Source organism: Cervus elaphus, chromosome 9 (genome assembly GCF_910594005.1).
Source record: "Cervus elaphus chromosome 9, mCerEla1.1, whole genome shotgun sequence".
Classification (NCBI taxonomy): domain Eukaryota; kingdom Metazoa; phylum Chordata; class Mammalia; order Artiodactyla; family Cervidae; genus Cervus; species Cervus elaphus.
The window spans coordinates 23610262-23872925 of record NC_057823.1 but is presented as its reverse complement, the minus strand read 5'-3'; the positions used below and the strand labels follow the sequence as shown (position 1 = coordinate 23872925).

The window sequence follows — 262664 nt, the reverse complement described above, 5'->3', positions numbered from 1 at the left end:
TGTGCTGTGCTTAGTTGCTGAGTCGTGTACGACTCTTTGCGACCCGATGGGCTGTAGCCCGCCAGGCTCGTCTGTCCATGAGATTTCCCAGGCAAGAATACTGGAATGGGTTGCCATAACCTCCTCTAAGGGATCTTCCCAACCCGAGGATTGATTGGCGGTTTCCCTCATTGTAGGCAGATTCTTTACCATCTGAACCACCAAGGAAGCCCAATTCACTCGTTCAACTGACGTTTATTGAGTGCCTACTGTGTCCCAGGCCTGGCAAGTGAATGAGATACACTTGGTTCCTGCCCACCAGAATCCACCATGAAGAAAGTAAAAAAGCAAGCCACAAACTGGGGTAAGATATTTGTCATACATATATTGGACAGAAGATTTATATCCACAATATAGTTAGTTAAACACAAAATAAAGCAGAACCAAACAAAAATTCCTACAAATTGTGAAGAAAAAGACAACCCAGTTAAAATATGGCACAAGTTGTGAATATGCACTTCACAAAAGAAGAGATATACATGGCCAACAGGATGCCCTATCTCAGTCATAAAGGAAAAGTAAAGTTAAACCACACTGACAGGGGCTTTCCTGGCAGTCCAGTGGTTAGGACTCCATGCTTCCACTGCAGGGAACACGTGTTCCATCCCTGGTCTGAGAACTAAGGTCCCACACATCGCAGGGTGTGGCCTAAACTTTAAAAAATGTTGGCTGTATATTTTAAAGCTAATATATGTATGCCCTTTAACCCAACAATTCCACCACTGTTCCCAACAGGAAAGCATAAATACATCCACCAAAGACTGGAACAAGAATGTTCACAGTAACTGTATTTATGTTAGCCAAAAACTCAAAAGGATCCAAATATCTATCAACAGAAAATGGATACATAACTCTCTGGTATAACTGTGCAGCAAGGAAAAAGAACAAAGTACTAACAGAGAACAAAATAGGTGAAGTACGCAGACACAATGTTGAACATAATAAGCCAAACATAAAAGAGTGTACACAGCGTGGTTCTACTGATATGATGTCCAGTTGCATGCAAAATTAATCTATGGCAGGGACTTCCCTGGCAGTTCAATGGTTGGGGCTCCATGTTCGATCCCTGCTCAAAGAATGAGGATCCTGCATGCTATGGGGTGCCAGAATTAATCCATGATGAAAGATTAACGTGCAGGCACAGTTGCTCAGTCATGTCCAACCCTTTGGGACCCCATGGACTGCAGTCCACCAAGCTCCTCTGTTCATGGAATTCTCCAAGCAGGAATACTGGAATGGGTTGCCATTTCCTACTCCAGGGGATCTTCCCAACCCAGGGATTGAACTCATGTCTCCTGCCTTAGCAGGCAGATTCTTTACCACTACACCACCTGGAAAGCCCCAGCTTAAGTAACATCATAGGTTAAACAAGTATACAAGGGAGAACTGAAAACTGGATAAATAGGTTCTGGCATAACCACACAATGGATTCCTGACCAGCTATTTAAAAGAAATGTAGTTGGTAAGTTATTGCTATGGGAATTGTCCTTCTACCCTAAACAACTAGGGAACTGGACAAAATGTATAAAACACTGGTTTTCAGATAGCATACAATAGGCAGTGGAGAGAGGAGGGAAACAAACAGGATGAGCCCTAGAGTTGCCCCAGAATTCTGCCTCTGGGTGATTTCCTGGCTGTAGGTCAGGGAGGGGAAACCCAAACAGAACACAGAGTTTTCAGAGTCTGAGGAAACAGAGGAGGTGACAGAGGTCAAGGTGGCTGGAATCTGGAGGGTAGTGTGCTGGAGAACAGGGAACTATTTTAAGAAACTGCTCTTAAATTTTCACAGGGGTGCCCTCAGGTCTTTGAATATCCAGCTATATGTGCATGTAGTGAAACTTCAGGAGGCCAGGCAAAGAACAAGGCTGGGAAAAGGACAATCCCTGCAAGCTCGTCTGTTGTGGGACTGCTTGGAGAACCTGCCGGCAAAGGTGGAGAGAAGGATTTCTCTGATGGTCTGGTGGCTAGTCTCTGTGCTCCCAATGCAGGGGGCCCAGGTTCGATCCCAGCCAGGGAACTAGATCCCACATACTGCAACTAAGACCCAGTGCAGCCAAATGAAAATAATATTTTTTTAAAAGGTGCAGTTAATTCATTGAATATGTGAGGCATCCAGTAGGGACCTCAGAAGTTTTGTACTTCATTGTGGAATGAAGTCTATTCTGTTTTGGGTTTTTTTTGGCCACATAGCATGTGGGATCTTAGTTCCCTGACTAGGGATCAAACTCGTCTCCCCTGCAGTGGAAGCATGGAATCTAAATACTGGACCACCAGGAAAATCCTGAGATTGATTTACATCATATTGGAAGTAAAACAACAGTATATAGAGAATGGGAGGTACAAATAGAAATGTACGCTTGTGTCTTCTAAAATGTGCAAAATAGTATGTTTTAACCCTAGTCAGATCCATAGAAATAAGAAGTAGTTGGTGGGGGCCAGGGGCTAGAGAGTTAGTCTTAAATAGGGCAGGATTTCAGTTTGGGAAGGTGAGAAAGTTCTGGAGATGGATGGTGGGGGTGGTTGCCCAAGAATGTGAATGTACAAGTGTCACTTAAAAATGGTTAAGATGGGGGCTTCCCTGGTGGTAGAGTGGATGGGAATCTGCCTGCCAATGCAGGGGACATAGGTTCGATCCCTGGTCCGGGAAGATCCCACATGCTGCACAGCAACTAAGTCCATGCACCACAACTATTGAGCCTGGTGCTCTAGAGCCTGGGACCTTCAACCTCTGAGCCCGTGTGCCACAGCTCCTGAGTTCTGTGTGCCCTAGAGCTTGTGCTCTGCAACAGGAGGGTAGCCCCTGCTCACTGCAACTACAGAAAAGCCCACACAGTAACACAGGAATGAAGACACAGTAGAGACAAAAATAAATAAATAAATTCATTTTTTCAATGAAAAAGTTGGTTTCCTTTACTGATTGGCTGGACTGAGTGGTATGTGTTCAATGATTGACTAAACAAACGTGGAAATGTGACCAGGTGGGATGTAGAGCTGCTGTGTGTGCGTTAGTCACACAGTCATGTCCAACTCTTTGCATCCCCACGGACTGTAGCCTGCCAGGCTCCTCTGTCCATAGAATTCTCCAGGCAAGAATACTGAAGTGGGTTGCCATTTTCTTCTCCAGGAGATCTTCCCGACCAGGGATGGAACCCAGGTCTTCCTGCACTGCAGGCGGTTTCCTTAGGAAGCCCATTAGTTCAGTTTAGTCGCTCAGTCGTGTCTGACTCTTTGCGACCCCATGGACTGCAGCAAGCCAGGCTTCGCTGTCCATCACCAACGCCTAGGAAGCCCATATGATCCAGCAATCCCACTTCTGGGCATATATCCAGACAAAACTCTAAATCAAAAAGATGCATGCACCCCGGTATTCATAGCAGCTCTGTTCACAATAACCAAGACATGGAAACAATCTAAGTGTTCATTAACAGAGGAATGGATAAAGATATGATATATATCACATTCAATATATACATATACATATTATATATTCATACACAGTATGGTATATATACAATGGAATATTAGTCAAAATAAAGAATGAAATAATGTCATTTGCAGTAACATGGATGGACCTAGAGATTATCACACTAAGCAAAATAAGTATGTGGTTGCAAAGAGTCAGGCATGACTGAGCAACTATCACTCACTCAAAGTCAGAAAGAGAAAGACAGATACCATATGATATTACTTATATGTGGAATCTAAAATATGACACAAATGAACATACCTATGAAACAGACTCACAGACATAGAGAAAAGACTTGCAGTTGCCAAGGGGGAGGGGGAGTGGGGGAGGGAAGGATTGAGAGTTCGGGATAAGCAGATGCAAACTATTATATATAGGATAAACAGCAAGCTCCCACTGTACAGCACAGGGAACTATATTTAATATCCTGTGACAAACCATAATGAAAAATAGTGTGGAAAAGAGTTTATCTATGTATAACTGAGTTAATTTGCTGTACAGGTGTGCAGCAGAAATTAATACAACACTGTAAACCAACTATACTTCAATTAAGGAAAAAAAAAAGCAGCTCACATTCGAGTGGTTGTTTAAACTTATTCTCACCTCATTGCCGGCCAGGAGGAAATGACCCCACTTTCCAGATGAGGAAACTGAGGCCTCTGAGCTGAGCCTGGCCTGAGCCAGTGGGTAGAGCCTGGATGCCCTTTGATGGTGCCATCCTCCTCCAGGAAGCCCTCCCTGATGGCCCCCAACTCCACAGGGCTGCGATCCTTTAGCTGCTGCAGAGCCCGGCACACAAGAGTTGCTTATAAAGGCGAGGTAACCATGCTTTGTGGGTGCTCTCAGCCCCTGCGACCCTCTTTTCCAAGGCTGAGGGACAGAAAGCAATGCTCCCAGGGTCACTGTGGCAGGCCTGGCAATGGTTCTATGTTGGTTGGGGGGGGGGCACCCCTCCACCAATGCCTGGCCCTGCTCCGAGGCAAGGGTGTGCTCCCCGCGGGGACCTCAGGCCGGCCCTCCTCCCCCTCCCACAGCAGGCCGAGGAGCTGATTGGCCCACAATACGGCCTCCAGCCACCTGCTGCTGTCTGTCTGGGGCCACCCTCCCCGCGCTCCATGCTGTCTACCAGGCCCAGCGTGGCGACTGTGGGTAAGAGGGGCACAAGGAGGCCTGGGAAGAGGTGGGGGGGTCCCCAGGACCTGGGAGGGCACCCCTGAGGTCCACGGGGGTGTCCCTGACTCCTGTGGCTGCCCCCACGCACCCCTAGAGGCACTCCCCACCCATAGGTCTCCTCCCCCACCGACTACTCTGGCCCCAGGAAAGGGTCCCCTTTCTGCCCAGGGATGGGTCACACTGACACTGGTGCCAGGGACACCGGGGATTCCAAAATACAGGGCCGTGGGATCCAACAGATGGGGTTTGGCTCCAGTTCTGCACAACCTCTGGCCCACAGCTCCACCTTCAGCCTGTTTCTTCATCTGCCCTATGGGATCAGAGGCAGCATAGAGGAGGCAGGGACCCCAGGGTTGGGGGTGGGAGGCCTGGTATCCCCTGCCCCTGCCTGTCATGGCCAGAGTCAGGCTGGTCCTAGCTGCCGGGGCTTGAGTGCCAGCACCCACGGGGTCCGGAAGGAGGCTAGGTGCCAGGAATGAGGGGTAAGGATGACCCAGAGGGAGACCCCAGGGGAGCAAGGCCTAGGAGGCGCTGGGCCCCTAGCCGGCCTGCCCTGCTGGCCTTGGGCACCGGATAAAAATAGTCCTGGTCTCAGAGAACATGAGCTGACCCTGGGGCCAAGGGTTCCGGTTTGGGCTCTGTGCTCACCTCTGTGTGACCATGGGCAGGACCCAGCCTGCTCTGGGCTCCAGCATTCTCTGCTGTGTGCAGAGGGATATTGGAGCCCATAGAGGCTGGCCTATCCAGAGGGGTCCCAAGGCAGACCTGGGGGGGATGTCAGGGAGAGTGCCCGCTGGAGGGCTGTCGGTCCATGCCCTGAGCAAGTGTGAAGTTACCAGGGAAGGTGGCTCCAGGCAGAGGGAGAAGCCAGGGTGGTGGTATGGAGAGGCAAGGAGCTCCCTTCTCCAAGAGGCAAGCCCATAGCAGGGGCTCAGGCTGCCTCTTCCCTCTTTTTTTTTTTTTTTTCTTTTTGTTTTTTTTGCCTCTTCCCTCTTGCCCTTAGCTTGACTCTGGGCCTGCGGCTCTCAGCCGTCCCCATGGCAACCAGGGCCTTGGAGGAGCTGGATGGAGGCCTGGGCAGCTGCCAAATGGATGAGGACCTCTCTGCACTGGCTGACCCTTGTCCTGGCCGGCCCCGGGAGGACAGTGCGCAAGGCACCAGAGAAGGTGCTGGGGGAGGAAGCGCATGCCCCCATCCTCCTTCTGAGTCAGGTGGCCCACCTTCAGAAACCAGGACTTGGACTTCCACACTGGACTGGCTTAAACCATGCTCCTTGTTTCCAACCTCTGTGCCCATTAGTGTCCCAGGGGGTGGGGTGGGGAGGCGGTTGTAAAGATCCCAGAAAACACAGGTGCTGGGCCACACAGGTCAGGGTTTGGATCCTGGCTTGCCAGTGACCTGCTGTGTGCTTTTGTGCAAGGCTGTCTCTGAGTCTGTCTATGTTTTAACCTGCAAACTGGGAGCTCTCCTGTCCCCAGCCCCTCACCCTGCAGGACCCAACAAAAAGTGGGATCTGGGGGTCCCCACGACTTTGACTCTCCCCTCTTTTTTCACCAACAGCGACATCCAGGTTGGCTGACTCCAGCAGCCAGTCCCATGTGAGTAGCGGGGGACGGGGGAGGGTGGTCTTCCTTCTGGGTTTCAGCCCAAGGTGCTCCTGGAGTAGGGGAGGTGCTGGCTTAAGAGGGTGGGTTTCTGCAGCCCCTGGGAAGGCTGGGTCTCCATTAGAGGGAACACCCAGGATGACACATGTCCCCACAGGATTCTCAGGAGCGAGTGACTGAGGGCAGCCCCACAGGCAGTGTGGACACCAAGCCCAAGAAGACGGAAAAGGAGCCTGTGTCCAAAGTGACCTCAGGAACCGGAAAGGAGAGGCTGAAAGCAGGAGCAAGTGGGTTTGCAGGAGGCAGGGGTGAGGTGGGGGGGCGATGGGTATGGACCAGCATGGGAGGGGAGGGTGGGTCCTTGGATCTGGGCAGCAGGAAGATAGCCACATGGGGCTCCTGGCTGAGTGGTTTCCTGGCTGTAACTGAAAGGGTTGTGAGTCTCTAATTCATGATAACACCAGCTTAGCTGCCACTAAGCTTCAGCTAATTATCTTCTGGAAAATTCTCTGCATCGCAGTGAAGCTGCCAAGCCGGCAGGGCTGTTTCTCAGCCTAGGGCCGCACGGCCGGGCAGAGCAGAGCTGACTTTAGCCGCAGGTCTGCCCCTCGCTGCCTAGAGCCCAGCCAGCACTTGCTCCTGCAGCCCCCCGGAGCCCCGCACGGAAGAAGGCGCAGACCGCACCGCCCCAGCAGCCGCCGCCGCCGCCGCCGCCCCCGGCCCTGAGCGAGGAGCTGCCCTGGGGAGACTTGACGCTCAACAAGTGCCTGGTGCTGGCCTCGCTCGTGGCGCTGCTGGGCTCCGCCTTCCAGCTGTGCCGCGGTGAGCCTCACACTTGGCTACTCCTTCCCGGAAGCACGGACACGCCACGGGGCGGGTCTGTGCGCCCGAACCCTAGGCGGTTCGCGCGCCCCCTGGATCTTGTGAGGGGTTCCTGGCGGCCCCCTGCACTTCTTGCTGGGCAGCGGACCTTGTGCATCCCCATGGTCCCGTCGGAGTCCCTCTATCCAGGACCGGCTCTGAGACCCCTCCAACCCCCCTTTCCAACAGACCTTACAGGGAACTGCCTCCTCCCCCACCCCAGTAGGGACCTTGATGCACCTGCCTCCCCAGTGAACCGACCCTCACCACCCCAAACCCTGGGCCTCGCATGCCCAGGAAGGGCCATGTGCACCCCCGTTTCACAGAGTGTGGCTTCTGTGTGCCTCAGTGCTCCCATGGCCCTCGGAGAAACTGGAGCATCCTGGCACACCCTGAATGAGGGAGGTTTGAAGAGAAGCAGCAGTGGAGACTTGGAACCCCTTCCTGGGGCTGGAAGGGAGCTAGCCCAGCCTCAGTGAACCCGGGTGGAGACGGCTGGGTCCCCTTGCCTGTCCCCAGGAGAGGGGGCTCTAGGGGATGGATGGTGTGCTGTGGTTCTCACTCCCAACTCTTGCCCCAGGCTGACTCGCATCCCCTCTTGTCCCCTCCCAGAGACTGTGGCTGGGGATGCAGAAGCCCCCGCACCTGTCCCTGAGTCGTGGGTCTCATCAAGCTCGTCACCCAAGGGGCCAGCGTCACCCCTGGTAAGCTCTTCCTCAGTGGGCTCCTCTCTGCGGGGAGGGGCTTGAGCCATGGAATTGTGGCTGATCCCACCACCCTGCACTTGTCTGCATAACAGCCAAAGCCTGAGGCCCGGGCCCCCCTAGTGAGGCAGCCTGAGCCCTCCTGGAAGGTAGAGGAAAGGGTCCAGATTCCTAGGAGTGGAGAGGCTGCAGAGAAGGACGAATGGGAGTCTGGAGAAGCTGCTGATGAGGAGCATGCGCCCCTCGCAGGCCGAGGGCCCAAGGAGAGGGTGAAGAAGGAGAAGCCTCCGAAGGAGAGGCCCTGGAAGGAGAAGCCACACAAGGAGGAGAGGCCAAGAATGGAGAAGCCACGAAAAGAGAAGCCACGTGGTGCCAGGGAGCCCGGCAGAGCCCTACCGCGACGCTGGGAGGCCCGCGAGGGGGTCCATCGACCTTGGGGGCGAGACTCCGGAGCCCCCGAGGATAGGAAGAGGCAGGCCTGGGTCTCCCCGCGGCGCCCTGACAAGGAGGACCGGCCTCCAGGCCGCCAGAAGCGCCGTGCCGGCAAAGGCCGGGACTGAACGAGACTGGGGTCGTGCGCGTGAGTTTCTGAATATCTGCTCTAGGGCCCCGCGGTTCCAGCTAAATAAAGCAAGTGCTGCGGCCCCCTCATCGTCTGTTCCTTCGCACCAGGACCCCAGAACCTGCCCGGGGCCTGCGTGAGGCGGATGAGCTTTGGGTGGGGGGTGGAGGGAGGACGGAGGGGCAAGGGGGCAGCGGGTGAAGACGGAGAACTGCGGGAAGGAGGCCTCTGCCTGTCCCCAAACATGCACAGACACCCCAACCGCGTGCCTTCCCGTCTTTATTGGGGCGATGACGGGGTCCGAATAAATACGGGCCGGGGCAGCACAAGGAGCACGGCGCGAGGTCACCGGCAGCCGCACTCGGTGGCCACCATGTTCGGGACGTGGTGTGCGCTGATGCGCTCCTCGGACAGGCTGATGAGGAGCTTGCCGGTGTAGGCTGTGGGCACACAGCAGGGCGGGCGCGCCAGGGCGGCGCCGCGGGCCTGCATCTTCAGCAGCAGCACCACGTGGTTGCCGTAGCGCGGGTTGCGGTCCGACTGAGGCCAGCCGCAGGCGCCCTGGCAGTTGTTGGCCTGATATGTCTCCGGGATGAGCACGGAGCGCTCGGCCCGCAGGTCTACGCTCAGCTCGCGCAGAGCGCACGGCCCATCTGCAGCCGCGGCCCCGGGGCTGCGCTGCGCTCGTGCGGAGCCGCTCCGCTCCCGCCCGCGCCACTCAGCGCGCAGGCCCTGCAGTGCCTTGAGCAGCAGCAGCGCGCGCAGCGGGCCGCCGGGGCCATCTGGGTTTCCCGGGCACAGTGCCAGCAGGCGCGCCAGCAGCGGGGGGGCGGCGGGAGGCAGCCCCGGGAGGCCGCGCAGCTCGGCGGCCGCCGCCTGAAGCTCGGCAGCCACCCGGCGCGCTAGTCCCGCGGCCCACAGAGGGGACTTGGGACCTTGCGGCGTTGCGGGGACCCCGGTGTTGGCTGCCGTCGGCGGCAGCAGCAACAGCAGCGGCTCCTCACCATCCAGCAGGCGCTCCAGGGCCGCGGGGTCCGACAGGTTGACCTGGCCCTGCGGGAAACCAGCCAGTGCGCCCGGGTCCAAGGCCAGTCGTGGTGGCGAGGCTTGGGCCGGGGGTCCCCGGAGCGCGCGCACTAGGCGCGTGAGCGTCTCCAGGAAGGGATCGGCGCTGGGCGGTGCCTCCTCTGGCTCCGGGGAAGGCCTGGACAGCAGAGTCGGGGGTCGTGAGGGCGCAAACCTGCGGCGCCCACACTCCCCGCATCCCCAGGTCTGGGCCTGCGCGCACCTGGGCTGCGGGAAGGGCACCAACTCCAGCCGACCGTGTGCGGGCATTGGCGCCGGCGGCCGCGCCGGCGCCGACGGCCGCGCGGGCAGCAAGAGCAACAGGGCCGGGGTCTTTCGTGTGAAGCAGCGGGAGTCCGCACCGAACAGCAGCGCCTGCAGCTGGGCAGTGCTCAGGGGTGCACCTGAGGGGAGGCGCGTGCGCCGTGCAGTTCAGCGGCTGGGGGTGGGGTGGGGTCTGCGGGTCGAGGGCAGCCACCCGGTCGGGTCCCTGTCCAGGCAAGGCCTACCATTTCCACGGCGCCGCAGGGTCAGGGCTAGCCCAGGCCGGCGCCAGGCCCCCTCCGGCCGGTCCACGACCAAGGCCAGGAAGTCTGAGTCCGCGGTCAGGCAGAGGCTCTGCGGGTGGACACGGGGGTTCAGCCAGGTTGAGGGGCGGGAGCATGGATGCCAACCCTGCTCTGCTTGCTGCCCTTAACATCCCTTCAAGGTCTAGCCTGGACACTTGTGGCCTTTCTGTGAGGCCAAGTTAAAAACAACACAAACCCAAACCCATAATCCCTCCCTTGCTCTGTGGCCCGGAGGGGGGGGGGAGGGGGTCCTGGGGGGCCAGAGAGAGCCACATTCCACTCCCTGGTACCTGGGCGCTAGGTAGCCCAGCGCCGGTGACAGTGACCTCCAGGCCAGGCCCTGGGTACAATACCAGCAGCGCCAGCTCTGGGGGGTTGGCTCCTCCAGGCGGAGGCTCCTGGAACCTCAGCAAGGGTGTCGGCTCCCACGTCACTGCAGGCAGGACAAGGGAAGAAGGGAGACACCTGAGCCACGGAAGCCCGAGCCCCTCCCCCAAACCTGTCCCCTCCATAGGAGGGAGACCCCACCCCAACCGAAGCCTGGGGGAACCTGGTGGGAGAGGTTTGACGCTGGCTCCTGGCTTCCCTGGGACAGGAGTGGCCTAAAAGTGATGGATAGGGTGGGCGGTGCGGCTGCCACCTGTGTCTCCTGAGCCCTTGGGGGCTCTAGGCCTAGAGAGCTCCTGGGGGGTTCCTGGTAGTGGGTCTGAGGACAGTGGCCCCTTGGAACAGGAACCTCTTGCTACCCAGTGGGGAGGGAGAGGCACTCCTCTGCTGGACAATTAGGCTGCACTGACCTGCCTCCTTCCTCCACCCCCAACCGTGTAGCTCCCAGGCAGGTGAACAAGGTGTTAGCCCCACACTCCCCTCCACCAGGCACTGCATGGGGAGAGGGGTGGCTGGGAGCTGAAGAACTTCTGGCCCCAGACAGGCAAAGATAGTGACCCACCTCTCTGGCCGTTAGCCTCCACTTCCTGAGACTGGGGATGGGTCCCTGGGCTGGGGGCTCTGCAGTCCCCTGGTCTTAGGAGGAGGGCACGAGAGCCTGGCGTCCCACCACAGTCCCAACACAACACATACCTTCCTCCAGGTGCAGGACCACCAGCCACCGCCCCCCTGGCTCCCCCAGCCACGCCTGCAGCTGCTGCAGGTGGGGCAGCACAGGCTGCCCGTCACCAGTGGGGCACACAGCGAAGGTGGTCAAGTCACTCAGGCCCCAGTGGGTGCGCCGCACAGCCTCCAGGAAGGCCTGCTCGTAGCCGCTCAGGGCCCCCACCACCCGCAGTGGGGCTCTGCTCCCATTGCCCCTCCCATGCAGGGTCACCAGGCACAGGGGGTCCTGAGGGCTGCCTGGCAGCCAGAGACTGGGGATCGGCCAGTCCCAATCTTGCTGAAAGATGAGTGCCCCGCTGCCTGTGGCCTGATCCCTGGGCGAGGCCGCGGTGCTGGAAACCTCCTCCCTGGGGGTGCCTGGCCTCAGCAAAGCCCCCATGGCCAACAGCACCAGGGCCAGAGAGAGAGATGGACTGGGCATCCTGGGAGCTTCCAGGGGCTGGGCTGCCGTACTTTATAAGGAGGAGCAGGGCTGTTTGTGCTGCAGGGCGGTCCCTATCTCCTCCTGGGATGTGACCTTGAAGGCTGGTGCCTGCCGCGAGCCTGGGAGGCCTGTGGCCTTCTCAAAGCCCCCTCTGTTCCAACCTGCCTGCCTATCTCCTGGGCAGTGATACGGTGTGTATGGCCTGTGACCCATTTGTCAGACTGTCCTTGACAAATCTTCCCCCTCCCCAGAGCAGGAATGTGAGCAGGAGTGCGTGGCCCAGACAGCCAGACTATCAACAACCTGGGGGTGTGGGAGGGCGAGGTGTGGAGCCCCTGCCCCAGGATTTGGGTGCCAGCCCCAAGGGGGATGACACTTCACACTGGGTAGGCAGGTCTGGCCCCCAGTGACCCCACATGCCTGCTCACCCTGCCTCTGAGGCCCACAGAGACCCCCAAGGGGAGTGAGAAGCCTTCTTTGCTCTGCTGTCTTCCCAGAGAACCACACCACACTCCGCTGGCCCGCAGGGTCTGTCCTTGCCCAAGGGTCTCCAGGGCAGAGACACCAGGGGCCACCCCTGGGGTTCAGATGGGACCCTGACACCCCCTATGGTGGTGGAAAGCAGCCACATGTGTTCACCCACAGCAAGCAGGTGCTGACCGCCCACAGGTTGACACAGCAGTCCAGTTCACGGTCAGCAGACTCTTTAATGAGCTCTGGGGATACCCAGCCCAGTACAAAAAAACTCTACTCTTAGGGCAAAACCCAGGAAAACCAAACCAGACTTGTTAGGATGGGGGTGGCTTTTCAGTTGGTGGGGGGAGGGGGAGGAATGTTCCCAGGGCCTTCGGAGGGCAGTGGGGGCCTCAGCATTGGGGGCATGGGCGTTGGGGGGTGCACCCCGGGATTTGAGGGGTGAACCCCAGGTGGCTGGGGATGGACCCCAGGGGCCGGAGGATGGACCCCAGGAGGAGGGGGGTGGACCCCAGGAGGCTGGGGGTGGATCCCAGGGGTTGGTGGGTGGACCCCGGGAGCTGGTGGGTGGACTCCTGGAGCCTGGGGGTGAACTGCAGGAGTCGGGTGCACCCCCGGAGCTTGGGGATGAACTGCAGGAGCTGGTGGGTGCACCACTGGTGCCTGGGGGTGAACGCCAGCAGATGGGGGAGGATGGACCCCTGGGGCTGGAGGGTGGACTCCCGGAGCAGGAGGGTGGACTCCTGGGGCTGGGGGGTGGACCCCTGGAGCGGGTGGGTGGACCCCAGATGCTGGTGGGTGAACCACTGGTGCCGGGGGGTGGACCCCAGGAGCTGGAGGATGGACTCCAGGAGCAGGGGGATGCACCCCAGAGGTTGGTGGGTGGACCACTGGTGCCGGTGGGTGGACCCCAGGAGCCGGTGGGGGCAGCTGAGGAGGGCCTGGGGGTCCTGAGGGTGCAGGCCCACTGGGCGGCATGGGTGGCAGGGGCAGGCCTCCTGGTGGGGGCGGGGGCAGAGACTCTGGTAGTGGTGGGCGAGGGGGAAGGCCGTTCATCAGTGGGGGTGGGGGCCGTTTCACCCCAGGAGGCCCAGCAGGAAGGCTCGGTGGGGCTGGCGGCTTCTCCATCTTGAAGTGGAACTGGAGGAAAAACTGGACAGACAAGACGAACTGAGCAGGGTCCCAGGGGCCTTGGGTTGGGAGAAGGATGGGGAACTACGTGGACACGGAGTGACTCACTTGCTTGGTTTCCCGGTTCCAGTGAGTCCAGAACTTGCCTTCAGCCTTGTCTATTTCCCTGCTTGGCACCTGTGCGGGGTACAGGGGCAGAGACAGGCCCTCAAGACCATGAGATGGCCCGGCCCAGGAGGCCCTTCTGTGAGGGAACAGGGTCTGATGTGGGGGTGACGGCCGACATTCTTGCTCTGCTGCTTAGCAGACCTGCCACCCAGGGAAGTTGCAATCTACCCTGTCTCGTTAACATATATGAGGATAGGACGAGGTTAGAGTCCCGGGACAGCCTGGTAACAGGGACACCTCACTGCTGGGGCCACGCCAGGGTCTCTGATTCATGGTGGACACCCAGCCCCTGCCCTCGCTCTGCATCGTCTTCTGACAACCCCTCAGGAGGCAAGGGCCCAGAGGGGGCACCTGGAGTGGGCCGGGAGCCAGCTGCCTGGATGGAGCAGACCCTGCAGGACCCTCCGGGGTCCCAGCGAGCTACCTTGAAGGCAATGGTCTCATAGGGCTCAGCGGCCATGAGTAGGTACTGCCAGCGCCGGTCCGGGGGCTCGATCCTCTGCTCGTAGGCAGACATGAAGCGGTGTCGGGGCATGATGCCCTCAGCAATCTCGGGGTAGTCGATCTGTGGGGACATGGCCAGTGACAGCACTGCCTCTCAAGGGCTCCTCCCCTCAGGACAAAGGGTGCCTGGCCTTTGCTCACCTGGAAAAGGAGGCTCTGCTGGCCCATCTCTGTATCCCTCTGCTTGGTTACTGCAACACAGGAGGATATCAGGTCCAGTAACGGGGTCCTAGGACTGGCCTCATGTCACCCGTGAATGGGAGAGCCGGCTTGGCAGGGAGGGGGAGGTCACCTGGCTGGGCAACTAGCAGTCATCGGCCCAAGGGTGGGAGGGCTGTGCCCTCCCTGATGCCTGATGTCAGGCCAGCTGATAGCATGCGGGTGGGGGCAGAGGGTGGGCCCCCTGCTGCCCACACCCCCACCAGGCCTTCTGGGACAGGGCGCCCGTCACTCTCCAGCTCTGCTGCTTTGGGCTGCTGTCCACACAGCCCCGGGGCCCTTCACGCGCCCTCAGGCCCCCAGTGTCTCCCTGCCACACCCAGGAAGAGGCCAGATGACCCAGACTAACCAAAAGGTGTGTGGTGGCCTCCCTGAGGGTAGTGCCACCCTCACCCTGGCTCACCAAGCAGGACCACCCCCGGGCCTTCCCAGGCCATGTCTTGTCTGAGACGCCAGCCATACACAGGGTGTGTCCACTTCAGCAAGAATACCTGCCAGGAGGCCTGCCTTCCCCGCCCCCGCCATAGCAACCAGATCCTCTGCAGCTGCTGACCCAGGTGAGCCTCCCCTTTCCCTTCCTCTCTCCCCAGATAAAAAGTGCCAGCACCCAGTTCTAAGGTCAGAGGAATTGACTACACCAGGGCCCGCAGTCCCCTCCCACCCACCTTTGCTAGGAGTGTAAAGAGCAGAGGAGACACTACGGCCCCTGCCCTCAGGACAGGAAGCCTCTAATGGAAGCTGAGGCCACTGGTGAGGCTGGGGGTGGGTGAGCGACTGCCCGCCAAGGCCATCGACAAGTTACCTTTGTAGCCCGGGCGGCCGATCTTCACAAACTTCTTCACTTCCACCTTGACCTTCTCCGGTGCTGGCTGGGCGGGGGCCTCCTTGGCCTCCTTGGCCGCTCGCCGGGCCCTGCAGGCAGGACAGACACAGTGTTGAGGCCCCTCCTCACAGGCCACCAAGGCCACAGCCCCAGGCGCCAGGAGCGCCCCATCCCCGGCCGACCTTGGAGACGTGAGATGAGGGAAATAGGAGTCAGGTAGCGTGACAGCAGGCACGGGAAGAGGTGCCAGGTACTTACAAGTTGGTCTGATGTTTCTTCCCCTGGGTGTGTGCGAGGTAACTCCCCTGGAACATGAGAGGAATGTGCAATTGAGGACACAGTGAGGGGGTGGTGCCCGATGTCCCCGCCTCATCCACAGCGTTCAGCGCTGACGGGCACCTGATGGCTACTGAACACAGGAGCTCTAGTGGGTCTGCACACAGAGGGATGAGATGCTCAAAAGCCAGAGATGATGAGAGTCTTGGGTGGGGGGACACAGCAGTCTTGTAGCTGCCAGGGTGTGGGTGGGGCCAGTGGATACTGCGGGGCAGTGGTGGGGACACCTGGAATAAACATGCCCTTTGATTCCATCTCAGTGATGTCCCAGGGAGAAGACACGTGTATCAGCAATTTTCAACTGGAGGCTTTTCTGACCCACAGGGACCCTGTGTCCAGGATGGTCCCCCACAGAGAAGGGGGAGCCCCAAAGCCACAAGGAGATGCTCCCATCTGAGACTATTCAGCTCAGTGCAGCTGTCTAGAGCTGTGAACCAACTGGTCAGAAAGTGTGTCCTCCACACAGAAAAGGACAGAGAAGACCTGCTCATGGCGAAGGGCAGGAGCCCAGTGGAAGCAAGCATCAGACTGACACTTGCTTAAAGTCTCAAACCAGAAGCCACGCCTTCCAGACCTCCCGCCCCACGTGGACATCCTGGGCATCCCCACATGTGCAGACGCACATCTGTGATATCGGAGCCGCTGATGCTACGGGAAACGGATGGGTGGAAGCAGAGAACCCACGGTGGCTGTCCCAGTGCCCGTGCAGGGAGGAGGCTAGGAGGCTGGGCACAGCAGGGCTCTGAAGCCAATGCCTCCCTGAGAAAGACGCACCTCATTGTTGTGCAGCGTCAGGCACAACTTGCACTCATAGGAGCCCAGGTGGTTCTTCATGAAGTAGGGGTCCTGCAGAGGAAGCACATGCGTCAGGCAGTGGGGGAGACGCTCAGGGATGGAGGACAAGCTGGAGCCCCCAAGCCAGCACCACTGCCCCGGGGATCCCACAGGGTCCACTGTACGGGGCTAGGGCTGACTGCCCGCCTCTGCAGCAAGCCCCGGAGAGGGGTCCCCTGGAAGCCCCCAGCCCCACACTGGCGGCAGCGTGGGGTCTAGGAAGAGGCAGAGCTGAAGGTGCACTGTTGATCCTCCATCTCCCCAGCCGGGACAGGGCTCCTCGTGCTGCAGCACAAGCCGGATGCAGGCAGAGGAGAGAAGCAGGCGGGTCAACCCCAGGCCTGGGGAGACTGTGGTCTGGAGGGCACTGAGCTGCTGCTTCAGGGTGGGCAGGTGGGCGCACACCTTATTGATGTCAATGGTTTCTAGAGCCAATTGTCGCAGACGCTCCCTGCGGTCCCGGTTGCTCTCGGAGGAGGAGGCCACGCCCCCGCTCCCAGTCTTGCCCCCGGGGCGATGCTGGAAGTCCATGGTGAGACCCTGGGCACTCTGTCAGACCAGGGGAGAAACCTGTGGAGGCCAAGGGGCGGCTGGTGAGACTATGTGTGAGATCTCACCCTCCTGGTCTGGCCTCACCCCTCCCCACTCTCACCGCCCCCAGCCCTGGCTTCACCACCTGTCTTCCAGTGGCTGAGGGCCCACGCTGGGCCAGGCACATGGGAACGAGGAAGGAAAAACATGAGAAACGAGGCATCTCCAGGTGACAGTAGGGGTGGACCGGAGAGGAAGATCTCTTTGACTGAGGAGTGCAAAGGCCCAGGGACCCAAAACAGTAACAGAGAAGAGGAGGCTCAGTTCTCACTAACTAGTCCCATCTCCTCTAAGAAGCCTTCCCAAACTGCCCAGGCCCACACTGTTCACTCCCTCCTCTGAATCCCTTTTCTGCTCGTCTACACTTCCTTCCCGCAACCTAAACTCTACTTCTCTGATACAGCAGTACATTTGCTGGAACAAAGAATACATCCGGCTACCTGTCCACCCCCGACCCCCACTGCCTAACACACAAGACAGTCACAGCTCGTTTGCGGCTGAGGCAGACTCTCCAAGGCCCTTGATTTCTCCTGCACATCCCTGTCAAGCTGTCCAGCTGCTTTTTCCTACTGTTTCTCATACTCCTCCAGGTTCAGTTCAGATCCAACCTCAGGTACCTTCTCTCATCCTACATTCTCTTCACTGTCAATGCTGGCCCCAGGCCCCTGGTTTAAACCCACAGTATCTTGACTCTGTTAGGGTAAGCTCACAGGGATGGGGCCCAGGAGTGTGAACCCCCAAAGATGTACCTGTCCTGCTCCCTGGGGTGCCTGGACACATCACCTCACGCAGCAGAGGGAACTTTGCAGGTGGGATTAAGTTAGGTCCCTGAGATGGATACGACCCTGGATTCCCCAGGGGGCCCACTGTCATCATAGGGTCCTTATAAGAGGGAGGGGGAAGATCAGAGGCAGAACCAGGGGATGCTGCTCTGCTGGCTGTGAGCCAGGGATGCGGCGCCTCTAGAAGCTGGAAAGTACATTTCTTTCAGCAGGAGCCGGTGCTCCCCTGAAGCCTCCAGAGGGAATAAAACCCAGTGAGACTAGTGTTGAGTTTCTGACTATAGATGCAGTGCAAACTCATGTCATGTAAGCCACTGATGGTTTGCTGCACTAGCCAGCTGTGCCACTGACTTGGCCTACAACTTGATGAGTTTATGAAAACCCCATGTCGGGTGACCAGTAGGGTGACCTAGCTGGCTGCAGAATCACCAGGCCTGATTCTTTTTACTACACACAAGGCCACCCAGAGCCGTCAACTGGTAAAGGCAAAACACTAACAGAGCCAAGAGTTACAGTCAGTTTGGGGACAGCCAGTTCCTTCGTTCAGTTCAGTTGCTCAGTCGTGTCTGACTCTTTGAGACCCCATGAACTGCAGCACGCCAGGCCTCCCTGTCCATCATCAACTCCCGGAGTCCACCCAAACCCATATCCATTGAGTCGGTGATGCCATCCAACCATCCTATACTCTGTCATCCCCTTCTCCTCCTGCCCTCAATCTTTCCCTGCATCAGGGTCTTTTCAACTGAGTCAGCTCTTTGCATCAGGTGGCCAAAGTATTAGAGTTTCAGCTTCAACATCAGTCTTTCCAATGAACACCCAGGACTGATCTCCTTTAGGATGGACTGGTTGGATCTCCTTGCAGTACAAGGGACTCTCAAGAGTCTTCTCCAACACCAGCCAGAAGAACATGCCATGGTGTCATGAAAGCCTGCAAGGAGAATCTGACCAACTCAGGAAACCCAAACACAGACAGATACTTAATCACTCACCAGCCTACCTGTTGGAATCTCAGAGAGGCTGGGATGAGGCCAGGTGGATCACTGCCTGCCCGTTGAGCAGCAGCGCCACCACCGCCCCCCCCCTGCAACCTGGCCTGTGTCCAGCAGGCAGGAGACCCGGCTAGAGTCCCCAGTCCAGGGGACAGGGGAGATCACTTCGGGGCTCTGCATCCCCCAAACCCCAGCACTTTGCCAGGCCCACTGAGCTCATTAGAGAAGCACTGCTCTCCATGCAGAACTGATGTCTAAACAGACGTGAAAAAATGCGTGTATTGAGGAAAAAGGAAACTCAGTGAAAAGCTCAACAGAAAATGTTAACATCCTCTTGGACGATGGGTGATGTTTTCACAGCTCGAAACTAAAATAGGATGCCACAGGTTAGCATGGCCAGTTAACACCAGACAAACCCTTTAAGCAAAGATGCGATGAGCCTAACAACACACTGAATGTGAGTGCCTGAAGGTAAGAATCAAAGCTATCATGAAGAATAGAAAAATAAACAATAGCAAAGTAACAAGGTAACAGGAGACAAAGCAAGAAGCTAGAAATTTTGAACTGAAAACAAAACGTGGCCACACTACTATATTTAATACAGATATAATCTATAGGAACCTACTGTATACAGAGCACAGAAAACTCTGCTCAGTGCTCTGTAACGACCTATACAGGAAAAAAAGTGAAAAACAATGAGTATGTATACATGTATAGCTGATTCACTTCGCTGTACACCTGAAGCACCACACTGTTACTCAACCATAGTCCAAATACAAAATAAAAACTAGAAAAGAGAAACAAAAGACATGAAGAGTATTATCAAAGAAACAATCTAAAAGAATAAAAAACTCTCCTATAAATAGACCATGAAGTTTTATGGCACTAAAAGTTCCTAGCAGATGGAAAAAAAATCAGAAACAAGAGATCAGAAACCAGGATGAGATGAGAATCTTCAGAACACGTAAGGCAGCACAAGGCTTTCCCCAATTCCCATCAGGGGCTTTCAATCTAGAACTTTACACCCACACTTCTAACTGTGAGAATGGATAAACCCATTTTCAGCAAAGCAAGGGCTCAAACTGAACAAATGAGTTAACTTCAAAACCTACCTGAAGAGCTCTGATGGAAAAAAGAGGAGACAGTGAGACTGAAAACAGAAACCAGCCCATGGGAGCCTGGACAGAAGGTTCTAGGACAGCTATTGAGCTGCCAGGTGGAGCTCCAGTCCTGAGTGGAACAGGAAGATGCCAGCACTGAGAGCGAAGTTTGCAGGCAGGAAAGGAAAAAAAGACATCCATTGTTTCAACCTGTGGGAAACTACAACCAATAGGCTTGCAAAGAGCCGACTCATCAGAAAAACCCCTGATGCCTGGAAAGACAGACCGCGAAAGAAGGGGGAGGCAGAGGATGGGATGGTTGGATGGCATCACTGATTCAATGGACACAAGCTTGGGCAAACTCTGGGAGATGGTGAAGGACAGGAAAGCCTGACGTGTTGCAGCCCATGGGGTCAGTCAGACGCGACTGAAAAACAAGGCGTGTGAAATTATGATGCTTTGAGACAAAAATTAATAACCAGCCAAGAAAATCAGACGAATAGGAAGAATGAAAAAAGGAAAGAGCTCTGGGGGGAGGGTGGCGAGCAAAACAGTACCCCACAAAGCAGCACAGTTCAACACTGTACCTGCCTGAGCAGCGAATGCTATTTTCAGTCCTAGAAAATAAGACTGACGATCTGACTAAAGCTCAGGATCTATGACCACATCCATGGTATGAAGGATGAGGCTGCAGCGGGTGAGGGGGAGGCAGAAATGAGACCTCAGCAGTCACGGTAGGAAGCTGAGAGACCACTTCTACACCCGACTCAGGCTATTTACAAGCTCGGGTCGGTCGTACTCAGCTGCAAAGGGCAGAAGGGAGAAGGGGCCGGGATCCCAGAGTGACAAGTGAAGTCATTTAAACTCCGGGCTTCGCTCGCTAAGCGGGCCTAGCTAACCGGCTCTTGGGCCCGCGCCAAGAGCTCCGCCTCTGGACCTTCCTCACTCCTCGGCGGGCCTGGAACCAGGGGTGCCATCACCCCCACCCATTACCGGAACCAGATGAGCCCCGGACCACAAATTCAGCAAACCAATGGACTCAGAGAAGGCGCCCCGGGTCCGTTGCGACCCGACCCGACCCAACGGGCCTTGGCAGTCGGAGCTCCCTGTGGGAGGGCGGGGGTGTTGGGCCGGCCCAGCGCCCGGCATGTAGAGAGCCGGTGCCGCCCTCAACCCAGCACTTCAGCCACTCCCCTCCAAGGAGTCCCCCGGGGCCGCCGCCCTAGTGCCGCACCACTCCTAATCCTCACCCACGATTTCGTCAAATCCACGGGCTGCTCAAACACTGCCTTGGCCTATTCAGGCGCCGCAGCCACCGCGATGACCTCGTCCTGCGCACGCGCGCCGAGGGCTGAGAAAGCATTTCCGGGGGCAGGAAGGGCGGGGCCTCCTGTGTGCGCATGCTCGGCCCGCCCAATGGCGCGGGCGAAACGCTTATAGGCTGAAGGAAAGCGGGGAGCGGAGGGCAAGCCGGAAGTCGAAGCGCGCGTGCGTGCCGGATTACTTCGTTCTTTCGGTCAGTACCACTCGCGCAGAGCCAGTTCTCGCGGGGAGGGTAGTTGCGATTCGCCTCCCACCCCTGACCCCTGTTCGCTTGAGTAAGGGGGTGCCACCGGTCGTGGGAATGCTTTATTGTTCCCATCCCGGGTTCACGTTATTACGTGGTCATATATGACACCATCCATTTTGTCTATAGTCCCGTTCATCCCAGGAAGTTCCCGCTCCGGCTTAACGGCCCCCGAGACGCTTCCGCCACACGCCGGTGATTGACAGACTGAGCGGCCGGGAGCGCGCAGGCGTAGTAGCTCCGGCTGCGCCTCCGGGACGGCGCCGTGGGACTCTTTTCGCGCCGGCATCTGCAAGCTTTGGGACGGCGGCCGGGAGGGCGCGGCCGGAGTTCCGCGTTCTGGGTACCGGCGGCGCCATGCGCTATAACGAGAAGGAGCTGCAGGCGTTGTCCCGGCAGCCGGCCGAGATGGCAGCCGAGTTGGGCATGCGGGGACCCAAGAAAGGCAGCGGTGAGCGATCTGGGACGCCGGAGCGGGCGGGCGGGCGGCTGAAGGGGCGGGAGTGGGCAGGTGCTGAACTCGCGCGATCCCGCCTTGTGCTCGCAGTGGTGAAGCGGCGGCTGGTGAAGCTGGTCGTCAATTTCCTTTTCTACTTCCGGACGGACGAGGCGGAGGTAGGGTGCTGGGGAGGACTGCAGTGGGGGTTATGTTCGGAGTTCGGAGTCGGGGGCTGGGCGGGGTCGAGGTCCGGTGTAGGAGCGGGGCGGGCTTGGGAATCGGGGGCGGGGCAGGGGGCGGGCGGGTTCCCGGGGTCCCTCCCCCATGAGCCTGTCTGCCCGCAGCCCATTGGAGCCCTGCTGCTGGAGCACTGCAGAGTCACCCAGGAAGAGCCCAGCGGCTTCTCCATCAGTGAGTGCGGCCTGGGACGAGGCTGGTTGTCCCCCCCCATCCCCCGGCGTGGCCCCACCTAAGTCCCTAGAGGCTGAGGGCAGTGTCCGGGCGGCCTTACGCGCTGGCTTCTCCCTTGGGGCCCGGTAACCTAGACAGAAGTGACCTGAACGGCCACCCTTGTCTTGTTGGGGAGCACTTCTCTCCCGGCGTGCCTCGCTGCAACTGTTCCATTTCTCCTGTGAGCAGGACTTGTGCTGGGGAACCGGGACTGTTTTCTCCTAGGTGCTTTTGAGAGGGTGGGGTCTGCAGGAGGAAAGATAGAACTTCTACTAGTTTCCCTGGGAGTCTGCAAGAAAGTGCCACAGACGGGGAGGCTTAAATAGGAATAATGTATTCCTTCCAGTTCTGGGTGGGGAGAAGTCTGACATCAGAATGTCAGCGCGGTTGCTTCCTTCTGAAGGAGAATCTGCCCAGCTTCTGGAGGGTTCGTTGGCAGAACTGTCTTGTAGAAACATCTCCCTGTCTCTGCCTTCATTTTCTGGGATCTTCTCCCTTGTGTGGTCAGGTCTAGGTTCGGCTTTTCTTAACAGCAGTTCTTTTGGATTAGACGTTCACCCTCCTGTGATGTGAGCTCAGCTTAACCGCTTAACTACCTAGGCCTGTAGTGACTCTACGTCCAGATAGAGTCCCTGTCCTGAGAAATATACGTTTTAAGATGTGAACGTATGTTTTTTGGGGGACATGATTCAACCTACAGTCAGTTGTTTGGAAGCAGTGGGCCCAGGCCAGGGCTGGAAAAGGAAGTTGAGGCCTGGGTGGGAGGGAGCGGGGACACATGGGGGCTGCTCCCTTCTCAGGCTTCCTGGAGGACCCAGAGAGGAAGTACCACTTCGAGTGCTGCAGTGAGGAGCAGTGTCAGGAGTGGATGGCTGCGCTGCGTCGAGCCAGGTGGGGTGCTGACAGAGCCTAGGGCCAGGCGGAGCCTAGGGCAGTGCGGGGCCCTGGGGGCTCACTCAGCTTTCCTTTCTAGTTATGAATTCATGCGGAGGAGCCTCATTTTCTACAGAAACGAGATCCAGAAGATGACTGGCAAGGTGTGCATGGGGGCGGGGGGTGCAGGTGGGGGGTGGGGGCCTCCTGGGCTCAGGCTTACTGCCCTCCCCGCATTGTCGTCCACCCACGCAGGACCCCCTGGAACAGTTTGGCATATCAGAGGAGGCCAGGTTCCAGCTGAGCAGCCTGAAGGCATGAGGCCGGGTGGGGCTCCCCAGCTGTCCTGTTGCTGGATAGGCCTCTCTGCCCTCCCAGCCCCAGGTTTCCTGGCCAACCGTGGATTTGCTGTGGGAAGTATCTTGGTTTAAAGACTTCAAACGCCCCACGGTGGGCAGGGGCTGCCTTGTTGGGAGAAACCACCCAGCAAGTGTCCTCTAGACACACTGGGAACCACTGGACTGGTTTGGTACCTTGGTGCCTCCTGCTGCTGCCAGGGCACCAGTGCCCCCTCCCAGGAGCTGTGCCCCGCCCTTTGGGTCCGTTGACCCAGGGCCTGGCAGGCGCAACTCTCCTGCGGTGGGCAGGCTGAATGTATAGTTAGGTGAAGCTGTGAAGGGCGTGGGGCCGTGCTGGGGCCGCTGTGAATTCTCCTGCTGAAGGGGCAGGCCCTGGCCAGACGCCTCTGGGCAGAGCTGGAAGGCTCGCCTTTGGGGTGGCCAGTATATTCTGTTCAAATAAAGGTACCTCTTTTCTATATGGGCCAGTGGTGCTGTGACTGCAGAGAGGGACATGTGTCCTCTGCCGCGCGCCTATCCTGCATCTGCACAGCCGCTCCTGAGGGAAGTGAGGCCCTCCCCAGGTTCAAGGTTGAAGTGCCTGGGAGCAAGAGTGGGGAGACCTGGAACCCAGAGCCAGGAAGGGCAAGGGGGGGCTGGGACCCAGCCTACGGGGCTTCTGGCGCTCACAGGCCCCCGTCTGAGTGCCAGCAGGACCTCAGGAAGGGTTTGTTGGTGGCGTTGTCACTAAGTAGTCTAGGAAGGCTAAAAGGAGGCTGCCCTGGGTGGTCCTGACCTGGTCATAGTTGTCAGCCCTCAAGCAGGGGCTGGGCCTCTGAGACCGGGTGAGGGGAAGTTGTAACTTGTCTGTCGGTCACGGTGCCTGTCTTCAGGAGCAGGTGGGCCTCTACTGGGAGCGGCCATCCTCCCTGCCTGGGGACGGTGAGCACGGCCCTGGGCCCTATGCACTCCAGGACCTTGCTGTGTCATCACCAGGAAGAAACACTGCTGCCAGACTAGGTTCAAGTGAAAACAGGTATTTTATTACAGCGTCTAGAGATGGATATGCAGTGCAGTGGGGTTCCCTTGGGAAGCGAGGGGAGTTAGCGCCCCAACTGAAACACAGGCTACCAAAACGACAAAGCAAAGCCCATCTGCATTACAAACCAAGGTGTGACAGAGCGAGCGTGGATGGATGTGTGAGTGAGAACAAACAGTCCTACAGTGGACGGGCAGGATAAATAATGGGGGAATCTTAAATAGGTCACGATTTGACTTGTAGCTAAATGGAGGGCTGTGTCCCCTGACCAGAGGGTGTCTTCATTGTTAGGGTTTCCTGAGCAAAGCGACCGTAGCCATCGGACTTCCTGGAGTGGAGTGGAGCGCCCGGGTCAACAGCAGCAGCGGGGCTCCTCCCCACGCCCAACACCCTGGCGCCCCCTCCTTCCTGTGGCAGCGGCTCCCAGGCCCAGGCAAGGGGCTGGGGCAGGATGGTGGGTGTGGAGAGGCCAAGCTGGCCCCGCTGTGGGGCAGGCCCTGTGCACGTGTCTGTCCCTGTAGCTTGGAGGGCAGACAAGGCATGGTGGCCCGCAAGCCATGCAGTGTTTGTGTACAGTGTCATTTGTTCAGATGGGGCTCCTCAGGCAGCCCCGCAGCTTTCTGTTGGGGGTGGGGAGCCTCTTGAAGAGGGGTGGGGGGCAGGGGGCAGGACAGCACCATCACACACCCACCAGGAGCACCGACCTGGGGTGGAGGGGGCAGGGCAGGGCCGGTGGTCACAGGAGGAGGGCTCCATCTCCAGCTTCAACTGCTGCTCTCAGCAGTGCAGAAGTGGCCAGAGGTGGGACACTGTCCTGCTCTGACCCTGTGGCCTGTATCTCGCGGGGCCTCCATCTGCCAGAAAGGCTGGCTCCAGACTCACCCCAGGAATGAGGAGGCGGGCTGGGGCTCAGCTACCATACTGATCCTCGGGGACAGCAGAGGGCCCCACTCTGCAGGGGTGGGTGGTGGTGGCCAGGCTGGGGAAGGCTCAGGTTAGATCCCTATGTGGAGGCCCACCTCCTGCTCTCCTTGGGGGGGTGCCACCTGGTGGTGGGGGCGGTGAGCACCTGAGGACAGGGCTCTGAATGCCCACCTTGGGGTCTGGGCCCCCTGCCAGCACCTTTGGCCAACATTGGCCCTTCCAGGGAGGCACACAGACAACACCGCTGCACCAAGGACCCAGCACAGTCACAGACGCTGTGCAGAGGACAGAGCCCCACCCACCACCTCGGAGCCTCAGGGACCAGCACTCCTGCCCTGCCACCCCACCACATCCCTCCCGCAGCACTACTGTGGCTGCTGGGGGCGGGAGCGCGGGGGGAGAGTGTCACTCCAGCTGCGGGGTGGTGGGTGGGCAGGCCAGCTGTGCCCTGGGCCAGCACCTCTGTGCACTTGAATAAACAGCAAGGTTTCCCCTCACTTTTCTTTCTTCCTTTTTCTCTTTAGTTTACTGTGTATTCATCATACAGTCTAAAAATAAATGAAGTCAAGTCTATGAAATTTATAAATTTTCATCACATCTCTATAAAATACTGTCACCTGTCAGCGTGACTCCCCTGTAGACACACCAGGCACCCACGACTAACCACCCCCGTCCCCAGCTACCACCGGCACTAACCCTCCCTGGGCAGCCGTGGCACGGGACCGGACGAGCAGAGACGTACAAAAGTAAATGCACTTGTCACACGGCGGGTTCCAGACCCTCCTCGCGAGCACCACTCAAACGGGTCCCCTCATCGAGGCACCCCGCTGCAGCCTGGCTGCGCGGCCACCATTCCTATGCCAAAGGCGTGATGTGGACCCAGGAGCCGAGCGAGGCCGTTCACAGTGCGAGGCGGGGCGGGCCTCCACCTGGAGCTGGGGCCTTTGGTATAGGAAGAGCGTTAGATAAACAGGGTGGGCACAGGGCCTGGCGTCGGCATTGGTCAACCCCGAGAGTCAGCACCAAGAGCGTGGAGGCCGGCCTGCGACGAGATAGCACCGGGCGGCTGGCGGTCCCCGCTGCGGCCAGTCCTCGGGCGGATGGACGTCTTTACATAGATCCTTTCACATATAGTATCTACATCTCTCAATAGGTTGCCTTTACGGCTTCGGTGGAATAAAATAAGTCAAAGTTGTTTATACTTTTTAAAAAACGATAAATACTTTATCTAAAACTATGGACAGTACAGGCTGGAGCTGGGCCCCAGCGAGCCGTCTCCGCAGGTCTGCGCGGCGCTGATTCACAGTAGAGCCTGTTCTCTGGCCTCCATCCGTCCTCGCCGTCCCGTGGGGGGCCCCGCGCCGCCGGCCCAGCCCGCCCTTGCATAGTCTCGCGGTTGAGGTAGAAATCCTAGTTACCTGCGGACACGCGTGGGAAGAAAGGCGGCACAGCGTTAGCCCCTCGCCCACACGGCCCGGCGCTGCCCCAAGTCGGGAGCCAGAGCCGCCGACGGACAGACGGACCGACAGACGACGCACGTGGTGGCCATAGGACCCTGAGCCACACCCTAGGCCCGTCCCCAGGTCCCCTGTCGGGCAGTGCTCCCAGAGGCCTGTGAACAGCCTGGCAAGCCTACGTGCCCCTGGGAGAGACTGGCCCAGGCAGCAGGGGAAGCAGTGTCCACCATGGGCCTGACCTGGCCTCCATGTGCTCAGCTGCCCTCTCTAGCTCCTCTGATGGCCGGCGGCCGCTGCACGCTGAGCAGCCCCACCTTCTGAGTTTTTCCAACTACCAAGGCACAGCCCCGGCCCTAGGCCTCAAGTAAGGCTGTCTGCAGACCCTGACCAGGAGGCCGTTGGACTCCAGCGGCTGCCCATTCGTTTCCACTTAAACACACGACACACAGGTGAGGACATAGGCAGATCCTGAGCCCAGCCCTGAAGCCCCATTTCTGCTCCAGACCTCACCCTGGGGATGTGGGTGCGGCACTGGGAGTGGCCGGGCCTCAGTCATACGACAGAACACTGCCCACCCACCAGGCCTTCCTTCCTGTGGCTGGTGCCACATTCACCTGCCGCCCCTAGGCCCCCACGGCAGCCCCTTTAGCTAAGGAGCCCACCAGATGACCATGCTCTGAAGGCCTGCAGTGCACCAGGGGCCTTAAATGCATAGTTTTCCTAAAACACTATGAGGCGCGTTCAAGCACTGGGTGACAGGCCTGAGCACACAAAAGGCACCGCTGAGCTTCTCCATGGCCCCCATGGCCCCACACGGGAGCTGCCCGGGCCCCCAGCGGCCACACCCAAGCCCAGGGTGGTGGCAAGCTTAGGCTGGGGTCAACAGGGAGGACACCAGCTTGGTCCTGCTCCTCCTGGTGCTCTCCCTGGGAGACCTAGGGTGCGGGGCCGCAGGCAGTGGGACCAGCCATGCCCTGGTTCCCTTGCTGCCCTGGCTCTCTGCCTTCACGCCTCCTAGCCTCCTGGTCGTGGGAGCACAGCCTTGGCCCCGTGACCTTCCAGGAGCCCCGCCGGCCCACCTGTTCTCTGCAAAGGGAAGCACGGCCACCTAGTCGGGCTCTAGCCTTACCTTACAGAATACGAACTGCTAGCTAAGCAAGGTCTTTATTGCGGCTTAACCCCCGCAAGGCGCGCGGCATACGGAGGCGGCATGCCAAGGGAAACCCACACGGCGGGCGGCCCCGTGGAGCTGGCCTGTGGGTTCACGGGCGTGGCCTGGGCCTGGGCCAGGGCCAGCCCAGGCAGGGGCTGGTGGTGCACCGTCAAGGAGGGGCGGGACACCTTGTGCGGGAGGGAGGCGAGCTTGATGGACAGAGAGGCGTTAGCAGGCGGCAGAGAGGCAGCAGAAGAGGCGGGTAAGAAAGCTTGGTTAGCAGGGAGGGATGCGAGGTTCTGCAGAAGCACGGGCTCAGAGTTAGCTGGGAGCAGCGCAGGGGGAGAAGGCAAGGTGGTGTTAGGATGGGGGGGTGCATGGAGGGCGGGCTGCCCCGGAGGGGGCTGGCCCAGGTGCGGAGGGGGTGGGGGCGGCCTCGGCTCCGCAGAGGACGGGGCCTGAAAGGAAGAGGCCGGGGGGCTGGCCACCGCCTGCAGCGGGGTTAAGCTCAGCGTGGTGCTGCCACATGCAGCCCCACTGCCGAAACTGGCTCCAAACGGATGGGCGGAGGCGGGAGGCACCGCGTGGTTAAAGACACCTGCAAACAGGAGAGAAAAACTCAGCTTCAACAGGCGGGCACCTCCAGCCGAGCCAAGAGCAGCGCGCGGAGGAGGAAGCGACGGCAGCTGCAGCTCCGCGTGCGGGCACAAGTGCAGCGAAGCGCAGGCAGTGGGAGCGTGGGCGGGCCCACCGCCAGGCCCTGGAACCCTACCCCACCCCACCCCACCTTGGTGCCAAGCGAGCCGGGAGCCTGTGGCTCCCCGCACTCTGCTCCACCCTGCATGCACACGGGCGGCGGGCACCACAGCCCCTCGCTCTGTCCCAGTGCCGGCCGCATCGGACCTTCCGGGTGAGCTCACGGGAGGAAGGAGAGCCTGGTCACGGTGCCAGTCCCTCTAAGAATCAGAGGGCACGGTCAGACCAGAGAGCCCGGCACAGCCGACTCACGCCCGAGTGCTCTGCCCACACGACCGTCACGGCTGCGTTTCGTGAAAAGGAACGAGGTGGCGGGCGCAAAGTGGACCCAAAGGGACACGCGGGCACAGCCTCTCCCCCCTCAGGGGGCCCTGGAAGGGAACCTGCAAACAGCGGTGGTTAAACCCAACAGTCCGGGTGGGCGGCAGAGACAATGTGCGGCCCACAGCTCGCCCCCCAGCGGGTCCTGTGGGACCGAGTGGCCAGGAGGGCACTGCCTACCTCCAACTGCGCCGCCGGCCACCCCGGAGGAGAAGCTGCCCATGGCGTGCGAGTTGGTCAGTCTGGTGGCGGCGGTCGAGACGTGAACCAGGCCGGCGGCGGGCACGGAGCTGAACAGGGACTGCAGCACAGACGGGCCCAGGTTGGCCTGTAGCGACATGGGGCCCAGCGCAAACTGTGGCCCGGGGGCAAAGGTGCCCAGGAAGGGGCGGTGGGTCTGCACGGACGGGGCTGCGCCACCTGCCGAGGACGCCGCTGGGGCAAGACCTGGGCCACTGAGGAGGCCTGCAGGGGGTGCGGCGGCGGCGGCCATGAACAGGTTGTGGCCGTTCTTGACATCGGGCTCGCGCTCACGACCCTTGCCGGCCTTGCTATGCGCTGTTGAGGCCTTGTCTGGGGGTCCGCACGTGGGAAGGCCCCCCTCGCCTTTCGGGCCCAGTCCGTCCAGCTGCCGCTTGTTCGCAAAGGGGCCAGACTCTGCGGCGCCACCCTCCTTGCCCCGTGGGCCGGGGAAGCTCAGGGGGGCACCCAGGCCAGCTGCCTCGGGGGCCTTGTGGGAGAGAGAAGCACCATCACTGAAGCTGTGTAAACTGAGGTCAGCTGCTAGGCCCCCGCCCAGGGCGAAGCTGCTGGCAGGAAGGCTACTGGGGCTCAGCCCGCCCGCCCCCGGCAGTGTGCCCGGGAAGCTCTTCCTGGAGTGGGTGGCCAGCTTGGCATCGGCCGCACTGGGCTCCTCCAGGCCGGGCCGGAAAGCGAACAGGGAGTTGTGGCTCAGAGCGGAGGCAGCCTGCAGTGGGCTGTCGGCTGCCTTGGCCAGGCCCAGGTCGGAGATGGGCGAGAAGGTGGACTTCCACTTGCTGCTGTTGACTGGCTCGCTGGCCAGCGGTGCCTTCCTTCCCGTTAGGCTGCCACCTGCTGGGAGAGGCAATGGCTGAGGCCTGGGCGGTGGGGCTGGGTAAGACGCCGCGGATCTCAGACCACCGCCTGCTCAGAGTGCCTCCACACAGAGAAGGCCCTTTGGAGAAGGGCCTGGCAAGGATGGGGCTGCCAGAGAAGCTGAGGGCAGAGGGCTGCTCAGCAGGAGGAAAGGCGTGTTGACAGGGAGGACTACATGTACCTGAGTAACCAGGTGGCACCAAGAGTGCCCCACGCATCACAGGGAAAGGGGCGGGGGAGGTGTGTACTCAGCACAGCCCAGGACAATTCTGGAAGCCCCGTGGGGTCCTCAGGGGCCAGGCAGCAAGCCTAGCATGGGTGCCAAGGACTCAAATGTTGTGCACACTGAACTCACCATTTTCCAAGGTTTTTGGTGGAGACTTGCTTTCTAAGGAGATTGTTGCAATTTTTCTCTCAATTCTACCAGAAAAAGAAAAAGAGGATGAGTGTTTGCCATCCGCGTGCACACCAGAGTGCTGTGTGTGTACACTGAATTGCCCAGGCGAGCTGTGAGCCAGGGATGTCTGACCTGCGCCCAGGGCCCCCGATGCCGGCTGTGGCAGGGGGAATCGGCTGAGCGTGGGCCCCGGCAGCAGAGGAGGAATGCCGCTTCCCAACACACAGACACATGCAGGAGCCCCAGGCAGGACTGGCCCTGAGAGGAACGGGCTCTTGAGCCACAAGACTGTGTCGTCCGCGGAGGGGGATGACATGGTGCTGAGCACATAATGATCCCCCCAGCAAGTTGCAACCGGTGACATAATGGTGTGGCTTCACACATAAGGATTCTTAGGGGCCGTCCCAAAGGACCATGACCTCCAGAGACACAACTCCCAAAATAATCCAGTATTTTCACAATGTAATGTTTGTATGTGGAAGAATGAACTCAGACAACACCGGGAACAGCCGACTAAAGAAACACCACAAATCATGGTGCATGGGGCCTGTTCAGAACATAGCACTCCTGTGCCTCAGTGGACACCAGCACCACAGTGACCACACACCGAGGATCGGAGGACACAGCTGCAGGCCCCTACCTGGTGAGGGGTCACATGTGAGAACAAATAAAGAGCTCTCAGGACTTAGCAGCATAACCCGAATCACGCACGGGCCGTGATGTGACATCTCTCCAAGGAAGAGATGAGACATGGAGTGCCGCTGGCCCCTGGGGAGAAGAGGTCGGAACCAAGAGGACACCACCACACACCCATAGAGACAGAGCTGCTGCATGGAACACAGACCCAGAAGATGACACATGAGGGCGAGGACGAGGAGAAACTGGCGCCCCGTGCATAGCTGGCAGGAGTGAGATGGGGCAGCCACTGTGGGAAGTCGGAAGGATCCTTAAAAGTTAAGCACAGACTCATCACATGATCCAGCAAATTCCACACCTAGGGCCTGTGTGAGCTAATCACTGTTGTGTCCAACTTTTTGTGACCCCACCCCATGGACTAGCCCGCCAAGTTCCTCTGTCCATGGGATTCTCCTGGCAAGAATACTGGAGTGGGTTGCTATGCCCTCCCCCAGGGTATCTTCCCAGTCCAGGGACTGAACCCATATCTCTTATGTCTCCTGCACTGGGAGACAGGTTCTTTACCACTAGTGCCACAAACAATAAACACGCTTTCAAATAAAACCGCACATACCAACATCCAGACCAGCATGATTCACAGTAGCTAAAAACAAAGCAACCCAAGCATCCATGATGGGTAAACACAACGTGGTCCATCAACACCGTGGAATATGATGCAGCTTTAAAAAAGGAGGTTCTGACACCTGCTACAACCTGGATGAGCCTTGAGGACATGATGCTCAGTAAGAGAAGCAGACACAGAAAGACACACTCTATCTGATTTCACTCACAGGAGGTCCTAGAGGAGTCAGAGCCACAGAGACAGGAAGTAGATGGTGGGGCCAGGGGCTGGAGGAGGGGCTGGGGAATCTTTCTGAGGTGATGAAATTGCCCTAAAATTGAGAGTGGTGATGTTTGCACAACCCCAAGAATACATCAGAAACCCTTGCTTGCACATTTTAAGCAGGTGGTATATTATGTGAGTTACACCTAACACAGCCACTGTCAAAGGGAAAAAGAAGGGGAAAAAAAGCCTTGATCCCCATCAGGTGAGTGGACCGGAGCCTGCGCACCTGCTTCCAGCTCTCCCACCCGCTGCCCGCCCTCCTCTCTGCCGACACGTGACACCTGCACGTGGGCTGCAGGCTCGGGCTCAGCTTCGCCCCACACATAGGCAGCGAGGTGCTCTCAAAAGCCTTGGGCCCTTGCGGGCTGTTTCTCACACAGTTAAACCATCCCAGATGTGCCCTGAGAGAGGACACAGCTGCAGGTCAGCGTGAAGACCTGCAGTCAGGACCTGCCCCCCCTCACCGCAGCCCACTCGCCTGGCACTGCCGGGCTCATCCTCAGAGCCTGGCTCCTCATCCGAGGTCAGCGGGGAGTAGTGGGCGCCATTGGTCTGGCTCAGGGGCTTCTCCTTCTTGAGCACGGGTGGTTGGTCGTTGTCCTGGTAGGGGACGGGTGAGCTCTTTAGGGAGCTCTCAGGGGACGAGATGGCTGTGATCTCCAGGGGCTGGTTGATGTTGCTGACCTGAGGGCCGGGCACATGCATGAGCTCCAGCAGGCCCAGCATGCGCCTGCATCAGCCACCCAGCCCCAGCACGCTGCTCCCGCCTCACCATGGAGTTGAGGTTCAGGGGGGACCCTGAAGACTGCGTGAAAAGCCCAGCAACAGATGGCAAGGCCCGGCGCTTGGGGGACACACTCGAGCTCAGGCTGGGGGTCCCCGCTGATGCCCGCTTCCTCCGGCCCCGCTTGCGGCTGTCTGGCCCATGGCCCTGGCCACCATCCCCGCGGGCACCCGAAGGCAGAGGGCTGTGTTTGCTGGAAGGTGACTGCTTGGCGCTGCTGGCGCCTGCCGAGATGGTGAAGACGATCCTCCTCTTGGCTTCGCTCTCAGGGTCTGAGAAGCTGGCCTCACAGGGCAGGTCCCCTTTGCCAGAGTCAGGAAGCGGGCCCAGGGCGCCTAGCCGGGGGCTGGCGGAGAGCTGGGGGGCCGGTGAGGCCGAGCCACAGGCACGTGGCTGCGTCAGCAGGGGCGGGTGCTGCGGGGTGGAGCTGCGGGACCCCACGGTGGCAAAGAGGCTTCCAGAGCTGGAGGACTCGTCCAGGGCTGGGGGCTCGGTTCCAGGGCCGAGGGGTGCCGGGCTGCCCGCTAGGGCCCCACTGATGGCCACCGAGCCGGTGTATGCATATCCTGCGGAGGACACATGAGGTGGTGGCTCAGCTCTCTGCCTGCTTGGCACCCCTGGGCCTTCACTGTGCCCTCCTCCCCACCTCTGGGCCTGCGACAGTCGGGGGCCTGGAGCCCATGCACATGCTGAGTGGACCCTGGGCACCGCCAGCAGAGATGCCCGCCCCACACAAGAGCAGCGGCGTTGAGATGAGTGCTGGAGCTGCCTGCTTCACATCAGCGACAGGGACCATCTAGGCGGCAGGCCCCCAAGTACACAGTTGGCCCCACACAGAAGCCCCATCAGATCTCCCAGAGGACCAGGCCCTGGCCGAGCATGGCTGTCTGACACAAGCCGGGCGGGACCCCAGTGTGCGTGCAGCTGAGGATGGCCCTGATGTGGCTCAGACCCTGAGGCTGGAGGGGCCAGGCCTGGCCTCTGGGAACCCTCACCTGTGGGAGCCAGGGCGAGGCTCTTGCTCCCGGAAGCACTGCCCCCGGTACCATGGGCGTTAGCAGCCACCTGCTTCTCCAGCGTGGATGACGACTCTCGGGCCGGCGGCCCAGGGCTGGGTGTGCTTCTCTGCAAAAAGAAGGCGCACACTGTCAGCCAAGCCAGGCACACACCCAGCTGGGCACACGCCACAGGACGTCCCCATGGCCCGAGGCAGCAAGCCCAGAAGGGCGACAGCCACGCAGGTGAGCCTGGCAGTCAGCCACCAGAAGGCTTTCACAAGGTGAGGTGCAGATGTCTGACCTCAGCTCTAAATGGCTGGGACAGCAGTGAGGGCGGTGGTCATGACCTGATCTAGCAACTCCACTCCTAGGTGAAGCCAGATAGAAACAACTGTCCACACAATACTCGCTCACACACGTCCACAGCAGTGTGATTTACAACAGCCCCAAAGTGCATACAACCCAAATGACCATCCACAGAGGATAAACACGTGTGTCCCTCCACACCTGGACCATCCCTCAGCCACAAAAAGGAGAGAAGCCCTGACACTCGCTCCCATGTGGATGAACCCTCAGGACACGACGCTCAGTGAGAGAGGCAGACACAGAAGGACACACAGTATGTGATTCCACGGACGGGAAATGTCCTGAACAGGCCAAACCACAGACAGAGTGGGGTACTGACTGTCAGGGGCTGGGGAGAGGGTAGAGGGGTGATGCAGATGGGGATGGGCTTCCTCTTGGGGCACAGAACGTTCTAAAGCAGAGCTGGCTGCAAGACTGGTGAACACACTGAAGACCCCTGCGCTGAACACCTTAGATGGATGAGTTCTGTGTGAATGACACCTCCATAAACACAAAGCCCAGCCTGCTCTACACAAAGTGTAACTCCCAAGTGCATGCGTGTGAGGGAGAACGCAAGTGTGGACTCGGAGGACAGGGCAGCTTCTACAGAACCAGGAATCTCTCTCTCTCCACTCGCACTGTCACCAGGCACACTCAGATCTAAGGGTAAAGTTGGAAACCTTACTGGGAATCGGTGCTCTTTTTCTCAGGTGTTGCAGCACGCTGAAGGTGTAACTGCGAGTAACTGAACAGAAAGTGACTGGGCCTCGCGGAGAAAGGACAGGCCTGTGGCTCTGCCTGTGCATGCACACGAGGCCTGGGGCAGCAGGCTTGGGCCAAGGGCTGCACTCACCGCCTTCTCGGCGCGGCTGGGCAGCACCACGCTGGCCAGAGGGATGCTGACGGGCAGCTTGCTGGGCTGCACGGTGCTCAGCGGGATGCTGACGGGCAGGCTGGTGATGGCCTCCCCACTGCTGGCGTAGGCACGCTCCTTCACACCCTGCCGACCAGGACAGTGGCCTCGGGCACTGCCCCGGGGACACCGGGAATTCCAACCATCCCCCACCCCAACCCATTCTCCCAACTGGCCAGACCCACCAGTCAGCAGCCTCCACCCATGGCGGGCCCACCCTGCTGCTCAACCACCCTCTCCTCCCATCCCCAGGGACTGAGCTCTCTCCCAGCCTCACCTGAGGGCAAGGGTACAGTCGGGTGGCCATGCTGCCCCCTCCTGCAGGACCTCCTTCGAGAATCCCCTCCCCACCCAGGGCCACAGATGCTCTCGGAGAGCAGCCTCACCTTCTCGGGGCCCTTCTCTCCCATCTGTAAAGCCGTGGGGGATGAAGGTCGGGGGTCTTGTGGGCTCAGCTTGATGCCGTTGGTGATGCCAGGGCTCTGGTAAGGGAGCCCGTTCTCCTTGGCATGCTCGGCTCTAGAAACAAGGCGTGTCCTCCGTCACTCTTTGGGGAGCCCCCCACGGCTGCAGCTTTGTGTTCAGAGCTGACAGCCCTGGCCTGGCAAACCCCCAATTCTCTTCCATTTTTTTTTTTTCCCCAATTATTTTTATTAGTTGGAGGCTAATTACTGTACAATATTGTAGTGGTTTCTGCCATATATTGACATGAATCAGCCATGAATTTACATGTGTTCCGCATCCTGAACCCCCCTCCCACCCCTGATTCTCTTCCAAACTGATGATCTCCAGCTCAGAAGACCCGCGGGGCCTCCAAGCCCCTGACGCCAGCCTGCACTCACCGTGGGTGCAGCTCACTAGCAGCTGCCTTGCCGCTGGCCGCGTGGTCCTGGCTCAGATGGCGCCGCAGCACCAGCTTGGCAGGGGATAGCCTGGTGTAGTCAGGCAGGGCCAGCCCAGACAGCTTCTCCAGTCGTGGCCGGCCACTGTGGCTGGGGGTGCAGGGCACGACCTCCTGGTCTAGTGGGGAGGCCAGGTACTGGGGGGTGTTCTGCTTGGGCGAGGGCCGACCCAGTGCGCTGCAGAGCTCATAGCCGGCCGCGTGGCCATTCATGGAGAGCTCGGGGCTCAAGCTGCTGAAGGGCGGCAGGGAGAAGCGGGCGCAGTCCAGCTCTAAGTGCAGCCGGCCAGGCTCGGCCTCTGGCTTTCCACGAAGCTGCAGGGTCAGCGCCTCATCAGGCGGCACACAGGACTTGAGCTGCAGCAACTCCTGCTGCCGTTGGCTCTTCTCTAGCTCCACAATGCTGATCTGTGGGATGAGTGGGGGGGAGTCAGGCCTGTCCAGCCCCAAGCCCAGCACCCCGCCAGCCAGGACCATCCAGGAGAGAGAGGGGGACGTGGCTGGAGAGCTGACAGATGAATGAGCATCAGAGTGGGGCGCAGGTGCACAGAGGTGGTAAGGAGCCCAGGCTCCGTGGCCACCATGGCGACTGCCAGGGTAAGATATCAGGATAGCAGCTGTCCTGGGTGGGCCAGGGCTCAAGGAACTGTATGTTTGGCTTTTCCCCACAACAAACAGGCTGCTTCTTGATTTTCAATTACAGAGGAAGGTCAGAACCCAGAGCGTTCCCTCCTGAGACCCCTCCCGCAGGCCCCACCACACACAGGCTTGGGCAATAAACCTCGTTTCTGTGACATATGGGCTATGACTCAGCAGAAAGCTGCTCTGGGGAGGTGTGTGCTCGGGACACATCCTCAAAGGGATCTCAGTGGACACCAGTTCACCGTGAGTGCTCTGTGGTCAGAGATCCCTCAAAAAATTCCCAGGATCTGGTGCTGGGAGATGCAGTCGAGGGGAAGGCGTCTCTGCAGGTGGGCCAGGGAGTGGGGATGGGGGCAATGAAGGAGGTTCCAATCCCCAGCCCAGCCTTACCTGCAGCTCCAGGCAGTGCCTCTGCTTCTCTGAGATCTGGCTCTTCAGGGCCTGCTTCTCCTTCAGCAGATTCTCCAGGGACAGCGTGGACCAGTCCAGCTTCAGCTCCTCACACCGTGCCTTGAGCTGTGGGGAGGGTGTTGGGCTGTGAGCCCTGGCGGGCAGCCCCCACCCAGGTATGCACAGCTGGGGGAGGTTGGGAGGGGCTCTGGTGGACGGTTCCTACCCAGGTGTGCCTGCAGTGGGAGATTGGGAGGAGCCCCTGTGTACACAGCTGGGGCACGGAGGAGCAGGAGTTGCCCAACCCCAAGCCCGCACCCTCAAAGCACAGAGCAGAGCTGCTTCTGGAGGCGGGGCTGAGGAGATGGGTCCCCAGGAAGGACACCCTGCAGGAGCAAGTGAGGGACATCTAGGAGAGGAGACAGGGCACTCCCAGCAGGTGAGGCCCAGCACACAGGGTGATGTGGGCTCAGGATCCCTGGGCTGTAGGTGGGGGAAGGGCTGAGGGTGCCCTGGCAGTGAAGATCAGAGCCTGAGTCTGAGATGTGCCAGATGCCGTTCGAGCATCCTGATGGTGGACGGGGGCAAGAGGGGTCCCGCCCGGCCCAGAGTGCTCACCAGTCTCAGGCTCTGGCTCCTCAGCTCCCGGTTGCCCTTCTCCAGCTGCTCTGTCTGTTCCCTCAATTGCTGGTTGTGAGCCGAGATCTCCTTCTGCGCTTGGATCAGGTCGTTGTAGGTCAGCGCCTTCACTCCCAGCTGAGGACACACCACGGCCCAGGTGGGCACTCACGGGGCCACGTGCAGACTTCCCCTCGTTTTCTTTGACGCGGACCATTTTTAAAGATTTTACTGAACTTGTTACAATATTCTTTCTGTTTTATGTTTTTGGTTTTTTGGCCGCAAGGCATTCGAGATCTTAGTTCCCTGCTCAGGGATCAAAACCGTGGCCCCTGTACTGGACAGCAAAGTGTCAACCACTGAACCCCAGGGAGTCCCCTGAGGGAAACTTTCAGAGTCAGAAGCACTGGAAGGGCAACAGTCCAGCTGGATATCAGCTGTCTGAGCTGGGGTCCTGCCCCCCTCACCTTGCCCACCCGCTCGCCCACAGCTCAGCACTGGGGGTCATCTGCCAGGCCCCCCGGCAGCCAGGGCAGGGACCAGTCTACCTCGTCCAGTTTCTGCTGGAAGAGCCTCTTGATCTCTTCCTTCTGAGCTTGACAGTGGCCGAACAGCTGCTGCGCTGCGCCTAGCAACCGGGCATTCTTCTCCTGTAGGGCAGGGCTGATAAGCGCAAGGACCATGGCGGGGGCGAGATGGGGGAACCGCAAGCAGACCGTCCAGACCCCCGTGAGGGCTTCACCCCAGAACGTGGTGCCACACAGTGGTGGCTTGAGGTCCTGTTTATGAGGATCACAGGGCCTTATGCCACCCACCCTCCAGAGAGCCATGCCCACGCTGGACCTGACTGTGGCTGCCGGGGACATGCCCAGGCTGAGGGCTACCTAGACGCCTCTCAGCACGGGGGGACACTTTCCCCAGATGAGGACGCCTCAGCCATCGCAGCAGGGCCAGGGCAACCACGGGGCCATTGGGCCCTGAGGTGGGGGATGAGTGCCCCGCCCCGGGGGACTTGGCCGGCAGCACGGGGGCCGCACCTTCTCCTGGTCCAGCAGCTGCTGCAGGTTGGCCTTGTACTGAGGGGTCTTCGTGTATGCCAGGAACTGTAGGTACTGAATCTTGAAGGACTCTGTAAGGAGAAAACAGACTGGATGTCAACATAGGAAAGATCCCGCCGAGGCTCAAGGCATGGGTGGGGTTCATGAACACAAGCCCCTCAGGGCTTGGGGACGGGGCTCTGCCCCCAACCTGGGGTCGCCCCCTCCTGGGGTCCCTCGAAGCTCCTGGCCATCACCAGCCCATGTTTCCTTTTTCCCCACACGTGTGGGTTTTGGTTGGCTAATCTGCCAGTTTTTCTTGGTAAACATATGCTACTGCTGTTCAGAAAACTGATAGCTCCCAAGGTTGTAAAGGGTTTCCTTCACCCAGCTTCTAGAGCTGAGTGATCTCAACGCAGCCTGCCCTCGCCCATGAGTGCAAGCTCAAGTTGGCAGAATGGGGTCTGGTCCCGTGGGATCCCTGCACCTTGGACACGGAGGCCATTCTCTGGGGGGTGGAGCTGCCTCCCTGGCCCCACTCACTCAATGCCAGCAGCCCCCAGGGTGGCCCAGTGTCCTCTGGGGCAGAACCTTAGCCTCAGACCGCCACACGGGCCCTGGTGATCCCAGAACCCGGGAGTCCCCTGGCAGGATAAGCCCGAGCCGTGGAGGTGGTGTGCTCGGCTGCATGGCATGGGGTTCCTGCTGGGGTGCAGACCAGCTGCTGCTCGCCCTCCCTGACCCGTGGGCCCGGCTGGTGCTCACCTAGCAGCCTGTGCAGGGCGGGCGGGGTGGGTGCCAGCAGCAGCTGCTCGGGGGTAGGCCGCTGCACGCTGGGAGGTAGCTGGTAGAATGGGCTGTGAGGTGGCCTGTGCGCATCTGCGGGGACACAGCAGTGATCACAATCCCATAAATGGGTCCCGGAAGGCCACTGCAGAGCCCCCAGTGCCCCAACAACAGGACTCAACACAATTCCCACAGCCCCAACCACCAGACGCTAAGCCGCACATGCTCGTGACCTGGCCACTCACTCTGAGCCAAGCCTCCTGCCAGGACTAGGAGCGTGGGAAGCCAAGGTCCCAGGACCTGCTCCCAGGCAGATGGCTGGGTCCTCATGGCCGGGCCAAGCTGACCACACCAATGGCCCGAGGGGACCCGAGGTGGTTCCTTCCTCAGGAAGGTTCAGAGCTTGGGCGTACCCACGCAGCATGCACACGACACTGGCACAGCAGCTTCTGCCCAAGGACCCCATGGCACTCCTGGGATCCCACAGCACGGGGGGCAGGGCTCACCCTGCGGCAAGGGGGAGGCCGCTCGTGACACAGTCTGGGCGTGCAGCAGGTCCAGTGCGCTCTGGGTCTTCTTGGGCTTGCGCTCGGGGTTGGTGGCACTCATCTTCTTGGGGCGCCCGCGCTTCCGACCCGCCATCTTCCGGCCCTTCTTGTTCAGCTTCTTCTTCCGGGCCTTGGAGGGAGATGGCTTCTTGACAGCGGCCGTCCCAGCTTTCTCCTCCTCAGCACCAGAGTCCTGGTGGAAACCCGCATGAAGGACTGGCCAGAGGTGTGGGCTCTGAGGGCGGCCTGGCTCCCTCCCCGATCAGAGTAGGGACTCACCACGGGGGTGTCCGCGGGCACAGCTGCCTTGCTCTCGGGCACCTTGGTGGGCGTGGTTGTGTTGCTCTTGTTCTCCCGTTGCTGCCGGCGCCGAGCTGCCTCTTGTTCCTCCTGGTGGGCAGGCAGGGGGCATCTCCTGAAGCTCAGGCACCGTAGGACCCCCCTGCCTCCAGGGGCCCCAGAGCTCAGGCTCCCGGGGGTGGTCAGCCAGGTTCCGCTCATCTGCACCCTTGATGATGGTGCAGGGAAAAACAACACCCACACCCTGTCTCTGCCAGGACCCCAGCAGCCTTCAGATCACAAGGAAAAGTTACTGAAGGCAGAGCCTGGGTGCAGAGTGAGGAGGTGCCGGATGGCCTGGCCTGGCCTCCCTGAGGTCCCCACAGCTGCTTCCCCACTTGGGGATGCTCTGTCCATGAAGAGGGCTGAGGGACACCCTGGAGCACCAGCAGGGAGTACAGTGCTGCCCACAAAGCCGTTCTGTCTTGGATGGGTGGTAGTCCCCACACTGTGACCTGAGGTCCTAGCGTGGTAGGAGGCACCCAGGCAGGGGCTCCTCCAGGCTCACAGGCTCATCTGAGCCTCCAAAGAGAAAGATGCTGGGATGCTGGGACACACATCCCACAAGGTTCAGGGACAAACCGACAGGGACCAAGGGGCAGCAAAATGTTTCAAAATGTTAACTATTTTCAACCTATTATCAACCTATTTTCCCCCAAATTGTTGAAACTGCTCAAGTCAAGGCTGTCACAGCCAGGGGCCCCTGGTGCCCAGGCCCAAATCCAGACCCTCAGACCGGACCCTTGGGCCCTGGTCAGCAGCAACCAGGCTTGTAAGTCAAGGGCAAACAGACAAACTTACCCTGAGTTTTGGATTTTTTAGACTAGAAAAATAGTTTTCAAGCTAAAAATGGAAAAGAAAAAGTCTCATTAGCGGTGGAAAACCCTGCAAGATGAAAGCCATATCCCAGACCCACCAACGCCAGGCAGTGATGTGCCCAGGGAACGCGCCGGACCCCGGGGTGGGAGTACAACCTCTGCCCCCCCAGGTTAGCTGAGAGGCAGGGCAGGGGCGCTCGGGCACCACTCACTATGGTGCGGTCGATGGTGTGCAGGTAGTAGGAGACTGGCTTCCCCGTCCACGACACCGAGCCTTTTAGCGGCGACAGCTCCACGACACGCATGATGGTGCCAATGTCTGTGCACAATGGGCCCACAGGTCACGGGGCGCCTGGGCATCCCAACCACCAGCCCGGGAGGTGCCCATGGCCCTCCCTCGCCCAGGCCCTCCGAGGGAGGATGAGGGTGGGGACAAGCCTGCAGTATGGGCTCTGAAAGAGTCTCAGAGTCCAATGAGACAGCCAGGGCGGCTGCAAGGATGCCCAGGCCCTGTACACGCCCCCAAGGGGCATTGTCACTCTCCCATGGGACTCAAGACTCTCACCCCTACAGCCCTGCCCGGGGCTATGTCTGGGGACATCAGGGGCTGTCACACGGAGGATCCTGCATGGAGTGAGTGGAGCCGGGCCCAGGATGCCCCCAGGTCACCACTGCTGGCGGGGATCCTGCTTTAACCCACTGCAGGTGCTGACAATCAGACATGTTAAGAATCTGGCAACATAAGTGTTCTTACCACTCAAGTTTCTACTGTTTATTCTGAAGTTCAGAGGCGCAAAGGGCTTCGAGGACACGATTCTGCCACCTGGAAAACAGAGAGGGGTCAGTACCACCCTGAGGAAACCAGCATGCGATGCAAACAAGAGCCTGATGACATCAGAGCAGAGGGGTGCAAAAGCGTTCAGAAAATGAGCCCCCAGAACCCAGAAGGGAGAACCCACTGTGAGTCAGTCCTCCGCTCCCAGTGAGAGCCAAACTAAGCGGCATCTGAGTGCCCTGGCCTGGAGCACCAAGTGCCTTCCTGTAAAGGTGCTCACAGCCCCACAGCCCCGGGGCTCGGGGTGGGCCAGCTGGGGTCCTGTACAGTGTCTGCACTGTGCTGATGACCCAGACCAGAACCAGCCCCGATCCACACTCACAGACAGAGCCTGAGGGAGAACTGGGCCCTGACCCACACAGACAGAACCTGAGGAGAACCGGGCCCTGATCCACACAGACAGATCCTGAGGAGAACCGGGCCCTGATCCACACAGACAGAACCTGACAACCAGGCCCTGATCCACAGAGACAGATCCTGAGGAAAACCAGGCCCTGATCCACACAGACAGATCCTGAGGAGAACCGGGCCCTGATCCACACAGACAGATCCTGAGGAGAACCGGGACCTGATCCACACTGACAGATCTTGAGCAGAACCGGGCCCTGATTCACACAGACAGAACCTGAGGATAACCGGGCCCTGATCCACACTGACAGATCCTGAGGATAACCAGGCCCTGATCCACACAGACAGATCCTGAGGAGAACCGGGCCCTGATCCACACAGACAGATCCTGAGGAGAACCGGGCCCTGATCCACACAGACAGAACCTGAGAACCAGGCCCTGATCCACACAGACAGACCCTGAGGAAAACCGGGCCCTGATCCACACAGACAGACCCTGAGGAGAACCGGGCCCTGATCCACACAGACAGAACCTGAGGAGAACCGGGCCCTGATCCACACAGACAGATCCTGAGGAGAACCGGGCCCTGATCCACACAGTCAGAACCTGAGGAGGACCGGGTCCTGATTCACACAGACAGAACCTGAGGAGAAGCGGGTGCCGATCCACAGAGACAGAACTTGAGGAGAACCGGGCCCTGATCCACAAAGACAGAACCTGAGGAGAACTGGGTGCTGATCCATACAGACAGAACCTGAGGGAGAACCAGGTCCTGTCCACACAGACAGAACATGAGAAGAACCGAGTCCTGATCCACACAGACAGAACCTGAGGAGAAGTGGGTGCTGATCCACACAGACAGAACCTGTGGGAGAATTAGGGGTTGGCCCCACAGAGCCATAATAGGAATGGTTCAAGTCAGAAACGGCTACTCAGGAAAGTTTTTCCAGTAAAGTCCTGGCATGCGTGCAAATCACTGCAGAGAAGAGAAGAGCCACAAGGACTCGAAGCCTTGTGCAGAGAGGTCACTGTGACTGGTGATGTTACCTTCAGAAGAGTACAAAAGCTTCCCCCCACCCTATGACACACTGTCTCTAAATGCATCAACACTAGAAGGACTGAAACTTTCCAGTGTAAGAAATAAAGAACCAAGAATAAATGTCAAAGAGGAGCTTCCCTGACGGCTCAGTTTTTAAGAATCCGCCTGTCAACACAGGCCACATGGGTTCAATCCCTGGTCCACGAGGAACCCAAGTGCCACGGAGCAACTAAGCCCGTGCATCACGACTACTGAGCATGTGCTCTAGAGCCAGTGTTCTGCGACAAGAGAATACAAAGCATTGAGAAGCCTGCAAACCACAACTAGAAATCAGCCCCTGCTGGCCACAACTAGAGAAAAGTCTGCGCAGCAGGAAACACAACACAGCCAAAATACATAAATATAAACTTACCACAAAAAAGTGAAAGAAATACGTTACAAGGAAAGTGGAGTGGTCAGGATGAGCCCCTCTGCACATGCTCACATGCTCCTGATTATCCAGGCGCAAAGAGCACCCCAGCACCAGCCTGGCCTCTGGCACCCCATGAGGAGGCGGTGATGACAGGTTCCCGGCCAGCTGGGTGCACATTTAAGCAGTCAGCTGGCTGTGCACGCAGTCACTGTGGCCAGTCTCGGGGCTCCCCAAGGCATCGTGGGAATGTCTGAAGAGCAGGGCCGGGGAGCAGGAGGGAGTAAAGCCCACACATTCCAGGATGCTTTAATTAGGAAGCCCACGCAAGTCTTCAGGGTCAACAGGATATGCTGAGACGACTTCTGTGGGCATGTCACTGCAGGGCCACAGATCCTAGGTGACAGGAGGGCCTGGTAGGCAGTCCCACTCCCACCAGGGGCCACGAGCCAAACATGTGTGACACCCAAGAACTCAGGCCATGGGGAGCAGAGGGCAAGATTAAGCTGACCATGAGGAACCAGTGCACCACGGGGGACATTCCATAAGACAATGATTCAGGATGCCCAGTGGGCAGCGTCCAAATGGAGGGGCTGTGCCCCGAGGCCCAAAGGCTACAGAATGGGACCCCACAGCCAGACAGACGCCTGGGCCAGCTGGAAGAACGGCAATTCAAGCTCTTATCTGGGTGGAGCCTGGGGCTGGGGGAAGGCACTCACTCCTATAAACTATCAGGAGTGACCCCTGCTGCATGCTCAGGCTTGTGCTCACCTGCACACGCACACAAACACATGCAGTCGGCAGTGCTGAGGGCAGCTGGAAACTGCTTCTATGCTGGGTGATCCTTTCAACTCTTCTGTCCGCTTGACATGTTTCATGATGAAACATGGAGGACCCACCCTGCTTCTCTCCCAGCCATGGACCTCAGGAGGACATGGGGGTCTCCCTGGAGCCTCAGGGACAGGGACGTGGGGGATAGAGGAGGCAGGGCAGGGTGCCCGCACGTGTCAGGCAAGCCCTTCCTCCAGGACAGGGGACTCCTGATGTCTTGGGTCACACCTAGAGAAGCTCTTCCATCCCCACTTCCTGAACATGCCAGACGTGCTCTCCCACCCTTAGCCAGAGCCCAACTCCCCAGGGACCCAGCGGTGGTGACGAGAACACGAATGAACGTTAGTCCTCATGGGTGTGACGCTCCACAGGCACCAGGATGCCCTGGGCACCATGAAGGTATGCCCCATGGGCTGCTGCACCTGAGCAGTGCAAGACCATGATGCAGTTGCATCCCTGCTCCCTGTACCTTCAGGTGTCTGGAGGCTTCTCAGAGACAACCCACTTGGGGACAGCCCTGCTCGGGTTTGCCAAAGGCTGCGGCAGGAACTCTGGACACAAGAAGACCCAACACCCCAGCGTTTCCAAAGGGTAGGGAGGGGAGAGGAAGAGGTTGGGCAGAGGAGGGAGGGGAGGCCAGTGAGGTCACCAGGGTCAGAAGCAAGAACTCAGCCTTGGCACCTCCCTCTTGGCCTCCGTGTGGACTGTCAAGAGCCCCCATGAGCTTCCAGGCAGATCCCATCAACACTCCCTCCATAAAACCACTCATGTCGCCCCAAGTCTGCACACTTTCACACGCACGGGGAGCACACACCCTTCCTAAAGGCTACATGGACTCTGACTCAGAATCAGAATGGAAGCTCAGCTTTCAAGCTCTCATGACCTCTCCCTCCAAAGCTGTGCCCAGCAGTCCCACAGCGATTCTGAGAATCAGAGCTGGAGAGGTGAGCTCCCCTCCTGGGCGCATCTGGTCTCACCCGGCCTTGGGACGGAGAATAAGAGAGAGGGGGGAAGTGGCCGGGGGACTGCAGCCAGGCCTCGAGGGTCCAGACACGAGAAAGGCCTGGGCAAAGTCAACAGGGCTGGTCTGGGCAGCCCCCAGGCTGAACTTCATTTAGTCAAGTTCCAGTATAAGACACACAGTTAAGTGCCCAGGACATCCTTGAACTAAGAAGTTACGCACTGTCCACGGGAAACCCAGATGACCTGGACAGCCTGCAACTCCCCTGCTAACCAGGTCCCCACCCCATTTTCTCAGGCGGCTGCAAGCTCTGGCCTAAGCAGTGGTGGGGTCCACTCTGTTCACTGCACATGCTGAGCTGGGAGGCACCCTGCCTGGAACCTAGGTGACAGCAAGAAGGACAGATGGACCCCTCCCTCCTGCCCCTGAGGCCTTCCCACTGGGGCTGGATCAGAGGATGCTAGTCAGGACCCCACCATGCGTGATCAGGACCGCTGCTACATGGCCCAAGCAGGACAGACACGGGACAGACGTAGGACGGATGCAGAACAGACGCGCAGAGCAGAAAGAGAGGGATACATTACCTTCCTTCATGTTTGCAAACCGCTCCTTCAGCTGGTGATCCACCTCAGGACCAAAGGCAAAGTTATTCACAAATACAACACTGCAAAACAATGCTCCAGTTGAGTGCCAGGTTCTGCGTGTACACGCACAGAGCTGCAGCGCCTCCACCGCAGCGCTGTCCGCACCTCCTCCGCGAGGGGCGTGGGCTCAGGGCCCACAGGGTGAGGGCTTTCCCAAGTGCCACCAACACGGACCCTGCAGCCAGGTCCCATGACAAGCAGGCTGCTGGCTTCCTGGGGAAGGCCTGCACCGACACAGGTGTCCCCGAGGATGGTGCATGGGCAGTACAAGCTGGGCCACCTGGGCACACATGGGTGAGGCCGCCTGGGCAGGAAGGCAGCACAGACCCATTGAGCTACACTTGGAAGGGAGCCCACCACCTGAGGGCCCAGCACAGTTTTTCCAAGGCAGGGCCTGGCCCAGGCTTCCCATTTTTCCAATGTTCTCTGGCGTCTGAGGGCCTGAGAAGCTCTGCCTGCAGATGCCCACCAGGCAATTGGGGGCTGCTGCCCGACCCAGAGTCCCCCACCCCTTGGCCATCCTCTGTCCCCCAGCTCCTGTCCACATGGGGGATCTCCCCCAACATGGGTTTCCCTCCTCGTTTGAATGTGACAAAGTAGTCAGCTGCCTGCCGGCCCCATGCTGCTCCCCCTGAATCTCAGCGAAAGGACAGTCACGGGGCCTGAGCAGGGCTAGGACACACTGACCGCTGTGAGGGTGGCAGTGGGAGCCCTTAGCTGGGGGCTAAGCTCTCCCAGCCCCTACTTGGGAAGAAGCGCAGGGACAGCGAGGTTATGACGGGCAGAACCCTGACGAGACCGGCTGGCTGGGAGGCCTCCACAGGGAGCAGGGACATAGCCTGGGAAGGCTGGATGCCGGGGTCTTGAGGGGACTGGCCAGGAGAGGGTGTGAGCCAGGACAGAGCCTGGGCCGCTCTGACTGGGGTCACCTGCAAGGAGACAAGGCAGCTCCAAGGCCTGTAGAAGTTGGAGTGAGGCCCCTCAGCATAGAGGAGCGGGTTGCGGGGGGACACCTCGACTGGCAGCAGAGTGCCAAGGGCGCCGTCTGGGGACCCAGCAGAGCCTGGGGCCTCGAGGTGCTCCAGGCCAGGTGGACAGTGGGCAGCCAAGGCTGGGGAGTAGGCCCCTCAGCCAGCTTTTCCTCGCCATGACCATGGACCATGGAGTCCAGATACAGCCGCAGGGCCCCACAGGAGAGGCCCCACAGCAGCTGCAACAGAGTCCCCACACTCAGACTGAGGGGGACACTTCAAGCCAGCATGTTCTCTTGAGAAAAGGGGGATAGCATGCCCGCTTCAGGGGAGACATCCTCACTGTGATCAAAGATGGGGTCAGACCTCTGTGAGCGAGAAGATAATGGCGGGGCTCAGGGCACCCTGCAACAAGCACGTGTGGAAAGAAGGGAGAGGCGAGTGCTCAAGGTCAGAGAGAACCAGTATGACCCCCTCCCCCGGTCAGAGCCAAGAGTGTGTGACACACTCGCCCCTTGGTCACTGAGGCCTGGGGAGCCACCAGGTATGTGAGCACACGGCCCCACGACCAGGGCCAGACACAGCCAGGAGGATGCCCTTCAGTCTCCAGCGCAAGAGACATAGAGGCGGAGCCACCAGCAAGCTCAGGACAGGTGGTGGTGGCAGCCTGGACACTGCTGTCCAGCCCAGGGAGGGCGGCGGGGCGGGGCTCTGTCTGCTGGTTTGACCCTTGGTGAGGGAAAGCCACATCGCCCCTGCAAGCCCGGCCCCTCGGCCCCACCCCCAGGCCCCGGCCGTACCTTGTGTTAGCAATCCGTTCTCTCCACTCCTCCGAGAGGAAGTCCCCTCTCTCCAGCTGAAAGGAGATAAGAGGGACAGACCATCACTTGGGGTCTCGCTGCCTATGTGTCCCACCCCCGTCTGCCCCCCAAGAAGAGATGGAATGATCAGAGGCCCTGACTTGGAGGATGTGGAAAGAGGCCAGGGTCACAGCCGCAGGCTGACCATGCGCGTGGACACAGCTGCCAGAGCACGGAGGAGGTGCTGGGAGGTCCCAACGCCATGTCCACGCAAGGCCAGCAGGGGGCGCCCCAGGGTGGCGGCCGTGTGCGACAGAGCTGGACTGCAAGGGCTGTGACAGCACCAGGGCCCCAGGGTGCAGCCCAGCGCCCACACTGCTGCGGGCGGTCTCCCTGTGGCAGGGGCGTCCTGATGCTTCCAGTACTGCTCCCACCACTGTCTCCCTCAGAGGAATAATCTCATTTTGCCTCGAGGTCAAAGTGAATCTGAGACAACACAAGTCTCGTTAACCTCATTGTCCAGAACTGTAACATTTTAGAAACCAAGAAATCTGATTTTATGATTCTTCAAAAAATGTTATCATCCCATTCCCGGTGTCCACCCATGGGAACATCTGCACACCCCTGTCCATGGAGCACAGGTGTGGACAGTGCACGTGTCCCTTGATGGACAAGCAGATACACACATGTCCCCCCACACCCAGGAGCATCCCTCAGAAGCCCTGACACTTGCTACCATGTGGATGGACCCTGAGAACATGATGTTCAGTGAGAGGCAAACACAGAAGGACACACAGGATGTGATTTCACTGATGGGAAACGTCCACAACAGGCAGGTTCAGAGGCAGAACACCTTGGGGGAGCAGGTGGGGGTGACTGCTGGCAGGCCCTCGTCTGTATTCCCACCAATGCCCCCAGGTGACCGGGAGGCCCTCCAGGCAGCAATGGGGCAGCACCGCCCAGCAGGCCTAGCACCCAGCAGAGCGTTGCAATGGGCAGCGCCCAGGCAGAGCAGCTGCTTGTTCAGCATCCTCCCTGCACACAGAAACCCCCAGCATGTGAGGGGCTGAGCCTTGCTGGACAGAAGAGAGGCAGCCATCCTAAAGGGTCCGGGAGCTGGCGGAGGGCTGTCCATGTCCAGGGCATCCATCTCTGGGTCTCCCAAGTCTGCCACCACTCCCTACAAACAGCCCAGTGGGGCTGGGCACCGATTCAAGTTCAAAATCCTTGTGATGCTGTGCAGGAGAAATCTCATGTTGCGGGCCCACGGCTGTGTCCTGGGGAGGGTGCTCAGCATCCCCACACCGTCCGTGCAAACACCTCCCGTCCTCTTGGAGTCTGGGGGTAGGTAGGAACACCGGCATGACCGGCACCCAGAAAGAACCCTGGGCACGGGGTCTGTGTGAGGCCCCCAGGGACCACACCTCCCTGGTGCTGTTGCGTCTCATCTGGGCACGGGGTCTGTGTGAGTCCCCCCGGGGATGTGCACGTCACTGATGCTGTCACGTCTTGCCTGAGGGAGTTCAGCGCACCTTACTAAAAGCTCATGCCTGGTCCTGGGACTCACCCACCGCCTCCTTCCTCTATTTGCCCTGTCCTGTCTAACACACCAGTCGGTAAGGACAGCCAACTGCTGTGTCCCGGGTTCCCTCAAGCCAAGCCTGATGCGGCTCCTCTCTGTGGGGCTCACCAGGGTTCCCTCAAGCCCAGCCTGATGCGGCTCCTTTCTGTGGGGCTCACCCACCCAAGAAAAACCACTGAAGCCACAGCACCACTGCTCTGCGGTGGCCTCATGCTCAGGGCAAGAAAACAGCCATTGTCCTGCCCACCTGGCCACCTGGCTACCTACGGCCTCTTGGCACAGGCAGGCCATAACTGGTTGAGGACAGGGACTGGCCAGGCCAGCTCTGTGTCACTGGGGCCCGTGTGCCCAAGTTAACAGCGACATGAAGATAAGCACGGCCTTCCTGTTGCCCCCACTGAGGACTGTGACTGGCCCAGCTAGCCCAGACCTCCAGCTGCAGAGGAATGCGCGGGGAGGAGGGACACGCACAGCCCCACCCCACACAGGCATGAGGGCTGCCCCGCATGACCACCCTTCCCCCGACCAGAGAGACCCCCGGTGTGCTCCTGCTCCAGGCCACAAACCAGACGGGCGGGCGCACCCCCCACCTCCTATAAGCCACTAAACACACCACACGGCACACATGCTCCCCCTGCAGAAAGCACTCCCTCCAGGGAGGCCCCCAGGGAGATCCCACCCAAAGCCACAGGGTGGGAGCCAGCAACGGGTGCCCCAGACTCATTCATCCTGCCACCTGCCCTGGAACAGCCACAGGCGCCGACGTAGCACCCGACTGCCAGCCAGTCCCTCGGCAGCTGATGTGTGCTAGAGCCACCAGAGAAGAGCAGGGTTCATGCTCTGGGCGGCCCGTCATCAGCAGCAGGCCCCTGCCAGCCTGACCGCACCAGCCCGAGGGCAGCCTTGCCCACTGGGGTCCACGTTGCCACCTGGCCAGGGGCACCTCCTTCAGCAGCACTTCTGAGAACTCACTGCCACCCTAGCACAGGAAACCTGCTTGTGCCAGGCCCGCCACCAGGCACCAATGGTACATGGTCACTCAGACATCCTCAGGCAAAGGGGGCATCCTGAGGTGCTGGGGACACAGGCAGAAGCCGGGCACAGGGAGGGCTCAGGGCTTTGACAGGAAGAGGGGACCCACGAGGAGACTCCAGTGCCCACAGATAAACAAGTTGGCTGGGGTATCTGCTGTCCCTTGTCTATCATCAAGTGATGGAGTCAGGACTCTGCCTGCCGACCAGGGCGCCTGCTTGAAGCCACACAGAACCTCGAGGAGGACCTCCCCAGACCCAGCATGCGAGCTCCCGCCAAGTCCAGGAGTTGGGCAGGAGTTGTCACCACGCCTTCCCGGAGCAGGGCTGCCTGGACACCAGAGGCACTGCTGGCTGCCGCTCCAGACACAGCAGCCAAAGCCACGACTTAAGAGTCCTCAGAGCCAAGTTCTGCTTGCAGCCACCTTGTGGGGCCTAAGAGCAGGGCCCTGATGAGTGCCTGGCCCTCAGGAGGCAGAGAACAAGAAGTTTTCCACGCAGGGGGCCCCGCAGTGCACCAGCTGACATGCCACCAACCCCCAATCCCCCTCCTCTAGAATTGCATGGCCTCCCGATGTCGACAAGAGCGGGAGGAAGGAGCGGTGCCCACCAGGCAGGCAGCCCACCAGCCTCACCCCTACCTTGGCCTCCAGCCATGGGCGTCGTGCCAGCAGCTAGAACCACGCTGTGAATCAAGCACCGCAGGCCGCTGCGGGTCCATGGGGCATTCTGGGGCCTGAGTCAACCAGGCTTTTACACCACATGTTTCAACCATTTGGCCCTCTTATCAGAAGCAGGAAGCACTTTATAATTTTAAAACCCTGTGTTTTAGGAGGTTGTGAGGTCTTAGGAAACCGGCAAGCCATCCAGGAACTCTTGTCAGCATGCCAGTGGGACTGGGGACAGGACAGGAAGAAGTTTCTCGGAAAGAGAAATGAACTGGACTAACTTCCCTCAGCCTGAGCAACAAACACTAGAGAACTGCAGGTGTGGGAGGACACGGGGGCCAGAGGTGACACCCCTCACCTTTCACTGAGGGGAAGAAACCTATAAGAAATTCCACCAAGAGAAAGGGGAGGGGAGTTGGGCCCACACTGCAGATGGGCAAGTCCTGGCCCAGGGAAAACAGGGCAGAAGCAGAGGATGATAGCTGACCTTGCGACATGGGGTCAGCATCACCTGGACGGCAAAGTCATACTCTCAAGACAAGGAAACCAGTATCCCCCTGGGCTGCAAATACCCACAACAAAAAGGAGCTATTCCCAAGGTCAGATGGGGTTGACCTCAGGCCTGGAAGGCTGGCTCAACCTTTGAATCTTCTATTCTATGGAGTAAAATGAAAACAATCAACAACCACAACCACAACAGTCACCCAGAAGTAACACCAGCAACTACAGCAAGGCTGCAGATAAAGGCCTTATCATCTGTTAACAGACCACAAAGTCAACCGCTCACCTCCCCAAGTAGCCTCACCGAGGCAGGAGAATGAGGCTGGAGGCCTGAAACTACAGGACTCTGGGCTGACTCCCACGATGCTATCATGGTTGTTGCAGGGGGCGGGGGGCGCGGCAGTGTGGAACAGAGCAGAGCAGAGCACCACTGAGTATGGCTGCTGATGACACAACGGAGATGGCTCAGCAGAGAGGGGCAGTCTCTGCAGCAGATGGTGTGGGACGGCTGGACGTCCACTTAGAGAGAGATGAATCTAGACCAGACCTCACACCCCTCGAGAATTATCCCAAAAGAAACCACAGACCTAGAGATGAACTGCACAATCAAGGACCACCTACAAGATATCTTAAATTCAGGTGAGCTGAGGCTGGACTTTCACATCAATACTGAGGGTGCAATCCCTGAAAGGAGAACCAGTCAGGTGGCTCCAGGGCCAAAACCCCCTCTCTCCTGCTGGCCCCCCACCCCCTGGAATCACACGCACCATTCTATTCCCTGAGGCAACAAGGAACGCTAGCTCTGGCCCCACAGCCCCCGTCCCCCAGGACCCTCAAGAGCAAGACATGAGCAATGTTAGGAACCTTCGGAGGGACCAGGAAGACCACTTCACAGCCAGGTGGAGCTTGGGGCCCTGGGGGACCTGGGATGGGAAGTGAAGTGTGTGCTGAAGAGCCGGTTTGGGACCTTCCCCCTGCGATGCCCCGGCCACAGTCCTGCAGATAGAGGCTGCATGGCAGCCCTATGTCCACAGGCCACTGAAACCTGCAGTGGCTGACAAAGCCCTGAGCACAGAACGTGCTGGAGCTGAGAACATGGAGTTGGACACCCCAGGCAGGAGCAGAGAGAAGCCAGAACATCAGGATCCAGGAGCAAGACCCAAAGAACCTCGGCGTTGAAGGCCGAGCTGACGGATGCAGGGAGAGGGGCACAGGGGCAGCGGCACCAGGCCAGCTCATTGGTGGGGCCTTACTGCTGCGGGGAGGGGGCAAGCAGGAGAAAGATGCCCTTGGCTAGCCCACACCCCACCACCCCCACATGTGGTCCTGAAAGAGCCGGTGCTCCTGAGGCCTCATTGGGTGCCCAAGGAAGAGAAGTGGGGCAGAGTGCAGGGCCGGAGGAGTCGACTGCCTACAAGACCCACAGCAAGGAGGATGCAGGTGGCCTGGAGGCAGTGAAAGTGGTGGGGAGGGGGCTCCAGGCAGGGAAAGGAGGGGGCGGCGGGTCAGGGGAGGCGGCGCAGAGGGCGGGGCTGCACCCTTAGCCGGGGGGCATGGAGCGATGGCACTCACTGTGTATTCTGCATGCTTTTTTCCATACCATTTCATCCACTTCCTGAACTCTCGGTCCATGGTCTGCAAAGAGCCAAACCAGACAGCCCGTCAGGGACCCGGTGGCCAGGAGGGCGCCCCTGTCCTCCCCGTGCCCGCCCCGCTCCAGGGTTCCCGGCAAAGGAGCCTGACTGCAGGGAACCAGAGTGGGCAGGCGTGCAAACCACAAACTCTAAACGGTTTCCCATGGCGACAACACCACTCAGACGCGCACTCCTCAGACCTTGCTGCCTCCTCTACCCCAACCCCCAGCAGACGCTGGCACAAGGGTGATGCCAGCTGACCCCCAGCGCCAGGGGAACCAGGGGACACGGCCGCAACGGTCTTTCAGGGACACATGAAGCAGGGACCCCCTCCCCCACCTTCCCTTAACCCCAGCACAGACTGCCCGCTATCCTGCAGGTCACTGCACACCAAGGCTGGAAACAAAAGCGACACAGATGTTGCCGCGCCCGGGGCCCAGAGCCACTCACCTCCGCGTACTTGGCTGGGATGTCAGCTTTCTCTACACCATAGTGATGTTTGCAGTTGGTGGCCGCAGCAACCTGCAGCACGACCTGGCCCACCCCTTGGGGTGGGGGGGGAGAGAGAGGTGTCAGACGCACAGCAGGACACATCCAGCCGCAGGGGCCATGACTACAAGATCATCAGGCAGAGGCCACGGCCTCTCGGCCAAAGTCCCCAAGTGCCCTCTGGGGTCACAGAATGTGTTCAAATGCCCCAGGCCATGGGCTGAGCACCACTCCTACCCCCACCCCAGCTGTGCTCCATTTCATTACAAAGATGCTCTATGGCCACCCAACTGGGACCTGCCATGGTCCACGGCTCCACGGGGCATTCACTGTGTACATGCGGACACGGCTTTTCGAGGCACAGTGACCCCTGGGAGGAAGCCCCCCCGCAACCAATGAACCATGTTCCACCATCCGCCTGAGTCAGGAGCAGCCCAGAGTGGTGGCGGGAGACCCCACACAGCACACGCCCGCAGGACACGGCAGGATCTGTGGGCACTTAGCTCACAGACAAAGGAGGCTTCTGAAACTGTCCCTCCTTGAACTCAGGCCACGTGCACTTAAAGTGTCAGGAGCCCCAGGAGTTCCCATTTTGAACAGAATAGAGTCCAATGATGGAAACAAGCCTCTATTCGGAAACATAGGGTAAACAGCGAGAGGACATGGGGTCCCTCCCGGGGGACAGGAGAAGCTAGGGGACCTGGGGTCTGAGGAGGCTGGCAGTTTTCAGAAATAAGCCTTCTGACACACAGGAGAGTTTTACAGATTTTTCTAGAAATGACCTTCGACCATGTGCACGATTATTAGAATATGAATTGTACACTTAAGAGTTTAAGCCAATGACAATGCCACCAAAGAAGCCACCTTTGTCCGTCTGCAGGGCCCTTCTCGAGTGTCGAGGCCACGCCATATGGGACAGGACCTTGGGGTCTGTGAGTAGGTTATGGGGGGCAGTGGAGACCCCAGAGTGCTGTGCTTGGGGTTCCTGACGGAGCAGCCCAACCACAGGCCAGGGAGCCCCTTGGGCAGCCTGTCACCTGCACAGTCCCACCAGGACAACTTGGCCCGTGGCTTCTTCATTCAGTCAACATGGCACACCCATGGGCGCCCACCAGGCCCCAGCCCCCAGAACCTCTCCTCATGAGGAGGCCATCCTGTAAGCACAAGGAGTGGGGGAAGGGGTAGGGGGGAAGAGCCCCCACCTACCACTGCCCAGGTCCACGAACAGGTCATCTTCAGTCATCTTGATCTCATCGATCATCTGGGCGACCAGGTCGAAGGAGGTCTCCCCATACACCTCTGGGGAGAAGGGCTCATAGTTGTTGAGCTTCTCAGGGTCGGTCACTGAGTGGTTGTAGACCTGCTGCAGGATGTGCCGCAGGAGCCCCGTGGACGGCCGTGTGTTCAGCTTCATGGGCTGTGTGGTGCCCTTCCACTGTGACAGGGCACACACACAGTTTGCAGGGCCACACCACCCAGCCCACTGCCCCACCCCAGTGGGGACACGAGTGCGCAGGAGCGTGTGTGAGCCTGCGTGTGAATGCCAGTGGTGCCAACCTACGTGCATGTGTGTAGATGGAGTGTGTGTGTGTGTACAGATGTGTGGGGGCGTGCCCCACCAGCTGGTCTGTTCTGGAGCCCAGAGCACCCGTTGGGGAGAAGCCCCAAGAAGGTTCCCTGTCACCGGCTGGCTCAGCATGGCTCCCAGGGCATCCACAAGGGCCGGGATCGCCTGGCAGGCAATGTGGCCAGTTCAGCCCCAGCCATCTGCATCAACACAGTTCCGGCCCCGGGCCATAGGGTCCACACCCTGGGACACTGCAGACCCCACACCATGACTTGATGGGCAAGGAGGGGGCCTGAACCACAGCTCGGGGAGCTGAGACGATGAGACAGGTCTGAGGTGAGGGTGAAGGCCACCTACCAGCTGGTGGATGCTGTCGATGGCCCGGTTGTACTTGTCACAGAGCCTCTGCATACTCTCAAAGCTAAAACAAGCAAGGGAAGGCACTGGTCACTGCTGGGCTCAGGACAAGCCACCAGGCCTCAGGGGAGGGGGCAGAGGCCATGGGGCAGAGCCTCAGTTCACTGTGCCCTGAGGGCTCAGGTGAGGAATGAGCTTCACAGCTGTTCACAGAACAAGGCAGGTAGCCCAAGGTTGGCAGCCCAAGGCTGGCCTCACCCCCCACCTGTAGATGCAGCAAGTCCCGCTGTCCCAGGGCTGGGGGACAGCTGGGTGCCAAGGGCCACTGCAGGCAGGGAGGGCTCCCGGCTCTGCCAGTCGGGTGGGAGGGAATGATAGTCAACACCCGACCCTGCAGAGGGGGTTAGCACCCGCCTTCCTGCAGGTGTGGCTTCCATTTACCTAACAATGTGAACTGCTGACACTCGCCCAGATACAAGCGTCCGTGTCAGAGATCCAGCGAGGGAGTCGTCAACCTGGCTTCTCCCCACACCAGGGGGTAGTGTTCAATGGGAGTCCCCAACCCAGGTTCTCCCAGAGTTATCTGGGGCATCCATGTTTGTCAGTGCCGGCAGTGGGCAGCCCGATGCCCACCACACGAAGGGTTTGCCCTGGCGTCTGTGCTGCACGGAAGAGGGGGCGGTCACTTGGGGCATATCTCCTAACGCCACCCACATGCTGGGGAGCAAGACAGCTGCTCCCCAGTGAGCACCAAGAGCCCGGGGACCCCTGAGATGTATGCAGAGACTTGGGGGGGCACCCACCCACAGCCTCTCCCGACCTGCATCAAGACCCCTCGACCCTGGGCCCTGGATGGACCCCAAGAGCTTAAGTGCACTTCCTTTTCTAACAGAAGCAAAGGGATCTGAACGGACCCGTAACCACATGGCATGTTCAGTCTCTGAGAATAGCAGCAGAAGCTGAAAAGCCAGAGACCTTGAGAACAGGAAAGAGTAGACGTGGGCGAGGCCAGTGAAGCCTCACATAGACAGACAGCGAGGGGACACGTGGCTCTAATACTCCAGGAGCGGGCTGACATGATGAGGTGGGAAACCCATTCTGGAGGAGCTAACTGTATGCTCAGGGGAGGAGTCCAGTCCAGTGCCAGCCCAACAGGAACCCTGGGAACACAGGCCAGTAGTAGGCGGCCAGGGCAAGTGCTGACACTCCTGTCTCAGGGAGCCGTCCTCAGGGACAGAACACGCACTAGACCCCGATTCCTTCCTTGTGTTCCAGCTTCCACGTCCCCGTCAGAGCCCCTGACTACACCCTGACACACCTTCTCCTGGGAGAATGCGCACACAGGGAGGCACAGCGCGAGTGCCTGGCACCTGGGCCCCGCCCTCACAGACCCCTGCTCGGGGCAGGACTCTGAGGTCACATGGGTTGCGGGGGGTGGGGAGTCGCCATCAGACTGCGCCTTTCCTCTCCCAGCCCTGAGTCCTTTCAGTCTGCTTAAGAGCGCTGAAACCCCCCCTCCCGTCCCCCCGCAAGCACCTTGGAGCAGAAGCGCCTCTCAACACTCCACTGCTCGAGCCAGGCACTCGGCCCTTGACCACCAGGAAACATGAACCGTGTGGATCTCAAGACCGACCGACGTTCAAGGTTAGCGTCCACAGGCGCCTGCACCCTGGAGTCAGGCCGACACCTGCACCCAGCCACCTGAGCCCGTAACGGCCACCTGTGCCAATTATCGGACTGGGAGGAGGTGGGAAGTGAGGGGAAGGGACTAGGGCTGACTGAGTCCAGCAAGTCCTCCAGACACAGGAGTGAGACCACTCGGCCTGCACGGGGACCCGCAGGCGCCTTGGGGCCACCTTCTCTGTGAAGAGCAGTCACCTAGGCCCATAGCCTGCAAGCTATAAGCGAGCCTGCCAAGAACAGAAAGAGGCAGGAGAGTCTCTCAAAGAAAAACAAAAAGAAATTCCAGGCAGGCATTCCAGACTCGGCCTCACCCTTCCCCACCCACAGGACTCTTCTAGGAGATCCAGGATGTGCCTGAGGAAACTGCAGGGAGCAGCCAAAACCATATGAGACCTGGCTGGAGCTGGGGGCTGAGGCTTGAGAAGCCAGGCCAGCAACAGCAGTCACTGCCGTGGAGAGAGCAACTCCAGCTTTACACACGCCGATCCCACTTTCCAATTATGTCCTCACTCCGACAGCCTCTGCCAATATTTGATAAACATTTCCTACCAAAATAACTCTGTGATGGCTATAGCCAAGTCTAAAAGGAAACTTCCCATCAGCCTGTAGTGTCGAGGAAGGTCTAAATTTAGGCTGTGTCCACACATACGGAGCCCGTCCCTGGTGGAGACGCAGTCCTGGCACAACTCCACTTACCTTTTGGTATCGTAGTCAATTAAAACGTAATTCTCCATAGCAAGCTTGAGATCCGGGATTTCTTCACAGACCCATCTGAAACAGAAAGGAAACCAGTATTAGTGCTCTATCTTCTACTCTCAATGCTGTTCTTAAACACTGTTGACTCTGCAAATACAAAAACAAAACATTCTGGCTCCTCAACTCAAAATGTGAGAGTGGAGGAAGGCGTGACTTCAAAACAAACACTGTAAAGTTTACGACATGTCCTTAGAAGGATGCTGTCCTTATGAATTACACAGGTTTGAAGGTGCTTCACGTTTAAACAACACTGGCCATTGAGAGCTCAATGGATTTAACGTGTTACAGGGTCTAGGACACCAAGCAGCTTAAATCAGAGAGTCTGAAAAGCAACGCGTTGACCAGAAACAAAAGGGAACAATTATTTGAAAAATTAACTAATCCCAAGACAAACAAGAGGGTTTCTTCAACCCCCGGACTTCTCTGGTGGTCCAGTGGTTAGGACTCGGAGCCTTAACTGTTGAGGGCCAGGGTCCAATGCCTGGATGGGGACTAAGACCACCCCCACAAAAAAATGAAAACAAACAAACAAAAGATACTGCAATGGGAAAAAAGAGATGGAGGGGGAGCCTGCTAATCCCAAGGTGTAACCCTGACTGGATCCTGATACAATCTTGAGAAAAATTGTGAAAGAGGAGTCATCATGACAGAGCTTACAGAAAATAAAAGGAAAATAAGGGATATTATGAAAAATGGCATGTCAATAAACTCAACAACTTAGGAGAAGTGAACAAATTCCTTAACAGATGCCAATTACCAAAACCGACACAAGAAGCCAAACACCTCAACAGGGCAACACCTGGCACAGAACGTGACGTGACTTTCTCCCAGAAAGAGACTCCCAACCCACAAAGCTTCGCCGGCGAACTCTGCCAACCACTGGAGAAGTGACAGTGACCCTTCTCAGCCTAGGGAGGCCAACGGTGCCGTACCACCAAAACCAGGGACAAAGCCTTGTAAAGATGCAGCTGTTAACCTGGTAGCCCTCAAAAACACAGACACAAAACTCCTCTAGAAATGTGAGTGAGCTGAAGTCAGCAACACATCTTATTCCAGTGGAGTTTATCCCAGGAATGGAAGGTTGTTTAACACTCTAAGACCAGTCACTGTAATTCACATCACTGAGAGAATAAAGGAGAAAAAAAAAAATCATACAATTGTCTCAACACATGCAGAAGACACACATGATGATATCAGTTTCTATTCACAATAAAAACTCTTAGGAAACAGGAGTGGAAAGAGCCACCCTCCACCTGATGGAGGGGCAGGGAGGGCTGGAGGAGCTGCTGTCCCTTCGCTGTGGGCTCTACCAGGAAGGGCCCAAGGAGGCCAAGGGCTGGAAAGCAGGGAGGGGCAGTTCTCTCACCATGTGTGCCCGCCCACCCTGGGGACCCTCTGACACACACACTGGCCCTAGCCACTAGGCGACCAGAGCTCCCATGTCAGGGGTCTGGCTCCCCTCTCTGCGAGACCCACCCACAGTCCCCGGGGCTGGCTGGGCAGTGCCAGCTCCCTCAGACCCAAGGGAACCCAAGTCACTGTCCCCATGTCATCAGTCTCTCTCTCTTGAACCCCCTTGGGCCTTCGGAGCAGAGACCTCTACCTCTGGCGAGCGCTTCTCCAGCACATCTGCTTTCCTTGGGAGGGCATCCACACCCCAGCGGCAGGGAAGGACTGGGACCTCCAGCCTTCTACCACAGGGCCCGGACAGTGTCACACGGCAGGAAAAAACCAACCAACAGCACAAAGGCCGGGAAAAAAGAAGCAAAACCATCCCTCCTCACGGAGGGATGCCACACAATTCAGTACATGGGCCAACCTGAAGAGTTTATGGAGAAGCTACCAGAACTTGTGTGGGTTCAGCAAGGTCACAGGATACAGGTCAACTGTACTTACAAATGCCAGCAACAAAGAATTTAGAACAAGAGAAGTTTTATATGTTACTTAAAATAACATTCAAACATAAATACTTAGGGATGATCTTGACTTCTACACTGAAAACAACAAAACACTGCTGACAAAAATTAAAGGCAACATAAATAAATACACAAACAAACAAAAAATGCTCGCAAAATATAAGACTAAATACTGTTAAACGTCCTCCTCAAACTAAACTGCAAAGTGATTCCTCTAAAAAAGTTCAGTTAGGCTTTTTTGGAGAAACAGACAAACCAAGTCTCAAACTGACATACAAGGGCAGAGAATCTAGAAGAGCCAAAATAGTCTTTAAAAATAACAGCACTGGGACTTCCCTGGTGGTCCAGTGGCTAAGACTGTGCTCCCAATGCTGGGGTGGCCGAGGTTCCGGCCCTGGTTGGGGAAATAGATCCCACATGTCACCATGAAGATCGAAGATCCCTTATGTTACAAGTAAGACTCAGCACAGCCAAATAAATAATACATATATATATTTTTAAAAAGCACTGTTGCAAAATTCACACTGCCTTGATTTGAGATGTACTGTAAATCTACAGTAACCAAGACTGTGACAGTGGGATTTTCCTGGTGGTCCAGTGGTTAAGACTTCGCCTAGTGCAGGGGGCAAGAGTCAGACCCCTGATCAGGGAACTAAGATCCCACATGTCACAGGGCAACTAAGTCCACATGCTGCAACAACAGAGCCCATGCACAGCCAACAGAAAAAAAGAATGAGTGTGGTATTGGCAGAGAGGTGAACAGACAGATCAACCATACAGGATATGGAATACAGAAATGGACTAAATTTTTTTTTTTTTAGACTAAATTTTAATAAATGATTTTTGACCAAAGCACCAAGGCAATGTGATGGGGAAAGGAATATTTCAGTAAATGAGGCTGGAAGGATTGAAAACTGAACGGGAAAAAAGAATCCTGACCTCCATAAACACAAACCCACATTAGACACAAAGATTAATTCACAATTGATCTTAAAACCTGGATGTAAAACCTAAAACCCCAGACCTTCCCCCAAAAAACAGGAGGCTAACTGCCTGACTGCAAGTAAGGTTCCTGGCTATGCCCCAGACAACTAGCCATCAAAGAATGAGTTGATAAGTCAAAAACTTCATCAAGATGACATTAAAGTCACAGTCAGCCATGCCTATCTCACTGGACACTCGAAGCCACAATATGTTAAGAATCGCTACAACTCAGTAAGAAGACAAACAACTCAATCCCTAAAAAGCAGCACAAACTCCTCTCCAGGGGAGGAGACCAGAGCTCTCTGGGGAAGCGGCCGACTCGGGCTGGGACACAGCAAACTCAAGTTGGCTGTGGAGCATCTTGGGGTTCCAGATAGTGAGGCTGTGCTGGGAGTGGGCAGGGTCAAGTCAAAGGGCTGGGGCACAAATCCAGAGAGCCCCCCGGGCCAGCACGGGAATGACTGAGGAGCAAAGCAGGTACACCAGAAGTGGGCTAGGACCCACAGGATGAAACCAGTGCCTAGGGGGAACAGCCCTTCCTCCCAAAAAAGCTCCAATGACTAACAGGGCAGGGGAAGAAGGCAAAACAGAAGAGCCTTTCAAATGCCCTGGTAACTAGTTCTCAGCAGTGAGATTCACTTCCAGATCCTACAATCAGTTGCAAAAGTCCAAGAAGAAACAGGTCTCTGCAGAGTCTCCAGGGATTTCTCCCACGATTTTTATTAATTAAAAAGGGGAAAGCAGGAGCTTCCCTGGTGGCTCAGTGGTAAAGAATTCACCTGTCACTGCAGGAGACACAGGTTCGATCCCTGATCCAGGAAGCTCCCACATGTCACTGAGCAACTGAGCCCATCTGTCACAACTACTGAGCCTGTGCCCTACAGACTAGGAGCTGCAACCACTGAAGCCCAAGAGTCCTAGAGCCCATGCTCCACAACAAGAGAAGTCACCGCAATGAGGAGCTTGTCACTGCAACTGGAGAGTAGCCCCCATTCTCCACAGCTAGAGGAAAAAAGCCCTCACAGCAATGAAGACCCAGCAGAGCCCAAAATTAAAAAATAACTTTCCAAAAAATGGAGAAAACAGTAACTTTACATTAAAGAAACCTGGAAGACAGCACTTCACCACGGTAAGGCATGCAGACGCCATAAGCCTCTTGCTGGGCTCAGAGCTCTTACCAGCAACACTTTTCTGCACCCATTCCATGCTATCTGGAAGGAGACCACACATGACATTTTCATCCATAAGTCTTTCAGTATTAAACTGTAGAAGTTATGGCCTTTTTCTTTCTTTCTTTTTTAACCTAACAATGATGCAACTGTCACACCTAGGGAAAATGCCGCCAGGAATAGTAGAGCATGTTCTCAAACTTGTACTGGGTGTCTGTGAGGAACTACAGCTAACGTCACCTCCATGGTGGAAGACTAAATCTAACATCCCTGCCCCAGAGATGAGGGAAAAGATAAGAATGCAACCTCCTCCCACTTTATCACAAAACAGTCTCAAAGGACCCAGCCAATTCAGTAATGCCAAGAAAAAGAAATAATAGGTGATACAATTATTTTTATTTCCACAGAAAGTCCCAGGAAATGTACAAAACTACTACTAGAATTGATGAATTGCACACAAGGTCATGGTTAACATACAAATATCAATTGTATTTTACCCACAAGTAACAGACAAACAGCACATGAAATTTAACACACAATCCCACTTAACAGTAGTGCCAAAAGCATGAATGAGCTAGGAATAAATCTAACAAATGGTTGTCCAAGACCTCCATGCTGCAATGCCAGAGCGCTGCCAAGAGAAGAGCTGAAAGGCCTGAGCAAGTGGAGACCCATACCATGTTCATGGACTGGAAGACTCAAGTGTGATGGCAAATCTCTCCAAAATGACCTACAGATTCAATACAATTCCCTAATAAATTGTGCAAAAATCAACAGGCTGATTCGAAAATTTACATGGAAAATGCAAAGGAGGTGAAATAACCAAAGCAACTTAAAAAGAAGAATAAAAATGGAGGACTTCCTGTGATTCCAAAGCTTACCATAAAGCTGTGGTACTGCCCAAAGGACAGAGCCATGTGTCAGTGGCACTGCAAGAGATTCCACAAAGAAAGCACCTCATACACTGCCAACTGATCTTTCACAAAGGTGACAAGGAAATTCCAGAGAGAGAGGACAGTTTCATCAACAAATGCTGCTGGAACTACGGGACGTCCACATGCGAAGCAACAGGCCTCATGTAGAAGTTCACTCAGAGTGGATAAAAAGATGTAAATGTAAAACCTAAACCATTAAACTTCCAGAAACCATGGCAGAAAATCTTTGTGACCTCAAGTTAGGCACACGTATCTCAGCATGCAAAAAACTGCAAACTATAAAAGAAAAAAGTTGATAAATTAGACTTCTATCAGAATTTAAGATATCTGCTCTTTAAAAGACACTCTTATGAACATGAAGAGACAAGCCACAGACTGAAAGAAAATATTCACAAAACACATACCTAATAAAGGATAAACCGAATGATAATGAATGTTCAAAATTCAATAATCAGAAAACAACCAGTTTTTTTAAAACCAGGCAAAAGACAATGAATGTCATTAATTATTAAGAAAATTCTCATTAAAACCACAATGATACCACCACAGGACTCAAACTGGACCAGCAAAAACAACCCTGTTAACATGCCCTGCCAACGTGGGAGCCACAGGAGCAGTCCTGAACGGCTGCCTGCAGCTTGGAAGGGGCAGCCTTCCTTCAAGCACAATCCAGCAGCCTCATTCCAAGGTATTTACCCAGAATGAAGGTAGACACGTCCACACAAAGACCTCCATGGAGTGTTTACAACAGCTTTATTTACAATTGCCAAAAATCAGAAACCACCCAAACGTGTCTGTCTGGTGTCATCTGGTGAAAGGATGCGCCAATGGTGCACTCCTTAGGAATAAGAAAGAAAAGCCTTTGACACACTTTTTAAAAATGTAAAATTCTAGAAAATGCAAAGTAATCCACAGCAACAGAAAACAGGCTGGGCTGCCTGGGGACAGGAGTGGAGGGAGGGGGCTGACAGGGGGCCAGGCAAACAGGGGTGACTCCTTCTCACACAGGTACAAGGAGAAACCCACACATCCACACTGGCCAGCATGCTCGCTCCAAACAGGTGGTCTCCCTCCTGTACTTCAGTCACACCTTGACTGTCCCAGGAAACACGCGGAAAAAGAGGAAAGTGGATGGCGGCACAGGTAAGACAAACGCCAGGCTGGGTGACGGGCACGTGGGCTCGTCATATACACTGTCCATCTCTGGGCATGTCAGAAATCCTCCAGGAAGAAAAGTAAGATAAGAGAAGAAACTAAACAGGTGGCTGCCATCTTTACCAGTGGGAAAAAGCCAGCTGTGGAGACAAGAGGGAAGGAATGAAGTAGCCTGTAGACTTGAGGATGGGGAGCGGGCCCTACCAGACCCAGAGAGGACCCAGCCACCTAGAGGTTCCAGAGAACCTGGTTCTGGCTGGCCAGCTGCACTCAGTCCTACCGCCCTGCACCACAGGGACACTCCCTCTCTGCAGGAAGCAGGTAACGAGGCCAATCCGCCCCCAGAACTCGCTCGGCCCAAGGGAGGTGGGGGGGGAAGCCAGGCTGGCCAACTAGGAGCCCCTCGTCTAACCACATGGCCTCACTTCCTGACTGACAAGTGTGGGTGCTCAGTCGCTGTCATGTCCAACTCTCTTGTGATCCCATAAACTAGAGCCCACCAGTCTCCTCTGTCCATGGGATATTTTTTCAGGCAAGAAACTGGAGTGGGGTGCCATTTCCTCCTCCAGGATATCTTCCTAACCCAGGGACTGAACCCACATTTCCCTCATCTCCTGCATTGGCAGGTAAATTCTTTACACTGAGCCCCCTGGGAAGCCCCTAACTGGCAGTCTTCTTTAAAAATAAACTAAACTAAGCCGGTCGTAGCACTACTCCACCAACCAACTGATTTGTGGATTACACTATTAAAAAATGTAGATCCCACATTCTCAGCACCACCCCAGTCAGGCCCACCCTGTGAGAGGCACACAAGACTTCACTCAGTCTCCCAGACAATCCTGCACAGAGGCCCGGCTCGGCCCCGAGACTGAAGCAGACGCGCGCAGGAGGCTGAGCCACTTGGCTGCCAGGGGCAGGACGAGGCCTCCCCCATAGAACACTGCCAGCTGGCCACTGCAGATTTGAGAGGATATAACGGCACGAGCGAGGTGCCAGAGCCAGGAGAGGGTGGTCACAGAACGCCGAGCCGTGGTCACTGTGAGGAGGACGCCCACCAAAAATACCGCAGGGGCCTTCCTCCTGGAGCCGCCCAGGCCAGCCTGCCGGGCGCCTGCCCTCCTCCACACAAGGGGTGGGCTCACATGGGGAGGAGCGGCCCAAACCCAACCCCCCATGACAGGAGAGGAAAGCAGTGATGAGGGGAAGGGGAGGGGGCCTGTGGGAACCTGTCACTGGGGATTCCACCCCTGCCTACAGGAAGCTCACAAAGCACCAGGCCCTGTGCTGAGTCACACCAGGCACCTGAGCCCTGACCCCAGTCACAGTTTCCCTGGGTTCGCCACGGTAACGACGCTGAGGTGGACCAGGTTGGAGGAACAGGGAGGCTGACATGTGGGGGCTGAAAGCAAGGGCCAGGAGCCTGGGGTGAGAGCCAGAGTGCACGGCTAGGTGCTGGGGGCCCACCTGAGGCCCCACCCCCAGGCCCCACCCCAGCAGGTGCCACACTCACCTGATGGTCTCGATGATTTCATGAGCAGCATCGTGGTGTTTGTCCTGAAAGACAATGGGACAGGGTTTAGAGCCGTCCCTCCAGCCTTGGTGACAGTGGCAGCCAGAGGAGGCAGGCGCTCCAGCCCCGAGGCGTTCCCACTTCGTTTCCCCACCCATGGCACTGGGGTCCCTGCCACAAGCGGCACGCCGGCCTTGGGGGTACCCAGCAGGCAGCAGAGAAGGGAAGGGGCTGGGCTGGAGTCCAACCTCCAACCCTCCTTTCCCAAGGCTCTCCTGGGCACTCCTGCAGCCTGGCAGCCACAGGCCTGGCTCTGAGTCCCTGACCCTCTGCAGGCCTCGGCTTCCGTCTGTAAAATGGGAAACAAGGGTCCTGTCACTGCCGGGAGTGGGTGAGCAGCCATCATCCTGCCTGGCCACAGCAGTGACCCCCCCAGCCGCTCTTCCCAACGGGCACATCACAGGTCACTCTGGCCTCTCCCTGCAGTCTCGGCACCCAGCGAACTGGAGACCTCGCAGAAACCAAGGGAGGACTTCCAGTGGTTAAGACCCTGTGCTTCCAATGCAAGGGGCGTGGGTTCAATCCCTGGTCAGGGAACCAAAATCCCACATGTTGTGCAGTGTGGCCAAAAAAATACAAGTGAGGGTGCGTGCACGGACGTCTGTAACTCGCGACCCCACTTTCACTCTGACCTCGGTGAGGAGGGCCAAGAAAAGCACGGACTGAAACCGGAAGTGAGGTAAGAGACCCAGAGCCACCAGCCCTGCCTGGGGCAGCAACCGCCCTTCTCAGCCCAGGGCACCATTTCCCGGCTTCATGATGGAGGACAGCCACGAGGGCAGGTCGCAGGACAGGAACCCACCCAACTCAGCGCTCCAGAACCACTTTCATGGCCCTAGCCTCATTGGTGTTTAACAGCAGCTCTACTGAGGGATAACTCACACAGAACAGACCCCGCTTTGAGTGTGCAACGTGGTGGAGTCAGTATCCTCAGGGTTGTGCAACCAGCACCTCTGTCTAGTTCCAGAACTTTCCTTCACCCCATCAGCAGACAGGCCTCCCCCCAGCCCCTGAAAACACTAATCCACTCTCTGTCTCTATGGACTTGCCTATTCTGGACATTTGTGAATAGAATTTCAATATGTGACCGTTTGTCCAAAGTCTTAGTTTTTAAGGCAAAGGACAAAATCAACCTTCTATCATGAATATCCTCCAACTTACCAAGGATGGAGCAGTAAACATTCGCCGAACTCCTATCACTTAGACAAGGCGGGGTGGGAGGTGGAGTGCATGCCGTCCAACACTGGACAGTCCTGGCATGGGGTGCCCGAGCCCCAGCTTCACCGCCGCTGACCCAACACCTTGGGGAAGAACCACAGGTGGGAGCAACAGGCCCCAACACCTCATGGCAAACGTCAGAATGGTGGGGGCAGCTGGTAGCTCCTCAAAAGGTGAAACAGGCCCCCCTCAACATAGCAATTCACCTCTGGGTGTCTGACCAAAAGAAGTGAGCACATACAACCACAGCCCCAAACTGGAAATCACCCAAACAACCACCGACAGGTGAATGAATAAACAAATGTGTCCCTCCATGCATGGGAGCATCATTCGGCCTCGAAAAGGAGAGAAGCCCTGACCATGTGGATGCACCCTGAGGACACGATGCTCAGTCAGAGAAGCAGACACAGGACACACAGGGTGTGATTCCACTGATGGGAAACGTCCAGAACAGGCTGATCCACAGACACAGAGAGTGGGTTCCTGGTTGTCAGGGGCTGGGGCAGGAGGATGGGGGGATGTTGATGGAGATGGGGTTTCTCCCTGGGGCGATGGAAGGTTCTAAAATTAGTAGTAGTGATGACTGCACTCAGTGCACAAACCAGGGTACAGCATGCTTGGGGCAGATGAGTTGCATGGTGCGGGAATTATACCTCAATAATGCCATTAACAGGGAATTCCTTGGTGGTGTCTACGCTCTCACTGCTGAGAGCCCGGGTTCAATCCCTGGTCAGGGAGCTAAGATACCCCAAGTCATGTGAGGTAGCAAAAACAAACTAATAACAACAAAATGTCTGGGAGTAGATGTGATATACTTTTAAAAGCACCCCAACCTCAGCAGGAAAATCCTGAGTCTCTGGGATGCTCACAGGTCAACAACATCCAGGAAGTAAAGTCCCCACAGCCCTGGCAGGCATCCCCGGGCCCCTACAGCACAGACAGCAGAGACAACACTACGCTGTCCTGAAGGGTCCATTCAGAGACAAGCTCATACGGACAGTGCACAGGGTCATGGGGCAGCCACAGAATGAGGGGGACGGTCTGGGCCTCTCCACCAATGCTGAGACACTCACTCTGAGGGGAACTCGCCCCGTGGACTGGAGGGTCTCAGGCAGCATGTGGGGGAGCCACAATTCTGGCCCCGTCAGCATTTGGATGAAGCATCTGCAGCAGTCTCCTGCAGACACCTGACCAGATTCCCTGGCCTGCCAGCTCTCAGTTCCTGCCCTCAGACACCATGAGTGGTCACCAGTGTATATTATTCAAGCTGCTAAATTTCAGGCTGATTCATTACACACCACAGATAACCGATAAGGAAGTACAGCCTGCAAGAACAAGTCTGAGAGCCAGGGGAAGATGCAGTAGTGACCAGAAACATTTGATTCCATAAGTTTGACTCCAGTCACCACTGTGAGGTTACAAAACAAGAAGTACCATGAAAGGCCCCATGAGTGCCTGTGTGCAAGAGCCCACACCACGTGGCAGGAATGTGCCCGGCTGTGGACCGTGCTCCCTCTCTGGGCCCTCAGGCAGCCAGGACATGTCCAGGGCCCCTCCTCCTGCAGGGCCTGCAGGGGCTCCTGGGAAGACACAGGGCCTGGAGCATGGTCTCATCTGAGATGAGGTAAACTCAAGCTGTCCCAAGCTCTAACACCAGAAAGAGAGGAGGGAATGGTTGACAACATGCCTCCTCCGACCTCGGAATGCTGCTGCAGGGCCTGTCCAGCTTCCAGTGGCTGCCCTGACCACCTGAATGACTCGGAAGCTCTCACAGTCTCTCGGCTCTGGCCGCTTCTCAGGCTCCACAGGCCTTCAGATCAGAGGAGCGCCAGTGGGGGTCCACATGGAGGGGCTGTCGGGGAGGGACTCTGGGATGATGAAAGAAGATGATGACCAAAAGCTCAGCACCAGAACTCTCCTCGCCTAAGCCTAAGGCCAAGGCTGTGATGGGAAAGGAGGGCAAGGGACAGGAAGGACAGGAGGCCCTTCCAGGGGCCCAGTCAGTAAAAGGACTCACCCAGGACCCCTGAGCAACCAGTGGCCGCATGGCCGCCAGCCCGAGGACTGGAAAGTCCAGGCAAGCCTCACCTTGAGCACTCCAGCTCTGAGCGCTCCAGCGGTGTCCCACCCCCAGCAGGGATCACTGTCAATGCCCCCCCAGGGCACCTGGTACCAGCCACCCCAAGACCAGGGCCAAATGAGTGTCTCTCCTGGGGCCTCAAGACCCACAACCTGTCCCTCCACACACAGGAGCATCACTTGGCACTGCCAAGGGGAGAAGCACCAACACCCGCTTCCACGTGGGCAGACCCTGAGAAGGGTCAGTGAAGGCAGACACAGAAGGTCACACAGGGTGTGATTCCACTGATGGGAAACATGCAGAGCAGGCCAATCCAGAGACACAGGGAGTGGGTTCCTGGTGGTCAGGGGCTGGGGAGGGGGGATGCAGGTCCTTTGAGGGGATGAAATGTTCTGGGATTAGACATGATGGTTGCACAGCTCTGTGAATACAGTAATACAATACAGTAAAACCCACTAAATTGTACACTTGTGGTAGGTGAGCTGTGTGGTGTGAATGTTATCTGGACAAAATAAAAAAGTATTAGTTGCTCAGTTGTGTCCAACTTTTTGCAACCCCATGGACTGTAGCCCGTCAGACTCTTCTGCCCATGGGATTCTCCAGGCAAAAATATTGGAGTGGGTTGCCATTTCCTCCTCCAGGGGATCTTCCCAACCATACATAAAGGAAATTTCATCAATGTGCATTAGAGGATACCCCAGGTTAACCTGTAACTGTCTCTTGAGCCTTTAAATTCTATACCAATTCTCCACCTCTGGTTGGCCAGTTGTTTTGTTTCTTTATTTAGGTTTTAAGGTGAATGACCCAGGGCTATTTGTTTCCATCAACCTGACTTCGAATCTAATGGCATGGTTGAAATGTCTATTTTTCTTCCTATCCTCAGAAGACATTGCTGCAAATCTACTCTATGATTCTCATTCTGTTCAGCTTACAATACAGATAGCTTATTATCTTTTGCAACCTATGCCTTATAATAAAGCAGTGCTGAAAAATTAAATAGAAAGTTCAGTTGCCATACAGGCTATGAAAATGATTTGCTGGTGGTGAGTTTTAAGCTTGATTCTAAATAAATTTACTAAGAAGGGCACTTCAAATTTTGCTCTTTAAGGTATCTTGAAATTATAGGCTCACTCTCCCTAAACTTTCAAAAAGCACAGAGTTTAGGACAAAGCTGTTATTAAAAAACACAAAAACCATAAGACCCAGCAAGGCCCCTCCTCCCATGTCCTGCCACTTCACCTGGCTACACCCAGATCAGGTGTGGGCCCAGCCCCGCCCCTCGGTGGGAGCCTGGCTCAGTCCCAGGGCGAGCCTAGAGCAGACCACAGGGAGCCACTCACAGACCAGGGAAAACATAATCCACTGTGAACAGGTCCAACACAGCCATGCAACGGGGAAATCCTTCTGGGGAGTCCCCATCCCAAGCCCGCTGACCTTTGCTGTCCCTGAGGAGCAAAGCAGCAGCAGTTCCAGAGGTAGTATTCCGCTACCAGGGGCCGCCCATCCCCCTGCATGACGCTAATGCACCTTCCGTGCCTCAGCCACGGACCCCATGATTAACTCAGGGGATTCAAACTGAAGCCCATCGGAGACAGTGTCTCCATCCAAGGTCACACACGATGATACTGAAGCCTCCGACCTCCCCACCCAGCTCACGGGGCCGTGCCTCAGCTGGAAGAGGGCCCTGTCCAACACAGGGGTGCCAAGGAACACTGCCTCAGGGCTAATCACCCCTGGGCTAGGCACTGAGACAGTGACCATGGGTGGAGAAAGAGTCAGGGAAGGAAAGAGAAATGTTGGTTGGGAGGGGAGGTCAGGCAGGCGGGCAATGAGGGAGGCTGCGGACACGGACAGACTCAGGCATGTCCTCTCTGAACATTCTCGGGACCGCCACAGATGCTGGGGGCAGGAGACCTGGCGGTGGGAAGGGCAGGACAGCCTGAAGAGACAGAGAAGGAGCCAAAGAGGCTCCCAGGCACAGCCCTGAGCAAGAGAACGGAATGGACTGTTATTCCCCGGTGGAGAGACAGGTGCGCAAACTGGGGAGAGCACCAGGACTGAGAAGAGGCAGACAGAAAGGGGCAAGAGGGGTCTCCCAGGAGACGAGCACGGAGCCCAGGACCCAGGCACCTGCAGACACGGCCGGTCACACCCTGCAGGGACTCCAGAACACTGTATCCTGATGAACCAAGGCCAATGAAACAATTACATCGTGTGCAGCTTCAAAAGATGTCACCATCAGGAGAAACTGAGAGAAGAGAACATGCGTTGCCTCTGTCTCATTTCTTACAACTGTACAAGAATCTGTGATTATTTCAAAACAAAAAGTTTAACTAAGAAAAAAGGACAGGGCTCCCAGAGGAAGACTGGGGCAGGTGGCCCACAGCTCCACCACCTCTTCCCTAGTGAACACCTCAGGTTCTGGTGCTGCTGGCTCCTCCCACCAGGAACAGAGTACTCAGCCTGCCTACTCCAGGACACCTGGATGTCAGGGACCAGGGTACAGAAGCTGACAGCCACATTCGGGGTACCAGGCTTTTCCGATGATGCCTTCCTCTCTAAAGTGGTCACCTCCCCCATGGAGAGCCGTCAGAGGGTTAACTTGACTTCCACCTGAGCTCGCATTAGTCAGCGCTCACTCACGCACACAGAGGTCAGAGCAGAAAATATTTTCTGAGTCATAGGGAGGGATGGCTCAGCCAGCCGCCCACCTCAGCTACTACTCACAGCTGAGTCTGGGGCATGATGGCTCAGCATTCATCAGAGACTCATGCACTCGCGGAGGCAGGCAGGGACAGTCACACCGAGGCTGCTCCACACCCACGGCCTCCGTGAGTCACCGAGGGGAAGGACTACTGCCCGCCCTCGCAACCTCTGGCCCGGCCACCAGGCACCTGCTCCCTCCTGAGCTGAGACCCAGTTTTCCACCAAGAGAAGGGCCATCCTGCTTTAGCAACACTGCCATAAGCTGCAAGTGGACATCTGGGAACTCTGTGACAGAAGGAACAAAACTAGCCCTGCACCACGCCCTCTTATTTGTCAACTGCACAAAAGCCCGTTTCAGAAGCTGGACATTTCCGAGTGTGGAAGATGTGGCTGTTTGCACTTCCTCCTGTGGGTGCCCCCTCCTCGGAGAAGCCACTCACCCTCCCTCAGCCCCACCCTCCAGTACCTCATCCCCAGGGCACTACACCTCCATTGCCCATCTGGGTTTATAGACCACCAACCGACCCTTGTTCATAAGTACTGTGCTCCACTCCCCCTCGAACACTGGAGATATCCAGGAGGTGCTTGCAGGATGAATGAATGAATCAATGAACAAGCAAGCTCAGTCTTTTTGAACGTGTGGTCACATGAGTAATCTGACCTTTGGAAAGGCTATGCTCCTGGAAGTGGCCCATTTTCTTAATGTACTCATCATCGAGTCATCACAAAATATGAACTCTTATAATAAAAGTTCTGCCCCCTCACTTCCTGTGAGAAAGCAAAATCCCCCAGAGGGGACACGGGAGGGGAGCAGATGTCACCGCACTGCTTTAGGAAGGTTGCAACTTGCTGACCATGGCACAGCCCCCCCGACCGCCTGGTTTGGGGACTGCCACCCCAGGAATGGCTGCTGACCTCAGATGGAGTGCCCAGCCAGGCAGGCAGCACACCCTGAATACTGCCAAGTGAGGTCCTGCCAGCAAGGGAAAGACGCTCTCTAGTTCAGACCCGCCCACCACTGGAAAGCCAGCTCCCGCTGGGACCTGGACACACACGATGTCTTTCTGACAAAGGTTACAGACCTCTGTATATTGTCACCCTGCTTATTTAACTTATATGCAGAGTACATCAAGAGAAACGCTGGGCTGGATGAAGCACAAGCTGGAATCAAGATTGCCGGGAGAAATATCATAACCTCAGATATGCAGATGACACCACCTTTATGGCAGAAAGTGAAGAAGAACTAAAGAGCCTCTTGATGAAAGTGAAAGAGGAGAGTGAAAAAGTTGGCTTAAAGCTTAACATTCAGAAAACTAAGATCACGGCATCCAGTCCCATCACTTCATGGCAAATAGATGGGGAAATGGTGGAAACAGTAGCAGACTTTATTTTGGGGGGCTCCAAAATCACTGCAGATGGTGACCACAGCCATGAAATTAAAAGACGCTTACTCTTTGGAAGGAAAGTTATGACCAACCTAGACAGCATATTGAAAAGCAGAGACATTAAAAAAAAAAAAAAAAGCAGAGACATTACTTTGCCAACAAAGGTCTGTCTAGTCAAGGCTATGGTTTTTCCAGTAGTCATGTATGGATGTGACAGTTGAACTTTATTATAAAGAAAGCTGAGCGCTGAAGAATTGATGCTTTTGAACTGTGGTGTTGGAGAAGACTCTTGAGAGTCCCTTGGACTGCAAGGAGATCCAACCAGTCAATCCTAAAGGAAATGAGTCCTGAATATTCACTGGAAGGACTGATGTTGAAGCTGAAACTCCAATACTTTGGACACCTGATGTGAAGAGCTGACTCATTTGAAAAGACTCTGAAGCTGGGAAAGATTGAAGGCAAGAAGAGAAGGGGAAGACAGAGGATGAGGTGGTTGGATGGCATCACCAACTCAATGGACATGAGTTTGAGTAAACTCCGGGAGTTGGTGATGGACAGGGAGGCCTGGCATGCTGCAATCCATGGGGTCGCAAAGAGTCGGACATGACTGAGCGACTGAACTGAACTGAACAGGCCTCTGTGGCCTTGATGGTGATGGCAACAGTGAGACCATCTCCAGATGAACCTTCATCTTAGTTTCAGGTGCTTCGGTGCTGGGTCACAGTAGATTTCTAAATTCTCCTGATACTCAAAACACCAATTTTGGAAAAATACCAATTTCCGAGATGCAGGAATGTTGTTAAACAGACATTCAGCACAGACCCCAGTCTGACTCCCAGAGTGTTCTCCCAAGTGAGGTGAAAATCCAAGTTCACCTGCCCTGGGCTGTTTAGCAGCTCTATTCCTGATCGTCTCAAAACTGCATAGCAGGGAAAAGAAGTGACTTCTCACACCCTCAACAACGGACATGAATCTCACATACATTTTGCTGAGCCAAAGCAGCCAGAGTCAAAAAGCTACACATCGTTGACTCCATTTACTTGACTTTCCAGAAAAGCCAAAACCTTAGGGACCGAGATGAGACTGGTGGCCAGGAAGCGAGAGACGAGTTGATGCCAAAGGGCAGCAGATGGTTTGAAGGGATTGTTCTGCTGCCTGACTGCAATGATCTGTCAAATACTCTAGAACTGTGAGCTACAAGTGAACCACACTGCATGTCTACTGAGGATAAACAAATTACATTTTGAAAAATGTGCCGGCCAACGTACTGGTACAAGACGAGTGCAGTAACGGGGGCAGAGAGGGAGGCAGGTGGATCAACTGGAGTTTTGAAGGTTCTCCCCACTTTCAGTTTCCGTCCCCTGGGTCGTCTCCCCGCCCTGCCCACTGCTCAGGCCGCGCGCCAGGGCGACACAGAGCTACCCAACCGGAAAAGCCAGAGCCCGGGCTCAGCCGCGCCTCCGGGCGCAGGAAGCGCAAAAATAGAAAGCGCCGGTGCGCTCGGCGGGCTGGAAAGCCTCCGACCTCGGAGAACCGCGGAGCACCAGGGCCAGGAGCCAACGTCGGCTCCCGGGCGGTCCCAGCGTCCCGACCCCGCCCCTGGCCGCGACAGTTTCCAAAAACTGACACACACGGAGCCCGCGCGAGGGGCGGAGCGCGCGGGCTTCCCCGCCGGGTCCCGTGGAGGCCGGTCCCCTCGCAAGCCGAGCGCGCGAAAGGGCGCCCCAAAAGCGCCCGCCCACCGCGCCCGCTGTGCTTTCCCTCCCGAAGGCGCGCTGCCCAGCCGGAGCGCGGTCCCTCTGACACGGACACGCGCACCCACGCCGCCACCGGGGACAGGAGCCGGGGCGCCCACCCCGCGCCCTGCATGTCTGGAATCACCCGGACGCCTGTGTAAATTTCCGTTCGGCCTGTCAATTTTCCAAAGGCCACACAAGATCAGGGAACAGGACGCCTCCTTTCCAAAGGTTCGGCCAGCCCACCCACTCAAATTAGGGAACAGGACGCCTCCTTACCAAGGGTCCGGCCAGCCCACCCACTCAAACTAAGGAACCTGACGCGTCCTTGCCAAGGGTCCGGCCAGCCCACCCAAGATCCGGGAACAGGACGCTTCCTTTCCAAAGCTCTAGCCAGTCCTGCCACTCAAAATTAGAGAGACAAAATGCCTAATTTACAAAATTAACAACTGGAAAGAAGGAGGAGAAAAGGGTTTCCTCAAAAATAAAAAAGCTGAGCACGGTGACAGCGCCAAGAATAAACTACCAGCAAAGAGAAACCCCACACGTCAAATCATAAAGTACGGAAAGGCAAGCCCGCCGGCCGTTCAGGCTGGGGGAACGGGGGGTCCCCAGCCCCGCAGGACCAACGGCAGCCTGGCTCGGGCGCCCCTCGGAGGCGCAGGGTCCCCGCGGCCCAGTCTGCGCCCTCGGCCGGCCCGGGTTCCCCGCTGCCCACCCTGCGCGCGGGGCTTGGAAACGGCCGCCGGGAATCCGGCGGGGCGGGAATGGGGGGTCCCAGGGAAGGTTGGGGGCTCGAGTCGCTCGGTTTCTCGGTGGGCCCACCACGCGCAGCGGGGACTAGGGGGTGGGGGTCTGGGGAGAGGGGGTTAAGGGAAGAGAGGAGCGGCACTCACGTAGACCGGCAGCGGCCACGGGTAGACGGCGGGCTCGGCCCCCACGGGCGACTTGAGCCTCAGCTCCAGCTTCTCCCCCATGTCGGCGCGCACGGCCGCCGCACCATGCTAGTCGGGCGGTTGGGGGAGGGGCGGGGCCCCGCCGTCGGGGGCGGGGCGGACGGGCGGAGGAGGGCGGGCGGGAGGCTGAGGGGAGGGGGCCTGGCCTGGGCCTCAGCCGCCGCCACCGCGCTCCCGTCCAGCCCCCGGCTCCCTCTTTGTGGTCACAGGCCCGGGGCCTCCAGCGCCGCCGCCATCTTGGGCCGGCGTGAGACGAGCACAATGAGCCGGGGGCCGGGCTGAACCACTCGCGGCGCGCGCGCGGGGGGGCCTGGGCGCGAGGAGGCGGTGCGCTCCCTCTGCCCCGCCCGCCGCGCCTCGTGCGGCCCCCCCCTCCGGCCCGCCCCGTGGGCTCTCCCGCTCCCACGCACGCACGCACGCACGCACGCACGTCCTCGGCTGCCCTCGGCTGCCCCCACCAGCCCCAAGCGGGAACCCGGGGAGACCCCGGGAGGCCTGAGATAAAGGGTTCGAAACCCGCTCTTGGCTGACAGGAACACCCCCCCCCCATAATAAAAGTATAATTTCTTATTAAAGGTGACCGGCACAGACCCGGCTTCTGGTCACAAGAATGCCATGTATTTAGCCTATTGTTGTTCAGTCGGTAAGTTGTATCCAACTTTTTGTGACCCCATGGACTGCAGCACGCCAGGCTCCTGTATCCTCCACTAACCCCCCAAATTTGCTCAAATTCATGTCAGTGAATTGAGTCAGTGATGCTACCTAACCGTCTCATCCTTTGCCACCCCCTTCTTTTGCCCTCAATCTTTCGCAGCATCAGGGTCTTTTCCAGTGAGTGTTCTTTTCCCGTCAGGTAGCGAAAGTATTAGAGCTTAAGCTTCAGGATCAGTCTTTCCAATGAATATTCAGGGCTGATTTCCTTTAGGATTGACCGGTTTGTCTTTGCAATCTGGAGGGACTCTCAAGAGTCTTCAGCACCACAGTTGAAAAGCATCAATTCTTTGGTGCTTGGCCTTCTTGATGGTCCAAATCTCACATCCATAGGTGACTACTGGAAAAAACAGCTTTGGACCATTGTTGGCAAAGTGATGTCTCTGTTTCTTAATATGCTGTCTAGGTTTGTCATAGTATCCTTCCAAGAAGCAAGGATCTTTTAATTTCGTGGTTGCAGTCACCATCTGCAGTGATTTTGTATGTGTGTGCTTAGTCATGTCCAACTCTTTGCGACTCCATGGACAGAGCCCACCAGGCCCCTCTCTCCATGGGATTTCCCAGCAAGAATACTGGAGTGGGTTTCCATTTCCTCCTCCAGGGGATCTTCTCAATTCAGTGATCAAATACGCATCTCCTGTGTCTCCTGCCCTGGAAGGTGGATTCTTTACCACTGAGCCACCTGGGAAGCCTACAGTGAGAAAATGAAGTCTGTCACTGCTTCCATTTTTTCCCCATTTATTTGCCATTAAGTGGTGGGACTGGATGCTGTGATCTTAGTTTTCCAAATGTTGAGTTTCAAGTCAACTTTTTTTTTTTTCAAGTCAACTTTTTAATTCTCCTCTTTCACCCTCACTAAGAGGCTCTTTAGTTCCTCCTCATTTTCTGCCATTTGAGTGGTATCATCTGCATATCTAAGGTTGTTGATATTTCTCCCAGCAATCTTGATTCCATCTTGTGATTCATCTAGCCCAGCATTTCACATGATGTACTCTGTATAGACCAGAGGAGGGCACGGCAACCCCCTCCAGTGTTCTTACCTGGAGAATCCCCATGGATGGAGGAGCCTGGCGGGCTACAGTCCATGGGGCAACAAAGAGTTGAACACGGCTGAAGGTACTTTGCATGCATGCACACTGCATAGAAGTTAAATAAGCAAAGCGACAATGTACAGCCTTGTCATACTGTATATATACAGTATATATGTACAGGTGTGTATGTATGTTATATACCTGTATATGTATATGTTGTATAGGTATTGTATGTATATATGTGTATATACTATGTATATGGCTTCCACCTGGCAGGCTGCAGTCCATGGGGTCACAGAGAGTCGGACACGATTGAGCAACCATGCCTACATACTGGTGGCTCAGTGGTAAAAAAAATCTGCCTGCCATCAGGAGACAAGGGTTCAGTCCCTGGGTGGGAAAGATTCCCTGAAGAAAGAAATTTCCCAGTTTTCTTTCCTGGGAAATCCCATGGATGGAGGAGCCTGGCAGGCTACAGTCCTTGGGGTTTCAAAAGAGTTGGACACAACTTAGCGACTAAACAACATGCGTGCATACACACACACACATATATATATAGTATATATACACACACCTATATATCTTTGTATGTGTGGATGCATACACATGGAGAAGAGAAGGGGGTGACAGAAGATGAGATGGTTGGATGGCATCACTGACTCAATGGACATGAGTTTGAGCAAACTCAGGGAGATAGTGAAGGACAGGGAATCCTGGCATGCTGCAGTTCATACAGTTGCAGAGTCATATGTGACTTAGTGACTGAGCAACAACAAATTGTATATATTATATGTATATATATGTGTTTATATACTGCATATATATAAACTATTTTATATGTGTGTATGTGCATTACATTGTATATATTATAGATGTATATGTCTATATACATACTGCATATGTGTACACACCTATTTATTTTTGTATGTATGTATATATGTATGTGGGGGCTTCCCTGGTGGCTCAGATGGTAAAGAATCTGCCTCCAATGCAGGAGACCTGAGTTCTATCCCTGGCTCGGGAAGATCCCCTGGAGGAGGGAATGGCTACCATTCTAGTATTCTTGCCTGGAGAATCCCATAGACAGAGGAGCCTGGCAAGCTACAGTTGGTAGAGTCGCAAAGAGTTGGACACAACTGAGTGACTTAACACAATATATGTATGTATGTGTGTGTATATACACACCCAGTGGATTCTGTTTGTCTGGAGAACCCTCACTGACACAGACCCTTATGACAGTTGAGCACCTGCTCTGTGCCAGCCAGGAAGCCCGATGCTTGTGCTTACAGTGTGTGCCTTTAGTGTTACAAGTCCCCAGGCGAGGTGTCTTGGGGTCAGAGAAGTGCACAGGGCGCTGGCAGGGGGGCTGGCTGGAGCTCACGTGGAATTCCAACTGTCCTAACAGCAGTACAGCCCCACAGTCCCGCACCCTCGGGTGCTGCTCACAAGGACGTGGAGGGAGAGACAGGATCTGCAGGAAGGTAGAGGGAAGCTTCTGAAGGTCCCTCTGGAGCCCCAGATGGAGGCTGGAGCCCCAAGGGTGTTCTTGGTCAGGACTGTGGGTGGGGGTTACACAGAATCACTCACTTGAAAAAAGCATCCATTCTGCCCTTGTCTGTATGTTTATCCTCCAAAATCTTTTAAAAATGGATGCCGTGGTTGCTGGGAACACACCCGCCAAAGTTGTGTGTCTGTGTTGTAAGGGGACCCAGCAGGAGGACTCAGAAATGGATGAGCCCCCCACTCACAGGGCTGGAGGACTTGAGCTAAGGATAGCCAGCAAGGTCCTGGAGAGAAGGGTCCCTGCTCTGGGCACTCTCTTCCCAGCCCAAGATGCCCAGAGCCACCACCACACCACAGAGGAGAGCCAGTCACCGTGGCTCCCAGGCTCCCTGCACTAGGAGCTATTTTAAGCTTGCATCCCGCAGGACATAGCTAGAGAGAGCTGTTGTCAACAGAAAATCTCTGTCTCTTCCCACTCCCTTACCTCTCAGCTTCTTCCCCTTCCCCCTTAGCTGTCACCAACCCCATTTCTGCAGAGACCTCCAGGGTCCTCTGAGACCCTGATGCAGGCACCAGCCACAGGATAGCCCTGAGAACCCTCGCCAGCTGAAAACCCTAGCCCCTCCCTGTGCCCACGCCCACCATCTGATAGATGTCAAAGCAAGCCCTAGTCAGGTATGACCTTGGGCCCAGGGATATTGGCACATGCTGTCAGCGGTGCCGCTTTCTTCCTTAGACTCCTCCCTCCCTCCTGTGTTACTGTCACTTCCTCCAGAACCTTCTCAGACTCTCCTACACTAGGCTGGGTTCAGGGTGTGCCCTCATCTACCCTTTGTTGCTGCTCAGTCTCTAAGTCATATCTGACTCTTTGCAACCCCATGGACTGCAGCTTGCCAGGCTTCCCTTTCCTTCACTATCTCCCTGAGTTTGCTCAAACTCATGTCCATTGAGTCAGTGATGCCATGCAATCATCTCATCCTGTGTCACCCCCTTCTCCTCTTGCCCTCAACTTTTCCCAGCATCAGGGACTTTTCCAAAGAATCAACTCTTTGCATCAGGTGGCCAAAGTATTACAGCTTCAGCTTCAGCATCAATCCTTCCAAATATTGAAGTTGGAATTGTTATCATGGTTTGGTTGGGTGGCCAATCCCCCACCCCCAGTTTGCCCCAGACCACCCAACTTTTAGTGCTGGAATTCTGGGAAGACCCTCAGTCCCAGGGAACCCTGGAGGGGGCTAATCAGCCTATTGAGGACAGACCTCTTACTTGATCTCCCAACCCCTGAGAACCAGAAAGGGAACCCTCCTCTATCTTCCTATATGGTAATCTTCATTTATTCATTCATTCATCCTTGTCTTCAACCCCTTTATTCAGCAAGTATTTACCAAGTACCTAATGAAATGGGAATCCAAGTTCTTGTTCATGGAGGTGAAGAATGAGTTTCACAGACATGGAAACATTCAAGGTAGCAAGTGAATAGGATTCATTAAAGAGAAAGAAACTGACCCTCCAGTTCCCTTTCCCATCGGATCTAAACCCTGGTCTCGGTGGTCGTAAGAGGAGGAATAGCAGTACTGACACTGTGCTCGTCGTGTGTGCTGTAGAGCATGCGGGCTAGTTTCAGACAAGGCTGAAAAAAAGAAAAAAAAAAAAAAAAAAGAGAAAGAAACTACAAAGACCTTAGCATAAACACTGAGAGGTGGTAAAGAGTCCCCCAGAAGAGGAAGATTATAGCACTTTTGTATGTTTACCAGTATTAATCTGTACATTTTTAATTGGCTCCTGTCCTTAAAATACATCACTTCTAACCAATCAGTTAAAGGTCACATTAATTTAATATCTTTATGGTTCCTCTTGATCCTTAAGTCACCACCCTTTTTCATGCCCCCCGGCCATTTTACAATGGACCACCTTATGGGATTAAGATTAATGATCACCAGTTGTTTTTCCCTCAGGCATATGGGACATACATTAATTACTGCCCTTTTCTGGATCTGAGTGCTAATAGTTTATCAGACCAAGGACACATTTCGGAAATTTGGGACAAAGGGTATAGCTTTAGGCTAATGGAGTGAGATGTTTACTGAAAACAAGACCTAGGTCTCAGAGTCCTACACTTACTGCCTAGCAATTTCTACCTCACTAATACACAGCAGATTGTTGCTGGGAACGTAACAGGACCCCCATTCTCAAACAGCTCATGTTCTAGGGGCTTCTCTGCTGGCGCAGTGGATAGGAATCTGCCTGCCAATGCAGGTAATGTGGGTTCAATCCCTGGATGGGAAGATCCCACACCATGGAGCAACTAAGCCCATACCCCACAAACAGTGAAGCCCGCACTTACCAGAGCCAGTGCTTGGCAACAAGAGAAGCCATTGCAATGAGAAGCCCTCATGCCACAAAGAAGAGTAGCCCCAGCTCGCCACAACCTGAGACTTACTGTGTGCAGCAACAAAGATCCAGGGCAGCCAATAAATAAATAAGCGAAAAAAAATTTTTAATTAGTTAAAAAAAAATTTCACATTTTGAAACAGGAGGGGAGGGCAGTAGGGCGCAACCTTTCCCAAGGACACAATATAAACTGATTAGAATCAAATGGGTTCAAGATGGCAGATAAGTCAACTTGGATTAGACCTTGATCTTCATTACACATTGTAACACCTCAGCAAACTAAGGGACACACCCAGAGGTGCCATGAGTTTGATGGTCAACCATCAAAGACTAAAAAGTGGGCTGTGGCCCAATTCCTAGAAATCTTCACCTCTTCCCTCAAATTGTTGGAATAATCCTTCCACTCATTAACCTGAGAAATCACCCATCCCATAAAAGCTAACCACAGTGCCTTGCGAGGCTGAACTTGCCCTCTGGAACAGCCCACACTGTCTGTGGAGTGTGTTTCTCTCTGAATAAATCCACTTCTTACCTATCACTTTGTCTCTCACTGAACTCTTTCTGCGATGAGACATAAAGAACCTGAGCTTCATTAGGTCCTCAAACCATGTGTGTGATCTCGGTTGGAAGACTGTGGGTTTTGGCTGGGTTTGAGTCCCAGCTGGGTGAATTTGAGCTCCATATTGGGCTTTGGCTGGGTTCAAGCCCTGGCACATAGGTTCAGATCCTGTTACATGGATTCAAGTCCCAATCTCAGGTAGACAGTTTTAATTCTAGGGAGGGAAGCAAACAGTAAACTGAGAAGGTGTGGTTTTTTATATGGGACTGATGTCTCAGTATCACTGAAGGGCAGGGGGAGGTGGGAAGGGAAGTGAAGGGGCAGTTCTAAATGTAGGCACTGATGGGACATGTGCAGGCTTTGCCCCTAGGCAGGCTGGCGGTTTCAACACAGCTGTTCTCACCCAGGGCCATCCTGTCCCCACCCCACCCAGTTCTTTGATGATGTCTGGGAAAAATCTGTGGTTGTCACAACTGGGGCCGGGAGGGGCTCCTGGAATCAAATGGGTGAGGGCCAGGGATGCTGTTCAACCCCTCACAGTGCCCAGGACTCCCCCAACAGAGGATAATCTGCCCTGAATGTTGGAAGTATCATGGGGGAGACCCTGCACTAATATTATTCTGACCTGCTGGTGCCCCCAGATTCCTGCTCAAACAGGGACTCTATCCAGGTCACCTCTGTGTCCTGAGGTGACCTAGAGTAGGGCAGGCAGGAGATCCGAGATGAGCATTGGGGATGAAACCACAAATCTGTGCTCACTCTCCACACTACACCCCAGGGGTGATGGCATCAATCACTTCCTTGTGCAGTTAGCTTTTCCCTGAGTCACCCTCTCTTGTTAAGGTCTTTTTTGCAGGTTGGATATCCCGGAGGTGATACTGAGAGCAAGGACTGGAGTGCAGCTTGATGATGTAAGAGGTACAGAGAACAGAGGGCTATCATATGATCTAGCAACCCCATTCCTGGGCATATATGAAGACAAAACTTTAATTTGAAAAGAATATTAATATTCATAGTAACACTATTCACAATAGGCAAGACATGGAAACAACCTGTATGTCCATTGACAGGTATGGATGAAGAACATATGGTACAGCTATACAACGGAATATTACTCAGCCAACAAAAAAAGAATGAAATAATGCCATTTGCAGCAACATGGATGGAACCAGATATGGTCATACTAAAATCAAAGTAAGTTAGAGAAAGACAGATACAATATGATACCACTTACACAGGGAATCTAAAATATAACACAAATGAACTTATCTACAAAACAGAAACAGACTCACAGACGTAGATAATGGACTTGTGGTTGCCCAGGGGGAGACGGCTGGGGAAGGGAAGGATTGGGAGTTTGGGATTAGCAGATGCAAACTATTGTATTGGCGCTAGTGGTAAAAAATCCACCTGCCAAAGCAGGAGACATAGGTTTGATCCCTGGGTCGGGAAGATACTCTGGAGAAGGAAATGGCAATCCACTGTAATATTCTTGCCTGGTAAATTCCATGGGCAGAGGAGCCTAGCAGGCTACAGTCCACATGCATGTGTGCTAAGTCACTTCAATCATGTCCAACTCTTTGCAACACTATGGACCAAAGACAGCCAGGCTCCTCTGTCCATGGGATTCTCCAAGCAAGAATACTGACTGGAGTGGGTTGTCATGCCCTTCACCAGGGGATCTTCCCAATCCAGGGATCAAACCCATGTCTCTTATGTCTCCTGCATTGACAGGCAGGTTCTTACCACTAGCGCCACCTAGGAGGCCCTACAGTCCATGGGGTTACAAAAGAATTGGATATGACTGAGCACACATAGATGAATCTTCCTAGAATATATAAGGTGGATAAACAACAAAGTCCTACTGTACAGCACAGGGAACTATATTCAATATCCTGTGACAAACCATAATGGAAAAGAAAAAAAAAGAAAAAAATAGCTTTATTGATAGATTCAGTTCCTAAGTGACTGGGCCCTTCCTCCCCCCACAGTTCTCATTGCTGCCCAAGGCTGCAGACTTTCTCACCACAACTGTGGTCTTCAGGTCCAAGGCAAGCCACCTGCAGACCACCCGTACCTTCCCAGGGCTGGCAGCTCTCATTAGCTACTGATGGCAAGACACACCCAGAAAGCAAAAATGTGACCATGAAAATACACTCAGGCATGTTCAAATTGAGAAAATAACATTCTTATCTCTGTTTAGTACTCACTTGATTTTAGAATAGCTTAGATTGACAAAAACGTTGAAACGATCTGTACAGAAGGTACAGAGTGCCCCTGGACTCCTATTTCCAGCACATTACATAGTATGATATGTTTGTCCCAACTAAAGAATCAAAATAGATACATTATTATTAACTAAAGTCCAGACTTTGCTAGAATTTCCCTAGTTTTCCCTGTAAGTCCTTTTTCTCTCCCAGTCTCCTCTGGGATGTGACAGTCTCTGAGACTTTCCTGAATTTTGATACCTTGAAAGCTTTGAGGAAGACTGATCAGGTATTCTGTTCCTCAGTTGGTTTGTCTAGAAATAAATTTATTAAACAGGTCACTTTGTAATCTGTGTCCTTTCTGTGTGTATATGTTGTTTTAGTCACCAGTCGTGTCCAGTTTGTAACCCCATGGACTGTAGCCCTCCAGGCTCCTCTGTCCAGGGGATTTACCAGGCAGGAATACTGGAGTGGTTTGCCATTCCCTTCTCCAGGGGATCTTCCCAACCCAGGGATTGAACCCTTGTCTTCTGCATGCCAGGCAGATTCTTTACCACTGAGCCACCAGCCACCACCATATTCATGTACATTTTATCACAATTACAAGAAAAGCAGTGATAGCAAATACAATCATAATACCAGCTTTGCAGTCAATCTATTAATAGAACCTGCCAAGCGTGCTCCTGCTGCATTCCTGATGCCTCGTTTGCTTGGTCCTGGGGTCAGCGAACTCATTCTTGGCAAGACTGGGAGCACGGACACCTCTGTCTCAGCAGGGGAGGATGATGACAAGTCTGTGTGCCAAGTCGAAGGTCATCCAGCAGATGTAATTTTAGATAGATGTCCTCGTGGAGATGAATGGACACAACGCAATACAAGAAAAAGTCCACATGCTGAGGAGTATGTAGAAGAAGAAGATCATATTTGTACACATACACACACACACACACACACGTACATACAATGTACTTGCGTATAATGGGCTCTTTCTGACTTACAGGAAACACACCACACACTGTCCCTGGAAGGTAAGAGCAGATTTCTGTCCCCAAATATTTGAGTCTATCCCAACAAGAGGACTATGCATACCTCATGCTATGCCATGAGTGTTTCCTGGGTCTCCCACTAGAGTTCTCAACACATACACCCCTTCCTGACTGACCCTGGTCTTGACTGTGCACACCAGTTATCCGTTGCTACATACAAACCACCTCAAAACTTAGTGGCTTAGGGACTTCCCTGTTGATCCAGTGGCCAAGATTCTGTGATTCCAACTCAGGGGGCCCGGGGTTCGATTCCTGGTCGGGGAGCTAGATCCTGAATGCCGCAACTAAGACTCAGTGCAGCCAACTAAATAAATATTTTAAAAAGCAAAAACTTAGTGGCTTAGAACAACCACCCCTTAATAGGTTACTTGTTCTGTCAACCAGTGATTTGAACTGAAGTCAGCTGGACAGACAGTTCCTCTGACAGTCTTTACCATGGGGTCCGACAAGACCCAGAAATGCAATATTTTTTTCTTGGCAAAGACTGGCACACTGAGGATGACTTCTTGTCACCAGGTGCTCTGGGAAATCTCAGTGAATTCACCAAATTTCCCTCCAAAGGGAAATGATGGCACTGCCAGCTCTTCAAGGCCTACTTTACAGTCTCCGGGTATGTTAGGGGAGACACTGATGGAAACCACCTGTCCTGGCCAGGCATCATAATAAGTCACTTGCATGAGTTATCTTAAAATAGGAGGTCTTAATACGTATAATCTAAATTGTTTTTTTTTAAATCTATTGAAGTATAGTTAATTTACAACATGTTAATTTCTGCTGTACAACAAAGTGACACAGTTATACATATATATATGTATTCTTTTCACTTTATATTGGTGTATAGCCAATTAACAATGTTGTGGTAGTTTCAGGAGAACAGAAAAAGGACTCAGTCATGCATATACATGTTTCCATTCTCCCTACAAACTCCTCTCCCATCCAGGCTGCCACATAACATTGGCAGTTCCCTGTGCTGTACAGTAGGACCTTGTTGGTTATCCATTCTAAATATAGCAGTGTGTACCTGTCTATCCCAAACTCTCTAATTATTTCTTCCCTCCATTTTTCTCCCCTGCTACCATAAGTTCATCATAAGTTCATTCTCTAAGTCCATGAGTCTGTTTCTTTTATATATATATATGCTTTTTCATATTCTTTTTCATTATGGTTTATTACAGGATATTGAATATGGTTCCCTGTGATATACAGTAGGACCTTGTTCACATGTTCTGGGGACTAAGATATGGTCATCTTTGAGGGGGAGGACCTTTTATCTGCACACATACTTTATGCATGTGTGCATGCTCAGTTGTGTCTGACTCTTTACGACCCCATGGACTATAGCCTGCCAGGCTCCTTTATCCATGGGATTTTCCAGGCGAGAATACTGGAGTGGGTTGCCATTTCCTACTCCACCATACTTTATAAACATCTCATTTTGCAGATGAGAAAACAAAAATGGAAGCTTGATGGTTCTGTTAGGGGAAACACACTGACTGAAACTGCCCACCCTGGCCGGGCACCATAGTAACCATTTGCATGAGTTATTTTATGATAGGAGGTCCTGGTAAAGAACACAGAACTAATAAGCCACCAAAACCTAGAAGAGTTTGGGAAAGGTCAAAAGGAGACGCACAGGTCTGACCATCTCCCAGAATCCTTCTCGCTGGCTTCCATCATGGCTGAGCAATGTGTGTGCCACCAGGAAGGACCCTGAGTCCGAATGATTGGCCAAAGGCAACCCAGAAACTAATCCCGTTACCATAAAACCCAAGACTGCAAGCCACGTGGGAAAGCAATTCTCCTGGGTTCCCTTGCCCTGCTGCTTTCCACCCGGGCACCCCTTCCCAATGAAATCTCTTGCTTTGTCAGCACGTGTGTCTCCTTGGACAATTCATTTCCACGTGTTAGACAAGAGCCCACTCTCGAGCCCTGGAAGGGATTCCCCTCCCTGTAATAGATCCAGTGACTTGCTTGAGTCACAAGGAGCTGGTCAGTGGTTGGCCTGGTCTGTCTAACTCCAGGCCAGTCACCAGGGCTGTGATGAACAGGGTCCCAAGTGCCTGTGGGCAGGAGGAAGGCAATGGAGGGCTGAATGCGGAGTTTAGAAAAGCAGAAACCCCATCTCTCGCTAAGTAAAATAGGTGGAGCCCTTTCAGGGCACTCTACACCTACCACAAAGTCCCTGGGGTCTGAGGCTGCACCTCCTCTGCCCCCTAGTCTACACTGCTACGTTCTCCCCATTTCAGTAGAATCTGGATTCTGGGCTCCCTCTAGGCAGCTCAGCGCTCTCCATGGTACTGAAACACCCCCCTTTCCTCCCCCCCACCCCAGCTTGTCTCTCTTGGCCAGGGGTTTGGGTTTCTGAGGCTCTAACTCCTAGTATGTCTTTCTAACTACACCCAGGTCTCCCTGTTTCCAAGTTCTTACTTGGTCTCAAGCTGGGGGTCATCCTCGAGTTCTAGGGCAGCCCAAGAGCTTGGATTGTTCCTGGAACTTCTCTATATTTTCACACCCAGAGACTCCCGACGGATATGCAATAGGGGATGCCTGTGATTAAAAGAAACACTCCCATTTACTAACACATCTCTTAGGAATTATCTTCCCTGGTGGCTCAGACGGTAAAGACTTTTCCTGCAATGCAGGAGACCTGGGTTTGATCCCTGGGTGGGTAAGATCCCCTGGAGAAAGGAATGGCTATGTACTCCAGTATTCTTGCCTGGAGAATTCCACGGACAGCGGAGCCTGGTGGGTTGCAGTCTGTGGGGTCACAAAGAATTGGACATGGCTGAAAGACTAACACCAAGTTTCCAAGTGTCCAGGTATGGGACTTCCCTTGTGGTCAAGTGGTTAAGACTCTGTGCTTCCCCAGTGGGGGGCATGGGTTCAATCCCAGGTTGGGGAACTAAGATCCTGCATGCTGCATGGTATAGCCAAAAAATAATTAAAAAAAAAAATGTGTCCATATTTGGGCCTCAAATTATACCAGTTGGTTTGAGCGTGTGCTGATTAAAAACAAAGGAAAAACACAAAAAAGCAAATTCTCTTCTGCTATTTTGACCTTACGGCACCTTCCAGAAGCCATCTTGTCAACCATATAGGACTCCTGGCATTTCCAGATGTGCTTTTAAAAAAATGTGGTAAAATACACGTAATATAAAATTTACTATTTTAGCCATTTAAAGCGATTCAGTCGTACTCAATACATTCACAGTGTTGTGAAAATATCTTCACCATCTCCTTCCAGAACTTTCTCAATTTCCCAAGCTGCAACTCTGTCCTCATGAACCATTCACTCTCCCAGCCCCTGGTACACACTAATCTAGATTCTACTCTCTGTCTCTGTGGATTTTCCAATTCTGTGTCCTTTTTTTTTCTGTCTCAGGTTACCACATGACAGTTAGTTGTCCCATTCATCCTCTTAAAAACCTCTTGGCTAACACAATTTCTCAGAAATTCTTGCTTTTGATGACTTTGACAGTTTTACAGAATGCTTGTTGGAAATTTTCTGCAATATCCCTCAATGGTGGCTTGTCTGGTGTTTTTCTTATGAATAGACCAAGGTGATGAGTTTGGAAGGAGGACACCGTAGAGACAAAGGGCCCTTCTCAGCACATGGTATCGGTTGTCCGTGCCATTCATACGACTTGTCACAGTGGGTGTTGTTGTTGATCACCTGGCTGAGGTGTGTTTGTCAGGTTTCTCCGACATAAATCTACTCTTCCCCACACTTTTTCCTGGTTTTCCCTGGTGGCTCAGACAGTAAAGAATCCACCTGCAATGCAGGAGACCTTGGTTCTGTCCCTGGGTCAGGAAGATTCCCTGGAGAAGGGAATGGTAACCCACTCTAGTATTCTTGCCTGGAGAATCGCATGGACAGAAGAGCCTGGTGTTCTACAGTCCATGGGGTCACAAAGACTCAGACATGACTTAGCCACTGAACAACAACAAATCACATGAGAATAACAGGGCGGGACCACATTGGTCTCTAAAATTATAGACTCTTGTCACTATTTTGAGTCCTGCTGGTGACAATGCAACATCTTACTCTTTCTTGGAGGCTGTGAACCCCCCGTAGGTCACTTTGACCAGAGGAGCAGCCTGGATTTCCAGCCCAGATATAGAGCTTCAAGTAAAGGATGTCTAGACACAACATTCCATTCGGTAGTTTCCAAGGAAACAGGACCTTGTATCCTCATCTCAACTTGAGCTTAACCTCTTCGTTTTTATTTTTTGACAGCTCAACATGTAGGATCATAGTTCCCCAACCAGGGATCGAACCTGGGCCCCCTGCAGTGGAAGCGTGGACTCAACACTTCCACCAGGGAAGTCCTATTGTCATTATTAAAGTCAATATAATTAACACCTTTGCCCTTCCTTCTCTTTTTTTTCTTCCTGTCAGCGCTGCCTTTTCTTCTCCCCATGAGATAAGACCAACAGGGAATACAACAATCCCAGGTTACAACTGGTGAAACCAAACCTCAGAATCTCATCGTTGAGCTCCCAGTGGAGCCTCGGCTGTGAACAGGCCCCTTGAGGCCCCTTAATCACCTCCCTGGCAGCCCAATTCACACCGCAGTCATGATAGGAGTCACCTGCTCTCCATGTCCTCCCAGCAGACCTGCCTGGTGCCCATGGTTATGGGTACCATGGGTGATGCAAGATGATGAGCTCTTTGCTGGGATCCCCTCCGCAGCCACCAGGGGCTCCAGGCAGCCTAACTGGTGTCTCTGGGGCTTGGAGATGTCTAATCACTCACCAGACACCAGCCAGACACAACCTCAGGGACTCCAACCTTCAAAGGCAGGAGCAGAGATTTTCCTGGTGGGCCAGTGGCTAAGAGTCCGAGCTCCCAATGCAGGGAACTAGATGCTCCCAAACTCTGGTCAGGGAACTAGATTCCACATGCTGCAACTACGACCTGGTGCAGCCAAATATATATATAAAACTTTTTATTTTGTATTGGGGTGTCGCTGATTAACAATGTTATGACAGTTTCAACTGAACAGAGAAGGGACTGAGCCATACATATACATGTATCCATTCTCCCCCAAACTCCCCTCCCATCCAGGCTACCAAATAACATTGAGCAGAGTTCCATGTGGTATACACTAGGTCCTTGGTGGTTATCCATTTTATTATTTTATTATTAAAAAAATTATTTTATTTATTTTTGGCTGTGCTGGATCTTCACTGCTGCATGGGCTTTTCTGTAGTTTCGGAGAATGGGAGCTAGTCTTTGTTGTAGTGTGTGGGCTTCTCATTGTGGTGACTTCTCTCATTGTGGAACGTGGGCTCATGGCAGGGTGGCTCAGTAGTTATGGTGCATGGACTTAGTTGCTCTGCGGCATGTGGGATCTTCCCAGACCAAGAATTGAAGCTGCATCTCCTGCATTGGCAGGCAGATTCTTTACCCCTGAGCCACCAGGGAAGTCCCGGTTATCCATTTTAAATATAGCAGTGTGAACATTAACAGCAGAAGCAGAGGTGTTTCTAGCTCTGAACCAGATGGCTGGTGCTCTGCCATTGACCTTCTTTTTTTTTTTGCCATTGACCTTCTGAGTGATCAGGGCAAACTATCTCCATGCCATGTAGACACCATGACTATAGCTTTATGTGTGTGTATTAACTGAACAAACGTTGCTGACAAAACCAAGTGTTGGCAAGGATAGATAGTACCAGAGCTGTCTTCCACTGCTCATGTGATTGTAAATCCTTACAATGCTTTGGAAAATTGTTTAGCATCAATGACTAAATCTAACAATCACTTATCCCGTGACGCATTGATTCTGTTTCCACGTGCATAGCCAATAGAAATGAGAATACTTGTCCCTCAAAACACAGGCACAAGAATTTTTTTGGCTACGCCTTGCGGTTTGTGGGATCTCAGTTTCCCAACCAGAGACTGAACCCTGGCCCTTGGCAGTGAAAGCACAGAGTCCTAACCACTAGGTCACTAGGGAATTCCCAAGAATGTAAATCATTTAGATAAATGTCACATCATCAGAATGAAAGTCTTTTGTGGCTTCCAAGAACGCCATTGAGAACATGAAAAGACAACCCACGAAGCAGGAGAAACTGTTTACATGGAGACAGCTGAAAGCAGGCTTTATCTAGAAGACTAAAGAACTCTTACAATTCAATAATTTAAAAAGCAAAAAAACTCAATAGGGGCTTCTCTGGTGGCTCAGTAGTAAAGAATTCACCTGCCAATGCAAGGGACATGGGTTTGATTCCTGGCCCCGGAAGATCCCACGTGCCGAGGAGCAACTAAGCCCATGAGCCACAACACTGAGCCTGCGCTCTAGAGCCTGGGAGCTGCAACTACTGAAGCCCGTGCTCCCTAGAGCCCATGCTCCGCAACAAGAGAAGCCACTGCAACGAGAAGCCCAAGCACCACAACTAGAGAGTAGCCCCCGCTTGCCCTAACTAGACAAAGTCAGTGAGAGAAGCAGACACAGAAAGACACACAAGGAGTGATTCCACTGATGCAAAACATCCAGAACAGACAGATCCACAGACAGAGGGTGGGTCCAGGTTGTTGGGGGCTGGGCGAGTGAGGGGTGACTATAAAGGTCACAGGTTTTGTTTTCTGGTGATTAAGCTATTCTACCATCGGATGGAGTGACGGTTGTATAACTTGTGAGTGTACTAAAATTCACTGAGTTATTTATTTTTGGCTGCTCCACGTGGCACACAGTTCTAAGTTCCCCAACCAGGGATTGAACCTGTGTACCCTGCAAGGGAAACAGAGAGTCTTAACCAGTAGACCACCAAGGAAGTCCAAAGTTAAACATTTAAAAGGGTAAGTTTCATGGTATATAAATGGTATTTGTGAAATAATAGGAAAAAATACATATTAGTGGCTCAGCGGTAAAGAATCCGCCTGCAATGCAGGAGCCTCAGGAGATGCGGGTTTGGTCCCTGGGTGGTGAAGTTTCCCTGGAGAAGGAAATGGCAACCCACTCCAGTATTCTTGCCTGGGAAATCCCACGGACAGAGGCGCTTGATGGGCTACAGACCCTGGGGTCACAAAGAGTCAAACACGATTGAGTGCACACATGCACACACACACACACACAAAGTCTTTGCCCCCCAGTTTCTGGTAAGAGTTCCTAAGTCCCTTTTAATTTCCTGGTTGGCTGGAGAATCTTTTGTTCTAGTGAGATGACTTTGGGTGGGCTTCTGGCTAGAAGTGATCACCAGAAAAATCACACCATGATTAGAAACTTGAAACTTTCAGCTTCACCACCATCCTCCAGGAAGGGGAGAAGGGTGGAGATGGAATTAATAATGGATTGTGCCTATGTGATGACGAAGCCTCCATAAAAGTCTCTAAACTACAGGGCTCAGGGAGAAATTTTTAAATTTGTTTTTGGAGGATCTTAGTTCCCCAACCACGTATTGAATCTGTGCCCTCTGTAGTGGAAGCGCAGAGTCTTAACCACCACACCGCCAAGGAAGTGCAGAAGATTCTTGGTTGGTGAACACGTGGAGGGGCTTGGAGAGACAGCAAGAGAGGTCTGTGTCCCTTCCCACATACCTCGCCCTAGGCATCTCTTCATCTGGAGGCTCATCTGCATCCTGTATCACATACCTTGATAAAAGCAGTCCCAGCCCTTTTTGGCTCCAAGGACCAATTTCCTGGAAGACAGTTTTCCCACAGACCCCCAGAAGAAGGGATGTTCCAAGATGATTCAAATGCATGACATTTATTGTGCATTTTATCTTTATCTTATTACATCAGCTCCACCTCAGATCATCAGGTATTAGAACCCAAAAGTTAGGGACCTCTGTTTTATAATAAATCAGTAACATTTAAGGAAGCTATCTCCCTGAGTTCTGTGAGCCGCTCTAACAAATGAATCACACCTGAGAAGAGGGTCCTGGCAACCTACTTCTCCAGCCAGTTGGTTGGAAGCACAGGAGACAACCTGGACTCATGTTTGGCATCTGAGTTTGATACAAGCCTGGGACCTGGGACACTTTGTTGCAAAACTTGCACCTGGACCCATCTCTCCTCCAGATGCAAAATACAAAGAAACTATATGGGACTAAAAATAACTGTGTGAATGCACCTTTGGGGCAAATTCTGGACCGAAAAATACAAAGACAAAAAACCCAACTGCCATTTCTGAAGAGCTGGGCGCAAAAGCGGAGTATTGCACTCAACACCATAGAGGGGTGGGCAAACCGCCTAAGCCCCGCCTCCAGCCCGACCCTCACATACACCTCACCCCAGATAAGGAAAAAGCTTGCCACCTCCGTTGGGGAGCAAGCCAGGGAACCTGTTACTTGTTTTCACTCATTCCTGCAGCCAGCAAGGGAGCCGCCCCAATAAAGCCTTTAAAATTGTTTTCATTTATCTATTTATTCTTGGTTGCACTGGGTCGTTGTTACTTCTTGGCATTTTCTCCAGTTGTAAGGAGTAGGGGCTACTCTCTAGTTAGAGTCTGTGGTCTTCTCCTCGTGGCTTCTCTTGCTGCACAGCAAAGGCTCTAGGGCTACGGGGCTTCAGCTGTTGTGGTGCTCAGGCTTAGTTGCTCTGCGGCATGCAGAATCTTTCCAGACCAGGGATCAAACTGATGTCCCCTGCGATGGCAGGCAGATTCTTAACCACTGGACCACCAGAGAAGTCCCCTAATAAAGTCTTGCCTGAATTTCTTGCCTGGCTTCTATTCATTTCTATTTATTTCTGTTGAAAGGACTGATGCTGAAGCTGAAGCTCCAATACTTTGGCCACCTGATGCCAAAAGTCGACTATTTTTTTTTCAAAAGTCGACTCTTTAGAAAAGACTCTGATGCTGGGAAAGATCAAAGGCAGGAAGAGAAGGGGATGACAGAGAAGAGATGGTTGGATGGCATCACTGACTCAGTGGATGTGAGTTTGAGCAAGCTCCAGGAGATGGTGAAGGACAGGGAAGCCAGGAATGCTGCAGTCTATGGGGTCGCAAAAAGTCATACATGACTGAGCTACTGAACACATTGATTGATTAAGGAGGCCAAGAACCCTGGTCGGTATGTGGGTAGGGACAGTTTTGTGGGACTGAGTCCTTAACCTATTGGATCTGATGCCATCTCCAGATATGGAGTGTCAGAACTGAGTGCAATGGTAGACCTCTGAGCCAATGTCATGGAGAACTGCTTGCTGTGGGAAAAAAACCTCACACATCTGATGTCAGTAGTGTGAGAGTAAAGGAGAAACACAGCATGAGAAGTGACTTTTTCTTAAACATATCTCAGTGCTTGCTAAGGCACTTCAGTTGTGTCCAACTCTTTGCGAGCCCATGGACTATAGATCACCAGGCTCCTCTGTTCATGGGATTTCCCAGGCAAGAATACTAGAGTGGGTTGCCATTTCCTCTTCCAGAGGATCTTCCTGATCCAGGGATCAAACCTGTCTCTTCTGTGTCTCCTGCATTGGCAGGCAGACTCTTTACCGTTGAGACACCAGGGTAGCCAATAGGGCCCTCACCAGACATGAATCTGCCAACACCCTGATCTTGGACTTCCGGCCCCCAGGACTATGAGAAATAAGTGTCGCTGAGATTTCTGTGACAGCGGCTCGAATGCACTGAGTGTATGATGGCCCATCCCTCCATATCTCTCCCCAACTCTGTACTCAGTGATGTCACGATGTTAGCTTTAAATCAGTGAGAGTATTAACATCACAGAAATCGCCAAAAGAGAGGACTTCCCTGGTGGTTAAGTGCTTAAGGCCTCCAATGCAGGGGGTGCAGTTTTGATCCCTGGTTGGGGGAGCTAAGATCTCACGTGCCTTGCCACCAAAAAAACTAAAGCATAAAGCAGAAACAATATTGTAACACATTCAATAAAGACTTTGAAAATGATCTATATCAAAAAAATCTTTAAAAAATAAAAAAGACATTGGCGAAGGAGACAAATGGATGCTACCACCCCAACCCCACCTAGGAGCCAGTGGTTACACATTTGCCAGTATGCCTTGCATGGGACATACTTGTACCAATTCAAATTTTGAAATCAAGATGAGATGAACCAAAGTTAGACCTACCGAAGCCCAGCTGACCATGGACAGTTAAGATCTAAGCCACTGAGCTTTGGTGTAGTTCGTTACGTGACATTACCTTGCTGACTGATAGTTATACCAAGCATCCACCATATTGGACAGAGAGAGTGTTGGAGCAGTGAAGTTACATGCAGATGAGAGAGGCTGTTGAAGGACTGGTTGGGTCCAAAGGTAGCTAGAAGTACAGGCAAACATGAGACCGGGGTTAGAATCTGGCAAGTTAATACCTGGGAGGGTTTGGTTAACTGACCTCAATTCTCTGAGCCTCCGGCTATCAACAGCAAATGGGTTCCTCAGAAAACTAAAAATAGAGTTACCATATAATCCCGCAATCTCACTCCTGAGCATACACTCAGAGAAACTTTAATTAAAAAAGACATACGCACCACAATGTTCATAGCAGCACTATTCACAATGACCAGGACATGGAAATCACCTAAATGTCCATCGACAGATGAATGGATAAAGAATGTGTAGTACATATATACAATGGAATATTACTCAGCCATAAAAAAGAATGAAATAGCCGAACTTAACATTGTAAAGCAATTATACTCCAATAAAAAAAATACTTTAAAAAAAAAAAAAGAATGAAATAATGCCATTTGCAGCAACATGGCTGCAACTACTGATAATGATACTAATAAGTGAAGTAAGTCACAAAGACAAATACTGTATGATACCACTTTTATGTGGAATCTAAAATACAGCACAAATAAACTTATCTACAAAACAGAAACTGACTCACAGACATAGAGAACAGACTTGTGGTTGCCAAGGGGAGGAAGGGAGAGGGATAGACTGGAAGTCTGGGGTTAGTAGATTCAAACTCTTACATTTAGAATAAACAACAAGGCCCTACTGTATAGCACAGGGAACTATATCCAATCTCCTGGGATAAACCATAACGGAAAAGAATATTTTAAAAAGGAATGTATATATGCATATAACTGTCACTTTGCCATATAGCAGAGATTGGCACAACGCTGTAAATCAACTATGCTTCAATAAAAAATAAATTTAGACAAGAGCAAATGGAGATGACCCCCACCCATTGTCAAGAGGATGAAAATAGAAGAACACATAGCCATAGGCACTCAATAAATTCTCCCACAGGGTGATGCCTGATATGTTCCCTGATGACCTGGCCAAGCTCACCTTCTGTCAGTGCCTTCCTTGCTCATTGTGCTCCAACCACACCCACCTCCTCTCTGTTCCCCGATGATGCAAACATCATCAGTTCATTCTAACCCTTCACTTGGTTCTGACATCTGCCTGGACCATTCCTCCCCAAACCTCTCTTGGTTATGACTTTGCTTTTCATCTCTGCTCATTGCCAAAATAGGCACTCAGTAATGTTATTGAATGCATGAATAAATGGGTGGGTGATGGGAGGATGGATGGGTGGGTGGATGGATGATGAATGGAAGAGCAGTTGATAGGAGATAGATGGGTGAGTGGACAGATGGATGGATGAATAGATGGGGGTGGATGAATAGATGGATGGTGGATGGGTGGGGTGGGTAGGTGGATGAATGGATGGATGGATGGGTAGGTGGGTGGATGGATGGATGGAGGTGTATGGATGGATGGAGTGGGTGGGTGGATGGATCAAAGGATGGGTGAATAGATGAATGGATGAATGGATGCATGGATGCATGGGTGGATGAATGGATGGGACATTTGTGGATAAGGGAACTGATTCAGTGCTGGAATCGAGACTGATCATAGACACCCAAACCTCTGGCCAGATCCCCATGCTCAGGGCTTCAGATCAAGATCATGTCAGGGAAGAGCCATCTCATCTCTGAGTCTGACTAGGACTGCCCTCTACTGGCTGACCTTGAGTTTGTAAGCAACCCACCACCTCTCAGTAATGTGAAAAAATAGGCTGTTTGTTGCTGTTCCGTGGCTAAGTCAGGACTCTTTGTGCCCCCATGGGCTGCAGCACGCCAGATTTCCCTGTCCATCACCATCTCCCGAAGTTTGCTCAAACTTACGACCATTGAGTTGATAATACCATCCAACCATCTTGTCCTCTGTCATCCCCTTCTCCTCCTGCCCTTAATCTTTCCCAGTATCAGGGTCTTCTCAAATGAGTTGGTTCTTCACACTAGGTAGCCAAAGTGTTGGAGCTTCAGTTTCAGCATCAGACCTTCCAATGAATATTCAAGGTTGATTTCCTTTAGGATTGACTGGTTTGATCTCCTTGCAGTCCAAGGGACTCTCAAGAGTCTTCTTCAACACCACAGTTCAAAAGCATCAATTCTTTGGTGCTCAGCCTTCTTTATGGTCCAACTCTCACATCCGTACATGACTACTGGAAAAACCATAGCTTTGACCACATGGACCTTTGTCGGCAAAGTGATGTCTCTGCTTTTTAATACATTGTCTAGGTTTGTCATAACTTTTCCTTCAAGGAGCAATCAGGTTTTCATTTCATGACTACAGTCACCATCTGAAGTGATTTTGGAGACCAAGGGAATAGTCTGTCACTGTTTCCATTGTTTCCCCATCTATTTGCCATGAAGTGATGGGACTGGATGACATGATCTTCGTTTTTTGAATGTTGAGTTTTAAGCTAGCTTTTTCACTCTCCTCTTCCACCTTCATCAAGAGGCTCTTTAGTTCCTCTTCACTTTCTACCATAAGGGTGGTGTTATCTGCATATCTGAGGTTATTAATATCTCTCTCAGCATATTGTGCTTCATCCAGCTTGGCATTTTGCATATACTCTGCATATAAGTTAAATAAGCAGGGTGACAATATACATCCTTGACCTACTCCTTTCCCAATTTGGAAGCAGTCCATTGTTCCATGTCCGGTTCTAACCATTGCTTCTTGACCTGCATACAGGTTTCTCAGGAGGCAGGTAAGGTGGACTGGTATTCCCATGTGTTTAAGAATTTTCCCCAGCTAGTTGTGATTCAATAGTCAAAGGCTTTAGCATAGTCAGTGAAGCAGAAGTAGATGTTTTTCTGTAATTCTCTTGCTTTTTCTATGATCCAACGGATGTTGGCAACTTGATCTCCGGTTTTTTTCTAAATCCAGCTTGAACATAAAAAATAGGCTGTAGTCAAAATTATTCTTTTATCTTTACCATCTTAACAAGCATTTATGAAGCACCTCTTCACACAGCAAACAAAAAGACAAATATCTCTAGATCACAGAACTTGAGTTCGGGATGGAAGAGGTGGTTGATACTGATTATAAGCACAATGATGAGGTAAGAAACCTTCAGTGTTAGAAGATGATAAACTTTGTGGAGAAAAACGCAGCAGGAAAGGGAGCAGATAACATGGGGACTTCATTTAAAAAAAAAAAAAACAGCTTTATTGAGGTATAACTGACATACACACATTTAAACGCACAGAATCTGATAAGTTTTGACGTAAATATACCCTGTGAAGGGTTTCCTTGGTGGCTTATCAATAAAGAATCCAACTGCCAATGCAGGAGATGTGGGTTCAATCCCTGGGTTGGGAAGATCCCCTGGAAAAGGAAATGGCAGCCCACTCCAGTTTTCTTGCCTGGGAAGTTCCATGGACAGAGGAGCCTGGCCGGCTAGAGTCCATGGGGGTCACAACGAGTCAGACGCAACTTAGCATCTAAACAACAAAATCATACTCTGTGAAAGTATGAGCACAATCAAACAGTGACTATCCCTATTACTCTCGAAAGTTCCCTCGAGCCCTTCTGTGACCTCTCCTTCCCTCTCTCCCTGCCTCTGGGCCCCAGACAACCCCTGATCTACCTTCTGTTATTACAGGTCAGCCTGCATCTTCTATGGCAGAGTTTTTCCATCTCGGTGCTTTTGACATTGGGGCTGAAAAGGTGAAACCAACTTAAGAAACTGGATTTTGGGGACTTCCCTGCTGGTCCAGTGGCTAAGACTCCGTGCTCCCAATGCAGGGGGCCCAGGTTTGATTCCTGGTCAGGGAACTAGATCCTGCGTGTCACAACTGAGAGTTCACATGCCACAACGATGATCAAAGATCCCGCCTGCTGCAACTGAGACCTGGTGCAGTCAAATCAATGAATTTAAAAAACAGTTAAAAAAAAAAAAGTCACAGGCTTATTGCAGAAGCACTAAGGAAACTTGGAATACTCTCCCTGAGCTACATATTTTGAAATTTGTGAAAGGACATGATGTCTGTAATGGTAGGTCTGTGGTTCTCAACTGTGGGTGGGGATTCTGCCCCAAGGGGCCACCAGGCCACAACTGTGAATGTCACCACTGGGGTGGGGGCTCCTGGCATTGAGTGGATGGGGCCAGGAATGCTGCTGAGCCCCTCACAGTGCCCAGGACTCAGTCCCCGTGTCAGCAGTGCTAGGGGAGAGACCTTGTTTAATTTAAACTGTCAAAACACATGAAACAATATAAAGAGTCTTGTTGGTTCATCCACATAATATACTTTAAGCACACATGGGCCATCATAGGAGTTACCCATGGAAACAGCTCTTGGGACTTCTCTGGCCCAGTGGCTAAGACTCCATGCTCCCAATGCAGGGGACCTCGGTTCAATCCCTGGTCAGGGAACTAGATCCCACATGCCACAGCTAAGAGTTCACATGCTGCAACTAAAGATCCTGAATGCCACAACTAAGACCAATCAAATAAATAAACAAAAATGGCTAAGATCAGTTGTAGTATGGGGGCTTCCCTGGTGGTTCAGCAGTAAAGAAGCCGCTCACAGTTCAGGAGTTGTTGTTCGGCCGTTCAGTTGTGTCTGACTCTTTGCAACCCCATGGACTGCAGCACGCCAGGCTTCCCTTTCCTTCACCATCTCCTGGAATTTACTCAAACTCACGTCTATTGAGAAAGTGATGTTATCCAACCATCTCATCCTCTGTTGCCCCCTTCTCCTCTCAATCTTTCCCAGAATCAGAGTCTTTCCCAAGTCAGCTCTTCGCATCAGGCGGGCAAAATACTGAAACTTCAGCTTCAACATCAGTTCTTTCAATGAATATTCAGGGTTGATTTCCTTCAGGATTGACTGGATTGATCTCCCTGCTGTCCAAGGGACTTTCAAGAGGCTTCTCCAGCATCACAGTTTGAAAGCACCAGTTCTTCTGAGCTCAGCCTGCTTTACAGTCCGGAGGGAATGGTAACCCACTCCAGTATTCTTGCCTGGAGAATTCCATGGACAGAGGAGACTGGTGGGCTACAGTCTATGGGGTTGCAAAAAGTCGGACACAACACGACTGAACGACGGAGCACATTTTTTTTTTTGAAAGAGAACAAAGTATTGCTGATTGAAGCCCACCAGTATACAGACACCTGTTAGAGCAGCTGTGAAAAATTCAGTCCCTGAATATCCACACCCGCCCCCGCCCCATTTGATGATGCAGAGAAACCAGCTGCCCTGTGCTGAATGGAAGGCAAGGGGGCTCAGCCTTCAAAGGCACATTCTAAAACCTGCAGCCAGCTGTTTGCAGCTGGAAATCGTGAGCCACTTCACGATCCCTGAGAAGAAATGGGAAGTGGATTTTGTCAATGAATCACCACCAGTGAAAGTCCTGAACACATAAGCCCCCTCCCACCCCCAGGAGGTACTAGGAGGCCTGACACTCTGGTCCACCTTCAGGGTAGAGGCTGGCACCCTCCTGCCCCTCCCACCTCCTTCAAAAGCAACTCCTACTTCCCTGCCTCCTGGCAAAACTGGACCTTTAGAAACATAGACAAGTTCAAAGAGCACAATGTTTAAAACACCCACCTGCTGTTATTCAAAAACAGACACTGTTTACTATTCGAGGGTTCTTTCCTGGGATGTTTTTGCAACCTCGCACTTCAATATTATTTACAGATTTATTTTTACAAGACTGGCATCATTAGTGAAGGTCTGAACATCTTATTTTGGAAACTACATTTTTTTTTTTTCTTTTAAGAGTATATTACGGCTTGGCAGTTCCTCAAAAAGCTAAACATAGAGTCACCATATGACAGTGATTCCACTCCTACGTGTACACCCGAAGGAATAGAAAGTGAGGACTAGAATAGATATTTGTAAATGTACGTCCAGAGCAGCGAGATTCACAAAAGCCAAAAGATATAAATGAGACAAACGTCCTTCGATAGATTAATGAGTAGATAAACGCAGGTGTCCCTCCACGCACCGGAGCATCACTCAGTCACGAAAATGGGAGAAGCCCTGACACTCACTACCACATGGACCAACTCTAAGAACACGATGCTCAGTGAGAGAAGCAGACACAGAGGGACACAGAGGGTGTGATTCCACCCATGGGAAACGTCCAGAACAGGCCAATCCACAGACACAGAGAGTGGGTTCACTTTTAACGTCTTACTTTGAAATAATTTTAGGCTTGTAGAAGAACGCAAAGACAGTCCCCAGAGTGGCTGTGTACCTTTCACCACCAATTCCTGAATAGTCCTTTGAAACTTTTCATTGTGGGGAAATACATATCCTGTGAAATTTACCATCCTGTCCATTCTGGGATCACGTCCAGCCTGGGGCCCTAAGCTGCTGCCTGATTCCTTCCAGGGCCACAGGGAAATCCAAGAGGGTGGGGTGCTTGGATCACTCCAGGGAGCAGCACCCCTTGTGGGCCCCAGAAGGCCATCAGGCAAGAGGAAGAAATACACCTGGATTGTGGGTGTGGAATGTCATTAAATATTTCTATTGTAAAATACACATACGGTAAATCTGCTGTCTTGACCATTTCTAAGTCCACAGCTCAGTGGCATTAAGTACATTCACATTGTCCTGCAACCATCCCCACCATCATCTCCAGAACTTTCTCACCTTCCCAAACTGAAATTCTGTCCCTATGAAACTCTGACTCCTCATCCCCGGGGCTTCTCTGATGGTTCAGACAGGGAAAGAATCTGCCTTCAATGCAGGAGACCTGGGTTCAATCCCTAGGTCAAGAAGATCCCCTAAAGAAGGGAATGGCTACCCATTCTAGTATCCTTGCCTGGAGAATCCCATGGACAGAGGAACCTGGCAGGCTACAGTCCACAGGGTTGCAAAGAGTCGGACACAACTGAGCAACTAAGACTTTCACTACTACTACTTTCCCCGTCTCCTCCCCCTAGCCCCTGGCCCCACCATATACTTCCTGTCTCTGTGGATCTGACTCCTCTAGGACCTCTTGTGAGTGGGATCAGACAGTGTGTGTTCTTCTGTATCTGGCTTCTCTTACTGAGCATCATGTCCTCAAAGTTCATCCATGTAGTCAGAATCTCCTTCCTTTTTAAGGCTGAGTAATATTCCACTGTGTGGATGGACTTCATTGTGTTCATCCACCATCCATCCATGGACACTTAGGGTGTCTCCATCTTTTGGTTGGCATGCATCAAGCTGCTGTGAACACGGGGGTGCAAATATCTCTTCAAGTCCCTGTGCTCAGCTCTTTCCAGGATGCACCCGGGTCATATGGTGATTCTGTGTTCAACCATCCAGACTTTTCCACAGCAGCCACATCATTTTACATCCTTCAGAGCAGCCATGCACAAGGTTCCAGTTTCTCTACATCCTTGCTACCACTTGCCATTTTCCATCTTTTTGATAACAGTCAGCTTAGTGGGTGTGAGGTGGCATCTTGCTGTGGTGAGCCCTTCCTGCTTTTTTAAAGAAAAAAATTTTTAAATTATTTATTTATTTATGTTGAATTTTTTTGTTTTTCTTGGCTGCACCTCTCAGCATGAAAGATCTTAGTTCCCCGGGCCAGGGATGGAACCCACGCCACCTACAATGGAAGCCCACACTCTTAAACTGCTGGACCACCAGGAAGTCCTGAGCCCTTCCTGCCTTAAGTCGTTTTGTTTCTGCAACAGACCCCAGTCTTCCTGACTAACATAAACACAGCAGAAAGAAAATCTCCCCCAGGAGGAGACTTTCCAACCCCACATGCAAGCATTCGCATGCAGATCAAGGCAACAAGTGTTGCAAGACCTTTTTTTATGATAATACTTCCTATCAGTGAGGCTGTGGCAAAGCAGGCCTTTGCCTCTGCTGCTTGTGGGAGAGTAAATTCTTACAGCATTTCTAGACGGTCTTAGGTAACAGCTGTTTGTTGACCTAGAAATTCCACTTCTAGGAATTGATCCCAAGAAAATTATCTAGAATGCCACAAATATGTATACACTGAGGACCAAGACACCCTTTGTGTAATCACCACAAAACTGGGAACTCTGAGCTTCCCTGGTGGTACAGGGGACAGGAATCTGCCTGACAGTGCAGGGGACATGTATTCGATCCCTGGTCTGGGAAGATTCCACATGCCTTAGAGCAACTAAGCCCCTGTGCCACAGCTACTGAGCCTGCCCTCCAGAGCCTGGGAGCCACAACTACTGAAACCTGTGTGCTCTAGAGCCCATGCGCTGCAGCACGAGAAGCATTGCAATGAGAAAACTGAGCACTGTAACTTGAGAGTGGCCCCCGCTCGCCACAACTAGAGGAAGCCCACACACAGCAACAAAGACTCAGTGCAGTCAAAAGTAAATAAATAAATCACTGGAAATTCCAAAACAAATAAATAACAAGGACTGTTGTATAGCACAGGACTTCTCTGATGGCTCAGACGGTAAAGAATCTGCCTGCAACACAGGAGACCCAGGTTCTATCCCTGGGTCAGGAAGATCCCCTGGAGAAGGGTACCCACTTCAGTATTCTTGCCTGGAGAATCCCATGGACAGAGGAGCCTAGCGGGCTACAGTGCACGGGGTCACAAAGAGTCAGTCATGACTGAGTGACTTCCACTTCACCCTTCACTCTATAGCATGGTGATCTATCTTCAATATCCTGTAATAACCTATATGGGAAAAGAATCTGAAAAAGAATATAAATAAGTATGTATGTGTGTGTGTGTGTGTGTGTGTGTAAAACTGATTCACTTTGCTATACACTTGAAATTAACACAACAGGGTAAATTAACTATACTTCAACTATATATAACTATATATATATATATGTATTATATATATAAATGAGATAAAAAGTAGCCCAGAGTCTGAGATAAGCCTGCTTATATCTGCCATCCCCCCTCCAGTCCCTGGTGAGGGTGTTTTTATGGAGATGGCATAATGCCAGGGGCATGTCAGGGTGCCTTGTGTTTTATCACCAGTGACAGACGTGTGTGCGTGCGGATTTGTGGCCAAATCTGGCCCCTTCAGGCCATCTGAGGCCTGGTTCTTGCCCAGGCCTGTGCGAGGCATAGGGAAAAGTGGTTGTTTTCTGTTTACTTCCCTTTTCTGGCTGTTTGTTCAAGAGTCCAGAGGACTCTGAACGGTTCTGTGTGGAGCGTAAGCTCAGGAGAGAGGGCGGGGCTTGAAAAGGCCACTGAAAGAGGAGAAAGGAGTTCAGCTTCTTTTCTGTTGACTTCAGCATTTGATGAAGAAAGTTTTCAAACGGAGGGAACTTGACAGGGAAGGCCCTCGTCGCCTCTGCCCAGAGGCTACCTAAGTCGTGTTTTGCTGTGTTTGCTTTGTCTGTTCACCCATCTTGTTTAATTGCTCGGTCGTGTGTGACTCTCTTCAATTGTATAGTCTGGGGCCTGCCAGACTCCTCTATCTACAGGATTTCCCAGACAAGAATACTGCCTTTTCCTTTTCTGAGGGGGTGGGGGTGGGGGTGGGGTGGAGATCTTCCTGACCCAGGGATCCAACGCCAGTCTCCTGCATTGCAGGCAGATTCTTTACCACACAGCCACCAGGGAAACCCCTTACCCATCTTACTTTTTAAATTTTTTGGCCATGCCATGCAGCTTTGGGGATCTTAGTTCCCCAAGTAGTGGTTGAACCGGTGCCAGTGAGTGTGGAATCCTAACCACTGGACTCGCCATACTGACTCTAGTGGGACCCTGGACATGGACCCTCCATCATCCATGTCTTCTTTCCGTTCCTAGCAGCTCTGCTCTCACCACCTCCAGGAAGCCCTCCCTGATGCCCCTCTTTTCCTCCCTGCAGTCCAAGGGCCCTCACCTCTCACAGACTCCCTACCCCCAGTGAGGCACCTCCTCTCTGATTTCTTGCTTTTCCTTTTTATATCCTTTTTTAAATTTTTATTTTATTGAATTAGAGAACCCTGGAGGTCTACAGTCCATAGTGTTGCAGAGTCAGACATGACTGAAGCGACTTAGCAGGCACGCACACATAGTTGATTTACAACGTTGTGTTAAAATTCCTCTGTACAGCAAAGTGACTCAGTTATACTTATATGTACATTCTTTTTCATATTCTTTTCCCACTGTATATATGTATTTATTTTTGGTTGTGCTGGGTCTTTCTCTAGCTGTGGTGAGCGGAGGCTACTCTCTAGTTACTCGGTGTGTGGCCTTCTGATTGTGGTGGCTTCTCTTGTTGCTGAGCACAGGCTCAGCAGTTGTGGCTCACGGGCTTAGCTTTCCTCCACATGTGGGATCTTCCTGGACCAGGGATCGAACCCATGTCCCCTGCGTTGGAAGGCAGATTCTTTACCACTGAGCCACCAGGGAAGCCCTCTTTTTCATATTCTTTTCCATTATGGTTTATCATAGGACACTGAATATAGTTCCTGTGCTATATAGCAGGACCCTGTTGTTTATCCATTCTATGTATAAATATAGGGACTTCCCTGGTAGTTCAGTGGTTAAGAATTCACTGCGCAACGTAGGAGATGTGGGTTTGATTCCTGGTCAGGGAACTAAAATCCCACATGCCTTGGGGCAACTAAGCCTGCTCACCACAAGCAGAGAGTCTATGAGCCTTGGAGAAAGATCCTGCATGCTGCAACTAAGACCGGATAAAGCCAAATAAATAAATAATATATTAAGCTAATATGTAGGTTACATTTGCTAATCCTACATTGTCACTCCTTCCCTCCCCCATCTGGGTGTCCCCAGATTACATGAAGAAAGAAGGAGAAAGTGACAGTGGGGGAAGACTGGATGAGTCGGGGGACTCCTGTGATTGTCATGCTGGTGACTGTCACTCCTGGCATCCAGTGGGTGGGGCCTGAGAGGCTACTCCTTGGCCCACAGCGCCCAGGACGCCCCGAAAGTGGAGACTGGGAATTCATTTCTCCCTGAAGAACTCCACCCTGGGACTTCCTGGTGGTGCAATGGCTAAGAATCCGCCTGCTGATGTGGGGGACACAGATTCGGTCCCTGGTCCAGGAAGGTTCCACATGCTGAGGAGCAACTAAAGCCATGCGCCACAACTCCTGAAGCCTGCGCTCTAGAACCCATGCTCTGCAACAAGAGAACCCACCACAGTGAGAAGCCTGAGCACCACAACTAGAGAATAGCCCCTGCTCACTGCAACTAGAGAAAAACCTGCATGCAGCAGGAAAGACCCAGCTCAGACAAAACTAAAATAATAACAATAATAAAATACCCAACCCTGCATGAGTTTCACGAAGGAGATGTGACAGCAAGCAAGGTTTCTGGTGCTGGAAGAATCTGGAGAAGAGTTTGGTCCTATTCTGTGTTTACGATCTTAGAGGCGGGTGCCTTGGTGCCCCTGACGGGCACCCACAGTGACAGGACAGAGGTATCATCTTGTACATCACTTCTACCTCCCCCGCAGCAGGCTGAGGGAGCTGCCTCCAGAACCAGAGTGCACCCTCTCCACCAGGATGACAGGACACTGCCCACATCTCCGCCCAGAGTTGGAGATGTCAGAGTCTGACACCTAGATGCCCCATGACCACTTTCCCAGACACATCCCACCTTGACCCTACAAGCACCCCGTTCTTCCTCCACCCATGCTTTTCTCCAAGTTGCTACAGTTTTTCATTTGTTTTTTTACCAGTGTGTGCTCAGTCGCTCTGTCATGTCTGATTCTCTGTGATTCCATGGACTGTAGTTCATCTCGCTCCTCTGTCCATGGGATTCTCCAGGCCAGAATACTGGAGTGGGCTGCCATTTTCTCCTCCAGGGAATCTTCCTGACCCAGGGATCGAACCTTCGTCTCGAATCTCCTGCATTGCAGGCGGATTCTTTTACCACTAGCGCCACCTGGGAAGCCCAAACAGGCTGTGTTTTTGCCCCTTTCCATTCACTGCTGCTGCTACTGCTAAGTCACTTCAGTCGTGTCCGACCCCGTGCGACCCCATAGACGGCAGCCCACCAGGCTCCCCTGTACCTGGGATTCTCAAGGCAAGAACACTGGAGTGGGTTGCCATTTCCTTCTTTAATGTGTGAAAGTGAAAAGTGAATGTGAAGTCGCTCAGTCGTGTCTGACTCGTAGCAACCCGATGGACTGCAGCCTACCAGGCTCCTCCGTCCACGGGATTTTCCAGGCAAGAGTACTGGAGTGGGGTGCCATTGCCTTCTCCCTTTCCATCCACAGTGATTCCAAATTAAAGCGTGCTTTGGCCTGCAAGGGCTTGGGGCCAGCCACTGAGGAAGGAACCTCCTGCCCCAAGTTTTGAGTCCGGAGGCTCCTGCTGGCTCCTTGTGGACTGCAGAGACCTGGACGTCACCCCCCTAGACCCTGGCCTGGCAGGTGAGAACCTCTTGGAGACACCTCCCTGACTAGGTTCTGTGTGCTGGGGGCTCAGCTCGGAGTCTGGTCACTGTCTGCCCTCAGTCATGGGGGGTAAACACAGCTCAACCCACTGACCAGTGGCTGGCCATGGGCAGTTCTGGATCCTGGAATTCTTAGCTCAGAATCGCTCATCTGTGTAACACACTAGAGTCTTTGCCATGTGGCAAAGACCCAGATTTGGAAACCCAGAGGCTCTTTCAGCCTCAAGAAATCAGAGCCTAGGGCTTCCTGGTGGTCTAGTGGTTAAGAATCTGTCTGCCGATGCAGGGGACACCGGTTCGATCCTTGGTCTGGGAAGATCCCACACGGTGCGGGGCAACTAAGCCCATGAGCTGCAACAACTGAACCTGCACACCCTAGAGCTTGTCCTGGCAGCAAAAGAAGCCACCATAAATAAGAAGCCTGAGCATGGCAACTAGAGAAAGCCCTCGAGTGGCAATGAAGACCCAGTGCAGCCATAAATAAATAACGTTAAAATAAAAAAAAGAAAGAAAACGGAGCTTAAATAATGACATACTGGCCCCACAAATAGTGAGGACCCTTAAGTGTTACCCTAAGATGGGTGATTTTTGTTTTTTGAATGTTGAGTTTTAAGCCAGCTTTCTCTCTCCTCTCTCACCTTCATCAAGAGGCTCTTTAGTTCTTCTTCACTTTCTGCCGTAAGAGTGGTGTCATCTGCGTATCTGAAGTTATTGATATTTCTCACAGCAATCTTGATTCCAGCTTGTGCATCATCCAGCCCAGCATTTCGAACGATGTCCTCTGCATATAAGTTAAATAAGCAGGGTGACAATATACAGCCTTGACATACTCCTTTCCCAATTTGGAAGCAGTCCATTGTTCCATGTCCGATTCTAACTGATGCTTCTTAACCTGCATACAGGTTTCTCAGGAGGCAGATAAGGTCGTCTGGTATTCCCATGTGTTTAAAAATTTTTCACAGTTTGTTATGATCCACACAAAGGCTTTGGTGTAGTCAATGAAGCAGAAGTAGATGTTTTTCTGGAACTCTCTTGCTTTTTCAATGTTGGCTTAAAACTCAACTCAAAAAATAAAGACCATGGCATCTGGTCCCATCACTTCATGGCAAATAGATAGGGAAACAATGGAAACAGTGAGAGACTTTAATTTTGGGGGCTCCAAAATCACTGCAGATGGTGACTGCAGCCATGAAATCAAAAGACGCTTGCTCCTTGAAAGAAAAGCTATGACCAACCTAGATAGCATATTAAAAAGAAGAGACATTACTTTGCCGACAAACGTCCGTCCAGTCAAAGCTATGGCTTTTCCAGTAGTCATGTATGGATATGAGAGTTGGACTATAAAGAAAGCTGAGCACCAAAGAATTGACGCTTTTGAATTGTGGTGCTGGAGAAGATTCTTGAGAGTCCCTTGGACTGCACGGAGATTAAACCTAAAGGAAATCAACCCTGAAAAGTCATCGGAAGGACTGATGCTGAAGCTGAAGCTCCAGTACTTTGGCCACCTGATACTAAGAACTGACTCACTGGAAAAGACCCTGATGCTGGGAAAGATTGAAGGCAGAAGGAGAAGACGACGACAGAAGGTGAGATGGTTGGATTGATGACTCGATCACTGACTCAATGGACATGAGTTTGAGCAAGCTCCAGGAGTTGGCGATGGACAGGGAAGTCTGGCATGGTGCAGTCCGAGGGGTTGCAAAGAGTCGGGCACGACTGAGTGACTGAACTGAACTAAGATGGGTGATTGAGAGCAAACCCTGGAAATAAAAGAAACATTGAAAGTAATTAGAAAGTACAAATTCATCTGCTTTTTTGTCTTCACCATGAGTGACAATTCTAAACAATATCATTGATTAGATATTCTTCCCCTGGGAAATTTCTTTGGTTGGTCTAACACTTGCGATTATTAGTCTTTGTTGAGTTTTTTTTTTTTAAGATTTTTAAAGAATTTATTTATTTATTTTTGGCTGCACTGGGTCTTCCTTGCTGCAAGCAGGCTTTTAAAAGATTCAGCAAGCCAGAGACTGACTACTCTATAGTTGTGGTGCACAGACTCCTCATTGTGGTGGCTTCTTTTGTTTCGGAGCACAGGCTCTAGGGTGCAGAGGCTTCAGTAGCTTTGGAGTGTGGGCTCAGTAGTTGTAGCACATGGGCTTAGTTGCCCTGTGGCATGTGGAATCTTCCCTAACTAGGGATCAAACCCATATCCCCTGCATTGGCAGGTGAATTCTTAACCACTGGACCACCAGAGAAGTCCTAAGTAATTTTTGATGTGGACCATTTTTTAAAGTCTTTATTGAATTTATTATAACATTGCTTCTGTTCTATGTGTTGTTTTGGCCCGGAGGCATGTGGGCTCTAAGCTACCAGACCGGGGATGGAACCTGTCCCCTGTGCATTGGAAGGTGAAGCCTTAAGCACTGAACTGCCAGGGCAATTCCTCTGTTGAGTCTTAATAATTGTACATAGGGATGCCGAAAACTAGACGTTTGTATTACAAATGCCGTGTAAGTAAATAGTAAATATTTCATTCAACAGAAAAGGGAATTTGGAAACACACAGGGACTCAGCCACATGCTTTGGAGAGTATATTTTCTAATAGTTTTGTAATAGTTCAAGGTCCCTTGTGGAAAGTTTGAGTCTCTAACCCCAATGGACAGAGTATTGTAGATTGGAAATAAAAATGAGATAAAACTGAGAGGCAGGGATTGTAAAGACAAAGGAACAAGTAGCTACTTCATTCCGTATAACTCTTTGGAGACTCTATTTGTGCCTAAAACATAAAAACATGAAACAAAGTGGGGCCTGCAAGAATAATATTTTTGCTTGAGGCAAAATTTAATTCACACGTGAACTATCTCTCTGATTTTATCCACAAGGAAAAGCATTTTTGCTGAAGGCCAAATGGTACATAAAATATTTTACTAAATTTAAATATTATCTTTACCATTTAAAGTTCTTTTTTAACTGTAAGTTGTTTCAACATGTGAAAGATCGGATCCAGAAAATCATTATTAAGATCGATAAATATTAGGTTACTAAAAATTATTCTTTCCTATAAGGGGACGGGGCGCTAGGACCCCTCCTCCAAATATCCGTGGCCTTTGTCGCCCAGAACCCCCTGGGGACGGAGTCCCTCCGGGAGAAAGGACCCTGACTAGGGCGACGTGGACCACGGTGGAGACGTGGACCCGTAAGACTCCGACCCCACCCCCACCCCCACCCCCAAAAGCCGGCGCAGAGGTGGGCCGCGGTCTCTAGGCCTGGCGGTGGGGGGCGGGGCGAAGCGCGCGCGCCGCGCGTTCCCGACGCCAAGGCGGCCCCGCCCCCTCCGCGCGTTCGCAGAGCTTGGCAACGGGACGGGGCGGGACCTGAAGCATTCTTCCAATCCAAGGCGCTGTCCCAACTCGGGTCCCTCGCCGCTTGCCAATCAGAAGCCGAGAGGGGCGGGCGTGCCTGGGTTTCCCGGAGGCTCCGCACCCTCGTGCGGCCGCGTTCCCGGGGCGTGGGGGCGTGGCCTGAGAGCGTTGTCTATAAAGGTGGGCGGCGACGGCGGCGCCATTTTGCGAACGGCGAGCAGCGGCGGCGGCGCGGAGAAGCGCAGCGGAGGTTTTGCTGGTTTCGGACCCCAGCGGCCGGATGGTGAAATCCTCCCTGCAGCGGATCCTCAACAGCCACTGCTTCGCCAGAGAGAAGGAAGGGGATAAACCCAGCGCCACCGTCCACGCCACCCGCACCATGCCGCTCCTTAGCCTGCACAGCCGCGGAGGCCGCAGCAGCGAGAGGTAAGCGCCCCGCCCCCGCCCGAAGCTTCCAGAAGCGGCGCCGCGCAGGCCCGCAGGGGGCCGGCCTTGGGGCGCCAAGGAAGTCCGGGGAGCGCGAGGTCCGCCCCTTTGTCGAGGCCACAATCGTACCGGGGGCGGGGTGGGGGCGGGGCGGGACCGAAGCGGGCAGAGGGGCCTCTGATTGGATTGAGGGGCTTCCAGGGTACCTGGTCGAATTGAGGGGTGTGTGGAGGGGAGCACGGCGGTTTCCGTTTGGATTGGGGGAAGCTTCTAGGGTCCCTGGTCGGGTTTGGGGGGCACCAGAGTTCACGGCACGTTTTAGAGGCGCGGGGGTCGGGTTTGGGGGGCGGCTAGGCTTGAGGGGCGAGGTCGGGCACACGGGTCCGGGGAATCTGGACTTTACGGGCAGACGAGCCCAGCGGAGTGGCCTTTCCCACGGGACGGCGGCCGCCCTGGCGATCCCTTTATAGCCCAGAGGACGCGCGGAGTAGGACAGTGCCACGTAGACGGCGCCCGGGGCCCTTATCTGGGTGAATGCCGGATTGCCCTTCCCCCAGAGGACTGCTGTGCCAGGGATGGTCGTGGCCAGGGACGGGGGTCCAGGGGAGCTGCGCTCGGCGCGGAGCGCGAGCTCTTTGATGAAAGGGACCCCGAATGGGAGCCGAGGAAAATGGAGGCGACTTTGGGGCTTGTTTACACTGCTCAGCAAATGGCTGCTGGCATTGCCGGCTGCGCGATTGTGAAAATCTCCCCCGGGGCCGAGGGCCCTCTGCCGAGATGACGCAACCGGAGGCCGCGGGGAGCGCACGGGAGGGCGTCTCCGCGGGCCGGGCCCCGCAGCACCTGCGGGGGCACTGATCGGGCCCCACGTCTCCCGGCGAGTGAAGGGACCGCCGCAGGGACAGCTGCTGCGGACGGACAGGTCAGATCACTAAGAAAAGCTTGCTGGAGCTTCAGGTCGGCTACAGACCGCACAGTGGGAAAGGGGAAGCTGGAGCGCTGGGCTTAGAAAGGGGAAGTAGAACTTGACGCAGAATTGGGTGGGGCGGCAGTTCATGCCAGTCGTGAGATGGTTAAAGGGGGAAAGCACCCCTACCCCCGCCCCCGGGGACGGGTGGGTCTTTAACCAGCGTATCACCCGTGGCGTCTGGTTTGAATGGCCACTTGTTTCTGTGATTGTTTAGCTGCCCCGCCGCCGGATGTTGATTTTTGCGCTTGGTGTGTACGTCGCCCTTGGAAAAGGGAGGCAGGGTCCCTGGTGGACTTGGGCTCTGGAAGGCCTTGACCTTCAGTTTGGCCGTATTGGGACGCCAGGCCCTGTTGGCAAAGGCCGCGGGGGTCTCCTCCCAGTGCTGCTCACCTGCTGTCTCCTCCAGTTCCAGGGTCTCCATCAACTGCTGTAGTAACCTGGGTCCAGGGCCTCGGTGGTGCTCCTGATGTCCCTCACCCACCCCTGAAGATCCCAGGTGGGCGAGGGAATAGTCAGAGGGATCACAATCTTTCAGCTAATTTATTTTACTCTGTAAGTATTCCCCTCCCTCTGGACTCCTGGGTACCTGAGCTGGGGGGAATGCGGTCAGACCCACAGTGCCTGCCTCTCAGCAGACGGCAATCATTTGTGCACTTGTCATGTGCTGGGAGCTCTTTTCCTGGTTTATACCCAGTGCTCTGAGCCCAAGATAGAAGGAACAAAGGTGCAAACCACTGCCCCGGCTTTGCCTTAATCTCTAGTAGTTGTTGGCCGCTCATTATAGCACCTTAGCCTCGGGCGCTCTGTGGTCTTGGGCAGAGCTGATGCTGCTCAGAGGCCTCTGTAGCCAGCGTCAGCACTGGGTGGTGGGGTGTGTGAAAGGCCGTTTTGGTACTTTTCTGGGTTGTCGGGGTAGCCAAGGGAAAGATCCCCAACCTGTGAAGGTTGGTGTTTATGGTTGAATGTGATTTTTTTTCTCCGCAGGATAATCGGCTGAATGTAACAGAGGAACTAACGTCTAATAACAAGACGAGGATTTTTAATGTCCAGTCCAGGCTCACAGAGGCCAAACATATTAACTGGAGAGCGGTGCTGAGCAACAGCTGCCTCTACATCGAGATCCCGGGCGGCGCTCTGCCCGAGGGGAGCAAGGACAGGTGAGGGCCGGCGTGTGTGCGAGGAGGAGGGAAGCCTGAGTCAGGAGACAGATGGGTTGTTAATGTTCTGGAATGGGGGTTCCCCTTTTAAGCAGTGGACCAGCAGTTACCACCGAAGGGATGAGGGGAGGGGGTGTTACTGCTGGCCTCAAGTAGGTGGGGCCGGGGCACCCCCAGTGTCTAGGAATGCCCCTTTGAGTGATCTGGCACCAGTGTCCGTAGTGCTTTAGGTGACCCTGGATTAGACCTGGGAGAGATTGGGGTTCAGATGGAAGTGGAAGAATCAGGCTGAGGCCCCGGTAGTGGTGCGGGTGGGCAGCTCCTGATGCTGGAACTTCAGCTTCGCAGTTCTTCTTGAGTTTGCTGAAGAGCAGCTCCATGTTGACCACGTCTTCATTTGCTTCCACAAGAACCGCGATGATCGAGGTAGGTTGACTGTCTTCAGATTCTCCAGGGGTGAGAGGAGGGGGAGGCCAGGCAAGGAGGTGGAGCCCATGGAGTCCAAGACTTAGGCCTTGGTCTCCAGACCCTGGGCTCTGATTGTGGACAGGAGTTCTGACTTAATCGAATCGTATCTCTTCCGTGTCTCTTCTGCAGCCGCCTTGCTCCGTACCTTCAGCTTTTTGGGCTTTGAGATTGTGAGACCGGGGCATCCCCTTGTCCCCAAGAGACCCGACGCTTGCTTCATGGCCTACACGTTTGAGAGAGAGTCCTCGGGTGAGGAGGAGTAGTGCGCGGCCCTGGGGCCGCTCGGGCCTCCGTTGCAGTCCCGTCTGTGTGCTTCGCGCCGTGCCTGCTGCGGGTGGTGTGATCAACTGCGCTGACCAGCGTCAGCCTGCTCACCTGCTGGTTTGTCCGCATGTTGTAATTGTGCAAATAAACGCTCACTCCAAATTAGCCGTGTATTTCTTGAAGTTTAATATTGTGTTTGTGATACTGAAGTATTTGCTTTAATTCTAAATAAAAGTTTATATTTTACTTTTTTATTGCTGGTTTAAGATGATTCAGATTATCCTTGTACTTTGAGGAGTTTCTTATTTGAAAGTCTTTTTGGAACAGTCTTAGGTCTCTTAACTTGGAAAGATAGGTATTAATCTACCCTTCTATTGCTCTCAGAAATCCAAATAAAAGTGATTATCCCTCTTAAGACCTGTGTTGGCTCTATGGTGTTGATGGGCTCTGGGGCCAAGGAAATAGGGGCCTTGGGCTTGCCAGGGGCTGAGGGAGCTGTGCTTGCAAGCAAGAGTTGTGAGGCAGTAAGGCCCTGGTGTCACCTTTGGCCACAGCCAGCTCAACCTGGCTACCTCCATACCTCATCTTCCTGCCACCCCTGGGCAGCTGGTAGCCCGCCCCACCCTGCCTGCCACTCCCCTTTCCCTGGAGCCCTTCCCTGGGGTGACGGAGGCAGGCTGGAGTGGCCTGGTTCCAGGCTGAAGCTGTTTACTGGGCCTTAAGTGGAGCAGGGCAGGGCCTGAGTGGTGCTTTCCCAGGGGTGAAGGGGAAGGAAGGGGTGGGTGTTTGGCTGTGGGCATCCTCAGCCCTCTTAAGGGTCTTGCTGGGGAGGGAGCTCTGCTGGTGGGTGTTCTGACCAGAGCAGAGGTGGGGTCTGAGGCAGTCAGAAGGCAAAGACCCTGCACTGGGTCGGGGTGCTGTGCCTAGTTGCCCAGTTGTCATGGGGTACAACTCTGACCCCATGGGAGACCCTCTGCTAGACTCCTCTGGCCATAGGGATTCTCCAGGCAAGGATACTGGAGTGGGTTGCCATGCACTTCTCCAAGGGATCTCCACCCAGGGGTCGAACCCAGGTCTCCCACATTGTGGGCAGATTCTTTTACCATCTGAGCCACCAGGGAAGGGTGGAGGTAAGGGGGTGGCTGAAGGCCAAAGGCGGCAGCCCCGCAGCGCCACCTGCTGGCTGCATCTGGGGTTGTGCCCTGCAGATTGACAAATAGGTTGCAAAGCAGGTATCTTAGGAGAAATGAATTCAGAGGGATTCAAGTCTATCTGGGGGTTGGGTGGGATATTTGGTTGATTGATGATGGAGTTGGCTTTCAAAGGTCTGGGGAGAGGGCTGGACACACTTCAGTCTGTGTGGGCACGGCACAGGCAGAGAAAGGGCTTTGGGGTTGGGGTGCTGGAGGATGTACAGGAGTCTGAAGCAGAGCATAGTGGGGAGGTATATCAGCAGAAGGAACAGTGGGTAAGGTCTGGAGGCCAGAAAGCACCTACACAGAGGGGTGATGTGCCAGGAGAGGTTGGCCGGACAGCATGTGGAGTCTTTAGACAAACCCCTTGTGTTTTGAAGGTACTAGGGAGCCATGGGAGAGGTCTGAGCAGGGGAGGGACCATGTTACACCTGGGGATTAGAAAGTTCCCCCTAGCATCACCATGGCTGGTGAAGGGGCATGACTGGAGACCCCACACAAGGGCATTGGGACCCCTCAGGGCTCCTGTATCTACTTTTCAGAAGTACACACTGAGACTTCCTCATTCTCTCCCTCAGGTCCCTGATGAGTCTGTAAACAACTTTGTTTATTCTATCATTCTATGCTGTTAAACACTTAGCGTGTGTTAAGTATGGGCAGGGCCTCAGAACTCAACCTGATGGGTGAGGTGAACAGGTGACAAAGAGATGAATAAATAACTTGCAGGTGGTGACAAGTGCTTTGGTGGGAAGCATGGCCAGGAACTGGAGAGGGCCCAGGAGGGTCAACTTTATTTGCTTGCAAGAGGTGAGATTCAGCAAGTCCGGTAGAGGAAACAGCCAGTGCAAAGACTTGGTGGCTAGACAGAATTTAGTGTCACAGAGGGGGAGCAAGGAGGCCACAGTGGATGGAGGGAGTAGAGGGGGTGGGCATGGGAACCAGGAGAGCATGTGGGCAGGTGAGCTCAGACCCTGCTGGGGTAGGCTGGCTATCTCAGGTTCCAGAGACCTCTCTCCCCATGGAAGCCTCCAGCAGTTCTTGACAAGCTGTTGACAGTTCACACCACCATCCTCAGTGCAAGGGCAGGCTCCAGATCCTTTGGGAGGAGTGTCCACATTGCCATGGATACACTGACCATCAGACCATAGTACCACGAGGGCACCTGGCTTCTACTGAAAGGCAGTGGGAGGGGTTCCAGCCACTGGGAGAGGCATGAACTGGCAGTGACTCCACGCGTGGAAGAGGGGTGGGCTCCTCTGAAAGCCTCTACAGGCACTGGCCATTAGGCCCCAGCCCTGGAAGGGGGCAACTGCATTCTGGGGGGTAATGCGGGGGGGGATTGGGCCTAATTTCCCAACTGCATTCTTTGCTGGCCTGTTGGTCCCTTCTGAAAGAGGGCGTCCACCCTATGATGGATTCACCAGCCACCAGTTCCAGCCCTGGGAGGTTGAGGGGGGCCTGCCACTTGGAGAGGCCCTGGAACAGGTGCGTCACTCACAGGCAAGGTCAGTCCCACAGCAGACTGAGAGCGAGGTCCACTGAGGCCGCTGTGGCCTCCATCAGGTATTCACAGCAGAGCCAGTCCTCCAGACCGGGCACCTCCCCACCCACGGCCCGCTCGGCCAGGTGCAGGACCAGCATGGTTCGGCGCACCTGCAGCCAGGACCCCAGTGGGGCTCCGTGGCTGCGCAGCTCGGGTCCAGGCCCCCAGAGCAGCGCCTGCAGTGCGCCGCGTGTCCGGGCCGCTGAGGGCCGCACGCGGGTCAGCTGGGCCGCCAGACGCTCCAGGCCTGTGGCCACGGGTGTGGCCAAGGGCACTCCCGGGCCAAGCAGCTCTCGGAGCAGGCGGCCCAGCTGCCGTGCGTGGATGCCAGGGGTGCCGGGAGGCCGTGGGTGAATGCGTCTGAAGTCCGCAAGAAGCAGGCGCGGGGGCCCGGTGGCCGTGCAGCCCCGAGGCGCCACCAGCAGGAGGTTCTCGGGCCGCAGCTCGGCCAGGGCCGCACCCAGTGCCTCCAGGCACTCCAGGGCAGCGCTCAGCTGCAGCAGCAGCAGGGCCACGGTCTTCGTGAACTCCTCGGGTGGCCGAGCGCCTGCCTCCACAAGCCACTGGGCCACAGTGAGCTCTGGCACCTCGGCCACTAGGGCCACACTGCCGCTCCAGGGCGCCTCAGGCAGTGCACCCTCGGGCAGCAGGCCGCACAGCCCCTGGAGGTTGAAATGCGGGCGCAGAGAGAACTGTAGCTCCAGGCCCCAGGGGTGGGGCTCCTCAGCTCCTGGCTTGGGCACCTGTGGGACAGAGGGGGCCTTCAGAGCCTGGCCACATAGCCCCTCCACCCTGAAAACCAGCATAGCTTACCCAGAGGCTCTACCTGTTCTGAAACCTTCCCACCCACCGCAACTTGCCCCACTATCGCTAATCACTCCAGAAGCAAGGTTCTTGTTAATTCAGATATTGTTCGCCAACATGATTTAAGGAAAACTACACCTGGGAGGATGATGCTATGAGTCTTCCCTGGCGGCTCAGATGGTAAAGAATCTGCCTTCAACACGGGAGACCCAGGTTTGATACCTGGGTCAGGGAAGATTCCCTGGAGAATGGAATGGCTACCCACTTCAGTGGGAGAATTCTTGTCTGGAGAATCCCATGGACAGAGGAGCCTGGTGGGCTATAGTCCATGGGTTTTCAAAGAGTCAGACACGACTGAGTGACTAACACTAACAGTACACCAGGGAGGAGGTGTTTAACGGCTAACGTTTCCAGCCTGCCAAAGGGTATCCATCACTTGTGCTTGCCACTTGGTAAGGAGGAAGGTGACAGCAAAGGTGCTGGAGCTGGGCTGTTCAGTAGAAATACAGCTCAGGCCACAGTGTAGTTCAAAATTTCCAGTAGCCACATTTTAAAAAGTGAAAAGAAACAGGTGAAAGTAACTTTCTTTCTTCTTTCTCTTCTTTTTAATATTCACTAGTTTAATTTTTTAGATTTGCATGTAATTGAAAACATACAGGATTTGTCTTTTATTTCACTAAGTATAATACCCTCCTGTGGTGTTGGAGAAGACTCTTGAGAGTCCCTTGGACAGCAAGGAGATCAAACCAGTTGATCCTAAAGGAAATCAGTCCTGAATATTCAATGAAAGGACTGATGCTGAAGCTGAAGCTCTAATACCTTGGCTGCCTGTTTCGAAGAACTGACTCATGAAAAAGACCCTGATGCTAGGAAAGATTAAAGGCAGGAGGAGAAGGGGACGACAGAGGATGAGATAGTTGGATGGCATCACCGACTCAATAGACATGAGTGTGAGCAAGCTCCAGGAGTTGGTGATGGACAGGGATGTCTGGCATGAGGCATTCCATGGATGGTGTCACAAACAGACACAACTGAGTGACTGAACTGAACTGATAATGCCCTCCAGGTTCATCTATGTTGCAAGTGGCAAAATTACATTTTTTTTAATGGCAGATTAGTAGTAGTCCATTGTATATATATTCCACATCTTCTGTTGATGGACACTGAGGTTGCTTCCATGTCTTGGCTATTGTAAATAATGTTGCTGTGAACACTGGGGGCACATAGATGTTTTCTAATGAGTGTTTCTGTTTTTTTCTAGATATATACTCAGAATTAGAGTTGTTGGATTATATGCAGTTCTATTTTTAGTTTTCTGAGGAACTTCTAAACTGTTTTCCACAGTGGCCACATCATTTTACATTCCCATCAACGGTGTACAGGATTCTCTTCTCTCCACATCCTTGCCAACATTTGTTGTCTGTGGTCTTTTTGATGATGGTCATTCTGACAGGTGTGAGGTGATACCTCCTTATGGTTTTGCTTTACATTTCTCTGATTAGTGATGTTGATCATCTTTTCATGTACTTGTTGACCATCTGTATGTCTTCTTTGGAAAAATGTCTCTTCAGGTCTTCTGCCTAGTTTTTCATTAGCTTTTTTTTTTTTTTAATTGAGTTGTATGAGCTTGAAAATAACTTTCATAATCTATTTTACTTAATCCAATATATCCAGAATATTATCATTCAACAGGTCATCAATGAAAAAAATATTAGTGAGATGTTTTACATGATTGTTATTGATATTAAATCTTTGAGACCTGGTGTATATTTGGCACTCAAAGCACACCTCAGTCAGGACCAGCCCCATTTCAAGTGCTCAGAAGTCACCCATGGCCAGCAGCTGCAGTACTGGTCAGCAAAGCTCCTTCTAGAAAGTAGAACATCAACTCTGGAGATTACATTTGAATCACTTTGGGGTAGGGGTTAAAAAGCACAGGTGCTGAGGTGGGGCACTGGGAGTGTGTATTTTAAAAATAAAGTCCCTTGGGACTTCTCTGGTGGTCTAGTGGTTAGGACTCCAAGCTTCCAGTGCAGGAGGTTCAGGTTCAATTCCTGGTTGGGGAACTAAGATCCCCCACGCCATGTGGCATGGCCAAAAAAACCCCCAAAACAACCAACACAACAACTCCCCAGGGGCCTCTGAGATGGAACGAGGATCAAGCTGTCAACTAAAGAACTCATAGCTAGCAACAACTTACTTCCTCCACACTCCCATCTGAAAAATGGGTTCATAATAGCACAATCTGTCAAATGGATGAGGTTCCTCCAAAATGGTGACATGTCTGACTCTTGGTGGTCACATTTATTTGACAGGAATTTTTTTTCCCTTGGTGGTGCATAAAACAGAAGCACCATAATAAAATATGGTGATGCTTGCATGAGGATTAGCTGAATGAAAGTGCTGAAATCTCCTCAGAACAGCACAGGACATGAAGGAACAGTGCTCAGTACATTTTGTTGAAGATGTTGATGATGGAAAGTGGTATCTATCAGCTGGCAGTGGGTTTCTAGCGTTAGAATTTACTGGGAAGTGAGTTCAAAGGCAGACTCCTGAAGACTTCCCAAGAGGTCCAGTGGTTAAGACTCCTAGCTTCTACTACAGAAGGTGCGGGTTCAATCCCTGGTCGGGGAACTAAGATCCCACATGCCCCGTGGCAGGAAAAAAAAAAAAAAAAAAAAAGCGGATTCCTGAGCCCCTGAAAGGCCTGTGGAGATTTTAACAAGACTTCCAGGTGACTCGAATGTAAGTGGCCCCACACCTTAGAAACGTGATTCCTAGGACTGACGGTGTTAGCTGCAAAATAAGCAATTAGGCCAGAGAAGGAAGGCCCTGGGTTATGCCTTGGAGGGGAAACTGGGGAAACTGGGGAAACCTCCGGGGGGCGGGGCTCACCTTGGCAGCCAGGAGATGCCACGCCTCCTCATGCACGCGTACCAAGCGGTAGTAGAGGTAGTCCCCGCTCTCCACACAGGGCGAGCTGTCCAGGAGGCGGAAGCGGTGGTCTGGCCGGCAGGGGCCTGGGTGGCCCCCCAGGAGCCGGGTGTGCAGCCGGGCGTGCACGACGCGGAGACCCTCCAGCTGGCGGGCCTCCAGAGCGGCGTGCACGGCCTCCGGGTGGTGCAGGTCGTGGAGGGAGAGGCCCAGTTCGGTGTCCAGCGAGCTGAAGGGCAGCTCTGCAGGCGGCTGGGCTGGCCCCGCCCTGTCGTCGTCTGCCTGGCTCTCATCCACACTGCGGGACCCCACAAGGGGCTTCCGAGGCGGCCCTGCTCGAGTGAGGCTGGGGCTGGAGGCTTTGTGGGTAGGCAGCGACTGGGTCCTGGTGAGGGTCTTCTTGGGCAGGGGTGGGGGCAGGGGCTGCGGGTCAGTCACGGGGGGCTCAGATGTCCGTGGGCGGCAGGCCTTGGAGGGCAGCAGGTGGATGCGGACCTCACCTGGGCGGGGGAAGCAGTGGGGGAAGGGCGTGAGTACATGGGGAGTGGGTGCACAGGACTCTACCCTCGACCATAATTCCTTCATCTCTAAAATGGAAAAAATAGTGACTTCTCTAGTGGTGCAGTGGTTAAGACTCCGTGTTGCCCCTGCAGGGGGCGCTGGTTCCATCCCTGAGCAGGGAAATAAGATCCCACATGCCACGGAAGTGGGGTGGGGGTAGCCAAAACAAATTTTTTTGACTGGAAAAAAACAGGGAGTTCCTAGGTGGTCCAGCGCTCTTACTGCTGGGGCCGGGGTTCAATCCCTGGTCAGGGAACTGAGATCCCGCAAAACCGCACTGCAACGCCAAAAAAAGAAAATACCAAAGCTCAACTACTTTGTGCCCTGTGAGTTAAGGATGCCATCTCCAATTTGCAAATAAGGAAACAAAGCTTCAGAGGAGTGACAAGTCAGTGGCAGAGAAACATCCGGCCCCCACTTTCCTGTCTGGTTCTGGCCAGGTGACTGAGCCTCTCTGAGCTCCAGTTTCCTCATTTTTAGAAACTGGCGATCCAGCTTTTTTTTTTTTTTTAAACAAAGAGTTTTATTAAAATAGTTAAAAAGCTGCTATACGGGACTTCCCTGGTGGTTCAGTGGTTAAGACTCTGTGCTCCCAATGCAGGGGGCCCAGAACTAGCCAGATATTGCAACTACAACCCAGCACAACCAAATAAATAAATATTTTTAAAAAGCTGCTATAATCGAGTTAAATGATTCCTTAGATGGTAATGAAAGACCCAGCCTTCCTGTTCTGGCTGCCTTACCGGCCACCTGTCCCACCGCCCACCGAGGGCCCCTCCCAGGCTCTCACCAAGGTTGCTGTACGTGTGCTGTGCTGAACAGGTGGGGGTGTTGGCCCCAGGCATCTTGGTGGGTGGCTCCAGGTTGCTCATGCTGCTGGGGGGTCAGAGTGGATGGCATATGTGTGAGGGGCCCCCCTGCTGTGAGGCCCTTGGGAGGGTTGCTTGACCTCTCTGGGTGAATGTCGCCCATCAACCTTTCAGGGCAGCAGGAAGGACCTTGTACTCTTGTGATAGAGACAAAATGTCCAGCTGGGAGGGCAAGACATCTAGGGGGCAGGGGTAGCATCTGGGGGCCGGTGACAATACCCAGGGACCCGTACTTAGGCCTTGTCTGCAGAGCTCAGCCCCCTCAAGCTGTGCAGTCACCAACAGCAGCCTGACCCCTAGCTCTGCCCCACCTAGATTCTAGGTCACCCCAGCCTTGAAAAGCAGCTGCTTCCGCCCAGCCCCCGCCTTATCCCCCCTCCAGGAGCGCCCTACCTTTAGGACTGGCGTGACCTGGGGCAGGAGGGCCCTTGAGGACCAACTCCCAATAGCTGCAGCTCCTGGCCTCTCGGACTGTCTGACCGGTCCCTGCAGTGAACCGGAAACGCCAGGGCAACTGTTAGACCACAGGCCCAGACGGGAGGGGGCCTTTCTGCAGTACTTCCCCATGAAGGCTGCTGGGCTCCAGGGCTGAAATCTGATGGGAGGAGACGGGAAGACGGGCCGAGTTCCTGAAGGTTACAGGAGGTGGGCAGCCGAGAGGACCGAGCCCTGAGAGGTTGGGGGGAATCGAGGCTTTTAAGACTCCCCCACCTTTGGGGAGGCAGGGAACCTCAGAAGTGAAGGTTCAAGGAGAAATTCAGCCAGGTGACCTTTCCTCGGTGGTTTTCACTTCCTCCGAAGCCACTTCCCCTTCTGCAGGATCATCTGAGAAGCCCCCAGAATGCATGCCCCCACTCCTCACCCATCCCAGGACCCTTGGCAGGTACTGCTCTGTTTGAGCCCCAGTTCTGTGACTTGCAGTGTGACTTTGGGCCAGTCACCACTCCTGTGTTCCAGCAAATACAGAAAAATGGCTCCTGTTTGCTGTCTCCAGCCACACTAGCTGGATTTGTTTTTTTAATTTAATCAACTCACTTCCCTTCCCCCCCACCACCTTAATGCATTGATTTAGAAAAAGGCATTTAATAATAGAATTGCCATACATGGAAAATCAAGAAATGGTGAACATCCAGGGAAAGCCAGACAGTGTGAAATTCTAACTTAAGTACATGCTGTCTAAACTGTCTGGGGGCCTGAGGCTTACCCTACCGGCTCGGAGGCGTGAGTGGCATCTCTCTGAAACCTAGCCTCTTCCCCTCTGTAGAGGAAGAACCAAGAAGTCACTGTGGTTGAGAAGATGCAAAGACATTTTTGTTTTGTAGTCTGAGCATCTTCCATGCTGAGCTTCTCCTCCTGCACCATCTCATTTCCCTTAGAGGGCTGGAGTCCACGCAGGGTCACACAGCAGGTCCAAGGTGGGCTGAGAGGTCTACAGGGCATTACTGGGTGACCCCTGGGTGTGTGGAAGGAGACAAATCCATCTCATGGAGTCCCCCACATTTTGGGCCACACTGACCTGCTGACCCTCAGCATTTCCAGTGTGAGGGTCCATAACTTGATTCAATATTTTTTCTTTACCAGCACTCAGCTTCTGTAATTCACAGAATGGATGTTCTTTGTCTTTAATCCATGGGGCAGCCTGTGATTTGGGTGGATTTCAGAATCATGCAGTGGGAGGACTGTGAGCTTGCGGAAGGGTCTGTGAATTATGCCCGACAAGGATTCCACAAATCCTAGACTGTTTCAGGCAGACCAGACTGGACCAGAGGTACTGAGGAAATGGCCTCCTCACTGCCCAAACCCCTGCTGATTACCAGTTCTTATTCTTCCCTTCATAAGACCCTGGGGCAGGGGGAGGGGTAGTCACCCAGCCAGGCCACAGCTCCAATCCAGGATTAATTAGGGTTCAGCAAGCAAGGCACTCACTTCAGGCACAGAATTTAAGGTGATGCCAACAAAACAAAATACCCCAGTAATCAAGATAAATAACATTTTGTTGTTGCTGTTCCTCACTAAGTCGGGTCTGACTCTCTGCAACCCCATGGACTGCAGCACGCGCGGCTTCCCTGTCCTTCACTATCTCCCTGATGTTGCTCAGATTCATGTCCATTGAGTTGGTGATGCTATCCAAACATCTCGTCCTCTATCGCTCCCTTCTCCTCCTGCCTTCAATCTTTCCCAGCATCAGGGCCTTTTCCGATGAGTCTGCTCTTCCCATCAGGTAGCCAAAGTATTGGAGCTTTGGCTTCAGCATCAGTCCCAATGAATATTCAGGGTTGATTTCCTTTAGGATTGCCTGGTTTGATCTCCTTGTTGTCCAAGGGACCATCAACAGTCTTTTCCAGCACCACAATTCAAAGGCATCGGTGTTCAGCATTCTTTATGGTCCAGCTCTCACATCCATACATGACTACTAGAAAAACCATACCTTCGACTATAGGCACTTTTGTTGGCAGAGTGATGTCTTAAATAACATTGTAATATAATATTAAAAAAATCTTATTGCAAACGGTGGCCCTTGGGCTGGTGGCTGTTCTTGTAAATAAAGTTTTGTTGGAATGAGGGGCAGCATTAGGGTATGGGGAGTGAGGCAGGGTCATGCCAAGGCAGAGTGGATCTTTATTTAAAAGGTTGGTATTCTGTTCATTGTGGACTTGGGGCATGAATTGATTCCATTTGTTGATTAGTGATCTTTTTTAAAAATTCTTTTTATTTTTGAATTTTATTTGGCTGCATCAGGTCTTAGTTGCAGCACACGGATCTTCATTGCTTAATGTCGGGTCTTTTCTTTTTGGCTCATGGACTCTCTAGCTGTGATGTCCATGTTCAGTAGTTTTGGCGTTCAGGCTTAGCTGCCCTGTGGCATGTGGGATCTTAGTTCCCTGACCAGGGATGGAACCTGCATCCCCTGCATTGCAAGGTAGATTCTTAACCACTGAACCACCAGGGAGATCCCTAGACTATTGAGCTTGATGACTGAGATCTGGGCACCCCCTGAAATTTTATGCTCAGGGTCAGTGCCTCACTTGCCTCACCCTGGGGTGGGATAGGGGAAGGCCGCAAAGGGGCCAGGCTGGAACAAGCAGTGACATCCCTGGGGACTTCTCCACCCAAGACAGGCAGGGTTGGGGGGAACTAGTGTCTGGGACCCCCTCAAGATGGCCGCCCTTGGAGTGGGTGGGGGGCTTTGTGATGAAGGAGAGCAGTTGCCTGCTAACATCTGCTCAGCACCCCAACATCCCCAGCACACCGTCAAGCCCAAGTGGACAGTCCTCCCCTTCAGCCTAGAAATGGGGAATGCCTGCTTCAGCTCACCCTCAAATGTGTGTGTCACCCCCACAGTGGCCCCGTCTGGCTACCCCAGCTCGGGGTCAGGCCCTCTGCAGATCCTAAAGCTGTTCTTTCATTTGAAGAGTATTTTTGGAGCACTGCAGGAGCTGAGGCCAAACTCCCTGCATCCCTGGCATTACCCAGAGCAGGGTTCCCGATGCCAGGTGCTCCCAAATTTTCCATGACTTGGCATTTCTGAGAAAAACGCCTCAGTTTTGGTGCCAGGCAGGGTTACAGTCCCCAAAGGTGTCCATCTCCAGGACCTGTGAATATGTTAGGTAGCATGACAGGGGGAAATGAAGGTTGCAGATTAGATGAGGATGAGAGTGACACTGGATTCCTTGGGGGTCCTTATAAAAGGGAGGGGGAGGGTCAGGGCAGAGAGAGATGGGAGATGCTGTGTTGCTGCTCTGAGGATGGAGGGAGAGGCCGGGAGCCAGGGATGCAGTGCCTCTAGAAGCTGGAAAAGGCAGGAGCCTCCGGAAGGAACCAACTGCCAATCCATTTTAGACTTCTGAGCCCCAGAGCTGTTGAATGATGAATCTCGGTTGTTGTAAGCCATTAAGTTTTGTTACAACGGCTGTAGGAGGCTCATCCAGTTCCCTGCATGAAAGAGGACCACAATCCTCCAGTTTATGGATGTGCACACTGCACAGAGTGGGGGCACGACTTCCCCCAGAGCACACAGCACTCAGGTCACACACACCCATCCGAGGGGCCCCACCTTGGGTTTCTGGCCACGAACTGGATGGGACCCCTTCTGCTGTCCTTGGACACCTGAGGAAGGAGTACCCCTCTGCTTCATCCCAAAGATAAGACAGGATTCAGGAAATCCTGGATCATTGTATCTGGTTTGAACCAGGGACTCAGATGGCCCCTGTGGATGAGGAAACCAAGGCACAGGAGGAGGCAGTCTTTCACCTGCCTTTGCTGCAGCACCATAGGGGAGATGAGTCCCGGAGGCAGGGTCCTACGGCCCAGCCCGCCCACTCCCACCTGACTTCTTGAAATCAGGCTTGGAGGGGTTGCCCCACAGTGCCCCCCTCATCCCCTTTTCTGTTTCTGTCTCCTGCGGGGCAGGAAGGCAGTTTCTTCCCATGTTCAAATGAAGCAACTGAGGTCTTGGGACTTTTCTGTTGGTCCAGTGGTTAAGACTCTGTGCTCCCAATGCAGGGGACCCAGGTTCGATCCCTGGTCAGGGAACTAGATCCTATATGCTGCAACTAAAGATTTCGCTTGCTGCAATGAAGATAGAAGATCCCGCGTGCTGCCACCAAGGCCTGGTGCAGCCCAATAAATAAATTTTTTTTTTAATAAATATTTTAAGAAAGAAAGAAACCAAGTCCCAGAGAGTGACCCTGGGGTGTGGGAGGTTGCCCTTGGCCATAGTTTCTGCTGGGTGCTCTCAGGCCACCTCCTTCCAGAACGATTAATGGCAGAGGCCTCCAGGGCCTACCAGGGTTTGAGCCCTGACATCAGGCTCTGTGCTCTGCTGTCCCCATCCATCAGGAGGGGGTGGGAGAGACTCTCCAGCCCCAGGGCAGGAAGCTGCCAGCTCCAGAGTCACAGCGGGGAGGGCATAAGTCTGCACCTCCTTTCTCCTTTCCTCCCAGCCACTTGGCTCTTCCCCTGGACCCAGCTCAGGGCAGGAGTTTCCCTGGACAGCTTGGTCTCACTGGCCCCTCTCAGCACCCTACTTATCTTTGACTGGGGACTCTGGGTAGGCTTGACCCTCCCTTTGCCCATCTGTAAAACGGGGTTATAATCTTCCCTCATAACTCAGTCGTAAAGAATCTGCCTGCAAGGCAGTAGACCCAGGTTCGATTCCTGGGTCGGGAAGATTCCCTGGAGAAGGAAATGGCAACCCACTCCAGTATTCTTGCCTGGAGAATCCCATGGACAGAGGAGCCTGGCAGGCTAGAGTCTATGGGGTTGCAAGAGTCAGACATGACTTAGCTACTAAACCACCACCACCAAAGTGGGGTCATAGCAGTACCCAGCTCACAGGGGAGTGAACACAGGCAGCGCTGGGAACTGCATGAGCACTCCTGAAGTGTGACCTCCAACCTCATCACACGGTTCCTTCTCCACAAACGCCCTGTTACTCAGGGTCAGCTTTGGTGCTGAAACCAGGCAGCTCCCCCAGGGACCCCAGAAACCCCTACTTCCTTTCCCTGCTCTTCCCATAAAAAAAAAAAAGCCCTGAAGTTTGCTATTAAATTGGTTTCATCTTTATTGGATTCCAACCAAATACAGCAGGGTAGGGGTGGGAGGGGACGGGGGGTGTTGGTTCATGTTGGGATGGGGGCAGGCAGAGGGGGCTGGGAGATCCCAATACACTGACGTTCTATGAGTCCTAACACTGTCCTAACACTGTCGAGAACATACTCCCTCTCCTCGTGATGATGCTAAAGGCACTTGGATGTCGTTTTTTGAGGGACCCTCAGGGTTGTCATGGCAACCAAGGTCAGGCGGATGCTAAGGGTAAAAAAAACTAGTCCATTCTGTTCAACTCTGTATAGGGCTGCTGGAAACCCCATTCAGCTCTCACTCACGTCCTGCCATGAACGGGGTTGGGGTGGGGTCCCCACCTGGACTGGCTGTGGTCAGTAGCCTGCCACTCTGTCCTGTTGGCCCACGAACACAACGTGGGGGCAGGGCCAGGGCCTCCTAATGTTTCTAGCCCAGGGAGAATAGCCCAGTTTCTAGCCCAGTGTCCCTTCCCAAGTTCTGTCTGAATCCTTTGCTCAAAATTGCCAGGGTAGACAGTTTTTTCTCTGCCTTGTCTCAGAAAGACCTTGAGGAATCCAGAAAACAAGTCAAACATCAAGCTTGTCCATGGGCCTGGCCTCTATGTATGGAGAAATAGATTTGGACATCAGACTGATTTTATAGACGTGGACATCAATGGTCTTCAGTTGCCAAGCAAGATCACACAGCTGGGTGAAAACAGAGCCTCTTACAAGGTCCGTGAAAATACTGTCTAGTCTCCTGGTCAGTAGCCAAGCTCCTCTCTGGCTGAGGTCTGGCCCTACAATAGTTCCCGTGCCCCTTCCCCCCAACTGTTTGTCTGGCCGAGGTAGAGAGAGTGGGGGCAAGGACCAGGCTGGGGGAGGCAGGGTCATGTATGGCCCCTGTTTGGCATCTAAATCCTTATGCAAAACCTCAGCTCTTGCTTGCACACTTCCAGTGACAGGGAACTCACTACCTATAGAGCAACAGGGCAATGACCTTGGGGCAATGACCTTCTTTCACCTGAGCGACAGTCTTCCTGTGACTCTCCACTCTTTGGCCCTGGATCTGCCCCAGTGTTGCAGAGACCAAGGTGCCTCTGTCATCTCCTAATGCCCCAGGTTTGGACTTCCCTGTGGCTTGAACCTCTGTCCCATCCTTGCTCCCAGTCACTGCCCCTACAGTGCACAGGACAAGGACCCTCAGAACCATCCAGACACTGGTCTCCTTCCCAAGGTGAGCAGTGGGCAACAGGGCAGGGGTGGTGCACTCAGGACTGAAGGTCACGCCATCTGGCCTGCTGGAAAGGGACACCCTGGAAGCCATGCTTCTGGACCAGGGGCCAGGACAGCTGTCCTTCCGGGGTAGTGAGGGCACAGGAAGCAAGCAGCAGCTGAGGGATGGTGGGAGGAACTGGAGGAATGGCTTCTCCTAGCTGGCAGCCCGTCTTGCTGGGCTGGCAGGTCCTGGTGGGAGGCAGTCTGGGTATAGGGACTTGGGCCAGCGGGTCAGGAGCCATCCTGTGTGCTGGACCCCTTCAGGGTGAGCCTGGCCAGTGAGACCTTAGCTCAGCACCTGAGGTCTGCATCAAGTGGCCAGCTGAGTGGGAGCCGGGGGTCAGTGAACGTCTGGGTGTGAGCAGAAATGGGTCTCAGGTGTGAGCTGCCTGGCCGAGGTGGGGACTGGTCTCTACCAAGAGCCCAAAGTGCCCGTGGTGATCTTGGGGCACCTGCTTAGTGTCAGCTGGGTATGAGGTGTGTGTCTGTGTGTGTTCCACTCTGGATCTGTGCATCGTGGCTGTATGCCTTGGGTGTAAGTATGTGCTCTGGTGTAGTTGGAGGGGGGTATCCAGGTGTGAACGGTGTGGGCTTTCTCATGCTCTGACCCGGAGGCCGGACTGCCTTCCCTGGGATCCCAGGTGTAGACCATCTCCACCAGGTGTGAGTTGTTTTGTGTTGAGGACCCTGGATCTCTGAGCTCCCATCCCACCCTCGCCCAGCTGAGCAACCACACCAGGGGCAGGAAGACAGGGTGAAACCCTTAGAAAAAAACGCTTGAGAAACTCTGCAAAAGACGCATCCTGATGAAAAAAGAGTCCTGTGGTTGGGTCCCTACAAAAAAAGGGGGAAGTTCTGCCAGGAGCCGGCTCGCGGCCGCCCCCTATGGGAGATGCATAGGTGGTCTTCAGATGGGCCAGCCGCCCGCCGGAGTGGGCTCGGACGGAGACTGAGACGCTACTTCCGGCGCAGGCGCAGCGGCAGGGGCCGCGGGAGGTGGGCCCCGTGGCCTCTCATATCATCTTCATGTTGAACTTGCGGGCGCCTCCCTGGCCGGCGGCGGCGGCGGGCCCATCCACCTTGCGGAAAGAGTACTCCACCGAGAAGTTGTTCTTGTGCTGCCCGCGGCCGCGGCTCCACACAAAGAGCAGCAGGAAGCAGAAGAGGACGACACCCAGGAAGGTGATGCAGCCCATGGCGGTGGACACCAGGATAGTGGTGAGGTCGAGCGGGAAGCGCGCGGCCACCTGCGTGTCGTTGCGGCCTTCGCCCGGGGTCCGGTTGACGGCCGGCTCGGGCTGCACGCTCAGGGTGGCGAAGTAGGTGTCGTTGCCGCCCGCGTTGCTGGCCACACACGTGTAGGTGCCGCTGTCCCCCGGCCGTGCGTCCCGGATGTGCAGCGTCCCGCCCGGCAGCACGCGCGCCCGGCCGGCGCTGGCGGCGGTCACCGTGCGGTGGCGCGGGGTCACCCAGGCTACGGTGGGCGCCGGCTCGCCCTCGGCGCGGCACTGGAAGCGCACGTCGGCGCCCGCGGCCGCTGTGACGCGCTGCAGCCGCCGCTCGCGGATCTTGGGCTTGCGGCACACGAAGTACTCGAAGAGCGCCGAGTCTGGCAGGCTGCGCAGCGCGTCGCCGCGGACCTCGGCCGGGGTGGCGCAGGCCGGCGGGCGGCCGTCGAAGTTGAGGGTCTTGCGGCGTTGCACGACCCACAGCAGGCGGCAGTCGCAGGCCAGCGGGTTCCCGTCCACGCGCAGCGTCTCCAGCGTGTTGACTGAGTGGAAGGTGCTCTCCTCCAGCGTGGACAGCAGGTTGTTGGAGAGGTTGAGCAGGCGAATTTGCCGCAGTCCCAGGAAGGCCTGCGGCTCCACCATGGCCAACAGGGCCCCAGCCAGGTGCAGCTCACGCAGGCGCACCAGGTCGCGGAAGGACCCGCGTGGCACCGTGCTGATGGGATTGTGCGACAGGTTGAGGCAGGTGAGGTGAGCCTGGTGGCGCAGGGCGGCGGCGGGCACGGCGGTGATGTTGGTGTGTGTGACGGACAGCGAGGTCAGGTTGAGCCCCCGCAGGCTGCCGGCGGCCACCTCCTCCAGCAGCGGCCAGTTGTCGATCTCCAAGTGCAGCAGGCCCGGGAGCCGCTGGAAGTTCTGGTCCTCCAGGGCGGCGATGGCCAGGTGGCGCAGCCGGAGGGCGCCCAGGCCCCGCAGGTGGCCCAGCGATTCGCCAGACAGCGCCGTCAGGTTGCAGCGCTCCAGGGTGAGCTCCTCCAGCGCCAGCAGCCCGGCGAAGGCTCGGCGCGAGATGAACACCAGGTCGTTGTCCCCCACCTCCAGCCGGCGGAGGCTGCGCAGATCCTGGAAGGTGTAGTCCAGGAGGATGACCAGCTTGTTCTCGCTCAGGTCCAGCAGCGTGAGGTTGTCCAGGCGTGTGAAGACGCCGGGGGCGATGAGCTTGAGCAGGTTACCGCGGAGGCGCAGCACGCGCAGGCGCGGCAGGTTGGCGAAGGCACCCGGCTCCACGTGCGCGATCACGTTCTCACTCAGGTCCAGCTCCTCCAGCAGTGGCAGGGCAGCCAGGTCGCCCGGGTTCAGGCAGCGGATGCGGTTGCGGCTGAGCTCCAGCAAGCGCGTCTCGGCCGGGATGCCGTCGGGCACCGCGGTCAGCCGGCGCCGAGGACAGGCTACGGCGCGCGTCTGCGCCGTGCACTCGCAGCGGGCCGGGCAGCCCCCGGCGGGGGGCAGGGCCGCGGGCAGGAGCAGGAGTTGCAGGCTTAGCACCCACAGCCAGCAGGTCATGGTGCGGAGCCTGGGCCTAGGGCCACACCACCATCCTCGTGGGCACCTGTGGGCGGGGGCAGTATTAGTACCCGCACTCCAGGCCTGTCCCATCCCATCCTAGCAGTGCGCTCAGGAAGCAATCGTCCACCTTGGGACCCGGAATCCAACTCCTGGGCATCTACCCAAGGGCTGTGAGGGGAGCAGCCTGGGTGGATGATCAGGGTGGACAGAGGGGTGACTTCAGATCAGGACAGGTGACATGCCTGCTGAGACCCTGTACAGGGTTCATTTGTGTTCTCCCTAAAAGAAACACGGCTTCCCACATGGCACTAGTGGTAGACAGTCTGCCTGCCAGTGCAGGATGTGGGCTCAATCCCTGGGTCAAGAAGATCCCCTGGAGCAGGAAATGGCTACCCACTCCAGTATTCATGCCTGGAGAATCCCATGAATAGAGGAGCCTGGCAGGCTACAGTCTGTGAGGTTGCAAAGAGTTGGACAGGACTGAGCACACACAGACACATACACACATACATACATGTAGAAGTCCCCTGATTCATTTTAAGGGGCCTCCCTTGAAAATAGGTTCTTTGCAGATGTGATGAATTGAGATGAATTTATATTGGATTCAGTTGGCCCTGAATCAAATGACTGATGTCCTTGTAACAAAACGGCAGTTTGGATGCACAGAGAGATGCACACAGAGGGAATAAGACTGTGTGAAGGCAGAGGCAGAGGCTGGAGGGATATGTCTATATAAGTCGAGGATGGCTGGGGTCCCCAGAAGCTGGGAGAGGCATGAAGGACCCTCCCTTGGAACCTTTGGAGGGAGATGGCCCTACAACACCTGAATTTCAGACTCATGGCCTCCAGAAGCCAGAGTGCATAGACTTCTGTTGTTTAAGTCACTCAGTTTGTAGTACTTTGTTTTGGCCACAGGAAGCTCATGCAAACACATAGGAGGACAAGGAAAGGGCTGTGGGTGTTAGGGAAAGATGGTTCCAGGCTGGAGGAACGGCTAGTGCAAAGGCCCTGAGGCAGCAGGAGCAAGTGGAGTGAGTGGGGGTGGGGAACCCGGAGATGCACTGGAGGGGCCACAGAGGTGGATGATGTGACCGGGAAGGACCTGAGGAACAGATGCCAAAAGCCTGGGCCTCTGCACCTGTGCCTTCTGAGTTGCTCCATCTCTCCAGGCAGCCAGCTGGCCCTCCATCCCCCATCTCCCCCATGCTCTGCTGGGCTGCAGCCCAGATCCCAGGGCCAAGGTGGGTGGGGGTGGGGAAGGAGCAGCCAGATGGCAGCTGGAGGGAGTTGCTCTGTTGGCTGGGCAGCTATTTTCAGTATCTGAGCAGCTGAAGCCCCCAGGCTTCCTCTTACTGCCCCCCACCGCCCCCACCCGCCCCCACCAGCACATCCCTACTGCCTCTTTCCTCACTGTTCCCACAGCCCTGGCCCAGCAAGGACCCAGGCTCTAGATCCTCACCCATGAGGTCAGCTCCTGCTTGCCTGGACCCTTTTGAGAATTTTAGGTGAAAATGAAGACACAGAGCCCAGAGCTACTGCTGGCTTAATGCTAGAGGCGAATCATACGTCACTAGGAGGAGAGTTTGTATTTTGCAGGTGTCATCAAATTAAGATGAGGTCATGCCAGAGTAGGGTGGGCCCTGATCCAACGACGGGTGTCCTTATGAAAGGGGGAAATTTGGATGCAGACATGCAGGAATGATGGCCATGTGACGACGGAGGCAGAGATTGGAGTGATGCATTTATAAGCCAAGAGACACCAGGGTTGCCAATAAGCACCAGAAGCTGCAAGAAACAAGGGAGGATCCACCCCTTGAGTCTCTGCAGGGAGCACAGCCCTGCTGACACCTTGACTTTGAATGTCTGGCCTCTAGAACAGAGAGAGTAACTTTCTGTTGTTTAAGCCACCCTGTTTGTGGTCTTTCATTATGGCAGCTACTGGATACTAATACAAGACCTTCATGAGTAGCCACGTATCCGTAAAAAAAAAACACAAACAAGAGCAGAGTGGCATCAACAGGGAGGTTTGCTGCAGCGTCGTTTGGAAAAACAAAAAACTGGAACTAACTTAGATATCCATCTACAGGGGATCCAGGAAATAAATTGTGGTCTGTGCCTGCTGTGGAACACAGGGAGACTTTTATACACCAATGAAGAAAGACAGTGGAGGTGCATGTATATGGGGGGAATAAAACCCCTAGAACTAATCTCAGTGTCCATCAGTGGATGCTCAGTCATGTCCGGCTCTTTGCTACCCCATGGACTGTAGCCATCCAGGCTCCTCTGCCCATGGAATTTTCTAGGCAAGAATATTGGAGTGGGGTGCCATTTTGTATTCCAGGGGATCTTCCCGATCCAGGGATTGAATCCTCATCTCACATCTCCTGCAGTGGCAGGCAGATTCTTTCCCACTAGCACCACCTGGGAAGCGGTTCATCAATAGGGCATTGGTTAAATAAGCTAGGGTCTGTGCCTGCTGTGGAATCAAGGAGATTTGTGTGTATTTAGTAGAGAAAGAAAGCCGAGATTTACTTACATGGAGGAAAAATGGAACTAACCCAGGCGCCCATCAATTAGGGGATCAAATAAGCTATAATGCATGGTTATTGTGGAGTGCTGGGAGATTTGAATGCACCCACAAGGAAAGATGGCTGAGTTGTAGTTCCAAGAGAGGCTGGAGGAATCGAGGTTGCCCAGCAATCACAGACAGCACAAGCCTATTCATCAGGAAGTAAAATCAAACACCAAACTCAATTCTTGATTTGGTGGGCACATAAACACATGTGCAGGTGCTCCCGAAATGCCTGGGGATTCACACACTGCATGAACAGCACTGTGAGTGGCAGGAATGGAGTTGTAGTCATGGAGAGCGTGGTCACACCATGAGGAAACCAAGGTACCCCTGGTCTCCGGGAGGTCATGGGTCTTAACTCTCTAACCCTGGCTGGGGAACCCAGTGGGGAGGCAGACAGAGGGAGCAAGAAGCATCTGGTTCTGCTTTCCCACTGCAACTGTCCTTAATCCCAACCCGCGTATCGCAGGGAACACAATCCTTCCCCGAGGCAAGCTGCCTTCCCAGGCTCTCTTTCTAGGTCATTCTCTTCCATGTTGTTGCCCTGGACAGCAAGCAGAGGAGCCATGTCCCACGAGGGCACAAGACAGTCAGAAACAATGGTCCCCTATTCATCCATCTCTTTCTACCTTAAACTGGCTCTGCAGTCACTCCTAGGTTGGGCCACTCCCTGTGGTCAAGGGGTCACTGTCTGTCATCCAAGGATAGGGGATAACTCCTCAGTGGTCTGCTTCGGAGCAGCCAGGCACTGCCAGCTCTGCCCCCAGAAGGAAATGACTGGTGTTGTTCAGTGCCCCAAACAGACTCCTCGTGGGGGTGGGGGGCAGAGCGGCCTGCTCTTTTCTTTCTGCAGGAGAGAATTCACACCCCTGTCCCCTCCCCGCCCTCCCCTCCTCCCTCTCCTCACTCTGCTCCAGATGCACAGGCCTGCTCGCTGCTCCTCCAACACACCTGGTGTGGTCCTGCCCCAGGGCCTTTGCACATGTTAGGCAATACCCAGACCACCATCCCTACAAGGCTCTCTCCCTGACTTTATTTGGATCTGGCCCCCGATGTCACTTCCTTGGTGACTTTTAGTACTCAAGTACCCTCCCAGTCTCTCTTATATGCCGCTTAAACCCCTGTTCAAAGCAGGTCATTGTCTTCATCCACATGGCAAACACTGCAGCAGCCACTGCTCTGGGCGATCTGAATGGGTCCATTCAAGTCCCACAACATCCTCATTGGGAGGGGGAAGCCCCACTGCCACCCTCATTTTGCAGATGGGAACACTGAGGCAGAAAGCGACATGAATCACCAGCTCAGGTACACACAGGGCTTCCCAGGAGGCGACAGTGGTAAAGAATCCGCCAGTGCAGGAGATACAGGAGAGGTGGGTTGGACTCCTGGGTTGAAAAGATCTGGAGAAGGAAATGGCAACCCATTTCAGTATTCTTGCCTGGGAAACCCCATGGACAGAGGAACCAGGCAGGCTGTAGTCCATGGGGTTGCAGAGTTAGACATGTCTTAGCACAGGTTCACATAGCACGTCAGAGGTGGCAGGGGTAGTCTCAGGGAGAGGTTGGTGGTGCTCAATCCTGTAACACTATCTCTCTCTCTCTTTTTTAAACAGGCAGGAGAGAGTCTTGGCAGTTCATCCGGCTAGGATTCAAAACACAGCTCTGTTTTCGCTGGACCTGCAGTGCTCGTTTCCTCTCATTCATCGATTCCGTCCATCTGTCAGTCAACAAACATCTACCGTGCCAGGCATCTTCCAAGTGCTGAGGACACAGAGTGCCTGAGACAAACAGGTCAGCTTTCTGGGAGCCGACAGATAATAAAAGAGGTAAATACATGCTCTTCCACCTCCGGTGGCCATAAATGAAGAGGAATAAATCAGGAAGATGACAGCGGGGTGTCGAGGGCATTGTAGTCATCATCATCATCAACTTACTGAGGAACGATGGTTGTGCAAAGAGTTAGGGAGGGAGAAAGGGGGCCTAGCAGATGGGGGGCAGCAGGACCGGGCCGGTCAGCCCAGGAGGCTGGGAGTAGGCCCCGTAGAGAGAGGAAGGTGGACTTTCAATCTACAAACTTAAAAAATATTTAAAAAAATGTTTAAAAAGTTTTTATTTATTTGGTTGTGTCAGGTCTTACTTGCAGCATGTGGGATTTAGTTGCCTGACCAGGGATCAAACCCAGGTCCCCTGCGTTGGGAGCACAGAGTCCTAACCACTGGACCACCAGGGAAGTCTCCCCCCGCCCCAAATTTTTTAAGTTGGAAAGAATTTTAAAAAATAGTCACAGAGGCAGCTAAGAACAATGTCAGGAAGGAAGTACTCAATTCGAGAGGTCAGGACAGCTTAGGGCACAGCCACTGTGATACAGTTTCTTGGAAAGGCCTGCAGAGACCTCAGTTCTGATGTGCTGTGTGACCTCCAATGAAAAACGCGCCCTCTGTGAACCTCGCCTGTCAAAGGCAGCGAAACCTCGGTGTTCTCAGAGCTCTCGAGCGGTAATTGCTCCCAGGATGAGAGGACAGCTGGTCCTTTGGTGCCCAGCAGGGGCCACTCCAGCTGTGACTTAGTTTGTGAACTCCAACCTCTCCCAACCCAGTGTGGGCCTGTCATCTTCTCTGCAGGGGGTGGGCGGACTTGAAACTGGGCTGGAGCTTCCGATGCCTCCCCCACTAGGGTTCCGGCTCCTCCATGGTAGGAAGGGATTCTGGGACCTTGACTCTGCCTCCAGTAGCCGTGTTCACTCACGTTCCTGGATGTTGGGGGCCTGGGAAGTGGGAGAGCTCAGGGGAGGGCTGAGGGTGGAAGGAACTGAGCCGAGATGCCCAAAGACCCCTGCATCCCTGCTGCTCTAGGATAATCAAGGGCCGGGTACCTTGAGCAAGTGAGTCACCCTCTCTGGGCCTGTTTTCTCGCCTGGAGGCCTGGGCCTTGCAATGGGGTTAGAAGGCCAGGTTTCCAGGCCCTGATTAGGGTGTTCATGCTCAGTCATGTCTGACTCTTTGCGACCCCATGACTGTAGCCCGCCAGGCTCCTCTGTCCATGGGATTATCCCAGGCAAGAATACTGGAGTGGGTTGCCATTCCCTTCTCCAGGGGATCTTCCTGACCCAGGGATCGAACCCGAATCTCCTGCATTGGCAGGTGGATTCTTTACCGCTGAGCCACCGGGGAAGCCCCCCAATTAGGCTGGGAGTCTAGATTCTAGTCCCGCTTCTGCTGCTAAGTTTTCAGGGCATCAGGTCCATTTCCTGAAAGATGGTGAGAACACCAGCTGTGGATGGTGGTGAGAAGGGCAGGCCAGGCAGGGAGGACAGGGTGGGCAAAGGCTGTGGAGTGGGGGCCGTGCTAGATGGTGAAGTGAGGCTGCGTGGACAGGCTGCTGTTGAGTCCACACTTTCTCTGCCCCTTCCCTCCTCTGTGAGGTCATGGCCTTGGGGGAGGTGACCCCCACAGGGCTGTCAAGGTCCCCACCTGCCCTCCAGACCCTCCATTTCCCCCCAGGGACCCGCCTCCCACCTGGGGCCTCGCCTCCTGTCTGCTCAAGACTAGACACCATCTGTTCACTGATGACTCCCGGTCCTGTGTCTCTTTGAGCTCCAGCCCCAGGGACTGGAGCCACATCCTGACATCACCCAGAGGCCCTGCAGCGTCCCAACTTCAGCCTCCCCTGGCAGCTCCTTGCTCACACCCCCGGCCAATCCGTCAGCAGGTGCAGTCAGCTTCACCTCCAAATATATCCCAGATCCACCTTGTTCTGCAGCTCTGCCACCGCCAGGCCCCCGCCTGCCAGCATGGGCCCCAGCTCACTCCCCAGTGTTCAGCAGACACCCTGCCTTCTCAGGCCTCAGTGTTCCTGCCTGCAGAATGGCCTGGAGTTGTGTGAGGGTCTCTTGACCCTGCTGACCTTTGGGGCCAGGTCATTCTCTGTGGGGGGGCTGTCTTGGGTGCTGCAGGGTGTGGAGCAACCTCCTTGGCCCCCACCCCCTTGACACCAGGAGCCCCCCAGTTGTGACAACCACAGATGTCTTCAGACATTACCCATGTCCCCTGGGGCAGGATCACCCAGGTAAGATCCATGTTGTAGAAGGTGCTGGACACAGAGCAGGCATCCAGTTGATGCCCCAGGAAGAAACAGGCTGATTATCCATTTGTGTTATCACTGAGGAAGCAGAGGCCTTGAGAGGGGAAGTGACTCACCCAGGAGGAGAGAAGTACATTTAAGATTTGAACCCAGGGCTCCATACCCTCTTCTCCCATGGCTCTCTCGGGGTCAGGGCGAGGGGACCCCCACCTCCATGGAACCCTGACTTCTGCCAGCTCTGCAGACCCAGGAGCTGCCCTGTGTCAGCCGGCCAGAACTGAGACTTCCCAGGGCTGCCTAAGAGCATGGCTCCCTCCTCCCATGTCATGGAAGCTTCGGGGTCAGTGAGCACATGACCTGTGTCCAGGGATGGAGGAGGCCCTCAGTCCAGCCTGGCCCTTCCTGGGCCCCTTGCCCCCGTGTGGCTGCCAATGCCAGAAAAATTCCTCGCCACATGATTGAACACTGCTCATGCTGAGCATGATGTAGACCAGACCCCCTGAATACCCAGACCCCCATGCAGAGCCAGGGCCCCCCACCCTCATTTTCCAGACTTGGGATCCAGAGCCTGGGGGTTGGTGGCTGAGAACCTACCCATCTCCTTCCCCAGCAAGGGGCAGGTCCCATGGGGGCAGGGCTCTACCAGCCACAGTCCAAACCTCTATCTGTCCCTCTAAACCCCAGCAGGCCAAGCATGGGTGCTGGGGGCGCAGCAGCACCCCAGCTTTCCTCAGCACATTTTTTTCCTATTTCAAATGTTCAGTGGTTTTTTGATGTGTTCACAAGTATGTGTAGTCATCACCACTACCTAATTCCAGAACATTCCATTCCTCAAAAGAAGCCCTGTCCCCATCAGCCATCACCCCCTCCCAGCCCCTGACAACCAGGAACACACTCTTTGTGTCTGTGGATCTGCCTGTTCTGGACGTTTCCCATCAGTGGAATCACACCCTGTGTGTCCTTCTGTGTCCGCTTTTCTCACTGAGCATCCTGTGGGGCAGGCAAGAGATGCAAACACATCCGTGAAGTATGTCATTTGGGAGAAGCAGGAGTCTGCTCTGGTCTGATGCTTTGTCCAGCATGGCTGGAAAGGTGCGTCTGAGTTGAGTCTTGAGTAGAGGTGGGTGGGCAGGAGTGAGCCAGGAGGAAGGCTGGGAGATGGTGTTCTGGGTGGAGGGGCCCATCAGGGTGAAGGCCCTGAGTTGGGGGGGAACGGCTGGTGCTGGGAGGACAGAGGCGGGTGTGACTAGAGGCTCGGGGCATGTCTGAGTTTGGGGCTGGGAGTTGGGGTTGGCAAGGGTGGAACCACGCAGGGTGCTGAACCCACAGTGAGGTGTAGGGACTTGATTCTGTGAGTGATAGGGAGCTGTGGGGGAGGTTTGAGAAGGAACATGATGGAGCTGAGTTGGCATCTGAAGATGCATCTGGGTTTGTGTGTTCTGGGCCTGTCACCCTACATCACACGAACCCGGACAGTCACCCTCCTGGACAGCGCTGTCCTGAGGGCGGGGACCACGTCAGTCCCTTCCCTACCCCCCACCACCAGCATGCACAGAGCTGGGTGCTCTGTGGGCCAATGAGGGAAGCAGAGAGATTCCAGCAACAGGACGAGATCTCCAGGGTCCCCACGGGAGCCTGCCCCTGACTACCTTGGAAGAGACTTGTAAAGCGCTGAACCTCAGCTTCCTCCTCTGCAAAAGGGACTCAGGTGACCAACGACCGCTCTCCGGGCGCTGACTGAGTAGCAGGTGAGAACTTATAGACAGAAGGTACTTTATAACCTGGGGCCTTCGGAAAAGTCTCCACTGGGTGCCAGCTGGGGTCAGGTGCCCTGAGTCCTAGGCCTTCTGCTCAACACGCATTTAGTGGGCACCTTCTGTGTACCATGCACTGTTCTAGTTCTTAAGGGAAACAGCTTTGAAAAATACAGATGGAATCCCTGCCAGTCATCCACAGGTGATAAAGAGAAGAAAGAGTACTAGAGGCCATGTGTGGACGGTGCAACAGAGAATAACAGGGAGGTGGGGCCTGTGGTCGGCCAAAGAAAGGCCCCTCCAAAGATGCCCACAGCCTGACCCCTGGAACCTGCAAATGTTACTTTATGTGGCAAAGAGGGATGAAATTAAGGATGCTGATCGGTTCACCCTGAGGTGGGAACGATCCTGGATTCCCCGGGGGCCCAGTGTCATCACGGTGTCCTTATAAGACAGAGGTGGGAGGGTCAGAGGCAGAGAGAGATGGGAGGTACTGGGCTGCTGACTGTGAGCCAGGGATGAGGCGCCTCTAGAAACTAGAAAAGGCAGGAACTGGTGCTTCCCAGGAGCCTCCGGGGGGACCAGCCCTGCCCACGCCTGGGTTTAGCCGTGTGAGGCCTGAGCTGGACTCCTGATCTGCAGGATTGTGAGAGAATCAATGTGTGTGGTTTGAGCACTAGGTTTGTGGTAATCTGTGGCAGCACCCCTGGGAGCCCTGCGCAGGGTCTTTGCAGATTTGAAGAGGAGGTGGGCGGAGGCCTCTGCGGAGCTGTGCGCCCGCTCTGGGGGCTGGAAAGGAGAGGGGGCCCTGCTCCCCGCAGTATCTGCCATCAGTACCAGCGGCAGTGCAGGAAGCTATCTGGGGGAGGAGCCCAAAATCTGTCCCTCCTGGGCAACAGAGAGAGATCCTCCTCTCCAGAGCCCCTAGCAGGCCTTAACCCAAATTTACCATGAAGTTCTTAACCCAGGCGGTGGGGTGGTAGCTGGGATTGCTGGGGCCCCTCAGGATCAGAGGCAGCCCAGCTCCTCCCCGCCCCACCACATGGAGACAGCTTTGCCCCCACAGACACATGGGACAAGTCCCGTCCCCTCCCAGGCTGGGAGATGCTGAACACTGCTTTGGGTGAGACTGAGCCAAGCCCCCTGAAGGAAGCAGCTAAACCCATAGGAGGACAGGGAGGGGGGTGAATAGATGCTGCTGGCAGCGGGCCCCTCTGGCCCCTCCCCCTCCCCCAACACAACTGGGGCCAGAGGGACCCAGGGCAGTGTTGTTTGGTGGGCCCTCAAAGTGCTCCCTGTTCAGGCTTCCAGATGGACTTGGGAGGTGGGGCCCGGCCTCAAGCAGCACTCAGCCCTCTGAGGCCTGTTTTTGGGGACACACTGCCGACCCCTTCAGGACTGGTGTATCCTTTGTCCTAGATCTGGCCCTTCCGGGACTTTCATCCACGACAATTCATTAAGTCTTAATTAGTCTCTGTCAGCCATTAGTCCCTTTTAACCCTTCAGGGGACTGGGGGGCCTCCCGACCCACTTTCCTTGACCGCCTTTGACAGGTGAGGCCTCTAGAACCGTATTTTGAATGTCTACCATCTACCACAGCCACTCAGCCGCTAGCCCAGCCCAGCCCCAAAGGTGGGATCAGTGAAGCCCACTTGGAGAACATGAGACTGAGGGTCAGAGTGGTCCCCAGTTCACCTGGCAGCACTCAGCTTGAGAGTCAACATTTGAACCCTGGTCCAATGCCAGCTCCCTTTCACTGAATCCCAGAGCCCTAAGGGAAGGTCCTCTTCAGAGGCCCAGGATTGACACATGGTGGTGGGCAGCTCGCCCCGGGCCCACCTGGAATGAGCTTTGCTTGGAGAGTTCTCTGAGAGTTTCTCTACCTGGTGAGGAGGTGATGACTCAGGGGCACCCGAGAATGACAGCCTTGTGGGAAGAGAAATCAAGCTGACGCCTGAGATCTACTTTATATTCCCACTCAGCAAGGTACCTTCAGATCCCAGGCGTCCTGTGGGGGTGGCTCCCAGCCACCCCCATTCTACAGATGAGCACACTGAGGCCGAACTGCTGTGTTAACAGTGGGGATGATCGTGGCTGCCCTGCCATCACACGACATCTAGCTCATGGCAGCCCCATGCTGGGGGCGCAATGCACCTGCATTTCTTACACCCTGCACTGATGTCCATCTCAGAACTGGAGCTCACAGAAGGGCTGTCCTTTGTCAGAACTCACCAGCGAGGATGGGGAACAGAGAGGCAGGCTGAGGAAGTCTGGCTTTAGCCCTTCCGAGCCCTCATCCCGTGGTGGGCAGGCCCTTCCCACCACTCCATGCCATCCCGGTAGGAGGAGGAGCCGCACCTGTGGGGGAGGCCGACGGGGTCTTCCAACTCAGATCCTGTCTCAGATGGCTGCCACTCTGGCTCAGAGGGGGAATGGGGCAAGGCAGGACACTCACAGCCCGACGGCTCCTGACCTGTCCCTGCCTGCCCGCACCTGGTTTCCACCGACCTCACCCACAGAGACACCATGTCCTCTGCCTCTGGGTACTCACACACCACAGCCTTCCCAGCCTCCACACCTCCTCCAGGGAGCCCTCCTGTGTTGCTCCAGGTTTTAGAGCCCTACTCTCCCTGAAAGTTCTCCCCCACCATCAAACCCCAGATGGTCCCTCTGTCTGCTGCCATGCTGCCGCAGACACCCCCTCCCCACGCCCCCGCCCGAAGCAAGAAGTTCTCAACCATCTCTGTACAAATGTGGATTCACCGGGGACTGCTTGTTAACAATGCAGGCTCCTGGGCACAAACCCCAGAAGTCCTGATTCCTCAGAACTGGGGGGCTGGGGTGCCTGTACTGTTAGAGCCTGGGGCACATGGTCTGGAAAATAAGGACCAGGTCTTTTCCTGCACTGGGATCATGGCACAAGGTGCTGCCCTCCCCAACTTGTTGAATGGGGCTTAGTGGCCTCACCGGCCAGGCCCTGGGGGGCACCTATGCCAAGCTTCAGGGGACGGAGAGAAGCCCCCACCCCACCCTTGCTGCTGACTGGAGACAGGCCCGCGGGGCAGGGGGCCTGGCCCTGCGCTCCCCAGTCCTCCCACCTGGCTGGGCTGTCTCCAACCCAGCGATGCAGCAGGTCCTGGTGTCAACGCCTCCTGCACCTTCCGGGCGCAGCCCCCCAGGCTGGACCAGACCTCGCCGGAAGGGAGGGCAAAAAGGCTCCGGACCCGACCTTCCCTGATTGCCAGACTCAGCCAGTGCCCCATCCTAATCCCCTTTGGAGGGGAGCGCATGCCTCCAGGCGTCCCCACTGCCTCCAGATAGACCACCACCCGGCTCCTTGCTCCTCAGCGCCCCGGGGAGGGACAGGGGGACCTCAGCATGGCGAGTGGCCCCCCAAAGTTTCCAGGGGGAGCGCTGGGGGCCTGACGAGGAGCAATGCACCCGGGAGGGGCGCTCAGGGAGAGTGGCCCCCCAGGCAAGGATCGGGGGCGCGGGTGGGGGCTACGGCGCGCAGGTGGTGCGGGGTCACCGGACCCGGCGCAGACACTCACCTGGGCGGCTCCGCCGTGGACACGGCGCGGGCTGCGGCGCGGGGGCCGCCCGGAGCCGACAGGAGCCGCCGCCACCGCCGCCTCCCGGGTCCGCCGTGCGCGCCCCCGCCGGCGCGTGCCCGCCGCCGCCCTCCTCGGCGCGCGGGACTGCGCTCCGCCGTGCGCGCGGCCCGCCGTCTGGGGTGCGCGGCGCCCCAACCGCAGGTGTGCGGGGCTGCAGGAAGCGAGGACACGTGCGCGCAGGTGCCGGGACGCGCGCCAGGGCCGCGGGCGGGGGCAGGGCGTCCAGGCCCTGGGAGCGTGTGCTGCCCCGCGCACACCCGCCCGCGGTGGCGCGAGCGAGGACCCCTGTGACCCGGGCCTTTGTGGACCTGCAGAGGCTGCGGTGCGGGAAACGCCGGGCTCCCCATCTGCGCTTGTCTGGCCTCTGCCCCTCCTTTCTGCCCGAACTCCGGGTCTCCAGCACCTGACACCTGGACCCCTGCCCCAGCCTCTTCCGCTCCTGCCAGCCCTCCAGACCCATTCCCCACGCAGGTCGCAGAGGCTGCTTAACCACTGGCCTCTGGAATTGACTATGTCTCTCTATCGAACCTGGATTCATGTCTAAACCCGGTGTATGTTTCTGGATCTTCTGTGCCCGTGCCTTCCTTCCGCCGCCTAACGCGTGCCTCACTCCTTCGCCGGAAGGTCCCCTTGCTCTTCTTTGAACACGCCAAGAGGGCCCTGCCCAGGTCAGGGCCTTTCCCCTTACTGTTCCTTCTGCCTTTCCCTTCATCCTTTTTGGCCAGTGTGTAATTACTCGTGTTTATGCAGCAGCCTGCTCAATGGATGTTAGTGGAAAGAATGACTCTTACTTTTACATACTGTGATGTATGTAGTTTCCTGATCCCCTAGTACTGGGCCTGCCGGCCATCGGCCCCGTTTAGGAAGCTCATGCTGTGGAGCCTGGGGTGGGAGGTAGATGGTACTCCAGTGTGGGGGGCACAGGGGCAGAGGAGGGGGGCACCTCCCAACCCCCCCAACCATCATGTTAAGACATGATTAGTAGCAAGATTACCGAATGCTCACTATATGCTGGGCTCTTTATTAATGTTTATTTTGTGTTTATTTGGCTGCGCTGGGTCTTAGTTGCAGCACGTGGGATCTAGTTCCCTGACCAGGGATCGAACCAGGGCCTCCGGCATCAGGAGTGTGGAGTCTTAGCCACTGGACCACCAGGGAAGTCCCTGGGCTCTGTTCTTAACATGAGCCCTCTGGTGCTTGCTGCAGCCCCACCCATTACAGGTGGAGGCTAATTATCCCCATTTCACAAATCAGCAAGTTGAGGCTCAAAGATGCCATCTTTCCCAAGCGAGGGGCTCAAGGTGGGCCTGGCTGCTCCAGGAGGCTAGGTGTGTAACCTTGCACGATCCCACCCCAGCCCTTCCCACCCTCTGTGCCCTCCTAGCTGCTCCCATGGTGGCTTGGCGTCAACTCAGCCACCTGTGACTCAAGCAGGCTCCATTCCCAGACTGTCGCATTGGCCCGAGGCCCAGAAACTGCATCCCGGGAGGCTGCAGGCCAGGTGCCCAAGGGACAAGAGGACGGATCCCTTCCCGGCCTGCAGAGGTCCAAGGGGAGGACATGGGGTCCCCTCACTGGTGGTTCTCCATCCCCACGGGCAGCCCAGCGCCCACACAGAGGAATCACTGCTGTAGAGGCTGTGTGACCTCGGGGCAGTCACTTTCCCTCTCTGAGCTTCTGTATCCTGTGAAATGAGGTTCTGGTAACTGCCGACCAGGGCTCTTAGAGGAAAGTGCTTATTGAGCACCTACTGTGTACCAGGTCAAGTGTCAGAGGGAGGAGATGCAGCAGGGGGCTCGCCATGGTCCTGGGGGAGCAGACCAGTGAGACAGTCACAAAAGGGTTTGATGGGAAACTCACCGGAGAGCCGGTACCCAATCTAGGGTGGGAGTCAGTGATGCTCTTCCAAGGAATGGGCTCTTGAGATGAGTCCTACAGGGGGCAGGGGTAACTGATGTGGCGGCCAGAATTGGAACCTACTTCCTGGCTGTGGAACTGTGGGAGACTCCCCTCCAGCCTCAGTTCTCACATCTGTAAAATGGGGACTCAAACTGTATACCCATCTTCAAGGATTGCAAGGACTCCACTCAATGACAGAGGGGGAAAGCAAGGCTCTCAGTGGCCCTGCCCAGCTCTCATTCATTGCTCCAGAAGCCTGGCTGAAGGGCAGGATGAGGCCTCAGACACTGCCCGCCTCAGGGCCTTTGCATGGCTCTTCCCTCCACTGCAGCACCTTTCTCCCAGCCACCAGCCCGGCTCACCCCTTCCTGACTCATGTCTCCACCCCTTGCCTCCTCTGTCCCCTCCCTGCCTCCTTGGCACTCTCCCCACTTAAGACACCATGTAATTTACTGATTTATCCTGTTGATCGTGGGCTCTTCCTTCTTCCCTGCTGTGTAACGGCTCCAGTAGACACAGAGTAGGTGTCCAGTAAATGCTGGCTGAATGAACAAATGGTCCAGTGATGCTGAGGGCTGTAGGTTTTGCCCCTGGAAGTGGGGGTTCTGGGGAGTCTGAGTGAGGAAGTGTCTGTTGCTGCCTGAAACCACTGTCTTATCATCTCTCCATTCTTGGTCAGTGTCAACCTGCTCCGTATACTGAAAGGGAGCCCAGGAGCATGTAGTAGGCCCTCAGTAACCAGCTAGAATGTGCACATTGGCATTGCTGTTTTATTGCATTTAGCAGGGACATGGAGGTGGGCTCAGTCACTGAATGGCCTCTCTGGGCCCAGCATCCCCAGTGGGATGCTGCCGTGAGGGCTGAGGTGGGTGTGGGAAGGGGGTGTAGCTAGGGGTTCCAGCCTCCCAGGTGGTGGGGCGGCAGTACCTGGTTGCTAAGGTTACGAACACCTGCGATGGGGATGTTGCCATGGAGACAGACCCCTGGGAGGAGAGGCCGGCTCCGGATAGGGGAGCTGTAGGTTGGGCAGGGGGCCTGGAGGTGGCTGCCAGCCCCAGGGGCATCCCTGGCACCCCGTGTCCGCCCCCCTCCCCCGCCACTGCTGCTGTGGGTACAGCAGGGCCCTGACTCTCCCCGTCCTGTGTCCTCGTACCTGGGAAAGCCAGCAGGGGCCCTTAGGCAGCAGTAATGATTTCTAAAATTAAAGGCCTTCTCTTCTCTCCTTTCTCTGGCGAGATGTGTAGGACTGGCGGTCGGGGCCAGGGGACGCAGCGGTCACATGGCCTGGGAACCTCAGCTGTGGCCTCGGACAAGTGGCTTTCCCATGGTAATAGGAGGGGAATCCTGGGTTTCTGGGAGACAAGAGTGCAGAGGGATTGAGGCCTTGGACTCCAGACCCCATGGGCTACCCCAGGTAGGTCCCTGCTGGGTGACCTTGACGGATGACCTAACCTCTCTGAGCCCCAGTAGCCTCATCTGTAATGTGGGAATCATAACAACCCGTCCCTCTAGGAGGTTGACATGGGCCTGTGCTGTTTACAGGTCTGCCGGATCCACGATAAACAGTGGTGTTATTTACTGAGTCAACATTTCCTCGGGCTGTGCTGGTCCCCAAACACAGGTCTCACTGAACAAAAGGCCCCCAAGCTAGCAGGACAAGCTCTGAGGGTTGCAGAGGGTGAGAACGGCCCGACAGAAGAGAGCCCAGTGAAGGCATAGGCTGGAGGGCTTCCCAGACATGGCACTGGGGCTCCTGCAGCTTTTCTGTGTGGCCATGCAGGGGCCTCAAACTGACACTAACTCCTATCTAAGGTGGGCCCTCAATGGCAGCCCCAGTCCCAAGTAAGCGTAGGTCCCTGATATGGTTATGATAAACAGTCCCCTCAGGGCCTCTTTGCATGTGCCCCATGGAGCTTACCAGAACCCAGCTCTTTTTTGGTTGAATTGACCTATCTGACTATAGCCAAGGGAACCCACAGCAGGCACCATCATGATCTAGTTGCAGGGTCCTGGGGCCTGAATCACTTGCAAGGATTTTCAGCAAGTAAATCTTGCATTAGTAAGCAGTTTCAGATTTTGCAAATAGGGCTCATCTTAGTTCCTCCTTTCTTCTTTAAAAAAAATATTTATTTGGCTGTGCTGGGTCTTAGTTGTGGCATGTGGGATCTCCAATCTTCATTGCAGCATGCAGGATATTTAGTTGCAGCATGCAAACTCTTAGTTGCAGCATGTGGGATCTAGTTCCTTGACCAGGGATAGAACCCAGGTCCCCTGCACTGGGAGCATGGAGTCTTAGCCCCTGGACCACCAGGGAATTTCCTTAGTTCTTCCTTTCTGACATTTATCATTAATTTCATTTTCCTGTCCTTTCATACTGTTCAGGCTCTCAAGTACAATGTCCAAGATGACACTGGACATCCTTTCCTTGCTCCTGGTCTTAGGGGGAAAGCTATCAGTTTTTCACCGTTTATGGTGATGTCAGCTGTCAGTTTTTCACAGATGACCTTTATCAAGTTGAGGAAATTCCCTCTTTCTATTTGACAAGATTTCAACCTGAACTGAGTGTTGAATTTTGTCAGATGCTTCTTTTGCAGGTATGAAAAAAAAACGGTCATAGGGTTTTTCTCCTTTCTTGTGTCAATGAGGTGAATCCCATTCACAGATTTTCCAGCGTTAAACCAACCTTGCATTCCTGGCGTTGGCCATACTCTGTGGTCATGACGTACAATCCTTGGGATCCAATCTACTGATGTTTTGTGAAAGATTCTTGCACCTGTATTTTTTTAATTATTTATTTTTAATTGAAGGATAATTGCTTTACAATATTGCATTGATTTCTGCCATACCTCGACATGAATCAGTCATAGGTACACATATGTTGCCTCCCTCTTGAACCTTACCCCCACATCCCATCCCTTCCCACCCCTTTAGGTTGTTACAGAGCCCTGGTTTGGGTTCCCTGAGTCATAGAGCAAATTCCCACTGGCTATCTGTTTTGCATATGGTAGTGTATGTATTTCCGTGCTGCTCTCTCCCTTCGTCCCCTCCTCTCCTTCCTCCCACCCTGCTGTGTCCACAGGTCTTTTCTCTATGTCTGCGCCTCCCTTTTGTGTGAAGTCATTTCAGCCATGTCTGACTCTTTGGGACCCCATGGGTTGTAGCCCGTTAGACTCCTCTGTCCACGGGATTCTCCAGGTAAGAATACTGGAGTGGGCTCCCATGACCTCCTCCAGGAGATCTTCCTGGCCCAGGGATTGAACCTGTGTCTCCTGCGTTGGCAGGCAGGTTTCTTAGCACTCGCACCATCTGGAAAGCCCCTGGGTCTCCATTGCTGCCCTGCAAATAGCTCCATCAGTATCATCTTTCTAGATTTCATACGTATCGCATCTGTATTCATGAGGGATATTGGTGTGTAGTTTTCTTTTTCTGCAATGTGTTTTGACAGATTTTGCTTATGCTGCCCTCATGTAGCAGGTAGGGAGTGTTCCTTCCTCCCCAGGTTTCTGAAGCTGGATTAGTGTAATTTGTTCCTTAAAAGCTTTGGGATCAATTCTGAAGTAGAGTTGTCAGTACTTGTCAAGGGTGACCCCAGGGTTTTTTCGACCTGGACAATTCAAGGAGTTGTGGGGATGAATCTTGGGGTGAGGATAGCTGTGGAGGCAGCCAGAGGAAGGGGGAGCGTCAGCTTGGGGCACGTTAATTTGGGATTCCTCTAAGACATGCAGTAGGTGTGGATGTGTACTTTGGGGGTGATGGGGGCCAGGAAAGGGAACTCAGAATTTCTCAGTGACAAGCTGGAGTCCAAAGGCATATCTGCCCCGGTTTCAGGCTCCTGGTCAGCCTCCCCTCAACCCTTATTTCCCTGCCCCTCTCCCCCGCCTCCCTCCCCACAGCCTCATCTACAAACCAGGAATGTTGTTTTCTGACTGGGCTCTTCATTCCTAGGTAAGCCCTGACCCCTGCTGGCTAGGGTCAGCATGGCTTGGCACAGGGTGGGTGGGTGCTGGTTGGAGTGGGGAGTCAGGGGGCTGACCTGGGCTCTGAACATAAGCAGGAAGTGTGAGAAGACATGTGTTCATCAGCAGAGGACATTTATTGAGCATCAGAGCCCACCCCCACAAAGCTCCCATTCTGATGAGGGGGTGGCAGGGGGACCTATTTCTGCGGATAGTGGAGGCTCCAGATGGGATTGGAGCTGCAGGGGGACGTGGGGAGCAGGAGGGCCAGATCCCCGGGGCAGGGGCATTGTCAGTCTCACCTGGGCCAGCCTGAGCTCAAACCAACGGCCCCAGGGATTGAAGACCCCTTCTCCCCTCCACCCCCCATTTGCAAAGTTGACCAAAGCTTCTTATTTTTACATTCATGTCCATGTGGAATTGGAGTCCTCTCCTGCGTCACTGGCCAGGAACCTGGGGGTGGCCAGCCGCACCTGGATAGTCCTGGGGGGCTGCAGGGCTCTGCGGTGTCACTGGTGCTCCGGGGTGGAGTGAGGGCTCCAGGGGCTGGGGGTGGCAGACCTGGATTGGGAGAGCAAGGGAGTCTGTTTCTTCCCATTCCTGGGACCGGATAGGCAGGCAGCGCCTTCCCCTCCCAACATGTGCCCCCCCTTTATGCATACAGTGCCTTCCCCTGCCAACGTGTGCCCCCCTTTATGCATCCAGTGCCTTCCCCTCCCAACGTGTGCCCCCCCCACCCATACACATCCAGCTTTGGGTCTTACTTTCTGCACCCACATGATGGGCTTCAGAGCACAGGATGGGTGTGGGGGGCAGATGGTGCTGCAGGCAGCCCACCCCCTGGGCTAGGACCCCGGCTCTGTGACCCAGGACACGTTGGTCGACCTCTCTGGACCTTAGCTTCCTTGTCTGTGAATGGGGATAATGAAAGGGTTTGGGATTGGTGGGGAGCTGAGTGAACCAGAGGTGACTGAACCAGGTACACATCAGCCCATCCTGTCACTAAAGCCATTCAGGGGACAAGGCAGTGAGGGAGGGGCAGGGCTGACCGTCAGCAGGGTCAAGATCCTGTCCACCTTCGAGAGATTCTGGAATCTGCCATGGGGCGGGGTCCCGGGGATCTCGGGTTGGTCCAGGATCCAGCTGGGGTCTGCAGGGGTCTCTGGTGATGTCCGCCAGAGCGGGGCCTCGGCAGACAGCACCTGGGGCCTCTGGGCCAGCACCTGGAACCCGTGGGCTGTGGTGACCGTGGGCACGTGGAGCAGGGCAGGTCCCCCATCTGATGGCTGCAGCCCCCGGCTGGTGCTCCGAGGGCGCTGACCGTGGGCGGGGAGCTGGAAGGGCGGGATCCGGGCCGGGGTCAGCGGGCTGCCTCTTGAGAGCATGGTGGGCTGGCAGCCGGGCTGGCTGGCCACTGGGGATTTATACCGGGGTGGCGGGGGAGGGGAGGGCAATATCAGTGTCACCAGCCAGGTTGCCGTGTCCTCATTTCTCCCTGTTCCTGCTCCGGTCTCCGCCTCCGTATCTGCCTTTCCTTGTCTCCCTCAGTCTCTCTCTGCATCTCCCTTTCTGCTTCTGGCCATCTCTTTCTCAAATTCCTTGTAAAATATTAAAATTTCAATATAACACTCAGTGTAAAATATTAAATATTAAATTTCTCCTTGTGAAATATTAAAACATTAAGAACAGTCTAACATCCATCTCTGATCATCGTCTTCAATCCCGGGTCAGCAGGATCTTTCTAGATCCTTCTCTCTCTATATATTTAAAAGCATAGAAACGTAAGATTTTCTTAAAAAGGATCATCTTGACTAAATGATGTTACACCACCCGCATGCTACACTTGTATGTCAGCAAGTCTCAGTGACCTGTCCACTGTGTAACAAACATCCCCCAACATAGCGGTGTAAAACAATGTATTATTCCTTGTGATTCTGTAGGTTGGCAGTGAAATTCTTCTGATGGTGTCACCTGGGTTAACTCAGGGAATTTGTGGCTATATTTAATCCACCTCTGCACAGACAGCTCCGCCTCTCTGTAATAAGTCACTTTGTGTGTGGCTGGAGGAACCTGAGTCTCTACAGCAGATCCCCCAATGATGGGCAGCTAGGTTATTACAAACAAGGTCAAAGTGACTCTCCAGGGTGGATGTGGTTCAGTGAACAGGCTCATTTCATCTGCCTTTCTGGGGCATTCTGCCTGAGCTCCCAGGAGGTCAGGGTCTCCCTCTCTTGGCCCCCACAGCATTGTTCCCGTCCTTAGACTCGAGGGCAAACACCTGTGCTCTTAACCAACTGGGCAGGGTCCCAGTGCCCGGCTGCAGAGTGGATATTCGATGGCTTTTCCTGAGCTTAAGAGGGAAGGAACGGGACCTCAGAGAGGTTGGGACACTTGCTGTCAGTCACACAGCAAGTTGGGGAAGGAGACTGTAGCCTTGGGCTTTGTGGCTACAGAGAACTTGTCTGTTCATCAGCTCAGAGGGGACGGGTGGGTGGAGAGTGGTCTGAAGCCTGGAGGGGCTGCTGCCTGGGGGCAGAGGGTTCAGAGACAAGCCTTCTTGTCTGGGGGCTGGAAAAATCAGGCGTTCTTGAGTTTCTGTCCTGGTCCCTGGCTACCTCTGGGCTCTAAGGAGGTCTGATTAGCCTCCAGGCCTCGCTGCTCCCCTACCCCACGCCCACCCCACCCTGGGGTCCAGGCCCCTGGGCTCTCTGACCCTGAGTTCTGGGTCTCCGCCTTTGTATGTTGGTCTCAGACAGCGCAGGCTGCGCAGGTGCAGAGTTTCCGGTGCCTGGGTTCTCAATCTCTCCACTGCGTGAGCCCCCTGCCCAAGTCCCAGGCACCAGCTGTCGATTGCTCCCCAAGACCAGAGTACAGGGGTTGGATGTTGGCAGGCTGGGTGCGCGCAGATTCTAGGTCACAGCCTTCTCTGGGGCTGTGACCCCAGGTTGCCCAGGGCCCCCCCGCTGGCCAGGGGACTGGAGGAGGCAGGGCCGCCAGATGGCAGGGAAGTGGGGCAGAGGGAGGAGGAGCATGTGGGGTTGGCTAGCGGCCCCACAGCTAATTCCCGGCAGCAGGGGCTAATGCTGCCGGGCCATGGCAGAGCTCAGATCTCTGAGATAAGCCAGCTGCTCTCCCTTTATTTGGTGGCGACGATGGAGGACAGGTAGCAAGGGAGTCATCCAGCCGGGTCTCCTTCTGTGGCCGCTTCCAGTGTGTCCCCAGGTGTTGGTGTTGGTGGAGGGACCCCAGTTTACAATTTCCACCAGGACAACTCATGCTTACTCCCGGCCTCCCCCGTTCACCCTCATCAGTGCTCCCAAGTGACAAATGAGACACGGGCCTGCTGTCAGCGGGGATGGCCCCATGGGGGCAGGGTCCTAACAAGGACATGGGGTTTATGGAACGAGGCCAGGAGAAATCCCTGCGCCTGAGGACAAGGACTTGGGACGTTCATGATGATGGCCTGGGGTTGCCGGCTGAGGGGCAGGGGTGGGCGTGTCCTCTGAGATGAGCGGGGAAGAGGTTTAGATCACCTCTGGGGTCGTGGGCCAGGTGGACAGCAAGGGTCCATCTAGTTGTTTTTTTGTGGGATCATGGCTGTGCTGGGACATAACAAAAATAGACCCGGCTTTGCAGGACCCCTTGGGCCAGAGCATAGAGGCACTGAAAGGACAGGACCTGCTGCTGAGAAGGCTGGCTGGGGTGTCCACATAGGTGGTGATCCCCGGGGGTTCTCGCCTGCACTATGCAGGCTCAGTCACTGCCAAGTCCCCGGCCAGTGCTCAAGCTCTGCCAGATGAACCAGATCCCCAGGTCCGGGTTTTGCCAGAACACCAAAGCTGAAAGGAAGATTCCAGGGCTCCTGGACACTTGAGGTTTGCAATTTTATTAAGAAAACAAAAATGTAAGTTATACAAAAAGAGTTCCATTCAGATGGGTGGCCTGGCTGCTAGGCATCCTGCTGCTGGATGAAGGGGTTGGGGATGGCCTCCATGCCGTCCTGCGGGCAGATGAGCACCACCGAAGTGCCCCTGCACACCACCAGGCCCAGCTGCCGCGTGTCCTCTGTGAGCTTGTACTGGTCGTCGGGGTCTGTGGGAGAAGAGGGGCAGCAGTGATGCAGTGTGGGAAGGTGCCCGGAGATGTGCCTGGGTGGGAAGTGGGGTGTGGGCGCTGGGGGGAGGGAAGGCAGGCCAAGCTCTCATCCCCCACCTCCGCTTCCCCCAGTCCACTGGCAGCTTCTCTGGAGAAGAACAGAGAGGCTCAGGAAGAGCTCTGGAGACGGCCCTGTGCAGCCTGCCCTCCTTCCACAATGAGAACACAGCCCTGGGGAGATGGACTGAGTGCTCAGAGGGGCGGTGGGGAGAAGAAAAACCCATCTGCAGGATCTGGGAGTTCCTGGAGGGCCACCATTCACCCCCGCACCAACGGGCTGTTCCCAGCTTGGGGGAGGGGGCGGGGAGTGACAGTACATGGAGGAGAGCTTCCTCTCAGAGATTACTGCACGATGGGAAAGGCTGAGTTGGGGTGCCACTCCCCACTCCCAGACCCTAAGGACAACAGCAGTCCAAGCCTGCCCATTCCCTCCTGGAGCTGCAGGGATGGGTCTGGCTGGCTCTGGGCCTGGGGCTGTTCTGGGGTGAGGAGAGGGCAAAAACTCACTGGACCAGCAAGCTGGGACCCCATGTAAGTGCACGGCACACACCAGCTCATGTGGTTCTCCCAGTAGCCCCACAGGGTTAGGCTGTCCTTTTCCAGAATGTCATCTGCCCGAGGAGGCTGGGCCAGGACCCCAGCAGCAGGACTCTGGGTAAACCCCAAGGGGAGAAAGAAAACAAGAGCGGGCAAGAGGCCCCACAGGGCTGCTCCTCCCACAAAGAGGGCCTCTGCCCGGTGGCCTCTGACACGTGTGTGGCCGCATTTACTCTGCACCAGAGTAACGTGTACTTCAACATCGCCAGTCCCCGGCGGAGCGAGACCCCCTTCTCTCCTGAACCTGGGGGCTCCGCTGTGCCACACTCAGGCTGAGCTGGAGGGTCTGGGGACTTGTGGAGACGGGAAAAGAAGGGAAGGGGACCCTTTGCCAGCAGCAGGGAGTTGACAGACAGGGACAGCAGGAGAGAGGGGGTAGGACGAGCACCCTGCGAGCCAGCTTTATCGCGGCGGGTGCAGCACCTTTCTAGCCCCACCAGGCACACTTCAACTCCAGCAAGTGCTCAGGGTCCGTGATGAGTGAATCCAGAAAACACTCCACCCCCGAAGTCCCAAGATGACAGTCTACGGAGCCCCACTGGGACAGTGGGAGAGCAAACACACCTGTCAGCCGTCTGACCCACCAGGCACCATGTTCACGGTGGATCAGCATGTGGGTGGCGGCTTAGGAACAGTAAGGCAGGCCTAGCAAGGACGTTTCCGAGCTCCGTCAGCTGCACTCACCTCGCATGTACTCGATGGTGCCGTCCAGCACGAGGTTGAGCAGCGGGTCAAACCCTTTCAGGATTCCACTGGCTTGTCGGAATCACCAAGCAGAGAAGAGAGATGGACAAGCATAAGATCAGTGGTCATTCTGGGGGAAGTGCGAGCCGCACGCGGGTGTCAGCACATGAAATTGGGGTGTTCTCACTGGTGAGGGGCCACCCTCAGCCAGACGCAGGTGTGGCAGCAGCCTCTCCAGGGACAGGACAGATGGAGGACCAAAGGGGGAGCAAGGGAAGGGCTCCCGGGAGGCGAGCAGTGACAGCTGACCCCATACCGTCACCACAGCAACTGTCGGCAAATTCGCCTGCACCTGTTTTGTAAACAGTTTAACTGGCGCCCGGCCACGCTTGTTTGTTAAATGTCACTGTGGTGGCTCAGCTGCTGCAATGGTGGAGTTGAGGAATTGCAACAGAGACCGTCTGGCCAGCACAGCTGAAAATGTTCCCTGTTTGGTCTTCTGCAGAACAAGTCTGCCAGCCCTGCCTGAGCGCGAGGCCCTGGCTCTGCTTCCTCTCCTATTTACAGCCCTCCTCAACCCTGAGATGGCACGCACCAAGTGGGGGTGATGGAGAGTGACAAATCAATAATATATCTGGGCACTTGGCCCTAGGCGGGCAAGTGAGCCCACACCTGTGGGTCCTCCCTTCTTACTGGGGGAGGTGCTGCAGCAGATGGGTGGGATTCTCAGATGCATCCAACATTCCACTCACCCCCCGCTGTGGTGTGGGATGGGACCCTCGATCAGACATTAGTCTGTGGTTAGGCTGTAACAGAGGGCTTTGTGGGTGTGATCAAAGTCCACGAGTCAGTCCACTCTTAGTGAATCTAAAGGGAGGCTATGCTGGGTGGGCCCGACCTGACAGGTGAGCCATTAAAAGGATGGGCCCTTTTTGAAAAGAGAAGTTGAAAAAAATGAGATTTTCCTGCTGGCCTTGAAGGAGTCAACTGCCATGCTGTGGACAGTGTCTGTGGCAGGGGCAGTGGGCAGCCTCTAGGAGCCCAGAGGGTCCCTGGCCAACACTTGCCAGAAAATGGGGACCCCGGACCTGAGATGACAGGCTCCCAGAGACACTCCCTTACTGCAACCTCGTCGGAGACCTGAGCCTGAGGCACCCAGAGTCTGGAACCACAGGTGCTGAGAGATAAAAATGGGTTGTTGAAGCACAGAAAATGAACAGAAGGGACTTCCCTGGTGGTCCAAGTGGTTAACAATTCATTCTGCAGTCCAGCAAATGTGGGTTCCATCCTTGGTCAGGGAACTAAGATCTTACATTCCATGAAGCAACTAAACCCATATGGCACAATTAGAGAGACCTGGCCTGGAGTCTGAGACCTGATGCAGCTAAAATTAATTTAAAAAAAAAAAAAACAAAAAACAAAACACAAGCGCCTTGAGAAGCAGGAGCCCCATCTCCTCTCCCAGAGCCGGCATGGTGCCAGTGTTTGTTCAGATTCAGAGCCTCACTGGGCCAGGTACCTAGACGGGCAGACACTGTGTTTTTAGCCACTCTGATGCTACCCAGTTGTCCACATCTCAGAGAAGGGGTCTGGATCACCATCTTAGGAACAAAGAAAGTGAAGATCAGAGGTAGCTGAATAAGTGAAACACTGGGTGCTCACTAACTGTCAGGAACTTGGCTAACAATGTTACCCTTTAATTTCACCACCACTGCTGAGGTAGGTGGAATTAACAGCCTCTGACAAGTGAGACAGACTCAGAGATGGTAGCAACTTGCCCAAAGTCCCACAGCCAGTGAGCTGCCCTGGACTGCACTCTCCACATAACCTTGCATCATCTTTCCAGCCAGTCTCCTCACCAGATCTCAGAGGGAGATGCAGAGTTAGAGCCTCACAGTAACTGAACAAACCTGCCAAGCCCTGACAGCTGCTACCAGGAGCTTATACCAAAGGACCCTGACTTGGGATGCAGAGTCAAGCAGAGCTTCCCAGAGCAGCTGAGAGCTGTTTGCCTCACTCAAAAGCAAAAGGCTCAGTCTTTACCCTGGAACTGCGGTGAACAAGGAGATGAGGTTTGCTTTTAGCAGGTGCCTCAGGTGGCTTCGTGGAAATTGAGTATAGGGCCCGGGTTCTCAACCGGGGCAATTCTGCCCCTGCCAGGGGACACTGGGCCATGTCTGGGATGCCTGTGGTCATCAGGACTAGAGGGCTCCTGGAATCGAGTGGGTGGGACCAGAGATACTACTCCACACCCTACAGCGCCCACGACGGCCCCCTACAGAGAACAATGCGTCCTTAATGTCAGCAGTGCCGAAACTAAGAAACCCTGGTGCTGACGGGGCCCGTGAGGGGCTGGGGCAGCCGCCTGGGTGAGACAAGACCCAAAGGAGGCAGAGACCTGAATCCCAGCCCCTGTGGCTTCGGGTGAGGATGGGCCCCTTTGCGAGCATCAGTTTCCCCACCTGCAAACGGGGTGTAACCGTTCCTACCCGCCGGCGCCGGCAGCAGGCCGGACGAGTTGTCCGAGCCAAGCGCCTAAAGCGCGGCCCAGGCATCCGTTACCAGTACCGCCTCCCGTTACTCCTCGTGGACCTCGTTACTCCTCAAGGAGGGGGAGGGAAGCGGGGCCTCACCTTCTCTGCCTCCCTGGAACTTCACTCGGATGGTCTTGTCGATGTACTTGGACAGGTCCAAGATGCTTTCTTTCTTTTTCTTCTCTTTATCCTGCAGGGGATGCAGAACGCTGTGAGGCGGCGAGCACGGCAGGACTCTGCCCAGTCAACCCCGCCAGCCCCACCAACCCGGCGAACCCCGCCAACCCCACCATCCGCGCTGCACGCTCACCGCCATCTTGTCGCGCCGCGTCGCTATGCGCAGGCGCCGCCACTGCGCCCTTTGTACCCTACCCCGCGCGCATGCGCGAAAGACGCAGGGCGCCTGCGCGGCGCTCTGCGCTGGGGCGTTGCTGGGAGACATCTGCCGACGCCTGTGGCGGGGACCGGGCGACATGGCGGCGGCGGCGGCGCTGGCGCGGCTCGCAGCGGCCTTCCTTCTCCTCGCGGCCCAGGTGAGGGTGGCGCCGACCCCGCTGGCCTCGCCGGCCGCGGTGCCCCGGCTCCTCACCCCTCCCCGGCCCCGCGCAAAACCCCGCCCTGCCCGGCCTGGGGCCAGCTTAGGGGATCCGCGCCCCCGGTGCCGGCAACCCGCGGGCCTGGGGCCCGTCCGTGACCTTGCGGGTCTGTCCCCCGGCCCTTCTCCCTTCCCTGTCTGGACGCCGTTCCCAACCGTGGATTCCGCTGACTGGGTTCCGCCCGAATCTAAAGTTTGAGGTCCCACTACCCCGCTCCCGATCCGGCCCCTGCTGGTCTTGTCTCGGGGTCTCCAGCCGCCTCTGGGACGCCCATCTCTGACTCCGTGGCCTTAGCCGAGGGGCTACCCCTCTCTGACCCAGGCATCCCCTTGAAAGCGATACTACCCCCATTCCCCGTGGTTGTAGTCAACTGTCCAGCGTGGCACCCAGTGTCTGGCGGCGTCTAGAAGCAGCTAGGAGCCCAGTCCTGGAGTAGGGTCGAATCGCCGCCGCATCTTTTTCTCCCTTGACCTTGGCAGGGGAGGTCCCCGGTTTGAGTTGGTCGTCTGCAAAAGGAGGATAAGTGTACAGTGCGGTGTCAGCGAGATGATGTAGGGGATCACGAACGCGGGGCATGCTACTTGTTTGTCACTTAATTTCAAGGGTCACCACTGGGGGACAGACCTGGAGATGGTTGATGTACATTATCATGAGTGCATTTTTTATTTTCCAAATCCTCCCTCTCTCCCCAATTCCACAACTCCGGAAATGGTGCCACCCCCCCAACAGCCTTACAAACCGGGCCATTAACCTTTCTGTGCCAGCCCCTCGACCTCTGCTTCAGCCTGCTGGCTTCTCTCCAAGGTCGCTTTTGTCCCCCAAATTCCCAGTTCATTTTCAGCCCTGCAGAAGGGATCTCTTTCAAAGTGTGTCAGATCTTGTGTCCAAATGAGAGCTTTCTGGTGCCAGGAAGCCACTGGCACATTCAGGAGGACTCTGTGATCCGGCTGACAGGAAACTACCCTTTGCTTCCAGCTCTAACGTATTAAAGGCACTCTGCTCGCCTGGCTCTGTTTCCCTGAAACCTAACTCCCCCCAACATTGTGTTTCTGGTTTCAGCTTAGGGGTGCCACATTCCCAGCAGCTTTCTGGCTCACCCCAACCCCAGCTGTTTTGCCAGCCCCCAGTACTTCCCCCAGCCCTGTTTGCTTGTCTTCCTCAGCAGTCTGACCCACTGGAAGCAGAGACTTTGAGCTCTCTAAATATTTAGGAAAAAAAAAATATGGCAAAGTGATAGGTGGGCGAAGGGTCACAAGAACATCACAGAAGGAAGGGCACAGTTGGCCTGGGAATGTCTTTCTGAAGCAAGAAGCAAGGAAACCCTGGAGGGGCGTTCTGAGGGATGAGTAGGAATCTGCTGGGTCAAGAAGGTGTTCCAGGGAGAAAGTTGCAGGTGACGAGGGCAGGGCTGGAGGTGTGAGATACGGTGATTTTTTTTTTTTAATAGCAGATACTTATTTAATTTTTATTGGAGTGTGGTTGATTTGCAATATTGTGTTAGTTTCAGGTGTATAGCACAGTGAATCGGTTATATATATATCTACCCTTTTTTAGATTATTTTCTCATATAGGCCATTACACAGTATTGAGTAGAGTTCCCTGTGCTATACAGTAGGTCCTTGTTGCTGTTTAGTCATTAAGTCGTGTCCAGCTCTTTAATGACCCCGTGGACTGCAGCCCACCAGGTTCCCTGTTCATGGGATTTCCCAGGCAAGAATACTGGAGTGGGTTGCTATTTCCTTCTCCAGGTAATCTTCTCAACCCAGGGTTCCAACTTGAGTCTTCTGTATTGGCAGGTGGGTTCTTCACCACTGAGCCACGTGGGAAGCCCGTACAGTGGCCCTTGGTAGTTATCTATTTTATACATGATAGTGTGTACATCAGTCTCATTCTCCCCCTCGCCTCCTGCTGCTAAGTCGCTTCAGTCGTGTCCGACTCTGTGCAACCCCATAGACAGCAGGTCACCAGGCTCCCTGGTCCCTGGGATTCTCCAGGCAAGAACACTGGAGTGGGTTGCTATTTCCTTCTCCAGTGCATGAAAGTGAAAAGTGAAAGTGAAGTCACTCAGTCGTGTCCGACTCTTAGCAACCCCATGGACTGCAGCCTACCAGGCTTCTCCGTCCATGGGATTTTCCAGGCCAGAGTACTGGAGTGGGTTGCCATTTCCTTTTCCGTCACCTCCTGAGAGCTGATGATTTATCTGAAGATGGTGAGGGTCCACTGTAATGGCCTGTAGGACGCTCCAGTGGTTACACCTGAGGGAGGTGGAGGCCTGTCAGGTGCTCTGGTGGGCGGGGCTGTGGAGGCAGCAGCAGTGGGAGCGGCTCCAGCATGGGGTAAAGGGCAGGCGGGGTGTGTGGCCTCCATGGGCTGGGGTCCAGGGGAATGGACTGGGCTGGTCGGAGCAGGGTGCTGCGGTGTTTGCACTTTATTCCCAGCTGGCTGAGGGTTTTGAACTTCACCCTGAGTGTGGGCAACCAAGGAGTGTGTGGGAGTGAGTGAGGAGGGCACCTGGGCCTGCTCTTCCTAGTACAGACCCCTGGGCATGGTTCTTCATGGCACCCAAGGGTATGGCCAGCTCTCCATGGGGCCAGAGAATGCCTGCTCACCACCGTGAGCTCACTCCCGATCATTCTGTGACTCTGGACAAGGGATTGGGCACCCCCACGCCATTGGTACAAGTTGTGTATATAGTGGCCAACATGGGGCCTGTTACTCAGCAGATCTGAATGCGTGGCTGCCTTCTCTGCCCCTCACCTGCCCGTGTACCCCTCCACCATCCCCCCACCTGTCCCCACCCCTCACCTCCCCTCCTCACCCACTCTGCATCTGCCCCTTCACCCCTCCACTGCCCCCCTCCTGTCCTGCTCCCCTCCCCAACATTCCTCCACCTAAACATCTTTTTTAAGTTTCTCAGGTCCTGATTACCCCACCCTCTCCTAGAACTCACCAAGTGTTTCGTAGACTCCCCATCTGGACCCCTTAGCTTCTCTCTAAGCACCCTGGCATGGATGCTGTCAGTGTCATCTTGAAGCATAACTTCTCTTGAAGTTCCTGAACCTGCTGTGTGGCTGTGATGCATTGGGAGGTGGCCTGTCCTTAATGGCTTTTCTCATTCTCCAAACTGGAGTGGGCAGTTCTGGAATGGGGGGACGGAGGGGCACTGAGAGCTCTGGGCCCTTTGGAAGACCTGCTCCCAGTCCTGTACCTCCCCTGGGAGGAGACCGTATCCACAGCAAGACTGTGCTCTCCGGGCTTTGCCGCAGGCCCAGGCTGATATCTGAAGGGAACGCCAGCTGGGCACACGGTGGTGGTGGTGGTGGTGGGGTCTGGGACGTGTGCTCTTGCGCTTCTAAGTGACCTTTTTAAATTAAAAAGAAATGCTTCTAGCCATTCCCGTGTTATACAAGCGACTCAGGGCTCATAGACCAGGGGTCAGCAGACGTTTTCTAAGAGCTTTTTGGGCCACATGGCCTCTGCTGTAACTCCCTGGCTCTGCAGAAAGCAGCATAGGCTCTGCATTCAGGAACCAGGCAGCCATGTTCCAGTAAAACTTTATTGACAAATACAGAAGGTGGGCTGGATTCAGCCTGGGGGTTGAGGGACCGCAGCCTCCCTGCAATGGCCCAAGGTGGGGCGTGGCAGGGGCTCTAAGTGGGGCACGGTGGTGGGGAGAACCTGGAAGCTGGGGCTCCTAGTCCTGCCTCAGGTAGAGGGAAAGGGGTTGGCTGGGCCAGGGGCACGTGCAGGACGACACTGACTGACCTTCCCTCCCTCAAGTGCTGGTGGCAGCCCTGCATGCCTGGCTTCTCTGGCGCTCCATGCCCTGTAAACACAGCTTTGTCAAACACACCCAGCAGACCCAGGTGACACACCAAGACGCGGGGCCAGCTGGGCTGGGGTGGTGGGGACCCCAGCCCCTCTCTGTGCCACCGCCAGCTGACCCTGGCCTCTGTTCACAGAGGACCCGGTCTTCTGAGAGCCAGTATGTGTCTCAGGCACGCTGTCGGGGCCGTGGCCCCTGGGGACCCCTTGCTGAGTCAGAGCGCCCCCTGCAGCTACAACACGTTCTGGGGTGGGTGTGGGTCTGTCACCAGCACAAAGGGGCTCCTGCCTGTCGTCTGGGGAAGATTCTAGGGGGATACTGAGGGGTACAGTCTGTGTCTCACCTCTGGGTGGAACAGAGGGATGGACCTGGGAACTGGTGTGTGCAGAGCTGGGGTCCCATTGGGTCCCTCTGGCTCCAAGAAGCCAAGGGGCCGGTGTGGGCCCAGGCCCTGTGTATGTGTGGTGTGGCTCTACTCCTCCCTTTCAGCCATTGGAGCCACATGGAGAGGCCCTGGCACAGCCACAGTCAGCGCGCAGATCTCCCTGAGGAGGCTTAGCCCTGCCCTCCTGCGCTGTGTCCACCTGCGCTGAGGGCCCCAGCTGCGCTGTCAGAGGGCGGGACATCCAGAGCTGGGCGGGGCCTTGGGCCAGCCCCTGCCTACTCTGACTCCACCCCCTGTCCAGGTGGCCTGTGAGTATGGCATGGTGCACGTGGTATCTGAGACCGGTGGCCCCAAAGGCAGAGACTACTGCATCCTCTACAACCCACAGTGGGCCCACCTGCCGCATGACCTCAGCAAAGCGGTGAGTCCAGCAGGCAGCCTTGTGCTGGGACCCCTCCCCGTGGGGCTCACCAACCAAGGCACCTCTCCCTCCACTCCTGCCCTGGGTCCCTGGGGGGACTCTGCAGGATGGATCCTGGGGAGGGCCCCTGAGGATGGAGGAAGGGCTCTGCTGGGAGTCTGAGGAGGGACGTGACCCCAGAGGAGCTCCCAGCCTCTCTGGGCCCCGGTTTCCTCAGTTGTAAGTAAAAGATTGGGGCACTGCTGCAGGATGTCCCCTGTCTGGGGCATCCCTTCCCTGCCACCATGCTGGGCTGGGGTGGCTGGCCAGAAATCCTGAGACGAGTGACACGGAGGGTCTGCCCATCCCTGTTGTTGGGGCGGCTCAGACATGCTGCTCCCTGGTCTGGCCTGACTCCTCCCAGAGAACACGGATGCCCAGTGCCTGGTTTAGCAGGTGGATCGATTGTCATCACCAAGGCCAGAGCTCCTGCCTACCCGTGTGGTGTCTGTGATGGGCTCCAGACGCCCCCGTCTGCCTGGTGATTGGGACCTGTGTGTTGTAGCTGTGTGCAAACATGCATGCATGTGTGTCTTTGTGTGGTGTGGGTGTGGGTTGTGTGTGCGTGTGCGCATGTGTGTGTTGTGTGCAGAGCGTGGTGTGGGCTGGCCCCCCGACCTTGCAGTGAGGCAGTGTGGGGGTGTCACTGGTGGCCCGGATGTCCCGTGGGGTCCCTGCCACCTGGCTGCCCGGGACACCATCCTCTCTGCCTCTCTGAGGGCCTTCCTCCCTCAGTCTCTCCTGCAGGTGCGGAACTGGACCAGCTCCGTGCTCTGCTCTCCTGCTGACCTCCCCCCCAAAGGCTTCAGCAACCAGATTCCGCTGGTGGCACGGGGGAACTGCACCTTCTACGAGAAAGTGCGGCTCGCCCAGGGCAGCGGGGCCCGCGGGCTGCTCATTGTCAGCAAGGAGGCGCTGGTGCGGCCCCCAGGCCTCCTGGGCAGCTTGGGGCCCTGGGGGCGGGACCGGGTTAGGGTGTGAGGCAGGGGTCTGGGCGGAGGAGACAGGGAGCTTGGTTTTCCGACTGTGGTCTGGAGGGGGTCATGTCCCAGAGCTGTGCTTGGGGTATGACCAGGCCTGGGGAGGATCTCTGAGGGGGTGGATGGCGTGGATCAGCTTCTTCCTCCCTGAGACTGACTGGTGCCCCCAACCCAGCCCTGGGAGGGAGGGGCTGAACCCACAGGCTTGCCCTCCTGGCCCTGAGGACCCCGACACATGCAGGACCCTCCTGAGGGCTGGTTGGGTGTTGGTGGCTCGCAGTGCCCCACCCAGGGGCAGTCATCCTCTCCTGCCCCTGTCCCCACAGGTACCCCCGGGAGGCAACAAGACACAGTATGAGGAGATTGGCATTCCCGTGGCCCTGCTCAGCTACCGAGACATGCTGGACATTTTCCAGGTAGGGCTCCCCACCTGCCCCCCACCATCTGCAGCTGGGCCAGGGCCTGGAGAGATGGGCCCACAGTGCTGTGAACCTCAGGAGAGGAGACCCCGACCTTGCCCACATGCCAGAGACCCTAAATGCCAGCCCCCCTCATGCCCTCCTGGCCTATCCTGGCCTGGGCTGACCAAAGGCTTGGTCGTCTTTGATGTGGGGAGTCGGGTCCAGAGCAGGTGAGCATCAGCACGAGTGAGGTGGGAACAGTCGGGGTCCCACTCTAGGCTCCCCGTCTCCCCACCAAGGGACCCACTGTCAGCCTCCCGGCTGCTTCACATCCCCCTGGTTAGCTCGTCCCAGCAGGGCCCACTTCTCTGGGGTCAGATGTGTTGGGAGAGGGCGTGGGGTGGGGCAAGGTGGGGTCTCTCCAGCCTTAGCTCCGTTGTGCTCTCCGAGGCAGACTTTCGGCCAGGCAGTGCGGGCGGCGCTACATGCCCCCAAGGAGCCCATGCTGGACTACAACATGGTCATCATCTTCCTCATGGCCGTGGGTACCGTCGCGCTCGGGGGCTATTGGGCCGGGAGCCGGGATGTCAGGAAGTAAGTGCCCCATGTGCGTGGGTGGGTGCCAGCCAGGCAGCCTGGGCAGGGAACCACGAGAGGGGCCTCTATAGAGAGAGAAAGGCAGCATGACACCCAGGAGACCTGCTGAGAGGCCCCCGGGTTCTGGCCCATCCAGGCAGGGGCGTCCCCAGGAAAGCGTGCCCCAGCAGCCCGGGGCAGCCTGTAGGACAGTTGGGGCATGGCCAGGGCGGCCCCATGGGACCCACAGCCTTCCTCCCAGAACGCTGCCACAGCCTGGCCCAGGTGCCAGAGCCCCACCTGTGGTAGCCCTCCCTGTGAAGACCAGAGCTCCCGGTGCCCTCCTGTGAGGTCCTGGGGGCAGGGTCCTTCATCAGGGGGACCCTCATACACACGGTGGGCCTGGATGGGGGCCAGGTGCGCTGTCCCTCGGCCTGCCCCTCCCCATCCCTGCAGCCCCAGGAGCAGTGCCGGCCGCAGGGCGCCCCTTGACCGGCCCGTCTTGCCAGGAGATACATGAAGCACAAGCGGGATGATGGGCCCGAGAAGCAGGAGGACGAGGCTGTGGACGTGACGCCTGTCATGATCTGCGTCTTCGTGGTCATGTGCTGCTCCATGCTGGTGCTGCTCTACTTCTTCTATGACCAGCTTGGTGGGTCCCCTGCCTCAGCCCTCAGGGTGGTGTGTGTGGGGGGTGGAGGCTGTGGTCCCTGCCTTCAAGGAGTGCCTGGGGGGGGGGGGCTGCCCCTCCCTTTCCTTGGTGCGCGCCCACCTGCCAGGGGAGGTGCAGAGCCCTCCCTCAGCCCCTCACTGCCCCCCGCCCCGCAACTCCCCCCCAGTCTATGTCATCATTGGCATCTTCTGCCTGGCCTCCTCCACCGGCCTCTACAGCTGCTTGTCACCGCTCGTGCAGAGGCTGCCGTTCTGCAAGTGCAGGTGAGCCCCCGGGGTGGCCCGCACCGGCTCTACTCCCAGGGGTCCCACTCTGCCACCTCTCGGCCTCTCCCCTCCCCTTTCCCCACCTCTGAGGTGCCACAGCTTCCGCAAGGCTGAGGACCCTCTCCAGAGCCCTCAGTCAGTCTGGCACAGTGCAGGCATATAGCAGGTGCCCCCTCAGTGCTGGCTGGGGGCTCATGGGGAAGTGGGGATGGCTCTGAGTCGGCCTTCCTCCCCCCACATCCCATTCAGGGTCAGGTCCCCTGGGATCTGGGTAGGGGTGGGGGGCACCAGGTAGGGCACCAGGGGGATGGATCGGAGGCTTTGGGGTGGGAGTTGAGCCGAGCCTGCGGTGCTGGGCAGACAGCGCTGTAAGGGTCAGAGCCCTGATGCCCCTGCCTGCCTGCAGGGTCCCCGACAACAGCCTGCCCTATTTCCACAAGCGCCCTCAGGTCTGCACACTGCTCCTGGCGCTGCTGTGTGCGGCCGTCAGCGTGGTGTGGGGCATCTTCCGGAATGAGGACCAGTGAGTGCAGTGCCGCCGCCCCAGGGGGGCGGGGGGCAGCAGGGTGCTGTCCTCAGGTGCTCTGACCTCCCTCGCCTCCCCGAGCTGTCTGACCCGGGCACTTGGATCCAGGCCAGCTCCCAGTTATGAAAAGACCTGCTGTCAGTGCTCTGGACGCAGTGACTGCATGCTATCCAGGTGCCGACCAGGCTCAACGGATGGCTGCCCAGCCCTAGCTGCCTCCTGGCCTGTCTGGTGCCCTGGGGTCTGCAATTGCAATCTGGGCGGAAGATGCCACTGGCATTGCTGACTGGGTGTGGAGCCATGGGCTCAGCGGCAGCCTAGATGTGGCCTGGCGCCACTGGGCCCACTGCTCTGTGCCTGCAAACACCCGTGTCCCCTGGGCAGCCTCCCCCCAGAGGCAGCCACTGCCAGTCCCCATGTCCCCGCCCCTGCTGTCACCAACACCATCTGGCACTTTCTCTGAGCTTCTCTGTTAAACACTCTTGGCTGTGCTGCTGTTTGGAGCCACAACAGATTTAACTGGCAGAAGGAAAACGTGAAAATATTTAGAGTTCTCTGTACACAAAAAGAATATGAGCTCTCAAGATTAAGTCCCAGCCAGAAGGCCCACTCCCCCACTTGAAATTAGAACAGGCCCTGGTTTCTACCATGTCTGGGCACCGATGCAGCCTGTGAGCCTTCACTGTTCCCACCAGTGCCCTGGCCCAGAGACTCTCACCCTGTGCTCAGATGAAACTCTGAGGATTAGGGGCAGGGAGGATGGAGCAGGTGGTGGGAGCCAATTTCCAGCAGGGGAGCCCCAGTACTGGAGCTTCATCACAGCATTAACATGCAAATTTGGAAGTGGCCCTGCCTCCTAGGGCTCCAGACTGTCCTCAGAACCCCAAGCCTCTATTTCCCAAGAGTGTGTGGCACCTGGCTGGATGAAGATGGGGTGTGTGTGCGAATTTTGTTTTTCTAAATCATTTAAAAGATATTTTTGAAAAGAAGTTTGAATCTGTAGTTGCATGGCCCCCCTCCCGCTCACCCCCTGCCCCGTCCTGTGCCCCAGGTGTGAAGGCCACTGCTGCAGAGGGACGGGGCCCTGGCACTTGGTGGGAGGCTGGGCACTGGGTGGCTTGGACCTGGCGGCCTGGGAGGGTGGGGCCTGACCTGTGGAGGCTCTCAGGAGACCCTGCTGAAGGATGAGGCTGTGCCGCCTTCCAGGTGGGCTTGGATCCTTCAGGACGCGTTGGGCATCGCCTTCTGCCTCTACACCTTGAAGACCATCCGCCTCCCCACGTTCAAGGTGAGGGTCCCCTAGGGTTCAGGGAGCTCTGGCTGAGGGGTGGAGCCTCCTGGTGTCTGCCTACTGCCCTCCTGCCACGTGGCCTCGCCCAGGGCCTTCTGCTCTGAGCATGGCCCCTTGTAGGTGGTATGGTTTTTGCTTTTCTGTCCCTCTGGCCACCTCGGGCTTGAGGATTAGCACAGGGCTGCCTCCTGGCATGGCTGCTGCACCAGTGACTGCTGGGCTGAGGGGATCCTCCCTGGTGATGGTGCTGTGCTGGGGGAGGTGAACAGAGGAGGAAAACCAGATGAAACCCACAGGCAGGAGGATGGGGCTCTTCCTGGAGCACCAGGCTGGCACTGGGACCCCGGCAGCGGGAACCTAGAGACACGGGGAAATGCGAAGATGGGTGTCACCTGCCCAAACTCGGGGCTGGCTGCTCACAGCCATGTGTCTCTTGAGTTTTCCATCAGGAACTCGGAAGCGGAGGGGATTCCCTTTTGGTCCAGAGCTTAGGACTTGGTTCTCTCACTGTTTACAGCCAGAGTTCCATCCCTGGCTGGGGAACTAGAAATCCCACAAGCTGAACAATGCTGCCAAAAAGGAGAGAAGCCCAGATCTTGGCTCTCCCTGAGCCTCGGCTGCCCATGCTCTGACGTTCTCGTTGATGTAGCAAGATGTTCCTTCCCACAGGGAAAGTCTGAGCCTTAGGCTGGGTTGCTGACGCATCCTGGAGGGTCTGTGTGTCAGCACCCTGGGCAGGGGTGGGGGTGGGGCAGAGCTGGCGGAGGTCCCTGGGTGGAGGGCAGCCCTCCGGACGCCTGGTCCATCTGTCCGTAGGCCTGCACACTGCTGCTGCTGGTGCTGTTCATCTACGACGTCTTCTTCGTGTTCATCACGCCCTTCCTGACCAAGGTGGGCCCTGCCGCAGCCCGTGCCCTGCCCTTGCCTGCCCACACCCCATGTGCCCACCCCAGCCTGCCCATGCCCTGCCCTCTGGTCCGGCTGCTGCATTTAGCCCCTCCTGACGCAGCGTCCCCCTTCTCTTAGAGCGGGAACAGCATTATGGTGGAGGTGGCGACCGGGCCTTCGGACTCAGCCACCCATGAGAAGGTAGGGGTATCCTGCGGCGAAGTGCTGAGTGTGCAGGGAGCAGGGCTGGCGGGTATTGGAGACACTGCCCCTCTCTGCAGCTGCCCATGGTGCTGAAGGTTCCCAGACTGAACGCCTCACCACTGGCCCTGTGTGACCGCCCCTTCTCCCTCCTGGGCTTCGGGGACATCCTGGTCCCAGGTACTGGGGCTGGGCTTGGGTGGCCTGGGGGTCTCTGGCGGTGCTGGGCCAGAGGGGCTGGTGGGTCAGGGGGCAGAGGTGGAGCCTGGCTGGGTGGGCCAGGGCGGCGGGAGGTGACTCCACGGAGCATGGTCCCAGCTGCACAGACCTGCCCCCCTCTCCAGCTTCTCTGTCCCCAAGGCCCGACCCCTCCCAGGTGGCGCCTCACCAGGTGGCTTCCAGGCTGGGGTTGGCACTGGCCTGAGGTCTCAGTCACCTGCCAGGAGTCCAGGGTAGCACTGGGCCCTCTCCATGGTGGTGCCCCATCCCTCCATGGAAACCCTGTTGCCCAGCTGGGGCATGGCCAGGCCTCTGCCCACAGCTTCTGCACATGGCCTGTCTCTGCAGGGCTGCTCGTGGCCTACTGCCACCGCTTCGACATCCAGGTGCAGTCCTCCAGGGTCTACTTCGTGGCCTGTACCATCGGTAAGCCCACCGCCCGGTCTTCCACCCACATCACAGCCTCCTCACTTTACACTGTGGTTACTGTTTCTCTTTTCTTTTTGGTCTTTGTCTTTCTCTTTTTCCTTTTGTCTTCAGTTTGTTTCGTTTGCAAATTCATTGACACCAAAAGGATGCTTCCTCATTTTCTGTCGAGCCTGGTGGTTTCTAAGATGGTCCAGACCACTTCTCTTGTCCCACTGGGTCAGCTCTTCAGGATGAGTGGGGTTGCAGAGGGCACAGGCCCTGCCACAGCCACCAGTGGGCCAGGCGGACACAGGCTGGCTTTCCCATCTGGCGTACTTTGGAGCCACTGCTGTCCGCCCTTTCCCTGGTTTCCTGAGGTGGAGACCTGTCCTCCAGGCCGGCCCCCAGGGTCACAGTCCCCAGGCTCAGCCTGTCCACGTGCACCCACAAGGTCCTTCCTTTGAACCGTGTGTCCGATTGTCCTGTAGTTCCTGTCACTGAGATCCCTAGTTTGTTCCGATGGATCACTTCAGGATACGTGGAGAGTCCACAGTTGATAATCTGGACTCTCCCAGCACAATCCTATTGCTCAGTAACATGGAGGTGAGGGGCAGGGCAAGTGGCCTGGAGTGGAGGCCTGTGCTGGAGATGACGCTCTTGGCCTGGAAGTAACTGCACTTGTGCAGTTGTACAGCGGTCAGTGCAGTACCACACCCTCTGCTGGCTTCAGGCGACCCTTTCTAACTCCTCATCGCGTTTGCCGTGTTGTATGCCCATCCTCGCGCTATCCGTGCACGGTTGCCTTCACACAGCCCTAAATAACACCATGTTTATTCTGAATGAGGAGTGCCAAGTGTAGACGCCATCTCACCCTTCAGGGCTTTCATGTGATCACTCAGGAAAGATTTCCTAATTCTGTATGTATGTTACTTTGGTTCAGATTATTCTTCTGATTAGAAGTTTATAAAACGGAGATATCCGGACACCTCTGCAGCTCCTTCTCAGCCACCCCAAGGATTCCAGGCCCTCCCATGGTGGCCCCCCCGGCCCAGTTTTGGGGCTGACCCCTGCGTGGGCTCTTGCCTGCCCCAGCTGGGCGGTGGGGCATGTCCTGGAAGGTGGGGAGGATCGACTCCCGCTGCGTCACAGTCACCGTGGGGTGACACGCTGCCCGTCTCTGTCCCCGCAGCCTATGGCATCGGGCTCCTGGTGACGTTTATGGCGCTGGCCCTCATGCAGCGTGGCCAGCCCGCCCTCCTCTACCTCGTGCCCTGCACGCTCGTCACCAGCTGTGCCCTGGCGCTCTGGCGCAGGGAGCTGGGCGTGTTCTGGACGGGCGGCGGCTTAGCGGTGAATACCAGTTTGCTATGACTGTCTGCGAGCAGTAATAGCCTAATAAGCCCTAACTAGAGTTAAAGTTGAGTAAGCCCTCCTAGCCTCACACCTAAATCCCACAGCCCTCGTCCCGGGTGCTGGGTTTCCTCCCCTCCTGCCACTGCTGAGGTGGGGAGGCATGCGGGGAGGGGTACCTGTGCGGGTGTCGCTGGGAAGCGGGTTTCCACTTTAGCTTCTTGCTGCTTTGGGGTGGGCGAGGCCCAAGCTGGGCCCTGTTCTTGTCTGAAACCATAGAGGAGTGCGGACGGAGGCCGCGCCCTGTGCAGGACGGGCCGTTGTAGTCCTGGAACTCAGGGATGGATGGCTGGCCCTTGGGAAACCCCCTCCATCCCCGGGGCCTGTGTCTCCCGGGCCTCCAGCTCCCCCTTCAGTCCGCCTACAATTGGACCCTCCCCCAGGCTCTCGGGAAGGCCTCTGGGGCTCAGTGCCCACCCTCCTCAGAGCTCTCACTCCCCAAGGCCTGGCTCGGCCCAGAGCGGGTGGGTGGGTTCTGGAAGGTTCCCGAGGGAGAACAAGCCAGAGCAGTCAGGTCGCGCCCTCGCGGGGTCCCTGTGGTGGTGGTGGTGGTGGTGCAGGTCTCAGCGCAGCCCCTCTCCCGGTCTGAGCCCACCCTCGGGGGCTCCCCTGCCCTCCCGTCAACCCCGCTGCCACGCCAACCCGAGGCCTCTCCTTCGCAGAAGGACCTACCTCAGTCGCCCTGGGCGCCCGCCCCCGCCGACGGCCCGCAGCAACCCCGTGCCGACCCCGACGCCGCCCCCGCCCCCGCCCCAGGCCGGGAAACTCCTGGCGAAGACGCGGTCCCAACCCCTCCGCCGGCGGAGCAGACCCCAGAACCGTCTGCGCCCGAGAAGGAGCTCGAGGCAGACGCGCCCCCCCAGGAACCCGAACGCCTCTCGGCCCCATCCGGCCCCTCGGCCTAGGGGAGGGTGCAGACTCGGCGCCGCGCCCCCGGACTGGACCCGCGCGGCCCCCAACTTGGTGCTCTGGTCTGGCCGATGCGCACGTCCTCCTCCAGCCCGCCGGCCGCACCCCGGCCCCCAGCCCTGCTCCGAGCTCGCGTGGCCGTGAAGCCCCCGGCCGGCAGAGGCCACCCCCACGCGCGATCCACCTCCTGCGCGGTGGTGTCCTGGGGAGGGCAGAGCGGCACCCCCGCCGGTGGCCTCAGACATGCCCAGTTTGGTGCTTACCCCGCTGCTGCTTCCCTGGGGTCGGGGGCGGGAGAGGGAGGGGCTCTGGTCCGCAGGGCCCCCGGGGCTTGGACTGGGGCTGTCGCTGGTCCGGTGGGGTTGGGCCCCAGCGGTGAGCGCACAGCCCCTGTGCTCCAGCTCCTCCATGTTTTAATAAATGGCCACGGCTTTTTGAGATCTTGGTAGTGTCGCCTCTTGGGGTGCGAGCCCCTCGGACTGCTCCTCCGAAGCAGGGGGGTGGCTGGCGCCAGGCCGGTGGCCCTATTTTGCCTTTCCGCTTAGAGGAACTCGGCCCCCACCCTTGCCGCGGTCACCTGCACGTTCAGCACCCCATCAGTGCACGCACCTGGGCCTCCAGCTACCCCGGGCGGGCGGAGAGCTTCCGGAATGTGGGAGGGGGGCTCTGGAACTGGCTTACGTCTTCTACCTCACAGACAGGGTTCTCTGAACCTCAGGACGGAGATGCCGCCGCCCCCACGTCGGGCTGGCCAGGGAGCCACCGCCCGGACAGGCATCCGGGGCTGTGACCGCCAGGGCCCCGGCCTACTCCTTCACGTCCACGACGAGAGGCGAGGCCCAGACCCTTCGACCGCACGCTGGCTCCGCGTCCCTCCCGTCCCGCCGGTCTCCAAACCATGATCCATTCCAATTGATACCAGCGCCAGACTCACGTCTCAGCCACGCCTCCGAGGAAGAAACCATGTTTGTTTCTGAAAAAAAAAAAAAAAAAACCAGAAGACGTCTACCACCTGTTTCTGTGTTTCCTAAGAAGAACAGGTGACCCCGCGGTTGGGTTGGGGTGGCGCAGCTGGACCTGCCCCGCCCCACCCCACGGGAGCCCCTGGCCTCGGAGGCGGGACGGGGAGGCAGCCACCGGGCAGGGGGGGAGGGGAGGGAGGGTCCGAGCGGACCCCGTCCTTCCCGGAGGACCACGCCTTCCTGTAAGCCATTTTGTACGTCGTCAATGTTCGAACGCGGATGGCATTTCTCTCTTTTTTTTTTCCTGTTTCTGAAGTTTGACAAATGTCAAGGAATTCAAAGCGGGATATTAGTTCCTGAAGTTTCCATTTGCAGTTTCTGCCTTGCTTCTGTTTGAATCTTGTAATTAAACACAGCTTTTGATATTTATGCCCGGGCGTTTGACTTTTCTGTGGTTTAGTGGGTTGGGAGTAAATGGGCGGGGCGGGGGGGCGCAGGGAAGCTGTGAGGGGAAGCCCGTGGTGGGCCGCACCCAGGAGGCCTTGGTCCTGCAGCAATTCCTGTGTGGAGGGACACGTCCTGAGCAAACCCGCAGCCTATGTGGGTAGTGCTACCCAAGCCAGGTTTCAGCTTTGCCGCTGGACAGCCACTTGTTCTGACGACCGGGGGCCTCGTGGGGAGGGGCAAGTAGTAGGGTCTGTTGCCTGCGTTTGATGCTGTCAGCTTGCCTGTGCTGATCTAAGAAGCAGGGACGGAATCACCCATGGCAGGAACCTCAGGCTGTCAGTAAAGAACCAGGTGGTCATTGTTGGAGCCTTTTAGAGCCACATGGTCGCTGTCACGACCGGTCAACCCAGCGATGTAACCAGAAACATCAGACAACAGTTAAGCAGACAGGTGTGATTGTGGCCAAAAACTTGGTGGACACCAAAACGTGTGTTCGTGTCATTTTCAGAGATCATAACATACTTATTCACAATCAGTTAAAAATATAGAGAACAGACTTATGGACACAGCAGAGACAGGAGAGGGTGGGAGGAATTGAGAGAGCAGCACTGAAACATACACGTTACCATATGTAAAACAGCTAGTGGGCATTTGCTGTATGATGCTGGGAGCTTAGCCCGTGCTCTGACAACCTAAAGGGGTGGGATAGGGTAGGAGGTGGGAGAGGACATCTGTATACCTATGGCTGATTCACATTTGATGTATGGCAGAAACTAACACAACATTGTAAATTATCCTCCAATTAAAAATAAATGGTTGCTGTTCTGTCATTAAGTTATATCTGACTCTGCGACTGCATGGACTGCATGCAGCACGCCAGGCTTCCCTGTCCTTTTCCATCTCCCGGACTTTTCTCAAACTCAGGTCCATTGAGTTGGTGATGCCATCCAATCATCTCATTTTCTGTCCTCCCCTTCTGCCCTCAATCTTTTCCAGCATCAGGGTCTTTTCCAATGAGTGGACTCTTTACATCAGGTGGCCCAAATATTGGAGCTTCAGCTTCAGTCCTCCCAATGAATATTCAGGGTTGCTTTCCATTAGGATTGACTCTCAAGAGTCTTCTCCAGCACTGCAATTTCAAGGCATCAATAAAGTGAAATATAAGTAAATAATAATGCAAATCCTTTGCTTAGCAAGAAGCTGGGCAAAGACAGGCAGCAGCCCCAGCCATTAAGATCCCTGCCTGTCCACGGGAGCACTGGGCTTCCCTTGTGGCTCAGCTGGTAAAGAATCCATCAGCAATGCGGAGAGCTGGGTTCGATCCCTGGGTTGAGAAGATCCCCTGGAGAAGGGAAATGCTACCCACCCCAGTATTCTGGCCTGGAGAATTCCATGGGGTCGCAAAGAGTCAAACACAACTGAGTGACTTTCACTTCACTCACTGCCCGTGGGAGCACTGGAGTATGTCAGCTGATGCCAGACCCTCCTTCAGGCTTCCAGGCCCAGCTCCTCCAGGCTCCCACCAGGCTGTACCTCTCACCACATCGACAGCAGCATCTAGTGTTTGAGCTAAGAAGCGGACCTGAGCACAGCAATTCTCTTCCACTAAGCAGACCAGATCTTGTGTATTTCTCATCTATCCACCTGCTCGTTCACTCACTGGTTCACCGCACGTCTGCTTTGCACCAAGTCCTCTGCTCAGGCCTGGGACATGTCTGTCTATGAAGGCAGTGTGTCCGAGGGTCAGCAAGGGAGCAGCCCCCAGCTCTATCCTTCGGGGGCAGGTGGCAGGGAAAGCTTCCTGGAGGAGGTGACCATCCAGCCTGAGGGACACTGGACAGTCTGTCTGGGGCTCTGATGGGGAGGTGACAGGAGGCTGGATTGTGGCCTGGAGAGGGGTGGGAGTTTCCAGCCAGGTGGGCAAGGTATATCACCTGCAGGTGAGGGGACTAAAGTTCTGGAAAGCTCTGAGGCTGCTCTAAGGGAAGGAGGGAGTGGAGCCAGGGGTCAGGGGCTCCTCCTGTGGAGCTCCAAGGGGAATGCACCCAGTTCTAGCCTAAGGGATTAGGGACTATGGTTGGTAACTGTGCCCACGAACCACCACGCTAAAGCAAGCTGTCAGGTACGCAGGGACCTTGGACCAAGTATATAGGAGCTCTCCAAACTATGTTCAGGAATCTTTCAAAACTCTGAAACCATTTTACAATGTAGAAGTTCCTTTAATAAACTACCCTGGATAGTCACATACACACCCCTCCCCCCAGCTCTCTGCTGTCCTCCGCTGCCCTCTGTCCCAGGTCACCTGCCCACGTGGGCTCACCTGCGGAGGCCACACCCTCTACCTCCGCGGCACTGGCTTTCCCAGCTCCCAGAGAATCCGAGGGGCCAGAACCCGGCGCCCCCACTCCCTCCCTCCGCCGGCCCAGCTCCTTCATGGGATCCACCTGGGCTCCTGACCAGGTGCGCAGGACGGCCCACACCCAGTTGTCCTTTCGGAGCCTCGGGGAGTCGGGAGAGGCGCGGGTGGGTCTCAGGTGAGCAGGGGAAGGGGTGCCGCGTTGGGGACAGTGATGGGGAGGGGTGCCGCGTGGGGGGCGGTGATGGGGGGAGGGGTACTTTGGGGGCCTGTGATGTAGGAGGAGGGCGGCCAGCCCAGGAGTTGCCCGGGTCGGGGGAAGGCGGTGCTCCCACCTGGTGCCGCCCCCAGGCCCGCCCCATCCCCGAGGCCGCTGGAGTCCCGGTGGGTTGTGGAGGGAGCCGTCGGGTCGCGCTGTGCAGCCTCGGGCTGAGAGCGGTGAGTCTGGGGCCTCCCGATATGAGGTGGCCGCCCTCTCCCCACGCCTGGGTTCAGGCTGTATAGACGGAGCAGGTGCGGTGCCGATGCGGCCCAGCTTGTGTAGACGCCCTCGGGGAGTGTGAATGAGGCCTTGCTCTGCAGACGCGGCCGGGGGCCCTGTGTGTTTCCCGATCCCGAGGGCTCCCTGTGCCCAGAGGCCGCTCTCCTGCCTTCCCACCATTAGCTCGAGGAAACCCGCGTGGGGGCGTGGGAATGGGGCGGCAGAAAACGGGGTGCGGGAGCAGCGACGGGGAGGTCTCCGGGGGTTTGGGGAGGGTCTCTCTGCTCTCCTCCCTGTGGCTTCTTTCAGCCAGTCCCTTGCTAGGGCGTGAAAAACCGACCAGGATTTGGAGTGGGGTGCTCACAAGGCCTGGATTTCGAATGGGGTCATAGTCAGTTACCTGCGGCACGCGTGGTGTGTGAGCCGATTGTGCATAATTGTGTGGTCTCAAGCGTGGGGTTGCCTGTACGTTGCCTGTCTGTGTGACCGTGACTGCACTGTGAGATCCTGTATGATTTTGTGGGTGGTTGTGTGTGTGGACCCCCTCCCAGTTTGCTTGTCTGGGAAGTGGGGATGGAGTCCCTGGGACCCCCCAGGATGCCACGTGTAGCCCTCCTGTCCCACCAAATAGCCAGTCAGGTGTTTTGATTCACTGTGATCTGATCAGGTAAAGAGTCTGCCTGCAATACGGAAGACCTAGGTTCGATACCTGGGTTGGGAAGATCCCCTGGAGAAGGAAATGGCAACCCGCTCCAGTATTCTTGCCTGGAAAATCCCATGGATGGAGGAGCCTGGCGGGCTACATTTCATGGGGTCACAAAGTCGGACATGACTGAGCGACTTCACTCTCCCTGTTTCTTAAGTGTTGCTACTGATGCGCCTGCAGTGAGGGACTGGAGGGGCGGACCCCACAGCCCACCAGAGAGGACATGTGTGTGTGTTCAAGGCAGGATTCTCAAAGTTCAGAGTGTAAAGTGTGGAACTGGAAGAGCCTCAGAGGGAGGCGAGCTGGGTGGCCTTTGGTTAAGTCTGGGCACCCCACTCGGCACAGGATTCATGGAGAAAGGTCTGCTCCTGGTACCACAGACATGGGTGGCAGGAAAGAGACCCTGGGGGGAGCCCACGGCCACACACAGGTGTGTGTCCTTCCTGAAGGAGGATGTGAGGGTCTGGGCATCTGCTTCCATCCGTGGAGTCCAGGAAAGAGAGAGAAACCAGCGGCAAGGAGGCGGGAAGTGCCTGTGGGTCTGTGGCTGGCTCCAGGGGAGCTGGGGCCTGGACCCGGTCACTTCCCCCTCTCACATCTCTTCCTGCCCTGGGGCATGGTTCAGAGTTCTCCGTCCCTGTTCCCACGGCTCACCTGCTCTACCTTTCTGCAGGGTCCTGGGGAGCCATGCGCATTTCGTGATAGAGACCCACCAACAGAGTGGGGGAAATTCCTGAATTCCATGTACTCTGTGTGTGTGTAGACAGGGGGTGGGGGAAGGAGACAGACACCTATAGAGACACAGAGGTTCAGAGACAGAGACGTGGAGAGGCAGAGATAGAGACAAAGAGATACAGAGGTAGAGAAAGAGGGAGAGAATGACAGAAACAGATAAGAGCTGTCTCTTCAAGCCACAGTGTCCTCATCTATAAAGTGGGGATACTCCTGCTGGCCCCCTCCCCGTGGGGGTGCTGGGAGGCCGAATTAATTAACTTGAAGCTGTGAGCCCCACACAGATCTTAGGCACCACCTTTCCGCTCCTGGCTGCTTCTCTTTGGTCATAAGCACATCACATGGGTGTAACAGTGGGACCAGGGAAACAGCTGTTCCCCATTATCTGAATATGCGTGGCTCTTGAGTAAAGCAGAGGTTAACGTGTTCCGGGTGGCTGGCTCATGTCTACATCAGGCTTTGCTGTTTTCCCCACTCTACCTCTATTAACTAAGAAAGGTGATTTCAGAATCCTGTTCATTGCGAAGATGGCACAGGGTCCCGGTACACCCTTCACCCAGTGCCTCCTAGTGTTCAAACCTTGCATTGCCATAGCATAGTGATTAAAACTAAAAAAACTGACATTAGGGACCATCCTTGGTCTTCCCAGGTGGCGCTAGTGGTAAAATACCTGCCTGCCAATGCAGGAGATGTAAAAGACATGGGTTCAATACTGTGGAGGATAGCATGGCAGTCGAGTCCAGTATTCTTGCCTGGAGAATCGCATGGACAGAGGAGCCTGGCCGGCTATAGTCCATAGGGTCACAGAGTCAGACACAACTGAAGAGACTTATTATGCATGCCTTGGTGGACCAGGGGGTAAGACTCTGCACTCCCACTGAAGGGTGCATGGGTTTGATCCCTGGTCGGGGAACTAAGATCCTACATGCTGTACAGTGTGGCCAAAAGGAAAAAAAAAAAAAAAAAAAAGAAATTGACATTAAAATGAACATAAACACTTGTAATCAATTTTGCCTAGATTTCCCTGGGTTTTGCACTAATGACCTTTCTCTGTTCTGGTATTTAATCTGAGATTCCCCACTGCACTGAAAACCTGTACTTGTTTTAACTATACAAGTCACAAGTGATTGGAAGTTTCTTTTTTTCATGTACATGTCTGTATCTGTTTCCCTGGGTATCACCCATGTTTATCAGCTTCTTGCCTCAACCGCCCCCCCTCCACCCACAGGCTCTCTGACTCCCCTTTCCTCTGTGCTCATTAAAAAGCTACAAAAACATGAGATATCATCACCGCAAATAGTTCTCTCACAAACACCTCTTCCTATGAAAACCTAACAAAAAGTCCACAGACAAAAAGGGGGAAAAAAAAAAGACCAAGCTTATTAAATTTCCTAAAGGCTCGCTGAGTGATTGATTTCATGAGGTTGGGGCAGTGGGGGAGGGGCGGTGTCCTGGCTGGACGTGAGCCTGCCGAGTGGAGTCAGGTAGAGAAACAGGAGAGGTTGCAATGCAGATGAGAGAAGCCTGTTGTATAGATCAGTGCTGGCTGCCGTGGAGGCAAAGAGGGAAGACCAACGGGATGGAAGACTGTCTTGGATGAGTGGCAAGAAAAAAGTTACAGAGAGAGGTGGGCAAAGAGTTGAGAGGGAAGAGGGGAAGAAATGCAGCAGCCCGGGAGCAAAGCTGGGGTGAGGTTTGGGTTTTTGCTGAAGTTTTTGTTTTCATTTTTTTTTAATTTTTATTTTTTGGCTGCACCACAGGACATGTGGGATTTTAGTTCCCTGACCAGGGATTGAACCTACACCTCCTGCATTAGAAGGGCAGAGTCCTAAGCACTGGACCACCAGGGAAATCCCAAGACTTAGCTAAGTTGATAGTTGACTCTGCTTGGAAAAAAGTGACCCCAAGCCCCTCATTTCCTCTTGGAGAGGCTGAGTTATGGTTTGAACCGACGAGATGTAATTGGCTGTTAAAGACAAGCAAAGGAGGGACTTCCCTGGTGATCCAGTGGTTAAGACTCTATGCTACCAATGCAGGGTGCCCGGGTTCCATACCTGGTCAGGGAACTAGGTCCCATAGGCTAAACCAAAGATCCCACATGCTTTAAGTAAAACCTGGTGCAGCCAAATTACAAAAAAAACACAAGATGAAGATTCACAGCAGAATGGCCTGGAACACCAAGAAAACAATGTGTGGTTCCTGAGAAGGAAACCTGAAAGTCAGACAGAAAAGTCCTGGGCCCTGGAGTCTTGTGTATCAATTCTCAGTTGCTATGTAACAAATTCTCCCCAAAGTTCACACATGAAGACAAATGTTTATTGTTCCAGTTTCTCGGAGTGCTTTGTCTGGGGATTCTGGCTGAGAGTCCCTCATAAGGTTGCTGTCTTGAAGGCCTGATGGGGACAGGGATTGGAGCTTCCAGGAAGCCCCTCACATGGCTCCTCCCCACCAGGACCTCCCACGGTGCTGCTTGAGCCTCCTTACTACATGGTGGCCAACTCCCCCAGAACAGGCAGGAGAAAGCCTCAGTACCTTTTACGACCTACTCAGAGGTCTCAGGCCATTGCTTTTGGTATTTTTATTCATTAGGCGTGAGTCAAGTCTAGTCCGCACTCTAAGGGAAGTCACTAAGTCATGTCCAACTCTGCAACCCCATGGACTGCAGCACACCAGGCTCCCCTGTCCTTCACTATCTCCCGGAGTTTGCTCAAATTCATGTCCATTGAGTTGATGATGGCATCCAACCATCTCATCCTCTGTCACCCCATCTCCTCCTGCCTTCAGTCCTTCCCAGCATCAAGGTCTTTCATAATGAACCGGCTCTTCACATCAGGTGGCCCAAGTATTGGAGCTTCATCATCAGTCCTTCCAATGAATATTCAGGGAAGAGATTTAGGCTCCACCAAAGAGAAGAGTGGCAAGAAATCTGTGGACCTCCTTTAGAACCACCAGCCCCCCATGACCTTGGGCAAGTGTCCCAGTTCCTATGTGCCTCTGTTTCCTCTTCAGTCAGAATACACTGGTCTTGTGGGATGGTTGTGATCATAGATTAGGTAACACGTGTAAATATCATTTAGTGCAATGCCTGCCACATAGACTTCCCAGGTGGGCTCCCCACGTGCAGCTAGTGGTAAAGGACACAACTGCCAATGCAGGAGACACAGGGGACACGGGTTCAATCCCTGGGTTGGGAAGATCCCCCGGAGTAGGAAATGGCAACCCATTCCAGTATTCTTGCCTGGGAAAGAGGAGCATAGTGGGTTGTAGTCCATGGAGCTGCAAAGTTGGACACAGCTGAGCAATTGAACACATGCATCTATCTGCCGTACATGCTTGGTGACTTACTGCAGGCATTTCCCCAGTGCACTTCCATTCTCTTGAGAAATTATGTATCACCTGGAGCGATCAAACTAGAACTCCCTGGCGCTCGAGGTCAGGGTGGAGAGTAGGATAACTTGCTTTCTTTGTACATTTTGGGCTGTGCTTGTTCTTGTCCTGGCTTCCTTTCCAGTGCTCAGCCTCTTCTTCCAAAGGGACTCCAGGTTCTACACATTGGCAGATACCACCTTACCTTCTACTGTCACTGGTGCAGTTTGGCACCGTTTGGGAGAAAACCCACACAGCAGGGGATGCAGAGGAGAAGTGGAGGTAATGGCCTTGAGGGTGTAGACAAGCTCACTGGATAGAAGGCACAGACCATGCAAAGTCCCTGGGGCAAGGCTGTGTCTGTGTGTTTGAGGAACAGTCAGGAGGCTGATGTGGCTGGAACAGGAGGAGGGAGCTGAGGACACACAGCAAAGAGTGGGTGGGGCCAGGTCACGAGGGGCTTATGCCCTGAGTGAGCGCCAGGTAGAAGTCTAGGACACGGCCTGGGTCAGGTTTCACCAGCCAGCCCTAGGACAAGGTCTGGGAGATCTCTGCTTAGCCCAGGGCAGTGGTGGTGCAGGTGGTAAAAAACCCACCTGCCAAAGCAGGAGACATAAGAGACATGGGTTCAATCCCTGGGTTGGGAAGATCTCCTGGAGGAGGAAATGGCAACCCACTCCAGTATTTTTGCCTAGAGAATCCCATGAACTGAGAAGCCTTGTAGGCTGCAGTCCATGGGATCGCAAAGAGTTGAACACAAATGAAGAGCTGCGGCTCCTGGGCTCTCGAGCACAGGATTGATTGTTGTGGCACCTGGGCTTAGCTGCTCCAAGGCATGTGGGATCTTCCTGGATCAGGGATCGAACCTGAGTCTCCTGCATTGGCAGGCGGATTCTTTACCACTGAGCCACCAGGAAAGCCCTAATGTGGACCATTTTTAATGTCTTTATTGAATTTGTTACAATGTTGCTTCTGTTTTATGTTTTGCTTTTTGGCTGCCAGGCATGTGGGATCTTAGCTCCCCAACCAGGGATCAACCCTGAGGCCCCTGCATTGGAAGGGGGAGTCCTAACCACTGCATCGCCAGGGAAATCCCCCATGTGCATTTTTAGAGGAGGCACTGACAACATTATCAGGCAGACTGGATGGAGGTGGCAAGAAAGGCCTCAGGAGGACCCCAGGCATTGGTGGTCTGAGTGATGTTGAGGATGGAGCTTCTGTCTGAGGCGGGGAAACCTGGGAAGAACAGATATTCTTGGGGCTGAGAAGGGCTGTCAGTTGGGCGGGCGTGTGTCAGACCCAGGACATTTGTCAGTCACTGGCTTGTGGTAACAAATAGCCATCAGTTTGGCTGCTTGAGGCGGCTCATGTCTATCATCTCCTGGTCTCTGTGGGTCAGGAGTCTGGGCATGGCTTAGCTGGGTCCCCTGCTCAGGGTCACACAAGGCTGCGGTCAGAAGGCTGCTGGGCTGTGTTCTCATCTGAAGGCTGGATAGGGAAGGATCCCCGTCCTAACTGGTGCAGGTGACCAAGGGTCTGGCTGGCGGGCACCTCGGTTCCTAGAGGCACCCAGAGCTCCTTCCCACACAGGCTATTCCAATAAGCTCACCCTTTCAGCAAGCCAGCCAGGAAGGTCTTCAGTCTGCCAAGGTGGGAGTCTTATATAATTTAGTCCTAACTAAATGTGATATCACATCTGCTGTATCCTAGTGCCATTTTTTTTTTCTTTTTGACCATGCAGCTCATGGGATCTGGTTCCCTGACCAAAGATTGAAACCAGACAGTGAAAGAGCAATGAAAGACAGTGAAAGAGTGAAGTTCTAGCCATTGGACCACCAAGGAAGTCCCCATTTTGTTGTTATTGAGTTGCTAAGTCCTGTCTGACTTTTTGTGACCCCATGAACTGCAGCACGTCAGGCTTCCCTGTCCTTCACTATCTCCTGGAGTTTGTTCAAATTCATATCCATTGAATCGATGATGCTATTTAGCCATCTCATCCTCTGCCGCCCCCTTCTCCTCTTGCATTCAATCTTTCCCAGCATTAGAGTCTTTTCCAATGAGTTGGCTGTCTGCATCTGGTGGCCAAAGTATTGGAGCTTCAGCACCAGTCCTACCAGTGAATATTCAGGGTTGATTTCCTTTAGGATTGACTAGTTTAATCTCCTTGAAGTTCAAGGGATTCTTATGAGTCCTCATATCCTACTGCTTAGAAACTTAACACAAGTCCTGACCACACTCAAGGGGAGGTGATCACACAGGTGTGGGGGTCACCTCAGGTCACCTGGAAGGAGGTTCCAGAAGCCAACTCAAGTGGAGCATTCAGAAGATAAATCTGGCCTGGAGCTTGGAGATGTCAGGGTGTTATTAAAACCACAGACTGGATGGGATCACGGGGCAAGGTGCATATCTGCAGATAGTCCATGAAAATATTTATTTAATATTCTTTAAATGGTCTATGTTTTTCTTTTGATTTTTTAAAATAACAGCTGTATAGAGATATAATTTCCATTTCATAAAGTTCACCAATGTAAACCAGTTCAGTGGTTTTAGATATCTTCACAAATATATGCAACCATCCCCACAATCAATTTTGGAACATTTTCTTTTAAAAAATTTTTTATTTATTTTTGTTTTTGGCTTTGACTTCACTGCTGTGTGGGCTTTTCTCTAGTTGTGGCGAGCAGGGGCTACACTTTAGTTGTGGTGCGAGGACTTGTCATTGCGATGGCCTGGAGAGCACAGTCTTTAAGAGTGCAGGGCTCATTGTGGTGCATGGGCTTAGCTGCTCTGAGGTATGTGGGATCTTCCCAACCCAGGGATGGAACTTGTGTCTCCTGCATTGGCAGGCAGATTCTCACCCACTGGACCACCAAGGAAGTCCCTAGAACATTTTCTTTTTTAATTTGTGAAGTCTACTTTTTAAACCTAAAAGCTTTTTGAAAATGAAAACTTGGTTGCTGACGTGCACAGACAGAAAATGAATGAGAGTGGAACTAAAAAAAAAAAAAAATGAGGAAAAAGTCAGACGGTGCTATTGAATCGTGACCATCCTCTGGGGCCCAGACTAAGACACGGTAAGCAGGACCCTCACCTCCGGTCCAAAGTTTAAGGGAATGCCAAGAAGCTCAAGATCAAGAGAAATGATATCACAGTGCAATAATGGACACACCCAGTGAAAGCAGGAGAAAGCTTAAGAAGCAAAATATCCACATTTTAAGCAGAGATGACACACACAGGGCTGGGATGGGGAGGAAGAGAGAAAGGTGACTGAGTGAGTGCAGTGTGGGAGCCTGCCTTTATGTAAAATGTTGCTGTTTGATTGTTCATGGATTTCTTGGTGGTAATTTTGATTTTTCATTTCAGAAAATACTATTGATCTTTAAGGGCTTCCCAGGTGGTGCTAGTGGTAAAGAACCCGCTTGCCAATGCAGGAGATGCAAGAGATGTGGGTTCCATCTGTGGGTGGGGAAGACCCCCTGCAGGAGCGCATGGCAACCCACTCCAATACTCTTGCCTGGAGAATCCCCATGGACAGAGGAGCCTAGTGGGTATAGTCCCTGTATGAGGTCACAAAGAGTTGGACATGACTGAGCATACACATGGTTGATTTACAATGTTGTGTTAGTTTCAGGTGTAGAGCAAAGTGACCCAGTTATAAATACACATATATCCACTATTTTTTAGGTTCTGTTCCCATACAGGTCATTCAGTTCAGTTCAGTCGCTCAGTCGTGTCTGACTCTTTGTGACCCCATGAACCGCAGCACGCCAGGCCTCCCTGTCCATCAGCAACTCCCGGAGTCCACCCAAACACATGTCCATTGGGTCTGTGATGTCATCCAGCCATCTCACCCTCTGTCGTTCCCTTCTCCTCCTGCCCTCAATCTTTCCCAGCATCACGGTCTTTTCAAATGAGTCAGCTCTCCACATCAGGTGGCCAAAGTATTGGAGTTTCAGCTTCAACATCAGTCCCTCCAATGAACACCCAGGACTGATCTCCTTTAGGATGGACTGGTTGGATCTCCTTGCAGCCCAAGGGACTCTCAAGAGTCTTTGCCAACACCACGGTTCAAAAGCATCAATTCTTCTGTGCTCAGCTTTCTTTATAGTCCAACTCTCACATCCATACATGACTACTGGAAAAACCATAGCCTTGACTAGATGGACCTTTGATGGCAAAGTAATGTCTCTGCTTTTAAATATGCTGTCTAGGTTGATCATAACTTTCCTCCCAAGGAGCAAGTGTCTTTTAATTTCATGGCTGCAATCACCATCTGCAGTGATTTTGGAGCCCAGAAAAATAAAGTCAGCCACTGTTTCCCCATCTATTTGCCATGAAGTGATGGAACCGGAGGCCATGATCTCAGTTTTCTGAATGTTGAGCTTTAAGCCAACTTTTTCACTCTCCTCTTTCACTTTCATCAAGAGGCTGTTCTTCACTTTCTGCATAAGGGTGGTGTCCTCTGCATATCTGAGGTTATTGATGTTTCTCCCGGCAATCTTGATTCCAGCTTGTGCTTCCTGCAGCCCAGTGTTTCTCATGATGAACTCTGCATATAAGTTAAATAAGCAGGGTGACAATATACAGCCTTGACATGTACTCCTTTTCCTATTCGGAACCAGTCTGTTGTTCCATGTCCAGTTCTAACTGTTGCTTCCTGACCTGCATACAGGTTTCTCAAGAGGCAGGTCTGAGACTGCCATCTCTGGTAGTCTGGTACTCCCATCTCTCTCAGAATTTTCCACAGTTTATTGTGATCCACACAGTCAAAGGCTTTGGCATAGTCAATAAAGCAGAAATAGATGTTTCTCTGGAACTCTCTTGCTTTGTCGATGATCCAGCAGATGTTGGCAATTTGATCTCTGGTTCCTCTGCCTTTTCTAAAACCTGCTTGAAAAAAATAAATAAATAAAACCTGCTTGAACATCTGGAATTTCACAGTTCATGTATTGCTGAAGCCTGGCTTGGAGAATTTTGAGCATAATACAGGTCATTACAGAGCATTAAGTGGAGTTCTCTGTGCTGCACAGAAGGTCCTTACTAGTTAATCTGTTTTCTGTGTAGTCACGTGTGTATGTCAGTCCCCACTGATCTCATTGACGGAGGAGGTGATTGGTGTCCCCTGAGGCTGTTGTCTCATCACCCCACCCCTGCTCGCCTGGCTCCTTCCTGGAGGCTCTGTGCGTGAGGTTCACTCTTGTTGGAAACAGACTCGGGCAGGCATTTGAGAGGACAGACACTGTTCCTGCCTCATTCACGAGGATGGCTCAGTTCTTGGGGAACCCTGGCTGAGCCCTTCCGTGTGTGTGTGTGCATGTTCAGTTGTGTCTGACTCTCTGTGACCCCACAGACTGTAGTCCACCAGGCTCCTCTGTCCATGGGATTCTCCAAGCAAAAATACTGGAGTGCGTTGCCATCCCCTCCTCCAGGGGATCTTCCCGACCCAGAGATCAAACCTGCATCTCCTGCATTACCAAGAGCACCACCTGGAAAGCTCAAGCCCTTCCTTGGGAAACCTCAGATGGCTCCAGACCCTCCCTGGCACATGAAGACAGAGGGGGAGTAGGGTGACCAAATGTCCTGATTTCCAGGTTTAATCTGGAAGAGCCCCAGGTGACCTGGGGTGATTTGTCACCCCATATTGGTCACCCCATCACTGCCTCGGTGGGGCGAGAGTCGAGCCGTGGGATGACAGTGGTATATATTCCAGGGAGGGGGCTGATGCAGCTGTGGGCTCAGCTGGAGACCTGGGTGCTGAGCTTCACAGTCTGGATCTGCAGCCTGTGGGTTCTGACAGTAGATTCTACAGCTTTTTCCTTTTTTTTTTATTTCTTTTTTTAACTTTTTTATTTTATATTGGAGTCTAGTTGATTGACAATATTTGGCTCAGTGGTAAAGAATCCACCTGCCAATGCAAGAGACTCAGGAGTCTCAGGTTCAATCTCTGGGTTGAGAAGATCTCCTGGAGGAGGAAATGGCAACCCACTGCAGTATTCTTGCCTGGGAAATCCCATGGACAGAGGAGCCTGGTGGGCTACAGTCCAGAGGGTCGCAAAAAGTCAGACACGACTGAATGACTGTCACTAGTTGACTGAAATGTTGTGTTAGTTTTAGGTGTGCAGGAAAGTGATTCAGTTATACGTATACATGTACCTATTCTTTTCTGAACTCTTTTTCCATTTAGGTTACTACATAATACTGAGTACAGTTCCCTGCACTACACAGTAGGTCTTTGTTGGTTATCCATTTTATTTTTTAAAGTGTGTCAATTTTTTAAATTGCACTAGAATTTATAATTTCATTTATTTTTGGCTGTGCTGGGTCTTCTCTAGTTGCAGCGAGCAGGGCATACTCTCTAGTTCTGGTGCTCAGGCTTCTCATTGCAGTGCTTCTCTTGATAGGAGCACAGGCTGTAGGGTTGAAAGCTTCCGCAGTTGTGGCTCAGGGGCTTATTGCGGCTCGGCATGTGGGATCTTCCCGGACCAGGGATTGAATCCATGTCCCCTGCATTGGCAGGCAGATTTTCATCCACTGTACCACCAGGGAAGTCCACATGTATCTATTCTTTTACAAATTCTCTACCCATTTAGATTGTTATATAATATTGAGCAGAGTTCCCTGTCCTCTACCACAGGTCCTTGTTGGTTATCCATTCTATTTTTTAAAATATTATTTACTTATTTGGCTGCACAGGGTCTTGGTTGTGGCATGAGAACTCTCAGTTGTGGCATGTGGGATCTAGTTCCTGGACCAGAGATCACACCGGGGCCCCCTGCATTGGGAGCATGGAGTCCCAGCCACTGGACCACCAGGGAACTCCCCTATGTAGTCCAAATATAGCAGTGTGTACATATCAATCCTGAACTCCCTGACTATCCCTCCTCCCCAGCCCTTTCCTTCTCCATCCCTGTGTCTGGCTCACGTTTCGGGTCTCGGAGCCAGTGCGGATCCTTTTGGAAGTTTTCAAGGATCATTCCTGTAACTGGGGATGGCATCTCCCACCTACTCACTTCTCTTGCTTCACTGCCTCGGAGTCGTTCTTAAGATCTACCTGCCTGGGGTGTTTTCAGGTATCTCTCAAGCCCAGGTGGTAACTTATCCCCCAAAGTTGCTTTTAGAAAACTAAATTAGGCTTCATCCTGTCAAGGGTGCTCTCTCAGCCCGAGGTCACCGAGTGGAGCCAGCAGTCTCCTGTTCTCTCTTATCTTCCCTCCTTCTGCTCCGCTTTTGTATTCCACCCCCGATCTTTGCAAAAAATAAAAATGAAGCCAATTCTAGAAGATATTTGGCTGTCTGAGATTAGGGGCTCGAAGGATCTTCTTGATCTTCCACCCCCTTTGCCTCTGTCCTCAGTGAAACACCTGCTTGTCCCAGCCAGGCTGTCTCCATTACATCTGAGTGAAAGGGAGGAGAGACATCCAAACAGCTTTGTTTTTTGATCTACCCAGCCCCAAATAATTTGTCTAAGCTGACTTTTTAAAAAATCCTAAATGGACTTTACATCTTTTTTTTTTTTTCTTGACTGAACAGTGCAGTATATGGAATCTTAGTTCCCCAACCAGGATAGAACCCATGCCTCCCTTGCAGTGGAAGCACAGAGTCCTAACCACTGGAAGCACAGAGTCCTAACCACTGGACCACCAGGGAAATTCCCTGGACTTTACATCTTGCTCAGAACTTTATTTCAATTTAGATATATGGGTATTTAGGGAAAGCTGGGTTTCAAATAGACTTTACATGATGACTGAAGACAGAAAATTCACTGGCGATCAATCCCACCTTCAATTTTTATGCCTCAACCTTATATGGAGAGGACTTCCTGGTGGTCCAGTGGCTAAGACTCTGTGCTCCCAGTGCCGGGGGCTGGGGTTTGATCCCTGGTCAGGGAGCTAGATCCTGCATGCTGCATCTAAGACCTGGAGCCGCCAAATAAATCATTTAAAAAATTATATAGAAGATAAATCAACCCAGAGATGTTGCAACATGGAGAGCTTTGTTCCACTTTTTGCAGAGCTAATCAGCAGTCACCCGTTTCTCCTTTGGTAAAACTGTCAGCTTTTCACTTAAGCAATAAACACATTTTCAGGACTTCCCTGTTGGTCCAGTGGTTAAGACTCCACACTCCCAATTCAGGAGGTCCAGGTATAATCCCTGATCAGGGAACTAGATCCCAGGTGTTGCAACTAAGACCTGGTACAACCAAATAAATAAAAAATTAAAATATTTTTTAAAAGTAAAGAAACAAACACGTTTTCTGTGCCAACCATTTGCAAAGACTTGGCAGGGAGATGAGGTAAGAGACAGGTGTGGAGGGTCCAGGTCTGTCCTTGAGGAGTTGATGAGAGTCTGGAAATTTCTCTGAACTGGGTGTACCCACCTGGTACATCTTCACATCAGGTGGCCAAAGTATTGGTGCTTCAGCATCAGTCCTTCCAATGACTATTCAGGGTTGATTTCCTTTAGGATTGACTGGTTTGATCTCCTTACTGTCCAGTGGACTCTCAGGGGTCTCCTCCAGCACCACAGTTCAAAAGCATCAATTTTTCTGTGCTCAGCCTTCTTTATGGTCCAGCTCTCACCTCTGTATATGACTACTGGAAAAATCATAGCTTTGACTAGATGGACCTTTGTTGGTCAAGTGATGTCTTTGATTTTTAATATGCTATCTAGGCTGGTCAAAGCTTTTCTGCCAAGGAGCAAAGCATCTTTTAATTTCATGGCTGCGGTCACCATCTGCAGTGATTTCAGAGCCCAAGAAAATAAGGTTTGTCACTCTTTCCATTTTTTCCCCATTTATTTGCCAGGAAGTGATGGGACTAGATGCCATGATCTTAGTTTTTTGAATGTTGAGCCAGCTTTTTTTTTTTTTTTTTTTTTTTTTAAGCCAGCTTTTTCATGGTCCTCTTTCACCTTCATCAAGAGGCTCTTTAGTTCCTCTTCATTTTCTGCCATTAGGGTGGTACCATCTGCACATCTGAGGTGTTGATATTTCTCCCAGCAATCTTGATTCCAGCTTGCAATTCACCCAGCCTGGCTTTTCACATGATGTACTCTACATGTAAGATAAATAAGCAGGGTGACAACATATAACCTTGAGGTACTCCTTTCCCAATTTTGGATCAGTCTGTTGTTCCATAACAGGTTCTACCTGTTGCTTCTTGACCTGCATACAGGTTTCTCAGGAGGCAGGTAAGGTGGTCTGGTATTCCCATCTCTTTAAGAATTTTCCACAGTTTGTTGTGATCCACAGAGTCAAAGGCTTTAGCATAGTCAATGAAGCAGAAGTAGATGTTTTTCTGAAATTCTCTTGCTTTTTCTATGATCCAGCAGATGTTGGCAATTTGATCTCTGGATCTTCTGCCTTTTTTAAATCCAGCTTGAACATCTGAAGTTCTTGGTTCACATACTGTTGAAGCTTAGCTTGAAGGAATTTGAGCATTACTTTGCTAGCATGTGAAATGAGTGCAATTGTGTGGTAGTTTGAGCATTCTTTGGCATTGCCCTTCTTTGGGATTGGAATGAAAACTAACCTTTTCCAGTCCTGTGGCCACTGCTGAGTTTTCTAAATTTGCTGGCTTATTGAGTGCGGCATTTTAACAGCATCATCTTTTAGGATTTGAAATAGCTCAGCTGGAATTCCATCAGCTCCACTAGTTTTGTTGGTAGTAATGTTTTGTAAGGCCCATTTGACTTCACACTCCAGGCATCTGGCTCTGGGTGAGTGACCACACCATCGTGGTTGTCCAGGTCATTAAGACCTTTTTTTGTATAGTTCTTCTGTGTATTCTTGCCACCTCTTCTTAATATCTTTTGCTTCTGTTAGGTCTATACCATTTCTGTCCTTTGTTGTGCCCATCTTTGCATGAAATGTTCTCTTGGTATCTCAGTTTTCTTGAAGAGATCTCTAGTCTTTCCCATTTTACTGTTTTTCTCTATTTCTTTGCATTGTTCACTTAAGAAGATGGGTTTCTTATCTCTCCTTGCTATTCTCTGGAACTTTGCATTCAGATGGGTATATTTTTCCTTTTCTCCTTTGCCTTTCGCTTCTCTTCTTTTCTCAGCTATTTGTAAAGCCTCCTCAGACAACCATTTTGCCTTTTTGGGTTTCTTTTCTTGGGGACGGTTTTGATCACCATCTCCTGTACAATGTTAATTAACCTCTATCTGTGAGAGAGGTGGTACACGAGAACTCAGGAGAAGAGGGGTGAGAGGTTTGTCGGGGGAGGATTCCCCCACCTTGGGGACACATTGAGTTGCAGGGGGAGATGTCCAGGTCCAGGTCAGTCCTGACTGAAGCTCAAGAGCAACTTGAACTGGAAATTTCTGTTAATACTTGGAGGTTGTCAGTGGATAAGTGATCCTTGCTGTCGTGGGCTCTCCTGGGGAGGAAGAAGGGCTTTTGCACAGACCGTGGCATGGGTGCCACTTACAAATCATTTGACAGGCTTTATTTTGTGACTGCTTGTGATGTCCATCAAGATTTTTCCCAAAAGGATGCCAGTGAATGAGAACATGAAGACCTGATGTGAGGCTCCTCTGTCTCCAGGGACCTTTTTCAGACTTGAATAGTGCACTTAGCGAGGAGGTTCTCTCCTAATCATGGGCTGTGCATGGCTTTGCCCAGGCCTCATGGAAACAAGCATCCCCATGTATGCAGAGGTGACGCCATCTAGAATTTGGATAAATCTGATGTCATGTTGATCAAGTGGTCTCTTTTTTTACAATGGTGGGAGAGGTGGTGAAGTGTTGTAGGGTCCCTGTAGAAGTTACAGCTCCCTACTTTGGTTTGTCCAAGATTCATGTAAGAGAGACAACCCCAGCTTGAACCGTTTGAGCCAAGCTTGGCTCCTGTGCCTGGTCAGTCCAGAGAAGACCTGGCTCCAGGCAGGGCTGGGTCACTTTGTCTTGTCACCTGAGGTCCTTTCCTGGCTGTGCTCCCTACATCCATCCAGCCTCTTCCTTCAGAATTGACCACATCCTCCTGCCTTTCTTTTGGAGGCCAAGATGGCAGCCAATGGCCTCAAGCCTAACCTTGGCAGCCAAGGAGCCCCACTGGGAAGAAGGCTGTGCCCTCCCTCCTGTTGTTAGTTGTGTGAACGTGTTAGTCACTCAATCAGGTCCAACCTTTTGCGATCCCATGGACTATAGCCCACCAGGCTTCTGTGTCCACGGAATTCTCCAGGAAAGAACACTGGAGTGGGTAGCCATTCCCTTCTCCAGGGGATCTTCCCCACCCAGGAGTGGAACCCAGAGCTCCTGAATTGCAGACAGATTCTTTACTGTCTGAGCCACCAGAGAAGCCCCTATGAAGTTGATCATGTCCTATTGTTTTTGGTCTACAAAGGTGGCAATTTCATATAGTTGAAATTCAGGGAAGAAAGTTGGTTGGCCTGCAACCCTTTGGACCAATCACTGAAGTGGGGTGAAAGGGTGGTTACTGTGATTGGCAGATCTGTGTCCAGTGTGGGCCAGTCATCAACAGGGATGGAGGGGTGCTTACTGTCATTGGCAGGCCCTGGGTCCAGTATGGACCAATCACTGGTGGGGGTAGATGGGTGGTTACTGTGATTGGCTGGCTTGCATCCAGTGTGGCCCAATCATCAATAGGGATGGAGATTTGAGTATATGATTGACAGGCCCAGGTCCAGGATGGACCAATCACTGATGCAGGTGGATGATTGGTTATTGTGATTGGCAGCCCTGGGTCCAGTGTGGACCAGTCACTACTGTGATTAGTATAGTGGGTGGGGCATATGACTGGGATGGACTTTCCCCTTGGAAAAAGAATTCTAGGAAGACAAAAGACATGGTCAGCCCCTTGCTATCCAAAATTAGAACTAAAAGCACAAAGCTGATCAACGACCAGCCAGTAACTGAGGCCTGGAGAGGTTCACTGCCCTGCTGGGGCCATGGAACTAGCTGGGCTGAAGCCAGAATGTGGCCATTGGTCTTCTGGCGACTAGCAGTCCTTGCACCTGACCAGAAAGAGCAGTGGGGGAAGGGCAGTTCCCATGTTCAAGGTGTTCTTCCTACGAAGATGCTCAGTGTCCCCGCTCAACACACAACTCTGTCTTGGGTGAGCACTGTGTGGCATGGCCTGCAAAGAGCCTGTATTAGCCTCCTGTTGCTGCTGTAACTTAGGGAGCCTCACGGGGGCTAAATCCCCCTGCGGGCAGGGCCGGTCCCTCCAGGGGCTACAAGGAGCACCGGCTCCTGCCTTTTCCAGCTTCTAGAGGCGCCGCATCCCTGGATCGCGGCCCCTCCTTCCATCCTCACAGCCAGCAGAGCAGCATCTCCCGTCTCTCTGCCTTTGACCCTCCCCCTCCCTCTTATAGGGGCCCTGTCTCAGGGGCCTAATCCCACCTGCAGAGTCCTTTCTGCCCTGTGACATGTCCCCATGGTCCCAGGACTAGGACGGGGGCGTCTTTCTGGACGTTTTTTTATCTGCCTCAGTGTCCAGGCAAAATGCTGTTTCTGTGGAAGTGCCTGGAGACACTGTCGGGTATTTTGGACCAAACAGTCATTGTGTTTTCTGAGCTTCGCTTGGTTCCAAGGCAGATTTCAGAGTCTGATTTTTATCTGCCCTACACCAGACCTGCCAACATCTGGATGCGGTTTCTGCGCCCTTCTAGGAGGCCGCTTTGAGGTCGTGCCGGGGCATGAATGCGCTGGTGCGCGTCCAGGCCAGAATTTGTCCGACTCCGAGCTGGGGCAGCGCTGCCAGCCGCCTGGCCTCTCCTGGGTTTCCTCGTTTGTTCACAGATAATCCCTCTTGGCCTTCACGTTCTGGGTGTTTCTGTCTGTGAACAGTTTTCCCTTCTCACTTCTCTGCTTCTGGCATATGTCAGTTCCTCTCTCTCAATTTCTTTCTATTTTTATTGGGGTAGATTATGTGTGTGGGCTGAGTGGCTCGGTTGTGTTTGACTCTTTGCGACCCCATGGACTGTAGCCTGCCAGGCTGCTCTGTCCATGGAATTCTCCAGGCAAGAATACTGGAGTGGGTTGCCATGCCCTCCTCCAGGGGATCTTCTCAACCCAGGGATCGAATCCAGGTCTCCCGCATTGCGGGCAGATTCTTTACCATCTGAGCTACCAGGGAAGATTATACATAATGTAAAATTCACCATCGTGACCGTTTTTAGGTACACAGCTTGGTGGCACTAAAACACATTCGCATCTTTGTGCAACCATCCCCACCGTCCTCTCTAGAACTTTCTCATCTTCCCAAGCAAAATCTCCATTCTCGTTACATACTGACTCCCAGTCCCCTCCGCCAGCCCCTGGCCCCATCATCTACTTTCTGTCTCTGTGGTTCTGGCTCTTCCAGGACCTGCTGTGAGTGGAATCAGTATTTGTCCTTCAGTGTCTGCTTCTGTCACGGAGCATCATGTTCTCAAGGCTCATCCAGGTGGTAGCAGGTGTCTGAATCTCCTTCCTTTTTAAGACTGAGTAACATTCCATGGTGTGGATGGACCACGTTGTGTTTATCCATCATCCACCAGTGGACACTTGGGTTGCTTCTACCTTTGGCCAGTGTGAATATGCTGCTGTGAACATAGGTGTGCAAATATCTGTTTGAGACCCCGCTTTTTGTTCCTTTGGGTGTATGTATGCCCAGGAGTCAGCTTACTGCAGCATATGGTGGTTCTGTGTTTAATTTTTTGACAGCCCTCCAGACTGCTTCCCTGTTGGCTACACCGGTTTGCGTTCCCAGTGACAGGGCATGACGGGGCTAATTGCCCCACATCCTCGCCTGTGCTTGCTATCTTTTGGTTTTTGACAATAAGCATCCTAATGGGCATATACCCTCTCTTTTTAACACTTTTCCTTTGTGAGGCTGGTGGGGAGAATTGCATGGTCAGAGGTCACAGTCTCTGTGCAGGACTGTCCTTGATTCTGAGGTCATTTGCAAGTTCAGTGAGGTACTGGGTGAATGTGTGCCCACCATTGCAGTCCTAACCCCAGCACCTCAGGAGGTGCCCTCATTTGGATATAGGGTCTTTGTAGATTCAGTCAAGTTAAAATGAGGTCATCAGGGTGGGCTTTAATTCGATACAACTGCTGTCCTTATAGCAAGGGGATGTTTGGACACTGGGAGAAGGCAGTGTAGAGATGCAGGCAGAGACAGAATGATGCTGCCACAAGCCAAGTGACATCAGAGGTCACCAGCCACCCCTGGAAGCCAGGAGGGAGCCTGGAACAAGTCCTCCCTCGTGGCTGCAGCGGAAGCTACCCTGCTGACACGCTGACCTCTGATTCTTGACCTCCAAAACTGGGAGTCAACAAGCGTCTCTTAAATAAGACCCCATGCTTGTGGTGCTTTGTTATGCCACCCCAGGAAGCTAGTAAGCAGGGGTGGTTCCCAAAATCACCATGAAGTTTGACAATTCCCTAGTAAGACTCAGAAATCAGTAAGTGCTGTCATAGTCACAGTTATGATTTAAGATTAGCTGTAACAGTTAGAGGGATAACGATTATGAATTAAGGGATTTCCCTGATGGTTAAAGACTCTGATGCTGGGGAAGACTGAAGGCAGGAGAAGAAAGGGGCAACAAAGGATGAGATGGTTGGATGGCGTCAATGGCTCAATGGATATAAGTTTGCCCCACCTCCAGGAGATGATGAAGGACAGTGAAGCCTGACATTCTGCAGTCCATGGGGTTGCAGAGAGTCAAATACGACTGGTGGTCCAGTGACTGAAACTCCATGCTTCTAATACAGGGGTCCCGGGTTCCATCCCTGGTCGGGGAGCTAGATCCCACAAGCCACAAGTAAGACCTGATGCAGCTAAATAAGTTAATAAAAATATTAACAAAAATAAGATGATGGATTAAGATCAACTAAAGGGAGAGAGACACAGTACTGAGTCTAGCTGTCTGAGACCCTTTGGGCTGCTGGTCCAAAATAGCAAGGCTGGGCAGCTGATACACAGCAGACATTTACGTCTCAGAGTCCTGGGGGCTGGAAATCCAGCATCAAGGCACCGGCAGGTCCAGTGTCTGCTGAGGCCCTGCCTCTTGGCTCATCGATGGCCATCTCCTCGCTGTGTCTTCTTATGGCAGAGGGTCCAGGGAGTCTCTGGGGTACAGTGCCAGATTGATTTCTGCTGTGCAGCAAAGAGAATCAGCTATATGTATAGACATGCTGGTGGCGCTGGTGGTAAAGAACCCACCTGCCAATGCAGGAGACATTAGAGATGAAGGTTTGATCCTTGGGTCAGGAAGATCCCCTGGAGTTGGAAATGACAACCCACTCCAGTATTCTTGCTGGAGAATCTCATGGGCAGAGGAGCCTGGTGGGCTGCAGTCCATAGGTTTGCAAAGGGTCGGACACAACTGAAGCGACTTAGCACGCATCCTCTTTTTTTTTGGATTTCCCTCCCCTTTAGGTCACCACAGAGCACAGTAGATTTTCATTAGTTATTCATCTCATTTCTTTAAAAAAAGTTTTTTAAGTAACATTCTATTTAGCCCAATATAGTCTATATACCTTTTAAACATATATTCAGTATAAAGATTGTAAGATGTTTTACACTCTCTCTTTTTTTTTTTTCACACTGTCTTGGAAATCCAGTGTGCATTTTTGGCTTATAGTGTACCTTAACTTATTTCAAGTGCTCAGTAGTCATATGTGGCTAGCTGCTGTTTAGTCACTAAGTCATGTCTTGGCTTTTTGCGACCCCATGGACCGTAGCCCGCCAGGATCCTCTGTTTGTGGGATTTCCCAGGCAAGAATACTGGAGTGGGTTTCCATTTTCTTCTCCTCATACGGGCACTAATCTCATTCCTGGGAGCCCCACCCTCATCACTTCCCAAAGGCCCCCACCTCCAAATATCATCCCATGGAGGGTTAGGGTTTTAACGTATGAATTGGGAGTGGGGGACACAAACAGCAAGTTCATGTCCTCTCCTGCGCGGTCAGGATGCAGTATTCTCCCGGCATTGGTGTGTGACGGCACACATGAAGCTTTGCCAGTCAGGGTGGCTCCCCCAAGCTCCAGGGTACAGAGCTTTCCCTGGGCACAACTGGTTCACTGACTGACTCATTGGTCATCCACATGGTTGACCTCAGTCTCCCAGAGACCACTTCCCAGAACTGGAGGCAAAGGCCAACGTTTATTTCTGTTTGTTTGTTTTTAGAGTGTTCTATTTTATCGCCCCCCCCCCCACACTGTTTTGTCATTAAGTCATAGAATAGGGACTTCCCTAGCAGTCCAGTGGTTAAGACTCCATGCCTCCAAAGTAGGGGATATGGGTTCAGTCCCTGGTCAGGAAACTAAGATCCCACATGCCATGTGGCACAACCAGAAAAAAATAACAGTCATATAGTATGAGGATAGCTTCCCAGATGGTGCTAGTGATAAAGAACCTGCCTGCCAATGTAGGAGATGTAAAAGACAGGCTTGATCCCTGGGTCAGGAAGATCCCCTGAAGGAGGGTATGGCAACCCACTCCATTATGCTTGCCTGGAGAATCCCATGGACAGAGGAGCCTGACGGGCTACAGTCCATGGGGTCACAAAGAGTTGGACATGACTGAGCGACTAACACTTTCACTTTTTACTTTCATATTCACTATCATTCAGTTCTAAATAATTTTTTAAACCTTCAGTTCAGTTGCTCAGTTATGTCCGACTCTTTGTGATCCCATGTACAGTAGCATGCCAGGTTTCCCTGTCCATCACCAACTCCCGGAGCTTGCTCAAACTCATGTCCATCCAGCCTGTGATCCAGTCTGTTTTCAATTATTTTATGTCTGAATGAATTTTAAGCATATAAAGTATTTTCATATATATTGTTTTATAATCTCAGATGGTTTCACTTTCAGAATGTCTTCAGTATCTAGTACTGTCTTCTTTTTTTCCGCTGACTCTTGCTGGTTTTTTCTTTTTCTTAGTGTGTTTTGCAATTTTGAGATTGAGAAGTTATCCTTAGCATGCTTTTATCTGTTGGAATCCTTCAGAATCTAAGATGAGGGTGTGTCTCTCTTAAAAAGTTTTGTCTAACTTTGTTTTTCTGCCCTTTACCCATTGGGTTTGACTGCTTAAAAGAAGAAGAGTAACTGGGTTTTCCTGGTGAAAGATCGGTCTGACTCTAGTGTGGAAAATGAAGTGGAATCCAAGTTGTTGCAATAATGCAGATTTGAGGTGGTGACAGCTTGCACTAGGCAGTATGGATGAAGACAAAAATAAATAAATAAATAAATAAACAAAAACAAACAAACAAACAAAAGACAAAAGATGAACCCTAGACCAAGGGTCACTATATTATGGCCCTCAGATTAACCCCAGCAAATTGCCTGTTTCATGGGAACACAGCCATACCTGTGTGTTTACATGTGCCTGATGCTGCTTTTATAACATGACAGAGTTGTATTAATAGTAGGACTGTGGGACTACAAAGCTGAAATTATTCACTCTCTGGCTCTCTGCATACGAAGTTTAGTGCCCCCTGTTTTAGAGAAGTGCAGGATATTGAATCTGCAGAACTTGGTGATAGACACGGTCTGAAGAGACTAATTATACTTGTCCCTCACTGTCCGAGGGACACCAAAACCCATAGACGCTCAAATCCCTTATATAAAATAACTTAGTGATTGCATATAGGGGCCTCCGAGGTGGCTGAGTGGAAAAGAATCCACTTGCCAATGCAGGAGACACAAGAGATGCAGGTTTGATACCTGGGTCAGGAAGATCCCCTGGAGGAGAGCATAGCGACCCGCTCTAGTATTCGTGCCTGGAGAATCCCATGGACAGAGGAACCTGATGGACTACAGTCCATGAGATCGCAAAGAGTTGGACAGGATTGAGTAAGTAATGTGCGCGCATGTGCACACACACACACACAGAGATGTGGGGCTTATGGGGCTAAAACAGGGAAATCCCAGGGCAGCTGAGACAGTTGGTCACTGTAGGTGTTGGCAAGATATCTAGAGGGAGAGTCAAGAAGGAGCTGGAAGTGTTTTCTGAATTTGTGTGAAGCTCAACAGCTCTCTGCTCCTGCCAGCCGCCCCTGGCTGACAGCCAGCAGAAAGAGGGGGCCTCAGCCCTGCAAGCACAAGGAACCAGATTCTGGCCACAGCAGGGGGCTCAGGAGTGGATCCTCCCTGGTTGAGCCTCTGGATGAGAATGCTACCCAGCTCACACTTTTTTTTTTCTGCGTTGCACAGCTTGTGGGATCTTAGGTCCTCGAGCAGGAATTGAACCGGTGCCACAGCAGTGAAAGTTCCTAATCACTGGACCTTCAGGGAACTCCCCCAGCTAATGCTTTGTTTGCAGCTGAGTGAGACCCTGAGCAGAGGACCCCTAAAACGTGCCCGATTCCTGACCTGCAGAAACCATGAGATAACGAACATGCATTGTTTTACACAGATATGTGTGTGATAACTTGTTACGTGGTAGCAGCTGACTAGCACACCTCCCCTAAGAGGGCCCTTGCTTGCTCCCTCCTGCCACAGGGCTTTTACATATTTTGTTCTTACTGTATGGACATCTGTTGCTTCCACCAGGCACGGACTGGATTCCTGTTTATCCTTCAGAACTTATGTAACCCATCCCTCCATCAGGAAGCCTCCCCTGACCCCTGTCTAGATCAAAGCTTCATTTTGACAGAGACCCAAAGCCCCATGGACGCATCTCTAGCTTTTCCAGCCATTATTATAGCCACAGTTTTAATTTACTTGGGTCTCTGTCACTAAGAGTTACGCTCTGTGAGCTGAGAATCACATCTGTCTCCTTAACGGCTGGGTACCCAGCACAGAGCAGCCAGGCCTGGCCCGTCGTAAATACCAGATTGATGGGGACAGTGAATGGAGCTTCTATGTTCAGTGCTAAATAGCAGCGAGGCCCCTCTGTGCCCTAATGATGGCGATGACAAGACAATTTGGAGAACACAGGAATCCTTAGAAAACCCAAGGGATAGGGGGTGGCAGGGCCGGCGGGGGTTGAATGAACGTAGTGTATGTGTTTGTAGGGGGTGCTGTCAATGAGCTCATACACTACATTCATGTTTCTAGCCCTAATCACAAAAGTGAACCTTGGTGTCTTTGTCCTTAAAACATTTCATCAAGTGATTCTTAGAGCTTCTCTGGCTCCTCAGAAGGCAGTTCAGCTCAAGTGTAAGAATAAAGGGGTGAGCATTGTACGACCTTGCTCCCCACCCCTGCACTACTCCCCTTTCTTACCACTGTGGATGGTGGTGAGGCGCAGAGTGGCTGTTCCCAGTAGGACGTGTTACCTTGATCGGATAGGACATTCTGGCTGGGCCCAGGGGTGGGGTTCCAGATTTAACAATAAACATACAGCACACCCAGATAAATTTGAATTTCAGACAAACAACAAATACTTTTTGGAGAGACTTCCCTGGCAGTCTAGTGGCTAAGACTCTGTGCTCCCAATTCAGGGGGCCTGGGTTCGATCCCTGGTCAGGGAACTAGATCCTGCATGCTGCAACTGAGATCCAACATAGCCAAATAAAAGACTTGAATAAAAAATTTTAAAATGCTTTTTCTTAATACAATTTTGTTCCAGATTTTGAACAAGGCATGTTAGGAACTGTATGTGTCAGGTTCTCTAGAGAAAGAGAACCAGTAGAATGGAGAGGAAGACAGAGAGACCAGAATTAGCTCACAATCATGGGAGCTGGCAAATGCAAAATCTGCAGGGCAGGCTGGAGACCCTGGGAAAAGTTGATGTTGCAGCTCAAGTACAAAGGCCACCTGGAGACAGTATTCTCCCTTCTTTGGGGGGAGACCTTGATCTTTTCTCTTAAGGCCTTCAACTGATTGGATACAGCCCACCCACACTACAGAAGCTCATCTGCTTTACTCAGCATCAACTAATTAAATGTTAATTATGTCTTCACAGCAATGTCAAGAACCATGTTTGGCCAAAACCCAGCATCATGGCCTAGCCCTATGGACACATAAAATTAACTATCACAGGATGTTTTTGTCATGTTTTTTGTTTGCTTGTTTGTTTTGGCTGAGCTGTGTGGCATGTGGGATCTTAGTTTGCTAACCAAGGATCAAACCTGTGCCCCTGTACTGGGCGCTTTGAGTCTTAACCACTGGACCACCAGGGAAGTCTATAGGTCTTATGCATCTGAAGGGTGTACTGTATTTATGGGCTTCCCAGGTGGTGCTAGCGGTAAAGAACCTGCCTGCCAATGCAGGAGACATAAGAGATGTGGGTTCAATCCCTGCATCAGGAAGATCCACTGGAAGAGGGCATGGCAATCCACTCCAGTATTCTTGCCTTGAGAATCTGATGGACAGAGGAATCTGGTGGGCTACAGTGCATGGGGTTGCAAAGAGTCGGACACAACTGAAGCGACTTTGCATGCACACACCGTATTTTACCTGATGGGCAGACCTGCCATCCATCCATACGGGCCTACAAAGCAGCTCCATTCCCCCCAGAGAAGCACCTGGCCGAGTGCGCACCTTCGTGGAGCGCCGACAAGGGAAGTAGAATGGGATTGTCTCCCCACTTCCTTCTGGGTGCTGTTCAAAAGGGGAAGAGTGTGTCAGAGGCCAGATATGAGTCATTCTCTGCCCACACAATGGAGGCAGCATCCATGGGGAGCAGGGGTGGGGGGAGGTAATGAGATCCACCGCTGCAGAGCTGTAAAGGTGACTCATCCGCTCCCAGACAAAGGCTTCTCTGCAGGCTGAGAGTTTAGAGTAGAGGTCTGCTCAGGTCTCATGAATGGAAGGGAATTATCCAGCCAGGTCGGGGGCAGGGGTATGCTGTGGGTGGGAAGGGCTGAACACATTCAAGGCTCTTGTAGTTGCAAGGAGCAGAAGCCAACTGCCTTAAGTGAATTTGTTGGCACTTGACACAGAGACACTTGAGAGGCAGAAGTGCCAGAGTTCAGCCTGTCTCCACCTCTCAGCTCTGCTCTCTGCAAACTGAGAGTCTGAGATCCTGGATCCTGAGAGGCAGGAATTAGCCAGATGGCAGCAGGCATTGTCTTCTGCCCATTTTACAGAGGAGGAAGCTGGAGGCCAGAGCTGTTAGATCTCACAGCTTATTCTTACCCTTGTTGTTTTAGTCGGTCAGTCGTATCTGACTCTTTGCAACCCCATGGACTGTGGCCCACCAGGCTCCTCTGTCCATGGGATTTCCCAGGCAAGAATACTGGAGTGGGTTGGCATGCTGTCCTCCAGGGGATCTTTCCAACCCAGGGATCAAACCCTTGTCTCCCGCATTGGCAGGTGGATTCTTTACCACTGAGACACCATCCTCCCTAATAAGAGATTAAAAAATATATATATCATTAACTGTTATGATGGAGAATCAGCCTAATGCTAAAATTTTGCATACTCATAAAAATGCCATTGTTGTAAAGCAACTATATGCCAATAAAAATTATTACAATTAAAAAAAAAACCACGGGACTTCCCTGGTAGTCCAGTGGTTGGGATTTTGCCTTCCAAATGCAGGGGGTACAGGTTCCATCCCTGGTTGGGAAGCTGGGATTCCACATGCCTCGAGGCCAAAAAAACCAAAGCATAAAACAGAAGCAATGTTGTAACAAATTCAGTAAAGACTTAAAAAAAATTTTTTTTAAATGGACTTCCCTGGTGGCAAAGTGGATGAGACTCCACCTGCCAATGCAAGAGACACAGGTTTGATTCCTGATCTGGGCAGATCTCCTATGTTGCAGAGCAACTAAGCCAGTGTTCCACAACTACTGAGCCTGTGCTCTAGAGCCGGGGAGCCGCAACTACTGAAGCCTGCATGTTGTAGGACCCAGGCTCCACAACAGGAGAAGCCACTGCAATGAGAAGCCTGAACACCACAGTGAAGAGGAGCCCCTCTCTCTGCAACTGGAGAAAACCCTAGTGCAGCAATGAAGACCCAGTACAACTGAAAATAAAATTTAAAAAAACTTAAAAAAAAAAAAAAGAATGAAGCCATTGGGAATTCCCTGACAGTTCAGGAGTTAGGATTCTGTTCACATTTTCGTTGCCACGGCTGTGGGTTCAATCCCTGGTTGGGGAACTAAGGTCCCACAAGCTGTGTGGTGCAGCCAAAAAACAACAAAAAAGACAAAGCCATTGGTTGACTTTCAAATAGCATTTAATGGATGAAGGAGCATTGTATTCACTGCCTATGCCACACCACAACATCACCACACGCTTAGTGGCTTAAATCAACTCACATCTATTAACAAGAGTCCAGGCTCGCCTCAGGCGCTAGTGATGGCAGCTACGTTTGCACAAGGAAGACCCTTGCTTAGGGGAAGAGAAGTGCCCCCCTAGCTCTGACCTCACTTCTCTGCCTCCCTTCTGCTGGCCTCCAGGTCTCCGTCCCTGTGTCCGGGAGCCATGGAGCCCTCTGCCGGTGACTTAGAGCTGGTGCCTGGAGCCACCAAGGGCATCCTGGCTGCAGATGCCGTGTGCTGCCGGGCGGCCCTCTCCACCGTCGTGGCCACCAGCATCGTCCTCGTCACCCTGGGAGTCCTTGTGGGTGAGTGGCCATGGGCTTGCTCGGGTCCACACGCCAGGAGACTGGCAGAAAGATGCCTAGGAGTCGCTCAGGGGTGTCCCAGAGCAAAGGGTCATGCGTACAGGCCACAGAGGCCACCAAGAGCATGGCAGGGGGGCCCGGCGCTGGATGTGGCTGCACTTAGTGCCAGGCTGGGTGCTGGGAGCCTGGGCATCACGGTAATACCTGCAAATTTCAGGTCTCCCATCTTTGGGGTTCTTAATGAAGATTCATGGCCGGAGTGAAATGGAGACCACTAGGGAAATGAACTTATTTTGAGAAATTTGGAAAGTCCCCGAAAATATAAGAAATGAGTGAGCAGTCGTTAACTTTCCCACCTCCCACAATCAACAGTGGCTCCCATGTTGTTATTATTACTTTTTCCATGCCACACGGCATGCTGGATCTGAGTTCCCCAACCAGGAACTGAATCCATGCTCCTGCCGTGGAAGCACTGAGTCTTAACCATTGGACCCCCAGGGAAGTCCCTCTCACTTCATATTTGAAGTCCCTCTCACTTCATAGAAAATAAGGCTTCCCAGGTGGCGCTAGTGGTAAAGAACCCACCTGCCAATCCTGGAGGCATAAAAGACATGGATTTGATCCCTGAAGGAGGGGATGGCAACCCTCTCCAGTATTCTTGCCTGGACAATTCCATGGACAGAGGAGCCTGATGGACTACAGTCCATGGGGTCAAAAAGAGTTGGACACAACTGACCGCACACCCACACATACAAAATGATGACCTGTTGTGAGTGCTGTAGGCTGCAGTTACAGAAACGCACGGAGGTCTTTTTATGTCAGTGGAAGGCTCCAGTGGACGCCTGCTGACTGCACAGAGTTTCAGGGCTGCCCCGCACCTCCACGTGGTAGCCCTGAGCCCCAGCGCTATTTAGACTTAATTTAAATGACAGGTAAAATCCAGTTCCTCCGTCCCAGCCAGCCACATTTCACGGGTGGCTCGTGTGGTTCCTCCTGGGGATGCTCAGATCTAGGATCTTCTGCCATCACAGGAAATTCTGCTCTGATCCGAGCTCCTTCTGAGACGAGTTTCTTAGTTCTGTGTGGGGGCGTGAAAGTCACCCTTCGTTCATGAAATAATGATGGTAACTGGCAGTTTTGGGGGGAAATGGTGTCATGTGGCAAAATAAGTTGGCAACCCAATGTGGGATGTATATATTTTAATATTTAAAATGTGTATATTTTTAATATATATTTAAAATGTATAGATGTATGTTTGTGAATATCTGAAATAGCTGGAAGTCTGGCATGGCTGATAGATGCCCTCTGATGGCTGTGAGGTGAAGTGCAGGAAAACTGGTTTTTGTGTGTGTGCGTGTGTGTGCGTGCATGCGTGCAGATTCTAAAGGCAGATTCTAAGATAAATAGACAGATCATTAACATAGCTTAAGAAAAACATTTCCATACGAAAAACTGCATTGGTTAGCTCAAGGTTTGAGACAAGTTCAGTTCAGGTGGAACCAGGTGTCCTCATGGCAACACAGAATTTTACAAGAAACCTCCTTTTAATTTTGCACAGAGAAAGAAGAACAACCTCTGACACTTGTAGTTTGTTTCCTCCTCCTATTAAGAGAGAAGAAGAAACGTCTGACACTTACAGTCTATTTCCTCCCCTTGGGGACCTCTAGCCTTCCTGCCTCTTATCCTCAGTTTTAACTATTGGACCACCAGGGAAGTCCCTCTATGTTTAAAATTTTGCAATTATGATCATTTTTGACCAGTGGGCCTCTTTGCCAGTCTTGCATATTTTTTGACAGAAACAGGTGTCTTCATGTACTCTGTAGGGTTGTATTCTTTACTTTAAGACATTTTATGTTCTTTGCTATTATGTGGTTTCCACAGTGTTTCCAATAGTTGGAAAGTGTGTTATTCAGAGGGTGGCATCACGGGTGGGGGTCTGAGGGTCCTGGTACCCCTGACTGTGGCCATGCCCCTATCGTACTTCGCACCCTCTTCCAGGGAAAGTGAAAGTATTAGTCACTCAATTGTGTCCAATTCTTTACGACCTCAGGGACTGTAGCCCACCAGGCTCCTCTGTCCATAGGATTCTCTAGACAAGAATACTAGAGTGGGTAGCCATTCCCTTCTCCAGGGGATCCTCCTGACACAGGGATCGAACCCTGGTCTCCTGCTTTGAAGGTGGATTCTTTATCATCTGAGCTGCCAGGGAAAAGGTGGGAATTGCCCCAAAGTTGAGGTAAGGTCTTTTGAGGCCATTTCAGCCATTTTTGGCTGAAGTTGACCCAGGGCCCTAGGCCAGGCATTTCTAGGGGCAGCCAGCCTTCCCCTTAAGGGAACCTGGGGACAACTGGGGCTTTTGTGCTGGACCTGGGGGCCTTGAGGTGAGTGATGGGTGAGAGTGGATGAGGGGGCACGTAGTGACTTCCCTGATGGTCCAGTGGTTAGAACTTGCCAGGGATACAGACTTGATCCCTGGTAGGGGAGCTATGATCCCCCATGCCTGGTGGTCAGAAACCAAAAACATAAAGCAGAAGCAATGTTGGAACAAATTCAATAAAGACTTTTAAAAAAACAGTCCTCTTAAAAAAAAAAAAAAGAGCACTGTTAATAGTCACTCAACCCCCAGGGAGTGAGCCCACACCCATTAGTTGGGATGACCAGCCCTGGGCTGGCGGGGGGCCTTGGAGGCCAGCTTCGCTGAGCCCTGCCCCTGCAGTGGGCGCTCTCACGGGGCCCTGGTCTCGTCCGCAGCCTCCCTCTCTACACAGGGCGTCGACGTAGAGCACACAGCCGAGCTGCGTGGGATCCGGTTTGCCCCCAGCTTGCAGCAGGAGACCTCAGAGTACTACCGCACGCTGACGCCCACTCTGGAAATGCTGGTGAGGCTCCTGGGAGCCAGGGGTGTGGCTGGCAAGTGGGTGGCCAGGGGCTCTGACTGAGGCAGCAGGGCAGAGGGGAGGCTGAGGAAGGGAGAGGGGCCATGGGATGAACAGGGCGCAGCTGGTGCTTTTTGGAAAGCAGGGGATGGCAGCATCGTGTGGGAACCTCTGTCTACAAGACCCATAGGTCTCATTGGAAGGTTGTAAACTGCATTTCAGTAGAGAAATCAGAACTTTCCTGTGTGGCTGGTGGGAATCTGAAAAGGGGCAGCCTCTGTGGAAAGCAGTGTGGCAATTTGACCCTGATGCTGGGAAAGATTGAGGGCAGGAGAAGAGGGGGGCGGCAGAGGATGAGATGGTTGCATGGCATCACCAACTTAATAGACTTGAGTTTGAGGAAACTCTGGGAATTGGTGATGGACAGGGAAGCCTGGTGTGCTATAGTCCATGGGGTCACAAAGAGTTGGACATGACTAAGCAACTGAATGATGAATAGCAGTACCATCTGACCCAGCCATTCTGTTCCTGGGTGTCTGCCCCAGAGAAACAAAAGTGTGTGTCCACGCAGAAACCTGCACATGATGCTCACAGCACCATGAGTCATGATAATCCCAAAGTGAAAGCAGCTGGACTGTCCATCAGCAGATAATGGGTAAACAGTTGTGATCCCTCCACACTCGGGAGCGTCACTCAGCCCTGACACTTGCTACCACATGGATAGGCCCTGAGAACATGATGCTCAGTGAGAGAAGCAGACACAGAAGGACAGACAGGGTGTGATTCCACTGATGGGAAATGTGCAGAACAGGCAGATCCTCAGACACAGAGAGTGGGTTCCTGGTTGTCAGGGGCTGGGGCAGGGGATGGGGAGTAACTGGTAATGGGATGGGCTTCTTTTGGAGTGATGAGAATGTTTTAAAATCATGATAAGCTGGTACAAATCTGTGAATGTACTAAAACCCCATCTAACTGTATACTTTTAAAAGGTGAGTTTTTATGGTAGGTGACTTATACCTCTTTTTTTTTTTTTTTTGCATTGTGTGACATGTTGAACTTCCCTGACCGGGAATTGAACCCGTACCCCCTGCAGTGGAAGCACAGAGACTTAGCCACTAGACCACCAGAGAAGTTCAACTTATACCTCACTTGTTTTTTTTTTTTTTGGCCATGCCATGTGGTATGTGGGATCTTAGTTCCCCTGAAAGTGAAAGTGTTAGTTGCTCAGTCATGTCCGACTCTTTGCAACCCCACGGACTGTAGCCCACCAGGCTCCTCTGTCCATGGGATTCTCCAGGCAAGAATCCTGGTGTGGGTTGCCATTTCCTCCTTCAGGGGATCTTTCCCACTCAGGGATCAAACCCAGGACTTCCATATTGCAGGCAGATACCCTCTACCAGGGATGGAACTAATGCCCTCTGCAGTGGAAGTTCAGAGTCTTAAACACTGGACCACCAGGGAAGTCCAAATTCATCCATTTGTAAAGTGACATTTAGTACAGAGTTGTGCAACTATTACATCTAATTCCAGGAGCTTTCATCACCCCAAAAGGAAACCCTCTCTCCTCATCAGCAGTCACTCCCATCCCCTCCCCAGCCTTTGACAACCAGGAACCCACTCTCTGTGTCTGGGATCTGCCTGTTCTGCATGTTTCCCATCAGTGGAATCACGCCCTGTGTGTCCTTCTGTGTCTGCTCCTCTCACTGAGCATCGTGTCCTCAGGGTCCGTCCACGTGGTTGTGAATGTCAGGCCCTCACCTCTGTTCATGGCTGAGTGATGCTCCAGTGTGTGGAGGGACTGCGTGTTTCTCCATCATGTGTTGGTGGAGCTGTGTTTCCACAGGCACGGTCTGGGACTGCCCACCCCATCACTCACGCAGCAGTGTGAGCTGACTGCACACGTGGAGGTGAAGAGGAGGTGCTTTTCTCCTCCTCCCCGACTCTCCCAGCCAGCGTCTCCGTGGGGCTCACGTTTGTGGCTGTTGTTTCTGTTGCAGTTTGTCAGCAGCTTTCAAGAGACAGAGTTGGAGTCCAGCTGCGTGGGCTGCACGGTGCTGAGTTACTGGTGAGTGAGGGCCTCCTGGGGGTAAAGGATCTTGGGGGACCCCTGGATTTGTAGAGAATTCCAGCTGAGAAGTGCCCTCCCTCTCAAGGCCAATGTCCTCCCCACCAGGGAGGGCAACGCCAGCGTCCTGGTGCATTTCCGGCTGCACTTTCTGCTGCTGGCCCTGTGGACGCCGAGCCCAGGCCTGGAGGAGCAGCTATTGCAGCAGGGACTTCATGCGAGGCTGCAGGGCCTTGGCATCCCCCTGGCCCCCTATGGCACCATTGTGTCTGCCCAGCTCACAGGTGAGTGACCCCAGGGTTGTGGCATCCCCCGGCCCCCTGTGGCACCATTGTGCCTGCCCAGCTCACAGGGGAGTGGCCCCAGAGACGAGGAGACTTTGGGAGGGACATGCTGGGGGAGGGGAGCCAGGTGAAAGTTGCATTAAACTTGACACTTTCCATAATCGACCCTTTCAGTGACAAGGAAACATATATACACTGCTTTACCTTCAGTGGTAGACACCACAGGGTGGCAACTTGTAATTATTTTCATCTTTGCCACCCATTGGGTCTCTGTCAAGATGACTCAACCTGGTTATCATAGCACAAAAGCAGCAAAGACAATATATAAACAAATGGACACTTATCTGTGTGTCAATAAAACTTTATTTATAAAAACAAGTGGTGGGCCAGATTTGGCCCCTGGCCCCCTGGTATAAAACTAAGCGTAGATGTTATGCTCTGAAATCCTAATATTACTGTGTGTTGGGATTTGAGAGCCAGATGTGATTTCAGAGTGTGCAGATTAAAAGATTGTTGCCTTGACCTAGCACTGGAGGACATTTACAGTCCCCTTCTGCCACCCCTGACATACTTGGTGTCTTAGTAACCTTGGCAGTGCTAAGAGAGATTTCTGCACAGATGAAATTGTTTCAGGTCTACACCATCCACCCTGGCAGCCACCCGCCCCATGTGGCTGTTGTGCTCTTATTATGAGGAACAGAATATTTTATCTGATTTTACCTCAGTTGAGTTAATTGAGAATGTAAGTGGCTCCCGGGTGGACAGTGAAGTTCCCTGCTTCGCAGTATGATGTTGTCAGAGAAATTCGCCACTCGCTAAATAATCTTTTATCTCTTCGTTTTGTTGCAGGAAGCCAGAAGGGGCTGCTGACAGAAAGAGACTTAAAATCAGGTATGTTTTGATGAATGGATAAAGAAAATGTGGTGTTTACACCACACATGTACACATATACACAATGGAATAACTACTCAGCCGTAAAAAAGAATGAAATAATGCCATTTGCAGCAACCTGGATGGACCTAGAGATTCTCATACTAGAAGTAAGTCAGGCAGAGAAAGACAAATACCATATGATATCACTTATATGTGGAATTTAAAATATGTTACAACAAACTTATATACAAAACAGACTCACAATATTAAGAACAGATTTGGGATTGCCAAGGTGGAGGAGGGTCAGGGAGGGAAGGATTATGGGTTTGGGATTAGCAGATGCAAACTATTATATATAGGATGGATAAACAAGGAAGTCCTACTGTATAGCACAGAGAACTATTAATATATTCAATGTCCTGAAACAAAACATAATGGAAAAGAATATGAAAAAGAACACATACATGTATAACTGAATCACTTTGCTACACAGCAGAATTGAACACATCATAGATCAACTATTGTTGTTGTTCAGTAGCTCAGTTGTGTCTGACTCTTTGCGACCCCATGGACAGCAGCATGCCAGGCTTCCCTGTCCACTATCTCCAGGAGTTTGCTCAAATTCATGTCCATTGAGCCATCCAACCATCTCACCCTCTGTCATCCCCTTCTCTTCCTGCCATCAATCTTTCCCAACATTATGATCTTTTTCAGTGAGTCAACTCTCTGCATCAGGTGGCCAAAGTATTGGAGCTTCAGCTTCAGCATCAATCCTTCAAATGAGTAGTCAGGGTTGATTTCCTGTAGGATTGATGGGTTGGATCTTCTAAATGTCCAAGTGATTCTCAAGAGTCCTCCAGCACCACAGTTCGAAGGCATCAGTTCTTCGGCACTCAGCCTTTTGTATTTTCCAGTTCTCACATCTATACATGACTACTGGAAAAATCATAGCTTTGACTAACTGGACCTTTGTAGGAAAAGTAATGTCTCTGCTTTTTAATATGCTGTCTATGTTTGTCATTGCTTTTCTTCCAAGGTGCAAGCGTCTTTTAATTTCATGGCTGCAGTCACCGTCTACAGTGATTTTGGAGCCAAAGAAAATAGAATCTGTCACTGTTTCCATTGTTTCCCCATCTATTTGCCATGAAGTGATGGAACTGGATGCCATGATTTTCATTTTTTGAATGTTGAGTTTTAAGCCAGCTTTTTCACTCTCTTCTTTCACCTTTGTCAAGAAGCTGTTTAATTCCTCTTCACTTTCTGCCATTAGGATGGTGTCATCTGCATATCTGAGGTTCTTGATATTTCTCCCGACAATCTTGATTCCAGCTTGTGATTCATCTAGCCTGGCATTTTGCAAGATGTACTCTACATGTAAGTTAAATAAGCAGAGTGGCAATATACAGCCTTGACATACTCCTTGCCCAATTTTGAACCAGTCTGTTGTTCCATGTCCAGTTCTAACTGTTGCTTCTTGACCTGCATACAGGTTTCTCAGGAGGCAGGTAAGGTGTTCTGGTATTCCCATCCCTTTAAGAATTTTCCACAGGTTTTTTGTGTGATCTACACAGCCACAGGCTTTAGCATAGTCAATGAAGCAGAAGTAGATGTTTTTCTGGAATTCTCTAGCTTTTTCTATGACCTAGTAGATATTGGCAATTTGATCTCTGGGTCCTCTGCCTTTTCTAAATCCAGTTTGAACATCTGGAAATTCACAGTTCACATACTGTTGAAGCCTAGCTTGGAGGATTTTGAATATTACTTTGCTAGCATGTGAAATGAGTGCAATTGTGCAGTAGTTTGAACGTTCTTCTTTGGGATTGGGATGAAAACTGCCCTTTTCCAGTCCTTTGGCCACTGCTGAGTTTTCCAAATTTGCTGGCATATTGAGTGCAGCACTTTTAACAGCATCATCTTTTAGGATTTGAAATAGCTCAGCTGGAATTCCATCACCTCCACTAGCTTTGATCGTAGTGATGCTTCCTAAGGCCCCCTTGACTTCACACTCTGGGATGCTCTAGGTAAGTCACCACACAATTGTGGTTATCCAGGTCATTAAGATCTTTTGTGTATAGTTTTTCTGTGTTCTTGCCACCTCTTCTTAACATCTTCTGCTTCTGTTAGGTCCATACTGTCTCTGTCCTTTATTTTGCCTATCTTTGCATGAAATGTTCCCTTGGTATCTCTAATTTTCCTGAAGAGATCTCTAGTCTTTCCCATTCTATTATTTTCCTCTGTTTCTTTGCATTGTTCACTCACAAAAGCTTTCTTATCGCTCCTTACTATTCTCTGGAACTCTGCATTTAAATGGGTATATCTTTCCTTTTGTCCTTTGCTTTTCACTTCTTTTCTCAGCTATTTGTAAGGCCTCCTCAGACAACCATTTTGCCTTTTTGGATTTCTTTTTCTTGGAGATGGTTTTGACCACCACCTCCTGTGCAATGTTATGAACCTCCATCCATAGTTGTTCAGGCTCTCTATCAGATCTAATCTCTTGAATCTATTTGTCACTTCTACTGTATAATCATAAGGGATTTGATTTAGGTCATACCTGAATGGCCCAGGGGTTTTCCCTACATTCTTCAATTTAAGTCTGAATTTTGCAGTAAGGAGTTCATTATCTCAGCCACAGTCAGCTCCTGGTCTCTCTCTCTCTCTCTTTTTTTTTTTTTTTTTTGCTGACTGTATAGAGCTTCTCCATCTTTGGCTGCAAAGAATATAATCAATCTGATTTCGGTATTGACCATCTGGTGATGTCCATGTGTGGAATCATCTGTTGTGTTGTTGGAAGAGATGTTTGCTATGATCAGTGCATTCTCTTGGCAAAACTCTGTTAGCCTTTGTCCTGCTTATAAATCAACTATACTTCAATTTAAAAAAAATCAAGTATGTTTTTTTCAGCTCCTTGCCCTCTGCCCAATTTCCTCCCGTTTGCAAACACCAAGAGAGGTTTCCTGAAGCTTCTTGAAGGCACACAAGGGAAATCCCTCAAACACAGTAAATGCTAGTTTTGTGCGCCAGCCTTTTGTGGGGGAGATGGAGTTCTAGTCCTGTGTGAGCAAAGGATTTAAAAAATGAGGCACTTTTAATTGTTCAGAGCTAAGCGTAATTAGAAGAAGGCTTTATTTTTTTTAAGTGATGTAATGTTGTTAAAAGAAAAGACAGAAAGCAAACAATTTTGGGGCGGGGGAAAGAGTATGGACCACCTAGAATTTCATTGCTTTAAATATATTGATGACTCTCCTCCCAGCTGGCTCACAACATGTGTTATCACACAATGTCCACCTCTTTGTGACCTCATGAACTATACCCCATCAATCTCCTTTGTCCATGTGATTTTGCAGGCAAGAATACCCGAGTGGGTTGCCATTTCCTTCTCCAGGGGATCTTCCTGTCCCAGGGATCGAACCCGTGTCTTTTGCATCTCCTGCATTGGCAGGTGGATTCTTTTACACTTATCTAGCTTTACATCAATGGTTCCCAACTAGGGGTGATCCTGCCCCCAGGGGACACTTGATGATGTCTGGGAACATTTGTAGTCGTGACGACTGGGGAGCTCCTGGCATCCAGAGGTGGTGGGCTGGCGATGCTGCTCTCCACCCCACGGTGCCCAGGATGGCCCCCCACCCTGAAGACAGTGACTGACCCTAAATGTGAACCTACACTTCAGTGACAAATTTTATGTTATATGTACTCTACTGCAATTTAAAAAATTAATTTCACCTATCTCTTTTTTTAAAAAATGGATGGTAGAAATGTAAAAGTATGCACATGGGATACGTATTGCTTGGGTTTCACAGCCCTGGGCCAAGCGCTGACTGGCATTCTTGTTGTTATGTGTCTGTACTAACTCTAGTTAGTACAGAGAAGATTATTTCAGAAAGACTCAGTGACAAGAAAGCAGAGAAGTGGTTTTTCCTGCTCTTGAGTTTCTGCCTGGAGAGAGAAATCTCTGTGCAGACAGGAGAGATGGAGTGAGGTCAAGTACCTGGTTCTTGTCTGCCCTCAGGTCGCTGTCCAGGGACTGCCTTTTCCTGCGGGAACAGCCAGTGTGTGACCAAGCTGAACCCAGAGTGTGATGACACAGCGGACTGCTCCGACGGCTCCGACGAGGCCCACTGTGGTCAGTCCGCCTGTCTGAACTGGCCCACAGGTCACATTCCTTTTCCAGAGTCAGCTGCTGGCTCTGCTCTCTGGCCCACTGTGCCCATCTCATGCAGACATGTGGGTCCGGCATTCACTGGAGCTGGGCAGAGAAAGGGAGGGAGCACCTGTGATATGACAAGAAACATGAGCAGGAAGCAGAGAAGGGAGAGCTTGAGGTGGTTGGTGAGGAGGGAAGATATCAGGCTGGTAAGAGCTCCTGGTCAAACTGTGGGAAGCCTCGAATACCAGGAACTGGAGGTCTGTCCTATACATAGTGGGGCGTCACTAAAAGGATCTGAGCAAGGGAAAATTACAGTTGAAATGTCGTAAGAGTAGTCAACATTTTTCTAACAATGCTAGCCCATGCAATAAGGCAAGAACAGTGGTATAAGTGTTGGAAAGGAAGAGGGGAAACTATCAAAATTTGCAATGGATATGATTATCTAAATGAATCAATAAGTTGACTGAAAGGAGATTGGAAAAATAAGACAGTTCAACAATGAGGGGGAGATAAATACTAGCACATAAAAAAGTTATTGCTTTTCTTTATACAAGTAATAACAGGTTAGAAGATGTAATGGAAAAAATCTCACTGTTGATCAATGTGCTCAGTCACTCAGTTGTGTTCGATTTTTTTGTGACCCCACGGACTGTAGCCTGCCAGGCTCCTCTGTCCATGGGGTTTCCCAGGCAAGAATACCGGAGTAGGTTGCTGTTTCCTCCTCCAGGGGATCTTCCTGACCCAGGGATTGAACCTGCGTCTCTCATATCTCCTGCATTGGCAGGAAGATTCTTTCCCACTGTGCCACCTGATCAACAGCAACACAAAATAAACATGCATCATGTCTATATTAACAATTAAATAGAATTAGAAAATGTTGCTGAAGGACATAAAAGGAGACTAAGTAGAAATATGGCATCCTATGAAAAGATGGACATATAAAGACTTTGAAACTTTCAAAATACATGGTGAGGAACACATTCATAGTGTCTGGTGCCTGGATGTGGAGGATAATATAGAGGTTGATTGAAATTGGCAGGTGTGGTCAGGAGTCCCTGCAACCCCCTTAGACTCAGTGATTCACTGAAAGTACGCATAGGACTTGGTAAAGCTGCTGTATGCATGGTTAAAGCTTCTTACAGTGAAAGGATACAGCTGAAAGTCAGCAGAGAAAAAGGTGCAGAGTCCAGGAGAGACAAAGCTCAAGCAAGCTTCCATTTAGCCTCTTCCAGTGGAATCAGGTGGACAGTGCTTAACCAGTTTGCCCAGAAGCATATGTGACATCACACACAAAGTATTTCCAACCCGGGGGAGCTCACCCAAGTCTTGGTGTCCAGGGTTTTGCGTTAGGGGGTTGGTCACATAGGTAAGTAGCACTCATATAGCTGAGTTTAGTGTATGATTGTCTTGGATCTGCAAAACAAAGGACCTCAGGCTGAGAGGCTGAGACAGCAGAAACTTACTTTCTCCCCACTCTGGAGGCTAGAAGGCTGAGATCAAGGAGTCGGCAGGGTCAGTTCCTTCTGAGGCCATGAGGGAGAATCTGTTCCATGTGGTCTCCCAGAATCCGGTGGTTTGCTGGTTCAGATCTTTGACGTCTGAACGTGGGGACCGTGGGGATGAGAGGCTGGAGACAGACGTGCCAGGAGTGTAGCTGCAGTCCTGCCTTCTGGGGGTCCTGGTCGGTGATCTCTGTCTTGCAGACTGTGGCATGCAGCCTGGCTGGAAGACAGCTGGCAGGATTGTGGGTGGTGTGGAAGCGTCCCCAGGGGAGTTCCCTTGGCAAGTCAGCCTCCGTGAAAACAACGAACACTTCTGTGGGGCTGCCATCATCAGCGCCAGATGGCTGGTGTCTGCTGCCCACTGCTTCAACGAGTGAGTCCACATCCCTGCGGGCTCAGAGCCCACCCTGCACCTGTATCCCATCTTCCTTCCACTCTGGGGACTCCACTACCCTGGGAGTGTCCTTGGAACTCTCTGTTTTCTTTCCTTCTCTTTCCTTTTTGTTAAATCTGAATGTATTTTAGTTGTGGCAAAATATACATAATACAAATTTACCAAGTAACACAAATATACATACACAAATATACAAAAATATACATAACACAAATTTTCAAGTGTATAGCTCAGTGGCATTAAGTACATTCACATTGTCTGTCATGTAATCATCCCCACCATCCATTTCTGAAACTTTTTCATCTTCCCAAATTGAAACTCTGTCCCTTTAAACACTAACTCAGGGACTTCCCTGGTGGTCCAGTGGTTAAGACTCCATGCTTCCAACGCAGGGGGCACTCAGGTTCAATCTCTGGTCAGGGAACTAGGATCCAGCAGGCCAAGTGGCCAAAAAATAAGAACAAACCAAAAACAACAAAAAACATCCATACTGACTCTCCATCCCCTCCCCCAGTCCCTGGCCCCACCATCTACCTCCTGTCTCTGTGGATCTGACTCCTCTAGGACCCCCTGTGAGTGGGATCAGACAGTGTTTGTTCTTCTGTGTCTGGGTTCTCTCATTGAGCATCATGTCCTCAAGGTTTATCCAGGTTGTAGCAGGTGTCAGTTATTTCCTTTTTATGGTTAAATAATATTCCAGCATGTTGTTGGACATGTCTGTTCATTTATCCATCGATGGACACTTGGGGTTTTCCTGCCTTTTGGCTGTTGTGAATAATGCTGCTACAAACGTGGGTATGAGAGTATCTGAGTCACTACTTTCAGTTCCTTTGGGTATAAACCCAGAGGTAGGATTGCAGGGTCATATGGTGGTTCTATGTTTACTCCTTTGAGGAGCCACCATCCTGTTCTCCACAGCGGCTGCACTGTTTTCCATCCCCACTACCCGTGTGCAAGGGTTCCAAGTTTTCCACATCCTTGAGAAGTTCCTTTAACATTTGTTGTAAAACCGGGTGACTCTGTGGGTGGTCTGGTGGGCTTGCTTGGCCACCGGGCACTGTCTTGTGTGGGTGCTGCAGGCTGCTGTTTAGTGGGTCCTGGTCACGAGCTATGTAGTTGTGGGATCCTAGGGGGCCCGGGGCTAATGCTGACTGCTGACTGGCAGGTGGAATCCGGATCTTGAAGACTGAAGTGGGGTTGTTGCCCACCCACTGGCAGGTGAAGCCAGGTCCTGGGGTTGGTACCAGCCTACTGGCAGAGAGAGCTGGCTCCTGGAGTCTGGCTGCAGGGCCCAGGGACCCAGAGCTGGTGTCAGATCATTGTTGGGGGTGGGGCAAGGGGGCTGGTTCCATACACAGTCAGGTATGGGTTCTGGAGTGTCCCGGAGGTTGCACTGGCTTGCTCGTGGGCAGGGCTTGGGCCTGGTCCGAGGGCAGGGTCTGGCGTGCCTTGTGGGTCGTGGTCTCCTTGCATCTGCTGTCTGCCGCCTAAGGGCTTTCCCAGGGGCTCAGTGGTAAAGAATCTGCCTACAGTGCAGGAGCCACAGGGGATGCGGGTTTGATCCCTGGGTCAGGAAGATCCCCTGGAGGAGGGCATGGCGACCCACCTCAGTATTCTTGCTGGGACACCGCATGGACAGAGGAGCATGGTGGGCTACAGTGCATGGGGTTGGACACGACTGGAGCAACTTGGCGCTCATGGGATCAGCCCCTAGTGGGTGAGGCTGGTCTAGCAGGTTTTCTGTAGGTCTTGGTCCTCTGGTGGGCAGGGCTGTGTCTAGGGGTGGCTATGGGGTTGGGGATGGGGAGGTCTTGAGGCAGCCTGTCTGCCGACGGGTGGGCTGTGTCCCCCCTGCTCGGGTAGCTGCTTGGCTTTGGGTGTCCCACCACCTGGCACCTTCGGGCCATTGGGCGGGGCCAGGTCTTGGGGCAAAAAGCCAAGGTGGCTTCACCAACATCAGTGTTCACGTGGCTGGATGTTCCCCAGTATGCCCCTCACTGGTGTCTATGCCCCCAGGGTGACCCCACAGCTGCCACCCCTACCTCCCCAGGAGACCCTCGGAGTCCAGCAGGCAGGTCTGGCCCAGGCTTCTATCGAATTACAGCTTCTGCCCTGGGTCCCAGTGCATTGGGGTTCTCTGTGAGCCCTTTAAGAATGAAGCCTCCATCTCCCCCGTCCTGTGAGGGCTCCTGCAGTTAGGCTCCACCAGCCTCCAAAGACAGAAGCTCTGGGGACTCCTCTTAAAAAAGTGCTGGACCCCCAGACCAGGGGGCGTGATGTGGACTCTTGGAGAGGAACCTCTGCAAAGCAGTTGTTCTCTAGCTCCTAGGCCGCCCACCTGGGGACGGGATGTGACTGTTTTGTGAAGCTGCGTCTCCTTCTCGTCCCGCTGTGTTTCCTTCTGTGCCTTTAGATGTAGGACCTCTTTGCTGGCAGGTTCCAGTCTTTTCTGTCGATGGCTGTTCTGCAGAGAGTTGTCATTTGGGTGTGCTCCTGAGAGGAGATGAGCTCAGGGTCTCTGCTGTGTCATATTGGCGGAGCTCCCCATTTCTCCACATCCTTGCCATTACTTGTTACTTTGTTTGCTTGTTTTGTTTTTTATTAATTTATGTTTTTTGGCCACTTGGCATGCAGGATCTTAGTTCCCCAGCCAGGGACCGAACCCATGTCCCCTGCTTTGTGCAGAGTCCTAACCACTGAACTACAAGGGAAGTCCCTGTTTGTTTCATAATGGCCATCCTCGTGGCTGTGAAGTGGTGTCTTATTGTGGTTTTTTTTTTAATTCAGTTCAGTTCAGTTGCTCAGTCGTGTCCAACTCTTTGTGACTCCATGAACCACAGCACGCCAGGCCTCCCTGTCCATCACCAACTCCCGGAGTCTACTCAAACCCATGTCCATTGAGTCGGTGATGCCATCCAACCATCTCATCCTCTGTCGTCCCCTTCTCCTCCTGCCCTCAATCCCTCCCAGTATCAGGGTCTTTTCCAATGAGTCAGCTCTTCGCATCAGGTGTCCAAAGTATTGGAGTTTCAGCTTCAACATCAGTCCTTCCAATGAAAATATTAATTTTTTAAATTAATTTGTTTTAAATTGGAAGATAATTGCTTTACACTATTGTGTTGGTTTCTGCCATACATCAGCATGAATCAGCCAGCCACAGGCATACTTATATCCCCTCCTTCTTGAACCTTCCTCTCACCTCTCACCGGGGTTTTAATGTGCGTTTCCCTAATGATCAGTGATGCTGAGCAGTGCTTATCGGCCATTTGTGTATCTTCTTTGGAGTAATGTCTGTTGAGGTTCTTTGCCCAGTTTTGAATTGGGTCATTTCTGGTTGTTGTTGAAGATGGTCAGAATCTTTAACAACCCGAGCGGCCAATCAGAACGGAGCTGGCCAAAGGTAGGAGAAGGTTCTGGAAGGCTCTGGCTGTGCCAGCCATCGCTACTTGTTTCCATCTGCAGAGTCCTTGGGGAGAGGGCAGGGCAACAGGCAACATGGACTTCCCTGGGAAACCACTGCCTGAGAATTGCCCCGGGGCAGGGGGTCGCTAATTCCCAGGGTAACCTGGTTCTGGTCCCGGGAAGACTGGGGGAAACAGATCACATAAGCACTGACATTCAGGGCAAGAAGAGTTGTTTTCTTTTTATTGTTTTAAATTACGTTCCTCTCAGCATTTTACTATGAAACTATTTCAATAGAAAAGATGGACAAACAGTACAGTACCATGTGCCTGTATAGTAAGTCCCCTACGTACAAATGAGTTCCGTTTTGAGAGCGCGTTCTTTAGTCCAATGAGTAAGTCCAACAAAGTCAGCCTAGGTACCCAGCTAATACAGTCGGTTATATGCTACTGTACTCTAATAGGTTTATAGGTCAATTCACACAAATAATACATAAAAAGCAAACACAAAGCATAAAGAAAACATTTTTAATCTTACAGTACAGTCCCTTGAAAAGTACAATAGCTGACATACAGGGGCATGTTCACACCTTTGAAAGTTCCCAGCTTGAAGATTTTTTATGTACCTGATTTACTGTACCTGATTTCAAAAGTTGTTACTATTTCACCATATTCTCTTTTTCTCTCACTCTCTCCATCTGGCTGTATCTATAATCTATATCCCCCACACCACTTCATACATATATATCCTTGCCAAACAGTTTGAAATTAAGTAGAAAACATCATAATGCATCACCTCTGAGGCACCCTAGCACAGCTGCACAACTGAAGCACAGTCTCAAATACACATATACCATCACACCTGAGAAAATTTAAGTGGCTACACAGTATCATCTGGTGCCCAGTCCGTGTTCAGTGCCTCACCCTCCTCACCCTAATCCCGGCCCTGTGGATCCTGTCTTTGTTTAAAATGCTGATAATTCATGCACTGTGTTTTAATTTTTGTGCATTCGTTCTGATTTTTGCCAATGTTGCATGGAAAACACTCCCATCAGTTTACATGGCTGAGTCTGGGGGCACCTGCCTCCTGGTAAGTGCCCCGCGCCCCCTCCCCACCCTTCCCACCCCCGCCCCGGCTCCAGCCTTGGTGGGCCTCTGAGCCGGGGTCTGTCTGCCCCGCAGATTCCAGGACTCCCCGGAGTGGGTGGCTTACGTGGGCACCACCTACCTCAGCGGCTCAGAGGCCAGCACGGTGCGGGCCCGCGTGGCCCGGATCATCACACACCCATCCTACAACTCAGACACAGCTGACTTCGACGTGGCGGTGTTGGAGCTGGGCGGACCCCTGCCCTTCAGCCGGCACGTGCAGCCCGTGTGCCTGCCAGCTGCCTCGCACGTCTTCCCACCGAGGAAGAAGTGCCTCATCTCAGGCTGGGGCTACCTCAAGGAGGACTTCCGTAAGCACCCGCTCCTGCAGCTAGGCTGCCAGCACAGCACGACCAAGCAAACCTCACACGGTCCGGTCTGGTTAGCCACGGGTTCTGTATTTGCAAATTCGCCCACTTGCGAAAATGCATTTGTCCCCCCAGGTGGACACTCGTAGGGGACTGTGGTCATCCACAATGTGCGGAATCTGTTCCCAGTGAGGTGGGGGAGCTTGGTGACGCCCTGCCTTCTTGGCTGTGCTCAGACTGGAAACTGGTGTCCTTTTTCTGGTCTATTCACCACCACGTTTTGTTTTTTTTTTTGTGCTTTCTGTGGCAAGTTTGACAAAATCTAAATAGGCCCCAAGCATAGAGCTGACGTGCTGACTAGGGTCCTAAGCGCAGGAGGGCTGGAATATGTCTCATAGGGAAGAAATCCCTGTATTCGATGAGCTTTGTTCAGGTGAGGGTTATAGCGCTATGGACTGTGAGCTCCCTATTAGTGAATCAACAACACAGGATAAGTGAGGTGTCTCTAAACAGAAACACAGGAACTGTTGTGAGGTTACGTGTGGATTGGCTGTGACCAGAGTCTCAGGGGAGCCTGGCCCTGGGAGGGTAGGGCAGGTTCACTATCAGTGTAGGGGTAACTATGTCAGATCAACTGTGATTGATGGTGAGAGGTGCTAGGAAGGAAACAAGAAAAAGAAGTTGGGGTCGGGGACATCTTTAGGAAAGGGCCTGAGATGGTGGCGCCTAATATAAGACCAGGCATCCCTATTCCAGGGGTTGGGCAGCAGGCCATTCAGAGAGAGACCCCTGCCCACAGAGAGCCCCCAGTCCAGGCTGGCACTGCCTGATAGAACTTCTGTCGGTGGCAGACACCTGCCATGTCTGTGCCATCCACTAAGGGAGTCAGCAGCCCCGTGACCCGGGCTGGTGTGACTGAGATACTGAATTCTATGTTTCATTTCATCGTGATGAGCTTCAGTCTGCATTTAAATAGCCTTACATGGCCAGTGGCTATTGTGTTGGACAGCACAATTTCAGGGGCAGTAGATAGTAAACAAGAAAAGTGACAGATGGTGACGTACCAAGTGGAGAAAAATCAGGCAGGGATGCAGGGGCAGGGGGCTGCAATTTAAAATAGGAGATGAAAGGAAGAAGGCAGACAGATTTCACAGGGACAAACCTTGTAGCCAGCTGGAATGGCATGTGCAAAGGGCCTGGGGTAGCCAGGATAGGTGGTCCAGGCTTGGGCATTCAGGTTCAGCTGGGGGTAGGGAAATGCCCTGGAGGGTTTGAGGGAAGGCTACCTAATCTGATTTAATCTTTAGTCAAGATGGGGCTAATGCCAGGCTAAGAAAAGTTTCCAGCAGGGAAGTGGGGGCTCAGGGTGGGTAGGTTTGGGGAGGGGAGGGAGGAGCCTAGTCTTGAGATGTCTTGAGATGTCCCAGGTTGGGAGGGTAGTCAGTGGGCACTGGTGGGCCTGGCTCCTTTCTGAGCTGGGGCTGCAGCAGGTCCACTGCATGGGGTGGGAGAAACTGAAGTTCAGGCTCCTGGCTCGGGGGTACGGGGTGCTCCCCCCTCATCTCTCCCTGTCCCGAGCAGTGGTCAAGCCAGAAATGCTGCAGAAGGCCACTGTGGAGCTGTTGGACCAGGCCCTGTGCACTAGCCTCTACGGCCACTCACTCACCGACAGGATGGTGTGTGCTGGCTACCTGGATGGGAAGGTGGATTCCTGCCAGGTGAGCCCAGCACCTGGGAAAGGGGCCGGGGGTCCCAGGGGACGCCACACCAGTCCCTGAGGTCCTGGGAACAGCCCCCCCCCCATCCTCCCACCCGAGGCACCCCTCTCCCAGAAGTGGCGGGGTCTTCTGTCTCTGGTCCACCACCAAGACCCTCTGCTGGGTTGGTCACATGGCTATGGGTTTCCTTTTTAGTTTGTTTCTTTGCTGTCCTTTCTAAGGCCTGGTGGGTGGGGAGAGGCTGCTAATGTGCTCTGGCTGCCACGTGAGAGCCGGAAACGGGAGAAAACATTGGGAAATAGCAGGAGAGAGCTTGTGTTTAAGGACATTAAGAGTGCACGGTGAGCTGGGTGTGAGGAGGAGGCAAAGGAAAGCAAGACAGGATGAATGAGGGCAGACCGGGCACTTCAGGAGGATGCCGTGGCTGCCCAGATGACTGGAGGTTCCTAAGCCACTGGTGACATTATCCAGGATCTATGGGGCTAAGGAGAGGAGGGGATGTTGTTTATCTGGGATGGGTTTTTAACTGCCAGTGGTAGAACTAAAAGAGGTCTTAGAGATCCGGAGTCCGAGTGTCCTGTTGTATTTTTAGAGGAGGAGACTGAGGTTCTGAGATGTGAGTTATCAGCCACGTGTGCCCCGTGGGCTCGTGGGGAAACGCACCCTGCAACCAGGGCTCCCCCTATGACCTGTCACTCTGGATCTGGGGCCAGATGTGGCCGGGGAGCCCCAATCCCTCCTGAGGGTGTGCCTCTGTCTCCCAGGGTGACTCGGGGGGCCCCCTGGTCTGCGAGGAGCCCTCTGGTAGGTTCTTCCTGGCCGGCATCGTGAGCTGGGGAATCGGCTGTGCGGAAGCCCAGCGTCCAGGGGTCTATGCCCGAGTGACCAGTCTGCGGGACTGGATCCTGGAGACCATCGCCGCTGCAAGCAAGCCTCCAGCCCCCACAGTGGCTCTCGTCTCCACCACTCTCAGCACTGCCTGGCCCACCAGCCCCAAGAGCCTGGTGACTGACACCCTCACCAAACCCACACTGGCCACCAGCACTGTGCCTCTCAACTTGGCCACCACTTCTAAGCCACAAGGTACTTTCTGGGGAGACAGCAGCAGTGTGTGTCTGCTCTGCACAGGGTCGGATGGATTTGGTACTGGCTTTCTGAAGCACTCTGGGGAAGAGATGGGTGATTGATTAGTGATGTCTGTCAAGTGCATGGACAAAAGCATGTGGTCCGCCTTCACATTTACTGCCTGATTCCCTGGTAGCTCAGTGGTAAAGAATCCGCCTGCAATACAGGAGACCTGGGTTCAATCCCTGGGTAAGGAAGTTCCCCTGGAGAAGGAAATGGCAACCCACTCCAGTATTCTTGCCTGGAGAATCCCATGGACAGAGGAGCCTGGTGGGCTACAGTCCATGGGGTTGCAGAGTCAGATGCGACTGAGCATCACCAAAACTCAGGCCATCCAGAAGGGTATATGCAGAATATCCTGAAGGTTCAGCAGGGAGCCAGTGACCAATGTGGGGGGGGGGCAGAGTCAGAGAGAAGCTGAGTTGAGGCTATCACAGACATGGCACCCATAGGCAGCATATGCACTGTCCGCCTGTCTTGACCATGTGGTTTCTGAGGACCCACGTCCAGGATCCCACTGCCCCATCTGATGCTGACCCCTCTTTATAGTCCCACAGACCTGCAAGTCTGGGAACCAATCCAAACTCTGCCTCATTTAAATGCTGCCTGCACCTGCCCTGCCCCCAGCCCCTTAATAACCATCTCTGTCCATTGAGCCCCCTGGGTTGTGCTGTAGGGGCTGCAGGTCTGTGTCTGCTGCACCGAGGCTGGTGGGGCCAGGGCCCTTACGACCTTGCCTTCTCCTTTCTCACCCACGTACCCCGCTGGATGAGCACTTAGGGCTCCTTAAGTCTTGGTTTCCTCATCTGTGTGATGCGCCGCTTGCCAGACAGAGCCCCGGGGCCCCTCTGGAACCAGGGTGGTCCCGACACCAGCAGGCTGAGGTGCCTGGACCCTCCTGTCTTGTCCCTGCAGAGTGTGGGGCCAGGCCGGCGTTGGAGAAGCCCACCCGGATTGTGGGGGGGCTTGGGGCTGCCTTGGGGGAGGTGCCCTGGCAGGTCAGCCTGAAGGAGGGCTCGCGGCACTTCTGCGGAGCCACCGTGGTGGGGGACCGCTGGCTGCTGTCTGCTGCCCACTGCTTCAACCAGTAAGGCCCCCTTGACTCCCCTGATATCACCCAGCAGGTCCCCCACCATCACATCCCCACACACTTAGAGACCACTCAGGACCAAGGGCTGGTGGCGGGGGGAGGCCTTCCCTCCCCACCAGGCTCACATCCAGATGCAGATGGGGTGAGGTGGTTGGGGGGCAGCGTGAAAAAGTAGGGGGCTCTGGGGAGCAGCTTCTGGGAGGAGCTGGTCTGTAGGGGACACAGGGGCCAAGTAGTTGGGGGGACATGCCCCTCCCCTTCGCTCAAAGGCAGCAGCATTGACCTCTGATGGTCACAAAGCCATGGGGGCCTCTCACGCCTTCTTGTCCCAGAAGGAAATGAGGCCCGGGGTCAAGGGGCTCCCTGCCTTACCCTCCCCAGCTCTGCCTGGTGCCCTGGGGGCTGCAGAGGTGGGGGCGGGGAGTCTGAGCAGCCCCTCCCTGGCAGCACGAAGCTGGAGCTGGTGCGGGCCCAGCTGGGCACCGCGTCCCTGTCGGGCATTGGCGGGAGCCCCGTGAAGGTGGGGCTCAGGCGGGTGGTGCTGCACCCCCAGTACAACCCCAGCATCCTGGACTTCGACGTGGCCGTGCTGGAGCTGGCCAAGCCTTTGGTCTTCAACAAGTACGTGCAGCCCGTCTGCCTGCCACTGGCCATCCAGAAGTTCCCTGTGGGCCGCAAGTGTGTGATCTCCGGGTGGGGCAACACGCAGGAGGGCAACGGTGAGCTCCCCATGCCCCCTGGCCTGGGGCTCTGATCCCCCTGCTTGCAGACCACTCACCTTTCCACTACCTCAGGGTTTCAAACTCCGGCCTAAGGCAGCTGCTTTTTATTAAGTTTTATTGGCACACAGCCATACCCACTCACTCATAGGTGGCCCCCTGGGGCAGCAAAAGCAGTTGAGTGGTCTCCATGGAGACTGGCCCATAAAGTGGAATGTATCTACTGTGTGGCTCTTTATGGAAAAAAGTTGGGGGACCCTTGTTATACCATGCATAGGCCCCCACCAAGAGTTAATGCCTCCTTTGAAATCTGAGTAGCCCCCCCTGCAGGGCACCCAAAGTGCTAAGGAACCCGCTTGTGGGCCGTGGTGAGGTTTGTGGGCTCTGGGGTCTACCTCTGTCTCGCTATGTGACTTTACACACGTCCCTGCGAGGACACGAGCCTCCGTGCCTCCCTCTGGGTGGGGGCGGCTGTGGTCAGAGTGAAGCCCTCACCTAACAGTGACCCTCTGTAAGTGGCCCTGGTGGGTGCCCCTTGTCTTGGCAGCCACCAAGCCTGACCTCCTGCAGCGGGCGTCCGTGGGCATCATCGACCACAAGGCGTGTAGCGCCCTCTACAACTTCTCGCTCACGGACAGGATGATCTGCGCCGGCTTCCTGGAGGGCAAGGTGGACTCCTGCCAGGTGAGTTCTGGAGGGACCCGGCCGAGAGGGACCGCGACAAGTCCTGATTTTAAGGGCTGCCTAGCACATGTTAACTGAGAAAACATGGGTATGTAAATGACCACCCTGTCACACCTGACATGTGGGTGACCCGTTTTTTTTTTATTTTTTTTCCATTTATTTTTAGGGTGACCCGTTTTTAAGGGGAAACCAATTGGATCCAGAACATAAAAAGCTAGCTAGACCACCATGCAATCAGGGCCAGAGACACTTACAGGGAAAAGAAGTCCAGGGAACGCCCTGGCCTAAGGCTCAATCCCTGGTTAGGGAACTGAGATTCCAGAAACCACACGGTGTGGCAAAATAAATATAAAAAAATATAAAGAGAAAAAAATTCACAGACCAGTGTTACTTAGAAGCATAGACACAAAAAAGCCTAATGAAAAGCAAATCCAATCCACTAGGGTATTATAAGGAAAAACATCACAACCAAGATGAGCTGATCTCCAAACGCTCGACTTCATTAATGTCATTCAATGCATTTGTACTTTGAAGAGGAGACATAGGATCACCTTCAAAATCAGAAGAAAAGCATCTGAAATATAACAGAAACCTACAGCAAACATGTAAAATCTTCATTTTATTGGCGTGTAGTTGATTTACAATGTGTTAGTTTCTGATATACAGCAAAGTGACTCAGTTATATATGCATACATTCTTTTCATATTCTTTTCCATTATAATTTCAAGATACTGAATATAGTTCCCCACACTATATAGTAAACCCTTAATCTATTTTATATATAGTCAGTTCAGTTGCTCAAGTTTGGCATCTATTAATGCCAAACTCCTAGTTTATCCCTCCCTGACCCTTTCCCCTGTGGCAACCACAAGTGCATTCTCTGTGAGTCTGTTTTTGTAAGTTTACTTGTGTCGTATTTTAGATTCCACATATAAGTGATACATGATATTCGTCTTTCTGACTTACCTCACTTGGTATGATCATCTCTGCCTCCAAGCATGTTGCTGCAAATGACATTTCATTCTTTTTTGTGGCCGAGTAGTAGTCGACTGTATACACGTACCACATCTTTATCCAGTCCTGTCAGTGGACATTCAGGTTGCTTACGCGTCTTGGCTATTGTCAACAGTGCTGCTGTGAACTTCAGTGTGCATGTATCCTTTTCCAGTTAGACTTTTCATCTTTCCTGTATGTATGGTCCAGGAATGGGACTGCTACATCATATGGTGACCCTCATTTTTTAAGGACCCTCCCTACTGTTCAGTGGCTGCACTCATCTACAGCCTCAGCAACAGCGTAAGAGGGTTTCCTTCTCTCCACATCCTTTCCAGCATGTTGTTATCTGTAGATTTTTTAAAAATATGATGGCCATCCTGACTGGTGTGAGGTGATATCTCAATTGTTTTATTTTTTCCATTGTAGTTTTGATTTACATTTTTCTAGTAATTAGTGATGTTGGAACATCTTTTCATGTTCTTATTGGCCATTTGTCTCTTTGGGCAAATGTCTATTTAGGTGTTCTGCCCATTTTTTGATGGGGTTATCTTATAGCGCTGAGTTTGTGTATTTTGGAGATTAAGCCCTTGTCAGTTGTATCACTTGCAAATATTCTCTCCCATTCTATAGGTTTTTCATTTTATGCTTTGCTGTGCAAAAGCTTGTTAAGTGTGATTAGATCCCATTTGTTTAGTTTTGCTTTTATTTTTCTTGCCTTGGGAGACTGACCTGAGAAAACATTGGTAAGATTTACGTTTTGCCTATGTTATCACGCTTCTAGGAGTTTTATGGTGTCATGCCTTACACTTAAGTCTTTAAGCCATTTTCAGTTTATTTTCGTGTAGGGAGTGAGGTTGTGTTCTAACTTCATTGATTTACATGTGGTTGTCCAGCTTTCCCAGCACCACTTGCCTCTTTTTCCCACTTTATATTATTCCTTAGGAGGGCTGTTTTTTCTTCAGGGTTTTCTGATGTTTTGTTGCCAAGGCAAAAGAGCGAGCCATCTCAGCTGAGAGGGGTGACCTGCTCCGGGTCACACAAGGTCCCGCAGCCCTGTGTGGGTGTGAGGCTGGCTCCACTGAGGAGCCGCTTCCACTTGTGGGCATGTGGGAGGGTGTGGCAGCACCTCCACAATGAGGATGCTGGGTGCTCAGCCAGCCCTTTGTCTTTCCTATCCAGGGTGACTCCGGGGGACCCCTGGCCTGTGAGGAGACACCCGGTGTGTTTTACCTGGCTGGGATCGTGAGCTGGGGCATCGGCTGTGCGCAGGTCAAGAAGCCAGGAGTGTACACCCGCATCACCCAGCTCAAAGGCTGGATCCTGGCCACCATGTCCTCCCACTCACTCCCCATGGCCCCGCTGCCCGCCATGACGCCCACCAGCAGTCACACCACCAGGACGACGACAGGCCTCACGGTCCCGGGAGTCACGGCCAGCACACCCACTCCCCGGGCCACCAGCAGGGTGACCAGTCAACCTGCCAACAGGACCACCGCCGCTGTGACCTCCACCCCAAGGGGGCAGACACCACTGCCCCCCACTCCGAAGACCACGGTGGGCGCACAGCTCCCAGGTACCCGGGGAGATGGAGTGGCGCGTGTGGGTGGCGGGTTATTGTGTCTGTCGTGGGGCTGCGTCACCGTGGCCTAGTTGGGGGCCTGAGATATTTGTCATCTCCTGGTGCTGGAAGCTGGAGTCGGAGATGGCAGTGTGGGCAGGTGGCTGCCTTCTCCCCCGTCCTCAGGCGGTCTCCCCCTGTGGGTGTCTGTGTCCTAATCCCCTATTATAAGGACCCCAGTTGTACCAGTTAGGGCCCACCCTATTATTAATAACCTCATTTTACTGTAATCATCTCTGAACACAGTCCCATCCTGGGGGTCAGGACTTCCACTTAGGAATTTCGGAGGGGAGAGAAGTCACCCCATCGTGGACCCCGACCATGCAGACGCACATGTTAATGGCCAGTCCCACAGGTCCCGTTAGGGTCTAAGTGGGGACAGCTCGGCAGTTAAGTGGCTGAAGATGTCATGACAGAGAACGTGGCCTTCAGCTTGTGTCTGGGCCATTGAGTTCATTCTTATTAATCAGAAACATACAAAACTGCTGTGTTTGTGGGTCAAAAATAAAAGCACCATCAACCATAGGCAGTTTTCTATGGCAGTGTCCCAGGCTTTGGGGGAGAATGGGGCCTGTCCCCACCCCCGCCAACCCCCACATTCACAGAGCCCAGGCAGCCTGAATCCCCATAGACCTACACCCACAAAGTCAGGTTTATGGACTCACTACAAGGCAGACCACACCCCAAAGAACCATGGGGAGACTCATCAGAGAGGCCAGCGCTGTGGGGTGTGGGGAAAGAGCGGGTGCTGGGCATGCCAGAGTGAGCCCAGAGCCAAGCAGACCACGTGTGTGTGTTGAGTGTGGGGTATCTGCACCCCGTGCCTTCTGGCCCCCACTCAGGGACCACAAGGTTAAGACACAGGTGGGACGTCGAGCCCAGAGCCCCTGAGAATCAAGTCAGAGTCTCTGTGATGACTCTGGATCCAAGGGGACCTCTGCTGGCTGCAATTCCCGCCAGCTGCTCAGAGGAGGGTGTTGATACTGCAGAGCTGCAGTGTGCCCTCGGAAAAACACTGCATCCTGTTAACTCTGTGGCTGGTCTGGTCTCCAGCCTGGTGACGCTTATGAAATTTTCCAATAGCTACAGTTCTTACCGTGGGGCCGAGAGGTGGAGGGAGCCCTGGAATGGCACATTTTGTTCCATGTGGGGGTAGTGTTTCCAGGAGAGGGGTGCAGCTTCGGCCGAATTCTCCAGGCCCCTGGTCCTGGGCAAGCTCCAGATGGGGTCAGATGGGCCAAGGTGGTGGTGCTGGTGGGGAAGGAGGCAGGTGGCCCCCATCTGTCGCCACCTCCAGGTGAGGGCACAGCCCTCCTGCTCCCTGCAGTGTCTGTATCTGCGGGGGGGAACAGCTGGGTGGTGGGGACAGGATCAGATATGTAACCTGAGCGTCCTCCTCTCTTGTTCTGAGGGTGCGCCTTGTGCCGGGGGTGGGGGGGTCCACAGGATGGGGGACACCCTGGGAAGGACACTGGGTCACTGGACTCGGGTAAAGAGCCCATTGCTGGCATCCAGAAAGACAGGCAGAGCCTCCTGGGAAGCCGCTGGGTGTGCAAGGGCTTGGGAGCAGCAGGAACTGGACTCCTGGGGACTGAAGGCTGCCTGGGAGGAGTCGAGATGGGAGGGGATCCTGGCACCGAGCCCCGGCACCAAGGCTAAGGGTACAGGAAACAAATGCATTTCAAACATCTGAGGCCAGAAGAGGCGCTGGCAGGACCAAGCGCCAGGCCCCGTGTCCCGTGGGTGGGGCGTTTTCCTGAGGTGGGTCTCCCATCCCACGCCTCCTCCCTAGCACAGCCACGCAGGGCTCCATGGTGGAGCGGGACAGTTGGCACGGAGGAGGCGCGGGCCCTCCGACCAGCGAGCACCTGCCTCTCCCGCAGACTGCGGTCTGGCGCCGGCTGCGGCGCTGACCCGGATCGTGGGTGGCAGCGCTGCGGGCCGCGGGGAGTGGCCGTGGCAAGTGAGCCTGTGGCTGCGGCGGCGGGAGCACCGCTGCGGGGCTGTGCTGGTGGCCGAGAGGTGGCTGCTGTCAGCGGCGCACTGCTTCGACGTGTGAGTCCCAAAGGTCCCAGCCCACATCGGTGGTTCACCAATAGCAGCCCCCGAAAATTCGAAGCATGGCGCCTCCGCCCAGAACGCCCTTTCTCAACACCCGCAGCCCCAGGCCCCTCCTTCGCGCAAACCTCCCCTGCCCACCCACCACCGCCCCCACCAAATGCGCGGGTGGGGGTGGGGGCGGGGGCCTCCGGCCAGGTCTCTGGTGTCAGTGAGACACTTTCATCCCCAGCCGAAATGGCTTGGACCGGCACCACCCTAAAGGCCCTCCAAGGTGAGAGGAGGGTCCCCTTCCTGGCAGGGTGCCCAGGAGGAGGGCCCGACCAGGGTTCCTGCCCTCCATGGTAACACCCATCTCGGGATGCGCCTCACAGTGCCGAGGTCGGAGCGGTTGGGAGGTAGGACGGGGGTCCTCTAGCCACCAGAACCCCAACATTAGGTGGGAACGGACACAGCTTGTAGTGGCACCTCAGTGCCTGCTGGCCCCTTTCATCCTCCCCCCTATTCCAAGAAAAAGAGACATTCAACCGAGAGAGGTCAGGGGCCGGCCACGGGTGCAGGGGACCCGGGCGGACGCCTATCCTTCACATCCCACAGCTACGGGGACCCCAAGCAGTGGGCAGCCTTCCTGGGCACGCCGTTCCTGAGCGGTGCTGACGGGCAGCTGGAGCGGGTGGCGCGCATCCACAAGCACCCCTTCTACAACCTCTACACACTCGACTACGACGTGGCACTGCTTGAGCTGGCGGGGCCAGTACGCCGCAGCCGCCTGGTGCGGCCCATCTGCCTGCCCGAGCCGGCCCCGCGGCTCCCCGACGGCGCACGCTGCGTCATTACAGGCTGGGGCTCCGTGCGCGAGGGAGGTAGGCGCAGCCGCCCCTCCTGGGGCATCGGAAAGGACCCCACCCGGAGCCCCACTGTGGTAGCGGGTGGGCGCATGGCCTTACCGAGTCCCGCCTTACCGCTCGCCTGCAGGCTCGATGGCCAGGCAGCTGCAGAAGGCGGCCGTGCGGCTGCTCAGCGAGCAGACCTGCCGCCGCTTCTACCCGGTGCAGATCAGCAGCCGCATGCTGTGTGCCGGCTTCCCGCAGGGAGGCGTGGACAGCTGCTCGGTGAGCACTCTGCAACTGAACCGGCCCCCTGGGCCACACCCTCAAACCCAAAGCCCCTCATCCGGGCCCCACCTCCAGTGCACTTCCTCAAACAGGCCACCTTTGGCTCTGTGGAGTTTCCACTGAACCCCGCCTTGGTGGACACCTCTAGAGAGCCAGGTTCCACCCCACTGCATCCTCCCCCAGCCAGGTAGAGGGTTAGGAGCGGCGGGGTAGAGGCCGTGTCTTCTCCAGGCCCACCAGGCAGCTGTCCACCAACGTCTGCCAGCCGGATGAAAGCTCACCTGAGCACTGAACCCATTTCTCAGATGGCAGTGAGGCTCTCCCAGGGGCGAGGACTATGACTTACCTGGGGTCACAGAGGTCAGGCCAGCCCACCCTTGGCTGCTGGGGGGGGGGGGGGGGGAAGTACTGCGCACTCTGAGTACCCTTCCTCTCTCCCCTCCTCAGGGTGACGCTGGGGGACCCCTGGCCTGCAGGGAGCCCTCCGGCCGCTGGGTGCTAACTGGGGTCACCAGCTGGGGTTACGGCTGTGGGCGGCCCCAGTTCCCGGGCGTGTACACCCGGGTGGCTGCTGTCAGAGGCTGGATCGGGCAGAACATCCAGGAGTGACCACCACGTGGCTGCCCAGACCTGGACCAGAGACGTGGAGGTGGTGGGTGGGGGGCTGTGGGTAATGGGGGTGCAGCTGAATTGCATATTTTGTTCCAATAAACACAGCCCCTCGTCTGTAGCCTGCTGGCTCGGCACCTCCCTGTCACAGCAATGACCAACTGCCCGCCCCTCACACGGGGCCTAGAGGGGGAGGGATGGGGGCACTTCAGGGAGAGGCCCACCCCCAGCCTCCGGGCAGCCTGTCTGCAGGCTCCCCTTTACGTGAACAACACTCCCTGTCACCTGGGAGCCCAGGGTCGCTTGGGAAAGAGGGGGAGGGGTGCTGACGCCAGTCCCCACAGGGGCCCCAGCAGGGAAGACACACAGGGTCCCCCCACCCCACACCGACCCTCCCTCATCGATCTGTCTCCAGGAGGTCAGAGTACAGAAGGAGCCTGGCCACAACCACAGGTCCAAACCCCGATTCTATGCTCAGGCGTCCGGCTGCCTGACCTGGGCGTGGCCAGAGCTGTTCTGGGTCTTTGCTCTCAACCCTCCAGCCCCGACCCTGAGAAAGGTCCCTGCTCCCAACCCTGACTCCCCCGCCTTCAGCAGGAGAGAACACAACCTGTAAGTTAAAGGGTCCTGAGATAAGAAACGACGCTACACCCCCACAAATGGCAACATACGGCACCTCCACCAGACCGAGTTGCAATGGACGCCCACTTTACATCAGCACGTTAGATGCCGCACCCACCGGAAGCCAGGACCAGATATTAGGGATCAAAAAGGGCAACCAGGGTGGCCCCCCTCAAAAAAGCCCTGCCCTTCAGGGAGACTAGTACACATGCCTCCCCAACGTCAGCCTCTCTCCCCCTCCCTTTAAAATTAAATCCCTTTGGCCAGGTCGGGGAGAAGTTTATGGTGAACTAAGCTCCTGATCCGCCATTCTCTGGTCACTGAATAAAGCTCCTGCTGTGTCCATCTCAGCTTCGGTCTCCTTATTCACCTACCGGAACCTGAAGAGAAAGAACCTCCCCTGAAGCAGAGAGCTGTGGTCGGGAGACCAGGGTCCACACTATTTAGTTTGGTCACAGTCTGGCACACATGTGGGGTCCACGCCCTCCTGTAACTAAGGGCTTACTCACTGACACAGGGTGGACAAGGCCAGCTAAACAACCGGGTAGCTCTGAGCCCCTCTGGCCAGTGAGAGCTACTGAACTCATCCTGAGACCTAAGAGCAGCCGAGGGTCAAGCAGAGCACCCCCCAGGTGAAGAATGTCCCCACCCCAGCACATCTACAGCAAGGCTGCTGCTCGCTGCAGATCGGGGCCGTGTCCAGTGGGACTGGAAACTTCCAGTCGCTGACATCAGAGGGGACCTTATCACCTCAGCCCTCTCCCACAGCATCTCTGCTCCCAGCCTCACGAGGACTGGGTCAGATTTCAGGCAGAGCACCTAGACCACGTTGTGGGTGCCGGATGTGGTGGGAGCAGCATCACCAGCTAGCCAGCAAGGCCCCAGGGAGCTGGAGACAGACTAGAAGCAAGGGCTCCCGGGAGGCTGGGGAGGGGGATTGTGTGTGCATGTGTGTGTGACCAAGCTGCCAGACAAGCAGAACGGCCACTGGGGGGCACCCTCCATAGCTGGACATCACTGCCACTAACACAGAACTCATGACCTTTTGAATTGTCACCTGGCCCCAGTATAAACCGGCGGAGGGGGAGAGATGCCCAACCATGCTCTCTAAATCCTAACACCATTTCCCAACTTCTCTACCACCAGCACCTGAAGAACATGGCCCAAGACCTCATTCCAGTTTCTGTGTTATGCATGAAATGTGGGGTTACTTCTAACCTCACTCCTGGTATTGGGGCCCCAGCCTGAGGGTCCTCATGGCCTCCTCCCCCACCAAGGACCGTGTTCCCCTTCCGCCGGCTCACCCAGAAGTCCTGAGTCATCTATCCCACCTCTCCTGGTTCCCATGCCTTCTATTCTCTCCAACCCCTAACTCTCCGCACCTCCTAGGGGGATCAGTCCACGGCACGCCCACCCTCCGGGCTCAGTAGGCAACTCCCCGCCTTGGGAGGTCCCCAGCGGAGGGAGCAGTGTGACCACTCTGTATGTGGCACTCTTCTCCCAGATCTATAGGACTGAAAGGACAGATCCAAGGGTTTGAAGGGGACCCTAAGAGAGTCCTTCTTAATTTAGTCCAGGGAATATTTCAAACCTGTTTCCCCGCTTGGTGACATTCTATTCTCCTGGGGAAGAAAAGGCACTGATTATAACTAATACAAAGGAGGAAGATGATAAGACCCATCAAAGTCATGCCGGACACGCTCTGTGGTGTGTTAGTTGCTTAATTGTGTCCGACTCTTTGCGACCCCATGGACCATATAGCCTGCCAGGCTCCTCTGTCCATGGGATTTCCCAGGCAAGTATACTGGAATGGGTTGCCATTTCCTTCTCCAGGGAAATCTTCCCAACCCAGGGATTGAACCCAGGTCTCCTGCACTGCAGGCGGATTCTTTCTGTCTGAGCAACCAGGGAAGCCCAGACCAGCCTGGAATTCAGGCTGTTTTCAACATGGACCCCAGGTGGGACCATCGAGAGGAAGACAGCCAGCAGCACCTCACTCTCGGGGATGTGATTTGTAGGGTTCCTGGAATGCCTCAGGGAATGCCTTTGCGTGTACATAAACGTGAACCTAGGGTCAGTGGATGGGCAGGCCATTCTTAACAACTTATTGACCACAGGTGGATGAATGCATCTTTGGTTACCCGAACAGTATTGACTGGAGACGTTTCAATATTCACTTACATAACAAATCACTGGCCACAGACATTAGTTCCTCAAAAATCCCTTGGTTAATAATGTGCAAAGTCCCATTTGACTTTCCAGAACGTCCCAGACATTAGAACATTACAGAAGCTGGAGACAGGGCCCCCGATACCCACTTCCCGGGGGTGGAATCAGCCTTTAGGGTGTTCAACAACTGGGTTATGGAGGCAGATGCCAAGGAAGACAGACGAGCAGAACCAACGGCCAGTAACCTGGCTTCAGCGATTGGTCCCCCTAAAGGGACTATGTGATATCAATGAGTCGCCCTGGCTTCCAAAGACCACAGTGGGGAGCAGAACTCAAAGCCAGTCATCATGCACAAGGCCTGCAGCAGGGCCGCTGGAAGGGGGATGACCCAAATGTCTTGAAGCCAGCCCGGGGGACCACCGCAACCTGGTTCATCCTTGCCGGTTGCACACACTTAAGAGGACTGAAGGTGCCCAGCGAACTCCCTGGAGGAGCCTCGGCTGCCTGACCGTGCGGGCAAAACGGTGGACCTTCTAGTGGACACGGGGCCCGACTCTGTCTTGAACACTTGACAGGACAGAATGAGTGAAGATAAATGCAGAATGACGGGAGTGGAGGGGAAGCTACAGGAACAGAGTTCCTGAGTGCGACTCGGGAGAAGGTCATCTCACTCTTTCTTATGTGTCCTGGAACACCTGCTTTCTCTAACATGGAAAGACATACTATAGAAACTGGAGGCTATGGTTTATCTCCGAGACAAACACCTCAACACTGAAACACCTTTGACTGTGGATTCGCTTGTTCTGTCACCCTAGTGCTATTGCCCTTTGCCAAGAATAATTTTTTTTTGGGGGGGGAGCACTGAGCAGCATGTGGAATCTTAGTTCCCCACCAGGGATCAAACCCCTGCCCTGTGCACTGGAAGTGAAGAGTACTAATCACTGGACCACTGGGGAAAGCGGTTTCACCAATGGCCTAATTAATCTCGAGGGGGTTAGTCCCTCTGTATGGTGCCGAGATCAAAGCAGTCAATCCTAAAGGAAATCAACCCTGAATAATCACTGGAAGGACTGATGCTGAAGCTCCAAAATTTTGGCCACCTGATGCGAAGAACTGACTCATTTGAAAAAGACCCTGATGCTGGGAAAGACTGAGGGCAGAAGAAGGGGACGAGAGAGGATGAGATGGGTGAATGGACATGAGTTTAAGTAAACTCTGATAGTGAAGGACAGGGAAGCCTGGCGTGCTGCAGTCCATGGGGTTGCAAAAAGTTGCATACGACTTAGTGACTAAACAGCAAGAAGCTGAGGATTGTAGGGACCTCGAGTCAGAATAGGAAGTATTCTCCAATGAGTGGTGTGTGTCTGCTAAATCGCTTCAGTAGTGTCCAACTCTGCGACCCTATGGCTATAGCCCACCAGGCTCCTGTCCATGGGATTCTCTGGGCAAGAAGACTTGAATGGGTCGCCATTCCCCGCTCCAGGGATCTTCCCCACCCAGGCATGACCCCCCGCCGAGGCTCATGTCTCCGGCACTGGCAGATGTGCTCCTTACGACCAGTGCCACCCGATGAGTGGATGACATTCTGCCAGTCCATCCAAGAGCTGTCTGCCACAGCACAGTTAACGTTGTCAATATCCTGGCTGAGAGAGGACCTCAAGTTTCAAAGGAGAAAGCCCAACCCTCCCGCAGCAGGCAGAGCTCATCATCGCAGAGGGGCCCAGGGCACAGTCGAGGGAGAGGAGAGAGGGGCCTTGTCAGGGGGCACCTTCAGTACAAGAAAGCAGCTCTGGCGTTTCCTGGGATGGCCGGGCTCTGTTGTATAGGGATCCCTAACTTTAGCTTAGATTACTAAGCTCTGGTATGAACAATTAAAAGCGAGGGCCCATGGAGAACAAAATGGCAACCCACTCTAGTATTCTTGGCCTGAGACATGCACGGACAGAGGAGCCTGGCCGGCTAGTCCATGGGGTCGCAGAGTAGGACACAGCTGAGCACAAAACGCACAGCAGATTGCAAAGACTTTAATATGAGAAAGAAATGTTATACGTCTCAAGAATAAATCTTTAAAAAAAAAAAAAAAGGGAAGGACCAGGCTTCCTTGGGGGCTCACTGGTAAAGAACCCAATACAGGAAACACAGGATCCATCCCTGGTCTGGGGAAGGTCCCACACGCCAGGGCAACTAAGCCCCTGCGCCATAACCACTGAGCGAGCCAGGGGCCGCAGCTGCTGAAGCACATGCCCTCTGGAGTCCGTGCTCCATAACAAGGGCAAGTGCAAGGAGAAACCCGTGCGCTGCAGCTGGAGAGAAGTCCCCGCTCTCCCCAACGAGAAAAGCCCACGCAGCAACGAAGACCCAGCACAGCCAAAAATAAACAAACACAAATTTTTAAAAAGTGAAGGAGCCTGACCCTTTAGAGTGGACCCCTGACTGTGACCAAGTGCTCCTGGAACTGAAAAGGCCTCCCACGGGAGTCCCCACGTTAGCTTCACGGGACCCAAGCAGCTGCTCCATCCACATGCATGTGTGCGCGCGTGTGCACACACACACAAGAACTCACCAGGGGAGCACGCGCGCACACACACACACACACACAAGGAAGAACTCACCAGGGGAGCGCATGTGCACACACACACACACACACACACAAGGAAGAACTCACCAGGGGAACGCACGTGCACGCACGCACGCACGCACACACACACACACGGAAGAACTCACCAGGGGCGCCTCCCCACACCTGGGGCCTCTGACTCAGGCTGCAGCCTATTCTGAGCAACTGGACCAAAGTTCTGAAGCATTGCCCTGTGCTCACAGGCTGTAGCTGTTAATTCTTGGCTCCTCAGAGAGGTGAGGATTAACCTCTGGACAGCTCCTGACCATCTGGACCCCCCTCACCCCGACCATGTCCTGCCCTTCATAAGGGGCGGGAGGCAGACAACCTGTTGGTGACGGAGGTCCTGCAATGTCCTCACCTCGCCTGCCTGCACCCTCAGCCAGGTCCAAGGTTAATCCGAGATTGGGAGGAAGTCATGGGACAGGGTCACCCCCGGATTCTGGACCTGCAGAATCATGAGTGTTTCACCCATGGGAGGAGCGTCACAGAAGATGGAAACGCAAAGGAGGGCGTGCCCCGGGTCCATCACTCCAGCAGAGGACGCTACAGCTCTGCCCTCTGGCTGCTCTGCGTACAGGCCAGGGCACTAGAGTTGGGGAAAGGGCAAGCTGTCTGCAGCTACACTGACTCTAAAGCCAAAGGAGGCAGCGGTCACTCACCACAGAGGCTACCAAGAGGGAGATGCAGGAATAACAGGGCAGACACAGCAGCTGAACAAGCGGGGCAGGGATCACGGACTTCGGTATGCTCCCATCTACACCCCAGAACAAAGGGAGCAGGCTTTCAGATGGTGATATCTTAAAAACCCTGAATGCCTGGGGTAGATGGTTAATGGTCACAGGCAGCTGATCCTCCTGTCGGCCATCACACTGCAGGCCATCCGGGCAGCTCACCTGAGTACACAGTACGGTCAGGAGGCCCCATGTCAGTGGCTCATCAAGTCCACCACCATCCCTGTTCTCCAGTCTGCTTAAATGCAGTTGAAGCTCACTCTGTCTGCCTCCAGAATAAGCCCAACACTCACCCCCCACCACCCCCCGCAAGGTCAATGGAGTGACTCCCATGTGGGATAGAGCCACACACCCAGGTCAAGACTGGCAGACTGATTTTCTAGGGATGCCCCGAACACAAGGAAACGTCAGATGTTTGCTGGCTGTCACTGACACCCTTGCCAGCTAGACTGAGGCGTGCCCCACCCAAACAGATACTGCCCTGGAGTTCTCCAAGACCCTGCTCAAGGAAATAACCCCTCGGTTTGGGCTTCCCAAGTCCATCCAGAGTCACGACAGGCCTGCCTTTGTTTCCCAAATTTCTAAGGAAGTCTCTAGAGCTCTAGGAATTAAGTGGGCTTTTCATGTCACTTGGAGACCACAATTGTCAGGAAAACTAAAACAAATCAAACTCTCAAAAGAAACTCAGCCAAGTAATGTCCAGACACTCATCTGCCCCGGCTCTCCCTCCCCTAGAGCACTTGTGAGAACGTGGACAGCCCCTCAGGGACACGCAGGTGGGGTCCACGTGGGGGCATGTGAGGGATGCCCCTTCCTCTAGCACCCAGCTCCAAAACCCACCTCAGGGAGACGGACGCACTGAAACACGCCTTAGAGAGGAGTCAGAGCTGTACACACCTACAAGGGTTTGGAGCTGCCTCCCCTTCTGACATCACTTCACATCCTTTTCTCCCTGGGGACTGGGTTTGAGAACCTGGGATGCTGGAAATCCGCAAGACCAGTCAGACCCCCAGGTGCTGCTGTAGACTGCCAGACTCCTCTGTCTGTGTGATTTTCCAGGCAAGAACACTGAAGTGAGTAGCCATTTCCTCATCCAGGGGAACACCTCGACCCAGGGATCGAACCTGCATCTCTTGCATTGCCAGGAGGATCCTTTTATCACTGAGCCACCTGGGAAGCCCAGACCATAGGTGGCAGGACCTTCCCTAGTAATCTCAACCACCCACTCTGCCTGATGATTACAGGGCATGATTCCACGGGCCACCATGCTAAAATGACATCACCTACACCTGAGAAAGAAGTTATTGAGCCACCCACTCAACATACCAGTGAACCTGCCACAGACCTTAAGTTACCCCCCCTTTTTTTTTAACCATGCCTCAAAGCTTGTGGCACCTTAGTTCCCCAATCAGGGATTGAACCCTGGTTTCCTGCAGTGAAAGCGCTGAGTCCCAATCACTGGACTGCCAGGGAAGTCCCCAGCTCACCCTTGCTTAGACAAATCCCAATTTGTGCACAATGCACGCGGCTAAGTTCTCACAACCCAGATATAACCATTCACGACATCACCCAACCCCGAGATAGAAGAGCAACGGGACTCACTGTGGCAGGAGAAGGGATCAGTCATCAGTCTCCGACTAGCAGCCCCCTAGAGTCTCACGCAGGCCCCAGAGGATTTGTCTAAAAACATGGCAGATGCCTTACAAGGACTCCACTCTTCTCTGGACTCAGTAGCAAATATTCTCAAAGACAGGCTGCCCCTTGATTATCTCCTATCTAAGGGGAAGTCTGCACAGTTAAGACCTGCTACATGGGTGTCAATCATTCTGGCCAGATCAAGGTAAACACAACACAGGTATGAGCAAGCTCAGTGGTTACACAGATATAACACACTCGGTCCCAACCCAAGCTCCATTTGGAATTGGTCAAACAGAGGCCTCCTTGGCTTAGCCCGGCTTCTTCCGTTTCTCTACCACTAACTGCTATCATCTGCCTGCTCATCTCTGGGCAGGCCTCCTTAATTGCCTCTTCAACTTCCATCAGTGAACAGCTTGAAGTCATCAAACTTCAGGACAATTCGAATGCAAGGATGCAAGCATGTGGGACTGCAGCCTGGTAACCATCACATATATTTTAGGCTCATCAGGGAACAGTTCTGCCCCCCTCAACCAGGGAACCACCACACCCGTGTTCAGCAAAAAAAACAGCCTCAGAAGTCAAACCATCTGTCCTCCAGCGTGCCTCAACAATGAGGAGCAGTAACAAGAAAAAGGGAGGCTTTGTCACCAGGGATAAGCCAGGAATTTGCTTAAAACCTGCCAACCACACCCCCCTCCCCACGTTTAGCAAGAGTTAACATAAACCTTTAAGTTCAAGGGTCCAGAGATGAAAAAGGAAACGCCCCCCGCCACACACAAAGAAAAAAACAAGTGGAACCAGCTGAGACCAAGATGGCAGCAATTCAAACTCCAACAGACCCTGCATCTCATTACATGTTGGTTTTACTTTATGAACGTATTAAACAACACACCTCCCAGCAGCCAGTACCATACACTAAAAGACCAAAACAGGATAAAGAGGGGGTGGTCCCCCACTCCCTCAAAAAAGCCCTGCCCCTTCCCAGGTAAACTAATAAACATGGCTCCCCATCACTGACCTCACTCCTCCCTTTAAAATTAAATCCCTCTCGCAGGGGGTTGTGAAATTCAGCCCTGAACGAGTTCAAACTTCTCCATTCTCTGGCCACTGAAGCCTATGATGTGTCAAGCAGCACCCTCCTCCCAGGCAGACAGCGTAAGCGGGGTTGAGGCCCCACCACGGACGGTCCATACGACATAATCCGTTAACAGGCGCACAAAGGGAGGTGGCACCGCGGCCAGGGCCGCCCCCACCAAGACCCAAGCTACACCGGCTAGCAGGTGGGCGGCTAGGCGGAAAAGACAGGCAGAGTCCCAACGGTCCCAGCACCAATGTCGTCCTCACAAACATCTGGGAGGCAGTACGCACATGCAGGACCCCGCCTCACAAACAGCGTTTATGGAAATGGGTCCGGGGGTAGGGCCAGGGTGGGGGGTTGGTCTGCTGGCGCGTCGCGGTCACATGTTGGCTCGTTCCCGCTGCAGCCGCGAGTTGTAGGCACGTGACACGGTGTTCCAGGCGTCCATGTAGCGGTCCATGCACATGGCGATGCACTTCTGGGGAAGGGAAGGGCGAGCCGCTCAGGTCTGGACCTCTGCTGGTGCCCCACCCCGGCAGCGGACTGCGCACGCGCAGCATACTCTTCACGCCGCCTCATTAAGTCAGCGCACGCGCGGAGGCCACCCCACCGGGTCCAGCCCGCGACCCCGCCACCCCTGGTTTTACCTGCTCCGAATTGTCCAGGGAACCCCCCGGCTTCCCGATACACTTCCGGAAGCACTTGTCCGTCATTCTCTGTGGGGACACGCGAGCCCTCAGTTGCGACACCGGCCCCGGCGGATCCCGCAGCCCTCAGCCCCCCACCCAGCCCCTGGCCAGCCCTGGACCTGTAGCAGCTCCTGCGCGTTGGCCACGGCGATCTGCACTTTCACCTGCTCCATGATGAGCCCTGGGTCCAGCTTCCCGCCGCCAGAGCCCCCGAAATCCGAGCCGAACCCGCCCTCCATGGCTCCGCAAAGTCAACCGGACCGCCGCCGCGTGCGCCGACCCGCACTCACGCCGGAAGTTCGCTGCCCCAGGGCCCCACGGGAAATGGAGTTCCGGTGGGTGGGAGCAGGGTCCGGACTACAAGTCCCATTAGGCCGCGCGAAGCTTCCCGCGCACGAGCAGAAAGGAAGGGGCCCCGAAGTCGGGTTTGCCGTGTCGAGAGGCCCGCACCTCCGTGCTTAGGCTCCGCCCCCAAGGTCCCGCCGCGCGTGCACACTGGACGATGGGCGCGCCTACCCTGCGCTTTGCAAGCCCCGTAGGGGACCAAGAGCGCTGCGGGGGGGCGGTGGATCAGATGGGGGAATGCAGAAAACCCTAGCGGTCCGCGCGGTCAGATGGGGGTCCTAAGACACCCGCTTAACTAGTGGCCTGGGCTCCTACTGCAGCAGCCTGGCGTGGGAGTAGTAACTCACGGGCAGAATTTAAAACCAAAATGTTTTATTGGATGTTGTACAAAAAAGTTTCCAGTCTTAAAACGTAGTTTACAAATCATTGGAGGAAACAAAAGATCACACGTTTGGCATGCATCTTAAAAATCACCATCCGAAATGTGTCTAGACAGCCGGTTGCTGAAACTGAGTCCCCTGGCGTGTAGTGCTGATGACCCTTTTGGGCTCGGAATTAAGACCTTTCCAATAGCGTTAATGTCCTTGAGGAATGGCAGTCCCCGCTCGGATGTGCTGATATAAATAGAACTGCTGGGTAGACGGTGTGGTAAAAACAAGCCCAGGTCAGAGCCTGGCTGTGATGAAAACTGAGCCCAGACCACGGGGGAAAAGGCGTCCGTGTCTCCCGGGCACTGGGTCCCTTCCGAGGGCTGGGCCGAGTGGTTGTTTCTCCTCACATGACACCGGCTCAGAAAAAAATCGCTTCTGCATCATTTCAAGTGGCTTAAAGTTAAGCACGTTTAAGAACAAGTGCAAATTCTGTTTTTCAGGCCAAGGCTGACCTTGTAACATTGGACTTTGTCCTGTGTTTCCAACTACTTGATTACCAAAGACTGTCACCAACATCCAGCCACAACTGGCCACCGGTCCAGCGGACCCTCCCCTCACCAGTCAAGGGCATCCCAGCCTGCCAGGGCCACTTCCCCGGCTCCACTCAAGACCTCAGCCAGGCAATCACTGGGCAGGGATGAGACCAAGACCTGGCTGAAATCAAGAAGTCATCTAATGAGCCTGGGGGTTCTGCAAGCACTGGGCAAACCCTGGGGCTGTTTTTCAGGCCCTCTGGGCCTGCCGGGAGGGAGGGGCCCTCTCCTTTCCTTCCTGAAGTCCTCCAGCCCAGCCTTCCTGCTTCACACCCGGAATTCCAGGACACAGCTTCGATCCCCAGAGATTTCCAAAACACCCTGAAGGGTGTGGCCGAGACTAGTGCAGTTTCCACTTGTCCCGGGACCACCCAGACCCCATCATGCTCTCCAGACCCTCATGGTCCACTCAGCTCCTGTTATGCCAGGGGAAGGGAGCAGCCTGCACCCGGAGGCACTCCTGGAGGGGGGTAGGGGTGAGGGAGGCGGGTACAGAGAAGGTGCTGTCAGGACAGGACGCTTCTCAGGGGCGGCACCATTTTTCTGGAGAGGCCACCTCCCTCCACAGGGCAAGCACAGCCCTCGGGCCAAGGACTCTGGTGGCCAAGGAAAGATGCCCAGACTTAAAGCCTTGGCCTGCAGGAAGATTCTGACCTGGTAGCAGCTTGGTTTTCCCAGTGGCTGACACTTTTCTGTTCTGGGGCTTGGGCCTTCCTCACCATGAGCAGTTCCCACAGAAAGGAGGTGGATGGGCTGCTCCAGCCTTGGGTAAATTCCGAGGGGCTGGCACTCAGCCTACCTGGAAGCACGCTGCCTTCAGGGGCCAGCCCGCCTCCATGGCTCAGTATTGCGTCTTTAAGACTTGAGCTGCGCTTTCTGAAGAGTCAGCCAAGGGTGCAAAGCCCACAGGGACAGAGCCCCCTGATGCCACCCCCACTGTGGGACTGTCCCAGTGACCCTTGAGTGAGCCCCTGAGGTGGGAGCCTGGCAACCTGTGTACTGACCAATGTAAAAAAATAAATATCCATTAAAAAAATAACTTCTGTGTATCTACGTGGCGCGGGTCAAAGGTGAACTGATGCAGGGAGGGGGGTCTCTGGGTGATCAAAAGCTGAGCTGTGGCATGGAGCATCCCACAGAGGTCCGCTGGCACGGGCAGGTCTGTCTAAGAAACCTCGTTTCAGCAGGAAGCTACAGAGGAACTAGTGTATCAGTGTGCACCCAAGAACACAGGAGTGGGCGTGCCCTGTGCGCAAGGCACAGAGCTGGAGCCACGGAGTCCCACGGCTCGCCCTCGTCGCCCTCCGCCGACTGGAGGGCAGAAAGCGGTGTCGCACATGGCCATCATGTCCAAGGTTGTCACACTCATCCCTTTGACACTGACCTGGAGGTAAGTCTCAGAGAGGAATCGTCCCCAGGTCCCAAGCTTCCTTCTTGCCTGTCCCACAGGGTGAGGAAGTTGACTGCAGAAAGGTCCAGAAATGTGAGGCTCCGGCAGCCAGAGAGGGAGCCAAGCGGCCCGCCCCACACACCCGACTCCCAAGGGCCGAGCAGAAACCGCCCGAAGCCCAGGTCTGACAGTACAAGCTGCTTCCAGCCCTCCTTCCGGTGCTCAGTTGGCTGAGCCACGGAAACTCTGCAGGGGTGCCCCTCCTCCCCACCAGGTCAGAAGCTGGATTCTGAATTTGTTTTTTTTGAAAGCTTAAATGAAACAAACTATGGGATCCTTATGCAGTTTCACTCTGTCCACCCCAGGCCTCCTCTCCTGCCCCGACTCCAGGCTGCAGCAGAGACCCACGCAGCTGATGGGCCTCCTCCCACCCCTGCTGGACTCCCCAAAGTCTGCTAGCCACTAGGCTCCTGGGCTGGTGGTCAGGGCACCCACACAGTCTGGTCAGTGGTGAAGGGTCCCAGGAAACCCACTGACAGGAAAGATCAGTAGAGACCCACCCCCATGCTCTGGCAGTTTGCTTAAAAATTCTCTAGAAATGTACCAAGGATTAAAGAAGCCAATGATATAAAAATAGTTTTCAGTGGCTCTGGGTAAAGAAAGACATGTGATGAGGCGTGTTCGGTTCACATGACGCGGCAGCCTCGAGAGGTGGTCCTCGGGTCCCCCTGGAAGGAAGGATGGTGCAGTGAGGTGAGCCCGGGGTGGCAGGCACATGCCAACCTGGCCAGGCAGGTAGCTGGTGGCCCCCTGCCCTCCCACCAGGAGGGGCTGAACCGGGCTGGGGCCTGAGCCACCAGGGAAGCTCAGCTTCCAACAAGATGACCCCAGCCTCCATGGCTCCTGTTCCAGAACCTTCCATGTCTCCCTCACTCCTGTTCTGAGCCACAAGACTCATTACAATGGTCTTAGAGCCAGAAAAGCCCTGCACTCATGTCTCGTTCAGCGTGGTTCCTCAGCCCCCCATCCTCCCCACAAAACCATTATGAAGTCACCAGCTTATCAGTCTGGTGGAATCACAGTAACAGCAGGTGGGCTGAGAAGCCCTGGGGCTGTACCAGAGTCACTTTGAGATATAATCAGCTTTGCAACCCCATTCCCGGTGTCCCTAGGCGGGTACCAGAGGTCCACACAACAGGCAGGCCCAGGGGGCAGGGCAGCTGACCCCACAGCCTGTCTGCTGTGAGCTCTGTGGCCTGGGTGATGCCCAGGGCAGCTGCATGAACAGGGCCTGGGGGGTGTGTGTGTGTTTTTGAACAGGGCCTGGGGGGTGTGTGTGTTTGAACAGGGCCTGGGGGGTGTGTGTGTGTGTGTTTGAACAGGGCCTGGGGTGTGTGTGTGTTTGAACAGGGCCTGGGTGTGTGTGTGTGTGTGTGTGTGTGTGTGTGCGAACAGGGCTGGGGTGTGTGTGTGTGTGTGTTTGAACAGGGCCTGGGGTGTGTGTGTGTGTGTGTGTGTGAACAGGGCTGGGGTGTGTGTGTGTGTGTGTGTTTGAACAGGGCCTGGGGTGTGTGTGTGTGTGTGTGTGTGTGTTTGAACAGGGCTGGGGTGTGTGTGTGTGTGTGTATACGCGTGCGTGCCTGGGAGCCTTTACCTGCTGGTGGAAAAGATCCTCCTCTCCAAACTCAGCTGCCTCGTCCTCGCCCTCCTCCCCATTCTCGGTCTCCCGCACCACCGAAGACTGCTTCACGGTTCTCATGGCCACTTCCTGTACAAGATGAGAGCTGCAGACAAACCCCTCCCCACCCCAGGAGCCCAGCTTGCAGGGGAGGCAGTCGGACACCCAGGCCCAGGCTGCACTCATGTGCCTGGCGGCCAAGGCTCCATCCACCCAGGAGGGGCCCCAAGACCCAGGCAGCGGGAGGCACTCACCTCCCCATCAGCATTGACCAGGGTGGTCCGGAAGCTCTCACCGGTGCCCCAGCTGTTCTGGCTTTTCCACACGAGTGTGGATGGGGGGCTGTGAGCCACCCCAGCTCCAGCTGCCCACACCTGGGGACACAGGAAGGCTTCCCTGTTAAAGTGGGCTCCAATTCTACTGGTCACCAGCCAGCCATTCATCACAGGTCCCCTTGATGCCCTGGGTGTTTAATCCTTCTAGGACTCTTAGATCCTGCCCAGGGATGTTAATCACTCCAGTATGGAAGAAGAGACAGGTTCACAGTGGCCAAGGGCTTTCATCTCAGTAAATGAGCCAGGCTGGGATCAGGTGACCTAGAGTCTGTGCCTGTGACTTTAACATGGCTGGCACTTTGCCTGCCAGCCCAGACAGCCTAGACCCAGTCCCACCCATACCGTGGGCCCCTGGCACATCACTCAGGCCTCCCAAGAGCTCCAGGGAAGGCTCCGATGAAGAAATGTGGACACACAAGCCATCTGCGATCGCAGTCAGCTGTTCTCAGTGGTGGGTCCCCTGCGGTGCCCATCCCCCTGCCCCATCCCAGCTACACTTCACAACCTGCCCATCCGCAGCCACCTACCGTGACAGTCTGGCCAGCCCGCAGCACATACTTGGGGGTGAACTTGTAGGAAATCTCCTCCCCTTCTAGGACCTGCCTCTTGATCCTCCAGTTGCCCAGAGACTGATCCTGAGGAAGGGCGCTGGCGTTGGCACAGGGCTCTGGGCAACCCCGGGGGGCCTCCCCTGAGGGGGTTGGCGCGGCACGGGGTGAGGCCTCACCTTGTCAGAGCTGTTCTTCAGTCGCACGAACCTGCCCTCCAGATCGATCTCCTCGATGCTGACGCTGCCTGAGGCCGAGGCCTGCTGCGCCAGGTGGAAGCTGCCGCTGCTGCTGGTACCGCTGCTGGAGCCAAGGCCACTGGAGCCCGTGCCCGGAGGCTCCTCCACCTCCAGCCGCTTCCGCTTGCTGCGGCCCGGGCGCCCGGGTGTGGACACGCTGCTGCCGCTGCTGCTCATTGTGGCCCGTGAGATGGTGATCCGCGACGATGGGCTGGGGGACAGCTTCAGCCTGGGGGCGGGGGTGCGGGGTTATCAGGGGCTGAGGTCCAGGGGTCGGGTATTGGAGGGGGAGAGACAGCGCACGTGCCCCACCCCCTTCTCTCGCCCCGTCCCTGCTACGCCCACCTCTCCTCCTCGCCCTCCAGCAGCTTTCGGTAGGCGCTAATCTCCATGTCCAAGGCCAGCTTGACGTCCAGCAGCTCCTGGTACTCGGCCAGCTGCTGCTGCATCATGTCCCGCATCTCCATCATCTCTCGCTCTTTGGCGTCCAGCATCTTCCGGAACTTGTCCCGCTCCCCAGCCACAGTCTCCTCTAGTTCACGGATCCGGTCCTCGGCCGCGCTCGCCTGCAGCAGGGTCCACGCGCGTCATGGTGGGGAAAGCCCACCCAGCCGCAGGCCTCTGGGGCCGTGGGAGGGGATGAGGCGGGACAGGGCCCGAGGAGGGATCGGGGCTGGGGCTCTGGTGTGTCACCTGCTTCTGGAGGCCGGAGAGCTGGTAGCTGAGGGATTCGACCCGCATGCGGGCCTCCTTCAGCTCTTCCCGGGCGGCGCTGGCAGCCTTGTCGTTCTGGTCGGAGCTCAGCTTGGCGTTGTCCAGCTGCGGAGACAAGGGCAGGCATGAGGGCCGGCACAGAGGGCGGGGGTGGACGGCCCAATGCCCACCGGCAGGCATGCCTGCGTGCGCACCTTGGCTTGGTAGGTCTGCTCCAGCTCCAGACGGTACAGCCGCACTTGCTCGTCGTGCTGGGCGCGCAGCTCCTCCAGCGCCTGGGCCATCTTGAAGTCATACTCCTGCTGCCGGCTGCTGTCCACCTCCACCAGGCGGCGCTCGTGCCGCCGCCGCGTCTCACGCACTTCCTGCAGACATAGCCCCGCGCTCACTGCCTGCCTTGGTCCTGTCACAGGTGTCCCTGACTCCCCCGCAGCAGGAACGAGGGCGCCCGATTCTGCCACTGGTGGCCGTCTGGGGTAGACCCGGGCCACCTGTTCACACCCACACCACGATTCACAACCACCCAAGAACCATGACCCAGAGCCCCCAGCTAACTGCCGATTAACACACCTATGCCTTCACACACAGGAGCATCCCTCAGCCCTGAAAAGGAGAGAAGCCCTGATACTCCCTACCACGTGGACCCTGAGAACAGGATGCTCAGTGAGAGAAGCAGACACAGAAGGACACACAGGGTGTGATTCCACTGATGGGAAACGTCCAGAGAAAGCTGATCCACAGAAAGAGTGGGTTCCTGGTTGTCAGGGACTAGGGGAGGGGATGGGGGTGACTGCTGATGGGGGTGGGCTTCTATTGCGGTGATGGAATGTTCTGGAACTAAACAGTGATGGTTGAACGATCCTGTACTAAATTTCATTAAATTGTATGTTTTAAAAATAGTTTTGTTATATAGGAAAACTGGAAGAATGCTAATGGAAGCACCTACAGAATTTCTTTTGGGGGTAATGTTCTGGAATTAAGGGGATGGCTGCACAGCTCTGGGAATGGACTAAGATCCAGTCTACATGGTAAACTTTGAAAGCTTTCTGGTAGGGGACTATTTCAATAAAGCTGTTAATAAAAAAAAGAATTCTTAAAAAAAAAAAAAATTCCTAATATGGCCCATCACAGGGGCCTGGGATCTAGGATAGAACAGCAGTGGGTCATGGCAGTGACCAGCTGGCCCTGACCGCACGCACCAGGAGCTGACCAGGCAGTGGTGGGGTCAAGGGCAGGTGGGGAAGCCCCACTTGACAAAACTCCCTGCACAGACGTCAGTCACATGTGTCTGGCCCCCGTGGGTGAAGACAACAGGAACGTGTCCACAGGAAGCCACTGCGTTCACAGCCAAGGAGCACAGTGTACCCTCAGCCCGTACCCCACCCCTGGCCCACCTCAGGGGCCCTCCCGCCCCCTAGGCCTCCTCACGGGATCCAGGGCGGCTCTGGCTGCAGCGGGGCCCGGCAGGAGCTGGAGGCCACTCCGCAGTTGCATGGGCATCTCCCCCGACCGCACACTGCAGCGAGCCTGGCAGTGGCTGCCTCCGGGTTCCATCTGGGCTGTGACAGCACAATGGGCCAGGACCAGGTGGGAGGCCAGTGGGGGCAGGGCCTAGTCAGTCCTGCCAAACCAGGGAGCCGAGGCCCAGAGGCAAGGAGGCCGGGGAAAGTCTGCAGGAGCCTGAATGATGACCCCGAGACACATGCCCATGTGCTGATCCCCAGGGTCTGCCAATGTAGCCTTCCTGGACAAAGGTCTTTGCAGGTGTGATTAAGATACAGGGCTCAAGACCATCCTGGACTATCCGGGTGGCCCCAAACCCAAGGACAAGTGTCGCTATAAAGAGACGCAGATGCAGAGAGAGACAGAGAAGACAGCGGCGTGATGATGGAGGCAAGTATCAGATGAGTCCCTGAGGCAGGGAAAAGCGGGAAGTGGGGGAACACCCTGGCTCCTGCAAGGGGGTGGGGGGGATGACCCACCTCCTCAAAGACATCCTTGCGGAAGGCCAGCTCCTCCTGCAGGCTCTGGCAGCGGTTCTCCAGGTCCACGCGCATCAGTGTCTCCTTCTCCAGCTGCTTCTTAGCCACCGCGTGCCCATCCTCTGCCTGGAAATGCAGGACAAGCAGCTGGTGACACTGTCTGCCGCCACGTAAGGTCCTCGGGGATCTCCTGAGCCTCCGAACTCCCCTGGGGTATGGACTAGGCAGGGGTGGGGGTGAAGGGGGAGCCCACAGCCTTCACTGCCTGCAGCTACCTTAGCCAGCTGGGCCCGCAGCTCTGCCACATCGTTCTCCAGGGTGCGCTTGTCGCTGAGTGCGGCCGCTAGCTCAGCCTCGCTTCGGTGGAACACGGACTCCAGGTCCCTGACGCGGCCCTGGGCCACTGTGAGCTCGCCCTCCTTCTTCTTGGCGCTGAAAGTCAGGAGCAGAAGTTAGTAGGCAGCACTGACCCCAAGGACAAGTTCATGGCTGCCTCGGGGCCCAGACCCTCACCTACCCATGCTCTCAGTACCAGAGCCTCATCGTCAGCACCAAAGGGGCCCTGTCTTCAAATCCGCTCCGCCCCACAGGGACCCCGCCAGCCACTGAAAATAACCCTCAAGATGTGGGTTTTCCTGTCCTTTTCCCTGACTTTTGGGCACAGGAGGAGGGACTATTTACAGGAGAACTCTGATTTTTTTTTTTAATGTATAATTTACTAAAGTAACAAATTAAAACTCTGGCCTTTTAAACGTTGATCTCATTTGTAAAGTTAAGCTATTTCAGGCAGGCTCCCTGAACTTCTAATAGATATCTCCAATGTGAAACATCTAAGATGCCAAAGAGACTTTCTAAATACACAACTCTCTCTTTTGTTTTTTTGGCTGCACTGTGCAGCATATGGCATCTTAGTTCCCTGACCAGGGAGCGAACCCAGGTTCCCGGCACTGGAAGATCGGAGTTAGCCACTGGCCCACCAGAGAAGTACCAACATACAACTCTTAATAGCGTGAACATTTCTGAATGGCGCTCTAAATCTCTTTGGGGTTGAAAGCTACCCACTTCCCCACCAAGGAACTGAAACTGCGCCCTGCCCAGCACCAGTGGGGACAGCACAGTGGTGGCTGGATCAGCATCACCCTTCCTGGGTCCTGATGACCACAGACGTCCCCAGACATGGCCCGGTGTCGCCAGGGCGACAGGAGCAGAGGCATTAGGAAATGTGGAGAATCTCTCAAGACTGTCACCCTGTGCTACGGAGCTGAAGAAGGACACAGAATGGTCTGGGAAGCAGGGGTGCTGGCGACCCTCAGTGGCTTAAGTTTCTGATGCTTGACAGCTTAAGGGTACAAAGTTCCTCCCCTGGAACCGTAATTCCTGGAGGATTAGGCAGGAGAGCCCAGCCTGTCAGGTCCTCCACCCGCGTTTCCATCATCACAGGGTTTTCGCAGTACTCATGGTTGAAAAAAAGAAAAGCACAGGCTGTCACCTCACAGCAGGTACACCCTGTTCAGGGTCACGGGCCACCCATACCGTCTGCAAGGGCTCTGAGCCCAAGAGCAGGAAGTAAGGCCGGTAGGCAAATCGCCTGCAGACCCAAGTACTCGAGACTGGGGAAGCCTTTCCTCGAGAGCGGGGGCCAAGGTAAGTCACCGGCCCGGGTGCCCGATGGAGGGGCAAAGCTGTCACTGAAGCCGTCATAGGAGCCTGTGACAGGCCCAGGCCCTGGGGAGGCGTCGTGACACATGTGACATCAATGCCAGGCTCGAGCTAGACAAAGCGTTCTGTTATCTAAGGGTGCCCACCCTGAGTGTAAATTAAGAAAGGCGGAAAAGCATGCCCCAGATCGGCCTCAGAGGTTCTGTCTGCGCGGAGGCTCACAGACACGCTCACTTTTCTCTCTTTAAAATGTTACTTCTGTGTTGTGGCTGTGCTGGGTCTTCACTGCTGCTCAGGCGTTTCTCTAGTTGTGGCAAGTGGGGGCTACTCTCTAGTTGTGGTGTGAGGGTTCTCTTATTGCCGAGCACGGGGTCTAGGGCACACAGGCTTCAGCAGCTGCGACTTGCAGGCTCTAGAGCACAGGCTTGGCAGTTGCGGTGCACAGGCTCAGCTGCTCTGAGGTGTGTGGGATCCTCCCAGACCGGAGATGGAAACCGTGTCCCCTGCATTGGCAGGTGGGCTCTTTACCACTGAGCCACCCGGGGAGCCCTCGTTTTCCTCCTTACGTTAACTGCATTATCTGCCTTCTCCCCAGGGAGCATCTATGTCTCTGACAAGCAGAAACCTGACTTCTCAGCCCACCCAAGGAGTCACACGCAGGTTCAGGGTGTCTGGAAGATTCCAGAACCTGTGTGGATGTGACAGAGAGAGGCTGGGGGAATTCCAGAACTCTCCAGCATTCTCCAAAAAGCATGTCACTTTTTAATTCACAGTCATAACACACGGATGGGCTGTCCTGTCTACCTGGCCCTACTGCCTCGCCAGACACCAGGTGACCGTGCCGTGCGGGTCTGCCTCTGGGCTCGCTGCTCTGCTCCAGGCGGGAACCAGAAACGCCCCGCTAAGTGACAGGGGACAGTCCGCGGAGGCGGCACACGCTGGTCCCAACCGTAGGGCATTGTGGCAACGGCAGCGCTGTGGAGAGAGGAAGGACCCCCGGCCTCCAGGGGCTGGCGGTGTGGGGAGGTGCAGATTTTGAGGGCAGGGACCACGCCCTGTGACACGATGTGCACACTAGGTGAGCACCATGCTGGTGCACACGTGTCCACACCCAGAGCGCGCGGGACACCAAGGGCCAGCCCCTGTGTGAGGTGGGACTCAGCTGATGAAAATGTGTTCATATGGGCTCATCAGTGTAACAATGTAGCACACCCATTACCGGGAGATGCTCGCCACAGGGGACCCTGGAGGGGGGTCTGGGGCACCCTGTGTTTTCCACTCATTCTCCTGCAAACCTAAAACTGCTCCTCCCCAAAAAAGTAAAAAAGTCTAATTAGAAAAGAAGAATCCCACACACATGAAGGCGACCCTCAGCTGCCGCCGGGACTGTGAACGGCGCCTCCGGAGCTGGTTCCGCTGAGCCGGGGGATCCTGGCCGAGTCTCCAGACCTCGTGCTCAGCGTCCCTGTAGCCAGGCTGGCCTGCCGGGGTCGCCGTGAGCAAGGGTGGAGGGGTCCTGATCTAAACACTCACTGAGTTCACGTCACTTCATTCCTTCTGCTACCGTCATCACCAGCGCTGCCTCGTTCTCCAGACTTGTGACACTTTTACTGGGGAGCAGCCAGGAGATGGTGCTTTGCGATCGGGAAGATAAGGTCACCCACCGCTCCCCGGCTTCCCAGGGCGGGCACAAGGGGGGAAAGGGGGTCAAGGCTGGCTCTGTGGCCTAGAGCACCTCTTCGCTGGGGAAGGGTTGGGGGGCGTGGTGGTGCCAGCTACCAGAGGATTCAGTCCCAGGGGAGCTGCTGAGGTTTCACCTCTGGAGGCCAATTCTTTGGAGGGGATAATGGTGCTGGACAGGGCAGCCAGAGGGCCAGGCCCCAGAACCCACACGGCCCGCTCCCAGGAGGGCCCTGCAAGTCGGGGCCCTCCCACCACACACAGGGTGACGACCCCCGCCTCCTGCCCCATGCGCGGTCACACCGCCACAGCCCCACCTCTTGGTGGCCTCCTCCAGGTCGGCCCTCAGCTTGCCCATTTCAATCTGCAGGCAGGCACGGTCCCGGGCCGTCTCATCCAGCACCCGGCGGGCGTCGGCCAGCTCCGCCTCGTACAATGTCTTGATGCCGCTCACCTGTGGGGACAGCGGGCTGAGGTGAAGCCCTCTTCCCCACCAACACAGTGCCACTCACCCGCATGGGCCCCCCCGGCAGGGCCCCCCTGCAGCCTGCCCAGGTCACCAGCCCCCATCAGGTCACACCTGTCAGCTGGACACACACTCAGGTCTCCCTGCTCTACCCCAAGGGGCCCGGAGCTGTGCACATATTTAAAAGTATCAGGGACCAAAAGGACAGGGAGATGCCTTTTCCCCCCTAAGGATGGCCATCACAGAGACCACAGCAAGTGTCAAGAGGATGGGGAGAAGCTGGCACCCCCATGCATGGCAGGGGGGGTTGGTGCCGCCATCATGGAAGACAGGTTGGCAGTTCCTCAGATGGACCAACAGCAATCACCGACCCAGCAATGCCACCCCCACCGCCCGCTGGCATCTACCTGGGAGAAGTAACACACGTGTACACAAAACCCATGCACACACGTTCACAGCCACATCACTGCTAACAGCCCCAAAGGGGAAACACCCTAAGGGCCCATCAGCAGGTGATGGATGGACACAATGCGGTCCCTCCACACCTGGGGCATCCCTCAGCCCTGAAAAGTGGTGAAGCCCAGACACTCGCTACCACGTGGACAGGCCCTGAGAACACAATGCTCAGTGAGAGAAGCAGACACAGGACACACACGGTGCGATTCCACTGATGGGAAACGTGCAGAACAGGCCGATCCACAGACACAGGGAGTGGGCTCCTGGTTGTCAGGGGCTGGGGGAGGAGTATGGGGGGAGGAGAAAGCTATGGGGACGAGGTTTCCTTTTTAAGTGCGATCCTTGTTAGAGATACAGATGAACGTGGGCAAACTCCAGGAGATGGTGAGTGACAGGGAAGCCTGGCATGCGGAAGTCCATGGGGTCAAGAAAGAGTCGGACATGACTTAGCAACTGAACATCAACAACATAATTGATGTACCACACCATATAAGTTATAGGTGTACAATATAGTAATTCACCATTTGTAAAGGTTATTCTCCATTTATACTTATTATAAAATACTGAGTATACCCCCTGTGTTGTAAGTATATCCCTGTAATTTATATACTTTATACATAGTGGTTTGTTCCTCTTAATTCCCTACCACTATCTTGCCCCTCCCCAGGAAGGAGCTTCCTTTAGGGGAATGGAATGTTCTGGAATTAGAAGTGATGGTTACCCAGTTGTAAATCAATTAAATACCACCGAACTTAAGAGTTTAATTGGATGAATTGCATGAGATGGGAATTCTGCCTCTATGAGGCGGTTACAGGGGTTTCCCTGGAGGCTCAACGGTAAAGAACCTGCCTGCCAAAGAAGACCCAGGTTTGATCCCTGGGTCACAAAGATTCCCTGGAGAAGGGAATGGAAACCCACCCCAGTATCCTTGTCTGGGAAATCCCATGGACAGAGGAGCCTGGCGGGCTACAGTCCACGGGTTGCGGAGTCAGACACGACTGAGCAACTAACAAAAAAAGCAGTTAAAACCCTTCCTGGGACTGACAAAAGGCCGACAGAGGGTGACAAGGCAGCTAGCTTTGCAAGTGGCCAAATCCTTCAAGCGAGGCTTCAACAGTATGTGAACAGAGAAATTCCAGATGTATAAGCTGGATTTAGAAAAGGCAGAGGAACCAGAGATCAAATTGCCAACATCCACTGGATCACAGAAAAAACTAGAGAATTTCAGAAAAACATCTGCTTCATTGACTATGCTAAAGCCTTTGACTGTATAGATCACAACAAACTGTGGAAAATTCTTAAAGAGATGGGAGTGGAAAATTCTTAAAGAGATGGGAATACCAGAACACCTTACCTGCCTCCTACAAAACCTGTACGCAGGTCAAGAAGCAACAGTTAGAACTGGACATGGAACAACAGACTGGTTCCAAATTGGAAAAGGAGTATGTCAGGGCTGTATATTGTCATCCTGCTTATTTAATTTACATGCAGAGTACATCATACAAAATACCCGGCTGGATGAAGCACAAGCTGGAATCAAGATTGCTGGGAGAAATATCAATAACCTTAGATATGCAGATGACACCACCCTTATGACAGAAAGCAAAGAGGAATTAGACTCTTGATGAAGGTGAAAGAGGAGAGTGAAAAAGCTGGCTTAAAACTCAACATTCAAAAAACGAATATCATGGCATCCAATCCCATCACTTCTCGGAAAATGGATGGGGAAACAAGGGAAACAGTGAGAGACTTTATTTTCTTGGGCTCCAAAATCACTGTGGATAGTGACTGCAACCATGAAATTAAAAGACCCTTGCTCCTTAGAAGAAAAGCAGTCACAAGCCTAGACATCATATTAAAAAGCTGAGACATTACTTTGCCTACAAAGGTCCGTCTAGTCCAAGCTATAGTTTTTCCAGTAGTTGTGTATGGATGTGAGAACTGGACAATAAAAAAGGCTGAGTGTCTTCGAGCTGTGGTGCTGGAGAAGACTCTTGGGAGTCCCTTGGACTGCAAGGAGATCAAACCAGCCAATCCTAAAGGACATCAACCCTGAACATTCATTGGAAGAAATGACACCAAAGCTGAAACTCTGAGTACTTTGGCCGCCTGATGTGAAGGACCGACTCCCTGGAAAAGACCCTGATGCTGGGAAAGATTGAAGGCAGGAAGAGAAGGGGACAACAGAGCATAGGATGAGATGGCTGGATGGCATCACCTACTCAATGGACAGGAGTTTAAGCAAGCTCCGGGAGATAGTGAAGGATGGGGAAGCCTGGCGTGCTGCAGTACATGGGGCTGCAAAGAGTCAGAATGACTGAACAGCTGAACAACTACCACCACTTCCCACAAAGCTGCAAGACAGCAGTGAGTGTCTGTGCCCGGGCTCAGAGGGCGGCTCAGAGCCGGCGAGGGGCCCTCCTTCCACAGGAAAGGCCCACAGGAGCTGCCTGGGCCCTGCCGCTTGGTGGGGGGGATCACTATCCTGGTCTGCCTGAGACCTGGGAATTCTCAGGGTTAAAACCAGAGTGTCCCAGGCAGGTCAGGACCAGCCTGTGCGAGTTGGATTTGATAGCGGGTCTGAGACCCCCACCCTCTCCAGCCCTCCCGCCGCAGTCCAGCTCTCCTCGTCATTTCATCCCACAGGTGTGGGCTCTTAGTCATTTCACAGATGCGGAAACTGAGGCACGGGACAGCACACCGCCCTCTCCTGCTGGTACAGGCCAGAGAGGTCTGCTGGGGACAGTCCTGAGAGAGACACACGTGGGGATCAAGATGGAACAAGCCTCTCCCCCTGTGCTCTGTTCGCCCCGCCCCATCTCCACCTTCTGGAATAAACCCACCATCACCAACAGCGGCCAGCCTCACGGGCACCCGGGTTCACAGGAGTGTCTCTGCCCTGTCTCCCACCATCTCATCTTCCAGAACTTTCCTCACCCCAAAGGAGGGCCTGGCACCCAGGCTGCAGTCTCGGACAAGATCTCTGGCCCCACAGACTGGCTCCTACTGGGCTTTCCTCCCCAGCTTCCCCTTTCGGCAGGAGGAGCACTGAAGGCCAAGACAGCAGGAAACAAAGGCGAGATCAGATGGGAAGCTGTCCCTCCCTGAGAGCCCAGGGTGAAGGGAACCCCGCACGTACACCTGACACTTAACTGATGGTGACTTCAGAGTTAATTTTGATTTTTTAAATATCTCATTAAGATGCCATTCATGGGGATTTCCCTGATGGTCCAGTGGTTAAGACTGCGCTTCCAATGCAAGGGGAATAGGTTTGACTCCTAGTCAGGGAACTAAGATCCCACATGCCATGAGGTGAGGCCAAAACAAACAAACAAAAAGCAAAAAGGAAAACAACAATGTATAGCCCTTATTTAAAATACTTTGTTGCTAAAAAATGCCAACCGTCGATTGAGCCTCAGTGACTTGTAATCCTTTTGCAATAGTGACATCAAAGGTCACTGATCACTCTGACAAATACTACAAATGAGAAAGTCGGAAATATCTCAAGAACTATCAAAATGTGACACAGAGACCCAAAGAGAGCAAATAATGCTGGAAAAAAATAGCACCGACAGCTTTTTTTTTTTTGGCTGCACAGCTTGTGGGATCCTAGTTCCCTGAGCAGGGACTGAACCAACACACCTGCAAAGAAGCACAGAGTCTTCACCACTGGACTGCCAGGGAAGCCCTGCACCAACAGACTTGCCAGAGGCAGGGTTGCCGCAGACCTTCTATTAAAAAACTGTGTCTCAGTCAGATGATCCTCTATAGCCAGGCCCACAGCACAAAACCCCAGCCACCCACCTGCGGGACTAGAACGGCTTTTATATTTTTAAATGGCTGAGTAGAAAAAAACAAAAAAATATTTCATGATACAGGTACCCATATGAAATGCACACTTCAGGGTGCACAAATAAAGCTTTATTGGCACGCACCCTGGCCCGCCCCTCCGTGTACTGTCCGTGGCAGGTTCCCCACCAGCCGTGATGCCTGAGTTGAGTGCTTACACTTGAGACCCACAGAGCTGAAACCCCAGCCCTTTCCCAAAAACTTCTACCAAACCTGGAACCTGATCTATGGCACCAGGACGATGGAGAAAACTCTGCAGAGGAGGACGCGAGGTCACAAAGGCTCTTTCAGAGCAGGGAACAGGTGTTCCCGGCAGGCCTGTGCCTCCATGTGCTACGATGCTTGGGGTGTCCCGTGGGAGCCCCGGGCACAGCTCTGGCTTTTGTTCTGTCTTTAACGACCGGCGCTGCACAAGTGTAAAACTTGAGGAATCCCAACAGATGCGTTAGCATGTGTGGCCGTGAAGGGAGCAGAGTTCGCATAACCTGAGGTAGCCTTTTCCTAGGGTCCCAGACTTGCCCTGTGAGGCCCTGCCTGTGTCCCCGGGGACAAAACTGCCCCGGAGTTGACAACCACCGCCAAACTCCACAAACCCTGACCCTCCGCAAACCCTCCAACTCCCAGAGCCCAGCTCCTGCTCCCTGGGTCCATCTGGGGAGCACCCGCCCCCTGATCCCCACAGCAACAGGATACCTGGGCAGGAAGGGAAAAAATGTGAAGCCCAGGGGAACTCAACACCTGGTTGGGGGCTCCCTGGAGAAAACCCTTTCCTCCCTGGTCTACTCGAGCCACCCTCCGCCTCCCAGCACCCAAGACTCTTCCAACATAGAAATCTGGCCAGCCCTCAGCCTCCCAGAAGTCCTTCGGGTACACACGTGGCCATTCACCCTGTACAGCTCACCAGGCCAAAACACCCATCATCTGATTTCTGATGGGAAAGGCAAACATCCACACACGATCGGTGAGGGTCTGCGGACCAGAACATAACTTTTACCTTAGGCACCTGAACCCTCTGTGTTGATTACAAGTACGCTCACATTTTAAACAGCATCACCACTGGGTTCCTTAAGTGGCTTCTCAGCTTTGACACTAATAGCATTTGGGGCTGGATCGTTCTCTGTAGGGAGATGTCCTAGGCTCAGTGGGGATCCACTGCCTTGATGCCAGGAGTCCCCCAGTGTGACAACCACAGACATCTCTAGCCATCACCCAGTGTCCCCCAGGGGCAGATTCTTCCAGGTGAGAAGCTGCCATCCAGGTCAGAGGCCTGACACACCATGCCCTCCCACAGCCCTTGGCCTCTTCCAGGTCACTCCCTCCACGCAGCACACGTGACCAGCCCACCTCACTGCTCCAGCAGGTTACTGGCTCCCTCCACTGACCAGCTGAGGGGGCATTTGTCACCTCACCCCCAAGTTTCAGGAGATCAGGCTGGTGGGAACGCCCCACTCCTGCTGTGAACAAACACCTGTCATCTGGGTGGCTCCAGATCCTGGGCACAGCCCTGGGGGGCACCGTGTGGCGGGGCCCCTCCCGCTCCCACCCAGCAGTCCTGCGTCCCAACCAGCACGGGCAGCCGAGAAGTAAACCATGCCACTGCCTAGACACGTGGACAGCATCGAGTTCCCCGGGCACCTGCGCTCTCGGGCACCACACTCATCCAGAGGGGCCAGCACCCCACGTCCACTGCCTGCAGGTGGGAGGAGAGGCCGGGGTGAAGAACCCAGCACTGACCAGCCCAGCAGGCAGAACTTGGGCCTGCACTCCGAGGACCCGCATGCACTGCTGAGGCAGCACCACTGGGGCAGCCACTCCAGTCCCATCACACAGACGACAAAACCAAGCTTCCGGGGGGCTGAGTGACCCACCCAAGGTCACAGATTAAAAGCAGGGTTTGGATCCCAAGCTTTAATCTAATCCCAGATGACCTAACACACTACCAGCCACCAGACACCTGAGACACACTTTCGGGCCCATCCTGATCCCGGGGACCCAGGCAGGGGCAACAGAGCCCACGGAGTGTTCCCTCAGGGCACTGTCATGTATTTTATTGCCTTTATTCTATAAAACAAATGTGAATTCATGGTGGCCCCACATACAAGCCCCCCAAATAGGTATTTATTATTATTTGCACTTTACAAAAGAGGCAGTGAGCTCAGAGAGGTTAAGTGATCTGCCCAAGGTTATACACACAGTAAGTGGCTCCCAGAAATGACCACCCCCCTAGCTCCCACTCCGCCCGCCACGCTCTCCTCCCAGAGGTCGTCACTGCGCCCATTCTTCGGAGAGGAAAGCTGAGGCTCCAAGCACTAAGTGCCAGCTTCAGGTCCTGGCTCTTCCACCGGGCCCACAGGGAACCACATGGTGGCCCCCTCCCCCTTATTCTGAGGGCCTGCCCTTGGGTTGGGGGGGCCTGTGGGAGAAAAGGAGCCCCCTAGGTTGGCAGCCAGTCATGATACACCCCACCCAGGATCCCCAGACCCCTGCCCTCACACCCACTTGGGGGGCAGGGCTTATCCAGCCCCTGCCCCCTCAGGTGCACCAAAACTTCTCCTGGTTCCCCAAGGCCTCACACCTCCCCCGCCCCTCACACCCCCCCAGGACAGGGCAGAAGCTACCAGACTCTCGTAGGCTCCTGCCCATTAGACAAGGGGGTCCCAGGGCCCAACGAAGGGCCTTCCAAATTTCCCAAGGGACCAGGGAGACACTGGACTCCCCTGCTCTGACCCCTACCCCCCAGGTCCTAGTAAAAGACTGAACTTACTGCCTGTGCTGTGCTGTGTTTAGTCACCTAGTCATGTCTGACTCTTTGTGACCCCACGGACTGAAGCACCCTAGGCTCCCCTGTCCATGGGGATTCTCCAAGCAAAAATACTGGAGTGGGTTGCCATGCCCTTCTCCAGGGAATCTTCCCAAACCAGGAATCAAACCTAGGTCTTCCACATTGCAGGCAGATTCTTTATGCCCCAGGTCCTGGTAAAAGACTGAATTTACTGCTTAATCCCACTCAATCCCCAAACTCCCCAGGATTCATCATGGGACTCCTGCAAAGTTCAAGGAGAACTGAGACCACTGACTCACCCCAGACCCTCCACTCCTCCTCAGAGACTGGAGAAATCTCCCCCAAGTTTTCCTGTAGAACACCCAAACACATCCCTGAAGACTCTCCACAACTCCTTTTGTTGGGGGGGTCCACCCTGGCTCACGCCCCATCACTCAGGAGCTCCCCGATCTCCTCAGATCCCTTGGTAGGCAGAGCCTGCTCCATCTCCCCCTACCCTCCAAGGTCCCCTGGGGACCCTTCAAAGGGTGGGGCCTGCCCAGGTTGCATCCCTCAATCAGGGCACCTCCCACCAACCCTTGGGGACACCTCAGAGGGGGAGACTACCCTAATGGACCCCTCACTCGGGGCCCCCCCCCAATCCCGAGTCCACTTCAGGGGACAGGTCAGCCCCAAACTCAAGGGATACAGGAAACACCCTGGAGACCCCTGGTGGGTGGGGGGACCTGCCCCAGGGTGCAGCCCTCACTCAGGGTCCCCCAGCCCCCCCTGGGTACCCATCAGAGAACACGACTCACCCTAGCCTGCACCCCTGTCTCAGGGGATCCCCAGATCGGCAGGGATCCCTCGGGGGCGGAGCTAGTGCCAGTCTCCACCTCTCGCATGGGGTAGGGGCGGCAGAAACCCTTGGGGATCCCTCGTAGGCGCCCGCCCCAGCCCCCACCCCTCACTGAGAGCCCCTTGAACCTTCCCAGGGGCCCCTTAGGCATGCACCCCTCACTCGAGAGACCCTGAGAAGTTCCCGGACTCCTCGGTGGGCGGGGCAGGAACCAGTCTACCTCTCGCACGGGAGAAGTCCCCGAAACCCTCGAGGACCCTCATAGGCCGCGGCTCAGTCAAGCGTGTGACCCTCGCGCGGGGCCCCCGAAGCTCCCTGGGGACCCCTTGGTGGGCAGGGCCCGCCCCAGTCTCCCCCTGTTGCAGGAGCTTCCCCGAAACCCCCGGGGACCCTGAGAGACCGGCCCGCCCCAGCGGGGGCCCCCGGCGCCTGCGCTCACCTCGCGCGTGGTCACCTCCTCCCGTTCGGAGATCTTGAGCTGCAGCCGGTCGTTCTCCAGCTCCAGCGCGCGGACGCGGTCGATGTAGTGCGCCAGGCGGTCATTGAGCTCGCGCAGCTCCTCCTTCTCCTGCAGCCGCGACAGGCGCGTGGGCGACAGCGGCGTGGAGGGCCCGCCCGCGCGGCCGGCCTGCGGCGTGGCCATGGCGGCGGCGGCAGCAGCCGTTCGGGGTCCGCGCTGCTCGGAACGGCGGCCGCGGCTCGGCGGGCTCATTCAATCCGCGCCGCCGACCAAGATGGCGCCCGTCGCCCGCCGCCGCCGCCGCGACGGGGCAGCCTGGGACTTGTAGTCCGGCCGGCGCCGTGCGCAGCACGCCGGGAGCTGTAGTCTCCTGCTCAATTTCCCGCGTTGTCCGGGAGCCAAACAACCGGACCCCAAATCCCAGCTTGATCGCTGTGTGACCCCTGGGTTTCTTTCCGGGCCTCAGTTTCCCCTCTTGCATAACCTAACCCTACCTACGTCATCGGAGCCTCATTAAAATTACAAGTGGAGTGGTGAAGAAACTTCAGAAA

The 262664-nt window shown here is 54.2% G+C and overlaps 14 protein-coding genes and 1 non-coding gene across 30 annotated transcripts; 6 read left to right on the top strand and 9 right to left on the bottom strand.

Moving 5' to 3' along the window:
- The first annotated feature begins 4541 nt into the window (after positions 1-4541).
- JSRP1 (junctional sarcoplasmic reticulum protein 1) lies at positions 4542-8496 on the top strand. The gene is made up of 7 exons (XM_043912107.1): positions 4542-4654; positions 5682-5833; positions 6240-6277; positions 6441-6570; positions 6929-7105; positions 7757-7848; positions 7944-8496. The coding sequence occupies exons 2-7, from the start codon at positions 5716-5718 to the stop codon at positions 8406-8408; spliced, it is 1020 nt and encodes a 339-aa protein (XP_043768042.1). The 5' UTR covers positions 4542-4654; positions 5682-5715; the 3' UTR covers positions 8409-8496.
- A 175-nt stretch (positions 8497-8671) lies between these two features.
- On the bottom strand, positions 8672-12146 carry AMH (anti-Mullerian hormone). Of its 2 annotated transcripts, none has more exons than XM_043912104.1 (5): positions 11125-12146; positions 10335-10477; positions 9985-10093; positions 9699-9879; positions 8672-9614 (listed from the first exon to the last, which is right to left on the bottom strand). In XM_043912104.1, exons 1-5 carry the CDS (start codon positions 11576-11578, stop codon positions 8756-8758), a joined length of 1746 nt encoding a protein of 581 aa, XP_043768039.1. In that variant the 5' UTR covers positions 11579-12146; the 3' UTR covers positions 8672-8755. The 2 variants fall into 2 exon arrangements, with proteins under 2 accessions (XP_043768039.1, XP_043768040.1); XM_043912105.1 differs by having other exon boundaries at positions 10398-10477.
- Positions 12147-12268: 122 nt separating this feature from the next.
- On the bottom strand, positions 12269-20923 carry SF3A2 (splicing factor 3a subunit 2). Its single transcript, XM_043912106.1, has 9 exons — positions 20783-20923; positions 16476-16640; positions 16011-16082; positions 15159-15205; positions 14880-14989; positions 14000-14049; positions 13779-13919; positions 13295-13363; positions 12269-13207 (listed from the first exon to the last, which is right to left on the bottom strand). The coding sequence occupies exons 2-9, from the start codon at positions 16599-16601 to the stop codon at positions 12389-12391; spliced, it is 1434 nt and encodes a 477-aa protein (XP_043768041.1). The 5' UTR covers positions 16602-16640; positions 20783-20923; the 3' UTR covers positions 12269-12388.
- Positions 20924-20956: 33 nt separating this feature from the next.
- Positions 20957-23678, top strand: PLEKHJ1 (pleckstrin homology domain containing J1). 2 transcript variants are annotated; one of them, XM_043912108.1, is made up of 7 exons: positions 20957-21048; positions 21229-21550; positions 21647-21714; positions 21883-21949; positions 22789-22879; positions 22962-23025; positions 23117-23678. In XM_043912108.1, the coding sequence occupies exons 2-7, from the start codon at positions 21457-21459 to the stop codon at positions 23180-23182; spliced, it is 450 nt and encodes a 149-aa protein (XP_043768043.1). In that variant the 5' UTR covers positions 20957-21048; positions 21229-21456; the 3' UTR covers positions 23183-23678. The 2 variants fall into 2 exon arrangements, with proteins under 2 accessions (XP_043768043.1, XP_043768044.1); XM_043912109.1 differs by having other exon boundaries at positions 21037-21130.
- Positions 23679-24220: 542 nt separating this feature from the next.
- On the bottom strand, positions 24221-76183 carry DOT1L (DOT1 like histone lysine methyltransferase). 8 transcript variants are annotated; one of them, XM_043912100.1, is made up of 29 exons: positions 75861-76183; positions 65780-65823; positions 58051-58125; positions 55672-55735; positions 54954-55182; positions 53709-53803; positions 53197-53259; positions 47843-47898; positions 46012-46091; positions 41758-41826; positions 41216-41322; positions 40987-41028; positions 40126-40236; positions 39805-40039; positions 39278-39391; positions 38513-38604; positions 38024-38125; positions 37476-37613; positions 36858-36983; positions 35767-36233; positions 35311-35443; positions 34865-35011; positions 33664-33793; positions 32657-33234; positions 32363-32568; positions 30321-30385; positions 29030-29944; positions 28781-28911; positions 24221-26580 (listed from the first exon to the last, which is right to left on the bottom strand). In XM_043912100.1, the coding sequence occupies exons 1-29, from the start codon at positions 75939-75941 to the stop codon at positions 26368-26370; spliced, it is 4908 nt and encodes a 1635-aa protein (XP_043768035.1). In that variant the 5' UTR covers positions 75942-76183; the 3' UTR covers positions 24221-26367. The 8 variants fall into 8 exon arrangements, with proteins under 8 accessions (XP_043768035.1, XP_043768037.1, XP_043768029.1 ...); XM_043912101.1 differs by lacking the exon at positions 24221-26580 and adding an exon at positions 28135-28370; XM_043912102.1 differs by lacking the exon at positions 28781-28911 and having other exon boundaries at positions 75861-76182.
- Positions 76184-80669: 4486 nt separating this feature from the next.
- Positions 80670-80795, top strand: LOC122701166. Its single transcript, XR_006343003.1, has one exon. It is a non-coding gene; the product is annotated as a small nucleolar RNA SNORA61 (small nucleolar RNA).
- Positions 80796-111439: 30644 nt separating this feature from the next.
- On the top strand, positions 111440-114949 carry OAZ1 (ornithine decarboxylase antizyme 1). The gene is given in 6 exon segments (XM_043912093.1): positions 111440-111675; positions 113052-113109; positions 113111-113197; positions 113630-113802; positions 114143-114228; positions 114400-114949. Coding segments are annotated over 6 exon segments (684 nt in total). The 5' UTR covers positions 111440-111529; the 3' UTR covers positions 114534-114949.
- A 16-nt stretch (positions 114950-114965) lies between these two features.
- Positions 114966-123197, bottom strand: PEAK3 (PEAK family member 3). 2 transcript variants are annotated; one of them, XM_043912091.1, is made up of 4 exons: positions 122832-123197; positions 122360-122445; positions 120970-121508; positions 114966-118013 (listed from the first exon to the last, which is right to left on the bottom strand). In XM_043912091.1, the coding sequence occupies exons 2-4, from the start codon at positions 122439-122441 to the stop codon at positions 117234-117236; spliced, it is 1401 nt and encodes a 466-aa protein (XP_043768026.1). In that variant the 5' UTR covers positions 122442-122445; positions 122832-123197; the 3' UTR covers positions 114966-117233. The 2 variants fall into 2 exon arrangements, with proteins under 2 accessions (XP_043768026.1, XP_043768027.1); XM_043912092.1 differs by having other exon boundaries at positions 122360-122442.
- A 4587-nt stretch (positions 123198-127784) lies between these two features.
- Positions 127785-144134, bottom strand: LINGO3 (leucine rich repeat and Ig domain containing 3). The gene is made up of 2 exons (XM_043912090.1): positions 144029-144134; positions 127785-132115 (listed from the first exon to the last, which is right to left on the bottom strand). The coding sequence occupies exon 2, from the start codon at positions 132067-132069 to the stop codon at positions 130291-130293; it is 1779 nt and encodes a 592-aa protein (XP_043768025.1). The 5' UTR covers positions 132070-132115; positions 144029-144134; the 3' UTR covers positions 127785-130290.
- Positions 144135-150066: 5932 nt separating this feature from the next.
- LOC122700729 lies at positions 150067-153311 on the bottom strand. The gene is made up of 5 exons (XM_043913797.1): positions 153287-153311; positions 151413-151480; positions 151023-151280; positions 150711-150855; positions 150067-150507 (listed from the first exon to the last, which is right to left on the bottom strand). Exons 1-5 carry the CDS (start codon positions 153309-153311, stop codon positions 150245-150247), a joined length of 759 nt encoding a protein of 252 aa, XP_043769732.1. The 3' UTR covers positions 150067-150244.
- A 505-nt stretch (positions 153312-153816) lies between these two features.
- On the bottom strand, positions 153817-158406 carry LSM7 (LSM7 homolog, U6 small nuclear RNA and mRNA degradation associated). The gene is made up of 4 exons (XM_043912089.1): positions 158227-158406; positions 158016-158106; positions 155383-155454; positions 153817-154038 (listed from the first exon to the last, which is right to left on the bottom strand). The coding sequence occupies exons 1-4, from the start codon at positions 158389-158391 to the stop codon at positions 153896-153898; spliced, it is 471 nt and encodes a 156-aa protein (XP_043768024.1). The 5' UTR covers positions 158392-158406; the 3' UTR covers positions 153817-153895.
- SPPL2B (signal peptide peptidase like 2B) lies at positions 158321-173323 on the top strand. Of its 5 annotated transcripts, none has more exons than XM_043912085.1 (15): positions 158321-158449; positions 163025-163144; positions 163919-164101; positions 164490-164579; positions 165019-165158; positions 165650-165792; positions 165980-166076; positions 166486-166602; positions 167812-167893; positions 168713-168787; positions 168923-168985; positions 169066-169165; positions 169553-169630; positions 170802-170962; positions 171685-173323. In XM_043912085.1, the coding sequence occupies exons 1-15, from the start codon at positions 158390-158392 to the stop codon at positions 171925-171927; spliced, it is 1752 nt and encodes a 583-aa protein (XP_043768020.1). In that variant the 5' UTR covers positions 158321-158389; the 3' UTR covers positions 171928-173323. The 5 variants fall into 5 exon arrangements, with proteins under 5 accessions (XP_043768020.1, XP_043768023.1, XP_043768018.1 ...); XM_043912088.1 differs by having other exon boundaries at positions 170802-171029; positions 171685-171823; XM_043912083.1 differs by lacking the exon at positions 170802-170962.
- Positions 173324-175768: 2445 nt separating this feature from the next.
- TMPRSS9 (transmembrane serine protease 9) lies at positions 175769-232182 on the top strand. Its single transcript, XM_043912082.1, has 19 exons — positions 175769-175874; positions 203288-203454; positions 206206-206333; positions 208328-208395; positions 208504-208679; positions 209529-209570; positions 213562-213675; positions 215403-215574; positions 220179-220453; positions 222032-222168; positions 222933-223251; positions 224209-224380; positions 224831-225102; positions 225650-225786; positions 227962-228355; positions 230284-230455; positions 231056-231321; positions 231434-231570; positions 232021-232182. Exons 1-19 carry the CDS (start codon positions 175774-175776, stop codon positions 232180-232182), a joined length of 3411 nt encoding a protein of 1136 aa, XP_043768017.1. The 5' UTR covers positions 175769-175773.
- Positions 232183-240806: 8624 nt separating this feature from the next.
- Positions 240807-242037, bottom strand: TIMM13 (translocase of inner mitochondrial membrane 13). 2 transcript variants are annotated; one of them, XM_043912081.1, is made up of 3 exons: positions 241893-242037; positions 241687-241755; positions 240807-241517 (listed from the first exon to the last, which is right to left on the bottom strand). In XM_043912081.1, exons 1-3 carry the CDS (start codon positions 241965-241967, stop codon positions 241419-241421), a joined length of 243 nt encoding a protein of 80 aa, XP_043768016.1. In that variant the 5' UTR covers positions 241968-242037; the 3' UTR covers positions 240807-241418. The 2 variants fall into 2 exon arrangements, with proteins under 2 accessions (XP_043768016.1, XP_043768015.1); XM_043912080.1 differs by having other exon boundaries at positions 241848-242027.
- A 391-nt stretch (positions 242038-242428) lies between these two features.
- LMNB2 (lamin B2) lies at positions 242429-262410 on the bottom strand. Its single transcript, XM_043912079.1, has 12 exons — positions 262093-262410; positions 253580-253716; positions 250199-250355; positions 249924-250049; positions 248136-248306; positions 247921-248046; positions 247573-247793; positions 247168-247456; positions 246968-247075; positions 246360-246479; positions 246082-246195; positions 242429-245155 (listed from the first exon to the last, which is right to left on the bottom strand). Exons 1-12 carry the CDS (start codon positions 262363-262365, stop codon positions 245114-245116), a joined length of 1884 nt encoding a protein of 627 aa, XP_043768014.1. The 5' UTR covers positions 262366-262410; the 3' UTR covers positions 242429-245113.
- Between the last annotated feature and the right edge of the window lie 254 nt (positions 262411-262664).

Bases quoted from the DNA above. Each gene is read 5' to 3' on its own strand.
- LSM7 (XM_043912089.1), bottom strand. From the start codon at position 158,391: ATGTCGCCCGGTCCCCGCCACAGGCGTCGGCAGATGTCTCCCAGCAAC. The intron at 158,107-158,226 runs GTGAGCGTGCAG...CATCCCCTGCAG, and splicing joins CGCGGCGCGACAAGATGGCG to GATAAAGAGAAGAAAAAGAA. The intron at 155,455-158,015 runs GTGAGGCCCCGC...GATTCCGACAAG, and splicing joins GTTCCAGGGAGGCAGAGAAG to CCAGTGGAATCCTGAAAGGG.
- PLEKHJ1 (XM_043912108.1), top strand. From the start codon at position 21,457: ATGCGCTATAACGAGAAGGAGCTGCAGGCGTTGTCCCGGCAGCCGGCC. The intron at 21,950-22,788 runs GTGAGTGCGGCC...CTCCCTTCTCAG, and splicing joins GCCCAGCGGCTTCTCCATCA to GCTTCCTGGAGGACCCAGAG. The intron at 23,026-23,116 runs GTGTGCATGGGG...CCACCCACGCAG, and splicing joins TCCAGAAGATGACTGGCAAG to GACCCCCTGGAACAGTTTGG.
- AMH (XM_043912104.1), bottom strand. From the start codon at position 11,578: ATGCCCAGTCCATCTCTCTCTCTGGCCCTGGTGCTGTTGGCCATGGGG. The intron at 9,880-9,984 runs GTAGGCCTTGCC...GCCTCCCCTCAG, and splicing joins CCTGCGGCGCCGTGGAAATG to GTGCACCCCTGAGCACTGCC. The intron at 9,615-9,698 runs GTGCGCGCAGGC...TCTGCTGTCCAG, and splicing joins GTGCCCTTCCCGCAGCCCAG to GCCTTCCCCGGAGCCAGAGG.
- SPPL2B (XM_043912083.1), top strand. From the start codon at position 158,390: ATGGCGGCGGCGGCGGCGCTGGCGCGGCTCGCAGCGGCCTTCCTTCTC. The intron at 163,145-163,918 runs GTGAGTCCAGCA...TTCCTCCCTCAG, and splicing joins CGCATGACCTCAGCAAAGCG to TCTCTCCTGCAGGTGCGGAA. The intron at 169,166-169,552 runs GTACTGGGGCTG...CTGTCTCTGCAG, and splicing joins CGGGGACATCCTGGTCCCAG to GGCTGCTCGTGGCCTACTGC.
- SF3A2 (XM_043912106.1), bottom strand. From the start codon at position 16,601: ATGGACTTCCAGCATCGCCCCGGGGGCAAGACTGGGAGCGGGGGCGTG. The intron at 14,990-15,158 runs GTAAGTACCTGG...TCCTGCCTGCAG, and splicing joins AAGAAACATCAGACCAACTT to GGCCCGGCGAGCGGCCAAGG. The intron at 13,364-13,778 runs GTAGCTCGCTGG...TACCCCGCACAG, and splicing joins ATGAGACCATTGCCTTCAAG to GTGCCAAGCAGGGAAATAGA.
- TIMM13 (XM_043912080.1), bottom strand. From the start codon at position 241,967: ATGGAGGGCGGGTTCGGCTCGGATTTCGGGGGCTCTGGCGGCGGGAAG. The intron at 241,756-241,847 runs GTCCAGGGCTGG...GTGTCCCCACAG, and splicing joins ACGCGCAGGAGCTGCTACAG to AGAATGACGGACAAGTGCTT. The intron at 241,518-241,686 runs GTAAAACCAGGG...TCCCTTCCCCAG, and splicing joins CCCTGGACAATTCGGAGCAG to AAGTGCATCGCCATGTGCAT.
- LOC122700729 (XM_043913797.1), bottom strand. From the start codon at position 153,311: ATGGGGCCATCCCCGCTGACAGCAG. The intron at 151,481-153,286 runs GCCCGTGTCTCA...GAGGGAGACAAG, and splicing joins GCCATCCCCGCTGACAGCAG to GAAAGGCAGATACGGAGGCG. The intron at 151,281-151,412 runs GTGACACTGATA...CCGCCCTTCCAG, and splicing joins AGGACACGGCAACCTGGCTG to CTCCCCGCCCACGGTCAGCG.
- TMPRSS9 (XM_043912082.1), top strand. From the start codon at position 175,774: ATGGGATCCACCTGGGCTCCTGACCAGGTGCGCAGGACGGCCCACACC. The intron at 223,252-224,208 runs GTACTTTCTGGG...TTGTCCCTGCAG, and splicing joins CACCACTTCTAAGCCACAAG to AGTGTGGGGCCAGGCCGGCG. The intron at 228,356-230,283 runs GTACCCGGGGAG...CCTCTCCCGCAG, and splicing joins GGTGGGCGCACAGCTCCCAG to ACTGCGGTCTGGCGCCGGCT.
- LMNB2 (XM_043912079.1), bottom strand. From the start codon at position 262,365: ATGAGCCCGCCGAGCCGCGGCCGCCGTTCCGAGCAGCGCGGACCCCGA. The intron at 253,717-262,092 runs GTGAGCGCAGGC...CTGTCCCCACAG, and splicing joins AGGAGGTGACCACGCGCGAG to GTGAGCGGCATCAAGACATT. The intron at 247,794-247,920 runs GTGACACACCAG...ACCCTGCTGCAG, and splicing joins TCTCCGGCCTCCAGAAGCAG to GCGAGCGCGGCCGAGGACCG.
- DOT1L (XM_043912094.1), bottom strand. From the start codon at position 75,941: ATGGGGGAGAAGCTGGAGCTGAGGCTCAAGTCGCCCGTGGGGGCCGAG. The intron at 39,392-39,804 runs GTGAGCCCTGCC...GTGTCCCCGCAG, and splicing joins GGCCTCCCCCTTGCCGCAGG to ATGCGCACAGGCCACCTCAC. The intron at 38,126-38,512 runs GTGCGGCCCCCG...CCTGCCCTACAG, and splicing joins AGCTGCTGGACCAGGAGAAG to GAGAAGAATGCCCGGTTGCT.
- LINGO3 (XM_043912090.1), bottom strand. From the start codon at position 132,069: ATGACCTGCTGGCTGTGGGTGCTAAGCCTGCAACTCCTGCTCCTGCCC.
- JSRP1 (XM_043912107.1), top strand. From the start codon at position 5,716: ATGGCAACCAGGGCCTTGGAGGAGCTGGATGGAGGCCTGGGCAGCTGC. The intron at 6,278-6,440 runs GTGAGTAGCGGG...ATGTCCCCACAG, and splicing joins ACTCCAGCAGCCAGTCCCAT to GATTCTCAGGAGCGAGTGAC. The intron at 7,849-7,943 runs GTAAGCTCTTCC...TCTGCATAACAG, and splicing joins AGGGGCCAGCGTCACCCCTG to CCAAAGCCTGAGGCCCGGGC.
- PEAK3 (XM_043912091.1), bottom strand. From the start codon at position 122,441: ATGAGCAACCTGGAGCCACCCACCAAGATGCCTGGGGCCAACACCCCC. The intron at 121,509-122,359 runs GTGAGAGCCTGG...TCCCCCGCCCAG, and splicing joins GCACACGTACAGCAACCTTG to GTGAGGTCCGCATCCACCTG. The intron at 118,014-120,969 runs GTGAGCCCCGCC...TCTGTCCCACAG, and splicing joins GGCATCTCCTGGCTGCCAAG to GTGCCCAAGCCAGGAGCTGA.